Raw genomic sequence first — 288,358 nt, 5'->3', positions numbered from 1 at the left:
ATTGGTCCTGAAGTTCCTGGGTCCACTCTTTCACCTGCCCAGTTCAAAGACAATATCCCAAATCTTGGAATTTGGATCATTCTCATGTCTTGGGTCAGCCACTGGCACAAGCAAGGGCACCTGAGCAGTGCATAGTTCCGCCCTCTTTTTGGGAAGCAAAGTGTCTCAATGATGAAAAAAGCCAATGGGCCAATCATGGTCTTACCTGTACCTCCCGCCTCTACCCACCAATTATTTTGAGGTTGATCATTTCTGTACGTTAAGAATTGGTCAAAACTTGTATCCACATACTTACTTGCTTAATTTTTAAATTCCTGCTCACAGTTGTGTTCCTATTTCGACTCTGATGCAAATGCCAATGAACCATTGGAGGAGGCTGTTGTAACTGTGCTGTGCCAAGCTGGGCATCTCTGTACTTCAACCCGCCAATCATTTGACTTTACACCAAAGTTTTTTTTTGTATTTAAAGTTTATTTATTAGTGTCACAAGTAGGTTTACATTAACACTGCAATGAAGTTACTGTGAAAATCCCCTAGTTGCCATACTCCGGGGCCTGTTCGGGTACACTGAGGGAGAATTTAGCATGGCCAATGCACCTCACCAGCACGTCTTTCAGCCTGTGGGAGGAAACTAAAGACCTGGAGGAAACCTACACAGACATGGGGAGAACATGCAGGCTCTGCACAGACAGCTGGGAATCGAACCCAGGACTCTGCTGCTGTGAGGCAGCAGTGCTAACCATTGTGCCACCATGCCCCCAGCCCCTTCTAAGGTGCTGTAAGTTCAGTGTGGCTAATTAAACAAAGGAAACTTTTGAACATTCAGCTCAAATTGTTGGTGCTGAGTGTAACTGCCAAGAACCTCCACACCTGACCCCACTAAAGTTTTAATGGTCAGGGAGAGTAGAGATCTTTGCAAGATCTACCACTAGGGGTACATCTAAACCACCTGCCATATTGGAGAGCCAGAATGTTTGGGCTACAGAGTGGCCTGCTAGGGAGCGCAAGGGATGGATCCATAGTGGATCTCTGCTTTCGCTGTTCTTTAGCCAGATATGATGTACAAATGCTAACCTTATTCTTTCAGGTCTGGAGGTCAAAAACATTGGAATTATGGCATTTGAAATCTCTGCTGCTTGCTTCACCTTGTTTGTGCCATTGGCCTTGTGAGCAGTGGCATGACTCTGCTCTTCCAAGCCTGAATTGGAATGCCATGCCAGGCCCCAATTCAGTGTATTCAAGTCTGAGCCAAGAGTCAGGGCATTTTAGTAAACTGCCACCAAAGTTACCACAAGAGTATATCACAAGGCATAGTAATTTAGGGACATGGTTTCCTAAAGAGTAGAATTTTTTTTCTCACTGGTTGGCTTAGTCTAATATAGATAATTTATTAAGAAATAATAATGGGCAGGATTTTCTGCAACCTGCCCATACCCCTCACCCCCCCCCCCCCCCCCCCCCCCATCCCCATGTGGCATGTTTTGCAGTGGTGGAGGCGGTCTGCCATTGGCCAGCGGTGACCCACCACTGTTAACAGGTTTTCCCATTGCTCGCATCCTCCATTGCTAAGGAAACCATGATGAAGGGTCGGCGGGACCAGACCAGCCAGAACAGCCAGAAAAATTTGGTCAGTATATAAGGGCAATAGTGCATACAAGCAGCACAATCATAGTTGTATGTCAGCAACTAGTAACCACCAGAAATGCTTACACAATCCTAAATCTGAATACAGCTCCAACTTTTATACAACTGTGATATAATTTTAAGGATGTTTCATTTAAAGCAAAACGTAACTGTTTCTGCAGGACTAAAGACTATCATTGGTGCTATATTCAAGTCTGCCAGGCTGCTAATGGAGGTCCTCCTTCTCATGATGTTTGTTCTCCTAATTATTGCATTGTTTGGACTTCAAATTTTCAAAGGCGTTCTGACACACAAGTGCATAAAAAATCTGCCGCCTGGGATTAACATTTCTCATAACGATTGGGGGAATTATATTCAAAACAAATGTAAGTGTTGGAGCATACATGTATAAATTCTTTATTGCTCATTAAGATGACTGCTATCTGAATATCCTGCTGATATATCCTTTTGAAGTGGAAAATAATACCTGGCTTTTAATTAACCGTAAAACTATATGGTATATATAGGGTTCTTATCCACTTGATGTTAGGTCCAGGATTCACCGAACAGATTACAAACCCAAAATCAACAAGCAGTTATTATTTATAATTTTTTTAAAAATTGTGGAGCTAATATTTCAGAGTTAATATTTCAGTTGATTACTTTTTGACCTCACATTGTTGTAGCATCCATTATTTATTCTGCCCACTTGTAAGAAATCACCTCTGAGACTTTGTGCATGGTTCAGCCTAGAATTGAAGCAGCAGTGTATTGTTGTGAACATAACAGCAACCAACACCCCAGCCCCCTGTCAGCACCACCAGCACTCAACAATACCACAACATTGTATTGTGTGCAGTTCTGGAATCCACTTTATAAGAGGAATGTGACAGCACTGGAAAGGGAGCAGTGGAGATTTACCAGGACAGTGCCTGGGCTGGACAGTTTTAGTTATGAAGAGAGATTGGGTAGACTGGGGTTGTTTTCCTTGAAGCAGAGGAGACTGAAGGGGTCATGATTGAGATGTTTAAAATTATGAGGGGCAAGATTGAGTAGAAAGGAAGAAATGTTTCCCCTTGGTGGAGGGATCAATGAGCAGGGGGCATAGAGTTAAGGCAAGCGGCAGGAGGTTTTGAGGGGATGTGAGAAAAACCTTTTCCATCTAAAGGATGGTGGGAGTCTGCAACTCACTGCCTGAAGGGGTGATACAGGCAGAGACCCTTGTAATATTTAAGAAGTATTTAGATATGCACTTGCAATGCCAAGGCACACATGGCTATGGGCCAAGTGGGATTAGAATAGTTAGGTGGTTTCAGATTCCAGCATCAGCAGTAATTTGCTTTTATTAGTTGGATGGTTTGCCTTTGACCAGCATAGATACGATAAGTCGAAGGGCCTTTTTCCGTGATATGTATCTCTGTGACTCTATAACAAACATCGGAGAACAAGAGTTTTCTCCTTTTGTGTGTTTTGTGGCTTAACATTGCAACCAAATGTTCCATTGTTCTCACTGGAACGACGGAGGTTGAGGGGCGACCTGATAGAAGTCTACAAGATTATGAGAGACATGGACAGAATGGATAGTCAGAAGCTTTTTCCCAGATGGAAGAGTCAATTACTAGGGAGCACAGGTTTAAGATGCGAGGGGCAAGGTTTAAAGGAGATGTATGAGGCAGATTTTTTACACAGAGAGTAGTGGGTGCCTGGAACTCATTGCCAGGGGAGGTAATGGAAGTGGATACGGTAGTGACTTTAAGGGGCGTCTTGACAAATACATGAATAGGATGGGAATAGAGAGATATGATCCCCAAAAGGGTAGGGGATTTTAGTTAAGTCGAGCAGCATGGTCGGTGCAGGCTTGGAGGGCAGAAGGCCTATTCCTGTGCTGTAATTTTCTTTGTTCTTTGTTTATACCTTCAAATATCATTATTCATTGACCAATGCCCAGTATCCAAGCTCCCTGTGCTGCATTAGTAATGGTCATTACCCTTTATGGGCAAGAGAGCATAGTGATTTTATTTTTACTCATTCAAGGGCTGTGGGCTTTGCTGGCTAGGTCAGCATTTATTGCCCATCCCTAATTGCCCTTGAGAAGGTGGTGGTGAGCTGCCTTCTTGAACTGCTGCAGTCCATGTCACATTGGTATACCCACAGTGCTGTTAGGGAGGGAGTTCCAGGATTTTGACCTCGTGACAGCAAAGCAACAGGGGTATATTTCCAAGTCAGGATGGTGAGTGACATGGAGAGGAACTTTATTTTTTGTGTACCTTTTGGTACTTTATTCCTAATCAAAGAAGCATTCCACCACAGCAGAGCTGAGCCTGATTCTACCCAAACCCAAGTTCCACCCGTGAAGACTTTCAATGAAGACCATTGAGTAGTGATGAAGAGCTGAATCCCCAGCTAATGTTTCAAAACCAAATTGTTGAGGCTAGCTGTCACTCCCCGGCTGACAGCCAACTCATTTCATCGACTGAACCTGATTTGTGTGGCTGGGTTACTCATTGCTTAAACCAAATGAACCATCAGGCTAGCCTAGAAACAGAATCCTCGACCTGACTGATTTTTATTTCCCCTCTTCCCAGCTCAGCGATACTGAAACTAATTGTAGTTGCTGTCGAATGCCAAGATCAGCTAACATAGCACAAGGCATCTTCTTGCCTGTTTGCCTCAATTACATACTAATTTTTAACATGCTAGATATTTGTATAGACAAAAGAGAAGAATATGGCTCCACATAACAAAATGTTGCCCAAAAGCAAACTTCATAATTATCCATTTCACTCCATATTCCTATTTTAAATAGAATCCTACTTTTTTTTTTACAGCTAACTGGCTTGTGATCGAAGATGTTGACACTATGGTTTGTGGAAATGGGACAGGAACTGGGTAAGCACATCTAGACTATTACATTGACTTTGTTAACATTTAACAATGAAATGAAATTATTGCTAAAGAAACGGCCCATCAATTCCTGTCAACCAGCAGAGGCTGAAGCAGACCACTGGTGCCATGTTTGACCCAAGATGACCTTATCATCATACATCCATGCCATCACTAAGATCACCTAAAACTGCCCAATTCTGCCACTGCCTCAGCTGATCTACTGCTGAAACCACCATTCATATCTCTGTTAGTTCTAGACTTGACTGTTCCACCACACTCCTGGTCAGGCTCACATCCTCCACCCTCCATAAACTTCAGGTTATGCAAAACTTGGCTGTCCATGCCAGAACTCATCCCAAGTCCCCTTCACCCACATGCTCATGAATCAAAATTGGCCCCTGTTTGAACAATGTCTCAACTCTAAAATTCTCTTTTTTTTTCAAATTCCTCCATGACTTCACTCCTCCCCTTTATCTGTAACTTCTTCCAATTCTGGCATTATGCTTGTCCCCAATCATTGGCAATCATGCCTTCAGCTGCCAAGGACCTAATCTCTGGAATTCATTTGCTAAATTTCTTCACCTCTCCATCCCTCTTTCCCCTTTTAAGATGCTCCTTAAAATTGACCACCAAGCTTTTGGTCACCTTCTCGAACATCAGCATATGTGGCCTGATGTTAAATTGTATTTGATAATTCTCCTGTGAAAGGTCTTGGGCCATTTTACTGCATTCAAGGCACTATATAAATGCAAGGTGTTGTAAACTATAATCAATGGACATTAAATAGTCTCAGCTCTGACTACTGCAGCAAGTACAAGTCCACACGTACTCTGTACATGGGTAGCATCCTCTCCATTTCTTAATGTTAGCAATGTCTTCTCTGGCAATGTGTTCTCTTTATCTTAATTTTGCAATGAGACAGTTGTAGGTCATGTTGTCACCTGTAACCCTGGCAATTCCCTTCCCTGAACAAAATTTAAAATCACATTCGCCCTGTTAACAAGATCGTGAAATGATAAATGTTCCTAAATAAAAGGGAGGAGACTGATAAGAGTAGAGGAGAAAGGGATCTAAGAGTGCATGTCACCAATCCCGGAAGGCTGATTAAGAAGACATAAAAGATACAGTCCTCTATTAGCTGAGGCTTGGAATATAGGAGAGAGGCTATCCTATAAAAGATAATATACAAGTTAGGCCGCAGCTGGAGTACTGTTTACATGTATAGCCACTGTGTTATGTAAAAGATGTGATCACAGAGATGGTTCAGAGGAAATTCATGAGGATGTTACCAGCTGAGGGTCATGCTGGTGGGAGGGGGGGTATAGATTTAAAGTGATTGATATTAAAGGATTAGGAGGGTGTTGAGGAGAATATCAAGGGGTCTGGAACACACTGCCTGAAAGGGTGGTACAGTCAAAAACTATAAACACATTTTAAAAAAATACTTGACCATGCAGATAATATGCCACAACATACAAGGTGATCGGCTAAGTGCTAAAAAGTGGAATGAAAGCGGATAATTCTCTTTCAGTCAGCACAGACATGATGGGCTGAACAGACTACTTATGTGTTGTAAACTTTCTATGTTTCTACATTTCTAAAATGAAATGCCTGGTGATGGAAGATTGGCAGCATGGTGGCACAGTAGTTATCAGTGCTGCCTCACAGCACCAGGGACCCGGGTTCAATTCTGGCCTCGGGTGACTGTCTGCATGGAGTTTGCACATTCTCCCTATGTCTGCGTGGGTTTCCTCCAGGTGTTCCGGTTTCCTCCCACAGTCCAGAGATGTGCGGGTTAGGTTGATTGGCCATGCTAAATTACCCCTTAGTATCCCAAGATGTGTAGGTTAGGGGGATTAGTAGGGTAAATACCTGGGGTTACGGGGATAGGGTCTGGGTGGGATTGTTGTCGGTGCAGGCTTGATGGGCCAAATGGCGTCCTGCTGACTAGAGGGATTCTATGATTAGAATTGAGTCACCCCTCCACAGCAGACTCTGTAAGGTGATACCTGACAAAACAGGCCCACAGTATTCCAGGCCATTTGTTGATAATTTCCCAAGATGAACTGTGATTTTCCCATTCACCTTCAGAGAATACTGCAAGCCAATCCTATGATAGATAGCATAGTCCTGACTGGTAGGGGCTTACGCTGATGGTGCTTTGAATGTCACAAGGAGAGTTTTAGAGTATTTCTTGTTGGAGATGGTCATTGCCTGGCACTTGCAAGCACGAATGTTACTTGCCACTTGTCAGCCCAAGGCTAAATGTTGTCCAGGTCTTGCTGCATGCGGGCACAAACTGCTTCATTATCCGAGGAGTTGTGAGTGGATCTGAATATTGTAATGGACTAATCAGATAAGCCTCCTTCCTTTCTGTAACATTCCACTTGAGTATGTAATCAAGACTCAGTACAGTGCTGAGGAATCACTACATCATTGGAGATGCAATCTTTCTGGAAGAGGCTGACCATACTCTTAAACTCATACTTTCTTGGGATGAAAGTTGAACTGATGCATCAATATAAGACTATTATTAATATTAATCTAAATTGCTGTTTGGCTGGATGGCAGCTTTACAGTACCTTTTTCCAGCTTAACTGACAATACCACAATGGCTACCACCGATTGTATTAGTTGTTAACTCAATTGGCACAGGCATTACATCAAAGTGAATCTACTTATTACCACTTTACAGGAGATGTCCCACAAACTTTACATGTCTCCCTGGCATAGGATTCAATCCAAACAATGGATATACAAATTTTGATAATATTGGATGGGCATTAATTACAGCCTTTCAACTCATCACACTTGATTACTGGGAAAACACCTATAACTTGGTATGTATTCTAGTGACAAAGTGACAGCAATTTATAGATGAAACAGATCAGTTGTATTTAAAAAGAGATTTTTTCAATATATAAAAGACAAGCGAGAGGCAAAAATAGCCATTGGACCACTGAAAAATGAGGCTGGAGAAGTAATAATAGGAAACAAAGCAATGGTAGAGGAACTGAATAGTTACTTTGCATCAGTCTTCATGATGGAAGACACCAGTGGGATGCCAGAGCTCCAGGAGAGTCAGGGGGCACAGGTGAGTGTAGTGGCCATCACTAAGGAGAAGGTACTGGGGAAACTGAAAGGTCTGAAGGTGGATAAATCACCTGGACCGGATGGACTACACCCCAGGGTTCTAAAAGAGATAGCTGAGGAAATTGTGGAGGCATTGGTGGTGATCTATCAGGAATCACTGGAGGCAGGGAGGGTACCAGAGGACTGGAAAGTAGCTAATGTAACACCGCTATTTAAAAAGGGAGGGAGGCAGCAGACGGGAAATTATAGGCAGGTTAGCCTGACTTCAGTCATTGGCAAGATTTTAGAGTCCATTATTAAAGATGAGATTGCAGAGTACTTGGAAGTGCATGATAAAGTAGGACTGAGTCAGCACAGCTTTGTCAAGGAGAGGTCATGTCTGACAAATCTGTTAGAGTTCTTTGAGGAGGTAACAAGGAAGTTAGATAAAGGAGAACAAATGGACGTGATTTATTTAGATTTCCAGAAGGCCTTTAACAAGGTGCCGCATAGGAGAGTGTTAAATAAGTTAAGAGCCCATGGTGTTAAGGGTAAGATCCTGGCATGAATAAAGATTGGCTGACTGGCAGAAGGCAGAGAGTGGGGATAAAGAGGTCTTTTTCAGGATGGCAGCCGGTGACTAGTGGTGTGCCTCAGGGGTCAGTGCTGGGACCACAACTTTTCACAATTTACATTAACAATTTGGAGGAAGGAACTGAAGGCACTGTTGCTAAGTTTGCAGATGATACAAAGATAGGTAGAGGGACAGGTAGTATTGAGGAAGCAGGGGGCCTGCAGAAGGACTTGGACAGGTTAGGAGAGTGGACAAAGAAGTGGCAGATGGAATACAATGCGGAAAAGTGTGAGGTTATGCACTTTGGAAGGAGCAATGAAGGCATAGACTATTTTCTAAATGGGAAAATGTTTAGGAAATCAGAAACACAAAGGGACTTGGGAGTCATTGTTCAAGATTTTCTTAAGGTTAACATACAGGTTCAGTCGGCAGTTAGGAAGGCAAATGCAATGTTAGCATTCATGCTGAGAGGGCTAGAATACAAGAGTAGGGATGTACTTCTGAGGCTGTATAAGGCTCTGGTCAGACCCCATTTGGAGTATTGTGAGCAGTTTTGGGCCCCATATCTAAGGAAGGATGTGCTGGCCTTGGAAAGGGTCCAGAGGAGGTTCACAAGAATGATCTCTGGAATTAAGAGCTTGTCGTATGAGGAGCAGTTGAGGACTCTGGGTCTGTACTCATTGGAGTTTAGGAGGATGAGGGGGGATCTTATTGAAACCTACAGGATACTGTGAGGCCTGGATAGAGTGGACGTGGAGAGGATGTTTCCATTCGTAGGAAAAACTAGAACCAGAGGGCACAACCTCAGGCTAAAGGGACGATCTTTTAAACAGAGATGAGGAAGAATTTCTTCAGCCAGAGAGTGATGAATCTGTGGAACTCTTTGCTGCAGAAGGCTGTGGAGGCCAGGTCATTGAGTGTCTTTAAGACAGAGATAGATAGGTTCTTGATTAATAAGGGGTCAGGGGTTATGGGGAAAAGGCAGGAGAATGGGAATGAGAAAAATGTCAGCCATGATTGAATGGCGGAGCAGACTCAATGGGCCGAGTGGCCTAATTCTGCTCCTATGTCTTATGGTCTTATGGTCTTAATCAGTTGCAATAAATTCTGTATATTTTCTCCCACTGCCCCTTGCAGCGTTATATCCATTTGTCTCACAATTCCTGAATAGTCATGACTTACTTAGCATCTGGAATATAAGTAATTTAGTTGAACAATAAGTGTGAACTTGATATTCTTGTTCAAGAAAGTTTAATTTGCCTATTAAGCTAAATATTTTACTTGTTTCATTCTTTTTTCCTTGTTCATTCCTTCATTCATTTATTCATTTATTCATTTTGGTTGTTGTTTGCTGCTATTGGTAAGTGGGAAACTTGGCATCAGATAATACAGCAATCCTCCAACCAAAACAGATCTGAGACAATGCCTCTTTCATCTCCCAGCAGTGATGCCTTTTAACAGAGTCAAGAAGTTGGGCATCCACCTAACTGTAATCCACCTGATTATCCCCATTGGGTGGTGGTTAAAAAGACTTCCTTCCTGGCATTGAATTGAATGTTACCTCGCTGTTGGCTGCCTAGTGTGAACAGGGCAGTCAGTTGCTGACAATAATTTACTGCCCTCTTTGAGTTGGTGCTCCAGCTACCATCTTCAAACTGGACACACGTTGGATATTGAAGCACCTACTTATTTCAGAAAGAGGGCCTCTTTAATATGTTAATCAGGATCCTTATTAGGACAGAACTGAATCGAATGTACACTAAGCACACCCTGCCTTTTTGCAGTTGGCATTGCAGCCAAAGAGAAGCTAATGGGTTGTTCAGAAATCACCAGGCCAATTGCCTTCACTGGGTTCCGCCCTGTCAAATGATGCAAATGATGCAAATTATGTTTGACCAACCACCGCCCCCCCCCCCCCCCCCACCCCTCCAAATTCCAATCCCAACCCCACCACCCACAAAATACCATTTTTTGGGCACAGGGCCAGCCTCAGGCCTCACAAGATTGTGCAGGCCTCAGAACCCATTTTCTACACAGAGCCTGCAGGGAATAGTAGTGATGCTTGGCCTTTCTAATTGATCAGAGCACCAAATTGGGTTGTTGGGCAGCCAGCTAGCTTACTAGTTCAATCAACCACCGAGATTTAAAATTCAGCCCACTCTGGTTCAATCTGAGAAAATCACACTGTACCTCAGGTTAAGCCAGGTTGAACCTTGAAGCCCACAGCTGGTTCAGCCAGCAAAACGCTGGACCATACACCTGGCATTTGCAATATGCTCAGCACCAGCTAAATGGTTTCTATCAAAACTCTAACAGCACTGACACACCAGGCAAGCACAACAGTACATAATAACACCACTGCCATTCTGGAATCAATCTCCAGGCTTATCCACACCCCATGCCACACAAGAAAGCTGATTTACTACCACAATGTACACTATACATCATTCACTCTAGACCACAAGTGTAACCTACTCCAGTACCTTGATCAACAAGCAACTGCAACTAAAAAACTGTTTGTTGTAAATATTTAATTGGACTGCACATTATGTAGAGCGACTGTGCAACAGTCGTGAAAATCCCAAGTAGCAATTGCTAACAAATGTGCAGTGGTGGTGGTACGAACATCGGTGCTAAAGTTTTATTCATGCCACGTGTCTTTTCTCCATTTTTTTACGTTGACATTGAAGATTTCATTTTTCCCCCAACTCATTTCAGGTACTGCGTGCTAGTGGAGCCTTTTACATTATATTCTTTATAGTTGTCGTCATGTTTGGTGCTCACTACATTGTAAACCTGGTGCTGGCAGTCGTGGCAGCTTCCTATGAAAAGGAAGCCAAAAGGAAACAAGAAGCAAAGGAAGAAGAGGAACGCATTCTGGAATTGCGGCGACAGAAAGCACTGCTGGTATGTCTCGGAATAAAGCAGAAATTACATTTAACAACACTTAAACTTTAACATAGTGAAACGCCCCGAGGCAAGTTTCTTCCTTTAGGCTTCATCACCCGCATGGCCACAAAATGGTAGTGGTGCAGCAATGGGACCCTAACTGCAGCACCAGAAAGAAGAACAAGAGCCCTACCTAAAGATCAGGAAATTGCTACCTTGAAGCCCGCAACAGAGATGCACAAAGGGGGATTAGTGGGGGTCACATTGAAAGATGAGGAGGCAGCAAAACCATTGGAAAACCTTGGAGCTATCACTGTCACTTTCTCGGATGGGATGCCACCTCTCATATGGCGAACGCTGGAAGCAGCAGGTGGATGCAAGGAAATGTGTGTGGACCCAGGCCCTTCCCATCCATTGCCATTTGCATGCAGTGAGTCCGAAGGGGTGATGGTCAGCATTTCTAATGAGGTGAAGCTAGACCCAATTTTGCCAACTTTCCTTGCTACAATCCCGACTGATTATCGATAAAGCAGCAAAATGTACATTGTTCCTGCTGGCCGAAGTATGGCCTTGATTCAAATATAGTTGTTTAGAGAAAGTGGTGAGCTTAGAATGTCAATTTCTCAGAGAGAGGAATTTAAAAAATAACAAAAACCACTCTCATGCACTAAATGACTGGTATCCCAATGACTGTAAATTGTGCCCACAAGATGGCAGCAGATGAGCAATTATTTTTCACTTAGTTCATTTAATGACATGCCTTGCATTCATATAGCACCTTTAAGATTGTAAAGCACTCGCAGGCTCTCCTCATGAGTGATTATCAAATAAAATGTTGACATCATGGCAACGCCACTACTAATCAGAGTCTATTTTCCAACCAATCAGCACGTTCTTCTCATACAGTATAAATTGTTGCTTTCCCCTTATGTCGGTATTCCTGATGAGTGGAAGACAAAAAGCTTCAACAGGTCTCTTTTTTCAGCAATTATAAAATGGTTACAACACAGAAGACCATTCAGCCCATTGGGTCTCTGCTGGCCCACTGAGGGAGCAATTCCTCCAGTGTCACTCCTGCACCTTTTCCCGATAGCCCTGCACATTTTACCTCTTCAGATAATGATCCAATTTTCCCTTTGAAAACCTCAATTCACCCTCCCTCCACCACACTCTCAGATAGTGCATTGCAGATCCTAACCATTCTCTACGTGAAAAAGCTTTTCCTTAGGTCTCCATTGCTTCCATTTGCCAATTCCCTTAAATTTGTGCCCCCTGGTTCTCAATCCTTCCACCACTGAAAACTTTGGATTGCACCTAGACCCCTGATGATTTTGAATAACTCGCAAATCTCCTCTCAACCTTCTCTTCTTCAATCTTTCCTGAATACCTGAAGTTCCTCATTCCTGGAACCATTCTCCTGAATCTTTTCTGCCCCTCTCTAATGATGTCTTCACATACAGTATGGTATCCAAAACTGAACGCAATACTCCAGTTGAGCCCAAACCAGCATTTTATACAGGCTTAACAAAGCTTCCTTGTATTTGTACTCTTATGACCCTATTGATAAAGCCTAGGATGCTGTATGCTTTATCAAACATGCTCTCAACCTATCTTGCCACCTGTAATAAGTTGTGAACATAAATACCCAAACCCCTCTTCTCCTGCACCCGCTTTAGAATTGTACCCCTTATTTTATATTGTCTCTTTGCATTCTTCTGAACAAAATTAATCACCTCACACTTTCTGCATTCAATTTCATCTCCCACTTGGCCACTCATTCACCAACCTGTCTATGTATTTTTGAATTTGTACAATATCCCTATCATAGTTCACAATTTTTCCAAGTCTTGTATCATCTGCAAATTTTGAAAATGTTCCCTGTACACCAATGCCTCGGTCATTAATATATACCAAGAAGAGCAGACGTCCTAACATCAATCCATGCAAATTCCACAATAAACTTTCCTCCATCTGAAAAACAACCGTTCACCAGCCACTCTTCATTTCCTGTCACTCAGCCAGTTTCATATCCATGTTACTACTGTCATCCAGTTCTATTAGAAGAGTTCTTACACCTGTCGTATAAGGGTGCGGCACATGAAGCGTTAACATGAGACTAAGCACAATATCGCGCTCACAATGATGTAAGGAAACAGATGAACAACACCTAGGAGTCAGTGTGGTATTGGACAGAGCCATGTGTAGAAAGAAGCAAGCATGAAGACAGCACTAGCTTGAACTTTTACTTTACCTATGTAGATAGTTTATATTGGCTAATAAATACTTACTGTTGTCCTACCTATGACTTCAAAGATTTTAAAAAGACACATCAAATTACCCACAACATCTTCCAACAACACCTGCCCTCACTATACCTGCTTGGCTGAATGTAAAGACTCACAAAATAATTATCTCAGTAGGACTTGTTTTGACAATTGGAGAACTATTGAACTTGCTCAATTAACATGTTTAAGTGGTTAGAATAAGTTGTTCTTTCTGTGATTTTTTTGTGAATGTCTTAATGTTTAGATACACAATATGAAGAGATATGAAATAGAAACATAGAAATGTTTGAAACTTCTGCTATTGATGTGATTTACTGGTATGTCTGATTGACAAAGCTTAAAGGATTGTTGGAACAGCATTATTTCAAAAGATGATTTGTGAATGAGTGTTTTATTTTTCATAGTTCTACACATGACAGTGTTACTGTATGGCCCATTGGTTCTGTACATGGTGTATACTACGTGAGTAGGTATGGAAGGGTCTATAAGTAGCATTGGGGATGGCTGGGAGCATGAGCTGGCAGGGGGCTATAAAAGGCCATGGCAAGGGTAATAGACATGAGTTGGCATGGAAGGCATGGAGGGGGCATGGGGACTGGGTGGGGAAGAATGAGAGAAGGTGTGAGGGGTGATGATTAGATAGCCTAAGAGCTAATTGGGCAAAGTCCCACAGATCTGAGGCAAGCCTTCTAACCTTCTATAGTAGCCATTTGTGCTCTGCTTTCAGGGTCAGTGGGCCTGACTGTATCCTGCATAAACCCATAGCCCGCACCTCCATCAACCACACCTCCAGCCAGCACTCCACCACCCCCCCCCCCCCCCCCCCCCCGCCACCCCACACACACCCCGCCACACCCCACACTTCCCCCATCCTGGAAATTTGCTGACTCAAGCTACCTGCCCAGGGTATTCCTGCTGAGAATTTCTCAAATTGAGTTTATGCTGATCTGGGAGCTAATGGAGGTCAGCAAACATTTGGGTGGTGGCTGAACAGGACTTAGCACAAGTTAGTAGGATATGGGGCAGCTGTGCTCTGCTTGACCCTAAGATCTCCAGTTTATGAAGGATGCAAGATTGAAGGCCAGCCAGGAGAGCATTGGAGCAGGCACATCTAGAGCTAAAAGAGGCACGGATTAAGGATCTCAGCAGCCAGCAAACTGAGACAGAGGCTGAGATGGATGGTGTTGTGGAGATGGCAATAAGTGGTGTTGATCCTCATGTTCCAAGATTCAAGGGCCTTAGCCAAAGCTTGCAAGTCAATCTCCTTGATAATACCATTTATGTAGCACCCCATTTTTCCACGTGATCTGTTGGTGTAATAGAAATGGTTTACCTAGCCTTGTCCATCACAACTTTGCTCTCCTGTCCATCATGCTTCAGAAGTCACACTTGAGTTGATGTATCATATTTCAAAAAAATATACAAAAAAGCAAATGAGACACCATGCTCTGCAGGAAGCCCTGAAGTCAGGGAATAGGCTGTGCCACACTTCTACCCACTTTCCACAGAGCCCATGGAGTGGTCTGGTGAATCCTCTCTAACATCGCTGTAATGCGGGTACTGCCCAAAGTCACTTAAGAGGGAGGAGGAAGAGGAGGATGGAGGAAAGGGGTAGCAGGCATACTTTTGCTGCAGATACTCAAACTCTGGTTCCCTTCGGAAGACATCTCTTCATCACAATGGCTGCACAATTCTCACCTTCCCATCCACCTGTGGCATCGTATCATCCACTTTGACCAAAACCTTGCAATAAATGCCACCAGCAGAAACATTTTTACAACATCTTTGTCCAACAGCATATCCAATTATTCATTCGTACAAAAATGTACTATTTACCATTGTGTATTCCATTAATGCCTGTCTTCCAGTTGACTTTGCCTATCATAGTTCTCCCAAGCAGTGCTACACCAGTGGCTGCAGCATGCCTGGTGGAAGGCCCTGACTTTCACTGAGGAAGTGAGTTGGTGGCCTTACTGGATGACCTCAAGCAGCTTGATTGGGAGTGGGAGTGTATGTTTTATGCGCCCAAGTTCTGCTATGTATTCCTGGCTTGAGAGTCCGAAAAGGAGAACTTGAACAAGTTACACATTTTGGTGTTGATTATGCACCATGTTATTACTAGTATTGGTTACCAGCAAGTATATTTCTGTCCTTTTAAAAAATAATTATGTTTGCCGAATTATTTTCTAGCGCGTAAGAGAGAATAATCTTAATCCAAAAGAAAGGTTTCGGAAATGTGGAAAAAAACTGACTCGAGGTTTCTCAATGGATTCTGTAATGTCATGGGCAACTGAAATGGCACAGCTCGGTGAGTTCCTGGTAGAATATCTGTCAATCTGTTGTCTTTATTGGTGTTGGCATTCGTCCCATTTGTGCTATCGAGCACCTTAGTACTTTTTGGCCTTTTCACACAAGCCGACAATCCTTACTTTGGCCTCTCGTTTGCAAATATTTAAATAATGTTGAGTTTCGGAATTTGAAACCAGGGCTTCATTACCGATCATACAGTTGGAGAAAACTTTCCACATTAAGACTGGTTGGAATATAGAAACATATTTCAGTTTGAAAATATATTTCATGTGACAGAGTAGAGAACAGACATTACAGGTATTGGCATTGGTTTTGGCAACAGTTTCTTACTGTGTCGATATTTCATTCTAAAATCAAGCTTGTTAAATGTTGTTTAATCATCAAGTTAAGCTGACAGCAAGCTGCTAAACTTTTTCACAACTTCAAGGACAACAATTAAATGAACTTGCTTTTAAAATGAGGCAATGGTTGCCAACAGTCAATATTTGACTAGCAATAGTTTGTAACTTTAGTGGAATTCCCAGTATAGGGTTGTAATCAAGCTGTCCATGCAACAAATTGTATTAAAGAATTCTCACAGACAGCTGACCAGGAAATGAAAAGCACTAAAATCAAAGTACTTTTTTAAAAAAGTGAGTGTAGCTCCAACAACACTGAAGAAGCTTGACACCATCCAGGACAAAGAAAGCTGCTTGATTAGCGCCCCATTCACCAGCTCGAACAGTCACTCCCTCCAACACCGATACATAGTGGCAGCAGTGTGTACCATATGCAAGATGCACTGCAGCAATTCAGCAAGCATCCTTCAGCAGCATCTTCCAAACCCGCAACCTCTACCTACTCGAAAGACAAAGGCGGCAGATGCTTGGGAACACACCACCACTGGCAAGTTGCCATCCAGATCAGACCCCATCCGTGTCCCCAGAACATTAGTCTGGGCCTCTGGATTATCAGGTCAGGAACATTATCACTACACTACCATCTGTCCTGCTTTATCACCCTGTGAATGCTGCCAAGCCTGCTGAATATTAGCAGTATTTTATGCTTTTATTTCAGAATTCCAGCATTCACAGTACTTTGCTTTTGTTTATATATTAATATTGATCTGAGTGCTAGACCAGTGCCACTGTTTTCACTATTGAATGTTTTGTGATTTACCTGCAGAGGACGATGAAGAAACTGATCATCAAAAAAAGTCTAAATGTTATGCCTTCAAAAAAAGATTGAAGCGAAAGTTTTGTTCTTGGACCTGTTGTCCAACATTTTTAAGACTTCAGGAATATTTAGTGATGCTTGTTTCACACCCAATTTTTGAAGGGGTGATTACAATCTGCATTCTAATAAATACTCTTCTGCTATCAATAGACTACCATCAAGCACCTTACTCTCATGCCCTAGAAAGTGGGAACACTGTAAGTATTGTGCATGATAAGCACATAATAAACAAAAGGTATGTGATTTATCTGCAATATTCAATGTAATAAAACTTGATAGCCACAAAAGTCCATGACAGTTCTGGGATGTTTCTGTTTCAGCATGAGTTTGCCAGAATGGTCAAAAACTAGGCGAGGACCCAGATAAACAGAATCTGCAATGGTTTGATTTGATTTGATTTGATTTATTATTGTCACATGTATTGGGATACAGTGAAAAGTTTTGTTTCTTGCGCTCTATACAGACAGAACACATCATTCGTAGAGTACACAGGGGAGAAGGAAAGGAGAGGGTGCAGAATATAATGTTACTGAGGTGAAGTCTCTACCCATTTCAAACATGGAATCGTGTGGATGTTGGGTCTTTCTACTTCAGGAGTTCCTGAATCCAGCACTCTCATTGAGATCCAGTGTGTGGTTTATGGCAATACACCTGGTCAGACCCATCATACCTCGTCTCTAGGAACAGAAAAACTAGGACTTTAGGCCAAGATTAGGACCTGAAACCCCAATGAGTGAAAAAAGGGGTAAAGATCTTTTTAAGTGCTGATCCTGCAGTGAAATGAGTCCAATCATACATTTCCAACACCAACCACTTTCAGTTCAAATTCGAGGGTTGAATATGGCTGACTTTTTAATTCAAAACAGGTGTGAAGTCATATTTCTGCTAATAGTCTGAGGAAAATATAAAATTATAAATTCATTAATGGGCTGGATCTGGTTGAGTTGGGCACTCGCTTCAAGCTGCATGAGACTTTTATCTGCATCCTTCGCTTAAAAATCTTTCACTCCAAAACTTTCCGGAAGTACGAACTGTAAATGGCGCAGTGAGGGTAATGGACCGACATTGTATCCCCTTTATAAATAAGAGTTAAAGATTTAAAAACAAACAGAGGAAGGGGGGAAGGAGGTGGTGAATTAGTCAAATCAAGTTCAGAAGAGAAATAAAAAGAAAGAAGGAAAAATGGAAAGAAAGAAAGATTGGATTAAGTAGAGACTGAAAGGAAAAGTAAGAAAAAGATTAAATATTTGGCATTGTTAAAATCACCAAGAACAATCTAGCATCTGAAGGAATGAGACTCCACAGTTAAGATTGTTCAATTTCTTCACCAGAGATTGATTGACACTGCATTAATCATCATTGCCTCCTTCAAAAGGTACTTTCACTGTTAATTACCAGGCTTAATGTTCTGTGGTGAGTTTAATGGACTGTTAACGTGCGATTCCAGCAAGTTGTTAAAAATAACTAGGAATCTAGAGGTGAGATAGAGTCATAGAGGTTTACAGCATGGAAGCAGGCCCATCGGCCCAACTTATCCATGCCGCCCTTTTTTTTTAAAACCCCTAAACTAATCCCAATTGCCCGCATTTGGCCCATATCTCTCTATACCCATCATACCCATGGAACTATCTAAATGCTTTTTAAAAGATAAAATTGTACCCGCCTCTACTACTATCTCTGGCAGCTTGTTCCAGACACTCACCACCCTCTGTGTGAAAAAATTGCCCCTCTGGACACTTTTGTATCTCTCCCCTCTCACCTTAAACCTATGCCCTCTAGTTTTAGACTCCCCTACCTTTGGGAAAAGATATTGACTATCTACATTGTCTATGCCCTCATTATTTTATAGACCTCTATAAGGTCACCCCTCAGCCTCCTACGCTCCAGAGAAAAAAGTCCCAGTATATTCAGCCTCTCCTTATAACTCAATCCATCAAGTCCCGGTAGCATCCTAGTAAATCTTTTCTGCACTCTTTCTAGTTTAATAATATCCTTTCTATAATAGGGCGACCAGAAGTGCACACAGTATTCCAAGTGTGGCCTTACCAATGTCTTGTACAACTTCAACAAGACGTCCCAACTCCTGTATTCAATGTTCTGACTGATGAAACCAAGCATGTCGAATGCCTTCTTCACCACTCTGTCCACCTGTGACTCCACTTTCAAGGAGCTATGAACATGTGCCCCGAGATCTCTTTGTTCTGTAACTCTTCCCAATGTCCTACCATTAACTGAGTAAGTCCTGCCCTGGTTCAATCTACCAAAATGCATTACCTCGCATTTGTCTAAATTAAACTCCATCTGCCATTCATCAGCCCACTGGCCCAATTGATCAAGATCCCACTGCAATTGGAGATAACCTTCTTCACTGTCCACCATGCCACCAATCTTGGTGTCATCTGCAAACTTACTAACCATGCCCCTTATATTCTCATCCAAATCATTAATATAAATGACAAATAAAAGATGCCATTCATGTGAAACATCGTAAATTGATTGGCAGGTTTTGGCAAATCACATTATATTTCTTAATCCCATGAATTAGCTGTCCAATTTGTTCATTAATGAGAGCATCTTTAACACACTTATTTAAAAAAAATACACTGTTATTTGTCCAACAAGATCCAGCCAATTAATTTTGGATGAGGATTCACAATACAAAATATTTTAGGTCAACAAGTACTAAAGTAGTGCAAATGTATTTTATCAGGGAGAAATTACACTGGAAAAACTCCAAGTTCAGTTTTTAAATGCCCAGGGCTCAATTTGGATGTGTAGTGCCACTGCAGATGGTAAAAAAGAAGCTGGAGGCCCTCTGGGTGAGATGTGCTGTGCCTCTAGCTGCTTTCTAGCATGGCCCGGACAGTACTCCACACTGGCAAGGGCATTCGCCTCTAACTGAAACCTTTGAATTGGTGCTGTCACCACGTCACTCAACACTGCTGATTTGACATTATTTTCGAGCTTGAACCCTGTTGACCCATTCAATGTTCTCGCTTGTCACTCATCAAAGAACATGCATTCAGCTGCAAGAGGGGCCTGGCTATCGCATTATTTAAAGGGATAGACATGCAAACTGCAGGTAGGGTCATCTAGAACAACTTGTGTTGTTGCAAAGTCTCTGAAAGTACAGTGGTGTGCTTTTTAAGGTGTTTTGAGTCACGCTGGATTCGGCAGACTATTGCTGCCTCCTCACAGTGGAGTGGGTGACCTGTCCACGCAAATGTTGCAACAAATATGGGGGCAGTAGTAGCAGTATATCTAGGTTAGTGGCATAACAGGAAGATTGAACAGAAACTGTGGTAGGGGGAAGCTCTGCACAGTGCCCTCAGCCAGGTTGGAGCTGGATTCCTCCCTGCTCCATGACAATGCAGGCCAGCCAATGCACTAAGCATCTTGGTAGGTATCAATATCAATTCTCTCCTGTCCCTCCCCAATGAGGTTCTCAGCTGAGTCGCCTGTATGCAGAACTTGTCTGCAACCTCACCCTCCGATGAGCTAGCACACAAACTACCTTTACTTCTGGCCAGGTTGTAGCCCAGTTATCACTCGTGCCACATGACATGCCGATCCCGATTCTATAGTTATGTCTAATATACCTGCAGGGACACTATCTGAGGTGGTGGCTGTGAGTAGAATCATAGAATCCTACAATGTGGAAGGAGGCTATTCAGCTCATCGAGTCTGCACCAACCACAATCTCACTCAGGCCCTATCCCCATAACCCCCATGCAGTCCCTAGCTAGTTCCCCTGACACTACAGGGAAATCTAGCATGGCCAATCCACCTAACTCGCACATCTTTGGGCAATGGGAAGAAACCAGAGCACCCGGAGGAAACCCACGAAGATACGGGGAGAATGTGCAAACTCCACACAGACAGTGGCCCAAGCCGGGAATTGAACCTGGGTCCCTGGCACTGTGAGGCAGCCCCTATCAGAGTATCAGATGAAGTGATGAGTTCTCTGCATTCGCATAATGATGTTGCTTTCTCTCTCTCTCTCCCTTTCTCCTGGGGTTGCTATGACTGAGCAAGTGGCGCAAATCTTGGGTGTCTGAAAGTAGGAATTCAGAAAGAAGACTATTGATGCGAGTGAGAGGGACTGGGGTGGAATGCAAGATGTCCAAAAGCACACCATCTGCAGCTTGCACATCAAGCATGACGATAGCAATGAGCAGCAAGTTGAGAAGAAACATATGAAATATACTGTCAGCCTTATTGTTGTCAGTGATACCATGGGCTTTGTCATTGAGATGAACCATCTCCTCGATAGGAGTCAGGAGATGTAGGTGTCCTTGACCTCACCATTTCTGCTCACCTCTCTTCTATTGTGTGTCACCTTGCCCTGACAGATAGAGAGAAGAATGTCAGTTATTATGTTACAGTGTGTTTGGGTGGTGTACTTGTCACAGCTGGAGTATGTGGAGGCAACCGGAGCTGAATATGAGGCTGGTATCATTGGAGTGGCTGTGAGAGTGAGATGGAGTTTCTAGGTGTTAAGAGTGAGTCCTCAGTGCCATAGACTGCTAATGGGTGAGTCACTGGGATGAGATGTGTTGAACAATGTGAGAGTTTGGTGACGTGGTGAGTAGGAAATGTCAGGGAAGGTGCATTCACTGACTGAAGCACCGGAGTGGGGTCATTCAACTAATTGTGGTACCTCTGCCTGCTTCTTGGGTCCAATCTCTGAGAACTGATCTCCCTGGTGATTTGCTCTCAATCCCTTCTGAGGATCGTCCTTGTGAGCCTTCCTCCCCTGCAAAACCGTGACATTGCTCCTCCTCTTTACCTCCATAGATAAGGGTCCCAGCATTGATTCTATTAGTTTAAAAGCCCTCCCTCTGCCGTGCCCTTCTCTATAAGTGGGACTGACTGTCTTAAAGAATTAGAGCACAGAGGCTGCACCATGTGTTAACAGGAAGCCAGCAGCCTGAATCCTGCTCAGACCAGCACTGCAGTTGAGTAAATGTGGAATATTTACAGCCTTGCACCAAACCTGCCTGCCGTCTACCTCCACCATAACGGGTACAGGATGGTCAGAAAACACAAAACCTCTGGTCAAAATACAGCCTGGATCAATTTCTAGCCCACATATTTAGTTACATATACACCAGGATATTATAATTGGACAATTCAATGAAATATTATAAGTTGGAAATATAATAAAGAGCATAAGAATTTCTGAAAACAATTGGGAGCAATGTACCTATCTTAACAAACTTTTACTAAACTAGTGGAGGCAGGAATTTGGTATCAACATAAATCAGACACAGCATTTATTCTGAGTCTCTATTTAGTAAAGCTTGATTAAAAGTTTAATCCTCCATTAAAGCTCTTATTTTTAGATTTGTTACTCATTCTCAATAATTGTTTCTCGTTTAATACAGGTTTTATCAATTATTTTTATAATAGAAGCTATTTTGAAGGTGACTGCACTAAATCCTATGCCCTATGTGAGAAATGGATGGAATGCATTTGATTTTATTATTGTTCTGCTGACTTGCTTAGAATGGGTACTTTCCACAATAAATATTCCGACACTTAAACTTTCCATGATACGATCTCTGAGAATGGTAAGTACTTTCCATTTGTCTCCATCAAAAGTTCATTCATTTGTTCTGCTACAATAGCTAGTGTATTGAAAATGCTTTAACATTCATCTGTGAATATAAGTTAATCATATATTTCTAATCTCTCTGTTTGGTTAGGTAATTATTGTTAGTTTCATGGTATATATCAATGCATTTATATTGATAGGCTCCATGCAACCTAGATCTTGTTGATAAAACTTTACACAGGAAACCATTTTTTCCTCTCCCCTCCTGAACGCGCTGGCTTTCACTTCGGTCACATGAGCCGTCAAACCTCACCAGATGCCCATTATTCAGGGTAAACAGCGAAATCTCTAAATCCAGTCCCTGGTTCACCTGGTTCATCCCAATGGCTGTTTGAGGCCTTCGTCACTATCTGTATTTAAATCCAATAGACATAGGAGTGGATCTTTTGTGGGTTGTTAAGAAGGCCAAATATACTGAACCTAGCTGGATGGTAAGGTGGTTGGTTCAGACATACTCTGCCAATAGTATTCAGACCTCAGCTGAAGGTTGGAAAGCAGTGATTCCAGATTTGCAGAGACTCTGCCAATCCCATTCCCTTTAATTATGCAATGACATATACCAGAGACAAGTGGTTGGAACGAGTGCAGTTTATGATCTGACCAGCTTGTCTGGCAATGCAACCAAAGGCCAAGAATAGTAAGTTTTAAATTATTTTTATGGGAACAGGAGAAGCTGAAGTATTGTATTCAGTTGTAAGATGGTTACTATATTCCTGTAGTATGCCAATCACAGGAGATGCAGACAGAGCCAATATTTTAGCAAACTGTATGTAAAGATGTTGACTTGTCAGGAATTAGAAGAGTAGAATGTGAATGGGAAATCATGGGAAACATACTTGCCCAAACTCTCCAGAGTTCTGGCATCAGGAGCATACATATTTTTTTTAGCCATATCCAATCCAATCCAATCAAAGTCCAATTCAAAGTCTCAACCAGTGAGACATTACAGATCCAAGCTGACAAGACAGGCAAGCCTCAGAATCACCATGAAAACATTTGTTTCTTTTTCCTTTCATTTGTCGATGAACTTGCTGTATATCCCATTATTTTCTGCTTTTTATATCAGCTTCTATTTTTAGTTCACTTTGGTCTTTATATCGCTAGCACTTCAGTAAATAAGATGAGGGAAAACAACTCAAAGTTAGAAAAGCAAGGTTAACCATATTACAATAACATTGTAGCTTTGATTTTCAAAAAATAGTCAGACAACATGACCCGAAAAAGGCATTTCATGTTAAGTACTTGGCAGAGAGAAAACCATGCATAATTTAAATTCTATTTGGAAAATCTCCTTAAAACATTCATCCTCTCCAACCGTTTAATTTACATTGGACAGACGCCTGACCTGTAAAGTTACAACCACGATATTAATAGCATCTGGATAAAACAAATATATTTTTGCTTTTCCATGATAATTTCTGGTTGACCTTTTATTTTCACACAGTGTGCTGTAGCTAATAAATTCTGAAGGAACTTGGTGAGAAATTTCAGTCAGTTTCTGAAATTAGTTGGGAAGAAGAAAAGAATCAAGCCATTTCAACTCATTCTGCCCAATGGGAGGAGAACAGTAATAGCAAAAAGAATTACAAGGATGAAACCAGAACTAAATGGGTAATACCTATCATGAGGGACTGATAAACTGGGGTGCTCTCTGTAAAACAAAAATGAAGGCTGAGGGGAACAATCTTTCAAATAATTAAAAGATTTGGTCAGGTGACATACAGGAAATATTTTGACTTCAAAACTAGGGGCCATAAGTATACGATAGTCATTAATGCTAATGCAATAAAGAATTCAGGAGAAACATCTTTATACAGAGAATTGTTGAAATTTGAAATGTGTTTTGACAAACAGCAATTGAGGTGACAAGCATGGATACCTTGAATGGGAAGATAGATAAGTAAATAAGGGAGAAAGGGGCAGAAGGTTATACTGGAAGAGTTAGATGAAGGATGGTAAGCAAAGTCTCATGTGGAGCTTAAGTACCACCACTGTTGTACCAAGTGTTCTGTTTCTGTGTTTTAAATTATATGTTACAATCTCAGAGAGAGGGGATTGTACATTGCAGAAGATGGGATTCATTCAGGTCTCTCTATTCTGGTTAGTGGAAGAGGAGCCAATGAGGAGAAGCAGCAGCAGATTGGGGAACCTCAGGGAGCTTTAGTGTCTCTGAGGAGACCACACACAAGGTGGACTGCTTACAGGACCAATAGACCCAACAAGATGACCAACCATCTGGACTTTTATGGGACTGCCTTGTAATTTCACCTTTTGAGCCATATTTTACCATTTTGATTTTCAGTGCTGGACAGACTTGAAACTGGGAGTGTTTCAGACCCGACTTTTAGACCCATTCTGAGGCGCCCCCATATGCACTCTGCCTGCAAAAATACGAGCGCGTCCGAATCACACTGCACAAGCCTGTGGGCGGGGCTTAACGCGCCCGAAATCCTGCAGCTCCGATCAGCACCTCCAACTGGGCATGCACAGAAAAAAAATGATAGAAAGCTGTTCCCCTGCCACATCCCTCCTGGACCAGATAATGCCTCCCCCTGGCTCCCACAGACATTGCCCCACCCCCACAACATTACTCGACCCCTTATCCTCTTATCCCCCCCATCCCCTCTACCACCCAGACCGATCACGAACCCCTCTCCCCCTTCCCCCCCCCACCGATACAGTCAGAGTGGCAGCGGACCCCCCCCTTCCCCCCCTTACCCGCCCCCCCCAATAATCTCAGGCAATGCGGCAGCAGACCCCCTTCCCCCCCACTGATCTCAGGCAGAGTGGCAGCGGACCCCCCTTCCCCCCCACTGATCTCAGGCAGAGTGGCAGCGGACCCCCCTTCCCCTCCACTGATCTCAGGCAAAGTGTCAGCAGATCCCCTTCACCCCACTGATCTCAGGCAGAGTGGCAGTGGAGCCCCTCTTCCTCCCTCCCCCACCGACCTCAAGCAGAGTGGCAGCGGACCCACCTTCCCCCACCACCTCCCCCCCACCAATCTCAAGCAGAGAGCCATTGGACGCTCGACACTTACCCCTCACTAACTAGAGTGCCCGAATTGAACTTATATGGAGCATGTCTGTTGCGCGCCGATTCTGGATAGGCGAACACGGTGTAAAGGGGAAGTGCTGGTAAAGTTGGATGTGCAGCCCATTAAGTCAATTTAAATGCATTCAAATGCATTTAAATGGACGTCAAGCCTGTTTCGGGCGCGGTCCCAATCGTGGCCATTTTCGGGCCTTGGTAAAGGGGGAACCAGCGCAGAGGCAGGCGCGGATCGCGCTACTCGCCTCATGCCCGACTTTACCAAGTTTTCGCCCGAAAACAGGCGCAGCACAATGGTAAAATCTTGTTCAATCCCCAGGATGCCATTTGTCCCATATTTCTTGGGCAAAGGTTATAGTGTCATAGAGATAGACAGCATGGAAACAAACTCTTCAGCTCAACTCGTCCATGCCAACCAGGTTTCCTAAACTGAACTAGTCCCATTTGCTTTGTTTGGCCCATATCCCTCTAAACATTTCCTACCCATGTACCTGTCCAAATGTCTTTTAACTGTTCTAATTGTACCCGCCTCTACCACCACCTCTGACAGCTCATTCCACATACGTACCACTCTCTGTGTGAAAAAGTTGTTACTCAGCTGGGAGAAAGCTGTGGAGTCTCCTCCTGCCCCATGCCCTTGTGTCTTTGTTTTTTGCACATGTGCACTGTGCACCTGAATGGCTGTCAGCCCATCCAATCATAAAACGGGCAAAAGTTTACCTGCACGATATAGGTAGGTAGTTCTGGATTCTTCCACCATAGGGAATGCTTCAATTGAACCTGCCTCCACACCACACTCAAGAAACAACATTCCAGACCCTAACACTCATTGCGTGAGAACGTTTTTCTTCATGCCACTTTTACTTATTTTGCACTTTAAATCTGTGCCCCTTCATTCTCCATCACATTATTTTCTTTCCCACAAAAATAAAAGCCAAACCAAAATGCATATTCTAATCCAAATTTATAAATTAAATCATGATATAATGCAGACACAAATAAACTAATCATCCTTGCTGTGTTCCAATAGAAACTCTTCCACGTGCATTTGCCTCTTGTACCGCTACAAGGTGCTACCTCAGTGGCTGCAGCAAGGTTGGTAGAAAGTTGCTGAGTGTCATCTTAAGAAGACTGTAGATGGCCTTGGAGGGTGACCTTGAGCAGCTGTGGGTTAAAAGTGCTGAATTGACATTGCGCTGTTACAGCTTGGGCTGCAGCAGCCTGGACATCCAGACTGCTGCAGCCCAAGGACACTGGTGGATCGGCAAGGGTGGAACATGCCTGCTGTCCTCCTGAGAGAAAACAGCAGGTTCTTACTCCATGGAGTCATTGCAATTCTCCCTCAACAATCGGAGTAATCTGTCGAAGGCCACATTATTTGAGTGCTGTGACTTGGAAGCATCTTTTGCCACATGTATCCACAGCCATGGTGGTAATCATCTGACCACTCATTACAGAAGTCTGAACTTTCACTGGAGCACTCAGACTTTTAATGAAAACAGCTGGTACTGCAATAGAGGTTGAGACATATGCTGTCAGGTGTTGCAGTATTTTGGGTCCCATAGTTGTGCTGATGGATATGACCCATTCCAGGTTGGAAAATGCCAACCTGGTGCCAGCTGCTCCATACCCTTTGACATTGAGGGCAGTGTTTCCAGCAAGGTGTTTAAACCCACCAGCCTTCTTGTGTATCAAAGTCCGTATTTGTTTCCCTTGACAGCACAACTAATGTGCAACATTAAGCTCCAGCAAGCTGGCATCTGTACTATCCTTTCTCTCCACCCTGGCTCCATGCATTTGTGATGTGGAGATGCCGGCATTGGACTGGGGTAAACACAGTAAGAAGGCTCACAACACAAGGTTAAAGTCCAACAGGTTTATTTGGTAGCAAAAGCCACTAGCTTTCAGAGCGATGCCCCTTCGTCAGATGAGTGGATTTGTGCCAGTCTTCTTACCACAATCCCTCCTCTATCCTATTCTCTGAAATACTATTGTCATCCTCTTCCTCCATTGCTGCAAAGACTCCAGTTCTTGGGTATCCAAAATGAAAAAGGACGAATGATTGGGTTGTGGTGAGGGGAGAGGAGAAGGTCATTATTGCAGGCATACACATCGACAGCAGCTGTGGGATGGTGAAGTGTGAAGATAGAAGGAAGTTTAAGCATGCAGATAGCCTCACCATGAATCCCCCTTCAGCCTCGCCAGTAATTATGGTCTCAGCAACGATCTTTCCCATGATGGCCAGCTCTATTTTCTTCAAGGCAGATTAAACATGTAGGCATGTTTGCTCTCTTTCAGTTCTTTGTCATTACTTGCCAATACTACCCTCACCAAGATGTTGCTTCTGAATGGGGATGTCATTTGTGTTGCATTTAGCACTGTCATATAACATGCATGGCATACCCTCAGCAAGTTTTCAGGTCACACAATTGTTCATCGGAAGCTGTGAAAATCCTAAAGGGTACTGTTTAATTAACAGAATCAGATTAATTAAAATAAATTCTAATTGTATCAAACATTTTTATCCTTATTACACTGTGAGCCATCTTAAAATTCTAACTATTCTAAATCATTTTGCTTTATTTTAATACAGCTTAGAGTCTTCAAACTAGCAAAGAACTGGAAAACACTAAACACATTGATCAACATCATATTCAAATCATTGAAAGAGATGGGGAATCTGACACTTATAGTCATCATTGTGATTTATATATTCACTGTAATAGGAATGCAACTTGTTGGCCATGATTATGAAAATAAGGTAAGTATTTCACAAAGTTTTACTTGTTTTGGTTGGTTGTTAAACTCAGTGATTGTTCTGATTCTGGCAGCAACAGCGAGACATGAACAGCCAAAGAATACCAGCCAACATCTCCAGCAAAATAAAGGGTTGAGGGATGTTACATAAAACAGATTTATGTTTATTTGATTTTTTTATTTGATTTATTATTGTCACATGTATTAGTGTACAGTGAAAAGTATTGTTTCTTGAGCATTATACAGACAAAGCACACCATACCTAGAGAAGGAAAGTAGAGTGTGCAGATGTAGTGTTACAGTGATAGCTAGGGTGTAGAGAATGATGCTTTCTATGATGTATCTGGAAAAGTTGGTGAGAGCCGGAGACCGGAATTTTACCGGCACCTCCGCCCCGACTCCAGGGGTGGGCGAGGCTCAGAGAACGGTATTCTCCGTTGGTCTCGGGCGGGGTCGTATGAACCTCGGGTGGCCATGCTGGTAAAATTCCGCCCATAGTTTCCTTAGCCTCCTGAGAAAGTAGAGGCATTGGTGGGCTTTCTTAACTATAGCGTCGGCATGGGTGACCAGAATAGGTTGTTGGTGATCCAGACACCGAGACCATCTCAACCTTTCCACTTCATCACTGTTGATGTAGACAAGTAGATGTCCTCCACTACGCTTCCTGGAGTCGATGACTACTTCCTTCGTTTTACTAACATTGAAGTCCACTAATATTACCAAGAATTATTCTTTGATTGATAGCAATTATTAACAGAATAGAAAATATTAATAGCTGTGTGTTTTCCATAGGTGATAAAATAGTTTGTAACTCATTTTGTGGCTTCAACATAAAATATGTAGGAAATCTTTCTCACTCATGGAATGAGTATTCCATTATACTTTGCAATAATCATCTGCTTTGTTTTATGTTATCCCATGTTTTTCATTTGAAATTATGTTCTATTGTAGGCGGCATTTGAAGGCAACAGAATACCAAGATGGAATTTCAGAGGCTTTTACAATTCCTTTATAATGGTGTTTCGAATTTTATGTGGGGAATGGATAGAACCATTGTATGACTGTATGCGCTGCTCAAAGATGTACTTTTGTCTCCCACTGTTCCTGCTAACATATATAGCTGGAAACTTTCTGGTAAGAATACATAATGTATGGTTTCAGATTGTGTTGAACCTATTGTTTCTTAGTGTAATATTCTTAAGAAATTATTAGCATTTTAAAATAAATTTAAAAGCAGTAGACCAGCACATTAGCACCCACCACTGGCGTGCTAAGTTTGAACCATTGAGTAATTTTATTTGATAAAGAATGAACAACGAATTAAATAATTAAGATATAATATAACCATGCCATTTATGCAAAGGCTGCCAAGCAACATATAGCTCATAGGGCACATGAACATCCAAACAAGGAGTAGGTGTCAGCCATACGGCCCCTCGTGCCTTCTCTGCCATTTAATAAGATCATGGCTGATCTGATAATCTCAAATCTGCATCCTGCCCACCCCCAAAAGCCTACCACCCCCTTGTTTATCAGAAATCTAGCCACCTCTGCCTTAAATATATTCAAAGACTCTGCATCCACCACCTTTTCAGAAAGAAAGTTCCAAAGACTCACAATCCTCTGAAAGAACATTTCACCTCATCTCTATTTTAAATTATTGTTCTTAAACAGTGACCCCTGGTTCTAGATTCTCCCGCAAGAGGAAACATCCTGTCCACATCCACCCTATCAAGACCCCTCATCCAACAAGTGGGCAGCCAATCTGATTCCCAGCCCGCCCTACGGAAAGTTCTCCAGGGGCAGGAATGCATTGGTCACTGTCCTGAATTGGCTCACTCCCGTTTTCCCCACTCCCCTGCTGGCAAATCCACTATCATAGGGAAGGCAAAATTGAACACTTTAACACGCTAATTATGTAGAAATAATGTGTTACAATCAAGTCACCTCTTACTCTTCTAAACTCCAGTGGATATAAGCCTAGCCTGTCGAACCTTTCCTCATAAGACAACCCACCCTTTCCAGGCATTTGTCTGGTAAACTTTTGCTGAACTGCTTCTAACGGATTTACGTCCTTCCTTAAGTAAGGAAACCAACACCTGTACACAATACACTGGTGGTCTCACTACTGCTCAGTATAACTAAAACATAACCTCCCTACTTCTGCATTCAATTCCTCTCACAATAAATTATACCTCTATTAACTTCAGGAGGTGCACAAAAGTAGTGTTGGACAATTTGGGTGCCTATTTTCCATCCATTGGACTCTGCTTCTGACAATCCAGCTGAGGTTGAACACAATAGATAAGATATTATTGTCATTAACCTGTTAATTTTCTACAACTGTGGGAAAAGTAGCAGGAGGAAAGATGGGATGAAATCAAAACCATTGTGTCATCAGTTGCTCTTTTAAAACTGTAATGTGCCTGAATCATCATTAAGACACAATCGGAGATTTTACTTTTGTCATTGTGTCCACTAACAATGATTTTAAATTCTTCAATACTGTTCTGCAGGTGTTAAACTTGTTCTTGGCCCTTCTGCTCAATTTTTTTTCTGGGGATACACTAACTGCAAATACAAAGGAAGAAAAGAAAGTTCCGTATAAAGATTATATTAAGAACATGCTAGCTTTGTTAAAATGCCGAAAACCAAATAGAACATCTTCGGGTAAAATACAACCAGACGAGGAAGATGATGTCTCAGAAACAGAAAATGCTCACCCTTCTAATGAAGTTCCTTTGTTTGACTGCAATAATAGACAACAGATGAGTAAGGGTATGCAAGCTTTCTATATCAGCATATAAGCATAAAAGAAAATATATTTTTTTCACTGCTAAACAAATTCTTTGGTATTGAGGAAGTATTACAAGTATATTTTTAATTATCATATAATTGGTTAGAAATTACTGTTGGTTATATGTGTGAATTATCTAATTTGTTTAATTTGTATACATTTCTATCTTCATTAATTCAACAGAAATATTTGCTGAACCCCTCAGTTGAAATCGCAGAGGAATTTCTTACAACTAGAGCCAATAAAATCAACCATAATTGTTTATAGTCCAAAGATTTTACCTAATATGTTCACATTTAGTATTTTTCCTAATATATCCTTTTAAACTCTTAGTAAATATTGAGAACTATATCATGGTGTTATAGCGAAAAAATGAACATTAGCATAGAATGATAGAGCACAAAAGGAGGTTGTTCAGCCCTTCATACTAATGTTAGTCCTTTGACAGAATTGTCCACTTAGTCCCAAATCCTGCTCTCTCCCCATAGCCCTGTAGTTTTTACTTCAGTAAGAAGTTTAACAACACCAGGTTAAAGTCCAACAGGTTTATTTGGTAGCAAAAGCCACACAAGCTTTCGAGGCTCTGAGCCCCTTTAATTTTTACTTCAAGCATTAATCCAATTCTCTTTTGAAAGTTACTCCACAATTTGCTTCCACCACACTTTCAGGGAGATTACAGCAACTTAGTGTGTGAAAAGAAATGTTTCCATATATTGCCTCTGGCCGTTTTGTCAATTACTTCATCTATATTCTCTGGTTGCTATGCAGTCTGGTTCAGAAAATGTAGATCCTTTCTCCATTACGGTGTTGCCCTGAATATTCTCAAGCCGACTGTTGCACATGATTAACGTAACTCCGAGAGTGAAACCTACATATATCAGTGATGGCATCTGCAATTTGCCATTTAAAATTGCTTGAAGATTAATTTTAAAATGAACGTCAGCATTGAGAATAACCATTTGAACAATGTCAAAATTAAGTCACTGAAGTTATCAATAAGAATACACTATTACTTGTCAAAAAATGGTGACTTGTGAAGCATGATTAGAAATTAACTTTTTCCGATAACAGATATGAATTTTTCGATGTAATGTCATACTGCCATTCAGCCTTAGGGCAACAGATATGTTTCTTGAATGAAATGCTATGAGTACATTATTATAACATTATAACTCCACTATGACCGGCTGGTTATGAATTAATAGTAGGAACTAGATAGTTGGTTGGTAACTAGATAGAATGCTGGGAACAATTAATGAAGCTGTGCTTAGAAACTAATGATGAAACTAATGATGATGAAACTAATTACTGTGCTTAGAAACTAAACCAAGAATTTGATATAGAAATTACACATGAAGTCAATTATTAAAAACTATTGATATCAATCATGTCAACTGAAATAGTGTAACAAAGTGTTAATAGTTGTATGTGCCCCTGACATTAAATTATTTTCAGGAGTTTTCTAACATAGGCATCAATTTTAAACTGGCTTCTGCCACCTTACTGGCCCTTCACAGCAGGAGGAAACTGGTCGGGGTTTAAAATATTGGAATCAAACAACCTAAGGCCAGCCTATCACTTTCCCAGATAGCCCGTGTGCTGGATGAGGCCCCTATTGAAAGCAGGCAGGGCAGGACTAAACATGTAAAGGTCACCCCATGATGACACGTTTTTAACCTCAACATGGGGACTCCCACACTGTCAGCTGCTTGACTGAGCAATACCGTTCACAGGAGCCCTGGACATGTTTTAGAACTTTGCTTGTGATTAAGGAGGGACTCTCCCATTGTCAGCCTCTCAAGGAAACATTTTTGTCTCCCCAACAGCTCCAACCCCATGATTGCAGCCTCAGCCTTCCACCACCCCTCCTGATCACAGCCTGAGCCCTCCTGCTCCACCTCCTATCAGCTAGGCAGTCAATCTGGCTAGTGGGTGTCTGCACAGAATTATTGAAATGAGGCCATGCTGTTGAGATTGACATCGACAAGGCCTTCACTCTCATGCCCATGTCTAGTTCTCTATCTAACAATGGTCTTCCACGTGCCCTTCCACCTCCCCGTTAATGCTGAGGTGATAACCTCATTTACTTTAAGAATTCGTCCCTCTTAAAAATTCAGTATACAGTATACAGTAAATCTGAATCTATTTTTAGTGAAATGAAACAAAGGGGACAATTTTACCATCGCGTTTCACCGTTTTGGAAATGGTGAGAGGCAGGTTAATATATTTAAATCTATTGCATCTGCTTACCGAGCCCAGCGCCCATTCATCTGGGCTTGGACCCCCTTTATGACCTCTCCAGGAAAGGTTCGCGCCAGCAAGGAATAGACATGCTCCCAAGAACATGGAGCAGTCGACTTGGCCTTGTCGGTGGACCCGGAGGCCATTGAGGCCATCCAGGGAGACCGAGGGCAAGGGGTGGGCTCTTGGGCAGTGCCAGACTGGCAGTGCCACCCAGGCACCTGGGCGATGCCTACCGGGATGTGCTAGGGGGTAGGGCTAATGAGGGGAGAGGCTAATGGAGGAGGGGGCCTGCTGCCACTCTGCAGGGATTGGTGGGGGTAGGGAGGGACAGGGGGTCTGCTGCCACTCTGCAGTCCACAATCATTGGCGGGGGGAGGGGGGGGGCGCTGTATGTCTGGATGTGAGTCCCCGCGATTACAGGGTGGGGGAGCTGCATCAGGCAGCCTGCAGTAGCAGGGACCTGACAGCTCTCTCTTTTTTGTCAGACCCCTGCTACTGCTAATATGCATGTGCAGCATCAGAGGCCTGCACATGCGCACTACCTCCCTCTGTAGGCCTTTGGATGCGTTAAGCTCTGCACACTGGCTTCTGCAGCACAAATCTGACACGCTCAAAATTCTGCAGGCAGAGTGTATATTGGGGGGGACTAAAACGGCCTAAAAGTCGGATCTGAAGCACTCCCAGTTTCAAGTGCACCCAGCAAAAATCGCCCCCGAAGTGTTTCACTCAGCATTCAGTTCACCAGCTGTATAGAGGCCTTTTCCTTCGCTGGTATTGGTGCTATACAAATAATAATGCAATGCTATTTTTAATTGATAGAAAATTCACTAAGCGCAAATTATTCAGACAGTTGATTTTTCAAATGTTACTTCTGTTACAACAATTTCAAATCTGATGATAATCCACAAGAAGTTTTGTGTTTGAAGCTATCTATTCTTTCTTGCAGATGAGCCAAATGAAATAACACCGTCAAGCACAGTTGAGCCAGCAGCGTTGCCCACATTCTCCCATGGCGGTGGACTCCCTCCAGTAGGTGAAAATGAAGTGCCTACGGTCAGTGCAATGTGTGATCCAACCTGCGGTGGACGGAAGTATGAAAATGGATCAGCAGTCTTGATGGTAACACATGAATGCAACCCTACATGTTACTTTGACTTAGTATCTAGTCTTATAATTACTGGGCCCAAAATTCCTCTGTACTGTTCCACCAGAGGGGCAGTGGCAGAACTGATTTGTGCAGTAGTCCATAGTCTTCGTTGCAAATTGCGAGGCTGATGTCAATTTCATGGTCAGAGGACATCTCACCATTTCCAGCCCGATCTAAACCTGTAAGGCCCTTCCAAAACAAATATTTTTTAAAAAGTCTTCAGCTTCCACCTAGCAATAGGTAATTAATCATCTTAGTCTTGGAAAGCCCTGTCGAAATTCCCTAAAGTGACCCAGGTAGCCTGAGTTTTGTTGAGGTTTTTAAATGGTATAATCTCAAGAGCAGCACTGGAGCAACCCCTGACATTGTGGGAGGAATGGAAGATCATAGAATCATAGAATCATAGAAACCCTACAGTGCAGAAGGAGGCCATTCGGCCCATCGAGTCTGCACCAACCACAATCCCACCCAGGCCCTACCCCCACATATTTATCCGCTAATCCCTCTAACCTACACATCCCAGGACTCTAAGGGGCAATTTTTAACCTGGCCAATCAACCTAACCCGCACATCTTAAGATCCACCTATCTTCCACATCACCCGATCTGAAAATGGATAAAACTGCATCCTCGTGGAACCCAGTTCCATTCTAAATCCTCGCTGCACATAATCAATCCATCCTTGTTCTCGACTGAAATTTCAAGGCCACTGTATTTCAATTAATTTAAACATTGTGGAACAAACCTTTAAAATAAAATTGGCAAGACCGCATCGTGTTTTATTACGATTCCACTTGGTGTTATCCCTGGATGGGAAGATCCCAGAATGGAACCCTGGCTCAAAAGATCTTGGCTGCAAATTTCCCATCCGCCCAACGTGTGAATCATAGCAGGTGGGACAGAAAAATCAGTGGATCATTTAAAGCACCGTTGATCTAGGGCATGAATTTCCGATCTTCGGGCAGACGTGGCCAGAAAATTCCACCCCCTAACTTTTACTTTTTTATAAAATGTGGAGGAACAGAGTCACAGGACCGCGAATTAGTTTTAACAACAGGAAAAACATTTATTTAACATGAAAAAATTGGATTATAATACAATACTCTTTTATTTCCCCCCCGAGCTTAATAATTACACATATATAACATGGATTACAAAGTACACCTTAAGCTTCAACGGTCTCATTAACAGACAAAGTCCCTTTTTAGGCACACAAGATGACTGTGGTCAAATACACGCTCCTCTCTGAACCCAAGTTAGTGTCAGTGGATTTCTCCACAGAATCACCCCAAATGATTGTCAAGTGAGAGTTTTCAAACTCCACTCCCAAAACCACAATTTCAAATATTCATTCGCAATAATGCTTTCCATTAGCATTGTGCATTCTGAAATCCATGCTTTCCAAATGACTCTTTTGAACAGAGCTTCCGCTCAACTTCTACCAGCAAATCCAGTCCAGGGTTTACATTAACCCCTTTAAGATTTCTTTGTCTTAAAAGCTTTTACACACTCCGAGGTCCAGCCACCAATTTCCACAATTAATTCAAATACTGTCTTGCAAACGGTCATAATCTCTCACAAACCTTAGCACCACTGCAGATACCTTTCCGGCCTCTCATGAGCCACTGCTTTTTCAACACTCTGTAACTTTTCAGAACAGTAAGCTGTTCCGCTTCCCAGTTTCCTTTGTTTCGTTAACTCCAAACTTCTTGGAAACTCCTCTAGTTTCCTTCACTAGCTGCTCTTTACATAACCATTCCTCCAGGAATTTTATTTTTCATATAGCAAAGCTGAGAGAGAAGTTCAAAACTAACTGCTCTAAGCAGAGCTGTGAGAGCTGCCTTCTCACTTTCTACATATCTCCAACTGCTCTAGCTTTCAGTTAAAACTAAGAACAAAGGAAGGTGGCCTCCTGTTGTTAAGCAACGCTCCTACTGGTTTATATACTTTTCACACTGTAGCCCTTTCTAAGCACCCTGGAAACACAGTTGGAACTTAACCAGCCACCACACATACAAACACCTTTGTCCAGCATGAATCTAACTATAGGTCTTACCCTTCCAGGCACAGGAACATTAAATTAAACACATTTAAAACCATACCTTACTTCTAATGTTTACCAATATAAATATAAATCCCTTAAAACTATCTTTGTTTTCCAAATAGCTTTAGAGAAATATCCCAAAATATTTCAATGCAATGAATGACTTTGGAAGTGCAGTTACAGTTGCTTGATAAGCAAATGTGCGGACATTTTGTACGTGAGATTCTAGACAGAGCTTTGAGATTAAAGGTGCCAGAATGAATTGCATGCTACTTATTTATCATATTTTAAATTTCTCTCTCAGTAACTATGTGCATAGACATATATAAATATTTATAAGCAATCAATTATTAATGGGCTATATTATTAAGATTTACCTATAAACCTGGTCAACTAAAGCATGTTGCTTATCCCACATCTCTATTTAAACATAGCTGAATTACAAAATATCAAATTTTTTATTCATTCTCGGGATGCGGACCTCACTGAGATTTATTACATGCTCCTATTTGTCCTGAGAAAGTTGCGGTGAGCATTTTTATTGGACCCTTTGTAGTTGTTTGATACAGCTAAATTGCTGGATCATTTTCAGAGTGCAGTTAAGAATCAACCACATTTGTGTGGAACTGGAGTCACATACAGACCAGGTAGGGTAAGTTGATTTTTTAGTGTTATAAGTAGGCTTACAGTAACACAGCAATGTAGGTACTGTGAAAATCCCCTCGTCACCACACTCCGGTGCCTGTTGGGTACACTGAGGGAGAATTTAGCATGGCCAGTGCACCTAACCAGCATATCTTTCGAACTGTGGGAGGAAACCGGAGCACCCAGAGGAAATCTACACAGACGCATGGAGAACCTGCAAACTCCACGCAGACAGTGACCTGAGGCTGGAATCCTTGGCACTGTGAAGCATCAGTGCTAACCACCGCACCACTTTATGATTGCCTTTCCTATGGACAAGAAGATATGGACAAGAAGCAGTTTTTCAGACCTGCCTGATAAGTGTCCAACCGACACAGAATGGTGATGTTGCAATCAGTTGTATCCCTGCCAAGCAAATTCAGCACTCAGATTAATAGGAGTCATACTGAAAACAGTGGAACACAGGCTTGCAATTTATGCTGCAGGCAATACCCAATATTGCATTCACAAGGACAATTATCAGCAATGGCAATTTAGAAATTCCGAGCAAGGGTGTGAGCATTGAAGGCATAAGAATTATTTTCTAGACGACATGCCCAATTGCCATATTGTGAAAGGATGTTCAAATGTGGAAGGCAATCAAGGGAGTAGGGAGAGAGACTGAGATAGGATTTGGAGATGCGTGCTGTGCTGCAGCCTAGGTTAAATTGGGGATAGGAATCCAGGGCAGGGCAACATTGTTGAGAAGAAAGGAATTGGCAGCTGTGCACCAGATTTCGGTTTGGTCCTGGATGTCGTGCATTCCTTGAAGATGAAATCATGGATGATGGAGCCTTTGTTTACAAGGACATGACTGTTTTATAAAGAAGAGTAAGAGGGTAGCCGTATACTTATTGGGATGGGGTGAAAGGTTAGCCCTGATCCTTCGCCAATGAGCATCTGCCAACCTGCTTCCTCTATGCTGTCCAACAAGTTTACTGGAGTTGTTAATCTTTTTAAATGCCATTGTTTCATTTGCTTCACAACCAAGAACTACAAACCATCACGTTTTAATTGCCAAGAACTACAAAGCCTGCATTAACATTACCAAGCAACAATGAAAGATATATATATTAATATTATTTGGCCTGTACATGGTCAGACCTCAGCACAAGTATAAATACAGTAAACGCTATGCTAGAAATCTGAAATAAAACAGAAAACACTGCGAACATTTGTCAAGTCAGGTTCCATCTGTGGAGAAAGAAACAAATGTCAATGGGATGCATACATGCTGGACAGGGTGGTGAAGAAGGCATTCGGCATGCTTGGTTTCATTGGTCAGAACATTGAATACAGGAGTTGGGATGTCTTGTTGAAGTTGCACAAGACATTGGTAAGGCCACACTTGGAATACTGTGTACAGTTCTGGTCACCCTTTTATAGAAAGGATATTATTAAACTAGAAAGAGTGCAGAAAAGATTTACTAGGATGCTACCAGGACTTGATGGTTTGAGTTATAAGGAGAGGCTGGATAGACTGGGACTTTTTTCCTGGAGCGTAGGAGGCTTAGGGGTGATCTTATAGAGGTCTATATGGTAGATAGTCAACATCTTTTCCCAAAGGTAGGAGAGTCTAAAACCAGAGGGCATAGGTTTAAGGTGAGAGGGGAGAGATACAAAAGGGTCCAGAGGGGCAATTTTTTCACACAGAGGGTACTGAGTGTCTGGAATGAGCTGCCAGAGGCAGGTACAATTTTGTCTTTTAAAAAACATTTGGACAGTTGCGTGGGTAAAATGGGTATAGAAGGATATGGGCCAAATGCGGGCAATTGGGACTAGCTTAGTGGTAAAAAACCAGACAAGTTGGGCCGAAGGGCCTGTTTCCATGCTGTAAACCTCTATTGACACCAACATTTACTGGGGTGGGGTCGCCAAGCTGTGAAGGAGGATTTATGGGCTCTCGGCATACATTTAATAATAACAGATTTCCTGGAAAGAAGCCAGCCTGGTTGGTAGGCTTGGCCCCTGGTCAGGCAGGGAAGGTTCCAACAGAGAGATTGCAGCCCAAAAAGAGGTAGGTTTCCTGCTCCTCAGGATAGAGGCGATGAGGGTTTTGAGGGGAGGGGGCGTACCACATGGTCTGGAGTATTAGTGATCATCATGGGGTTAGAAAGTTTAAGTTCAGAGGTAGCAGTTTGTGGGCTCAATGTTTGCAGGAGAGTGGGTTCATGATCAAGGCAGAGTCAATATGGGATGGACAAGGATCATTGAGGGAAGACGAGTTTCACTGTCAGTAGGACAGGGGTCAATATAGGGAGATTGTGGATAATTTTGGGGAGGTTGAGGGGTGTAAGGGTGACCTCAGGGAGGTCAATGTGATCTCAGGGAGGACAGGATTCGCTTAGGGAGGACAGTGTGATCTCGGCGAGGATGAGGGTGATCTCAGCGAGGGTGAGGGTGATCCCGGGGAAGGTGGATGATCTCGGGGGGGGGGGGGGGGGGGGGGGGGGGGGCGGGGGCTGTGGGGGGGTGTGGGGGGTCGGGGGGGGTTGTGGGGGGGGGTGGGGGGGTGGGAGGGGTGAGGGTGATCTCGGAAAGGAAGAGGGTGAGCTCGGGGGGGTGATCTCGGGGAGGGTGATCTTGGAGGGGGGTGAGGGTGATTTTTTTTATCATAGAAACCCTACAGTGCAGAAGGAGGCCATTCGGCCCATCGAGTCAGCACCGACAACAATCCCACCCAGGCCCTATCCCTGTATATCGCACATATTTACTCTGCTAATCGCTCTAACCTATATATCCTGGGACACTAAGGGGCAATTTAGCATGGCCAATTTACCTAACCTGCACATCTTTGGACTGTGGAAGGAAACCGGAGCACCCGGAGGGAACCCACGCAGACACGGGGAGAATGTGCAAACTCCACACTAGACAGTGACCCAAGCCAGGAATCGAACCCAGGTCCCTGGAGCTGTGAGGCAGCAGTGCTAACCACTGTGCCACCGTGCCACCCTGTGAGGGTGATTTCGGGGCAGGGGGGGTGAGGGTGATCTCGGGGGGGGGGGGGGATGAGGGTGATCTCGGAGGGGGTGAGGGTGATCTTGGGGGAGGGGGAGGGTGATCTCGGGAGGGGAGGTGGTGAGGTGATCTTGGGGAGGGTGATCTCGCAGGGGGTGAAGGTGATCTCAGGGGGGTAAGGGTGATCTCAGGGGGGTAAGGGTGATCTCGGGGGAGTGAGGGTGATCTCAGGGGGGTTGAGGGTGATCTCGGGGGGGCGAGGGTGATCTCGGGGGGGGTGAGGGTGATCTCAGGGGGGTGAGGGTGATCTCAGGGAGGAGGTGAGGGTGATCTCGGGGGGGAGTGAGGGTTATCTCAGGGGGGTGAGGGTGATCAGGTGGGGTGAGGGTGATCTCGGTGGGGGTGAGGGTGATCTCGGCGGGGGTGAGGGTGATCTCAGTGGGGGTGAGGGTGATTTCGGTGGGGGGTGAGGGTGATCTCGGGGAGAGTGAGGGTGTTCTCGGAGGGGGTGAGGGTGATCTTGAGGGGGGTGAGGGTGATTTCGGGGGAGGGGTGAGGCTGATCTTGAGGGGGGGTGAGGGTGATCTCGGGAGGGATGAGGTGATCTCAGAAAATGAGGGTGATCTCGGGAGGGTGAGGGTGATCTTGGGGGGGGTGAGGGTGATCTCGGTGGGGGTGAGGGTGATCTCGGCGGGGTGAGAGTCATTTAGGGCAGGTTGAGGGTGATCCCGGGGGGGGAGAGGGTGATTTCGGCGGAGGGGTGAGGCTGATTCGAGGGGAGGTGAGGGTGATCTCAGAAAGTGAGGGTGATCTCAGGGTGGTGAGGGTGATCTCGGGGAGGGTGATCTCAGGGTGATCCCGAGGTGGGTTGAGGGTGATCTTGTGGAGGGTGATCTCGGAGGGGGTGAAGGTGATCTCGGGGGGGGGGGGGGGATGAGGGTGATCTTGGGGAGGCTGATCTCGCAGGGTGAGGGTGATCTCGGGGCGGTTTACGGTGATTTCGGGGGGGCGGTGAGGGTGATCTCGGGCGGGAGTGAGGGTGATCTCGGGGGGGTGAGGGTGATCTCGGGGGGTGAGGGTGATCTCAGGGGGTGAGGGTGATTTCGGGGGGGGTGGTGAGGGTGATCCTGGGGTGGGTGATCTTGGGGGGCGGTGGTGAGGGTGATCTCGGTGGGGGGTGTAGGTAATCTCGGGGGGGGCAGGGTGATCTCGGGGGTGGTGAGGGTGATCGGAGGGTGTGGGTGATCTCGGGGAGGGTGATCTCAGGAAGTGTGATCTCGGGGAGGTGAGGGTGATCTTGGGGGGATGATCTCGGGGGGGGGGTCCCGGGTGTTCTCGGAGAGGGTGATCTCGGGGGGGTGAGGGTGATCTTGGGGGCATGATCTCGGGGGGGGTGAGGGTGATCTCGGAGAGGGTGATCTCGGGGGGGTGAGGGTGATCTCGGGGAGGGTGATCTCGGGGGGGTGAGGGTGATCTCGGGGAGGGTGATCTCGGGGGGGGTGTGAGGGTGATTTCGGGGAAGGTGAGGCTGATCTCAGAGGGTGAGGGTGATCTCGGGGTGATCCCGGGGGGGGGGGGGGGGGGGGGGGGGGGGTGAGCGTGATCTCGAGGGGGGTGAGGGTGATCTCGGGAGGGGGGTGAGGGTGATCTCGGGGGGAGAGGGAGGGTAATCCTGGGGTGGGTAATCTTGGGTGGGGTGGTGAGGGTGATCTCAGTGGGGGGGGTCGTGAGGGTGATCTCGGGGGGGAGGTGGTGAGGGTGATATTGGGGTGGGTGATCTTGGGGGGGAAGGTGATCTCAGGGGTGGGGAGGGTGATCTTGTAGGCTGTGGGTGATCTCAGGGATGGTGATCTTGGGGAGGGGGGATGAGGGTGATCTCACGGGGGGTGATCTCGGGCAGCGGTGAAGGTGAGCTCGGGGAGGGTGATTTCTTGGATCAGGGAGCAATCTCAGTGAGGCCGATGATCAGACTGGTTGCTGGATCTTGGCAGCTGTGAAAAATGAACCACTGCGCCAAGTTTTTGTTGCAAGCTGAGCAATTTCTGGACACATGCTTTCCCATGCTCTGACATCTGTTGAGCTTCTGGAGGTAATGTGAATCTCATCCACCCTGTGAGCCTCAGGCGGAGGAGAAGCAGCAGAGTAGATTGATGGAATTGGCTCTAGAGACACATCTGGCAGAAGGTCATCAAAAGGCTCAGCTGGACCAGACAGAGGACAGTTAGCAGCAAACCAAGGGCCAGCCAGACAAAGATCATTGGCATGTCCCAGAGTCTACAGGTCTCACCCCGTCATTCTGCAGGTGTCTGAGAGACATTGCCAGGCCTGGGACTCAGAGAGAAGCCAATGCCTGTGGCTTTGCGAGAAATAATGGCATTAAATCTCTTCAGCATCTCCTTCCTGGACTCCGTGGGGAACATGGGCAGCATTTCACAGGCAGCCACACAGCATTGCCTCAAAAAGCTGATGAATTAAAGAGCTGAGAATGGACCCAGAGAGTCAGATGGAATGATCCTTGGGCATTGGGACAATTGCATGCTTCCCACAAGAGCAGGGGGTTACTGAGTACACACATGGCAATCAGAGCTCCCTGGGACCAGTGCGCATCATTTATCAACAGCAAAGTCTTCACTCCATTGATGTGCAATTGATGTGTGACCACAGGAGACGTACTCTACAGGTGTATGCTCTGTTCCCAGGAAACTCCCACGATGCATACATTTACTGCAGAGGGCTGTAGAGACTGGGTATGTTCAAGGCTGAGATAGACAGATTTTTAACCAGTAAGGGAAATCAAGGCTTTTGGGCAGAAGGTGGGAAAGTGTTGAGGATTATCACATCAGATCAGTCATGTAGGGCAGAGCAGACTCGATGAGCTGAATGGTCTACTTCTGCTCCGATGTCCCATGGTCTTATCCACCACAGCTTCTCAAGCCTCTCACACAACTGGAGAGAGGGATTCTGGTCAATAGGGATTGCCTGCCTAAGACCTGACTGATGACCCCAGTGAGGCACCCTTGAGATACAGCTGAGGATTACTATAATGTATCAACAAGGACCACTATTGGGCAGAGCATCAGCTTGTTAAAAGTGAGGGTCAGCAGCCTGGACCACTCCGGAGGAGATCTACAATATGTACCTCACAGGGTCTCCAGGATTATAGACATCTACTGTGCATTACATAACTTTGTGCCACAAGAGAGTGAGACTTTGCCAAAAACAGACCTGCAGGATCCCCATTGCTCATATGATGAAGAGGATGGAGAGGAAGGATCAGAGCAGGCAGGTCAGTAGTTTGGGATTCTTGCATCAGATGCAAGGTCAATGAAAAGTCACAAGGGAGGCCTGTGAGATCCTCATTCACACCAGATTCAGGTGGTGACATGGTGGTCTTGTCCAGAGACCCAGGGTAATGCTCTCAGGATCTGGGTTCGAATCCCACCACAGCAGATGTTGAAATTTGAATTCAATGCGAATCTGGAATGAAAAGTCTAATGATGACTTTGGGCGGCACAGTGGTTAGCACTGCTGCCTCACAGTGCCAGGGACCCGGGTTTAATTCCAGCCTTGGGTGACTGTGTGGAGTTTGCACGTTCTCCCCGTGTCTTCATGGGTTTCCTCCGGGTACTCTGGTTTCCTCCCACAGTCCAAAGATGTGTGGGTTAAGTGGATTGGCCATGCAAAATTGCCCCTTAGTGTCCCGGTATGAGTAGGTTAGGGTAAATTAGCAGGGTAAATATATGGGGTAAGATGCTCTGTCGGAGAGTAGGTGCAGACTAGATGGACCGAATGGTCTCCTTCTGCACTGTAGGAATTCTGTGACCATGAAACCAATGTCAATTGTTGGAAAAACCCATCTGGTTCACGAATGTTCTTTATGGAAGGAAATCTGCTGTCCTTACCTGGCCTGGACTACATGTGATTCCAGATCCACAGCAATGTGGTTGACTCTCAAAAATGCTTTCAGAAATAGAGAACAATTAGGGTTGGGCAATAAATGCAGGCCCATCCAGCGACGCCCACATTCTGTAAATGAATTTTTAAAAAGCAACCCATCCATATCTGCATTCCAACCACATTTGTACAATGATGGAAGCATGAGCTGTAACATCAAGCCCACATGGTGCATTTTCTGTTGTGCTGTACAATTCTTTTGCCCGCATTTCTGCGCCTGCCCCTTGCTGTGTCACATTTCTTGTTGTCCTCATTCTAATGATTCTGTTATATTCACCTTGGCAGTGCGGAAGAAGGCATGGAACCACTTTCCACATTGCAGCCAGATGTGACTGTGGGCCCCACCACTACTCCCCTGCACTGAAATCTCCATCCAGGCTTCCTTGCTCAAGTGGCAGGGTATCCCACTGCCTGGGCTGCTGGGAAAGAGCAGCTCCCCTTCTTCCCAGGTAGTCTGAAGGAGATCCAGCAGGGAAAAGTGGCTGAACTGTGGGGCCTCCCTTCCTCTGCGCTGAGCCATGTGTCAGATGGCCTCTCCCTTCCTGAGGCCGTCCACAGATCGGGATGAATAGGGATGAATCCAGCAGTTTGGTCAGGAATTGGATTCCTTCAGCCACTGAAACACCAAACCTGCCGCATTGTAACGTAGGTATGTTCGGCTGCCCAGACCTCCGACCGTGGCAGCTGACAGCTGATTTGGTGACTTCCTACCCACCCTGCTGCCACCTTGGCCAGACCACCACATAACCACATTTGTCCAGCCATTCCCACCTCACTTCATGGTCAACTGTCGCTGGGGACACTAAATTCCACCGCCTGTTGCTCTCTCCACAGAGGCTGGTGGGCATGCTGATCATTCCCAAGGACCTTCTGTGTATTAATTTGGCAGAAGCTCATTGTTAAACTCTGTGAATGTAGATCCTGCCTATTATGTACATCTGGACGAGTTGATGTGTAATATTCATCATTTTTGCAATCGTACTTTCTTTTGGATAAAGTTGTCAACCTTAACTCTTTACTGTATTAGCTAGAGACAGTGGAGGAAGTGCAACAGGAAACGGAGAGTGAGTTGTATCGACCAGCTGTGAACATGAGTAATCCGGAAATAGCAAGGCAGTCAAATGATAAGCATGTTAATGAAGAGAATAAAACCGAGGATGATAAACATGTGACCTCAACTGAAGAAGAAACCGGGGAGGATGAGGAAAACAAAACAGAAGTCAAAATAATGCAACCCTGCTTGCCGACCATGTGCACAGAAAGATGCACTTGTTGTCATCCACTTAAAACTACATTCGTGGGAGAACTCTTCCTGGGACTCAGGAACCTGATGTTCAAGGTGGTGAATAACCGTGTGTTTGACGGGAGTGTGCTCTTTGTCATACTTTTGAGTACAATAACACTGGTAAGTACTAATATAGATTGAAAGAAAATCTATTGCTGTGCTCAACCTCAGCACTTACAGACTAGAGGTCCCAAAGCCATAACAATACAATGCCCTTGTCTGGATCTGGTGCTGCTTTATGTTTGATTTTTTCTGGTAACCAGGCCTGATGTTATCTGTCACCAAATCCAACTGCTTGCTCAAAGACAAGATTGCTGGGATGTATAAAAACCCAGGAATCCTTATGTAGCTTCAATCCAGGTAATAATTATAAGATACAACTTTTGGGGGGTGAATTTTCCTGTCCCGCATGCCATGGGAATCGTAGCAGGCGTGGGTGGGGGGGTCTATGCAAAGATCCATTGTCGTTGGGCAGGATTTTCCAGTTTTGGGGCAAGCGTGGCTGGAAAATCCTGCCCTTGGAGCTACAATTAATGTTGTGAGTTGATTTCATGTATGCTAAGACTGCATATATTTAGTTTCCATGGCATTGTTTTATTTGTGAAATTATGGTAATTATGTAACACCCAGGAAAAATGAACCATTTGTTCAGAAACTATTTCCGATGTGTATTGAGAACTTAATGTTCTCCCTTGAACATAGAGTGGTAACAACAAAGAAGGAGGCCATTCAGCCTGTTGTGTTGGTGCTGGTCCTTTGCAGGAGCAATTCACAGGGAATGGGCTTTGGGGGCCACTGTCCTGCCCTGCCGCCGTAGCCACTAACATAGAAACATAGACATAGAAACATAGAAAAACTACAGCACAAACAGGCCCTTCGGCCCACAAGTTGTGCCGAACACGTCCCTACTTTCTAGACCTACCTATAACCCTCCATCCTATTAAGCTCCATGTACTCATCCAGGAGTCTCTTAAAAGACCCTACTGAGTTCGCCTCCACCACCACTGATGGCAGCCGATTCCACTCGCCCACCACCCTCTGTGTGAAAAACTTACCCCTAACATTTCCCCTGGACCTACCCCCCAGCACCTTAAACCTGTGTCCTCTCGTAGCAGACATTTCCACCCTGGGAAAAAGCCTCTGAGTGTCCACCCGATCTATGCCTCTCAACATCTTATACACCTCTATTAGGTCTCCTCTCATCCTTCGTCTCTCCAAGGAGAAAAGACCGAGCTCCCTCAGCCTATCCTCATAAGGCATGCCACTCAATCCAGGCAACATTCTTGTAAATCTCCTCTGCACCCTTTCAATCTTTTCTACATCCTTCCTATAGTGAGGCGACTAGAACTGAGCACAGTACTCCAAGTGGGGTCTGACGAGGGTCTTATATAACATTTTTCCTTTTCAGGTAACAATCCAATCCCCTCTTGAATGCCTTGATTGAACCTGCCTCCACCACACTCTCAGGCAGCGCACCCCAGATCTTAACCACTCACTCTGTGAAGAAGTTTTAGAACCATAGAACCATAGAAAATTACAGCTCAGAAACAGGCCTTTTGGCCCTTCTTGTCTGTGCCGAACCATTTTATGCCTAGTCCCACTGACCTGCACTTGGACCATATCCCTCCACACCCCTCTCATCCATGAACCCGTCCAAGTTTTTCTTAAATGTTAAAAGTGACCCCGCATTTACCACTTTATCCGGCAGCTCATTCCACACTCCCACCACTCTCTGCGTGAAGAAGCCCCCCCTAATATTCCCTTTAAACTTTTCTCCTTTCACCCTTAACCCATGCCCTCTGGTTTATTTCTCCCCTCGCCTCAGCGGAAAAAGCCTGCTTGCATTCACTCTATCTATACCCATCAAAATCTTATACACTTCTATCAAATCTCCCCTCAATCTTCTACGCTCCAGGGAATAAAGTCCCAACCTATTCAATCTCTCTCCGTAACTCAGCTTCTCAAGTCCCGGCAACATCCTTGTGAACCTTCTCTGCACTCTTTCAATCTTATTTACATCCTTCCTGTAACTAGGTGACCAAAACTGTACACAATACTCCAAATTCGGCCTCACCAATGCCTTATATAACCTTACCATAACACTCCAACTTTTATACTCGATACTCCGATTTATAAAGGCCAATGTACCAAAGGCACTCTTTACGACCCTATCCACCTGTGACGTCACTTTTAGGGAATTCTGTACCTGTATTCCCAGATCCCTCTGTTCAACTGCACTCTTCAGAGTCCTACCATTTACCCTGTATGTTCTACTTTGGTTTGTCCTTCCAAACTGCAATATCTCACACTTGTCTGCGTTAAATTCCATTTGCCATTTTTCAGCCCATTTTTCTAGTTGGTCCAAATCCCTCTGCAAGCTTTGAAAACCTTCCTCACTGTCCACTACACCTCCAATCTTTGTATCATCAGCAAACTTGTTGATCCAATTTACCACATTATCATCCAGATCATTGATATAGATGACAAACAACAATGGACCCAACACCGATCCCTGCGGCACACCACTAGTCACAGGCCTCCACTCATGACTCATTTTACCTCATGTCACCATTGCTTCTTTTGCTAATTACCTTAAATCTGTGCCCTCTGCTCCTTGTCCTTTCACAAATGGAACTATCTTCTCCCTGTTTACTCTGTCCAGACCCCTAATGATTTTGGAGACTTCAATCAAATCTCCTCTCAACCTTCTCTTCTCCATGTAGAACAGTCCCAGCTTCTCCGATTTATCTCTTCATCCGTGAACTACCACATCCTTCCACGGGGTGTTGCCCAAAACTGGACACAATATCCTAGTTGGGGGAAATCAGTATTTTGTATAAATCTAACATTATTTCCTTGTCTGTAATTTGTGTTTAAAGTCCAGGATGGTGTATACTTTATTCACCTCTGTCAAACCTGTCCTGCCAGCTTCAAAGATTTGTGAACGTATACACACAGGTCCCTCTGCTCCTGCACTCCCTTTCAAATTAAACCCTTTATTTTGTATTGTCTCTCTGCATTCTTTGGACCAAATCAAATCAGCTCACATTTCTCGATATTAAATTTCATCTGCCACTTGTCCGCACATTCCACAAACCCATCCATGTCCTTTTGAAGTTCTACACTCCCTTCCTTACAGTTCATAATAATTGCAAGTTTCCTGTTGTCTGCAAATTTTGAAATTGTGCTTTTACACCCAAGAAAAGCAAGGGTCAAACCCTGCAGAATGCCACTTCAGTCTGTAAATCCATCTATACACGACTCTTTGTTCCCATTCATGGGATGTGGGCATTGCCCACTGGGCTAGCATTTATTGCCCATCCCCAATTGTCCTTGAACTGAGGGCATTTGGTGAATCTGAAGTCACATGTAGGCCAAACCAAGTAAGGATGGCAGCTTTCTTTCCCTAAAGGACATTAGTAAGCCAGATGGTTTTTTACAACAATCAGCAACATAGTCATCATTAGACGATTAATTCCAAATTGTTATTGAATTTAAATTTCACCATCTGTGTAGTGGGATTCGAACTCGGGTTCCCAGAACATTGCCCTGGGGGGTCTCTGGATTACTAGTCTAGTGACAATATCACTAGATTACTGTCTCCCCCAAAGCCCATTCAAAATATATAGATTGACTCAATTAAGACAGAAACATAGAAGTCCTCTGGTCCAATTGAATGCTGTATTGCTTGCTGACTGAATTGTGATAATACAATCAGATGTGCCTGCCTCCTTTGAAAATGCACATCAAAACAACAGTTTTGTGTTACAAGGATTACAAACAGATTCTTCAACTGTCTGTACAGATGTAGCTATACATATGTATATGTATGGTGGCTCTTCTCCTGCAGCCTCTCCCCTGTTTTTGATTCCTGAAGGAAGACAACAAGCTGCAGCTGTTAGGCATGTGACAGCTACTCAGGCAATCACTGTTGGTGGCTAACAAACTTGAACTGTCTTTGAGTAATACCCATTTGTGCTGGCATTTGGAAATTGGATTACATCCGAGACCAACTGTGTTCTGACCTTTATTTCATAACGTAGATCAGGCAAATTATATGGATTTTAACTGCAGCTGCATCAATAATACATTGTGTGTTGGTGTAGATTCAAACGCACAATAGAAATGTACGTTGATTCACTGCTCAATCAGTGCGTTAAGCCTATTATACACACTTCCATTAAAGCAAAATCGGAGCGAAATTTGAAAACATTCCCCACTCTCTTCAATGCATTGTTTCTAATGAATCCATGACATTGCTGAAAGACGTCTCTTTGTACTTTAGAATCCCATAAAGATATGTTTCCTTTCAATGTAACATAGTCTCTTAATTAAGTACTTAGTCATTTTCTGTATTATAATTTTCAACAATTTCTCCCCCATTTCGTTCAACTGAATTGTGAAGTTCAAAGATTAATGAAAGCCTGAGTGCATCTATCCTCACTGGAATGGTATAATTCTATTTTTCCAGGCATTTTCTGTAATTTTATCTCCTTAGTTTTTCTGATGTCTGCAGCCTATGTATATCGCTCAGCCTTGTGGCCCCACAATGAGGGATACAGAATTCTAAAATATTAGATATTGCAAGATACTAACATAGCCATAATTTGTGACATCATCCTTTCCACTTGTTTTCCAGTCCCGCCATGTTCCTCCCTCCTGCAACAACTGATGCTGCTCTGCCTGGCCTCCCCATTCCCATTTCTCTTCCAGATAAATGGAGATCCCTAGCAGCATCCCTAAGACCAAACACTCTGGTTCTCCTGGTGATTTCTTTAAGGTCTCCAGTAAGGTCGCATAACACAGCACTCTCTTTACATGAAGTCCTGAGAGTATTTCAGAGAAACTGTTGATAGAGTGCTTGTAAAGTCCTGACAAAAGTGCCCCAGCAAGTCTCCCAAGACCTTTCGAAAGTCTTCTTCAAACACAGCCTGTCTCCTGCAGCATGTGAACATTGAAAGCTGAGTATGGCTTTAATAGCACTGAAAAACCCCAGTAACAACTACATTATTCCTGCTCAGCAGATTGCTGTTAGAAGAGCTTGTTAATTGAATTGTTAGGCAATAAAATGACTTGCAACCTTCTAAATAAGTGCTAGCAGATGATTTAACAGTCAATCATGGCCCTTAACAATCCTCAGAATGGTCATTCCTGGCACACACTTCATCTCCTTTACCAAGACAGTATCAAGAGCTAAAGGCGGACTAAACTCAGATTGGCCACCTCAGAGGTTCAAGGAAGGTAGAGCACTGTATCTGGGTAAAGTGTACTCCCATGTAAACTCCCATCGCTGTATCAAAAGAAGATATTCAAATATCCTAACTACCTCTATATTGAAAGAATTGCACCTTATCTACCTTATGTTTTTGGAATGTTTCTTTATAGACTTTAGATGATAAATACTTGCAAAATGATGCAAAGGTCCAGCTGGCACTGCAGTACCTGGATTACTTTTATGCCTTCTTCTTCAATTTTGAAATGATTGTCAAGGTGCTTGGCCTTGGTCTTACTGACTACTTTACAAATGTCTGGACGTTACTGGATTTCTTTCTTGTTGGGGTAAGTTTCTGTTAATTATTTCAGTATGAAGTTCTTTATGGGAATTTTTAAAAATCTTAAACTTGTTTCGATTACTCTACATTTTGTTAGTAAAAATGCAGTTTGATTCTGTTCTCAGGCTTGCAATTATGAGATAGCATCTGTACATCATTTCACAACATGTAGCATGGCTGTTTATTCAGAAGACATTAGAGTTCAAAAGACAATGTGTTTTTTTTTAACAAATGTAAGCTGTATGGGAATTGCCTGAAGTAACATCTTCGCACAAAACACCTGACACACATCTGTGGATTAGTTGCATAGTTACAACAATGAATTATCACATTGCAGACAGATGTCTTACAGAGAGTAAACAGAATTTTAAAGACCAGACAAATTATTTTGATTAGAAACATCCTTCAGAAGATCTTGTTTTTCTTCACTTTCTTTATGTGTAACCCTCTGCTTATTACAACTGTCCCTTTGCCTTTTTGAAAGTTCCCCAATGCCATGCATTATTTCCTGGCTGAGAAACAGCTTCTGCCCTATAGAAGACAGAAGGAAACTGAACAAGGTAACTTGCCCACCAATTTTCTCTCCGTCCCTGAAGAGATCTCTAGTTTGTGCCTCTTGTTAGTGGGATAAGCAAGATCAGAAACTCACTGCATTGAAGTCACAACAGTAAACTTGAAGACTCTGCACTTCCTGGCATATAGTATTAAAGTATATAAACCCAAGGTGTGGCAAGGTTTCGAGCAAAATCTTTCTATCTTGTATATCCTAAAGTCTGTCTGTGAAAATAATCATTAAATGACAAAGATGCATAATTTTGTGGGGCTGCTATGATTAGCATCAGCACTCCAAGGCTAACAAGAGGAGGGAAAAAAAAATCAGCTAGTGTTCCGACACCTCATTCACCATCCCGTGACCCCAACTGGAAAGTGCATGTTTGTCAGTGTCAAAAGAGGACAAAATCAGGTTCAGCTGTGATAGCACCTGTTAAAATAGCCTGTTATCAGACTATCAGAACTCACATATGAAAGCTTACACCACATGATTGTGCTACACATGGCTGTCCCACGCCTCTAAGAGTTATATTTCACTCTAAAAAGGTTCACCATTGCATTACAAAACACAACTCAACACAAAAACATTGAAACAAAGTTCAAGATGGGAAAATGCCCTTTGAATTTTAAACAATTTCACTTCTTCTTTAATTGCCTCCATTCCTGAGTGAAAAGAACAGGCAGCCTTGTCTCAGATCTTTTTTATATTCTCCAGTCATTTATTGGGTGAGTTGTGATAGCACCACAGCTTGTCTCATTGTTCCTATGGACGGGAAGCTTCTTCTTCACTGTACAATAGTTGCAAATAAAACTGAGTGAAGAGTATGTTCAAATTCGGGGGGTCAGCAGGAATGTGGGGTTGAAGTTACAATCGTATTAGCCATGATCTTTTTGAAAGGTGGTGCAGGCTTGAGGGGCTGAGTTACCTCCTCCTGCTCCTAATTTATTTATTCATAATAAGAGCATTTTGCAGCATCAAAATGGTTCACAAATCAACAGATGGCAACATTGTACAAAACAGAAATTGGAGGCATTTGGAAGTTAGAGATATTGTAAAGTAATCTCACATGGATCTACTCGGAACTCCACACTGTTCATGGCAATGGCGTGAGTTAAACTTCATTACTCAGCTCTACCTATACTCATCTACCTCCCTTGTTAGAAAAAGTGCTTCTGATGAAATTCCAAAAAGTTTTTAAAATTAGAAATAGGTTGAAAAATAGTAGAAAATATTTTCTATGTTTTACCTATGTTTAAATAATCATGCAAAATAATTAATTTGCAGCATCAACTTTGACTTTTTTTTTACAGATAGGGTGGCTCAGTATGTTAGGCAACAGCATTCAAGCCTTCAAATCACTGCGATCGCTCAGAACACTGCGTGCTTTGAGGCCTTTGCGAGCCATTTCTCGTTGGGAAGGAATGAGGGTTGGTAATGTCTAATTATATTTTAGTTAACCCTTGTATAAAGTTTTAAATAGGTTTTCCACATAATTTACATAATGTATAGAAGTTATTTAACATACAGGAATTTGTCCTGTTCAGTATTGCATTGGTCACCTATTATACACCACACCTAATATTCAGTCCTAGTAAAGTCAGGTACTGCACCAAAGAATCAATATAAGTTATATCATCAAGTCTCTGGAGAGGGGCTTGAATCAATGTTTTTTCTGATTCCAAACCAGAATTGCTAACATTGAGCCAAGGCCACTTCCTCTGAGTGATTTTTACTGGGAGGGCATATGGCTCATCAAACTCCTCCTCCAGTTAGAAAAGTCAGTTGTAAGCTGACCAGATTTTACAAGCCGAGAGTGGGACTTCTGCTCCTCAGGGACAAGAAGTTCTGCTCTCAAGAACTGCCAGCAAACAGACTGCGAGCAATTCCAGCTGTGCCGGAACTCAGTGGTGGCATCTCCATAAAGAAAACAGCATGGATCCTGGAGTGAGGTGAGTCTGGGCTTTTTGGGTGGAGAGGTGTCGGGCACCCTAGGGAAAGGTAGGATGTGCAGTGAGGGGGAGTCAGGTCTTGGAGACTGGCGGGGGCAGGGGAGTAGACACAAAGTAAATGTATCATCTTGATGGGGTGCATCTGCCCCCCTCACCCTCTGCCAAGCATGTACCCTCCTTCCCATTTTTTCATCTGATGTGGTGAAAAGCAGAATCTCCACTCACCCGCCTGCCCACAGCAACTGCACTATGGTGTAGGCAGCGTGATATGTCTGTCAGCTGGCTTGTTAACAAACTCAGTGAATGAGCTTTCTAACAATGGCGGGTGTGTGCTCGCCCAGCTAATGTGTTATGGCAAAACGATGTGTTGACATCGGTTGGAAACCCAACATCATCGCATTGGATTTTACACATGCACAGGACATCAGTTTTACGCCAGAACAAAAAATATTTATCTCTGGCATTAACTTTAACTCCTTCTCTTCCCTTCCTGCAATAGGGCAAATACAACTGTGTGCAATATTTAAACTGAAGCATAACCAACAATTTTGATTGTTTTAGTACCTCTCTGCTTTTGTGCTGCATATTGTGATTAATTAAACTCAGAAGACAGTATATAAATGTTCTTAAGTGCCTCTGTATTAGCACCTACACAAATGATATGCTTGTTTGATCCAGTCAGTTGTCCTTTTATCTTTTCCTCAGAAGTGTGCAGCTCCAGCTACAGGTAATGTGCTGATCTGTATATTTCGGGCGGGATCCTTTGGTCCCACCCACTGGGATGATCTTCCAGACCCGCCAAAATCAATGGATTTCGGGTTGGATCGCCACATTTTCTGGTCCTGCCCCTGTTGTGGTGGGGCCAGAAAATTCCAGCCTTTATCCTTGGCATTATCTTTATCTTTGAACCATTCTTATAATGATCGTCACTACTCCCTGACCAGGATTTTATGACCTTGCTCAGGTGAGGCTCGTAAAATCCCACCTGAGGCCAACGGAGAATTCTGTTCTGTGAGCCTCGGGGCAGACGAGGCAGTAAAATTGTGTTTGTTCCTCTCCCCTTGTTTTTAAGCAAATCTTTCTTATATTCAGTCTGGCCGTCTTGCAGGCCACCCAATTTCCCAGCAATGTTCTCTCTAATGCTAACTCATTTCGAACAAAGAACAATACAGCACAGGAACAGGCCCTTCGGCCCTCCAAACCCGTGCCGCTCCCTGGTCCAAACTAGACCATTCTTTTGTATCCCTCCATTCCCACTCCGTTCATATCGCTGTCTAGATAAGTCTTAAACGTTCCCAGTGTGTCCACCTCCACCACCTTGCCTGGCAGCGCATTCCAGGCCCCCACCACCCTCTGTGTAAAATATGTCCTTCTGATATCTGTGTTAAACCTCCCCCCCTTCACCTTGAACCTATGACCCCTCGTGAACGTCACCACCGACCTGGGGAAAAGCTTCCCACCGTTCACCCTATCTATGCCTTTCATAATTTTATACACCTCTATTAAGTCTCCCCTCATCCTCCGTCTTTCCAGGGAGAACAACCCCAGTTTACCCAATCTCTCCTCATAACTAAGCCCCTCCATACCAGGTAACATCCTGGTAAACCTCCTCTGTACTCTCTCCAAAGCCTCCACGTCCTTCTGGTAGTGTGGCGACCAGAACTGGACGCAGTATTCCAGATGTGGCCGAACCAACGTTCTATACATCTGCAACATCAGACCCCAACTTTTATACTCTATGCCCCGTCCTATAAAGGCAAGCATGCCATATGCCTTCTTCACCACCTTCTCCACCTGTGACGTCACTTTCAAGGATCTGTGGACTTGCACACCCAGGTCCCTCTGCGTATCTACACCCTTTATGGTTCTGCCATTTATCATATAGCTCCTCCCTACATTATTTCTACCAAAATGCATCACTTCGCATTTATCAGGATTGAACTCCATCTGCCATTTCTTTGCCCAAATTTCCAGCCTATCTATATCCTTCTGTAGCTTCTGACAATGCTCCTCACTATCTGCAAGTCCTGCCAATTTTGTGTCGTCCGCAAACTTACTGATCACCCTAGTTACACCTTCTTCCAGATCATTTATATAAATCACAAACAGCAGAGGTCCCAATACAGAGCCCTGCGGAACACCACTAGTCACAGGCCTCCAGCCGGAAAAAGACCCTTCCACTACCACCCTCTGTCTTCTGTGACCAAGCCAGTTCTCCACCCATCTAGCCACCTCCCCCTTTATCCCATGAGATCCAACCTTTTTCACCGTGAGGGACTTTGTCAAACGCTTTACTAAAGTCCATATAGACGACATCCACGGCCCTTCCCTCGTCAACCATTTTGGTCACTTCTTCAAAAAACACCACCAGGTTAGTGAGGCATGACCTCCCTCTCACAAAACCAATTTCACTGAAACATCAAACCAAAACCTGTAACACCAAAATGCAGCATCAAGGGAGCTCAGCTCATCAGTCTGTTATGGCGGTGACTTTATGTCAAATTTCAGGGACATGGCTATTTGGATAAAAGAAGAGGCATCTGTACCATTTACAGAGCCACTGAGGTCCTGGAATTTCATATTTGTTAAAATCTCTCATAGACTGTCAGTAAAAGTTGAAGCTCATAACAGTGAGCATCAAACCAACGTGATCGCACACCAAATGCACATGAACACAATGGATCCCCTTTTGTCTTTGGTCCATCTCCCCCACAGAGCCATACAAATGCACTTGGTGGCTCTCTGGAACATTGGGAATCCTGCTACCCTGACACCTGCAGGCTCCTACTACTCCATCTGTGTGGGAAAAGACTGGTGTACAAGTCTCAATGACCTCTGTTATGCAGCGATACATGGTGAGATGTTGATGTTGTTGCCAGCTCCACCCTGGAAGGAACCTGAGGCTCATTCTCACCTAGCTGCACGTCTGGTTAGAGGAGGTAGAACAATCAATCACCATCTTCTTGGTGAATCGTAGCCACTTCAGATTGCTCCTGGCTGAGGTAGGTGGTGCTCCTTGAAGACCATTGCTGTTCATGGTCTCCAATTGAGAGTTGTCTTCCTCCACCCTCTGTGTGCAGCTTCCCCTCTCTGTCACCTGTACTTCATCTCCCTGTCCTGCAGCAGCACAAGAGGACCTACAACTAAAGATCCAACGAGTGATAACAAGCTTTCTGCTCACAGGTCTCCAAACTCTACCCAACTTCTTGGAAAAATCCAACATCATTCCCTTTTGACTCCAACAACGTATGGCTGCTCTTCCAATAAAGGAGCACACTATACTAAATATACCCCAACAAATGTATCTCACATGAAAGCCCCAATATGATGCCTTTGAATAGCACTACTAGCGGGTCCCTCATGCCTGCACAGCTGTGAGTAGTTATTGGAGGGTAGTAATGGGACTTGTGAGGTCCAAAAGAGCAGGTTGATTGCTGAATCAGTGGCAGACACTGAACAAGGTGGTTTACCCACAATGAATGTCCTCACTATCGCTCTTTCAAGTGTAGAGATCCATCCAGATCAGCCACCATTTTCAGGCCCTCCCGGCTCCTGCATTTTCATTGAATATATTTTTATGACAATGTCTGTCACATTGAACAGACTGTACCTAATATACATGAAAGTTAGTTAGGTGGCATGAAATTGTAATTTTCATAAATAATGAAGGAATACATGGTTTAAATTTAGAGAGTTAACCTAGCCCCAATTTTGTATGCTTGTTAGCTTATTAATTTTAGCTTATTAATTCCCATTTTTACATTCTGCCAATTCTGAAATTGACAGGGAATCGGAGTGTAAATAGAAACTGGTAATAATGAATGCATAAATGCTTGTGATTTCAAGTGCAACTTCCTGATTATGCCCCCCAGCCCCCCCACCACAGGAAATTCTACCGCAGAACCCATGCCGGTATAAGCGGAGTCAATTACCGATATTCAAATCAAGATTTTAAAGGAAATGTTGAACTTCCTTGTTCATTATCCCAATTGAACTGATGTACTTTAAAGTGACTTTTCATAACTTGACTTTTCAATAAATGTGCTCTTTAAGTAGTTTCCACATTCTCCATGATTATCACAAGATTGTTTTGGGTTGCTTAATGTTCCTGATTTTCTCTATCACCCTGTGTGGAGGGCATGCCCCTGTCTACATTAATGGATTTGAAGTTAAAATGGTCAAAAACTTCAAGTTTGTAGGTGTCCAGATCACCAACAACCTGTCCTGGTCCCTCCATGCCGACACTATAGTTAAGAAAGCTCCCAATGCCTCTACTTTCTCAGGAGACTAAGGAAATTTGGTATGTCTGCTACAACTCTCACCAATCTCTACAGATGCACCATAGAAAGCATTCTTTCTGGTTGTATCACAGCTTGGTATGGCTCCTGCTCTGTCCAAAACTGCAAGAAATTATAAAGGTTTGTGAACGAAGTCCAGTCCATCACTCAAACCAGCCTCCCATCCATTGACTCTGTCTACACTTTCCGTGCCTCGGAAAAGCAGCCAGCATAATCAAGGACCACACACACCCCGGACACACTCTCTTCCACCTTCTTCCATCAGGAAAAAGATACAAAAGTCTGAGATCACATACCAACCGACTCAAAAAAGCTTCTTCCCTGCCTCCATCAGACTTTTGAATCGACCTACCTCGCATTAAGTTGATCTTTCTCTACACCCTAGCTATGACTGTAACACTACATTCTCCACTCCTTTCCTGCTCTATGTACGGTATGCTTTGTCTATATAGTGCACAAGAAACAATACTTTCACTGTATACTAAGACATGTGACATAATACATAAATCAAATCAAAATGTGATTAAGTGGCCCAATACCATTTTCACAGTGGAATGGCTGAAATTGATCATTCACGCTGGGAGAAGATTTTGTCCCTTTGCTATTTGTAACAATATCGTAAATGCATTCTTTATACATGTGTTTACAATTGCACTACAAATAGCAAAGAGAGAAATCTTCTTCCCATATGTGAAATCATGATCAAATGTCAGCAAACTATCATTCCACAGCAGAGCAATCGTGTTGAAAATAATGTTTCCCCACAGCATCACTCAGTTTTAAAGATGTTTTTCATTTGTTTTACCACAGATTAGTATTTTTAACTTATGTATAATATATGTTCTGATCTGGAAATGAAAGTTATTGAAGTCAATGACTTCAATGAAGTGCAAAAGGCTTTTGTGGACAAGATTAAGATAATTGAGAAGAAAATATTAATTGGTGCGTCATCATCACTGAAGATGAAATGATTTCCTTATTCTTGTAATCCATCCCTCTCTCATTAAAGTTCAACATACCATTTGCTTTCCTAAATACTTGCTTTACCAGTATGCGAATCACTTCCCCTTCCCACATCCGGTCATCCGTCATTTGTTCTTAAAATTGCTACTTTTTGTTGCAATTCTCACAGTTCTAACACATTGTCCCTCCCTTCAGTTCTGACGTAGAGTTAAAGGACTCAACGCGTTAACTCTGCTTTCTCCCCTTACCGAGGCTCCCAGACCTGCTAAGTTTTTTCCAGCATCCTCTGTCCTGTTTCAGATTCCAGCATCTGAGGTATTTTGCCAATGCTAACTTTCTATGTTCCTTGTGTGAGTACACCCAATTCTTTATAAACATCAACATTGAGAAATTTCACACCTATTAAAAATGTTTTTTTTATTCTTACTACCATATTAAATAACTTCACACTTCCTCACACAATACTCATCTGCCCACTCAATTAACTTGTTTACATCCCTTTGCAATTTACCCCTCACAATTTTCATTCACACCTTGTTTTATATTGTTAGCAAACTTTGCTCTATTATTCATTGTTTCTTCATCTAAGTTATGAATGTAGATTGTAGATAGCGAGGCCTCAGCACTGATCCGTGCGACACACCACACAGCCAACAATTTGAAAATGCCCTGTTTATTCTCTTCCTGTCTGCTAACCAATGCTCTATTCCAACTAATACATTTCACTCATTTTAATCTTTTGTTTGGTAACTTATTGAATACCTTTTGCAAATCCAAGCATGCTACATCTACCCCATTAGTTACATTCTCAAAAAACACAAATAAATTTGTCAAATACCATTTCCCTTTCGAAAGCTCATGTTTATTTTGTCTGACTGTACTATGACTTTCTAATTGCATTGCTAAGACTTCCCTAAGTAATAGATTAAAGCTTTTTCCCAACAACTGGCCTATAGTTCTTGTTCAATCACATAATTTCTGTGTGTAGCCAGCACTAACCACACTCATGGTTGTACACCTAAACGGGGGCCTAATACCAATACCTGTTAGCAATACTTAAAACTACTTTGCATGTCTTCAAGAGAAGCCTCCGCACCCTCGTGGACAATGCCACAGCTGACCGACCTGATAGAAGATCTGCTCTTGTTGGCAGAGAGCTGGTTAAATTATTTACTAGGATGCTACCGGGAATTGATGGTTTGAGTTATAAGGAGAGGCTGGATAGACTGGGACTTTTTTCTCTGGAGCGTAGGAGCCTGAGGGGTGATCTTTTTGAGGTCTATAAAATAATGAGGGGCATAAATCAGCTAGATAGTCAATATCTTTTCCCAAAGGTAGAGGAGGCTAAAACTAGAGGGCATAGGTTTAAGGTGAGACGGGAGAGATACAAAAGTGTCCAGAGGGGCAATTTTTTCACACAAAGGGTGGTGAGTGTCTGGAACAAGCTGCCAGAGGTACTAGTAGAGGCAGGTACAATTTTGTCTTTTAAAAAGCATTTAGACAGTTACATGGGTAAGATGGGTATAGAGGGATATGGACCAAATGCGAGCAACTGGGACTAGCTTAGGGGTTTAAAATAAAAAGGGTGGCATGGACAAGTTGGGCCGAAGGGCCTGTTTCCATGCTGTAAATATCTATGACTCTAAGTGCAATGTCCTCAGTGAGACTCGTCTACCTGAAGAGGGTCAGCTCAAGATCAGCATCAGGTGCTGTGGAAAGAGCCATGGCAAGTTGCCACAGTGTAGTTTGTAGATAGTATACATTGCTGAGTACCAACGGTGGACGGATTGAATCTTTAACATGCCTATCAAGCAGTTGCTTTGTCTGGATATGTTTTAACCTCATGTATATTTTTGGAGCTCAGCTCATGCAGGCATGTAGAGATTATTCCATCCCGCTCCTGACTAGTGCCTTGTATATGGTGAACAGGCTTTGCAGAGTCAGGTAGAGGCACAGAATTGCAAACCTCTAAACCTGCCCTTGCAGCCATAGTACTTACATGCCTGGTCCAATTAAGTGTCCGGTTAATGTCTTGGATCACTGTTTGTGCGGAGTTTGCATGTTCTCCCCTTGTCTGCATGGGCTTCCTCCGGGTGCTCCAGTTTCCTCCCACAGTTCGAAGGACCTGTTGGTTAGGTGCATTGGCCATGATAAATTTTCCTTCAATGTACCTGAACAGGCAGCGGAGCGTGGCGACTAGGGAGTTTTCACAGTAACTTCAATGCAGTGTTAATGTAAGCCTACTTGTGATGCTAATAAAAAATAATAAAATAAATGTATAAATAAAAGTGCTCATCCCCATCAACATCTTTCATAATTTCTTGTTAACTGCTGTAGGTTTGGGAAGTGCTATTATACTGTGATATTCCTTGGCTGAATTCTGCTTGATTTGTGACAAGAGAAGAGAGTATGATATGAGAACACAAGACCACTTTTATATTTAATTACTGCATTACCATTATTGTGTAGTTATGGGAATCAATATGTGTTTCCATAGTATAACATGCACATTATAGAAAACCTAATTAGAATGAACATTTTTCTGTTATTACAATGTCTGAACCCCCTCCTCCACAGCACCACAAAATCAACCTTCTTTCATCATTCAAACTGAATAATGTCAGGTATATTGATTGCTGCTGTGCTTCCAACCTCTACTCTGCCATTACAAAAGAGTTATGTCAGGTTTGGTTCATTGGTAGCAATAATTATTGACAAAACAGAGGGTCATGGAGCTCCACTCCAGAATCTCTAGCACAAACCCTAGGCTGAGACTCTATTACAACACTGGGGTTGATTCCTCTTCCATCTGAGGTGTTGAATTTCAGACACAATCTCACAACTTGGCCAATATTTATTCCGCAACCAACGGTTTATTTTTTTAAATGCTATTTGGTCATTTTGTCTGGTGTTTTTGGGTCCTTGCTATAAATAAACTGAATTGTTGTATTTCTCGTTGTTACAATAGTGACTACACTTCAGAAGTATCTTGTTTACTTCGTACATTCTGAGATTGTAAAACGTCCTTTATAAATGCAACCTTTCTCTTTCTTTCCTTAAAGAAAGCGGTGGTTGGGATGCAATATGTTAAACTTGGAACGTTCCTTCTTGCAGTATGTTCAATCTGTCTTCATGGCACATATGGATTCAATTTGCATACTCCTTCTATATTCTCTTCTAACACATCACTTGCTGCATTCTTGTTAGCATTTCTGTGTCAGTAAGCACCGTCACATTTTGTTTCAACTTCAACTATCCCTTGTGGGCAAGCTCTGTTTTGAAGGAATATTTTTGCCTTACATTTGTACTTGTCATTAGACCACAGACATTTTTTTGAGGCCTCCTGCCACATTGCCAAATGAAGACTATATTTATACTATCAGTGAAATGTTGCCATGCCTGGTACCAATTTGTTTTGTACCACCAAAAATGTGCATTAACAGAGCTAATTGCAAAAGTTGGCTTACAACCGCTGCTGTTCTGCCATTTTCCCACTGCTAGATTCTTGGGGCCCAAGATGCTGGAAGGATGATGAATGAGACCGGATGAACCCACTTCCACCAGGGTTCAATCCCAATGATATATAGTTCCACTAAGGGGACCTATAGATGAACCTATAGATGACCTTGGTTTCATCTATTTCAATGGTGCTTGTTTGGGAGAGCTCCCAGTCCCTCCCAGGAATTTCCATCTATTTTGTTCTCCGATAGGCCGTACTGTGCTTACAGTTGTTGAGAAAACCTTGGGTGGACTAAAGACCCTGGAATGATGGAAGGAGCAGATAATCGACCGAGGAAGAGTTCCATTACCTTGCACGAAAACTCAAAGAGCTCTTTTGGGGAAACAGAGTTGCGGCTGCTGTGTTCCTGTGAGGCAGTTCTTGGGCTGGCATACAGCTGCATCAACATTATAGTCTTCTGTTGGGATAGATATCAATGATGTGCATGCCCTGACCTTACTAATGATCCTGTCCTTACAATGTGAGATGGCATCAGGGAACTTTACTTTAATAACAGAAGACACCTAATGGAATTTTAGTGCCTTGCACCTTTAATAAAGTAGCAGGTGAGGGGCTTCAGAGTATGAAAGGATCAATATAAAAAATGCATTGTGATTTTTATTTTCCTCATTCATTTTTATGAATTTATATTTTGTGCAGATATCACTTAAAAACGTAGTGCACTGCAAAGTTATGTTAACAGATGTTCTAAAGGTTGGAGATAAGTGATTATCTGAATAATTTCAGGAATTGAGGAAGGATAAATTCCAGTGTAGATCTATAATAGGCATCAGAGGATGTATAAAATATTTGAGGTAGGGTTTTCTAGCTGACTTTGGGATCTCAAGAGTTGTCAGCACCAAATGAGAGTCCCGATACTACTCTTGTCATGCATGGGACCAGCTCAGTGATATTCCAGGAAACAAATTGCTAATTGGTCACCTCCACGCTGATGGGTGGGTTTCCAATGCTGCAGCCCAATCAGACGATCGGCAGCTCTGGATCCTTGGCAGTCCCACCAAGAAAGGTGGCCATTGCTGAGGTATGTTATATCCTGTGGGGGGGCACCTCAAAATGCAGCCACTTTCAGAGCTGAAAAGTATGATGATTGCAAAGTTGGTTGACCCCGCCTGCATTTGGGCCCCAGGTGCAGCTTTTTCTATCAGTGGCTTCCTTTTTGGGGCATTGAGCCTTTGACTCCAAGGGACTTTGTGCATTAAGGCCGTCTCCATAAAGCCAACTGCTTGCACACATGGTGGGGTGGCTGCTCCACCACTGACAAAATGCCAGCGGCACTGCAAAAATGTTCAAAGTTTATTTATTAGTGTCACAAGTAGGCCCTATTAACACTGCAATGAAGTTATTGTGAAAATCCCCTAGTCGCCACACTCTGGTGCCTGTTCAGGTACACTGGGGAAAAACTTAGCATGGCCAATGCACCCAACCAGCATGTCTTTCGCACTGTGCAAGGAAACTGGAGCACCCAGAGGAAACCCACGCAGACTCCACACAGACAGTGACCCAAGCACAGGAATCAAACCTGGGTCCCTGGTGCTGTGAGGCAGCAGTGCTAACCACTGTGCCACCATACCACACTCAACCACTTGCAGTCTTAAGCATGAAAACTGGCTGCCTCTTGCATGAGGTGGGTAGCTGGTCCATTCTCAGGCCACTCTGGAAACAGGCCTGGCAGCAGGAATGTCATGATGTGGAGATGCCGGCGTTGGACTGGGGTAAACACAGTAAGGAGTTTAACAACACCAGGTTAAAGTCCAACAGGTTTATTTGGTAGCAAAAGCCACACAAGCTTTCGGAGCTGCAAGCCCCTTCTTCAGGAATGTGTCAGGAAGCCATCCCAATGCGACACGCTTATTTTTCTGCTCCCGCTTCCAAGCCAGCCACTGCGGGGCCAGGAAAATTCAGCCCGTGGCTTTAACACCTGGGCGAATTACAGTCTCGCTGTAACTGAGCAAAGATAAGCAACTTCTTGTTCATAAGTACATTATTCAATCTTTCTAATCAAAGAAGAACTGGGTGTTGCAAAAGTTGATATAAAAATATGTTCATCATCTCCAAAGTTCAAGATTCAAACTCAGCTTTGGGAGTAAGCATTAAAGAATATACAAAATCCAGATGTTTTGTAGCAGATGTTCTGCCATGTATATTCCTCAGAAAACAATTTTAAAAATTTAATTTACAGGGAAATAAATCCAGCTCAGGGACATGAAGTAATTTTCTCTTTGTTGGCTGTGCAAAAGCTGTTCCAAACTTGACAACTGATTTGTGATGCTTGGCTCTGTGGGAGATAGGCAGGAGTTTATAGCACTCCTGTGGGCCCTTAAGAATGGAAATTAAATTATTTCCCCACTAGTTTCATCACATTGGATTAATGACATCACTAGCCCAAAAATATGGAATAAATCAGAGCATTTTAGGAGTACAAAAGAAAAATATTACAGTAGAGAATTTGCTTTGTTTGCTGTCTCTGGCAAAATCATAGCACATTTTTCAATTTCAAAACAAAAGAAAAATAAATCTTTCTTCTGTACATTGAGACATGTTCTGACCAGGTGAGGAGAGATTGAATGTCTCCCCTCCTTTCCCTCTCCTCATTTGAGCACAACAGGCTTTTCATTTGAAGTGGTGATACTCACCAATTCAGTGAGTACTTAATAGTTTGTGCTGTGATCATAAAAGGGCCAATCAGACATACTGGCTGGAATTTTACTATCCCGCCTGCCACAGGAATCGGAGCGGGGGAGGGGCCGGAACATGGTAAGGTCTGTTGACCTCAGGCGAGATTTTACAATTTCAGGAGGAGCGAGGCCATAAATTCCTGCTCATTTTCTTGACGTTAGCTTAATTATACTTAAATCAATCCAAGTAATTCCCTCCCTAACAGCATTGTGTGGGTCAACCCACAGCACATGGACTGCAGCGTTTCAAGAAGGCAGCTCACCACAACTTCTCAAGGGCAACCAAGGATGAGGCATTAAATGCTGGACAGCTAGCGACGCCCATGTCCCATGAATGAATAAAAAGAAGTAAAAGGAGGTGATTGCCAAGTGGTATTATCGCTAGACTATTAACCTAGAAACTCAGCTAATGTTCTAGGGTCCGGGTTCGAATCCCACCCATGGCAGATGCTGGAATTTGAATTCCATAAAAAAGAAATCTGGAATTAAGAATCTACTGATGACCATGAAACCATTGTCGATTGTCGGAAAAACCCATCTGGTTCACTAATGTCCTTTAGTGAAGGAAATCTGCCGTCCTTACCTGGTCTGGCCTACATGTGACTCCAGAGCCACAGCAATGTGCTTGACTCTCAACTGCCCTCCAAGGGCAACTAGGGATGGGCAGAAAATGCTGGCCGGCGACACCCGTGTCCCACGAATGAACACAAAATAGGTACTGACTTTCACATACACGCAAATACAGATTATAGAGCAAGGAAAGATTGATTTGTCAAATTACAGTCTGGCAATGGGTGGGGATAAAAACAAGAGTATACAGTTCATAGTTTGGTGACTCAGCTGGCTTCAGGCCAAATTTGATGGTCTCACTATTTCTGATCTAAAGATGTAGATGATTGAGTTGGTTGCTCTTCAGGAGACACAGTCATGGAGTTGAGTTCTTTCTTTGAAATTTCTATCAGATGGAGAGGGAGGCAACAGTACCAGGCAGGACCCAACATTTACAAGTTGGTTCTGCACAGAGAGCATGTGCTTAAAACACACACAAAGGTATTGTCTGATCATGTGACCGTTTCCCCCAGCCACAATTGTATATTCCAATTGTAACTTGATCAACTCATTAACTAGCTCATGTCTGGAAAGCTATTTTAAACCAGGGCCCCATTGTCCAAGCAATTAGTCTTTGGTGGTCTAGTTGAATAACTCTGATGATTGCCATAGATGCCTTGTCAACAGAACAGGAGATGTAGGGTCTTTCACACGCCTCAGGGGGCCATTGTCTTTGGTGAGATTTGGAGACTTGCTGTCTTCATTCCAATGGAGTTGGAATATGAATGTATAGTAAATGCAAATAATTATGAGGTTGGCCATAATTCACTTTAAGCTTTATTCCTTTTGATTTAATTTTGATCAACCTGATATCAGACATGTATGAAAACCCATCACAATGCTTAAGAGTCCCCTAACTGAGCCATAGAGTTTCTGTTTGCACGCTATATGGGGCAGTTTGCATTCGATATCATGCAATAAATCTGAGACTCTTGCTAATCTGCGCCTTCATTTTTGGGCTTAAATTATGTATGATGTTCTTATATGGGGCTGTTTGCATTTGATATATACATCATACATAATGTAAGCCCAAAAATATAGGCACAGATTAGCAAGAGTCTCAAATTTGTGTTGGGATATTGCTGGAATTTGATCAGTTGATTGCACAGAGCACAGACTGCACAGTTGACTGCTTTCCAGCACAGAGCAGTGGTATGGTCTGGCAAACCCATGCAGTAGCAATGAATTTGAAATCGGCCACCCAATTGCACTAAGGGAGCATATGTTAATGATGGGGTTGCCTCTCCATTTTGTGACTCTCAGACCTCCCAATATCCTCAGATATAGCCTCCCATCCATTGACTCTGTCTATACTTCCCGCTGCCTTGGCAAAGCAACCAGCATAATTAAGGACCCCACGCACTCTCTTCCACCTTCTGCCATCGGGAAAAAGATACAGAAGTCTGAGGTCACGTACCAACCGACTCAAGAACAGCTTCTTCCTGGCTGCTGTTAGACTTTTGAATGGACTTACCTTGCATTAAATTGATCTTTATCTACACCTTAGCTATGACTGTAACACTACATCCCGCACTCTCTCATTTCCTTCTCTATGAACGGTATGCTTTGTCTGTATAGCGCGCAAGAAACAATACTTTTCACTGGAAGTTAATACATATGACAATAATAAATCAAATCAAATCAAATGGTGGCAGGTGCATGTGTGGCAGTCATTTTCTGCATTTGATGGTTTAAGCCCCCCATACCAGCTCTCATCCACCCATCATCATGGGGGCTAAATATCAAGGTCACCATTTCACAAGGAGAATAGTCACTGCTACTGCATAGGCTTAGTAGAGGCTGGTTTAGTAATCTGGTGCTTGAGCAGACAGTTCAGCAGCATTCTGAGCAGGTATTGATGATTCATTAACTGGACTTAGACAGGTATTATGGGAGCTTAGATTCCTCTTATAAAACCCAGGCAACCATGAATTCAGTGCATGGCTGAATAATGTTGACTTAGCCAGACAAGAGGTAGAATATACCATTACTCTGTGTTGGTAAGTATTATATTCAACTGATTAAATTCCCACAATACCCCTATATTAGGTAACAATATAAACCATGTTACATTTGAAAAAAATGTTTCAGAGTCTGGCTTTAATAGTTTAAACTAAATCAAATATTAGGAAGCTGCGACAGGCTTGAAATCTGCAATCCTTTTGAGGCAAAAGTGGTGTCGTTTTGGTGGAGATGGCCAGAATTTGGGACATAAATTGCATGATCTTCGCAAATGCAAGCTGAATTCCAAAGGACCTGGGTGCATGCAAATGGCAAGATATTGAGGGCGAAAGCTGCTCCTTCATATTTCCACCATTCACAACTAAATTACATTAGAATCTGTCCATAGGTTACCTACGTGACTTGTCAAATTGGTAGCACTGTGGTGTGTTGATTCATCTCCAATATTGGGCATTGAACTTTACTATGACTCTTGTCATCTTTCCCTTCAGGATAGTCTTCAGTATCTCATTGTAAGTCTGATGCCCGTTCAGCATTCCTCCAGCGCAGGTGACTAACTCAGCAAAGAACTGAGCCCACAGCCTCTGCAACCAGAGGCTGCCCTTTGCTGAGTCTTGATCTTCTCTGTCAGATCCTACTTGCACCTCTGTCTCTATTAGAAAATTCATGTGTTGCATCTCGTCCAGTGGAAAAAAGTTGGAACAATTAATATCATAGCTGAGTGGATTTCTCAGGATTGTTGAGCAGGAGGGAAAGGGTGAATGTTGAAGTGAGGGAGGATATGGCTGGGCAGGTAAAGGTTGAGTGGCAGACGGTCTATGGCTGCTCCTTCGCTCAGTAGATTTATAAACAGCTTCTGGCTCCTCTATTCACCAACCTCATTTTTTCTTTTTTTTTGGCCAAGAAAACATCTGTGTTACAGTGTCCATGAGGGAACAATAGAGCAATAAATTTTCTCCTTGAATCTTAACTCCAGTTCTGGCCAGTTTCTGCTAAGGGAAGGAATTTAAATGGACCCTGGTATCCATTTAAGATGGCTTGACAAATGTAGACGTTTGCCTTATATTTATATCCAATCTCATATCAAAGTATTTGTGAAAATTGTCTCATTGTCAAATTATAAATCTTTTTTAACACACTTACTAATTCTGTGATATCTATTTGAACTTCAAAAGGTACACATGTAGCACTGCTGAGTAAATAGCTTGAATAACGTTGGCCCATAACTTATGAGTACTTGAACCATGTATCTGGGAATTACCCCCAAAACATGCTGGGGAATAGCCGCACCCACTCAACGCAAGGATTGCATGACAGTAACCTGGGAAGTACAAATTTGCAATGGGCAATTATCTTGCACTGTAAACAATCCAAAAATTAGATTTAAATCATGAACTTTGGATGGTTCTGACTGTCTTACAGCAATAGTTACCCAAAAAAAGTACTTGGAGTTACCATTGACCAGGAACTCAACTGGACTCACCACATTAGCACAGTGGCTACAAGAGCAGACCAGAGGCTAGGAATACTGCGGCGAGTAACTCACCTCCTGACTCCCCAAATCCTATCAACCATCTACAAGGCACAAGTTAGGAGTATGATGAAATACTTCCCACTTGCCTGGATGGGTTCAGCTCTAACAACACTCAAGAAGCTTGACACCATCCAAGACAAAGCAGCCCACTTGATTGGCACCACATCTACAAACATCCACTCCCTCCGCTACTGACGCTCAGTAGCAGCAGTGTGTACTATCTACAAGATGCACTGCAGCAATTCGACAAAGATCCTTAGGCAGCACCTTCCAAACCCGTGACCACTTCCATCTAGAAGGACAAGGGCAGCAGATAAATGGGAACACCACCACTGCAGGTTCCCCTCCAAGCCACTCACAGTCCTGACTTGGAAATATATTGCCATTCCTTCGCAGTCGCTGGGTCAAAATCCTGGAATTCCCTCCATAACAACATTGTGGGTCAACCCACAGCACATGCACTGCAATGATTGAAGTAGGCAGCTCACTGCCACCTTCTCAAGGGCAACTAGGGATGGGCAGCCAGTGACACTTATGTCCCATGAACGAATAAAAAAAAACACTGCTAACTTCTGGATAACTACTATTGATCTCCCCCAAACCCCCACACAATACTTAACACCCTCCATCTCCCCATCGCTACACTCACCAAATGCCCAGGTGTGATTCTACTGACACACTGGGAAGCTTTTATAAAAACAAACTTTACTTAACAATGCAGTTTAACTATAACAAAAGAATTAGCTTAACCTTTAACAGTTGAATAATACTTAAACATGAAACGATACGATTCTTAACTGCTAACCTATCACTGTTAGTTGCAATATTTCTCTTATAGACTTAAACCCCTTTTAAAATTAGTGAGCAAAACACAGGCATACTTGCTTTGACTTAGGTTAACAATCTTGGAGCTTTCAGAAAGCCTCTGGAGAGAGAGACATCAGCTCCAGGCAGCAACTGCCCTCACTTTTTAAAATGAAAAGGAAACTGTTCTTTCCCGCAAGTTTAGCTCCTATTAACTATATGACTCGAACTCTGTTAATCAACCTAATCAAAAACTCATATGACACTGCATTCCTGGTCTAAAATCCCAGGAGAACATCAGTAAACAAAAGATCCATTAACTCTACCAAGTAAAATATTCTGAGCTAAAATCAGCTAAAATCAGGTTCACCATGGTAGGCTTCTGCAGAAAATGCAGATGTATGGGATTGGGGGTGATCTAGGAAATTGGATCAGGAATTGGCTAGCGGATAGGAAACAGAGGGTGGTGGTTGATAGTAAATATTCATCATGGAGTGCGGTTACAAGTGGTGTACCTCAGGGATCTGTTTTGGGGCCACTGCTGTTTGTAATATTTATTAATGATCTGGATGAGGGTATAGTTGGGTGGATTAGCAAATTTGCTGATGACACCAAAGTCGGTGGTGTGGTAGACAGTGAGGAAGGGTGTCGTAGTTTGCAGGAAGACTTAGACAGGTTGCAAAGTTGGGCCGAGAGGTGGCGGATGGAGTTTAATGCGGAGAAGTGTGAGGTAATTCACTTTGGTAGGAATAACAGATGTGTTGAGTATAGGGCTAACGGGAGGACTTTGAATAGTGTGGAGGAGCAGAGGGATCTAGGTGTATGTGTGCATAGATCCCTGAAAGTTGGGAATCAAGTAGATAAGGTTGTTAAGAAGGCATATGGTGTCTTGGCGTTTATTGGTAGGGGGATTGAATTTAGGAGTCGTAGCGTTATGTTGCAACTGTACACAACTCTGGTGCGGCCGCACTTGGAGTACTGTGTGCAGTTCTGGTCCCCACATTACAGGAAGGATGTGGAGGCTTTGGAGAGGGTGCAGAGGAGGTTTACCAGGATGTTGCCTGGTATGGAGGGGAGATCCTATGAGGAGAGGCTGAGGGATTTGGGATTGTTTTCGCTGGAAAGGCGGCGGCTAAGAGGGGATCTTATTGAAACATATAAGATGATTAGAGGTTTAGATAGGGTGGATAGTGATAGCCTTTTTCCTCTGATGGAGAAATCCAGCACGAGGGGGCATGGCTTTAAATTGAGGGGGGGTAGTTATAGAACCGATGTCAGGGGTAGGTTCTTTACCCAGAGGGTGGTGAGGGATTGGAATGCCCTGCCAGCATCAGTAGTAAATGCGCCTAGTTTGGGGGCGTTTAAGAGATCCGTAGATAGGTTCATGGACGAAAAGAAATTGGTTTAGGTTGGAGGGTCACAGTTTTTTTTTTTAACTGGTCGGTGCAACATCGTGGGCCGAAGGGCCTGTTCTGCGCTGTAATGTTCTATGTTCTATGTTCTATGTTCTATTATCCTGCAATCTCAGTATTTGAGCTGCACATTTTCCCAGACAAGTCAACTCTTGTAACAAAACACTGCCTCTTAAAGCAGCCCCACCTTAAACATAAGATTTTGTGAGTGATCCTGCCCAGCCTGAGTCGGAAGGTGGGACAAAATAGGAGCCACTGGATTTCAAGGTAAGTAATTACAAGTGGAATGGCAATCCGGCTCAACTCCAGTAGAGGTTACAGCCCATTATTATTACTATTCCAATTAGGGCAATTCGCGATGTGCCTAACCCGCAACACTGACATCCCGTGAACCAATAAACAAAACCTTTGTTAATTTTATACAATGAGAATTAGCTGTCAAACTAATCTATATTTGTTCAGTTTGCAGAATGTACAATTTACTGTCTCTCTTTTGTCTTGCAGCTTGTTGTTAACGCTTTGGTTGCTTCAATACCATCGATTTCTAATGTCATGTTCGTATGTCTTGTATTCTGGCTGATATTTGGCATTGTTGGTGTTCAGATCTTTGGTGGAACTTTCTTTCAATGTGTGGATGAAAATAATGACCGTCTTCCCATTAGTATTGTAAATAATCGATCAGAATGTATTGCATATCAAGATATCGGGTACAAGTGGGTCAACCCCAAGATTAACTTTGATAACGTACTAGCAGCTTACATGGCTCTCCTGCAGGTGGTAAGTAAGCAAAATGCATTTGCTAAGGATCTTTAATCTGTGCCTTAAGATGTTCTGTACTTCAATATAATTTAAGAAAGCTTTGTGAGAGGAATTTATATCAACTGTGAATGAATAATGAGGCTTTTCCATATGACAGTGCATGGGAAAGTATGGAAGCTATTCACAAATTTTCTTTCGGGTATTAGTACATACATTTATAGAATAGCAAAACTTAGGAGAAATTATTAAGGATGTTACTCCAGGGTGTTGCTGAAATTCATAGAATCATAGAATCCCGACAGTGCAGAAGGAGGCCATTCGGCCCATTGAGCGTGCACCAACAACAATCCCAACTGGGCCCCATCCCCATAACCCCACATATTTACCCTGCCAATCCCCCTGACTCTAAGGGCAATTTAACATGGTCAATCAACCTAACCTGCACATCTTTGGACTGTGGGAAGAAACCGGAGCACTGGGAGAAAACCCACGCAGACACGGGGAGAACGTGCAAACTCCACACAGACAATGGCCCCACGCCAGAATTGAAAGCAGGTCCCTGGCGCTGTGAGGCAGCAGTGCTAAGCACTGTGCCACCGTACCACCCAATTGTTAATTTTATTGAAGCTTATTTTCAATTAGCTTTAAATCTGGTGTAAAAAGGAAATCATTGTGTACTCTGCCCAAAGGCAGGTCATTGTCCTGGCTCCTTGCCTGCTGATGCTTTATCCTGAGCTGTTTTTCATGACAGTTTTGGCCTGCAGTAGGGCAGGGAAGCTGAACCCAAGTCTACCTCAGCTGGAATGAGACTTGAACCCATACCATTGACATTATTCTGAGCCACACTCTAGCCACCTAGCCAATGGAGCTAACCTCATGTTCTGGGTCTGTAAAGATGGAGCGCTCCATCGTCTTAGGCATTGCCTTTGAACCGGGGTCCTTCTGTAGATGGATGTACAAAATACCATGGCATTTTTGGGAAAAGGGAATGAGTCAAACTGATCCAGATCAACCTCAGATAAGCGACTTCAAACCACAGTTGCAGCATCTGTGTCAGTTAGGTTTCCAACTTTGGTCAGACATATTCATAGAAACATAGAAACATAGAAAAACTATAGCACAAAACAGGCCCTTCGGCCCCACAAGTTGTGCCGAACATATCCCTACCTTTTAGGCCTACCTATAACCCTCCATCCTATTAAGTCCCATGTACTCATCCAGGAGTCTCTTAAAAGACCCTATTGAGTTTGCCTCCACCACCACTGACGGCAGCCGATTCCACTCACCCACCACCCCCTGCGTGAAAAACTTACCCCGAACATTTCCCCTGTACCTACCCCCCAGCACCTTAAACCTGTGTCCTCTCGTAGCAGACATTTCCACCCTGGGAAAAAGCCTCTGAGAGTCCACCCGATCTATGCCTCTCAACATCTTATATACCTCTATTAGGTGTCCTCTCATCCTATGTCTCTCTAAGGAGAAAAGACCGAGCTCCCTCAGCCATTCCTCATAAGGCATGCCACTCAATCCAGGCAACATCCTTGTAAATCTCCTCTGCACCCTTTCAATCTTTTCCACATCCTCCCTGTGGTATTCATGACAAGACCTACTGCCTCTCAACATCCTTCTCCCACTTTCCTGCCATTAATCACCCAAGGCATCCATGTTCACAGTGCATCAATTTTGCCAGCCAATTAGAAAGCAAATAATCTCTTCATCACCTGATTAGATGATTAATGACTATCAGTAAACCAGTCTTTTTATTCCATGTCCAATATTTTTATGACAAAAGAAAATGTGGAAAAAAAACTCCTTTTCCGCTGTGTTTTTTTTCATTCTGGGTTGCTTGAAGCAGAGTCCAGGAGGTCAGCCTTCAACTCATGGAGACTGCAGAGCAATCCTGGAGAGTTGGGAACCCATAGGGCCAGAATTGTGTGGAGTTGGGAAGACTCCGCAAACCTGTAAAACTGGAAGGCAATATTAGATGCAGAACTCCCACACCTATTTCCAGCAGCCAACTTTTGTCATGGGGGGAGTGGGCAGAGAATGACTCACACAGGACCATTTGAACTTAATGGTGAGTTCAATGGACACTATTTTAGCTAGTCCAGGGGCCTTAGTCTGCAGTGTAGGAATATTAAATTTGTGCTACAGATGTAAATGCTCTTGAAGAGCAGATTAGGTATGTTTCAGTGCAATGATCTGAAGTTTTTTAATGTCCCACTCTTTAAACATGAAAATGCATTGAGGTTGTCAGTCAGAGTTATAAAATCCCTTTGTTGGACTGCTTTGTTTTACAAGGCATTTGTTGTAGGCTAGAAAAAAATACCACCTGGTCATTCAGTTCACCGAAGAAATGCTTCTGGGATCAGTGGGCTGGATTCCATTCCCCCTACACCTCCGTGGAGCGAAAATAGGATCAAATGGGGAAATTTCCCAACACAAGCTACCTGCCTCGGTAGCGAAAATCTGACCCCAGTACAATGGGTGCCACATAACTGAACCATGAGAACATATTTTTAAAATTAACTTTCTTTTGAACCATCAACTCTGCATTAATCAACCAATTATCCTGCTCTAATTCCAAGAGTAATTACTTTTATTAATCATTCACTTTGTTTTTTGATTGCTGGGAGGGGTTCTAATCCATTTACTCCTCTCGTCATTGTACTCTGTTCCTTATGAGGTTACTGCTGCTGTTGCATTCTTTTTCCTTCTTCATGCTGTTGGTAAATAGAACAAGAATGTGTACTCCCATGTAAATCATCTCCCCATGGGCACAAATTGGATTATATGAGAAAAGTATCTCCAAATAAGTATAAGCAATGCCATTGTTGGAAACTGTAGTTTTTTTTTGTCGCTTCGTTTCAAATTCAAACATTCCTAGGTGCAGTTGTGCCCCATTCAGTTTTGGACTGGGCAGTCTGGGTTTGAGTGACCCGTCTGAAAATTTGCAAAATGTAAACTGGACACATATTTGAAATTTGTGAGATTTGCTACATTTTACATCACCCTGGGAAGACTCTTTGAAGCCTAGTTGAAACCTCTATGAAGTATGTTCAATTCTGTCAAAGTCTATCTTTGGACTAGGCGATAGGTCCTAACCCTAGACTGAAAACAAGCAATCCAAGTGGGAAAAGAGACGAAAGGAAGCTGAATTTAATCATTTTCTTTCACTGCTTGATTCCAAAAGGGCTGCTTTTGGACTGTTAGCTTTACCTTATTGCCTTTTAACTGAAACATTATTAAAGCATACTTTACACAAGGAGCAGGCGGTACACATTACTTATCCACAGCTTACAGCAGGACAACATGTAATACCTAACTGAACCTGGGGGGCATAAGCAACTGATCAGAACGCTATAGTCGGAGAAAAGCAAAGCCTTCTACAGATGCATTATCATTTCAAAAGACTAAGGTGCCAAGAAGAATTACAAAAGCAAACTACTGCAGATGCTGGAAATCTGAAATTAAAACAGAATGTACTAGAAATACTCAGCAGGCCAAGTAGCATTTGTACAGTGGTTAGCCCTGCTTCCTCACAGCACCAGAGACCCAGGTTCAATTTCAACCTTGTGGAGTTTGCACGTTCTCCCAATGTCTGTGTGCATTTCCTCCTGGTTTCCTCCTACATTCCAAAGATGTGCAGGTTAGGCAGGTTGGCCATGCTAAATTGCCCCTCAGTGTCCCATGATGTGTAGGTTAAATGGATTAGCCATGATAAATGTGTTGGGTTACAGGGATTGGTGGGGGAAAGGGCCTGGGTAAAATCCACTGTTAGAGAGTCAGTGCAGACTCGATGGGCCAAGTGGCTTCCTCTGCACTGCAGGGATTGTACAGATTTTAAAGAAATTCATGTTTCAAGTCAATGATCCTCCATCAGTAGAATCACTTTGATAATGAAATTCAGTTATATGTTTAAAATTATTTTCAGTTATAATATTAACTTGCTGAACAAGATTCATGTTAACCACAATCATTTTGTATTTTTTTTAATTACAGGCAACATTTGAGGGTTGGTTAGAAATTATGGCAAATGCTGCTGATACTCGTGGGGTAGGTTAATTTTTTTGTGTGTGTCCTGTCACACTCAGTTTGTATTTCCATTGGCTATTTTTGTTCCTTGGCATCATGTTGGGTTTGATGTTATTAAGTGCCTTTTGCCACTCATCCAGCCAAAAGCTTAACCTAGATGGATCCCATTGTTTTTGATTTGCCACTTTCTTATCATTCGGATTTACTTTTCCAATTTGGTGTCATCTGAAAACTTGATTGAGAGCTTTGTTCCCAATTATATACATTGTATGAACAGCAAAGGTGCAACATTAATCTTTGGCATAAGTTAAAGTAAAAAACTGCGGATGCTGGAAATCTGAAATAAATGTTGGGAAAACTCAGCAGGTCTGGCAGCATCTGTGGAGAGAAAAAGAACAAAGTTAATGTTTCAAGTCCAATATGAGTGCAAAACTTCTTTGGAACTTATCCTTAATCCACATGATACTGGCTATATCAACCAGTTTTCAGTCTAGTTCACAAACTTGCATCCTATTCCTTTTTTGAGGACTAATTATTTATGTGACACAATTCCATGGAGAGGCTCTCTACTGTGGTGAAAACCCCAGAAATCCGAAGTCCCACACCCAAACAATCCATAATTTATTTTCACGGGGCAGGACGGGAGTCGAGCCAGGGTTCACACGTGTGTGGTTTATACAGCCAGCTGACCATTTGAATTACCAGCTGCGTCCACTGAAGTGGGATCTTGGTATGTCTCGAGTGTGAAACTCGAGGAGTTTAATCAAGCCTTGATGAAAGCTAAACATATCCACAAAATTCTGTGTCAACACAATAATAATTTTCTCAAAGACATGCATTAAATTTGTTAGGCATGTCATCATATCTTGCCACTACACTTGACCTTGAGAGGTTTACAAGAAAAGCTATTAAAAATAATCTGTATAAGGGCACAGAGACACAACTTACTGGGGCACCAGGACAATGAGACAAGATATGCTGAGCTGCTAACCTAAGCAGTCAAGTAGAGTAGTTTAAAGGCCACCAAACAGTAGTAGTAATGCTGGGCATGGTATAAATCAGGAAGTTAGAGGTGCTTGTAACAAGGGTAATACAGTAATCATGGGAGACATGTGAAGGTGGGATTCTCCCAAAAAGATTCTGAGTGTCAAATTCACATAAAAACTGGAGTAAATCCCATTGGTTTTTTTCAGCAGGATTTTCAAAATGAATCTCCCACACTTTGTGATGCACAGAGAACCCTTGCGAGAATCTTGTGAAAAATCAGTGAGTGAGGCCTATTCCTGCTGGAGAGGCTAGCAGCATAGTGCTGAGCGGGCCACTGCACATGCGCCGGTCAGGCAGCTCCGAGATCGGCACATGCGCAGTCTCCCCGCACTGCCGGCCTCCCAATCACTGGCCAGTTGAATTGCTGGCCAGCACAGCAACCCCGCATCGCTGGCTGTGCGACATCCCCCCCAAGGCCCGATGCTGGCCTCCCGGGCCAGCCTTGACTCCCCCAGCCCCGGTCATTCCAAACTCCACCACCCCACCCCACCCACCCAGATGTCCAGCCCCAATCACTGGCCTCCCTCCCTAGGTCACCGCCAAGTGCAGAGTGGACCCCCCCCCCACCGATCTAACTGCCCCCCAGAGGCCCTGCCCTCATAGGCCCCATCCCCTCTAGCCCCACCCCCTCTAGCCCCACCCCCTTAGCACTGCCCGATGCCTGGTGGGCAGTGCCAATGTGCCCCCTGGGAATTGCCACTTTGCCGCTTGGGCTGTGCCCGGGGCCAGGCTGGCGCTACTAACCTGGCAATACCCAGGAGGCACCCCCCTCACCCCAACCTCCTGGTGGGCCTTCCCTCACTCCAGTGGGGTCCGGCCGTCAGCTCCCCGCAAGTGTTAACCCCGCTGGAGTGAAACACCAGGGGGGAGGAAAGACTCTAGCAGGCCCGGAGACTTCAGTCTCAGGCCCACCAATTAGATGCAAATTCAAATTTAAGTACATTATACAGCTCCGTGCCGATTTATGGTGCAGAGCTGATGGTGCTGGAAATCCGGCATCCGGAGACTTGCGGAGGCCTTGGCACCCAGCAGGAAGCCGCTAAACGGCCTCTGTTTGAGTCTCCCGGCCCACTGCGCTGCAGAATCGCTCCCATGGAGTGGGTAAATCTAATTAGCACTAATGCAGTGGGGGGGTGCTTTCCTGAAGTGTATACGAGATGGATTCTTGGAACAGCACATTAAAGAACCAACTAGGAATCAGTCCATTTTAGATTTAGCATTGAGTAATGAGAAAGGGCTAATTAAAACCATATTATAAAGGGCCCTTTTGGAAATAGTGACCATAATAGGAAACGATTCTACATTAAGCTCAAAAGTGATATAATTCTTTCTGAAACTGGAGTCTTTAATCTAAACAAGTGAAACCATGAAGGTATGAAGGGCAAGTTGACTCTGATGGATTGGGCAAATGCATTGAGAAGATTTGATAGTGGATAGACAATGGTTAACATTTGAAGAATTATTACATGATCTGCAACAAATGTACATATCCTCTAAGAAACAAACATCCAACAGGAAATGTGAATTAACCATGCCGATAAAAATAAATTCAAGATTGCATTAAATTAAAGGAAGAGTCTCATAAGATTGCCAGAAAAAGAATCCAGCAAAGAAGAACCAAGGAACTGATAAAGAAATGGAAAAGAAAATATCAATGCAAGCTAGCAAGCAACATACAGATAGATTGTAAAAGTTTATTTCGGTATGTGAAATGGAAAAAATTTGCAAAGGCAAATGAAATTGCAGGCGGGAACATGAGAATTTATAATGGAGAGGAGGGAAATGGCACAGAAACTGAACAATTACTTTGTGTTTGTCTTCATCAAAATACAATAAATCTCTCAGAACGAATGGGGAACCAAGGGACTTGTGAAAATGAGGAACTGAATGAGATTAGTATTAATCAAAATGTAGTACTTGAAAAATTAATGGGGTTGAAGGTTGATAAACCCCCCAGAGCAAATGAATTACATGCCAGAGTATTGAAGGAGGTGGTGATGGAGATAGTGGATGCAATAGTTATCTTTCAAAATTCTATAGATCCTGAAAAGTTTCCTGCACACAGGAAAGTAGGAAGTAGAATCCCACTATTTAAGAAAGGAGGGAGAAAGAAAACAGGTAACTACAGACCTGTCAGAATCTATTATAAAGGATGTGATCGCTGGATACTGAGAAAATAATGATATCACTGGGCAGAGCCAACATGGATTTATGAAAGCAAAATCATGTTTGACCAACCTATTGAAGTTTTTTGAGGATGTTACTTGTAGCATAGATAAAGGAGAATCAATGGATGAAGTGTATTTGGATTTTCAGAAGGCTTTCGACAGGAGCTTAATAAACAAAATTAGAGCACATGGCAGAAGTGCTGATTCAGCTGAGGGAGGGTGGTATGTGATAATCAGAAGAAAGTTTCTTCACTCATGTTGACCTGATGCCATAAGACTTCATGGAGTTTAGAGTCAATGTTGAGGACTTCCAGGGCAACTTCCTCTCAACTGTTTATCGCTGTGCCATCACCTCTGGTGGGTCTATCCTGTTGGAGGGACAGGACATACCCAGGGATGGTGATGGTGGTGCCTGGAACATTGTCTGTAAGGTATGATTCACGAGATTGGCTATGTCAGACTGTTGCTTGGCCTATTATGGTCACTTGAAGCAGCTCTCCCAATTTTGGCACAAGCCCCCAGATTTTAGTAAAAAGGATTTTGCAGGGTCAACATGGCTGGATTTGCCGTTGTCATTTCTGGTGCCGAGGTCGATGTTGGGTGATCCATTGGTTTCATTATTTTTTGTAGACTTCATAGTGGTTGATACAACTGAGGGCAGTTAAGAGTGAGCCACATTGCTGTGGGTCTGGAGCCACATGTGGGCCAGATGGGATAAGGATGGCATTTTCCTTCCCTAACAGACATTAGTGAATCAGATGGATTTTTACAATAATCGATTCATGGTCACTATTACCAAGACTGGCTTTCTATTCCCCATTAATTGCCTGAATTTAAATTCCACCAGTTGCCATGGTGGGATTGAAAGCCATGTCCCCAGAGCATTAGCATGGGCCTCTGGATTACTAGTTCGTTGACATTACCACTACTCCAGCACTTCTCCCTGTATGAAGATTGTGCCACCTGATCGACACAGATGCAACGCCAGTTGGGACACACAAATTATTCCAGTATCAGATTTCCAACCCCGGATTGAAAAGTTAGCCTCTGGGATCTCCAGAAGAGCCCCTGGAAATATTATTTATCTTTCAAAAGTAATTCCTAATATGAGACAATGGAGAAAATTTTACATTAAAAAATTTGGGAATTTGCATTCAGAGATGCGACTTAATTACAATCTGATCATAGAACTGAAACTGATGAGTAGCAATCGCTACATAAACCAATTAATGACTGCCATTAACTAGGGACATCAACAGTTCGCCATTTTAGAAGAAATTAATTGAAAATTTGAAGTTGTTTTTTAACTCCTTGCAATATAAATCTTGACAATTTCACTGGGCAATAAATACTAATGTTTGTAATGTCTTCCGCAGATTGATCTTCAGCCTGAAATGGGTGCAAATCCATACAGTCTCTTTTACTTTGTAGCTTTCATTGTCATCGGAACATTCTTCACTCTAAATCTTTTCATTGGTATAATTATTGATAATTTTAACACCATGCATAAAAGGGTGAGTATTATAAAACATTGTTAATGAGGAAATTTTTATTTTTCATTTGTTTGGAAGGTTGATAAGTGTTTTATTTGTGGATAAAACAATGATTACAGTATCTATAAAGTACCTACACCAATAATGGTACAGTTTCTCTTCCTCTTCCTGCACTCCGCAACACCCCGCCCCACCCTGTTTGATCTGACTAAGTGATACTAAAAACCTCCAATCAGCTTCAGAGGGTTACCATCAGCCATTTTGTTTTTTTGTGTCTTGGAAATATGCATTTTGAGTAGCAAGGAGATCGTATAAAAATAATACTTCATTTTTAAAAATCAGATCTTAACATGCATAATTAAAAGAGCAAATGGCTTCTAATGAGTTTTCTAAGTTGTACCAAACAATTACAGAGACTCCTTACACTTATTCCCATTAGATGTTAAAGTAAGGTGAGGCAGTAGTGTTGCATCAAATTACTTGCCTTTTGCAGAGAGAAACAATTATATTTATATAAGATTAGTCTATAATTTACAGTTGCCTGTGAACAAGAGGGACCCGTTTGTTTTCAGTCTTGCCCATGGCCATTTCATTTCTCTGGCATTTTGCAATGCAAGTTGCTTTAATTTAGAGATGTAAATGGTGCCCCCACTATTTAGTTTAAAACTCTCTCTACTTCCCCGGTTATATGGCTCACTAAAACATCAGCCCCAGCATGGTTCAGGTGTAGACTATCCCACTTTTCCCAGTATTGGTGTCAGTGCCCCATGGACTGGGACCCATTTCTCCCACACCAATCTGAGCCATACATTCATTTCTCTAATCTTATTCTCCCACACCAATCTGAGCCATACATTCATTTCTCTAATCTTATTTGTCCTATGCCAATTTGCACATGGCTCAAGCAATAATCCAGAAACTATTACCTTTGAGGTTCTGTTTCTTAATTTAGTGCCTAGCTCCTCATACTGACTATGCAGAAACTCCTTCTTCATCCTGCCTATGTCATTGGTACCTACATGGACTTCTGCATCCTCTCCCTACCAGTGCAAGTTCCTCTCCAGTCCTGAACAGATATCTCAAACCCAGGCACCGGGCAGACAACACAACCATTGAGGCTCTCACACCCTGCTATAGAGAACAGTGTCAATCCCCCTCACTATTATGTCCCCTGCTACCATTTTGAATGGATTCCTATACCACAGTGCCATGGTCAGTCAGCTCATCCACCCTGCAGCTCAATCAAACAAGCTGACAGAACCATAAATCTGTTGGCCGATTGAAGAGGCTGACACTTTTGCGCTCCTGCCCTTTGGGTCAACTACAGTCATACCCTCCTGTGCCGGACCACTTCCCAAACCAGAAGACGCTATCCTAAGGTGTATGACTACCTCCTGAAACAAAGCGTCCAGGTAACTCCCTCCATCCTTGATGTGTTGCAGTGTTCACAGCTCAGCCACTCTGAGCTGAAGTTCTTCAAGCTGCAAACACTTACTACAGACTTGTTTGCTCTGGATCACGATGTTATCCAAGAGCTCCCACGTGTTGCAGTCTTGACACTGCAACTGTCTTGCCATTCTAGTGTACTTTAAATAATTATTTAATTAAATTATTTACTTATTAATGGTCCTTTTTACATATTTTTTAACTTTACCACCAAGTTGTGTACTGTTTTATATCTTGGGGTTAGAATAGAACTTACTGGCTTACCAGACTCACACCAAACAGTTGGCTCCTTCCCAACCAATCTTAAAGTGTGAAAAAGACAGAGAAAGTGAAGGGAAACAAACACTTCCCCCTTTTACCAATGCTCAGATAGCTGGACAGCTGGTTAGTGATGCGGAGCAACCCCAACAGCACGGGCTCAATTTCCATACCTGTTGAGGTTATTCATGAAGGCCTCGCCTTCACAATCTCGCCTGTGGTGTGGTGACACTCGGATTAACTCGCCACCAGTCAGCTCTCCCTCTGAAAGGGGAGAGCAGCTTATGGTTCTCTGGGACTTTAATGATTTTGCTTTCATTTACCAAACTCCAAGCTTGCACTCGGTTCCTTGCTGCACTCTGCGAAATGGACAAACTCCAACTTTCTGTCGTAAGTTTAGTCCATCACATAGAAACTAGCAGGCCATACAGCCCACTGCCATGCAAGCTTGGGAACTACATAACATTTAATACATTTGGGTGATGGAGCAGTCAGTAAGGTGTCCATTTTGTGCAGCTAATGGTGGAATGGAGCATCGTGAACGTCAACTCCCAGGTTTTTGTTTTGGCTACACATTTGCTCTCCCCTGAAGTCACTGTCTAATTTGTAGATAACAGCAAAGGCCATTAGTCGTACTATTATTTTTACTGTAGATTCTGGCCCAAGTATCTTACTTTTTCCTTAAACTGTTTATTCTATTTGTTATGAGAAGTAACACAAATTTGTACACCGGACAGCTGTGAATACTCAATTGTTTCTGAAAGAGTAACTGTTATTGAAAGCAAATAATTCAGTCTCAGTGCAGGGGTAAAATATGCTGTAATAATGCACGGGATTTCAATCCTAAATCAGAACCAGTGACCATGAATTTACCACGCAAAGATTTGCCTGATAAAATGTCTTTATTTTTCGGAGGATTCTACAGATGAAGTAGAATGGGATGATCTGTAATTGGTTGGACTTGCAGAAAATTTTCAATGAAGTTTCACATCAAAGACAGCTAATTAAATTAAAAGCCACAGGATTCCAGGCTAAAATATGGAAGCAGATAAGAAGTTAGTTAAATGCTAGGAACTAATAAGGACACGTGTGAAGTTTAATGTCAGACTGGAGAAGTACTGAGTTGAACCCTGCAAGGGTCAATGCTTGGATCCTTGATGTTGTTGTTCCATATTATGCAACAACATCATTTTGGATAGGGCCTTTAACACATTAAAACCTCTCAAGCTGATTCACAGGAGTAATTATCAAACAAAACTTGAAAACTTGCCACTGAGCCACATAAGGAAGTATTAGTAAAGTTGAACCAAATCTTGATCATAGAAGTAGGTTTTAAGGAGCATCTTAAAAGGAAGAAGAAGAGGTAGAGCGATAGAGAAAATGGCAAAATCTCTGGCCCGGATTCACTATGACTTTACAATCATTTAAAACTGGCAGATGGGACCTGTTCTAGGTTCCACTTCCCGATACAGGTGAATAAGGGTGCGGATAGCGATCTTGCACCTGACACTCCTGATATTTGAGAGAGAAAGGCATCTCCTAGCCTCCTGCAATTTTTGTGCAGTTGGGTCAGCTTCTCCCCAACTCATGGCTCATAGATCTCAGGGGATTGTTGGAACAACCGTTTTTTCTTCAAAAGAAGATTTATGACTGGGTGTTTTTTTTCTAAACAGTTCCGCATATGCCATTGTTGCTATAGGGTTCATTGATTCTGTGCCTAATGTACACTGGGTGAATGATTGTGGAAGAGCCATACGTAAGGACAGGTCAAGAAGGACCAGGAAAGTTAATTTACTATTTTAGATAATTATCTTCAGTCAATTTAAAGGTTTTTTTACATATTAACTTGTATCGAGTATTAAAACACTGACAAAATTAGAAATATTTACTCCCTCAAGCAACGTAAACAACTGCAAGTGTTAAAGCTAAGAAAATTCACCATCTTCCTCCTTTGTGCCAAATTCCCAAAATTTACCAAGTTTTCAACTTTCCATTCATTTCATGATCCACTGTTACCATTTGTTACGCCCCATAATGTGGGTCTGTAATTCCTTCGATCTTCCCAAATCCTTTGCTATCTCTCCCCGCAACCCCCACAATCTCTTGCTCTTCTCAATGGCAGCCAGCCAGTCTTTCAATCTGGCTGGACGTTGATCAAGAAATGGAGACTAAAAGTTTAAACGAGGCCCGTCGGTTAGAATTCCCCGCATTTCAAGGTTTTCTAGCTGTGACAAACCCTACAGTCAGTCCCTCCTCACCTCTCTGTACATAACAGAACCCAAAGGACAATACTTTAAAAAAAAGCCTGTTTGTTTCTCTAATCACTTCTGCATCTATTGATGTGGAGGCATTCATTGTTAATGTGTCCAATGTATTTTGAAAAGCAAAATGGAAAACGTTTGGGGATTAATTTTAACTTTCACCGCTGAATGGTAATGTTAGTCCTGCAGATTGATCGCTGTTAAGTGAATTAGAGATTTTATTGCTGCATGGTAACCTCTAATCTCCTTGCGACTGATCCTAAAGCTTGGCTCAGTGAAAAATTTGATGTTGAGAGGACAGGTTACCACCATCATTCCCGGTGGGATTTAGCAGAGCCTGCAAAAATGGTAGGTGGCATCTCGTGATCAAACAAGCAATGCTAGCCCCTCATCACCATTATTTGCCTTTGTCTTATGCGATGTGCAACATTTGGTGATTAGGATGCTTGTGAAGAACTTACCAGCATAGAGTTTTGACAGGTGTTCTCATTATGATGCCATTTGGAAGTATGCTGGCAGCTATCATTGGAAAGACGTGTCCCTATCAATGTTTCTCAATCTGGAGTTTACTGTTGCTCAGGCAATCTGACTTGCCCAATACCCTTCTGCTGCTCCCCTTTTCCTCTGAGCATACCCAACTCAAAAAATTATCTGCGGTAAAAGATCTGATGCCAGTCAACAAAGTTAAAGTAAAATATTTTTAAAATAACTGCACTTGACCCAAAGGTTCATGGAAGCCTAAGAACCACCTAGCAATTTTAAAATACAACTACAAGGGCCTTTACAAGACATAATGCACCTAACTTTCAAAGTATATGGGCCTTATAAATCCACTCCTACCTCAGCTCTTGCTGAGGTCTTATCCTCTGCCAGATTTTATGCATGTATTGTTGTATAAACAGTTTAGGCCTAGACTCTCTGGAATTTAGAAGAACGAGGGGAGATAAAATTGAGGTGTACAAGATGATAAAAGGTATGGATAAAGTAGATGTGGAGCAAATGCTTCCTCTTGTAAGGCATTCTAGGATGAGAATAGCCTTAGGGTCAGGGGTATCAAATTTAAAACAGAGTTGAGGAAAAATACTTCTGCCAGAGGGTTGTGAATCTGTGGAATTCGCTACCCCAAAGTGCGGTGGATGCTGAGTAAATTTCAGGAGGAATTAGACAGTTATTTAATTGGTGATGGGCTGAAGGGTTATGGGGAGAAGGCAGGAAAATGGGGATGAGGAGCATATCAGCTATGATTGAATGGCGGAGCAGACTTAATAGACCGAATGGCCTAATTCTGCTCCTGTATCTTATGAATTTATGAACTTATGAACCTGGCATCTGACAGGCCTCTAGGCTTAAAAGTGGTCAAACCCTTCTCCAACCTCCCCCCACCCACCCCTCCCCTCCCCCCCCGCTGTTGTTACATTCATGAAAATCAAAGAGGTCCTTAAATTTGGAGGAATTAATTGCCACCACATTTCTGCACATCTACTGTCTGAGCACCTTCCCAAATCAGATGGAAAATAACTTCTGTGTTTCCTCCCCAATAGCCTTTGTAATACATGCCATTTCCACAGTGTTAATGAGCCACAAAAACAAACATGATCACCCAGAGACACAAGACTTGCCCATGGCAAATCATAGTCAGTTCTACTGTTGTTCTCCTCCTTTGAATTCAAATCTGAACTTCCTAACTACAGTGATTAAAATGTATGTTATTTAGCTGAGACAACTCGTCTGCATATTTTCAATATTGTTTGTTTATTTATGTTGATGCTGGAATTGGTTACATGGGGGTTGTCAGATATGATTCGGTAATTGAAAACAGGCATATATTTATTTGTCAATTATATTCTCATAGGGAGTACTGATAAATCAAAGAAAACACAACAGAAATTGCGCGTCTCACAAAAAGCAGACAATATTTTGTTAAAATGCTGCAATCACAGCTGAAATCTGTGATGCGATAAGTAAAGATTTTGTCTTAGTTTATGCATTTCTGAATTTCCCTTTGCTTTTGTTGCAGTCACGAAAAGAAGGAGCTCTAGTTACGGTTCTAACTGAAGATCAAAGAAGATTTTATGGCACACTTAAGCGTCTATTTAAGACTAAACCAGTTAAGAAAATTCCAACTCCCAAGGTATGCTTTAATAACAAAGATTTGCTTCATAAAAATATGCACAAAATGCCTTTATTCCACCAAACTTGACTATTTTATAGCCATTAAGTATTAATGAAATCCTGTAATTTTGTAGATACAATAAATCTCCGCAGATGATACATTTGATTCCCATATTCATCAAACTGTTGCTTTATTGCTTTACTAATTCCTCTGTGTATCTGAGTTAGATTTTGATCCTGAGTGAATCTGGGTGTCAGACTGGGGACCAAGCGATGAAAGGGATCAATCTCGGAAGGGGTTCACAGCAACAATGGCCTAAGTTGATTTTGAGGAGGAGATCGGAGGAGTACTGCAGCTACTCCCAGCCTAACAAAAATAAGCGCAAACGTAACTCTTGACTCTTCTTCAGCCAGGGTGGAAGCTGATATTGTATAGTGCATAGGTCTTTTATGCTCCCTTCAATGCTATTCCAAAATGGCAAATGGGTTCCCAAGTGCATTGCAGGACCCCAATATGCATTTGAAATGGACCAACAGTGACAATATTCCAGACGTCTAGCAATTGATCTTGGAAATATTGTAACCAGCATAGCAACAGCAGGCATGGAGCAGTAACTCCTTCTCAATATAATTTTGTTGCATTACCATCTCGTTTCTGCCGAGTGTCAAGCTTCTTAATTTCCACCATCAGTTTATCAAAGACAAAGTTCCTCGATCATGCAGAGAATGGAATTTTAAAACAAATACACGATTAACAAAACCTTCTAATCCTGTTTAACTTGTGCATGATATCTTACAAATATCTTATTTGTCAGGAAAAGAATCCTGCTATTCAATTACTGCTGTTGGTTAGTCTGTGCAAACGGTTATGTTTATATTTTGATTATGAATATTATCATCCCAAGGTGTAGAATAAAAGCAACTGAGAGCTGCTATGTTAAAGGGATATTTTCAGAGAAAATTATTCCCTTTTCATATACTTAGCAACAACTCCAGTAGTAAATCACAGCCATAAAAAGCCATGAAGTGATAATGGAGTAGTTTGCATGGTACAATATTAACTGATATATTTTATCAGTTAATATTTTGAAGGATCCTTGTGTGATGAGGTACATCGAATATATCCATTACTTTTTATTCTACTGTATTCATTCTGGCCATGAGACTGACCACGCGTATACATAAAAAAGGAACCTGGCACAATAAAACATTTGTTCTATAATTTTGTGCAAATAAATTCCACTAGGTATGTATTTACAGAAAAAGAAGTGGACCTGAGTGCCCATAAGACTGGCATTGTAGCATTCATGCAGAGATGTGTACCTCTGGCATTAACTCCACTTGCCCCCATCTTCCCCAGAAGATAGCAAACTATTGCTGGTTCCATAGGGAGTTTCCAGAGCATGCCTCAGAAACATTGGCTCAGAACCTGTTGCCAACATTATGGTGAGTTTAATGGGACCCCCAGTTATTTCTCTGTGAATCATCCAACAACATAGCAAGGAAGAGATACCATGTCAATTGCAAGTCACAGATCAAAATGCGCCACTCTGTCATTTTTCTTGCAAAAACAGCAGCTCACCTTCATTTTCCACTTGAAATTTTGCAAGTGCCTGCCTTTGCACAGGAAAATAAAAAGTAAACTCACCATGGAGAGTTAGTGCTGGTACAGTGCCTCTCAGCCTCTCCACCTCACAATGGAAACAATTTAAATAATAGAGTCTCATTCTTGTTCTCTTCTCTATCAATCAATATTCTTTCCCTTTACAAAAATATTGCAGATGCTGGAAATCTAAAATTCTGATGAAAGGTCACTCAACCTGAAACTTCAGTTTCTCCCCACCAATGCTGACTGACCCACCTTTTTCCAAAAAAAAATTTGTTTGTATATCTTTCCCTTTCTTTATTTCTCTTTCAGAACCTGATTAGATTCCAAATGTTTTGCTGTCATTCCTCTGTTTCTCTTTTTATCCTTAAACCTCATTTATTAAGGAAATAAACCGTTGGTTCCATCGATCATCAGGGTTTCCGATGCCCCATTAGTCTCACACTTCCAGCAATTTTCAGCACAAAGGATGAGAAAGAAAATCTAACAAAGTAAGATGCTCAATGCAACTAATTCTGGACCATTATTTCTGCAACTTCATTCTGATCATTGGGGGTCTAGGCCATTGCTCCAGCTTCCTTCTTTCTATTACCAACAATTTTGCCAAGCACTCCAATACACAAAATATAAAACAACTTGTAAATCATTAGTATATTTCTATCTTTCCTTATAGTTATTTTTAGGCCTGTTGCATACTCACAAAGCAAACAGGATTTTGGCTCAGTATAACCAGATTTCTTTATTCATTCATGGGATGTGGGTGTCACTGCCAAAGGCAGCATTTATTGCTCATCCCTAATTACCCTTGAGAAGGTGATGGTGAGCTGCATTCTTGAACCGCTGCAGACCATGCGGTGCAGGTACACCCACAGTGCTGTCAAGAAGCGAGTTCCACGATTTTGACCCAACAACTGTGAAGGAACGGTGATATATTTCTAAGTCTGGACTGTGAGCGGCAGGGAAGGGAACTTCCAGGTGGTGGTGTTCCCATGTGTCTGCTGCCCTTGTCCTTCTAGATGATAGTGGTTATGAGTTTGGAAGGTGCTGCCTCAGGAGGCTTGGTGAATTCCTGCAGTGGATCCTGTAAGTGATACACAATGCTGCTGCTGTGTGTTGGTGGTGGAGGGAGGTCTATGTGTACAGACCCAGTTTTACATTTGTTTACAAGGAGAAATAAATTGGAAACTGCCTCGCCACAGCAGCAGCCAATTAAAGAAAAAAAAACATGATTTATGGTTCAAATCCAAATTAAGCAATACCTGGTTTCCTTTGAGATTTCTTTTTACAAATCTGGCAAATTTTTTCAGCAAACTTAATTGGAAAAAAAAGAACGCATTCATCCAGCATGGAAACAGGCAAATAACATCAATATCAATATTGGGCAGTGAGCACACTCCATGGGGATCATCCTGGCTGACATCACGAGAGTGAGCCAATTACACTTCCTTAACAACTAAATGTTTTTTGAGTGTTACAGCAGAGCATTCCAAATACATTTTTCAAAAATAACCACCTGGAAAATATCAACTAAAATGTCAAATTCATAGCATGAACTTGTACAGCTAAAACCAAACCAAAATACAGTGATTGCTGGAAACCTGAAATAGAGTCGTAGAGTCACAGAGATTTACAGCATGGAAACAGGCCCTTCGGCCCAACTTGTCCATGCCACCCTTTTTTTTAAAACCCCTAAGCTAGTCCCAATTGCCCGCGTTTGGCCCATATCCCTCTATACCCAATATACCCATGTAACTGTCTAAATACTTTTTAAAAGACAAAATTGTACCCGCCACTACTGGTATGTTTGGCAGCTTGTTCCAGACACTCAGCACCTTCTGTGTGAAAAAATTGTCCCTCTGGACATTTTTGTATCTCTCCCCTCTCACATTAAACCTATGCCCTCTAGTTTTAGACTCCCCTACCTTTGGGAAAAGATATTGATTATCTAGCTGATCTATGCCACTCATTATTTTATAGACCTCTATAAGATCACCCCTCAGCCTCCTATGCTCCAGAGAAAATGTCCCAGTCTATCCAGCCTCTCCTTATAACTCAAACTATCAAGTCCCGGTAGCATCCTAGTAAATCTTTTCTGCACTCTTTCTAGTTTAATGATACCCTTTCTATAATAGAGTGACCAGAACTGGACACAGTATTCCAAGTGTGGCCTTACCAATGTCTTGTACAACTTCAGCAAGACGTCCCAACTCCTGTATTCAATGTTCTGACCAATGAAACCAAGCATGCCGAATGCCTTCTTAACCACTCTGTCCACCTGTGACTCCATTTTTAAGGGGCTATGAACCTGTACCCCGAAGTCACTCCAATGCCCTACCATTGACTGAGTAAGTCCTGCCCTGGTTCAATCTACCAAAATGCATCACTTCGCATTTATCTAAATTAAACTCTATCTGCCATTCAACAGCCCACTGGCCCAATTGATCAAGATCCCGTTGCAATCCAAGATAACCTTCTTCACTGTCCACTATGCCACCAATCTTGGTGTAATCTGCAAACTTACTAACCATGCATTCTATATTCTCATCCAAATCATTAATATAAATGACAAATAACAGTGGACCCAGCACCGATCCCTGAGGCACACCGCTGGTCACAGGCCTCCAGTTTGAAAAACAACTCTCTACAACCAACTTCTGGCTTCTGTCATCAAGCCAATTTTGTATGGATCCCGTGAGATTTAACCTTATGCAACAACCTACCATGCGGTACCTTGCCAAAGGCTTTGCTAAAGTCCATGTAGATAACATCAACGGCACTGCCCTCATCTACCTTCTTGGTTACCCCTTCAAGAAACTCAATCAAATTTGTGAGACATGATTTTCCACTCACAAAGCCATGCTGACTGTCCCTAATCCGTCCTTGCATCTCTAAATGCTTGTAGATCCTGTCTGTCAAAATACCTTCCAACAGCTTAGCCACCACAGATGTGAGGCTCACCGGCCTGTTCTCAGGCTTTTCCCTGCAGCCCTTTTTAAACAAAGGCACAACATTTGCCACCCTCCAATCTTCAAGCATCTCACCTGTGACTATCGATGATTCAAATATCTCTGCTAGGGGACCCGTAATTTCCTCCCTAGCCTCCCACAATGTCCTGAGATACACTTCATCAGATCCCGGGGATTTATCTACCTTGATGCACTTTAAGACTTCCAACATCTCCTTCTCTGTAACATGTACACTCCTCAAGACATCACTATTTATTTTCCCAAGTTCCCGAACATCCATGCTTTTCTCAACAGTAAATACTGATGAGAAATATTCATTTAGGATCTCATTCATTTCTTGTGGATCTGCACATAGATGACCTTGTTGATCCTTAAGATGCCCTACTCTCTCCCTTGTTGCTCTTTTGCCCTTTATGTATTTGTGGAAGCCCTTTGGATTCTCCTTTGCCTTACCTGCCAAGACAATCTCATGTCCCCTTTTTGCCCTCCTGATTTCTCTCTTAACTCTACTCCTACACTCCCTATACTCTTCAAGGGATTCACTTGATCCCAGCTGCCTCTGCATGTCATGTGCCTCCTTCTTCTTCTTGACCAGGGCCTCAATATCCTGAGTCATCCAGGGCTCCCTACTTCTACCAGCCTTGCCCTTCACTCTAAGAGGAATGTGCTTACCCTGAACCCTGGTTAACACACTTTTGAAAGCCTCCCACTTACCAGACATCCCTTTGCCTTCCCACAGACTCCCACAATTAACTTTTGAAAGTTCCTACCTAATACCATCAAAATTGGCCTTGCCCCAATTTAACACGGAAAATGCCAGAAAGATTCAGCAGGTCACACAACGGGAGCAGAATTTATGGGCTGAATTTTCAAGGCACTGGGGAGACTCCTTGGATGAAAATGGCAGCCGGCACCCAATTCCAGGATTCTCAACCTCACTCCCTGGGTTTCTGATTTTAAGGGTGCAAGCTGGTTCAGATCACAAGTTCGCACTCTTCACTCCTGACCTGCACACCTCAGAGGTGTCATAAACCACAGTCTACATAAAGGAAAGTTTTGAAAGTTGTCCTCCTCATGTCCACCATCCAAGCCCAGGTATAACCCCCACCTACCTCATGGTCCCATGCCAAACTATGGTGCTTACATGTTCATTCGCCCACCATACATTGCATAAAACCAATGAACCCTATACTAACAATGGGATGTGTTCAAATAATGCTTTAGAAAAGTCATTCATTGATAACTTTCCAGTCCCTTAGAAAAATCTCTTCTTTACTACAGGCAAATAAAAGTGTCAATCATCCAAATCCTGTAAAATATCAATCACAGAATCTGCAAATACTTGTAACCTCATTATCTGGTGTAAGTCAATATTGTATAATTGGCAGCATAGATCAAAGAGCCAGAGCTGTCAATCTCCATTAGATTGTTGAAACACCTGATCCCTGGGGAGAAAATTGCCAGATAGACAGTTCTTGCTCTCTGATCTCTGCTGTAAATTGCACAGCGCCTCTACTCTCTCAGAAGATTAAGGAAATTTGGCATGTCAGCTACGACTCTCACCAACTTTTACAGATGCACCATAGAAAGTATTCTTTCTGGTTGTATCACAGTTTGGTATGGCTCCTGCTCTGCCCAAGACCGCTAGAAACTACAAAAGGTCATGAATGTAGCCCAATCCATCACGCAAACCAGCCTCCCACCCATTGACTCTGTCTACACTTCCCGCTGCCTCGGCAAAGCAGCCAGCATAATTAAGGACACCACGCACCCCAGACATTCTCTCTTCCACTTTCTTCAGTCGGGAAAAGGATACAAAAGTCTGAGCTCACGTACCAACCAGCTCAAAAACAGCTTCTTCCCTGCTTCCATTAGACTTTTGAATGGACCCAGCTTGCATTAAGTTGATCTCTCTCTACACCCTAGCTATGACTGTAACACTACATTCTGCACTCTCTCCTTTCCTTCTCTATGAGCGGTATGCTATGTCTGTATAGCACGCAAGAAACAATACTTTTCACTGTATGTTAGCACATGTGACAATAATAAATCAAATCAAAATCAATATTTATTTGTACAAGGTAAGAGGTTTCAATTCCTTGCAGTTTCTGGGGTCTGGATGATTGACACGTTTATTGATGTAATAAAAGGGAGATTCTTTTTTACGAAACCAGAACTTTATCAATGATTGACTTTTGTAAAGTTTTTTTTTTATAGTTACTCACCTCAAAAGTGAAAATTCAGCCCAATGTTTCAGGTCATTAACCTTTTGAGAGTTTTTTCATCCATTTCACCATTCGGGTTTTTGTAAACTCACTCAGATCAGTCACTAAATTAAAAGGCAAGTTAATGGAATGCGGGGAAGCAAAGCTGAGAAAAGCAAGCATGGTCCAGCAGCAGACTGGGGAGTTAGGAGGTGAGTTGGCAATGAAGTAATTGAAAACCAAGAACTTGCCTGTTTTTCTGGCACCTCTCGTGCTCCCTTTAGGAACATAGGAACAGAAATAGGCTATTCAGCCCCTCAAGCCCATTCTGCCATTCAACAAGATCATAGTTGACCTGTGGCCTAAATCCATATAGCTGCCTTTAGCCCAAATCCCTTAATACCTCAGCTTAACAAAAAAATAAAATATATCTGAAAGAACTGGATGCAGCATTTGTGCTTTAAGGCAAGCTCAGTTTCTGTCGAAGCAGACAGTAGAGTGCTAAAGCAGGTGTTAGGATCGTAGAGTGGTTACAATACAGGGCAATATAGCTAGTCCCACTCCCCAGCCCTTTCTCCATAGCCCGACAACATTTTCCTCTTCAAGTGCTTATTAAGTTTTCTCTTGAAAACTGTTACTGAATCTGTCGCCACCACATACGCAAGCAGTGCTTTCCAGATCTTAATTATTGTGTGAAATAGTTTTTACTCATGTTGCCAAACATCTTAAAATGGTGCCCTCCGTTTCTTGACCTTATTGACTCTGTTTAGGTCAAAGCTTCCCAGACTCTTGCAGCCCCCACTCGAGTCATGAGATGAGATTTTATGGTCACGAGCTCTGAAGCTGCCATGGAGTTCACACTGAATGCTGACAGCTGAGCAGCTGAAATCCTTATGCTTTTTTATCTCTTGGTGGGTGTAGCCTAATCACCCGTTCTCCGAGGCTCAATTTCTGCTGCAAAGAAAGCCTGTGAATAGATTGGTGTTTGTTACTTTTTTGGCAAAACCCTGCCACCACGAGGGAGATGGGGGAAGGAGGGAGTGAAGCAGGGGAAGATAGAGGGGTGAAGGAGGGGGAGATGGAGCATACTCAACTCCTTTCACCTCCACCACTGAACAACTCTCAAACACACACGCCCAAGCTGAGATCGCACAAAGTCTGAGGCATTAAAAAGGAGTCACATGTTGAAAGCGTTTGGGAAGCACAGGTTTAGACCCCTCATGATTTTAAACACCTCTATCAAATCTCCTTCTCTTCTCTAAGAAGAACACCAGCTTCTCCAATTTATCCGTGGAACTGAAACCACTCATCCCTGGAAACATTCTTGTAAATCTTCTTTACACTCTCTCCAAAGCCTTTACATCTTTACTAAAGTGAGATGCCCACAATTAGACACAAGATTCTAGCTGAGACTGAACCAGTGTTTTATTTTTAAAAATCATCATTTCCTTACTTCTGGATTCTAAGCCTCTATTAGTAAAACCAAGAATCTTGTGTGCCTTTGTAACCACTTTCTCTGACCAGCCTGTTCATAGAGCCTAATGGCTATTTTAGGTGGGCTCCCTGGGCATCCTAAGGTCACAGGCCACCATTTTGATACCCAGCATACTTCCAGGATTGGAGAACTGGGTGCAGGAGACTGTGCCCTCAAATTGGTCCCCACTTTCTATTTTCCCTCTCAAAATCAGGATGCAATAACCAATTTCTGTCCATGGTTTGAGGTTCCACCTGAACTGGAAACATAAATGGTAATGGTCATTGGTTTCGGCACAATTTCATATTTCAGCACTAGATTGTGAACAAAAGCAATGCAACTTTTGAAAGAACCCATCGTGTTCTTCAGTTCATTGTCATGAGTTGTCTTTTTCATGAAGATTTATTTGCAGTCTTATGACATCTGACAAGTTAGGCAGGAACTTACTAAACTATTTCACTACACAATATATACCATTGTAGATCTAGTTGCTTGATTTTCTCACGTATTTGATTGCTTCCACTTATTTTTAATCCGTTTCTTGTTAATATCTGTTCAATGTGTCTGGCTTATATTACTTTAGACATGCACTTGTTCATATTTAGCTTTAGGACTTTTTCCATGTCGTCATGTTTCTATTCATTCCTTCCCTAAACCAGGATATTATCAATTATAACATCCACTCCTCTGGTGTTATGCCGCACCTGTGTCATGATGTGTTAAATAATTTCCACGGTTGAAATGATCCCAACGGACATATCTGCCAAAAGGATTAACAAGTACAACTTTGATGTGTCTTCATCTAATTGCACTTGCCCATAGCAAAACATTATAGCAAGCATGCCAAAAGATTTTAGTTTTGATAACTGTGACACTATTTCCTCAATGTTTTGCATTGGATAATATTCCCTTTTCTTTGAAGGTCAGGCTTTTTCTGATTCATTCACTATGTAACTTAAATACCGTTACCATACTCCTAACCCATTGCCTCATATATTTCACTTTAAGTTTCTTTGTTACATCTGGCTCATAATGAATTTTATCACAAAGCTCACATGACACTATTTGTTGGGCAAATGCTTGTTTGTGCATCTTTGATCAATTGTCCATTTAACATCACCTTTGTCTCAGATCATCTCCTGTTCGTTGCTTGTCACATACTTACTCTTAGACTGCTGTAAATTTCTTTTGATCCATTCCTTAATTCATAAGGGTATTTTTCTTTGCCTTGTCATAATTTAGAAAAATTATTTTAATTCTTTCATAACGTAGACACATTTGGTCATAGACTGGGCACTTGATGCAATTTACCTCAATTTCTACAACTCATAATCTGTTTTTGACCAGCTAATTCTAATTTGTTCCCCTGTTTGAAGAGTCATCTCTGTTCCACTCACATTACTTATAATGTTGCTGGGATTGAATAAGTGATCCAGCTGTCTCCTACCGGCTTCTGCTGCACTGCAGATATCTGTTATCTGAACTCTTCTTTCTTGGTTATCTGGCTCTGACTCAGCCAACTTTTGCTTGGGTTAATCATGTGCTTTGCTTTCCTGCAAGAGCATACTTCTCTGTCATTTTTATAGACTTATTGACTGCAATATTCTTTTGATCTGCCCTGTTGGCATGTGCAATGTGCAAGGGCTGGCTGTACTCACTGTTCCATAATTGAAATTCTAGACTTTTTTAGTTGTCTTTATCTTTCATACACCGCATTACATTTCCCTATTGGCTTGACACCAACGTCAAACTATTCCACCAACTTTGCAGTAGATTTGCATAATTTTGTACCTTGATTCTTGTATCCTGACAAGTGACAGGCAGGACATTACATTGGCTTCATGTCTCTAATTTGAAGCAAGCCGTTCATGCTGTCCATTTAATGTCATCAGCTGTCTGACACATTGGGCCCTATTTTACCATTGCCTCGCGCCCATTTTCGGGCGCGAAAACGGGGTAAAGTCGGGTGTGAGGCCATTAACGCGATCCGCACCCACATCCGCGCAGATTGCCACTTTACCAAAGCCCGGGAATGGCGGCAATTCGATTCGCGCCCAAAACGGGCGCAACGATGATTTAAATGCATTTGCATGCATTTAAATTGAATTACTAAACTGCCCGCCCAACTCTATCAGCATTTCCCCCTTTACCGCCGTGTTTGCCAATCCGGAACCGCGCCGTAACGGACCTGCTAAATAAAAGTCTGAGTCGGGTGCTCCAGCCTCTGAAGAGTGTGTTCTGAGCTTCCAACGGCTCTCTGACTCAGATCAGTGGTGGGGGGGAGGAGGGAGGTGGGTTAGATCATTCTCTGGTTGGGGGGGGGGGAGGAGGGGAGTGAGGTCAGATCGTTGTCTGGTTGGGGGGGCGGGAGGAGGAGGAGGCAGGTCAGATGTATCTCTGGTGAGGGGGGGAGGGCCGATCATTGTCTGGTGGTGGGGGGAGGAGGAGGCAGGTCAGATGTTCCTTTGGAGGGGAGGAGGAGTGAGGCCAGATCATTCTCTGGGGAGGGGGGGAGTGAGGCAAGTTTGTTGTCGGGTGGGGGGGAGTGAGGCCAGACAATTCTCTGGGGGGGGGAGGGAGTGAGGCCAGATCGTTGTCTTGAGGGGGGGGGGGAAGGAGGGAGGCGAGTAAGATGTATCTCGGGTGGGGCAGATGGATCTCTGGTGGGGGGAGTATGGGGGTCTGCTGCCACTCTGCGGGTGATCAGTGGGGGGGAGGGGGGCAGGGGTGGTGATCGGTCTGGGTAGCGGGGGGTGGATAAGGGGGACAGTGATGTGTGTGTGTGTGTCCCTTATCCACCCCCCCGCTACCCAGACCGATCGCCACCCCTGCACCCCTCCCCCCATCAGAGATCCATCTGCCCCCCGCCAGAGATCCATCTGCCCCCCACCAGAGATCCATCTGCCCCCCCCCCCGCCAGATATCCATCTTCCCCCCCCCCCCACCAGAGATCCATCTGCCCCCCCACCCCCCACACCCCCGAGATACACCCTCGCTCCCGCTTTTCGTTCCCAGGCCGCTTTCTCCGCTTTCTGCAGCCCGAGAGCGATCTGACACGAGCACGCTTTTTCCAATTTTTTTCTAACTGTGCGTGCGCAGTTCAGAGCTCCGATCGTTCCAGCCGCACTAATCCCCGCCCACAGCACGAATGGAACTGGAGATGGCTGAGAGCGTATGGGAGCGCCTGAAAGCAGATTTCTAAGTCGGATCTGCATTACGCCCAGATTCGGCACTTAGAGTGAAAATGGTAAAATCAGACCCATTGTATCTTTGATCTGTTTGACGTTTCATTTGTCTGGCGGTTATCGCCAGACTAATGTGATTGCCAAGCTGGTATTATTGCCAGGCACATGATGATGTTATTGCTTGTCTGATGTCATTGCCTTCTGACATCATCTACTGTCTGACATCATCACCTGTCTAATGTCTCATGTCTTTGACAACATTACTCGCCTGGCACCATTACCTATTTCATTTTCACTCTCAGACTGCTTTTCCAAAGTATGATTTTCTTTGGTTCTTTTCTTCACACATAAGGATAATTTACTTTGCCTTATTTTATCACATCACATGAATATTTGGCTGTTGCCTATTAAATGCAATTTACCTTCATTTTTACAATTCAAAATATTATTTTCACTCTGATGCCTGATTTGTTCCACTGTTGAAAGAGATATCCCTGTTCCATTCATTATTTATAATGTTGCTAGTATTGCATAATTCTTCTTGCTCTCTTTTATTGCCTTCTGCTGAACTACACATATCTGCTTCCTGCAGATCTGAGCTATTTTTCCTCAGTAATCTGGCTCTGACTCAATCAAGTTTTATCCCAGTAAGAGGTCTCATAACAGCAAGTTTTATCCCAACTAAGATTCTCTCTCTATTGGCACTGACTACAGGGTTCTTTACTCAAAAGACTTGGCACCAAATCTATTACATACTGGCCAGTTCTTTCTCCTTGAACTTAAAACCTGGTAGTAAACATATAACATACATTATTCACATACTTTATTCTTCTCTGTGCAAAAGATTTCCCAGTAATGCCTTCAGATTCCAGTTCTCCTCTCTCTCTGTGTATAGAAATACATTACACAACTCGTTGCTTCCTCATTTATCAAATACAGAAAAGTGCTTTATTTTGTATCCAAGTCCCATGGCTGTTGTAAACAAATAAGAGCGTTTTCTTTATTTCCTCAGCACTGCTGCAATAATTGCCTTAATAGTCAAATGGTCTGGCGACTTCAAACCTTTCAGTTCAATCCCCTTCTGAGACCACGCAAAATGTTGTACCTCATTACAACAAGAACTGTCAGAAAATAGCAGCAGCCCTCATTTCTTTTCAAGTTAGCCTCCTTCTATAAGCATGTACATTGGGAATTTCCATGGGGGTTCAACGAGTCTTCTACACTAACTTTGGCTGGGGATTGGCAGAGCCATTGGAGAAATAGCAAGCATGGCTAAAATCTTCCATTTACACCATTCCAACAGTGTTTCTAATAAAGATGTTGTGGTAGATCCTGGAGAGTCTCCCCTATAATGTTTTTATATCAAGCACATCCCCATCAAGTATGACTGAGTTATCAGTGCCAGTTTCCATAGCTGGATTAGCTGAAGAAACAATGAGAAGCTTTCAGTAAGCATCAGCGAAAGGTTTGATCCATTGAAAAAGAACACCACAGCCCAGAACAAAAATAAAATAAGAGGAAATTGAAAACAAATACCCTCTGCAACAGTATCATCCCTCCACCCAACTTCAAGCAAATTCTGTGTCAGCTCCTCAGTATTAAGCAAACAGTTGTAATAAATTAAAGCGATCCCTTAAATTGTAATCTGAGAGGTTCATTGGATTTCCTTTGGAATTTCAAGCTAATATCATGACCTCCATGTAGAACAGCATTTTGCTAATACCGTAATTTGACTCTGAATATAGTATTCAATTGGCTACTCATGAAGCAATTCAGAATTTTAACGCTATTTCATCCATAATTTATATAATTTTATATATCCCATTATAATTTTTTACAGATTAAAATATTTGTTGCTATTCCAGTTGTCTACATTAATTGTATGAAAAAGTGACAGAGTCTAATTCAGATTTTCTGTTACAAAAGCAAAGTACTTCTTACTGAGGATGCTGGAAATCTGAAATAAAACAGAAAAATGCAGAATATTTCCAGCATTTTCTGTTTTTATTTCAGATTTTCGATTTATGGAAGATTTATGGAAGATGTTACTTGAGGACACAGAAAGTTAGCCTAACCAAACTAATAGCTCAGTTTCTAACCTTTCTGTACCCAAGCAGAATTGAGGCATATTGGAGTATATTTCAAAGAATCTTAGCATTCTATCCATAGCGTCTGGTAATAATCCAATCCGGAGATGTTTTCAATTTAAATTACCTTTGATTGGTCTGTAACTGATGTTTACAAAAATTGCCTAATATTCTTCTCTATTTTCACGCATGAAAATGTTATGATTTGATTTGATTATTATTTATCTGACTTTATAAGCTCCTGCTTAGGTCTTGGTAGGAGGTCCATCTGATCTTATCTTTTTCATTTATAGACAAGTAATACAAAATAGTCTGCATCAATTTAAATCAATTTTAACTTGATATCAATGTCAACTATATAACAGCATTGCAAAATCATCCAAATTGAATTTAGTCAAAGTGTGGGAAACCACATGTAAGTGCGTGCGGTGAAATTAACTTTAAAATTCACATTCTCTTTGAACCCCACTACAAATTCTGTACTCTTAGCCATCTATTTTGTCCCCCGTCACAGCCACTGTTTCAGGATGAAGCAGACTGTTACCAAACTCTGCCTCCTTTTTCATCCTACCCCAGAAAAAATAAATGCCTCTGCATCTGCTCAGATAATAAATGCCCTCCACCTGTTTACCCTTATTTTATACATTTATCAGATTTGCTACTATTTTTTAAAATAAAACTCAATAAATACATCAAAGAAGAATGTATTTTTGCAAATTCTATACATTAAGTATTATACTGTGTGATGTCTCTTCTAGGACCCCAGTAACCTTTTTTGTGAAACAATCAGACAAATAATAAGTTACATCAGCCCATTAACTCTTGGAGATTTCCTTCACTCTAACATTTCTTTCATCCTTAACCATTTTACACTTACAATTTTTGTAGCTTATATCTTTTCCCACAAGAAATGTAATATTCAATGGGAAAACTCTTCAATATAGCCCTTGTAACAAATTTCCCCTGAAATATTTAACATTGGAGGATGGTTTCCTACCAGAGCTTTTACTTACCTTGTGCTGCAGCTGAGTGCTCCACTGAAGCTCGAAGGTCTCTGATTGGCCCACCTAATTCAAGATCTTGCCCATCACCCTTCATTGGACAGGAAACCTTTCTCTATGCTAATTAAGGGTCACCCACATGAAAATCTTCATTTGAATTGGTTTCCGCCTGGAGGCAGATTTCCGACTTGGAAACAAAGCAGCCCAATTAAGCCCTGTGACTACTCCATTGGATGCTAACCAGTGTTTTATAAAGATTTTATAATCTCCTTGCCTTTGTACTTCATGCCTCAACTGGCCTCGTGGTAATATCGCGAGACGATTAATCCAGAAAATTAGCTAATGTTCTGGGAACCGGTGTTTGAATCCTGCCACGACAGATGGTGGAATTTGAATTCAATAAAATATATCTTGAATTAAGAATCTACTGATGATCATGAAACCATTGTCGGAAAAGCCCATCTGCTTCACTAATGTCGTTTAGGAAAGGGGATCTACCATCCTTACCTGGTCTGGCCTACATGTGACTCCAGAGCCACAGCAATGTGGTTGACTCTCAAATGCCCACAGGCAACTAGGGATGGACAATAAATGCTGGCCAGCCAGCAACGCCCGTGTCCCATGAATGAATAAAAAATAATAAAGTCAAGGATCACATATGTTTTTTTAACTGTTTTCTCATCTTGTCCTGCCACCTTCAAACATTTGTGCACATACACCAACACAGGTTTCCCTGTTCCTGAACAGGACAATTTTAAGTTCTAAACAGGACAATTATAAAGGTGTAGGAACAGAGAAATCTGCACTCTCTTTAAAATTGTACCATTTAGAACTATAATTATCAATAGAAATAGATCAAATCAAAGACCAAAGTAATCATGTGTGTGGCTTCCTAGAGAGGAATATTTGTTCTCATCAAAGGACAAGTCACTGGGCTGAGAATAATTATCATATATTCTCTGGGGCCTAACTTCGTCTCCACAGTGATCATTGCTGCCTCAGAAGAGGGAGAGTCATGACCTCAATTGCTCCTCCCACAGCCCCATTGGAGGTCACGATCCACGGTTTGGAAACTGTGGATAGTACATGCTGCAACATTCAAGAAGACTACATTGTCCTGGTTGGTGGCAAGATTCTCAAGTATTGTCACAGCTGCCCCTATCAAGTTGAATAAGTATTTCACCACACTCCTGCTGAGTTATTTAATGGTAGTTAGGCTTTGAAGGGGGAGAGATCACTTGTGTATTGCTTATCACAAAGTATGCTGTCTTTAACCTACGCTTACTGCCATGTTGTTGATAAAGCCGATCCAGTTAAGCTACTGGTCAGTGGCAACCACTGATGGTGACGGACTTGGTGTTGGCAGTGCCATTAAAGATGAAAGGAAAGTAGTTGAGTCTCTTGTTGGAGATGTTCACTGCCTGGCACTAATGCTACCTGTCACTTCTTCATGTCCTACTGCATTGACTGTTTCATTATTGGATAAAGTTCTGAAAGGGGCGAAACAGTGTAGAATTGTGATCAGCCCTACTTCAACCTTATGATAGAAACAATATCATTGATGAAGCACCAGAAGATGGGTAATGGTGAAGAACTAATGCAGCAATGTCCTGGACAAATATTTAAGAATGCAGGACAAGATTGTTTCCCCTGAACATAGGTATAGCTTACTTGTGCTAACCCACAGCACTCTATGGAGTTACTGGCCTCAAAATGATATTACCACTATGGTCTAAATTTCCAGAAAACAATGTTCACTGGCTCCTGACTTCCCACATTACTTAGTGTTAAAACCCAAAGCCTATGAAATATCATGTTTGCCTATCACACAATAATGATACACTTGCTGGGATAGAAATTAATCCAGGCTCAGTTTTGCATGTAGCAAGAAACTCAGCACTGATGAAAAATAGTCTTCAGGCCTGAAAAGCTGCTGATGCTAGTTGCAAATCCACAAACAGTTCATCTGACTGAAGAAACCAATTTCAGAGTGCCTTCTTCATCGGCAGTCTGCCAGTAAGTTTGTGATTGAATGTTCCATCATCTCCTGGCTCCACAGGAAGATGTTTCTTAGGAACAAAATTAATGCTCTGCTGAGGAATATTAGTGAATAACTTGTCAAAGATGTTCTTCGGCAAGTATTATTATGTTAATGTACAAATGCCAGTTTTAGGCATCCACTCCCATGAACCTTGCAATGGGAAGAACATCTGCTCAGGTTGGTCACAGGCAGACCCACTGCTGAATTGATATGAAAAGTGGGCACAGTGCATACCAATTTCTATTCTCTAGTTCCAAGACTCAGCACACCATTACTCCAACATTAGTGGAATTGAAGTGTTGTGAATTAAGTCGAGAACTAGGTATGCTGGGTTCCAACCTTGTTCTGGAGTTTCCAATGTTAATGAGACAAATTCCTACAAAGTCTATCATTGCCTAGTGCTAGTACCTGTGAGGCACATTCCTGGCATAGTTGCTTGTCATGCAAATTTTTAGCCTCAAGATTATTATGTCAATGAAATATGTAGAGCTTTACATCAGTTATAAGAGGATATGAGCACTGTTGAACTATGGAAAGATACCAAATTAAAGAAACTATGAGTACCATTGAAAAAATACATTTTATTGAAGGTTTTTGTCTTGCATTCATCAGGACAATCACATGAATACCAATGTCAGGGGAAACAACAACTTTATACTAAATGAGAAGAATGTGCTAATTGGGTAGCAAGTGAACTCTGATTGGTAGAGGCATTGCCATGAAAAATGTACCAGCTAATGGTGATTGATGGTTAACCGCCAAGCATTGTTTAAAAATTTAATACAAGCTACCTGGTTTACATTTTCAGGCAATGCTTGGCAGTTAACTGTCAGTCACCGTTAATTCCATGCAATGCCTCTACCAATCAGAGTCCACTTGCCAACCAGTCAGCACTCTCTTCTCATATAGTGAAATGTTATTTTTTCCCATGACATTGATGTTCTTGTCCTGATGAGTGAAAAATGAAAAGCTTTGACAAAGTGTCTTTTCTCAGCAATACTCAAGGTCTGTACTACCAAATGGCTGGTTAACGAAACTTTTAAATTAATTAATTCAAACAAAATGTTCTATTTGGCGATATGGGTAATGTTTCTAAGTATATTGGGGTGGAATTGTTGTGGGTATTCTCCCAATTGTGAAGCATAACTTTGGTAAATGACTGCAGAAACCTCTGAGAAATGGCATAAATGCATTAACATTCTCTGGAAATTTCTCAAGTTTCTGACAAATCCACATTGAACATCAGAAGAACCTTCACATAAAGTCATAGCATTATGTTCAGAAGAATCCAAGAACCAAGTACCCAAGGGCGGCAGGGTGACCCAATGGTTAGCATTGCTGCCTCACAACGCCAGGGACGCTGATTCAAATCTGACCTTGGGTCACTGTCAGTGTGGAGTTTGCACTTTCTCCCCATGTCTGCGTGAGTTCCTCTGGGTGTTCCAGTTTCCTCCCACACTCCAAAGATGTGCAGGTTAGGTGATTGGTCATGGTAAATTGCCCCTTAATGTCCCAAGATGTGTAGGTTGGATGGATTAGCCATGGTAAAATGTGTGGGTTTACAGGGGTAGAGTGGGAGAGAGGGCCAGGGTAATATGTTCTGTCAGAGAGTCAGTGCAGACTCAACAGGCCAAATGGCCTCATTCTGCACTGTAGGGATTCTATGATGCTATGATTTTATGATAACTGTTATCTTTTGATACGTTGCCTGCTGGATGGCATTTCTGTGTCATCCTTTTAATTGTTTCAGCTAGGTCTGCTACAAATAGTAACCACTGTGACAAAGAATTGGAATATGTCACACACCACCACATAATTCTTTGATAGATAAATTGAATACAAAATCTACAGGACCACCAAACCAACACTCAGATTATAAATGAACAGAATGTTATTTCACATAGAATAATAAAATGAATATTATTCAACATATCAAAACAATAATGGCACATCTCCATAAATACTTCTTCACATTTATTGAACCATGAACATGGATATTCCCTTTTCATGTGCTGAGATGCTACCGTAGAGTTTCTGGCTTAGATCAACTGTTTAGAATTTGGCTGTAGACTAACTGTAAACCACTGTTAGCTTATTACCTGTATATGTGACATGCCTGGACACATCCCTGCCAGCCCTTCCCGAGACTCCTCCCCCCCCGGTCCAGGTATAAAGGCGACTGCCCCCCACCCCCCTGCCTCAGTCTGGACCAGTTCATCGGCATGGGTATGCTCCAAGTCTTTTGCTAATAAAAGCCTATTTGTTCTTGCATACAAACTAGTCTTTGCTCGATTGATGGTGCATCACTAACCAATATAAACCATAACTGAAAATTCTAGACCATGGTGTCATCTGTCAGGAGGATTACAAAGAGTGAGTGGTACTGATTCCTATCACAATCTCAACTAATGTTTTTTGTGCCAAATTCAGGTATCAATCAAAGAATTCGTAGCCCAGACTGGGCATTGATCTAAACACAATATGGCCTGAAACTACCTGTGAAGAAATCAATGCAATAAAAGGCAACTTGGCCCACCATGTCTGCACCAGTTCTTCAAATGAGCAACACACCTCGTTCAATTTTCTTGCCTTCTCCTCCTAACTCTGCACATTTTTCCTTTTTGGATATAAGTTAAATTCCCTTCTGCATGATTCAATTGAAACTGTCTCCACCACACTCCCAAGCAGAGCATTCCAGACCCTAACCACTTGCTGCGTGAAAAGGTTTTCCTCACACGGCTATTTATTCTTTTACTCGTCACTTTAAATCTGTGCCCTCTGGTTCTCAATCCTGTCACAAACGGGAACAGTTTCTCCCTATCTATTGTGTTCTGACTCCTCATGATTTTGAATGCCTCTATCAAATCTCTTCTTTCTTTAAGGAAAACGATCCTAACTTCTCCAATCTATCTTCATTACTGAAGTTCCTCGATCCAGGAACCATTCTCAGGGATCTTTTCTGAATTCTCTCCAATGCCTTCACAATCCTTTCTGAAGTATGGTACCCAGAACTGGACACAGTATTCAAGCTGAGACTTAAATAATCACTTATGCAAGTTCAACATAACCGCTTTGCTCTTGTGCTCTATGCCCCTATTAATCTAACGCAGGATACTGTATGCTTTACCATACATGCACTCAACCTGTCCTACCACCTTTAATAACTTATACATATATGCATCCATGTTCCTTTGCTCCTGCACCCCCTTTATTTTATATTGTCTCTGCATGTTCTTTCCATCAAAATTAATAATTTCACAGTTCTTCACATTGAACTTCATCTGCCACCTGGCTGTACATTCCACCAACTTATCTATGTCTTTTTGAAGTTCTACAATATTGTCCTCATAGTTCACAATACTTCTGAATTTTGTATCATCTGCAAACTTTGAAATTGTGCCCTGTACACCAAGGTCTACGTCATTTACATTCATATCAAGAAAAACAAGCCATTTAGCTCAATTGACTAGATGGCTAGTGCATCATTCAAAATAATGGCAACAGCGGTGGTTCATTTCCCATTTTGGCAGGGATAGACTTGGGGATCTGTCTCCTTCTCCTGCCCCTGAGAATGGAAGGCAACGGCAAACCATCACTGACAAAAACTGCAAAGACAATCACTCAGAATAAAGCATCAGCAGACAATCAGCCAAGAACCTGTCTTTGGGCCGAGTACTCATGAATGAATAAATTTAGTTATATTTTCCTGTACAGAGCAGAACAAAATATTATCAGATGGAAAAAATGCCTTTTACTTGCTTGTGAATTTTTCTTTGTTCTTGATCTAGTGTCAGTTAGAATTTAATTAGATTGCAGTTATTACAAGCCAAAAATTGTCTTAAATATATAACACACATTCATGTGATATTTTGTTCATTTTTGTTCATTTCTCTTCCCCAGAATAAGATCCTTTACAGCTTCTACAGGCTGGTGAGCCATAAATGGTTTGAACCATTAACCATTGCTTTAATAACAATGAACGTGCTGGTGATGGCTTGTGATCATTATGGACAGACGAAATTGTTCGCCTTAGTTTTAAATTGGTTCAACCTAATATTTGCAGCAATGTTTACAGTTGAAGCTATTTTAAAACTATTAGGCCAACGCCAATACTATTTCACTCAAGCTTGGAATATCTTTGATTTTCTAGTCGTCGTTCTTTCCCTTGTAGGTAAGAGCCATTTTACTCTTGTTCTTTCTGATTTCATAAAAATCACTTTTAGGGAAAGATTGCTTAGGGGAGGGAAGGAGAAACAACTTAGAGGGGATAGACTCAAGTATAGTACTAGGTGAACCAAGCAACTAGAAACGTAAAATTAATTCATGAAGATTTACATAGGGTGGATCTACATCCCCTCCACACCAAATATGCAAATAACATTGAAGGCAGTTTCTTCATGATTAACTTGTTTAAATGAGCAAAGTTTGTATTTTTCTAAAAGCAGTGAGGGGGAAAACTATTTAATCTTGTTAGTTATTTGCTAGATTAATTTTGTAAAGTGTTAGTTTCACAATAATATTGGAAGGGCTTGTCTTGAAACCTTGCATTGAGTAGCCACTTCCATGCATTGAGTATTATGTAATGTGCAGGGAGCTATCTTTCATAATCAAGTATCACTGGATCAAGCCCAAGATGGAATGCAATGCCTTATCTTGTCAGCATGGATTTTGTTTGTCTCTCTTACGGGACCATGAGTTGGATTCAATTGGATTTTGAATTTGTTTTTTGGAGCAAGGAATGGATTTAAGTTTGCCTGGTCCATTCTGAGTATTGGCTTTGTAACTTTGAGAATTTGTAAAACATTTTTAAAAAGCTAGCCACAGATGTTTCCTTCAAATGGCATTATTTTTGTTTTGCATGATGCAAAATAGGATTATTAATGTTGTAGATCAAAGGCAACTTCATTTGGAGAAAAATAACCTGATCAATTAAAACATAAATTTGCACCACTATAACGGTCATGTTATAGGATTAATTTTTGAATCATGTTCTCAGCAGGAGTTTTGCCTGTTGGGAGCAAATCTAGTCAAATTGCAAGACTATTTTTCTGCCCATCGGTTTAAATGGTTGCAAATTCATGTGCACGAATGCCTATAATTCTCGTAGATATTTCTGGAGGACAGGGCTCTTTTTTGGAAGCATAGAATTGAAATGATAAAGTACTCCTTGCACCTCTCATATTGCATTGAAAGATGGATGTTGATAATTTTGTAAATTACAATCAATCACTTAACATTTTCTGCATCTTTCAATTGAAATTGACCAATTATAATTTGGGAAATAGTGGACCTTAGCTGGATCAGGTCTGATTGAGTCTAATCCATGAACATTATTTGCACTACAATGATTCACAATCACGAAAGACCACATAATAGCAATCATAAATTGTAAATCAGATAGCATTTTGAATATTGTTCCAAAATCAAGCCACATTGCATCCATGTCTCAACTTCATGACATCATTCCTGTTCATTGTTATAGCACCCGCTGACAACTCTTGGAGAATAACAATTTGGTTGATTTAATGAAATTCAACAGCTTACAATGAACATAATTTCTGAGGTCAAGGCAAAATACTGCAGATACTGGAATCTGAAACAAAAACAAAAAATGCTGGAGAAACTCAACAAGTCTGACAGCATTTGTGGAGAGACAATCGAGCCAACATTTTGAGTCTGGATGATCCTTCGTCAGAGCTCAAAAGAGTACAACTCTGATGAAGGGTCATCCAGACATTAAATATTGGCTCTATAATCCCTTAGTCATGGTATTCAATATGGACCAGTAGGCTCTTAATAAATCAATTTCCAAGTTAAGAATGATAAAGATCTGATCAAAAACTTTTCACATAACACTTGGCCATTCTGGAGCCAAAGATTTCTGGAGCATTATATGGTGTTCTTGAGAGAGCCCCTGCTGCACTTATGTCCTTTGTTAAGGGAATTTCTCTGTAGGTGCCATTGAGGAGCTATGTACCTCAGGTGGAGTTGAAGTTCCGCATTGCAGCTAAAGGCCAATGTGAGGGTACAGATTGTGGGTTCATACTTGGCACTTGGTAGGGCACTTTGCACATGCATTGAAGATGTAAGAAATTGTTGTTGCTCAACATCTTGCTTCTCCTCCTCAATCATGTTGGATCTTTTGCCCAGTGATGTCTGTTCTAATTCAACTCAGATTCCCATGGCAGATATCCCAGGGTTATTGCTTGCAGCATGTAGAGTGGATGCTACAGCATAGTGGTTAGAGAATGGATCTTCTCTCTGACCCATTTTTTACTGTTCCTCAGGCAGTCTTACAGAAAGTGTCAATTTACAATAGCTGCAATACAATCCGACAAATTCATTTCAGTAGCCAGAATGCAATCCAGCAGTGCTAGCTAAGTTGTCTATTGGCTGAATCCATTATTCCCAACAGGAAGAAAAAGATGCAAGAATGGATACTGACCTATAGTGTCAAGATGACTAGTGCTAACTGTTTAATACTCCGAATTAACATAGAAACTAGAAGCTGGAGTAGGCCATTCTGCCCTTCGAGCCTGCTTCACCATTCATTCTGATCTTGGCTGATAATCGAATTTAATATCCTGACCCCCCCCCCCCCCCCCGCCTTTCCCCCATATCCCTCAATCCCTTTAAAATTGATTGTTTTGACTACTACCCATCCTAGTTTGGAGGAGCAGTGGTATTTGCAAGTTTAACCAATTTGCACAGTTTAAAAGCTCAAGTCATTGCTGGAAATTAAAAATATTAGTGATCCTAACAATGACTTTTGCCACACTTTAGTCAGTATGTATCTGCAGCCAATATGACTGTCCTAACCAATAATCATTTTTATCTATCCTACCTTTCAAAGAAGAATAGGGGAAGAATTGGCCCTGTTGTCCTGGCCAATATTTACCCCTCAACTAATATCTTGAAAACAGATTATCTGGTCTCCTTCACTTTTGCTGGGTCAAAATCCTGGAACTCTCTTTCCAACTATATTTTGGGTGTTCCTGCACCATGAGGACAGCAGCAGCTCAATAAAGCAGCTCATTGTCACCTTTTCAAGAGCAATTAGGATGGGCAATAAGTGCTGGCTTTATCAGCTATTCCCACATCCCATGAATGAATAAATCAGCTGCAATGTTTCTTATTAGACAACAGTAGCTACACTTCAAAAGTGTTTAACTGATTTATAACATGTTGGGGCATCTTGAAACAAAAATTGTGTTATATAAATGTAAATCTTTCATTGAATTCCCACAACTTTGATCTTAATTAATAATGTCTCATATGTACATTTAATAACTACTTTCTGAGTGTCTAGGTGCACTGTAAATTTACCATCTTTGTTTTGGATTGTTAATTCCCAAAAGAATCAGGGCATTTGGTCAGTCTGCAGTTTCCCCACCTAAAGCCATGGTACCTGCTGTTAGACAGTTGCAGAATGTGCATCCATTTTTTTCTCAATTTAACAGTCCCTTTAAAGGCATGAAAGAAGTTTGCTTTAATGCCATGATATGATACATTATGTTGCTAGGTTGTTGTAGTACAGAAAGTCCTTAGGAATCCTCCTACAAATCAATTCCATTATTTTACATAGAAATGAAGTAAGACCAATGGATATGTCGCCAAATTAACCTATTGATTTGTCACCACATTAACCTTTGATTTCAATTATAATGGCTGTTAGTGACTCACCAATATCCTCACCAGTCACTCTCAGCAATCTTGGACAGATGCCATCTATTGTTTTGAGCCCTCTCAGCATGTGGATCAATCCATGTCATTGATATTGAGGTCTTAAATATAACTTGCTATTCCTTTCCTGTTACAATTTTTGGTATGGACATTTTGTCAATCAAATTTTGAGCACTCCCAATCAACCAATAACAATCTATTTCTGCTTTTGACCAATCCTCTATAAAAGCTACAAAAATATTTGTACTGCAATTACAGAAGGGAAATGCTCTAAAATAAAGAAAACTTTCAAATAATTCTATTCAATCCTAATTTTTAGAACTTGTATCATTTTACCCAGGTCAAAAGCATTATACATCCATCTTTCATCATAAACAAATTCAAAGCAATAATGTAACTGACAGCCCTTTAAAGGCATGAAAGAAGTTTGCTTTAATGCTTTAGTAGATAAGGTGAAAACTTTGGTACTAGCCTTGGTTATATATGTAATGAAGTGAAATTAACTGTGAATATGTTTGACTTTCATCAGATGTTATATGGGCAGTTGGTGTAATGTCAATAATTATTAAGATATGTGCGATTTTTAAGAAGATAAATCTATATTCATAATAACACAGATGGATATGATCACTATGTAGTGTGCAAGTAATTAACTTTAGTCTTTGCACTGGTCCTCATTATATCTCTCTACAAAGCAAAACATTTAAGGGAACAAAGTAGTTATTATAAAAGCAAAATATTGTGGATCTTGGAAATCTGAAATAAAAACGAAAAGTGCTGGGAAAATGCTCAGCAGGTCTGGGAGCATATGTGGAGAAAGAAACCGAGTTAACGTTTCGAGTCCAATGTGACTCTTCATCGGAACAGTTAACCACTTTCTGTGGAATTTGAAATTTACTCCAGTGTGAATACTGTTTAAAAGACTTTATTTCAATCATGGCATTATGTTTAGAATTACATCCAATATAAATAGAAGTACAAATGCATGAGAACACGTCCATAATTCATTGTAGTGTTTACATATTCGCAAATGAGTTTAGTATGATACATTATGTTGGAATGAAGAAAAGTCAATTACAAATGCAGAATCAGAAGCTGCGAGCAATACTAACGTTCATGAAATAGCGGGATGAATAGTCAGCTGAAGGATGTTGGGCGGCGGATAATGAAGCGACAAGTGTGGTATTGTACAGTGCGACTAACGATTATTTAACAAACGATACTCTTAAAAACGTTAATGGGAACAAAACTGTTGGAAGTGCTTCTTTTTCAAAAATAACTTTTTTTCAACTGCACCCCGAAACAAAAATCTACAAATATGGTTTTCTTCGTTTTAGTTCCACTAATCAATGTTCAATATTGCAAATTCCGAAGGCGCTCTGCTGTCCTCGAACTGGTTCACATTCGGCTGATTAGTTTGTGCGCCTTTTTAATGCAGGGTCATGTAGGAACTGGGGGTTTTCGCTAAAAAAAACCTTTTGTTTTCAATATTACAATCGCTCTGTTAGACAGTTGCAGAATGTGCATCCATTTTTTTCTCAATTTAACAGTCCCAAGATAAGGAAGAGCAACTTGCATCCGTACACTATGTGTGTGTGTGCATATCTCACAAAATCTCTTTGACCAGATTGTTAATTTGGGGGATCGGTTTGTTCGGATGGAGTCAACTCTAATCTAATGCGGATTGAGAACTCGAGTGGGTGTTTAAGATAATTGTCTTTTGTACTGATAGTTATGCTGTGCTCATTCCTTCAGGAATTTTGTTGGACTCATCCGCATCCAAAAAGCAAGGCGTTTCACCGACCATTTTACGAGTGTTCCGGATTGTAAGACTGGCGCGATTGTTGAGATTGGTCAGGTCTTTAAAGGGGATTCGCAAGCTGCTGTTCACGTTGGTGATATCGATCCCGGCTCTCTTCAACATTGGACTGCTCCTGGGCCTGGTCATGTTCATCTATTCCATCTTGGGGATGAGTTTGTTCCGGGACCTTCCCAGACACTCCCCAATAAACGACATGGTGAATTTCGAAACCTTTGGGAACAGCATGATGCTTCTGTTCAGGCTGACCACAGCCGCCGCCTGGAATGAGATTCTCCACGTGATGATCAACTCTCCTGTGCAGCGTCAGTTTGTGTCATTCACTTACATGACATCGTACATCGTGGTCGCCTATATCGTCATCATCAACATGTACGTGGCTGTCATCTTAGAAAACTTCCACGAAGCCCAGGAGCAAGAACTCGCTGGAGTGACTGATGAAGATGTCGACATGTTTTACGAGGTCTGGAGTAACTACGACGTGAAGGCGACACAGTTCATCACATATGATCAGCTCTTTGATTTCCTCAATGAACTCAAATCCCCTTTGCGAATACCAAAGCCCAACGCGGTGAAAGTGGCGGCCCTCAACCTCCCGCTGACCAACGGCAACATGCTGCACTGTCTGGACGTCCTGGAAGCTCTCAGTGCGGTGATCGTTGGGAAAGTGACCGAGTCAGAGCCCCTCACAAAGCTGAGTGGGGAAGTTTTTAAAATGTCGATGAAGGTATTCCCCATCCGTAACACCATGGAGACGATCACAACCACCTTGATGATTCGAAAGGAGTTCAAGGCTGCCTTGACCATCCAGAAAGCGTTTCGAAAGTGGAAACTCCGGCAGTACCACACCACAGCCAAAATGAAACTTGAAAGATCTTACAGCTCCTTGAGAAAATCGCTACGAAGTCTACGTTCCAGCAGACCGAACTCGCCTTTGACATGATCTCCAACTGACAGTGACTGTGGTAAAGTGAAGCCCTTCACATGATATGGGTATCTTTGGTGATTTTTTAAAAAAGAACCTTTGAGAGGGTTACATTGGTCACCGTTACGTTTGTTAATCCAACATTTTTACATTCCATTGGTGGTATTGTTATGCATGAATTTGACTTTATAACCTAATTATTCCGTTTATTTGGGAAAAGTTCATCTATGACAATGGAACTGGTTCATCAATGATGCTGGCAGTATCAACAGAGTGAAACTCATCTAACTGCTGCGTCATGGACAAGAATGTTCTCGGGGAGAGGGTAATTGGTTACGATCAACAAATATTAATATACCATAAATGAAAAGGTCAAATAGGTGTCAGCGCCATAGCCGAAGTGTGTGTGTTGTAATGCATTAAACACAGTGCGCTTGGCATGGCGCAAAGAGGCTTCCTGTGCTTTAAGAACGCGATAGTTCTACACGTCAGTGAAACATTTATTGGATTACCTTTTACAGTGCTAATGCTAGAATCCCATCACAGTGCAAACTATCCCTCAGGTAGCGAGAATGCTTGACCGTTGACGATGATTTTGAATGGTAAAGCATTGATCGCAGTTCAAGTGCTAAATTCTCCCTCAGTGTACCCGAGCAGGCGCCAGAGTGTGGCGGCTAGGGGATTTTCACAGTAACTTCTTTGCAGTGTTAATGTAAGCCTACTTGTGACTAATTAAAAATTAAATAAAGTGCCTTGTGTTGTACCTCCTGCACCATTTATTCACTTAACCGTATTTCCCTACTTGGCATTTCACAGATGATTCCAACTTGAGCCTCAAGTTCGAGTTTTTGAAAATCTTAGTTTACGTCAGATTTGTGTGTGTCACAATGGTCACTTTTGTAATATTGAGATGCTTTCTGATAGTTTATTTCTCTTTGTAAACAAGAGCAATGCTGCTGGAAAGAGAGACATGCTGCTAAAGTTTTTCATCGTGCACTCATCAGGACAAATGCAAGAATGCCAAATTTCAGATAATTACAATTTATACTTCAGGAGAAAGGGGTGCTGATCAGTTGGCAAGTCAACTCTGATTGGTGGAGGCATTGCCATGGAGAACATTGCCAAGGCAACAATAGGCTTTTCAAGGTCCCCAGTGATTCAAAAAAAGGTGCAAGGCTTGAACATATTTATTTTATTTGCACAGAAAGAGTGCAAATGTGTGTGAATGTATGTTGCTTCTAGTGAGCATAAATGAGCCACATTATGAGTGCAACTGATTATCTTCAATGCATTGTTGGTTTAGCTATTATCACACTCAGGATTTTTCAGTAAGTAATTCCCAATTGCACAATCACATCGAACAGTAAGTGTTTTGTTTTGGATTTTGAAAGCACAGGCTGGTTGAATACGGTCTGTACTCTGCTTTCTATGAACTGAAGAAAGAACATACTGTTTGATTCAATCAGCCAATCATTCGAATATATGGCTTATGTATCTGGCATTAAACTGGCATTGAAATTCATTGACAATGTTGTTCAATTGTGTGATTCTGCAATTGGGCAGCACTTACTTAAAAGTCTTGAGTGTGTTAATGGCTATAATTAAGATAATCAGTTCTGCTCATAATGTAGTTCATTTATGCTTGCTAGAAACAACCTATATTAAACAGGAACTTGTTTTGTACAAACAAAGGAATATGTTCAAACCTTGCACATTTGACCTACATAGGAACTTGGGAGTTTATAGTTCCCAGTTGCTTTCACCATGTCAACACCTTGACCAATTGAAATCAACTTTCCAACCAATCAGCACACTTTTCACTTGGAGAATAAATTATTGTGATGATCTGAAATTTGGCATTCTTGTATTTGTCCTGATGAGTTTAAGATTAAAAGCTTCAGCAACATGTCTCTCTTGTCAGTAATTTTCAAGTTTTATATTACCAAGTGATTGTAGGAGTAATATTGAATGAGTACCTGAGTGGTAAACGATTAGGTCTGTGACAGGTACTGTAGCTGCGGTATTATATATGTATTTGTAATCTCTTTGTATATATTTGAATAAAGCAAGGCTAAGTATTAAGTTTCTTTTCCTCCATCTCACCCCCCATCAAAAACACTGAAAAGCCAACCCTTCAATGATAATAATTACGTGCAAGATCACTGGTTTATAATGAATGAAAAAAATCAAGTTTTGTTGTTGTAATGTGGGATTACAGGTGAAATTTACAGGTTGTATTCCGAGATTCGACCAATTTTCCCCTGTGAATGCCTAGTATATGTGGAACGGTCATTTTGCTTATTATCAAGATTATTGCATTAAATTGGCTGAATGTCTATTTATTTTATCATTAAGCAGGATTCTTCGATTTTACCAGTGATTGCGACCCATGAAACCAACTGCCCAAGCCGATGGCCTTGGTTATGTGTGATTGCAATAAGGTCTATATCGTCTGTGTTGAAGTCGGACCTTTTTATCTCTGATGAACCTGCTTTGGGTTGCTTTCCTTCCATCTGATTGATCTATTGCATAATTGGTGTGTTGCTTTCCTGCAATGTTCATGATCTGTTTGCTGAAGCTACTGATGGAGTGTTGGCTCTGTGATTTAATGGACCGTTCGCTTGTATCTCCGCTGAAGTCATAATCGCCGTTTTAAATATCACTCACATTCAAAAATGATGATTCTTAAAGACAGGGGGCCAAGAAATGTATCGAGGATAAATAAAAGCAGCAACTTCAATTTATATAGCATCTTTAAGGCGCCCAAGGAGGGTTATCAAATAAAAGTTGACGTTATTAGTTTCTGTGGCATAAGTACATAGCATTTCAGTGGAAATGCATAGGAATGAGAGCGCATATGCCTATGAAGCAATTTAAAGGATCACAATTGTAAAAACTCGAAGGCTACTTGGAAACTATATCCAGTTTTCTGTTAACAGCTAGACAATGGCCAATCAGTTCCTTTAGGTCGTGACTTCCGTCAACAATTGCTACCAAATCACATTTCTGCTCTTGGAGATGCAGTTATTATATTTCAACTGGCGGACTTATAATCTGTGGCACTAAAGTCAATTAATGACTTAAATATAGATTTAGTGATTGTATTCGTTTACACATTAAAGTCAGCATTGTTGAATTGTTAATTTAATAAATAGAACATACAGGCACTAAATAAAATTAAGCTGTGCTCCTCGGTTAATATATCTTACATATGAATTTTTTTTGCATATAGCAAAATAATTCAATTTCTGTTGGGCTTCCGGTCAACCTTATCTATTGACAATGGTCATATTAAACAGTCAGGAGAACTGATAATTCACGAAACGGTAGTCTTACCGTTTCCCTTTAATGCACCTGAGTATTCTACTGATCGCATTAATGAATGGAATATAATAAATTCCAATTTAGACCAGATTTTTAAAAAATACTCGCTGAACCTAACGCTACCAATTCTGTTTGTCCATTTTCTGTTTTAAAAAGAAGAATCCTTAATAAGATATTTGAAAGTAGGAAATGTAGTGATCCTCTCGATGCGCACTAATCACCAACACTTCTATATAAGCGGCGAACATTCAATAATATGTTTTCAAGAACTAAAATAAAGTTTTTATGTACCTACCTACTGACTCTTTTGGGATGCTTCTGAGTCTGGAAGACGACAAATTCAATAAAATTGGATGTTAGACCAAAGAATTTGTAGTTTCCAGCATTGCTGATTTATTCTGCATCTGAGTGAATTAAATTACATCTTCACGCTGAAGTTGAAATAAATGTACTTAGTGGGGTGCTTTCCAAGAGCCGTATCATTTTTCGACTGGTGATCATTCATTCATATCAGACAAGTGCGTCACTTTTAGTTATAATACTTATTCCTTCTGCTGATCAGGCAAAACCAATTGTTTGATATCCTGTTTGATTTCCACTCCATCTGACGAAGGAGCAGTGCTCCGAAAGCTTATGGTATTTGCTACCAAATAAACCTGTTGGACTTTAACCTGGTGTTGTGAGACTTCTTACCGTGATACCTTCATGGACATGTTCATTTCATACATTCTCACTCTGCCATCACAGGACAATTCAGGGACGCAAAAACAAACGTTAGTCATTTCATGCCTGTCAATATCTGTAAAACGAAAAGGTTCCGATGTCAGGACCGATCTCTCTCACTCACACACAAGAACCGTTCTTTTTGCAGATGCGAACTGACCTGCCGTGTTTTTCCGACATTTCCTGTATTTATAAACCGTTTCTGATATTTGCATTTTGCTTTCTTTTTATGGATGATTCAACATTGAGTAAGAAATGTTTCATTGTGAGTATACGTGAATAAAAAGACCCGCCTGCAATCTTTCAAGTCATTGGCTTTCGATGAACACAAACTGACAAGTTTTGCATTTACCTACGAGAGACAGACAAAACAAAATCGTTGCTTCCAACTCAATTTTAAATACTATCCAATGATTAAATGCCAAAACTTTTCATTGTTGATAGAATGGTATTTCTATGCATCAAATTGGCGGTTAAGTAACACCGCTCGGCCGAATAAGGCTAATTTGTTTAAAGCTGACGACGAATAAGAATATTTGGATAAAATATGTAGAACTTATTCAGATCTCAGCATGAACGAAACTGTGTTGCGTATAGATCGGAATTCATGTTATCAGCATTGATTAGGCTTATGCTGCTTGATTGTATTTGAGCATCTAAGGGTAGATTTATATATTTTAACTTAGATGGTTAATACATTGATAAATAATATCGTTCTCGTATCAAAACAAATTCGAATGGCACAAGAAAAAAAACTCATTCGGCATGCGGAATGATTTATTATCCACAGATACAAGGCACCGGATGTAGAGTTATGAATACCTCGGAACTGCGCATTAATTGTTTTTAAATATTTGTGCTGGAACTATGTGTTTATCAAGATGTCTTTAGGATTGAAGTAATGGATTGCCTTGAAGCTTTGGATTGCCATATTAAAATATTGCTAGTTATATGAAATGATCACGTTGACTGAAAATTCTTGATTGTTCGGGTGCACCATGCAAATCATTAACATTCAGAAAAGTTACTTCAAATACCTGTCGGGTTCTGGAAGTAACTGTCAGCCACATCAGAAACGTGAGTGAGCACATGCAACTTTCGTCCTGCAGAGGTCTCACTTTAGTTTTTCACTGGACCTGTGCAGGAACTGCATTTCACAGTCCCCGCTCCTCTTTCTCATCTTTCTAAGTTTCTGTCCTCGCCATTTCTCTTTCTCTCTCGGTATTCGATCTCCTGATATTATCTCGCTTCGTTATTTTCCATTTCCTTTATCTCCCTTTCCTGTCGCATGATTTTCGTGACTCAATCGTGTTTTTATTTCCATTATTGATAACGATTTATGTTGTGTGCGATGCCCCTTTCTATCCAGTTCTCCCACAATCCCCAGTTGGTCTCCCATTGTTATCCCCTTATTTCCATGCCCAGGTATTGTTTTGAAAAAAAAACTTCCTTTACCTTCCTGTGTTTTTGCGGGTGTAAATTGCTTTAATTTGCCGATTCAGCAATCGGTATTCCTCGCCATGGATATCAGCTGGACTGTCTGGTTTGTCGCTCTCCCTCTTCAATCTGGAATAAATATTTTCTGTCCCAGTATCAAAATTGAACAGCTAATGCAATACTGGTGTGTATTTAAAACACAGAAGAAAGCGAATATGTGCAATTCCTGGCAGAAGGGGACTGTTTCAGAAACAAATAATGTGAACGACATTGTCAAGAAACACATGGTACAATGACAGTTTAAATGGTTTATTATTGGTACTAGCGACGGGTTTATTTAAATAAAAGCTAAATATGAGCATCATGATATTTCCTGTGTCTGCCTAATGTTGCTGTTTATTGCTCTGAAGTTTGATTTAGAAATCATGGGTCGGTCCAGACTTCATATACATACATCTTCGTTGTTTGCTGGTCTGTTCTCAAAACCCAGGCCTCCGCTGCCAGCCTAGTGGTACGAAAACATGACACTAAAAAGAAATTAAAGCATTTTTTCGCTGTTCCCAATTCAACCAACAAAACACAGATTTGGCGAGAAGGGAAAGTCTCTTGGGGTCACCATGACCAGCCAGACAAACTGGAGATCACCAATGATGTAAAAGTGAACTGCAGTTACCTTGTTCCAATCGTTAGGGGGCTGCATTAGATTTTTTATATATCAGATAACAATTGTCATGCTGTGGAATAACAGCCCAGGGTGGATTTAGAAAGCACAGTTTCGCGGCATTGAAAACGAAAATAATTCACATGTCTTTTGTTTAAGTTAATTTTCCTACTGCGTAATAACATGGCCTTTATTGTGATGTCTATTTTGAACGCTAAATAGCGTGAAATACTACGACCAATCTGAAGCACCCAAACAACTGTCTCTTCTAATATTAGAGCGATTGCATTTCTGGCGATTATTACAGAGACCTTAAGAGCCTATTGTAATAAGTCTTTATTAAAGGATTACCACTGTATCCCTCAGCTGGTGGAAAATGTCTGTTATCGCGGAGTTATTTCCAGTGAAATGGGCACACCTATCAAAACTAAAAAAAGTTGCCTGATTATTCCTGGGTATTCAGGCTGATTACCATCAAAGCCGGACTGTGCGTTTTATCTTTTCTTGGAGGGAGGTTTCGGACAAAACGTGATTGCGCCAAAGCGACAATTAAACAAGGAAGCGTATTCCCTGTGATAGGTGGCGACAGATCGCCTACGTACTTAGTCTCGCTGCCAGGAGTCACTTCATTGAGCAACTCTAAAACCCGACTTTCGATGTCACAATCTCCTAAATGGAGAATACGAGACCGCCCTACGGCATTTCATAGACGTGCGAAGTCTGCTCCAGTAATAGACGTGTAACTTTGCCAGATTTGGGTATTAAATCGAAATGCTTCTCTAATACCTCGTGGCTGAATGCACACACCGCAGTGTCAATGTCCTTGATTTTCATTCTGTTTGTGCACTATATTCTTTATTACAATAATGTATTTCCCCGAAATAGTCAGATGGCAAGATATCAGTGATATAAACAGAGAATCCAAACTTTGCTTTGAACACCGGTCCGTAAGCGAACACTTCAATGCTCCTCCGTGTGTTTTTTAAACTGAGTTATGACAATCAGTCTCCCCCCCCCCCCCCCCCCCCCCGTATGATCTACCCTCCTGGTAATAGACATTGGAGGAAATATCGACATTGACATGTACAGGTTATGGGGAAGTGGGGGGTGGGGGAGTTGTTGCTTTACCGGTGGAATTGGATTAAAAGACTGGGTCTCTTCATTTTGCCATCCTTTTGTATTTCGCCGTACATAATGGGACGGTTTATATTCGTCCACAAATGATTTCTAGCTTTTACAGTGTTTTGGGGGATATGAGTTGCTTACAGGTTCAGCAGTTGAATACTTGCTGCATTGTAGGTATAGGACAAAGGTGACCCAATAGTGGAAGAAAATCCCAAAACAGCCTTCAGATGCCTAATAATAGCAGTAAGGATATTTTCGTCCACCCCAATGTGTGCAATCTTGTCGATTGCAAAGAAATTGACACTGTGACCTGGAGCCGGGCTGTTCTGTTTCACATAAACGTATTTTGTCTTTGCGATATTGCCTGAGATTTCGGCTGAAAAGTTTAGAGGGAGGCGGCGAAATGTCACCTGATTAAGTTTCCGTCCACCTTAACATTTTTGATCACTTCCTCCTCCCCCATCCTGCCAAACACATCACCATGCCATCAGAAGACCGCCCACCAAACAGACCAGCCAAGACCCCTTTGAGCCAAAATATTTAAGAGTGAGTGCATTCACAGATTGACGTTCATTCAACACAGCGATCGGACTTGACTGGTGCTCTCAGATCAGTACTTAGACCAGCGGGAAACTGAGTGCGACAATGCTAAGGATGCTAAATAGCAGGGCTGCGTTTCTGACACTTTCACTTTTTATCTTCCTCGCTATTGGAGACCAACGAGTGCAGGGTGAGTTAAAGCGGTTTGGGGACGTGTTGCCTGGTGTCTCTACGTTTGTGGATGTGGCTGTTAGTTTCATGTTTTCATGCCTTGCATGTTATCTCCTGGGGGAGAAGATACTGAAAGAGTCCAAAGCTGATTCAGAAAGCACCACGCTTTCTATCGCTTGCTTCTGAACAAAAGTTTTCAGCTCAAAATCCGATGTGGCAAGTTGCATTACGCACACGTGTTTCTGTACTTTATTCACATTTACTAGAACACTGTGGTGCAGAATTAAGTCCAGGGAGCAATTAGCCTTCCCTGTTAGCAATTCATGGAGCTAGTTAGGAAATAAATGAACCGTGCTTTGATCCTGTGGCTCTAGGTGTTATAGAGATCTCTAGGATCAAAGGAAAGTTACATATAGACAGAACGCCTCATTGATGTTGCATATGAATCGACATGTAATGCCGGATCGAGCTGTTAGAGGTGGGACACTATGCCGCGATGCCACACGAAGCAAGATTTAGAGGCTGGTATAATTACTTGCTCCAGTGGAAATAATTGCCACGTGTGTTTTCCAATTAGCCTGTTCTATATCGCTAACTAAAATAAATGTCCTCCATGTAACTGAGCACTCGATATATATATAGATTTATATCAGGCGGTACCAACTAGGAGTCTAGACCCTCCAGAAGAGGCAGCAGAGTTCAAGCATTTCTGGAACGAGTTAGTAGTACAGAAAAATAGCCTATGTTTCTATTCCTGAATGACTGTGAATAGATACGAAAATCAACGGAAAACGGTTTACAGAGAATCGACGCTGTAGTTAGCGTGGCTAAATACAGATACTGGTCAAACTGTCAACTACAGATTGTTTTCGCAAATGTCTAAGACGAGTAGCACGCCACACGTTTATGTATTTATTGTGGATTTTGCACTCTGTTGTTTCGTTGTAAGGGTGAGTTGTGGCTGGCTGTGTTTTTTTTGTTCCACTGCACGCGTTTACAATACTTCAGCTTGCGCTGTCTTGGGGCAGAGCCAAATAACTTAGCGAGCATGATAAATCCTTATTCAAAATAACCCCCCCCCCCCCCTCCCACACACACACACACACACAAACGGTTTATGGGTTCGCAAAATGTACATTTCGGGCAACCTGGGTACTGTCCACGACGGCGAAGGCTGTTTCGGGGAAATGTCGATTAATTTCAGCTTCAGCGGTGGGCGCAGACTGAGACAGAATACTTGAAGTAAACACTCTTGTAACGTCAATACATAGTTCACGTGTTGTGTCTGGATCCGTGAAACTGACACTGATATGACTATGTGTGTTGCAGCTGGGAACTGCTGGCTACAGCAAGCCAAGAACGGCAAGTGCCAGGTCCTGTACATGACCGGGGTCAGCCGGGAAGAATGCTGCAAAAGCGGCAGGTTGGGCACAGCGTGGACAGAAGATGATGTGCCATCCAGTACCCTTTTCCGATGGATCATCTTTAACGGCGGAGCCCCTGGTTGCACGCCTTGTAAAGGTACAGGTTCCACCCAGTCTTTTCGAATCGAAATTGTTTGTATTCGCCTTTTCATTCAATCCTGCAAGGTATATTAACATATACATATCGCTTGCTAAAACATTCTAATGTGCCCTGACTTCGCTAACCGCGCTCTCAGTCTCGACTCATCAAACTATGGATAGTTTCAGAGAGAATCGGTTGAATGTCACGGCTTCACTGAGCGGCTTTATTAAGATGGCGACTGAGTCTGCGCGGTTTTAGCAAACCTTTAATTAAACTTCTGGGGGGAAGAAAACTACATAAAACTACAAAACGTCTGTCATGTGATGATTATGTATTCAGTTCCCATGTGACAATTTACCCTGAAATTCCGAATGTTTAATTGATACATGGAAGCAGAGTCCAGGAAATTGTATGTGTGTTTCTTTCTTGTGATAGAAACCTGCGATAACGTCGATTGTGGGCCAGGTAAAAGGTGCAAAATGAACAAGAAGAATAAACCTCGGTGTGTCTGTGCACCCGACTGCTCGAACGTCACGTGGAAGGGTTCCGTTTGTGGGACCGATGGGAAAACATACAAAGATGAATGTGTCCTTCTGAAGGCGAGATGCAAAGGACATCCCGAACTGGAGGTCCAATACCAAGGCAAATGCAGAAGTATGTGTGCAACGAGTACACGCTCATAGCAAAAACCTTCAGAGGAAGTGGGGCGTCCCATTAAAAATGTTTGCATTCCATTCTCCCCCAGCGCGAAGTTACAAATTCAATTGCAGTGTCTGTTTTTGAATATTACATTTTCATTTTAAATTGTGTTAAGAATTATTTTCCTCGACATTGTTGATTTTAAAGCAAACTGTGTTAAGTATTTGCCTACAATTGGGAAATATAGGGATTTGACTATTTTACCAGGATATCTTAATTGTTGAAGTTCTTGCCTATCAAAGATATATTACAAATTTAAAATGATTCTGCATTTACTATGAACACAAGCTCGGGGCTCACAAAGATCAGCCAATTTATATTGCCAACGATTGCTTTCAACAGGTGCTCGTTTCACATTTTTACTGGTGTCTCTGTTTTACAGAAACGTGCAGGGATGTCTTATGTCCAGGCAGCTCTGTGTGTGTGGTAGATCAGACGAACAGCGCCTACTGTGTTATGTGTAACCCGAGGATTTGCCCTGAACCTTCGAGCCCCGAGCAGTATCTGTGCGGCAATGATGGGATCACGTACGCCAGCGCCTGCCATATCAGACGAGCCACCTGCTTGATGGGCAGATCCATTGGAGTGGCATATGAAGGGAAATGTATAAGTACGTACCCCAGACCGTACAAAGTATAAACTGCACAACATCATGCAGTCAGGAAACCAGTGCAAATACAATGTGGGAGGAGTTTCCCTTTTTTGTCAGTATAATTAGGGTGTAATGGATAAATGTCCAAATCAGACCTAACAAAGCACTTTTGGATATTCAGATTTATGGCTTAAACAGTACACTGATATCACTTAAAGAGAAAAGATCATCTTTATTCATCAGCCCAATGTGTTCATTGTATCTTTTGAACATATTCTTAAAGCTGAGAAATGAAGTTGTCAAGCGTGCAAAGTATTTTTTTATTTCCAAGCTCCTTTTTATTTTATGGGCAGCTGAACTGTAACTAAAATTCTTGCAACTGCAAGAAACTCAAGGATGTTGAACTTCTAATTTCCCATCCGTTTTTAAAATAGGTTAGCACTGAGAGGCATGATTCCTCCCACCCTATTGTCCTAGGGAGAAAGGAAAAGCCGAGGGACTTCATCTTTCCCATCGAGGTTTTCAGAGGTTAAAGTGTTTATTGCTATGTGCTGTATGTCTGGTTGATTCAGTCTTTTCCCAATGCTTTGACACCCAGCTGCCAGATTAGAAATTCAACCCCAGTGGTGGAATGTGTATTTGCTCACCTTACAATAGGAGCAAAGGTACAGCTCTGATATTGGATTACATATTGATGGCAATTCGACTCATTGCTTTTTAATTTAAAATGCGTTTCTAGAAGATGCTTTCAAATGTTGACTTAAGAATCATAGAATCCCTACAGTACAGAAGAAGGCCATTTGGCCATCGAGTCTGTACCAACCACAATCCCACCCAGACCCTATCCCCATAACCGCACACATTTACCCCGCTAGTCCCCCTGACACAAGGGCCAATTTAGCATGGCCAATCAACCTAACCCGCACATCTTTGGACTGTGAAGGGAAACCAGAGCACCCGGAGGAAACCCACGCAGACATGGGAAGAACGTGCAAACTCCACACAGACAGTGACCTGAGGCCAGAATTGAACTTGGGAACCTGGTGCTGTGAGGCAGCAGTGCTAACCACTGTGCCCACCATGCCGCCCCTTAAGTCATGAAACAAAGTGAAACTGTTTAATTACAGCTATTTAAAAGATAATTCGGCACACCAGCACATGATGGACATCTTTGAGTGTGCTTTCTGTATTTACATGCCAATTACGAACACCAAACATTATAACTGTTGTATTTATCAAGGCCCAATATGCCAAAATCTAAATGATAAATATGTGAGTGATATCGATAGCTAATATAGATTTGAATTCTGACTTTCAAATTATCACCATTGCTGAGTGTCAGTTGACTGCAGAAATGAGTTGACTGTCAGCTCCAAATCAGCGTGGTTGATGACTGAAGGGACTATTCTCTTTACAAATGTGTTTTGGGTTCTTTTTTCAGAAGCCAAATCGTGTGATGATATACAATGTAGCTCTGGAAAGAAGTGTCTGTGGGACAGCCGGCTCGCCAGGGGTCGGTGTGCTGTTTGCAATGTGTGTCAGGGTGGACGCTCGGACGAGCCAGTCTGCGCCACTGATAACACCACCTACCCCAATGAGTGTGCAATGAAAAGTTCAGCCTGTTCCTCTGGCACCCTCCTGGAGATCAAACATACAGGATCGTGCAATTGTAAGTAACTTTTAGCCCAAAAATAAGATTCGCTGTTCGTGCCATATTTCGCTATGAAAGATTTAACTTTATTAGCTCACCATACATTTGGCAGTACAAGATAAAATCTTGCAATTTATACCCATCAACTTGAGAATTTGCAGATCTTCCATGCTGCTATTGGGGCAGTGGTGGAAGATGTGCTGTGTGTTCTAAGTGTAGTCAGGTAATAAATTTGTTAATGATAAATGTGTTTCAGATTTTGCCACACATTGGTAACAGGATAAATCTAGCCCTCCTCCCACTGGAATCACTGAAAAGAACTTTTCATTAAAGCGGGTTGGGAATTTGCCATGAGATATGTGATGGCAGCAGTACAAGTATTTACCTTCCTCTGTGGAGCAGATAAAGCATATTTGCACATTCTGGCAATCTCAGTCTCCCATTCCTGTGGGTTCATTGCCCAGAATTACCCATACCTCCCCTTCCAATATAGGTATGCTTATTAAATGCTGCCAATATTGGTGTAGCAAAGCAACTCTGTTTTACACACATGCTCTTTTAAACTTTTTATTTGGAAGCACCATGTGCTTATTTCCTGAGGGAGTATATTTTATTGAGGATCCAGTGATGGTGGTGTGAAGATGACAGAACTAGGCTTCAGAGTATCATCGTTTCAGTTAAAATTAGGACAGGATGACTTAAAAATGTGATATAGTTATATATTGGATTCAAATCTAAATAAATATTAAAGCTAATAAATGGTGTAAGCTATCTCGAACAACAATACCATGTGTCCTGAAGTGAATGCTGTTCACATTGAGAGGAAGAAGATATTGTGAGGGATTAAAATACCATGATAGTGATAGATTGGAACATCTATGCCTTTTGAAGTTAATGCCATCTTATCAGTAGCGATCATCCAAAGGCTTCACCGCTGTTGTTTGGGATTTTAAAGCTATTAAAATAGTCCACAGGTTTAATTCAGTAGCACTGAGGAATGCAATGGATGAATACAACATAAATGTTAGAACACAAGAACACTTTTATATGATTCCAGGAATCTGCCATAAAGCCTGATCATTGATTCTTCAGAACTCACTGCAGTAATGGTATTATGTAAAGTTACTTCATGATAACAAATGTCACAAACTTCATTCTTATGCCATATAAAAGACTATTGTGGCGATCCAGAGAGATTGAAAACATGCACTGAGGTTCTGCGCTGTTGTGATCCTTATTTATACAACAGCTACCATATATTCCCCCATAGCCATAACTGAAGAAGATGAAGATGAAGAAGACGAGCAAGAAAATAACACCTTTCCTAAATCTACATTTCCGATTTGGTAATTTCCTTCACCTGTTGGAAGAGGAAGGAGTCGCTGTACTTATTTGTAAATAAGTGTACGCTTATTTATTTTAAAGAAGTATACATAGTTGAGTTTAGTAGATTTTTATTTATACTGTCATGTTTTATAATTTATGCATAAAATTGGTTAACTATACCTGTTTTGGAAATATATTCATCAAGAGAGCAGTGTTATCGTTAATTTATTGTGACGTATGATGCTTGTAAAGTACACATTTTCCAGCAAACTGTAAATTGCATTGTGATAGCTGTAAATGTGGCTGGTCATTTTCTTTTTGTACTACAAATTTTTAGTTATATTATCTGCATGTTTTACCTTGTCTATTTATTTATTGGAATATGTTACACATTGATGTAAATAAAGCTTCAGATATTGTTTACAGCGTGCCATATAACTGACCAAATGTGCTGCGTTTGGAACTTGTTGTCAACTTGAAATGCTCTGCAGCTGTGTGGCAGATCATTTTCTGGCCGTGTGTAATCTGATTGACTTTAGTGGTTTGTTTCTCTAAAGGCTTTAACACAATGCAAACAGTTCAGGTTTTTCATTTTGCTTAAAATATTATGTTGCAGATGCAATTTTATATTTTCGAACATGACAAATTTAAATTCATCTAAATATATAGTTTTGTACTTTTTCTATCATGTAAATGTGCAATGTATATAAAAAGTAATAACGTGGATTTGTAAATAGATAATGAATAAACAATTAAAAATATCCATGAGAGTTTCCTCTTTATGCTATTTCCCCATCTGAATTATCCCATTAAAAGAAATAAAGTTTTCACATGACCAAAAAGGAAATACACATTTTCTGCAATATTAAGAAGGTTCTTATTTAATGTTATTTGTGAAATGAGATGCAAGTAGGAAACATGAACTGTGTATGCTACTCTCTGCAATTTTGGAGCAAGTGTTCAAGTGTTTACATTGGTCTCCTATTTATATATTTGGGGAACCTCACTTCTCTTTTTCATTGCAACTTCTCTCAGAACATGTACCCACTGGATATATATTGTACATTTTTTATTCATTCGAGGAATGTGGGTGTCAGTGGCTAGATGAGCATTTATTGTCCATCCCTAATTGCTCTTGAAAAGGTGGTGGTGAACATCCTTCATGAACCACTGCAGTCCCTGTAATGTATGTACACCCACAGTGCTGATAGGAAAGGAGTTCCAGAATTTTGACCCAGCAACAGTGAAGAAATTGTGATATATTTCCAAGTCAGGATGCTGAGTGTCTTGGAGCAGAACTCCCAGGTGGTGGTGTTCCCAGGTATCTTCTGCTCTTGTCCTTCTAGATGGTAGTGGTCATTGGTTTGGATGGTGCTGTCTAAGAAGCCTTGGTGAGATCCTGCAGTGGTGGTACACAGCTGCCACTGTTGATCGGTGGTGAAAAGAGTGAACATTTGTGGGTCGGATGCCAATCAAGCTGGCTGCTTTGTCCTGGATAGTGTCAATCTTCTTGAGTGTTGTAGTGCAGGCAAGTTTATCATATATATAAAACCAAGCCACATGGCTATGATCTACAAAAATCTTTGCAATTGGAGCATTCAGACCTTTCTTACAATTTACACATATTTCCAATATATGCATAACTTTAGAATTTTGGTATTAAGACAAACTATTTACTTGGCAAAAGGACAAACATGAATCATTGAAAAGCAATAAATATTCTGATTTATTATGTAATACCTTTCTTCAGTTGTCAAGTAACAGTCCTAAATAGATTTCTCTAGGTGAGGCCATTTTATTATGCATCACATGAGTCTCTTTCCACCTTTATCTAACCCCATCAACTCAACATCAAATTCCTTTCTATATCAAGTATTTATTTAGCTACCTCTCAAATGCACACTTGCATATGTTTGTCTGTACCTAATTTAGAAATCATTTAGTTACTGGGTTGCCTCTCATATAATGTAAATGATGTGATTGCCATTTGGTAAGCTGGAAATAAGGTATTAACTTCACTGGAAGAACTAAGATATGTGAAGTTTTTCTCTTAATATGAATACAACAGCAGATTGTAAATATTTTACAAGATATTTACCTTCTCCTATCAAAGAGACTTTAAAATTGAATCTATTCTTAAGCTGTGTGTTTGTGTGGCAGAAAATCGAGGCCTACATTCAATCAATATTGGGTGAACAACTGAGAAAATGATACACATGCCAACATTTGCATGCATTGAGTGAATAGGATTCCAAACTTTAAAAATTCTAAATAAAGGAGGATAATATTTCCATGTACACACTGATGGAGTCAGCTCTATTTCATCATCATCTTTCTCAACTCCACCATTGCCTCTAAGTTCTCAGACTGCTTGTCAGTGCTGACATACAGTACTGGATGGGCAGACATTTCCTCCAATCAAATTTTGGGAAGACCAAAGCCTGCTCCAAACTGTGTATCCTAGCTAATGACTTCATTCTTCTTTTGAGCAACCGTCTGAGCTGAACCAGACAGTTTGCAATCTTGGTGTGACACTTGACCCCAAAATGAGTTTTCGATCAGATATTAGTTCATTCAGCAAGGTGACCTATTTCTAACCTCTAACATCACCTGACTCCACTCTGCTTTAGTTCTTCTGCTGTTAAAACATCATTAATACCTCTGTAACCACAATACTTGACTATTCCAATGCAGTTCTGCCAATGTCCCATGTTCTATTCTCTGTAAACCTGAAGTCACCCAAAACTCTGCTGCCTATGTCCTTACTTGCCCCAAGTCCCATCCACCTGTAATGCTGTGCCCACTGAATGACAGTGGTTCTTGGGTGAGCAATGCCTTCATTCTAATATTTTCATCTTTGTTTGCAAATCCCTTCCATGATCTTTCCCTCCTCTACGACCTATGTAATTTCCTCCAGCCTTGAAAACCCTCTAAAATATCTCTTTCTTTCATAATTAATGCATCCCTGATTTGAATTGCTCACCATTGTCCACAGCTGCCATTCCCCTAAGCTTTGGAATTCCCTCCCTAAGCCTTTCCAGCTCTTTACCTTTCTGTTGTCCTTTAAGATGCTCCTTAAAACCAACCTTTGTGACTATTGCACAGCACAGTGGCACAGTAGTTAGCACCGCTGCCTCGCAGTGCCAGGGACCTGAGTTCAATTCCCGGCTTGGGTCACCATCTGTGCAGAGTCTGTATGTTCCCCTTGTGTCTGCATGAGTTTTCTCTGGGTGCTCCAGTTTCTTCCTAGAGTCCAAAAGACATGCTGGTAAGGTGCAATGGCCATGCTAACATCTCCCTCAGTGTACCCAAACAGGTGCCGGAGTGTGGTGACTAGGGGATTTTCACCGTACCTTCATTGCAGTGTTTATGTAAGCCTACTTGTGACACTAATAAATACATTAGATTTTCTGACTTTATATCACCTTCTGTGACTCAGTATGAAATTTTGCTTAATAACACTTCTGTTAAACCCCTTGTGGTACTTTATAATGTAGAGATGCCAGCATTGGTCACCTGATGAAAGGGCAGTGCTCCGAAAGCTTGTGCTGCCAAATAAACCTGTTGGACTTTAACCTGGTGTTGTGAGACTTCTTACTGTACTTTATAATGTCAGAGGAGTTATATAAATTCAAGTTGTTGTTGAATAGGTGAAGAGGTTTAAAGAGGGAATCCTAGAATTAAGGGCCCAGGCAACTGAAAGCACATCTGCCAAAGGTGGGATGCGGAAGATTCCAGAATTGGTTGTGAGTTCTATGCAGAAACAAATATAACACCAAGGTTGCAAACAGTTTGCTTCTACCTCAGACAGTTGCCAGAGAGAAAATAAATATACTGCAATAGATCGCATATGACATAGTTTACGATAAATTGAAGTACTTGCTACTTTATAAGGACAGAACATTCTATTGTATCCTCTGCTTATGAAGTAGAGCCACAATCTTTAAGGCTGCAAGGTCTAATTGCTCCAAATAGGTGCATACATGCTGAAATCAATTTCAAGTTCCTTGTAAAAATCCAATATTTTGAAAGAATTATTTTGCATCCATAACGTAATTTGATACTTAAGCAAAGTATACACTAATGTGTTAGACTTTCAATATTTTATTGGTATGCTGTAAAGTTATAATAACATTATCTCAGTGAGCATCATCTTAAATAGCTGAAAAGTGTAATTAAACAATTTTAGCTCAAAAAGCTATGCAGCTTAGTGGTGGTACTCTTGCCACTATATCATCAAGTTAAGGATTCAAGTCCCACTCCAGAGCCTAATGCAGAAAGTCCAGGCTGACACTCCAATTCTGTTGTCTTTTGATGAAATGTTAAGCTGAAGCACCATCTGCTCTCTCAGGTGGAGGCAAATGATTCCATGGAACTCTTTCAAGGAAAAGAGTTTTCCATACTTAAAGAAGAATAGGATAACAAAGGAGTAAGGAGGGACTATTCAAGATCAGAAACAAAACCTGTGCATAAAACATTAACATGATTCTTAATAAACCGTTTGCATCGGTCTTCACAAAAGGCATTGTAATTAGGGAGGAGTGTGGAATACTGAATAGGATAAACATACTAAGGAAGAAATATTTAAAGGATTTAGCACTTTTGAAGGTAGATAAATCATAGGCCTGGCTGAAATGTTTCCCTGGCTGCTCAGAGAAGCAAATTATGAATTAGTGAAAGTTCGGACCATCATTGAAGTAGAAAGTGTTGAGAGCTTCAAGTTTTTAGGTGTCCAGATCACCAACAACGTGTCCTGGTCCCCCCATGCCAACACTATGGTTAAGAAAGCCCACCAACGCCTCTACTTTCTCAGAAGACTAAGGAAATTTGGCATGTCAGCCAAGACTCTCACCAACCTTTACAGATGCACCATACAAAGCATTCTTTCTGGTTGTATCACAACTTGGTATGGCTCCTGCTCTGCCCAAGACCGCAAGGAACTACAAAAGATCGTGAATGTAGCCCAATCCATCACGCAAACCAGCCTCCCATCCATTGAATCTGTCTACACTACCCACTGCCTTGGCAAAGCAGCCAGCATAATTAAGGACCCCACGCACCACGGACATTCTCTCTTCCACCTTCTTCCTATACAGATACAAAAGTCTGAGGTCATATACCAACCGACTCAAGAACAGCTTCTTCCCTACTGCTGTCAGACTTTTGAATGGACTTACCTTGCACTAAGTTGATCTTTCTCTACACCCTAGCTATGACTGTAACACTACATTCTACACTCTCTCATTTCCTTCTCTATGAACAGTATGTTTTCTTTGTATAGCGCGCAAGAAACAATAATTTTCACTGTATGTTAATACATGTGACAATAATAAATCAAATCAAATAAAATCAAATCATTTTCCAATTCTCTTTGGCTAGAGGAGTTGAGGACTGCTAAAATTGTACCATTGTTTAGAAAGGGAGGATGGGATAAGCTACAGGCCAGTCTGTTTAACCTCAGACTCAAATTATTGGAAAATGTTCTGAGGGATAGAATAAATTGTCATTTAGAAAGGCACAAATTAACCAAAGGAAATCAGCATGGATTTGATAAGGAGGGTGATGTCTGACGAATGTAATTGAGGTTTTTGAGAAAGTAGCAAGGAGGGTTGATGACAATAAATGTCTATGTGGATTTTAGTACAGCGTTTGCAAGGTCCAATATGACAGCTCACGGGATCCAAGGGAAGGTGCACATTGGATCCAAAATTTGCTCACAACATCAAACAAATGGTAATTTGTGATTGCAAGGCTATCTATAGTGGAGGATTCAATGTTAAATCCTTTGCTTTCTGTGGTATATACCAATGAATTAGACTTAAATAAGTGACATGAGTCATGAGATGATACAAAAAATGGTGTGTAATTAATAGTGAGAAGAAAATCTGTAGATTACAGGAAGATATCAAAGGACTGGTCATGTCTTATGCTCTTTTGAGCAGAAAAATGGCAAATGGAACTCAATGAAAGTATTGGTGGGAGAAAACAAGGCAAAGAAAATACAGAATAAATGGCAGAACATTGAGAGGCATAGAGGTACAGAATGATCTATTTGGTAGGAAGAACAAGGACAGGTAATGGTAAAATTCTAAAGAGAGTCCAAAGCAGAAGGACTGTGCACAAATGTGTACATATGTGCACAAAGCATTGAAGGTGATACAGCAGGTTGAGTAACCAATAATAAAGCATATGTGATCTTGGCTTTATAAATAGAAACATACAGTACACAAGTAAGGAGGTTATGATAGATCTGTGTAAAACACTAATTCAGCCTCAACTGGAGAATTGTGCCTAGTTCTGGTCACCACATCTTAGGAACAATATGAAGACATTAGAGTGGGTTGAAAAACGATTTGTGAGAATTGCTCCAGACATATGGAAATTCAGTTATGCGACTAGCTTGAAGAAGCTGGCGATATTATCCTTGGTGATGAAAAGACAAAGAGGAAATTTGGAAGAGGTATTAAAATCATGAGAGGTCTGGACAGAGTGGATAAGGAGAAACAGTTCCCTTTGGCAGAAGGATCCAGAACTAAAGGGCACTGATTTAAGGTAATCAGAAAACTTTGCAGAAGTGACATTAGGAAAAATGTTTTTATACAGCAAGTGGTTTGGATATGGAATGCACTGACTGAGTACGGTGAAGGCAGATTCAGCTGAGGATTTTAAAATGGAATTGCATATTTATCTGAAGGGAAACAAATTGCAGAGCTATGTGGAAAAGGCAGGGAGTGGGAACTAAGTGAGTGGCACTTGCAGAAAGCAGATCTAATAGCCTCCTTCTGTGCTGCAATGATTCTATGACTTTGGAGTGCATATCCATAGACTCCTGAATGCATCAGCTAGATAAGGTGGCTAAGAAGGCATACAAGGTGGTTTCTTTTATCAGCCAAGGGAGCGAAAAAAAGAGCAGGAAGGTTATTCCTGAAGTGCTGGTCACATTACAGGAAGTCTGTGATTATATTAGAAAATATTCACAAGATGTTGCTAGGAATGGAGAATTTTATGTATGAGAAAATAATTGGATAGGCTGTGGTTGTTTTGTTTGGAACAGAGGAAGCTAGGGAATGGGGGAGCGGGGATGCTGGTGGGGATGTGTGAACCTATTGCCTGATAGGCTTGTGGAGTTAGGAATCCCCACCATTTCTGCTCTACAACTGAAGGCCACTCCTGCGTCCCCCTCCCCAACCCCAAACTTTCAACCTGGGATCACAACAAATCTAAGAGATTAAAATGGTGTCACACCAGAAAAAAGTTTGGGAAGCACTGGTACCCCTTTTCTGGATGGCACAGACTCGATCAGCTAAGGGGCCTCCTTCTGTGCTATAAATATGCCGTGATTCCTTGCTGTCCTGGCCGACATGCATCCCTCATCCAATAAGACAAATATAAGTGTATGTGGTCACTCATTTATTTCTGGGATCTTGCTTTGCACAAATTGACTACCTTTTTTTTCTCATTACAATAAGTCTGAGGTACTTACACCTCATAAGTACCTCCTTTGTTAGATCCTGAGCAAATTATTGTAAAAAAAAGATTCAGTGGTTCAGCTGAAAAGCAGACTATTTGTGATGCATTCCTTTTGTAAGCTAAATTATGCGCTAACTGCATTCAATCGGTCATGGTACGTTTTTTAAAAATATATTTTATTCCTTTCTTAAAGTTACAAGGGGCGGCACAGTGGTTAGCATTGCTGCCTCACAATGCCAGGGACCTGGGTTTGATTCCAGCCTTGGGTGATTGTGTGGAGTTTGCAGGTTCTCTCCACGTCTGCGTGGGTTTCCTCCCATAGGCTGAAAGACGTGCTGGTTAGGTGCATTGACCCGAAGAGGCGCCAGAGTGTGGCGACTAGGGGATTTTCGCAGTAACTTCATTGCAGTGTTAATATAAGCCTAATTGTGACACTAATAAATAAACTGAAGCAAATGCGCAGAGTGGACAGTGCAATCCCTTAATCCATCTGATTGCTTGCTGCAAAAATCAATTCAAATTGAATCCAATTCATTGTCCTCACAAGAGAGAGATACAAGATCCAAGCTGACAAGGAAAAGCAGTGCACCTGATCTTGGACTTGATCTTAGCCAGAAGGTCGGGATCACTCGCATTGTTGGAGAATGGCAGCGCAGTGGCTGGGTTGGTAGGATTTCGAGTTGCGGTCGCGCTGGAGGGAGGGTTGACGCTGATGAGACAATGAGGAACCTCGACGCTCGCCGTAGAGTAGAGTCCAAGATGGCGGCCTCAATGTCAGCGGCTCCCCATCAGCTTCGTCTCCTCCGAGTTCTCCCTCGGTGTTTACCGAGTCCGAGCAGGTAAAAGGCCGCCCGTCCGACACCCATTATTACCGGGCTTCCAACACCGTGGCGTTTAAAAACTGAACCCGGCTCATAGTTTGATGGTGATGCCATTTTACCCGGGTCTAAATTCACACATGAAGGACAGGAGCTTCCTCTGTTGGAGAAGTATTTTAAACATTATATTCAGTGCCCTGTTGCTGTCGGTAAATTTACCGGCGGGAAGGTGGCCTGTCTGCTGCTCCCAGCGGCGAATTCCCCCCGGGCAAACCAGTAACGTTAGGTGTGAGTGACCCTGACAATATGGGGAAATTTATAATGAGGTCCTTTACCGTTTATTTACTTGGCCGATGGAAGAATCGGCACTTAATCAGAGGGGACTGAAACGGAAAACTTAGATCACCAAGCATTTTGTTCTCAGTGTGGAGATTTAAAGAAAAATCCATCGCAGGGACGTGTGTCAAAAACAAAAAGAAAATACTTGTGTTTACATAGTGCCTTTATGAAGCAAAATTTGCCACACAGCGACATTAAATATTGGGGTCAATGCTTTTGATCATATGTTAACAAGGTATGTTGCAAGACCATAAGATGTAGAAACAGAAGTAGACCATTCGGTGCATTGAGTCTGCTCTGCCATTCAACGAGATCATGACTGATCTGATGTGCTAACCCTCAATTCCACTTTCCTGTCTTATTCCCATAACCCTTGATTCCCTTACTGATTAAAAATCTGTCTATCTCAGCCTTGAACATATTTAATGACCCAGCCTCTACAGCCCTCTGCAGTAAAGAATTCCATAGATTCACTACCCTCAGAAGAAATTCCTCCTCATCTGTCTTAAATGGGTGACCTCTTACTGAGATTATGCCCTCTGGCGAAAGATTCTCCCACAAGGGGAATCAATCTCTCAGCATCTACCCTGTCAAGACTCCTGAGAATCCTATGTCTCAGTAAGGTCGGCTCTCATTCTTCAAAATCCAATGAGTACAGGCTCAACCTCTCATAAGAATGCCTCCATACCTGGATTCAACCAGGTGAACCTTCTCTGGACTGCCTTCAAAGCCAGTATATTTTTCCTTAAATAAGGGATCAAAGCTGTTCAATTGAAAAATGCATCTTAAGAGAAGGGGGCTTCTTTTGTTTGGCAGTTGAAAAAGCAATGATAAACATATATAGAAGAAGAATAGAAACCCTACAGTGCAGAAGGAGGCCATTCGGCCCATCGAGTCTGCACCGACCACAATCCCACTCAGGCCCTACCCCCACATATTTACCCACTAATCCCACTAACCTACACATCAGGACTCTAAGGGGCAATTTTTAACCTGGCCAATCAACCTAACCCGCACATCTTTTTGACTGTGGGAGGAAACCGGAGCACCCGGAGGAAACCCACACAGACATGAGGAGAATGTGCAAATTCCACACAGACAGTGACCCGAGCCAGGAATCGAACCCGGGACCCTGGAGCTGTGAAGCAGCAGTGCTAACCACTGTGCTACCGTGCCGCACATCCATATAGAAACATAGAAAAACTACAGCACAAACAGGCCCTTCGGCCCACAAGTTGTGCCGAACACATCCCTACCTTCTAGACCTACCTATAACCCTCCATCCTATTAAGCTCCAGGTACTCATCCAGGAGTCTCTTAAAAGACCCTATTGAGTTCGCTTCCACCACCACTGACGGCAGCCGATTCCACTCGCCCACCACCTTCTGTGTGAAAAACTTACCCCTAACATCTCCCCTGGACCTACCCCCCAGCACCCTAGACCTGTGTCCTCTCGTAGCAGACATTTCCACCCTGGGAAAAAGCCTCTGAGAGTCCACCCGATCTATGCCTCTCAACATCTTATACACCTTTATTAGGTCTCCTCTCATCCTTCGTCTCTCCAAGGAGAAAAGACCGAGCTCCCTCAGCCTATCCTCATAAGGCATGCCACTCAATCCAGGCAACATCCTTGTAAATCTCCTCTGCACCCTTTCAATCTTTTCCACATCCTTCCTATAGTGAGGTGACCAGAACTGAGCACAGTACTCCAAGTGGGGTCTGACGAGGGTCTTATATAGCTGCATCATTATCCCCGGACTCCTAAACTCAATTCCTCGATTGATAAAGGTCAGCACACCATACACCTTCTTAACCACCTCCTCCATCTGTGGGGCCGATTTTAGAGTCCTATGGACCCGGACCCCAAGGTCCTTCTGATCCTCTACAGTACTAAGAGTCTTTCCCATTATATTGCACTCCTTCATTCCATTTGACCTCCCAAAATGGACCACGACGCATTTATCTGGGTTGAAGTCCATCTGCCACTTGTCCGCCCAGTCTTGCATCCTATCTATGTCCCTCTGTAACTTCTGACATCCCTCCAGACTATCCACAACCCCACCAACCTTCGTGTCATTGGCAAACTTACCAACCCATCCCTCCGCTTCCTCATCCAGGTCATTTATGAAAATGACAAACAGCAAGGGTCCCAGAACAGATCCCTGGGGCACACCACTGGTGACTGACCTCCATTTAGAAAAAGACCCATCTATACCCACTCTCTGCCTCCTTTGGGCAAGCCAGTTCTGGATCCACCGGGCAGCAGCCCCTTGGATCCCATGCCCTCTCACTTTTTCTAGAAGCCTTGCATGGGGGACCTTATCGAACGCCTTGCTAAAATCCATATAAACCACATCTACCGCCTTCCCTTCGTCAATGTGTTTAGTCACATTTTCGAAGAACTCCACCAGGCTCGTAAGGCACGATCTGCCCTTGGCAAAGCCATGCTGAGTATTCTTGAGCATACTAAACCTCTCTAAATGCTCATATATCCTGTCCCTCAGGATCTTCTCCATCAGTTTACCAACCACTGATGTTAGACTCACCGGTCGGTAATTACCTGGGCTATCCCTATTCCCCTTCTTGAAAATAGGAACCACATCCGCAATCCTCCGGCACCTCTCCCGTCTCCATCGATGACGCAAAGATCATCGCCAGAGGCTCTGCAATCTCTTCCCTCGCCTTCCACAGTAACCTGGGGTACACCCCATCCGGACCCGGCGACTTATCTATCTTGATGCCATTCAAAGATTCCAGCACAACCTCTTTCTTAAAGTCCACATACTCAATCCTTTCAGTCCACCGCACGCCCGCAGTACATCCACCCAGGTCCTTCTCCTCTGTGAAAACCGAGGCAAAAAACCTCTGCCATTTCTACTGGTTCCGTACAGACTTTCCCGCCTTCACCTTTTATAGGCCCTATTCCATCACGTCTCATCCTTTTACTCTTCACATATTTATAGAACGCTTTAGGGTTCTCCTTAATCCTACCTGCCAGGGCCTTCTCGTGACCTCTTCTGGCTCTCCTAATTTCCCCCTTTAGTCCCTTCCTACAAGCCGTATACTCTTCTAAATCCCTATCTTCGCCAAGCTCTCTGAGCCTTTTGTACACTTTCCTTTTCTTCTCGACTAGGTCCCGCACAGCTTTCGTGCACCACGGTTCCTTTAACCGACCAACACCTCCCTGTCTGCTCGGAACGTTGTTCTGTAGAACTCCAGACAGACATTCCTTGAAAAACTGCCACCTCTCTTCTATACATTTCCCCGAGAATACCTCCTTCCAATTTACTCCTCTAATTTACTGCCTAATGTCTTCATATTTCCCCTTACTCCATATAAACACTTTCCTAGCTTGCCTGATCCTCTCTTTTTCCAATGCAAGCCTAAAGGAGATAGAGTTATGATCGCTATCCCCAAGATGCTCTCCCACTGAGAGATCTGACACCTGTCCAGGTTCTTTGGTCAGTATCAGATCAAGTACAGCCTCTCCTCCTAATATATGGTTAACAGCTTTGACTCATCTCCACTCATTCACTGCTAAAAACACCATGCATGTCTTTGCTACCTTGAAATTTGACTGTTCCAATGACCAAGCAAAATACTGTGTATACTAGAAATATTCAGCAAGTCAGCAGTAGAAAAGAGCAAAGTTAACATTTCTGATAAATGACCTGCCATCAAACCTGCAAAGGTCTCCGAGTAGGTTACTATCCTGCACCCTCTATACATGAGCTCATGCAAAACACTGCTGGCATATCCTAACTCTCACCAAGTCCTATTCACCCATCACCCCAATGCTATTGACATGCTCAGTCATAGAGTCATTATGGCAGAGAATTAGACCACTCAGCCCATCATGTCCATGCTGGCTTTCTGTTGAGCAGTTCCATCAGTTCCTTTCCCCAGTAGCACTAAATTTATTCTGCTCAAGTGCTTATCCAATTTCCTTCCACAACCTTCAGGCAGACAGTTCCAATTCATTATTACTTGCTGCACAAAGAAAGTTTTTCCAGATTTCTCATCTCTTGCTCCAAGGGGAACAGCCCTAGCCTCTCCAACCTAACCTTGTGGTAAAAATCCCTCAAGCCTGGAACTATTGTAGTATCTCTTTTGCGCCTTCTAAAGGATCCTCACATCCTTTTTAAAGTGTGGTGACCAGAACTGGACGCAATATTCTAGTTGTGACCTAACTAGTGCTTTATTCAGGTTCAGCATAACTTCCCTATTAATGAATTATGAACTTTCGGAGTGCTGCTCCTTCATCAGGTGATGGAGCAGCACTCCAAAAGCTTGTAATTCCAAATAAATCTGTTGGACTTTAACCTGGTGTTGTGAGACCTCTTATTGTGCCCATCCAATCCAATGCCGGCACCTCCACATCATGCCTATTAATAAAACCATAGATCCCTTGAGCTTTTCTTACTGCTCTCTTAATATGTCCTGTCACCTTCAAGTATTTATACACATTAACCTGCATATCCCCCTCTCTGTACACTTCTGACTTAATATCTCTCTGCATTCTTCCTGCCAAAATGAATCTCTTCACACTTCTTGGCATTAAATGTCAGCTGCAGTTTGTGTAGGTATTTTCCAAGATTTCACAAGTCCATGTATACACCAATATCTACAGTATAGAATTTCAGCAGAAATCATCCCAGTACATCAGTTTGCACATTCTCCTCGTGTCTGCGTGGGTTTCCTCCGGGTGCTCCGGTTTCCTCCCACAGTCCAAAGATGTGTGGGTTAGGTTGATTGGCCATGCTAAAATTGCCCTTAGTGTCCTGGGATGTGTAGGTTAAGAGGGATTAGCAGGTAAATATGTGGAGGTAGGGCCTGGGTGGGATTGTGGTCGGTGCAGACTCGATGGGCCGAATGGCCTCCTTCTGCACTGTAGGGTTTCTATGTTCTATGTTCTATCAAGTTTCTCCTCAAAGCTATGGTTTTTGTTCCTTATATTATGTAGGTGAATCTTCACTACATAGTTTCAATAGGTTGATGTCCCTTTTTGGCATCCAAAGCTGCTTTCAGTAATCTAACAGTGACCTTGTATAAAGCTATCATTACCTCTTTACTCTTGTGCCTTTTATCATCTAAATATCTCTGGTGTGGTTTGGTGTCAAATTTTGTTTGATAACTCTATGAAGTGGCTTGTGATGTTTTGCTATGTTAAGGAATCATTTAATCCAAACTGCTGCTGTTGTTTGGTTATTCTATCCAAAATCAGCAGTTTTAAAAACTTTCTTGTTTGCACATAAGTTCAACTGGATTTCCTAGCACTTTGAGGAATTTTAATGAACTGAATAGATAACATTTCTAATCGAGTGGGTACTTCAAATTGCAGTTAAACTGTACAGGTGCTTCAGATTTTATGTTATCACCTTCATATTAATGCACTTCAGGCTGGTGACCTGTTTCTTTTGACTGTACCAAGTGATGTGAAGTGACCTGCTTTCTTACCATTTAAATCTATATCAAGTGCTATATAACTGCAGTCTGATGTTTTAATGTTAGAGCTTGACTCTCTTGCCTGCTCTCCTTGAATATTAAACTGGCGAGTGGACTTCTAAGCAAGCATATTTGCACACAGCTGGTGAGTTCCTTTGTTGCTTGACAAAGTGTGCACAGCCAGCAGCTGAACTGTTCTAACAATCTCATATTTTATTGCTACTAACTTTGTATTTCCAAACTTTGAAAAAAGGAATTTTGAAATACATGTGAAGAACAATTGTCTAAGATGGAATGCTGCATATAATAAACAGTTCATTGCACTGGACTGTTTATTATAGGCTGATGTATATTTTTACAATCATTAAAAGCACCTCGAGCAAGGACCTTAATTTAAAAGTTGGATATTTTGGAAAAAGTAAACTGAAGATTTGAATAACCAAGAGAACTTTTGGTATGATGGGGCATCTTCCTGTAGTATGCTACACAGAATGATATTTGTTTGGAATTTACAAGTACTTGTCATCTACTAATTTTAACTCTGGGCATAAGTTCACACAAGTTACTTGCAAGTTTAAGAACATAAGAACTAGGAGCAGGAGTAGGCCATCTGGCCCCTCGAGTTTGCACCGCCAATCAATAAGATCATGGCTGATCTTTTTGTGGACTCAGCTCCACTTACCCACCTGCTCACCATAACCCTTAATTCTTTTACTGATAAAAACAATCTTTCTTTGCCTTAAAAACATTCAATAAGGTAGCCTCAACTGCTTCACTGGGCATGGAATTCCATAGATTTCACCCTTTGGGTGAAGAAGTGCCTCCTCAACTCAGTCCTAAATCTGCTCCCCCTTATTTTGAGGCTATGCTCCCTAGTTCTGGTTTCACCCACCAGTGGAAACAACCTGCCTGCTTCTATCTTATCTATTCCCTTCATAATTTTATATGTTTCTATAAGATCCCACCTCATTCTTCTAAATTCCAATGAGTCTATTCAGTCTCTCCTCATAAGCCAACCCTCTCAACTCTGAAATCAACCTAGTGAATCTTCTCTGCACCCCCTCCAATGCCATTATATCCTTTCTCAAGTAAGGAGACTAAAACTGTACACAGTACTCCAGGTATGACCTGACCAGCACCTTATACAGCTGCAACATAATCTCGCTGTTTTTAAACTCCATCCCTCTAGCAATGAAGGACAAAATTCCATTTGTCTTCTTAGTTACCTGCTGCACCTGCAAACCAACATTTTGTGATTCGTACACAAGCACAGCAGCATGATGCAATTTTTTTACTATTTAAATAAAAATCTATTTTGCTGTTATTCCTATCAAAGTGGACGACTCACATTTACCAACATTGTATTCCATCTGCCAGACCCTCGCCCATTCACTTAAACTATCTATATCCCTTTGCATACTTTCAGCGTCCTCTGCACACTTTGCTCTACCACTCATCTTCGTGTCATCTGTGAACTTTGACACACTATACTTGGTCCCCAACTCCAAATCATCTATGTAAATTGTAAACAGTTGCAGTCCCAACACTGATCCCTGAGGCACACCACTAGTCACTGATTGCCAACCAGAAAAACACCCATTTATCCTCACTCTTTGCTTTCGGTTAGTTAACCAATCCTCTGTCCATGCCAACACATTATCCGTAATGTCGTGCACTTTTATCTCATGCAGCAGCCTTTTGTGCGGCGCCTTGTCAAATGCCTTCTGGAAATCCAGATACAGCACATCCACCGGTTCCGCATTGTCCATCATGCTCGTAATGCCCTCAAAGAATTTCACTAAAGTAGTTAAACATGACCTGCCTTTCATGAACCCATGCTGTGTCTTCCCAATGGGACAATTTCTATCCAGATGTCTTGTTATTTCTTCCTTGATGATAGATTCAAGCAATTTCCCCACTACAGAAGTTAAGCTAACTGGCTTATAGTTACCCGCCTTTTGTCTACCTAATCTTTTAAACAGTGGTGTCACATTTGCTGTTTTCCAATCTGCTGGAACCACCCCGGAGTCCAGCGAATTTTGCTAAATTACCACAAGTGCATTTGTTATTTCCCCCGCCATCTCTTTTAGTACCCTGGGGTGCATTCCATCAAGGCCAGGAGACTTGTCTACCTTTAGCCCCATTAGTTTATCTAACACTGATTCTTTAGTGATGATGATTGTGATGCTTGGTATACCACACGCAGATTTGGGTGCTAGGTCATGTGGGTTAAAGTTAAAAAAAATGTTGAGCATTTAATTAATGAGTGCCAGATGACAGCACAATGTTACCTCATATATTTTGATAGCTTCTCTGAATAGTTTTGTGTCATCTTTTAAAATAATTTGTAATGCAGGCAACCACATAGATACAACCTTTTGCTTTGGTTATATTATGGCACATCCCTGAATCCACTGGCATTTTATATGCAGGGAAAAAATATGAATAAGCTTTGCTTTAGAAATCGAAGTGTTGACTAAGCTACCTGTTTTTCATATCAAATAACACAGATTAAATATTTGAATCACAGTTCTGCTCATCATTTTGTATTAAATACAATTGCTGAAATTTGAATATTGGCTTGGAAACTGGGGGGAAAATATCTGAACTTCTGAGTTTTCAATGTTTGGTAACATTAGCATCATAATTCAATAAGAAGAATATTTGAAGTTTTATTTCATCTCATCAAAGGTAAGCACTCTGACACTATGTAGCATGTTTATTGCTAACATGCTATCAAAAAAGGACGATTGAAAAGTTTTTAACTTTATAGGAAAATTTATTACTTCAGCACAGTGCTCTCGTAACTTAGAATGTGACATCCTACAATGGTAGTTCTCTCTCCAGCCTTGCATTTAATGACCTTTTTTGTTATGGATGGAAAATAAATTGTACTTGTAGAAGATAAACCTCAGCTTGTCAGTCTTCCTTATTTGTATTTTAACAATGCTGTTCAAGTCATTCCTTCTCTAAACTTTCCTCTTGCTTATTTTGAGCTTCAAATATTCTGTAACAATTCCTTCTTGCCTCTCTGAAAGAAGGAATTGAAATGAAGACTCATTTCATAGTCTTATTCTTTCTCGGCAAGAAGGTCTTGTGACGCACTGTTCGCGTCCCTACTTCTGGGCCAGAAGCTTCAGGTTCAAGTCCCACTTCAGGACTTGATTACCAAGGAAGATGCATTCATAATGTGGACAAACAGGTTGATTGTAAATTTACAGCCTGTAAATCATTCTGGGTGTACGCCTGGTGGCAGGCAGTAAGAGCAGAAGAGGCTATACTGCAGAAGGCAACAGCAGATCACTGCAGTACTTTGCTAAGCATAATCATGGGCCAATCCAAAGGAAATCCATGGTCACCAACACTCTCTTGGGGCTTGGTACCTGGAGGAATTCCAAGTTCTCTGAACTTGGAATACCTTACCTCCTTCAATTTTTTAACTAATTTCTACAATTTTCAAGCTTGCTGTCACCCAATTTTTTTTCTTAATTAATCTAGCCTTCTATTTTGGTCTTCTACAACATGGCTATACCACTTCAAAGTTCTCAACTTTAAAAAGGGCAATGTCCAATTTCTAACCTTCAAAGATTGGAATTACCTTACCAATGTCTACTTGATTCTCTTGCTGAATTTTACTTTCTTTTTGGGAGTTTTGTAAATCACTGTCCCCATAAAGAATTCTTATTCTTGCAAATGTATATGTGAATTCCAGTTAACAGATGAGATGGGTACATGGGGAGGGGAGGATACAGGAGCTCAGCAAATAGTTCCAAAGTTATTTATTTGAGTGAGGAGGTGGTGGAATAACAGAGGAGGTAGACAGTGAAGAGGTAGGGTTTGCGATATGCAGGTGAAAGGCCTAGGAGGAGCAGGGGTGATCGAGGGAAGGAAAAAGAAGTTGCTGAGAGCTATATGTTCTCTGCAATTCATGGCCCATTTGCAGCCTACAGTGGTTGCTGGCTCCTTTCCCACCCACTAAGTCTTGCTATCCATTATTTTCCACATGAAAGCAGTGAAGAAAGTAAAGCAGAAGAGGTGAGGCAGAGGGAGACATGGCAGTAAAGAAGTCAAGGTTTTAAGGAGCGTACTAAAGGAGGAACGTGAGGGAGAGAAGCGGAGAGTTTTGGAGACGGAAATCTAGATTTTGGGGCCTAGGCAGCTGAAGGCATGGCCTTCAGTGTTCGGAGTAATTAAAATTGGGGATCTTCAAGAAGCTGGAATTAGATGGGCATAGATGTCTCGGAGGGTTGTGGGGTTGGTGGTGATTAAAGAAATAGGGAGAGGTATGGAGGAATTTGAAAACAAAGATGAGAATTTGAAAATCATGTTGTTTAAATAGGAGCTTGTATAGGTCAGCGAGCATAAGGGTGAATAGGTGAATGATATTTTGAGTGAGTTGAGACACAGGCGGGTTTAGGATGAGCTTAAGTTTACAGGGGGTAGAAAGTGGGAAGCCAACCAGGAGTGTCGTAGAACAATTGGGTTTAGAGATAGCAATGGCATGGATGAGAAGCAGAGCTGAGGCAGCAGCTGAGATTGGTGTGTTCGTGATGTGGAAGTAGCTGTCTTGGTGATTGTAGTATGTTACAGAGATATGATATTTGTTCAGAATTTAAATATTTTTATCTAGCTTTTACAAGATCATCTGTACTTTGTAAGTGAATGAACGCTCATCTCAAGCATGACACCAAGGTAATGAACAGTCTGTTTCAGCCTTAGCTACTAGAGAGAGGGATGGAATTGGTGTGAAGGAGTGGAGTTTTTGTTGGGGTCTAAAAAATGACTTTATTCTTCCCAATAATATTAACAAGCTCAAAGACTTTGGAGAAGAAAGAGAGATTGGAGATAGAACAGTAGCTTGCAAGGACAATAGGGCCAAGGATTTTTTTTGAGGGGAAAGATGATGACAGATTTTGAAGCAGAAGGACAGAGAATCATAATCAATGTCAGCCAATGTGGGAGTCAGGAAGGGAAGTTGGGTGGTCTATGTTAAGTGCGAATCTGGTTGAGAGCAAGAGGTGGGTCTTTTGAACAAGATAAACTCAGAGAGGGCATGAGAGAAGGCAACAGAATTGGGGGTGCCTAAGAGGAAGTTTGGCTCATTGGCCTCTTGGAAGAAAGGGAACTGGGAGAGTTGATCAAAAAATTGATTATTTATATGTAGAAATATTACTTGACTTTTTTTGTATCATTCTGTCATAATAGAACTTTCAGTGACTTGGTATTTTTTGCATTGGTTTTCATAAAGAGTCATTATAGCTGATTAAAATTCTAATCTTCATTTTGTGGCACAAAAGGGATATGTCAGGCTTCCTGGGACTCGATGTGAGTTTTTCCTCGTTTCTCCTTACTTTTTGAAACTAGCTATATATTTTGAAATGGACAATCTGAGAATGAGCACATCAGATTTTAATTGCCATTTATTCTTGATTACTATTCAAAATATTTGTTCATATTGGAGTTAAACTAATATTTGATTGGCAATCTAGTCTTGGTTTTTCTTTAGTTGGAAATTAAGAATTCAGTGGATTACTTTTGGGACGTCAAATTATTTAGTCATTTTAACATTGGAGAGAACCAAACTGGTGAGACTTTTAAAGGCTTAAAGGAAAATATCCTTTTACCTGGGTCTAGAGCCTGAGACTCTTATTTTGCCAGCTGAAAATTGTGTTGCAAAGTCTCTAGAGAGCTTGGCCTCATAATTCCCCAGGCGCTTTTTTACTATTATGGCGCGTCTCATCGCCCAACTGCTGATTTTTTCCTTTCTCCCACCCTATATATTTGTTCATTTGTGTCTTTTACAATCCTGCAATGCCTGATGGCTGTCTTTTATGCTATTATAGTCCACATATGATAAGCCTGTACGGGTGGTTAGCAGAGAAAGTACTGAAGGCACTGTTAAATTAAACTCTGGATCAGTGGTTCTGATCAGCCAAAATGAGCCTTAGGCTGGGAAAAACTGGATGATAGACTATCATTAGTTTCACAATTCTGTGTTCTTGTCTAATCATTTTCCTGCTGTAAGGCATCTGTTGCCATTAGTAACCTCGTGCTTGATTTAGTAAATTTTGTATTTATCTAAATTATAATTATTACGTTCTGAGGGAATTTATATCAAATTTACATGATATTAGTCTGAGCTAATGTAATGGATTAGTATATTACACCTCAACAGTTAATTTACAGCTTAACGTTTCCTTATCTTGGTGGAAAACTTTGATTGCAGAAATAATTGAAGGACTTAATCTGGAGTTTATTATATTTGCAGAGAAAATTTGCCACTTCAGAAGTAACTGATACAGTGAATTCTCTTTAATACCATGGCTAAAGTGAAAATTGAAATTAAAGCAAAACACTGGGGATATTGGAAATCTAAAATATGAATAGGACATGCTAGAAATATCCAACAGCTCTGGCAGCATTTGTGGAGAAAGAAACAAGAGTTAAGTTTCAGATCAATGACCTCTCATTAGAACTGGTGATCTTCTAATGAACTGAAACATTAACTCTGTTTCTGTCTCCACAGATGCTGGCAGACTCGCTGAGCATTTCCATCATTTTTTGATTTTATTAAGATGAAAAATAGTCTCCATATGGTCTGTCCACAAAAAGTAGGACACATTCGATCCACCCAATTACCATCCCACCAGATGACTCTCAATTATCAGTAAAGTGATGGAACATGCCATTGATATTTCTACCAAGCAGCACTTGCTCACCAATAACCTGCTGACCACTGCGTGGTTTATGTTCCACCAGGACCATGACTTCAGACCTTATTGGTCCAAACATGGACAAAGGAGCTGAATTCCAGAGGTTTGGTAAAAATGACTGTCCTTGACACCAGGGCAGCGTTTGACTGGGTGTAGTATCAAGGCGCACTAGTATAATAGAAGGCAATAGGGATTGGGGAAGAACTGATATTTTAGCGAAATGGAAATTGGTTGTGGTTGTTGGAGGTCAGAGCAGTGTCCTGAAACCAAAAGAAAAAATACTGGCAAATCTCAGTAGGTCAGGCAGCATCTGTAAAGAGAGAAAAGAGCTGATGTTTCGAATCCTGATGACCCTTCATCAAAGCTGGGCCCTCCCATCATCCCACCAGTGTCCTGGGCCATCTTCAGCCACTTAAGCATTTACCTTTCCTCCATCAGAAGTGAGGACGTTTGTTGATTTTCAGATGGTATTCAATCCTATATGCAGCTTCTCATACTGAAACAGTCCCTGCCCGCGTTCAGCAAGACTTGGTCAACATTGAGGCTTGTGTTCATAAGTGTCAAATAACATTTGTGCCGCAAAACTACCAGGCAATCCACTTCTTCAGCAGTATTACAATCACCTCATCTCTTACGATATTTGGTGGATGGGAGGAGGTCACAATTGACCAAAATATAACTGAAACAGCCACATAAATATTATGGCTAAAAAGAGCAGGTCAGAAAATGGCCTTTTGACTTCCCAAATCTTTTTCATCAGCCTCGAGGCATAAATCAGGAGTGTGTTGGAATGCTCTGCACTTTCCTGAATTAGCGCAGCTCCACTAACACTCAAGAAGCTTGACACCATTCATGTTAAAGCATTCCACTTGATTGGCACCTCATCCAGCACCATAAACATTCAGTCCCTCCATGACTGACACAATTTGGATGGTGCGTACCTTCTACAAGATGCCTTGCAGTAACTCATTAAGGCTGCGTTGATAACATTTCCTAGGAAGGGGAAGTCAGCAGATTCATGGGAAGACTGCCACCTTCAAATTTCCTTCCAAGTCACACACTATCCTCATTTGGACATATATTTCCTTTCCATCATCATTCCTGAGTAAGAATCCTGGAACTCTTTCCTAACAGCACTATGAGTGTACCTTCACCACATGGGACTGCTGTGATTCAAGAAGACAGCACATGACCATTCCTTTAAGTGTAATTAGGGATGGTTAATAAATACTTCCTATGCCAACATCCTGTGAATTAACTATTTATTTTAAAAAGCGCAGAAGCAGATACATGGGTGGAAAAAGTACCGAGTATATTGAGTCCAGTGTAAAAATGATCCCATTTAATGAAAGGTCATGAAGTGTTAACTCTGTTTGCCTGCTGAGATGCTGCTGAGAATTTCCATTTTTATTTTAGATTCCCAGTATCTGCAGTAGTTTATTTTCTGGTTAGCTTTGTGCATGTCAAGCATTGTCATTTGGTTTATTTGGTCATTAAATTAATTCTATTAACTTCTAAGCATGTTTCTATTGTTACTATCATATTGGGCCTTTACTTATTTTCTAACAATTGGTGGTGATGATTTTTATTGTGATTACAATTGGCTGGTAAAACTGAATTGCTTGTTTGAGATCCACATATGGTACTACAAGTAAGGCAGTGACAATCCCAAACACACAACAGAACAATTGTAGTTGGACTTTTCTAACAAAATGAGGCAGTATGTTATTTACAAAATGGGATGATAGGTTAATGTGATGTCATCCAAAGGTATTTCTTGCTGAATGAAAGTAGAATTACAAAATAGACTCTCAGTGGGATTGATTCCACGTTTGACTGAAGTTGAGATGCAGTGTACTTGGCTAAGGCATATTAAATAGAACTTGGTGGCTGCTAAAGATGGTATAGTTGAGTGCAAACTACATACAGTATTTTTAAAAATTGATGAAGGAGGATTTATGCAACTTCCTTTACATTCCATCGAACGTCTTGGTTAATGGAAGTGCAACTTCAGTATGTATGTATGCGTGTCTTGAAATCGAGGGTATAGTGCTATAGGATCAAAGGGACAAATAAACAGTATTCAGTAAACAAGTGACATATTAAAATTCCTCCTTGATACTTTCCTTCTTCACAAGACTTTTCTATCACCTTCATCAGTCTCCACCTGCAGACATTTTTGAGTAACAAGGTGAATGTTTTCCTTACATTGTTATAATGCCTACACCATCAATAAACACAGCTGCATCATGTTATTGTATAATTATGAGAATTTAAAAAAATTTCCTGCAGTGGAGTTAATGGCAACTTAAGACAAAAATAGTTTAGGGTGAGAGGAAGAATTCTGTTTCCTTTAACCTGTCAAAAATGATTTTTCACTTGTCAAGAGCTGATACTATGTTCAGAAGTACAACATTTTTTCCTCCCTATTTCCATTTTTTCATTCAGTTTCTATGTTTGATTTTGGAGACAATGACGAAGAATGCAAATTGCATGGCTTAAATGACTATTGAATTTTAGATATGACTTGCACACACAACTACACAATGTCCAACTCCTTGTTTTTTTTAAATATTCTTCAAACTCTCTGGCTCCAAAACTGATCATGCCCCTGACTCTTGAATATGACTATCTTGGATACCCAGCAGAACAGTTATAGATTTTGTACTAATTTGTGTTGTCTGGCAAGAGTAATTGAGCTGTATAACTGCTGTGGGGTGAAGTATTATTAATTATAGGTCCGTTACCAGTGGTGAAAGTAATTTGAGGTGATGAATTATGAGTTTGACACAAGAGGAGCAGTTCCCTGGGATTAGGACAAGAAAATTGCAGAAACACATTAAAAGGAGTATGTAGATAATGGTAGACAATGGGAAAAAACATAGGCTAAATACAACCATAATTTAAAAAAATTCAATACCACAACAGTAAAAGGGCAGTCGAAGCTGAGGTGAAAACCATAAAATATGGCTGAAAACTGAGGATGAGTACGAAATAGTAAATATTCTAAATGACTAATTCCTCTAAGCAGTAGGAGTTCCTGTTAATTGCTGTGAATTAACGGATGGAAAGCAGAGTATGGGTGGGCATCAACAGGGCTTTTTCAAATTGGCTGGCAGTGAATAGTAGAGTGTCACAAGGATTGGTACTGGGGCCTCAACTGTTTACAGTTTGTATTCATGACATAGATGATGAGACAGAGAATAAAGTATCTAAGTTTGCTGATCATACCAAGCTAGATGCAAAGGTAAGCTGTGGCGAGAATACAGAGAGGCTGCAAAGAGATGTAGACTGGTTAAATGAGTGGGCAACAAGATGGCAAATGGCACATAACACTATCATAGAATCCCTACAGTGCAGAAAGAGACTATTCAGCCCATCGAGCCTGCACTGACAACAATCCCACCCAGGCCCTTTCCCCGTAACCTCGTGTATTTACCCTGTTAATCTCCCTGACACTAAGGGGCAATTGAGCATGGCCAAAGAATCTAACCTGCACAGCTTAAGCAAAAAAGCTCCTCATTGGATTCATTAAAAAACACCATCTTCTAACTGCCTTGAATAAGTTACGTTCAATTAGATGATAGGTGCATTCTCTGAAGCTGGGTCAGAAAATCTTGATGTGGAGATGCCGGCGTTGGACTGAGGTAAACACAGTAAGAAGCCTCACAACACCAGCTTAAAGTCCAACAGGTTTATTTGGTAGCAAAAGCCACAAGCTTTCGGAGCGCTGCTCCTTCGTCAGGTGAGTGGGATTTCAGTTCACAAACAGGGCATATAAAGACACAAACTCAATTTATAAAATATCGGTTGGAATGCGAGTCTTTACAGGTAATCAAGTCTTAAAGGTACAGACAACGTGAGTGGAGAGAGAGTTAAACACAGGTTAAAGAGATGTGTATTGTCTCCAGCTGGGACAGTTAGTGAGATTTTGCAAGCCCAGGCAAGTCGTGGGGGTTACAGATAGTGTGACATGAACCCAAGATCCCGGTTGAGGCCGTCCTCATGTGTGCTGATGGGGTCACGGGCATTCGGCCTCTGATCTTCGGGTAAGCATTCTCCAAGGCGGCCTTCACGACACACGACAGTGCAGAGTCGCTGAGCAGAGACTGATAGCCAAGTTCCGCACACATGAGGACAGCCTCAACCAGGATCTTGGGTTCATGTCACACTATCTGTAACCCTCACGACTTGTCTGGGCTTGCAAAGGCTCACTAACTGTCCCAGCTGGAGACAATACACATCTCTTTAACATGTGCTTAACTCTCTCTCCACTCACGTTGTCTGTACCTTTAAGACTTGATTACCTGTAAAGACTCGCATTCCAACCATTATTTTGTAAATTGAGTTTGTGTCTTTATATGCCCTGTTTGTGAACTGAAGTCCCATTCACCTGACGAAGGAGCAGCAAGCGCTCCAAAAGCTAGTGGCTTTTGCTACCAAATAAACCTGTTGGACTTTAACCTGGTGTTGTGAGGCTTCTTATTCAGAAAATCTGGTCCATGGGTAAGAATTGGATGACAACTGCCAGCCTTGTGTTGGATATGTATCTATTTTGATAATGTGATGAGGTTAATTGAAACCCTGAAATATAAACAGGCAGACTTTGAACTATCAGTTGGAAGCTGGTTTGGTTATAGGTGGGGAGTTAAACCCCTGTACTGAGGTCAGGTCGGGGTTTCAACATCACCTACCCTCTTCTGGGTTTCACTGGAGCAGAATTGAAAGCAAGCTGGGAACCCCCTCGGATCTGTTAGGTAAATAATTGCTGTTGCCGCTTATAGCTACTCCTGCTGTTATGGTATGCCACTCATCTGTTTCGCATCATTCTCTCACATCCACTGGAACTCGTCTGCAACCACACTGACATCCGTCATCCAGCTAAGCCTAGGTCGACCTCTCTTTCTGCTGCCCTCCACTTTTCCCTCCAGAAGAGATCATCATAGAATGATGATCTCCAGGTCTTTCCTCTTTCCAGTTGTGTTGCAAGGAGAGAGAGGAGAGGTGTGTATGTATTCATAGTGCCTTGTGTGGAGAGGAGAGTGCCACCTTTCTGGAGAGTGATTGTGAGGCACGGGTGCGAGAAAGCAACAGGGCGAGTGTAAGTGTTGATTGCTCAGATGGGGATGTGAATTGCCTACATGGAGATGAATGAATGCAGCTGCAAGGTTTAAAGTTTAAGTATGTTGTCCTGAGAGGTGCTGTGCAGGAGAATGGTGGGAAAGTCAGGGTGTGGGTTTGGCAGCTGAAAGTCTTTTGCCACACACCGAAATTTATGGATCCTTCTGGTGCAGTCTTCAGGTTGTGAGGTTGTCTGCTTGCTCGGGTCCTTGGAAGCATTCGCCTCATTTCACCCCCTCACTGCAGCCTGGCTCATAGTGGATCTTCCAGATAAGAGTGAGATACCCAGGGAGCAGCCTGGATCCCCTCTCCCTTCCTGTAGTTGTTGCAACTTTAAAAATCAAAGAGCACGTGAGTCCTTGTAACCTATGTCTTAGTCTTTTCAATTTAAAATCCTCCTTTTGACAGAGTAGGATGTTATCTCATTGCCCTCCTTAGTTGATCGGGCAGCCCAAGGTAGAATGCCAATGCTGTGGCTCAGTGAATCCATTTCTTTTTGACTTGATTTATTATTGTCACATGTATTAGTATACAGTGAAAAGTATTGTTTCTTGTGCGCCATACAGCCAAAGCATACCGTACATAGTGAAAGAAAGGAGAGGGTGCAGTATGTAGTGTTACAGTCATAGCTGAGGTGTAGAGAAAGATCAACTTAATCTAAGATAAATCCATTCAGAAGTCTGATGTCAGCAGAGAAGAAACTGTTCTTGAGTTGGTTTGTATCTTTTTCCTGCCAGAAGTGGCTCATTTTCTGTTTTTTCCAATGCCTCAAGTTCTTGGTCAGACATTCTTGACCTTCTATGGATCTCTAAATTTTGCCTGTGGAGATCAGAAAGTTGCTGATCCTGAATAAGTGCCTCTTTGTTGGGAAATGTCTGGGGTGTGTGGGGTCCTTGATTATGCTGGCTGCTTTTCCGAGGCAATGGGAAGTGCAGACAAAGTCAATGGATGAGAGGCTGGATTGAGTGATGGTCTGGGCTTCGTTCATGACCCTTTGTAGTTTCTTGCAGTCTTGGACCGAGCAGGAGCTGTGATAAGGCAGAAAGAATGCTTTCTATGGTGCATTTGTAAAAGTTGGTGAGAGTCATAACAAACATGTTAAATTTCCTTCGCCTCCTGAGAAAGTAGAGCATTGGTGGGCTTTCTTAACTATAGCATCGGCTTGGAGGGACAAGGACAGGTTGTTGGTGAGCTGGACACCTAGAAACTTGAAGTTCTCGAGCTTTTCCTCTTCATCCCCGTTGATGTAGACAGAGGCATGTCCTCCACTACGTTTCCTGAAGTTGATGACTATCTCCTTCATTTTACTGACATTGAGGGAGAGATTATTGTTGTCGCACCAGATTCTCTATCTCTTTCCTGTACTCCATCTCATCATTGTTTGAGATCCGACCCACTACGTTGGTGACATCAGTAAACTTTAAAATCGAGTTGAAAGGGAATTTGGCTACACAGCCACAGGTGTATAAGGAGTATAGTAAGGGGCTGAGAACACAGCCTTGTGGGGCACCGGTGTTGAGGATAATTGTAAAGGAGGTGTTGTTGCCTATCCTTATTAATTGCTGCCTGTGGGTTAGGAAGTCTAGGATCCAGTCACAGCGGACAATTCGTATCCTGACTTGCACACGGTCCCACCATGCGACAGGGATTAAGTTGATAAAATTCCACCCAATGTTTCAAATCTATGGCTAGAACTTCAGAATTTTCAGTTAAAGCCCCCTTTCATTTTGATAAGGCCTTCTCTTACATGGCAAGAAGACTGAAATCCACTTTTCCCCCAAATTTAGTTGGCCACTCAAAGTTACTGAACAGTAAATTTTAAAATATTGATTTGCAAGGTCTGTTGGTCTTTAAACTCAAATTACTGCTACATTATAGATCATTACTGTTACATTATGGATCATATATAACGATGGTGTGACTTGACCATCATTTTCCAATGATGCACCTCAGACTGGCCACTCATATAGGGCCATCAGTAAGCCCAACAGTGTGAGAGTTTGGCTGTCTTCACTTTGTTTCATATAAATAGAAAATCTTAACACATAGAACAAAGAAAAGTACAGCACAGGAACAGGCCCTGTGGCCCTCCAAGCCTGAGCCGATCATGATGCCTGCCTAAACTAAAACGGTATGCACTTAGAGTCCATATCCTTCCATTCCCATCCTATTCATATATTCGTCTAGTTGCCCCTTAAATGCCACTATCATACCTGCTCCCACCACCTCCCCAGGCAGCGCGTTCCAGACGTTCACCATCCTCTGTGTAAAAAAAAAACTTGCCTCACACATCTCCTCTAAACTTTTCCCCATGCACCTTAAACCTATGTCCCCTAGTACCTGACTTTTCTACCCTAGGAAAGAGCATCTGACTATCCACTCTGTCCATGCCACTCATAATCTTGTAGACATTTATCAGGTCACCCCTCAACCTCTGTCATTCCAGTGAGAACAAACCAAGTTTATCCAATCTCTCCTCATAGCTAATACCCTACAGACCAGGCAACATCCTGGTAAACCTCTTCTGTACCCTCTCCAAAGCATCTACATCCTTCTGGTAGTGTGGCAACCAGAATTGTACACAATATTCTAAATGAGGCCCAACTAAGATTCCGTACAGCTGCATCATGACCTGCCAATTTTTATACTCAATGCCCTGACTGATGAAGGCAAGCATGCCGTATGCTTTCTTGACTACCTTATCCATCTGTGTTGCCACTTTCAATGATTGGTGGACATGTTCGCCCAGATCGCTGTGCCTGTCAATACCCCTAAGGGTTCTGCCATTTACTGTATAATTCCTAGATGTATTGGACTTTCCAAAATGCATTATCTCACACTTGTCCGGATTAAACTCCATCTGCCATTTCTCTGCCCAAGTCGCCAACTGGTCTGTATCTTGTTGTATCCTCTGACAATCCTCTTCACTATCCGCAACTCCACCAATTTTTGTGTTGTCTGCAAACTTACTAATCAGACCAGCTACATTTTCCTCCAAATCATTTATATATACTACAAACAACAAAGGTCCCAGAACTGATCCCTGTGGAACACCACTAGTTGTTTTGTTTCTTAAAGACTGGATTAGTTGTAAGTATTCGCATTCCAACCATTATTCATGTAAATTGAGTCTGTGTCTTATAAGTTCTGTTTGTGAACAGAATTCCCACTCACCTGAAGAAGGGGCTCAGAGCCTCGAAAGCTTGTGTGGCTTTTGCTACCAAATAAACCTGTTGGACTTTAACCTGGTGTTGTTAAACTTCTTACTGTGTTTACCCCAGTCCAACGCCGGCATCTCCACATCATGAACACCACTAGTCGCAGCCTTCCATTCAGAATGGTGAATGCCCAGCCTTAAACTCAAAAAATGGGGAATATTAGAGTGGCTCATTTTACCTATTTCAAAAAGTGCTAAGCTCTGAGCTTCACATCCATAAGTTAGCATTGCAGCCATTTGTAGTATTTTGCCATTTTTAGTATCGGAGCTATTCCTCTGTCCCATAACTCTATTTTTTGTCATTCCCAAGTTTCTCTAAAATTCCAAACTGTAGGGCCAAAATGATGTCAGCTTCTCCAACATTGAGTACTTTAGCATTAGGCCACTGATTTGATTTGTTTCATTCAAGATTTTCCACAGCTTGGGAACCAAATCTGCTGCAGATCTTTGAGAGTCTTATCTTTTAGCAACCTTCCTATTGTGTGAGATAGACACAGGGAAAAGGTTTACAGTGTACAGGGTTGCTAAGTTCTCCAGAAGGCTCTTCGAGAAGCTTACCAATAAACCCTGCAATACCAAGTAGAAAAAATGTACTGTGGTGCTCAAATTATTTTCTCACATGGTATTTATGCTTCATCAACTTGAGATAAGATGTCACAAAGCTTTTGGGTTATAATACAGCTATAACAGCCTTTCATGTTCCCATGAAAAAATCTTCACAAAAAGAAATATGGAAGTTGAATCTTCTTTGAATACTGTTTGATTTACCTTATGCAAATCAAACTGCTTTGCTTCTGTGATTTTAAATTTCTTGTAGAATATCACTATTTTTAGGTTTTGTTTTGGGCAGGATGAACTTCAGTTCACAGTTGTGCACCCACCACATCTTGTCTGATGTGAAAACAGGGCTATTCTAAAGCTTAGTACTACATTTCTCCCCAAGGTTGTCTGATACTTTGCAAAAAAAATTGCAGTTTCTTTGTTCACCTCTTCATATGTCACAGATTGAATGGCGCTTTCAGTACATGGGTGCTAAATGCACTCTTTGTTGCACTGTAGACAGAACAAAGCCTTTTCGCAAGTCTAGACAGCTGTTTGTCTCATCCTTGAACTTTGGTAAACCTATTTCAAACAGTGAATTGCAGACTGGTTAGTGGAGTGCATTTTGCATTGTTTTATTAATTTGGCATGGAGACAACATTCTGGGAATATCAGAGGTCATTCTGTTAGAGCAGTGACTGCATCTTTAGCAATATCAAGGGTGTAACATTAGATGACACCTACAAAGCTGCTGCTTGTTGTAACCTCAAACTTGTATCAAAGTACTGCATGGATTTATCTGAAAAACGGATTTTAAAATTCTCAGTGCAGGGTTCAGTCCTGTGGAAAACCTGCATCCTTTTTGTCTCAAGTGTGCTATGGAGCTATAATCCATGTGAGAGAAAAGCTACTTTTTATAGGCTTCCTTAGTATTTTACCTGAAGAATGTCTTCATCTGCGTACCCAGAAATAAAGCAACTTTCTAATTGAAGTAATTTGAAGACTTATAAATTATATATGTTTTTTTAAAAATTCTGAACAAAACTGAATGGAAAATGATTTTAAAGCATGTATTTTTTTAATGTCGTACAAGACATTAGCTACACAAGATGCCAAAGAACAGGAGAAGGCCATTTAGACTTAGTCAGACATTCAGACCTCAGTTGGTTTCATATCCCTTAATACTGTAACCCAATGAAAATCTTATCAACCTCAATGCTGAGTTTTTCAATTGACCTAGCTTCAAGAGCTTTTTTGGGGAAGAGAGCTTCAAGTTAACACTACTCCATATGTGAATTGCTTCCTGACATCGCTTCTCAATGGCCGAGCTCTAATTTTAAGATTATGCTCTCTTATTCTGGACTTCACAACTTTATTTTTATCGACTTAAGCACTGTAATTAGATAATCACTTGCTTTTCAAAACTCAAGAAAATACAGACCTATTTCATATTTGGCTTGATAATTCAACCCTTTTAGCCCCTGTGTCTTCCTGGTGAATCTGTCCTGTCCCACCTTCCAAAGCTATTATATCTGTCTTAAGTGCAATGCGCAGAAGTGAGCCAGAATTTCCTTTCCCCCCTCCTTTCAGTTGTTTAAAACATTTTGAACCTTTCCAGTTCTGATGAAAGGCCACAAACCTGAAATATTTACTCTTCTTCTCTACAATTGCTCCCACATCCAGCATGTTCTGATTTTGTTTCAGATTTCCAACTTCCCCAGTATTTTTATTATTTCAGACTTTCAGCAGCCGTAGACATTTGCTTTAGTTCTTTTGGGCTTCCATATAACTTCTATTGTAGCTTACCTTTGTAACTTCAAGGTTAGGATTTGTTAACCAGAGCTGCATATAATGCACTAAGTAAGATCTGACCAGTGTCTTACACAGTGACACAGTTCTAGCTGTTCTTGTTCGCATTTCCCCCTCCCCCTGGCATTGGATTGCAGTTTCATAAATTATCCTCAGTAATTCCTTTCTTCAATCAAACTGTACCTGTTAAGTGTCTCCATTGGTTTCTTGTTCCTATATTTATTTTCCCAGTAATACAAGGTATAAATATACTCCTTGGTAGTGAATACCAGACCCACGGTGTCCTGTGTACTACCCCTTTGTATCTTCTGGCTCCTTGGTTCATACCTTTATTTAGGACAGGAGATTGTATTTAATACTCAATTCTGATATTCGTTCAATTTGTTTCTGTGTTCCATTTCCTTTGGTATTCATTGCCTGTGCTCGTTTGAAATAATTTATATGCTGTTGAGTTGTTTACCAAGCCAGGTTCATGGATGCTGATATTGGACATATAGGTCTCAATGTTAATTCTCATACCCCTTCCAACTGGTGGTTAGTGGGGGTAAATCAGAGCTTTGTACACAGTCACAGCTTTTGAAACATGTGAGTGTCCTCCCTTGGAGAGTGAGGGCACTTTACCAATATAGTAAATTGGGAGCCTGACTTGAGTGCTGCCTGAGTTTTTCAGGGTTCTGGGAACCTAGCAGTGAAAGGGAGGTAGGATATGTCAGTTCAAGAAGCTAAGTGCAGCATTCTTTCACGTCACTGCCTATGGGCCAAAAGAAGTAGAAGTGCTCTCTCTGGTGCCTCAAAGATACCTTTAGTTTACTTCTGCCCATTTCTCTCTCTCCTGCTTTGATTGTAGAATGTTCCTCACATCTCACCCCTGAACCACAGAAGTCATATTTGCAAGCAACTTCCTCCATGACCACACCCTTCCCCAGCCCCCCTTTAGCTTCTCTCCCTCCCACAATTGTATCCAACTTCCTCCAAACTCCTGATCCCACAGCCCCAATCTTTAACTTTTTCTTCCTACTGATTATCAGGGACTGTTCACATGGTCCCCATCTGTGGTTTTGTGTCACTGGTTTTCCTGCCTGCAGCCAGACTGCCTGTCAATTTGGCTGTTTACCAAGTGGCAAACCAAATAAAAAAAATATAATAGAGGTTCTGCAATTAAATTTGACAGGATTTCTGCGTCCCCAGTGTCCATGCTGGTTATAGGATCCCTCTTTGCAAGTATTGGATCATTTATCAGTTGGCATCACGCTTAAAAGTTGTAGACTCCTGCTGAGGTACTTGTTTACCAGAATTTCATTCTGTGGCTCACCCTGAGGAGTAAGCTCATATTTAGTGGCATTCAACATTTATGCTGCATTTGTATTGATGTGTTGCTTGTTAAATGAAAAAAAAAGTGACAATTTTAATTGAAAAGATATTGTTTAGACGATTAATGTCAACCTAAGTTTTCCTGGTCATTTTGTCAATTAGATATCTGTAATACAAGTTTAAAGGCCATTGGAAAGTTGAATATTAGAGTGTTTAAAATAGTGTGCCAAGAATGAAGGATTTGAGAATGAACTAAAATACATAAAATCATTCAATTCAAGTAATTTGCTCGTAAATTGCAGTTTTCCGAAATGTTGCGTGGGGATAGATATTAAAAATATATATTTGGAATTTCTTTAAACTTGTGTAATCATTGAACTATGTTGGGTACTTAACAAAAGCTTGCTGTAAAAAATTTCTTGGAACTTGGTGTCTCATTGCACTGTCTATTCGTGACAAGCCAGATGCATTCGCACACTTCAGTACAGTCATTGCTATTGGCAGTCTCTGATCGAAAGCCTGCAGGCTGATGTAAAGTGCAGCCTGTTGTGAACTGCTGAATGGGACTTTGACAGGAATTAAACAGACAGAATTAACTGGGGAGAAATAGGATTTCAGGACTGCTATATTTTCTGTCTGAATCCTTTTTTTAAAGATTAATATTAATAACCAACCTGTTTATGCAAGGTTCATCTGTCTATGCCATGTAGCAGTATGAAACACTTTCTACTTCTTTTTGTCTTGTACTGCAGGTCATTGAGCACTTCTGCATGGCGACTAGCAAAGACTCAAACTCAAGACACGCAACTCATCACAGTTGATGAGAAATGGGTAAGGGTTTTAAATTGCTACCATTTTGGTGCCTGGAGGCTATGTCTGTTTAAAAGCTGTATGCTGTATACTTCGAGGAAAGGTACAAAAAGAATTACTGTCAAACTTTTAAGGTCAGTTCTCAGAGCAGCTGGGATTTCAATATTGAGGCAAAAATCAACATTTAAAATCTTACTGAAAGCAATCAACAAACTCTCCTCATTCATCTACAAAATCAATTTGAGGGTGTTGCATAGGTTATACATCAAGTTTAATGAAAACCTTTTGTGATTTCATTGTTAGACATTTGGCAGCTCTGGATATCCAGGACCAGATTTAATTATTTGCCGTTCATACACTGATGCTAGAATTAATATTAAAAATAGTAATAAAGACACCAAATCATCAAAGTATCTTTATTGCTAAAACCACTCAAAGTCAGATGTGCGAAACATTTATCTGTACTCACCCTTTTGACCCCTTTTCTCCTTTAACCCTATTTTCATTGTTTTCTACATAGAATGTGAGCTGTGGCTCAGTTGGTGGCATTCTCACCTCTGGCTCCGAGTTCAAGCCCCACTCCAGGGCTTGAGTACAAAAATCAAAGCTGAAACTCAACTGCACTACTGAGGGAGTGCTGCACTATTGCATTCCAACCATTATCTTGTAATTGAGTCTCTGTCTATATATGCTGTGTTTGTGAACCCACTTACCTGATGAAGGAGCAGCGCTCCGAAAGTTCGTGATACCAAATAAACCTGTTGGACTTGAACCTGGTGTTGTAAATCTAGGTGGGAGTGCAGTAAGGTTGCAAGGGATTTGGACAGGCTAAGTGAGTGGGCTAGGACATGGAATATAATGTGGAAAAATGTGAAGTTATCCACTAGGGTAGGAAGGACAGAATTTGTAAATGGTGAGAGATTGGGAAGTGTTGTGTTTAAAGGGACCTGAGTGTCTTTGTTCAAAAGTCACTGAAAGCGAACATACAGGTGCAGCAATCAATTATGAAGAGAAATAGTATGTTGACCTTGATGTAATTAGATACAGCCTTGGTGAGATCACACTTGGAGTGTGCCGTACACTGAGGACTTTTGATCCTCTATCTAAGGAAGGATATAGTTGCCACAGAGGGAGTGCCACAGGCTTTCACCAGACTGATGATCCCTGAAATAATGGGATTGTCCCATGAGGACATATTGAGGAAACTGGGACTATATTCTCTGGAGCTTCGAAGAATGAAAAGTGATCTCATATTGAAGCATACAAAATTCCTACAGGGCTTGCCATGGTAGAAGAAGAAAGGATGTTTATAGAACCAGGGGGGCACAGTCTTAGAATAAGAGGTTTAGGATTTTTTTTCTTATCATAGAATAGAATCATAGAGTGCACAAGAGGCCCTTCGTGTCCCACACTGATACATTAGAAACACCTGAACTCCCACCTAATCTCATCTGCCAGCACTTGGCCCATAGTCCTGAATGTTATGATGTGCCAAGTGCTCAGCCAGATACTTTTTAAAGGATGTGAGGCAACCCACCTCCACCACCCTCCCAGGCAGCATATTCCAGCCCGTCACCATCCTCTGGGTAAAAAGTTTTTCCTCGCATCCCCCCCAAACCTCCTGCCCCTCACCTTGAACCTTTGTCCCCTCGTGACTGACCCTTCAACTAAGGGGAACAGCTGCTCCTCATCCACTCAGTCCATGTCTCTCATAATTTTGTACACTGTGATCAGGTTGCCCCTCAATCTTCGCTGCTACAACAAAAACAACCCAAACCTATCCATAAGACCATAAGACATAGGAGCGGAAGTAAGGCCATTCGGCCCATCGAGTCCACTCCACCATTCAATCATGGTTGATTTCAACTCCATTTACCCGCTCTCTCCCCATAGCCCTTAATTCCTCGAGAAATCAAGAATTTATCAATTTCTGTCTTGAAGACGCTCAACGTCTCGGCCTCCACAGCCCTCTGTGGCAATGAATTCCACAGACCCACCACTCTCTGGCTGAAGAAATTTCTCCTCATCTCTGTTCTAAAGTGACTCCCTTTTATTCTAAGGCTGTGCCCCCGCGTCCTAGTCTCCCCTGTTAATGGAAACAACTTCCCTACGTCCATCCTATCTAAGCCGTTCATTATCTTGTAAGTTTCTATCAGATCTCCCCTCAACCTCCTAAACTCCAATGAATATAATCCCACGATCCTCAGATGTTCATCGTATGTCAGGCCTACCATTCCTGGGATCATCCGTGTGAATCTCCGCTGGACCCGCTCCAGTGCCAGTATGTCCTTCCTGAGGTGTGGGGCCCAAAATTGCTCACAGTACTCCAAATGGGGCCTAACCAGTGCTTTATAAAGCCTCAGAAGTACATCCCTGCTTTTGTATTCCAAGCCTCTTGAGATAAATGACAACATTACATTTGCTTTCTTAATTACGGACTCAACCTGCAAGTTTACCTTTAGAGAATCCTGGACTAGGACTCCCAAGTCCCTTTGCACTTTAGCATTATGAATTTTGTCACCGTTTAGAAAATAGTCCATGCCTCTATTCTTTTTTCCAAAGTGTACGACCTCGCACTTGCCCACGTTGAATTTCATCAGCCACTTCTTGGACCACTCTCCTAAACTGTCTAAATCTTTCTGCAGCCTCCCCACCTCCTCAATACTACCTGCCCCTCCACCTATCTTTGTATCATCGGCAAACTTGGCCAGAATGCTCCCAGTCCCGTCATCTAGATCGTTAATATATAAAGAGAACAGCTGTGGCCCCAACACTGAACCCTGCGGGACACCACTTGTCACCGGTTGCCATTCTGAGAAAGAACCTTTTATCCCAACTCTCTGCCTTCTGTCTGACAGCCAATCGTCAATCCATGTTAGTACCTTGCCTCGAATACCATGGGCCCTTATTTTACTCAGCAGTCTCCCGTGAGGCACCTTGTCAAAGGCCTTTTGGAAGTCAAGATAGATAACATCCATTGGCTCTCCTTGGTCTAACCTATTTGTTATCTCTTCAAAGAACTCTAACAGGTTTGTCAGGCACGACCTCCCCTTACTAAATCCATGCTGACTTGTCTTAATCCGACCCTGCACTTCCAAGAATTTAGAAATCTCATCCTTAACGATGGATCCTAGAATTTTGCCAACAACTGAGGTTAGGCTAATTGGCCTATAATTTTCCATCTTTTTTCTTGTTCCCTTCTTGAACAGTGGGGTTACAACAGCGATTTTCCAATCCTCTGGGACTTTCCCTGACTCCAGTGACTTTTGAAAGATCATAACTAACGCCTCCACTATTTCTTCAGCTATCTCCTTTAGAACTCTAGGATGTAGCCCATCTGGGCCCGGAGATTTATCAATTTTCAGACCTTTTAGTTTCTCTAGCACTTTCTCCTTTGTGATGGCAACCATATTCAACTCTGCCCCCTGACTTTCCTGAATTGTTGGGATATTACTCATGTCTTCTACTGTGAAGACTGACGCAAAGTACTTATTAAGTTCCTCAGCTATTTCCTTGTCTCCCATCACTAGATTACCAGCGTCATTTTGGAGCGGCCCAATGTCTACTTTTGCCTCCCGTTTGTTTTTAATGTATTTAAAGAAACTTTTACTATCATTCCTAATGTTACTGGCTAGCCTACCTTCATATTTGATCCTCTCCTTCCTTATTTCTCTCTTTGTTATCCTCTGTTTGTTTTTATAGCCTTCCCAATCTTCTGACTTCCCACTACTCTTTGCCACATTATAGGCTCTCTCTTTTGCCTTGATGCATTCCCTGACTTCCTTTGTCAGCCATGGCTGCCTAATCCCCCCTCTGATAACCTTTCTTTTGTTTGGGATGAACCTCTGCACTGTGTCCTCAATTACTCCCAGAAACTCCTGCCATTGCTGTTCTACTGTCTTTCCCATTAGGCTCTGCTTCCAGTCGATTTTTGTCAGTTCCTCCCTCATGCGCCTGTAATTACCTTTATTTAACTGTAGAACCTTCACATCTGATTCTGCCTTCCTTCTTTCAAATTGCAGACTGAATTCTACCATATTATGATCACTGCTTCCTAAGTGTTCCCTTACTTTAAGATCTTTTATCACGTCTGGCTCATTACATAACACTAAGTCCAGAATAGCCTGTTCCCTCGTGGGCTCCATCACAAGCTGTTCCAAAAAGCCATCCTGTAAACATTCAATGAATTCCCTTTCTTTGGGTCCACTGGCAACATTATTTACCCAGTCCACCTGCATATTGAAATCCCCCATGATCACTGTGACCTTGCCTTTCTGACATGCCCTTTCTATTTCGTGGTGCATTTTGTGCCAACCTCTCTTCATAACTTAAATGTTCCATGCCAGTCAGCATCCTGGTAAATTTCCTCTGCATCCCCTCCAGTGCAATCACAGCCTTCCGATAATGTGGTGACCAGAACTGCACACAGTACTCTAGCTGTGGCCTTACCAAAGTTCTATACAACTCCAACATGACTTCCTGCTTTTGTAATTTATGCCTCGATTGATAAAGGTAAGTGTCCCATATGCCTTTTTCACCACCCAACTAACATGCCCTTCCGTTTTCAGAGATCTATGGGCAAACATGCCAAGGTCCCTTTGTTCCACAGAACTTCCGAGTGCCCTACCATTCATTGAATACTTTCTTGTCAAATCACTCCTTCCAAAGTCCATCACTTCACACCTTTCAAGGTTAAATTCCATCTGCCAGTTATCTGTCCATTTGACCATTCTGTCTATATCTTCTGGTAGCCCAAGACGCTCCGCCTCACTGTTGACCACCCATCCAATCTTTGTGTCTTCTGCAAACTTACTAATCCTACCCCTCACATAGTCATCATTGTCATTTATATAAATTGCGAATAATAGGGGGCCTAACACAGATCCCTGTGGTGTGCCGCTGGACACTGGCTTCCAGTCACTGAAGCATCCTTCTGTCAACATCCTCTGTCTCCTACAACTGAGCCAATTTTGAATCCACTTTATCAAATTACTCTGTATCCCATGTGAATTTATTTTCTTTACAAGTCTCCCATGTGGGACCTTGTCAAAGGTTTTGCTGAAATCCATATAAACTACTTAGACTGCACTACCCTCGTCTACAAACCTGGTCATCTGCTCAAAAAATTCAATCAAATTTGTTAGGCATGACCTCCCTCTAACGAAGCCAACTTGACTATCCCTGATCAAGCTTTGCCTCTCCAAGTGGAGATAGATGCTGTCCTTCAGAAATTTCTCTAATAGTTTCCCTACTACTGACGTGAGACTCACTGGTCTGTAGTTCTCTGGTTTTTCTCTACAACCCTTCTTAAATAGCAGAACCATATAACCAAATAGCTGTTTTCCAGTCATCTGGCACCTCCCCCCGTGGCCAGAGAAGAATTGAAAATTTGGGTCAGAGTCCTTACAATTTCCTCCCTTGCCTCCCACAGCAGCCTAGGGCACAATTCATTCGGACCTGGAGATTTGCTCCTCAATATCCCTCTGACTATCTTGGGGTCTATAATAATAACTTAATAATGTGGCTGCCTGCCCTTTTTTATTCTTAAGCCCTACCCACAAAATTTGATGCCACCTCCAATATATCATCACTCCTTACTGCAGTAACTGACTCCTTAACTAATAATGCAATGCCTCCTCCTCTTTTACCTTCTCCCCTGTCTCATCTGAAGATTCTATATCCTGGAATGCTGAGTTGCCAATTCTGTCCTGCCTTCAACCATATCTCTGTGATGGCTACTATATCACACTCCCACATGTTAATCATTGCCCTTAACTCATCCATTTTACTTGCAATACTCTTGGCGTTAAAAAAGAGGCCATCCAGCCTGGCCTTACTTCCTTGAAATTTAATACAGCTGCACTCCCTCTGACTTGTTTGTTTTGCTGTATGATTCCATGCCCTTTTTCTGCTAACAGTCTGTGTCCCTTCCCCAGCCAAATTAGTTTAAACACCTCCCAACAGCACTAGCACAACGTCCCGCAAGGATGTTAGTCCCATTCTGGTTCAGATGTAGACCATCCCATTTGTACAGGTCCCACCTTCCCCAGAAATGGTTGAGTGATACAGGAATCTAAAACCCTCCCTCCTGCACCATCTCTTAATCCACGCATTCATCTGCACTATCCTCCTATTTCTGTGCTCACTAGCACATGGCATTGGGAGTAATCCTGAGATTACAAACCAAGAGGTCTTGCTTTTTAGTCTACTGCCTAATTCCCTGAATTCTTGATGCAAGACCGCATCCCTCTTTCTATCTATGTCATTGGTACCAACATGTACCATGACCTCTGCCTTATCACTCTACCCCTTCAGAATGTCCTGCAGCCGTTCAGTGACATCCCGGACCCTAGCACTAGGGAGGCAACATGCCATCCTGGAGTCATGTTGATGACCACAGTAGCGCCTATCTGTATCCCTCACTATTGAATCCCCTATTACTACTGCCCTGCCTCTCTTCTCTCCCCCCCTCCCTCTCCCCTGTACGGACAGGCTGCTTGTGGTGTCAGAAGCTTGGGTCTGTCTGCACTCCCTGGAGGAACTCCCTCATCAGCCTCCAAAATGGAATACCAATTTCTGGATAAGACCCAAGGGGACTCCTGAACTACCTGCCTACATCTCTTGGGCTGCCTGGTGGTCACCCATTCCCTTCCTTCCTCAAGTCCCTTCAGCTGCAGTGTGACCTCCTCCCTAAATGTGCTATCCACAATGCTCTCAGACTCGTGAATGCTCCACAGTGTATCCAGCCACTGTTCCAGCGCCAAAACTCGAGCTTCCAGGAGCGCAGCTGGACACACTTCCTGCACACATGCTGGCCCCGGGCACTGGAAATGTGCCCGGCCTCCCACATGGAGCAAGAAGGGCAAACCACAGCTTCAAGCTCTCCTGACATGAGTAAACCGTTTAAGTTTAAAAACTTTATAATTTTTTATAAAAAAAGAAAAAAAGCAAATAGTTCCCTACCCTTGCCTAAACAATGAGTTTCAATTTAATATGGTTTGGAAATACCCACCAGGACTTACTCACTACTCAGCTGTGTTCATTGGTCTCACATCACTTAATGACCTGTAATGTCTGTGCCCTTTTTTTTCACTCACCTGATGGAGCAGTGCTTCGAAAGCTAATGGCTTTTGCTACCAAATAAACCTGTTGGACTTTAACGTGGTATTGTGAGACTTCTTACCCATTTTTCTGGTCAGTGGAGGAGAGAGGGAGGGAAACACTAATGTAGAGTTTCGGGCTTATCCGCTCCTTGACACCAGTTCTTCCCCTTCTCACTTTTTAGTAGATGTGATTGTGCTGACTTCTCCCAGAATGCTCCTTAGTGAAGTCTCTCTGCCGCCTCTTTGTTATTCTTTGATGGGATGTTATTGTTGCTGACAAAGCTAGCATTTGCTGTCCGTTCCTAATTCGTCTACACCAGAGGTTTGTGGAGGCTCAGTCATTGAGCATGTTCAAGACAGAAACCAATGGATTTCTAGGTATTAAAGATATCAAGGGATATGGGGATGATGCAGGAAAATGGTGTTGAGGTAGAAGATCAGCCATGATCTAATTGAATGATGGAGCAGGCTTGAGGGGCTGGGTGGCATTCCTATGTTCATATTTTGAAGAAGAGAAGGGGAATTAGTACCAATGACATGGCGAATGTTTATCCCTCAATCAACATCACAGAATCCAAAAATCTGGTTATTATCACATTGACATTTGTGGGAGTTTGTTATCCACATATTCTAAAGGCTTTCAAAAGTGCATTAACCAGGGTTCAGGGTAAGCACATTCCTTTTAAACTGAAGGGCAAGGCTAGTAGAAGTAGGGAGCCCTGGATGACTCAGGATATTGAGGCCTTGGTCAAAAAGAAGAAGGAGGCATATGACATGCATAGGCAGCTGGGATCAAGTGGATCCCTTGAAGACTACAGAGGTTGTTTGAGTAGAGTTAATAGAGAAATCAGGAGGGCAAAAAGGGGACTAGACAAAAGAGAATCCAAAGAGCTTCTACAAATACATAAAGGGCAAAAGAGTAACAAGGGAGAGAGTAGGGCCTCTTCAGGATCAACAAAATCATCTATGTGCGGATCCACAAGAGATGGTGAAATCCTAAATGAATATTTCTCACCAGTATTTACTGTTGAGAAAGGCATGAATGTTAAGGAACTTGGGGAAATAAACAGTGATGTCTTGAGGAGAGTACATGTAACAGAGAAGGAGGTGCTGGAAGTCTTAAAGCGCATCAAGGTAGATAAATCCCCGGGACCTGATGAAGTGTATGCCAGGACGTTGTGGTAGGCTAGGGAGGAAATTGCAGGTCCCCAGGCAGAGATATTGGAATCATCGATAGCCACAGGCGAGGTGTCTGAAGATTGGAGGGTAGCAAATGTTGTGCCTTTGTTTAAGAAGGGTTGCAGGGAAAAGCCTGGGAACTAGAGATTGGTGAGCCTAACATCTGAAGTGGGTAGGTTGTGAGAAGGTTTTCTGAGAGACGAGATCTGCAGGTATTTAGAGAGGCAAGGACTGATTAGAACATAGAACATAGAAAGCCACAGCACAAACAGGCCCTTCGGCCCACAAGTTGCGCTGATCATATCCCTACCTCTAGGCCTATCTATAGCCCTCAATCCCATTAAATCCCATGTACTCATCCAGAAGTCTCTTAAAAGACCCCAACGAGTTTGCCTCCACCACCACCGACGTCAGCCGATTCCACTCACCCACCACCCTCTGAGTGAAAAACTTACCCCTGACATCTCCTCTGTACCTACCCCCAGCACCTTAAACCTGTGTCCTCTCGTAGCAACCATTTCAGCCCTTGGAAATAGCCTCTGAGAGTCTACCCTATCCAGACCTCTCAACATCTTGTAAACCTCTATCAGGTCACCTCTCATCCTTCGTCTCTCCAGGGAGAAGAGACCAAGCTCCCTCAACCTATCCTCATAAGGCATGCCCCCCAATCCAGGCAACATCCTTGTAAATCTCCTCTGCACCCTTTCAATGGCTTCAACATCTTTCCTGTAATGAGGTGACCAGAACTGCGCGCAGTACTCCAAGTGGGGTCTAACCAGGGTCCTATAAAGCTGCAGCATTATCTCCCGACTCCTAAACTCAATCCCTCGATTAATGAAGGCTAGTACGCCGTACGCCTTCTTGACCGCATCCTCCACCTGCGAGGCCGATTTAAGAGTCCTATGGACCCGGACCCCAAGGTCCTTCTGATCCTCTACACTGCTAAGAATGGTACCCTTCATATTATACTGCTGCTTCATCCCATTGGATCTGCCAAAATGGATCACCACACACTTATCCGGGTTGAAGTCCATCTGCCACTTCTCCGCCCAGTCTTGCATTCTATCTATGTCTCGCTGCAACTTCTGACATCCCTCCAAACTATCCACAACACCACCTACCTTGGTGTCGTCAGCAAACTTACCAACCCATCCCTCCACTTCCTCATCCAGGTCATTTATGAAAATGACAGACAGCAAGGGTCCCAGAACAGATCCCTGGGGCACTCCACTGGTCACTGACCTCCATGCAGAGAAAGACCCCTCCACAGCCACTTTCTGCCTTCTGCAGGCAAGCCAGTTCTGGATCCACAAGGCAACAGCCCCTTGGATCCCATGCCCTCTCACTTTCTCAAGAAGTCTTGCATGGGGGACCTTATCGAACGCCTTGCTGAAGTCCATATAGACCACATCCACCGCTCTTCCTTCGTCAATGTGTTTGGTCACATTTTCAAAGAACTCAACCAGGCTCGTAAGGCACGACCTGCCCTTGACAAAACCGTGCTGACTACTTTTGATCATACTAAACTTCTCTAGATGATCATAAATCCTGTCTCTCAGGATCCTCTCCATCAACTTACCAACCACTGAGGTTAGACTCACCGGTCGGTAATTTCCCGGGCTGTCCCTGTTCCCTTTCTTGAATATAGGGACCACATCTGCAATCCTCCGGAACCTCTCCCGTCTCCATCGACGATGCAAAGATCATCGCCAAAGGCTCCGCAATCTCCTCCCTCGCCTCCCACAGTAACCTGGGGTACATCCCATCCGGTCCCGGCGACTTACCAACCTTGATGCCATTCAATAGTTCCAACACTCCTCTTTCTTTATGTCCACATGCTCGATCCTTTCTGTCCACCGCAAACCAGCAGTACAACCACCCAGATCCCTTTCCACCGTGAATACCGAGGTAAAGTATTCATTAAGCACCTCCGCCATTTCTAACGGTTCCGCACAAACTTTTCCCCCTTCACCTTTTAAGGGTCCTGTGCCTTCACATCTCATCCTTTTACTCTTGACATATTTGTAGAAAGCCTTGGGATTCTCCTTAATCTTACCCGCCAAGGTCTTCTCATGACCCCTTCTCGCTCTCCTAATTTCCTTCTTAAGCTCCTTCCTACATCCCGTATACTCCTCTAAATCCTTAACACCTCCTAGCTCTCTGAACCTTCTGTACGCCTCTCTTTTCTTATTCACCAGGTTCATCACAACCTTCGTGCACCACGGTTCCCGTACCCTACCAACACCCCCTTGTCTCATCGGAACGTTGTCATGCAGAGCTCCAGACAAACATTCCTTGAAAATCCTCCACTTTCCTTCGGTACTTTTCCCCAAGAATGCCTCCTTCCAATTTACCCGTCTAATTTCCTCCCTGATGACACTGTATTTCCCTTTACTCCAGAGAAACACTTTCCTAGCCTGCCTGATCCTATCTCTTTCCAATGCTATCGTGAAGGAGATAGAATTATGATCGCTATCCCCAAGATGCTCACCCACCGAGAGATCCTCCACCTGTCCAGGTTCATTAGCCAGCACCAGATCAAGTACAGCCTCTCCTCTAGTAGGCTTATCCACATACTGTGTCAGGAAACTCTCCTGGACACACCTAACAAACTCCTCTCCATCCAAACCCCTAGCCCTAGGGATATTCCAATCTATGTTTGGGAAATTAAAATCTCCCATCACGACAACTCTGTTATTCCTACATCTCTCCAGGATCTGTTTCCCCATCTGCTCCTCAACATCTCTGTTACTATTGGGCGGCCTATAGAAAACACCCAGCAACGTTACCGACCCCTTCCTGTTCCTAACCTCCACCCACAGAGACTCCGTAGTCAATCCCTCCACGGCGTCCACCTTCTCTACAGCCGTGACACTATCCCTGATCAACAGTGCCACTCCCCCCCCTCTCTTGCCTCCCTCCCTGTCCTTCCTGAAACATCTAAAACCCGGCACCTGAAGCACCCAGTCCTGTCCCTGAGACATCCAAGTCTCCGTAATGGCCACCACATCACAATTCGAAGCAGCAATCCACGCTCTAAGCTCATCCACTTTATTCACTACACTCCTGGCATTAAAATAGACACATCTCAGACCTTCAGCCTGAGCACTTCCCTTCTCCATCACTCGTCTAACCTCCCTCTTACCCTGTCTACATTCCTTATCTATTTGCGAGCTAACCTCCTCGCTCTCAGTCCCCTCATTTTGATTCCCTCCCCCCAACCTTTCTAGTTTAAAGTCTCTCCAGTAGCCTTAGCCAACCTTCCCGCCAGGATATTGGTCCCCCTGGGATTCAAGTGCCACCCGTCTTTTTTAAACAGGTCACACCTGTTTAAAAAAGACAGTCAGCATGGCTTTGTGAGTGGAAAATCATGTCGCACGAATTTGATTGAGTTTTTTGAAGGGGTAAGCAAGAAGGTAGAAGAGGACAGTGCAGTCGACATTGTCTCCATGGACTTTAGCAAGGCCTTTGACAAGGTAAGTTGCATGGTAGGTTGTTGCATAAAGTTAAATCTCACGGGATCCAGGATGAGGTAGCCAATTGGATACTAAATTGGCTTGATGACAGAAGACAGAGGGTGCTTCTGGAGGGTTGTTTTTCAAACTGGTGGTCTGTGACCAGCAGTGTGCCTCAGGAATCGATGCTGAGTCCACTGTTATTTGTCATTTATATTAATGATTTGGATGAAAATTTAGGAGCCCTGGTTAGTAAGTTTGCAGATGACACCAAGATTGGTGGCATAGTGGTTATCCAGGATTGCAACAGGATCAATTGGGCCAGTGGGCCAATGAATGGCAAATAGAGTTTAATTTAGATAAATTTGAGGTGATGCATTTTTGAATCGGGGAAGGACCCACTCAGTTAATGGTAGGGCGTTGGGGAAAGTAATAGAACAAAAAGACCTAGGAGTGCAGGTTCATAGCTCCTTGAAAATGGAGCCACAGGTGGGCAGAGTGGTGGAGAAGGCATTCGGCATGCTTGGTTTCATTGGTCAGAACATTGAATGCAGGAATTGGGACGTCTTATTGAAGTTGTATAAGACATTGGTATGGCCACACTTGGAATACTGTGTACAGTTCTGGTCGCCCTTTTATAGAAAGGATATAATTAAACTAGAAAGAGTGCAGAAAGGATTTACTAGGATGCTACCGGTTGGTTTGAGTTATAAGGAGTGGTTAGATAGACTGGGACATTTTTCCTGGAGCTTAGGAGACTTAGGGGTGATCTTATAGAGGTCTATAAAATAATGAGGGGCATAGATATGGTAGATAGTCAACGTCTTTTCCCAAAGGTAGGGGAATCTAAAACTGGAGGGCATAGGTTTAAGGTGATACAAAAGGATCTAGAGGGGCAATTTTTTCACAGAGGGTGGTGAGTGTCGAACGAGCTGCCAGAGGTAGTAGTAGAGATGGGTGCAATTTCATCTTTTAAAAAGTGTTTAATCAATTACATGGGTAAGATGGGTATAGAGGGACATGGGCCAAATGTGGGCAATTGTTTAAGTTTATTTATTAGTGTCACAAGTAGGTTTACATTAACACTGCAATGAAGTCACTGTGAAAATCCCCTAGTCGCCACGTCTATGACCTCTTTTGGCTGCCACATTTCTGACATTACAACAGGGACTACATTTCTAAAAGTACTTGCTTGACTGTAAAGTGCTTTGAGATGTCCAGTGGTTGTGAAAAGTGTTACATTAATGCAAGTCTTTTTTTCTTTCCACTGTCCTACTTAATTTACTTCCTTCTACCAATTCAAACCCTTTTACTCTTTTTAAAAAAAGATGGGCTGATTCTTCTGTGAAGTGGCAATCACTGTCAGATTGCCACTCTGCTTCTATTTTTATTACCTTGGTCTGGAACCGCACATTTTTCACCCAGACTCCTGACCTGATCTGTTGAGAAATGTGAAATGTTGCTGCTCCTGGAGTATTTCTGTGTAGGAACACGGTGAAAGCAAAGCTATGCTCCCCTTTTACAGCACCAGCTGATATGTTATGGGTAGGTTTAAATGCCTTAGTCACTTAAACAAGCTAGGAGAGAAAGTAAGTGTGTAAGGTTATGGGATAGGATGGGTTGGACAGGGTAGGCATATGGTGGTTGTGGGGGAGGGGGAAGAGGTTGGGGTAGTCGGGGTTCAGGAGGGTAATTGGGTGGGAAGGGGTTAGCCAGGGGGTGTCGGGATGCTAGTCAGAGTGTGGGACCAGTCAGATCATCATGGGGTTTAGTTGGGGTGGGGGGGGGGGGTTCAGTGAGGGTTGGAGGTGTTAGTAGTATTGTTACTCAGGATTTAGCACTTGTTTTAATCCACCTAACTTTTCCTGGATAATTATTTCGCCATGTGAATTAGAACAAACCAAAAGACCAAAGTCTTTAAATCAGGGTTTTAAAATTTATTTATTAGTGTCACAAGTAGGCTTACATTAACACTGTAATGAAGTTACTATGAAAATCCCCTTGTCGCCATTCTCCGGCACCTGTTCGGTTCACTGAGGGAGAATTTAGCATGGCCAATGCACCTAACCAGCATGTCTTTTGGAATGTGGGAGGAAACCGGAGCACCCGGAGGAAACCCATGCAGACGCGGGGAGAATGTGCAGACTCTGCACAGACAGTGGCCCAAGCCAGGAATCGAACCTGGGTCCCTGGCGCTATGAGGCAACAGTGCTAACCACTGTGCCACCATGCTGCCCTCTTAGGTTCCAGACGCAGAGTAATTATCCAACCGAAGTTGAAATTTGCTGGGCAATTTCGAGGAGGTTAGTGCGTGGGGTCTTCTCAGACGACTTCTACGTTTTAATGCCACTATTCATTTTGAAGCAACATTCTGATTTCCATTGACTGGGAACCACCCTGAAGAGCCCACGTCTTGAACAGCCCCATGAATGTGAGCAAGTCAATGTTTGACATGATAGTTATGTCAAACCAAGAGAATAGTCATGCAACAAGCTCCATGATAACTCGGCATGCCTCTGGAATATGTTTTTTCGTGATTTTAATTGAGAGTGTGTCTGTGTGCAGGTACATAAAGATAATATGTAATTGGTAGTTACCTCATGTCTGTCTGTAGCTTTATGATATTTTTAGAGACCGGATGATTTAATGAGCACTTTACTGCTGTTGGAAGCATATTGTCATGTTCCTTTATAGACGCCATTTGGGGATACAACTCACCATTTCTAGAACATAAATTTTGTTTTTCCTTTCAGCTCAGAATAGTTCACCATAAAGTTCTAAGGTGCACCCATGTGGTTTCAGAGGGAAATAGGCAGAGTACATCAACGACATAACTGTGCAGCAAACATTTGGTGCAGCTGTATGCATATTTTAAATAAAATAATATAGAACATACAAAGCAACTTTTCTTTTGGAAAGGCGATAAATGTAATTAATAGAGATAAACAACCTTGCCAATACCTATAAAATTGTGACTTGCTCCAACTTTAAGCTTCTGTTGCTTTTCAGTGGAATTGCTGACTAATGGATTAGTAACAACTAAGATATAGTAGAAAATTAAGTTCAGTTGTGGAAAAAATTGTCATTCTGGTGTTCTTTCCAAAGTTATTTCAACATATTTAAGACTGTGCAAATTTGTATTCTGCCAGCAGCTAAATGTTGATGTCAATTCATTTTGGTACAAAAGTAATGAAAGGCATTAAGAGCTTTGACTTGCAAAGAAAGAATATTAACGGAATAAAGCTGTTCCTTTGTTTTTTTTAATCTATAAACTGCCACACATCTGTACTGTACTTCAAAAATTCACAGTGGGATAGAAAGAATGTGATTTTAAAACTCGACACAATCATTTTTAGCCTTGCTTTCACGGTTTCCCATAAAAATAACGAGCTCCTAAAAAGAAAAAAAGCCACGTAGCTTTGAAACTAACTTAATTTTAATGTCTTAAAGCTTCATTCTGTGGAAGTACACAGCAGACATAATTTGTTTAATGCTGAAAGGTGCAAATGTATATTCTGAACCAGTGCTAACCTGCAAAATGTGGTGCTGTAATTTTCCATTGCTAATCCAACTGTTTTCTGTTATCACAGTCTCTATTGCTATTATAATGTACTAACGCTCTCAAATATGAGGGATATTGATGAATGCAGTCTGCTAAATTTTCTTCCACTTCATGCCTCATTTCTATTTCATTCTTCAGTGAGAGTTATGCAGGACTCCCCCCGCCCCCGCATGCCTCACTCGCTCACCCACTCTCCTCCCTATCCCTCCTACCTGACTTTTCCTTCCCTTGCCTTCTTCCTCCTTCCCTCACATCCTCAATGAGAGAAAGCTTAGACCTCACTGTGATGTTAGCTATGTCCTGCCGGTAGCCATTAAAGTTACTGTAGCCTTGAACCTTTTTCTCTCTAGTTCTTTCCATGGGTCAGCAGTGGACTTTATTGGTGTCTCACAAGCGGCAACACGCCACTGCAAGTCACTGGTAACTGATTCCCTAGTTGTAAGAGCTAGGCGGTTGATGCATTTTCAGACGGACTGCAATCTTGCAGGCACAAAGAGAAGTGGGATTTGCTCTGCATGGTATCACAATTGCACCTGTGTGACCATGGGAGTACTGTTCGATTGGCCAGTGAGCCTGACCACACAAGGGCAGGCAGGATTTCTCCTATACTTAACGTTTAAGCTAATTAAGGGATTGCCATTGAGAGAGCTGTCTAGTTCTTGGTGGAGGATAAGCCCGAGTGCTGACAGCTCGCATGCAGCTGTTTTTTTTAACTCACCTGTGCAGCAGTCACAGAGGTACGACAGAGCAGGTGGACATCTGAGAAGATAGTATACAGATGATGGTTGAAAGAGGAAGGGTTGCCCCATGTTTCAGCAACATCTCACTTGAACTACCTTTTTCTGAAGCAGTCCATGATAGCTTGCAGGTCCACTTTCCTGAAGACAGGAGGAGGAGGCCAATAAGCATCACCAAGAAAGCATGATTGAAGGTGGCAGAAGTCTTAAACAGCTGAGATGATGTTGCTAAAACCCGGATGCAATACAGGAAGTGGTTTAATGACCTGTTACAGGCTAGAAAAATGTGTGGTCTTCACAGTTGGCAACTGAGAACCCAGTATTAAGTGAAATACACTCATGAAATTTGAGGCCAGGTGGTAGACCCATGCATGGGCAATGCCAGGCACCAATGTTAACTTTGAAGCATGTAGTTATTATGCACCCAAAATTCATTCTCGGGCCTGGGTGAATGCTACAGTAAGATGGCTTAATGGCTCCCTCACCATTCCCACCCAGCAGCATAGTGTGCCACTTTTACACTGCCTCAGAGTGATTAGTAGTTAAGAGTAATCAGGAGACGGGACTAGCGTCACCCATGTTCGTGATGGCAGGAAGTGTGCTAGAAATGTCAGGGAGCACCATTGTAGCAGAGATGGAGTAGCTGTTATCACCGTGGTGACACCAATGGAGAAGAAGACTGCCCAGATTGGATAGGTTGCTACAGCCTGTCACTGCGGGCAAGTCAGGTGTAGGGGCGTGTGGAAAATGTGTAAAGATTTGGTTGTGTACAGCATTCCTGACACAATATTTGGCATAAGAAACCTGTCTGGGTCCTTACCACCAGTGTAAGCTCCTTTCCAAGGAGAGGTCAGGGGCCTTGGTTGAATGACCACAGGTTTCACTTCAATAGTTTATCTCCACCAGGTCCAGCAGCAGCGGAGGAACAGACCAGGGATACAGCCACATTGGAAAGCTCACAGAATACAACATCAGCTGAAGAAACTGCACCACCTGATGTCTGCATATCCTCCACCAGCGCAGTGACACTCATGTTGGTCGGTCCTGTTGCACATGTAGAATAGGTGGAACTATCTGTTGAGCACTTCATGGATGCCCTGGAGGCAGCAGTGGAGGAATGCTAGCTGTGGCCACTTCCCTCAGAGGAATGAGGAGAGACCCAAAGATGTTCAGCTCCTTGCAAATGGCAAGCTTTATGTTTCATCAGCAAAGCAACAGAGGCTTTAGCTGATTTACCAAATGTGTGAAGATCATTGGGAGCTTAAGTGAAGATCCATGAGGAGTCCATCCATGACATGAGGGCTACATTTCACTGGCAAGTGAATACATGGTATCCTCCATTGACAGAATGGCAACCCTCGTGGAGAGATGCATGTAGCATAGCACAAAGCGGATACAGGATTTGCGAGCAGACATTCATGAATTTGCCTCAACAGTGAGGTCAATAGAGCAATAAATTGGCTAGATAGGCCAACCATGGATCTCCTGGAACCAAGAACTCAATCACTCCAGGTGACCACAGGAAATGAATGTGAAGCTTCGAAGAGCAGAGAGGCAGGCTTCAGGCAATGGGGCTTCTGTCAGAGTGCCGCCACAGCTGAAGGCACACCCTAAGCCCCTTTAATAAGATGGCGATCCTTCTCTGATTGCTGAGACAGGCCCTGCACAAATGCAGGTGACCCCATATATAGGGCTCAGTAGGGTTCAGGTACCCCGAGGACTCAGACCATAGCCATCTAATGCACCAAGTCAAGAAAGCCTGCCTCAATATCAACTTAAGGACCAGGGGGTATGCCTCAGAAGTTAAAGTCAGCATGTACCTAAAGGTGTGGACTGGCACTTGGGTTCTTTGGGTGGTGGTTTTGTAATATGTACTTTCCAGAGTCGACAGGGCTGGCTTTGCTGTTGTCCTTTCTAGTGCCTAGGTCAATGCTGGGTGGTCTGTTCAGTTTCATTCTCTTTTGTTTTCTTTGCAGAGGGTGAAACAGGTACTCACTAGTTCCTCCTCATAACACACCATTCGGTCATTGGATTTAATATCTGGCTCTGTCAATTGTTGCATTGAAATAAATATACAATTTATTATAGATTGCATTTCAACAACCTTTTTCATTTATTAAATAAGAAATTAACAGAGCCACAGATTTAGGTCAGGTGACAAAAAACTTGGTTAAAGAAGTTGGTTTTAAGGAGAGCCTTAAATGAGGAGAGAGAGGCAGAGAGGTTTAGGGAGAGAATTCGAGAATTTAAGGTGAGGCAGCTGAAGGCACGGCCACCTATGGTGGAGTGATTATAATTGGGATGCAGGAAAGGCCAGTTTTGGAGGAGCACCAAGCTCTGTAGTGGTGTAGAGTTAAAGAAAGGTACAAAAGATAATAAAGTACGAGTCCATGGAGGGATTTAATCACAAGGATACAAATCAAGTGGTGTTTTTAAATATAATATCATTCTTGCTGTTCTCTGTAATCTTTTTCAAGCCATTTCTATCGCAATTTTTGAACTCTGCTTCAATAGTTGTTAGTGTCTCATAATTTTGTATTCTAGCCATCCTCTGTGTGTGAATTTCTATTTCCTAAACTTGCTTTATTTTCCTTGCTATATAAAATTATGCATTCTTATTAGTGTCCCAACATCAAAAATGGTAATCATTTCTCTATGTATTATAACCCTTTTCGATCATAAAAGCCTTCTTAATTCTATTGAGGAAAAAAACTTCTTAACTTCCCACCTAACTGCAAACCCTCATTCCTTGATAACTTCTTTAAAACTGTTTGATACTTTTTATTTTTGGTTTTATTTTTAAGTCATGTTTTAAGAAGTCTTCAGTTTCATATTCCTACTCCAGATATTGGTAAACTGATGTTTGTGATGCTCTTGAGTTACGAGTTTTCTACATTTGTGAAGGGACTGTTGTAACTCATCACTAATGAATTATCTTCTGTAGGTTTCATGTGGCACAAACCATTTACAGTCATAAGCAACATTGAACCTTCGGTGCTCCAACAAATTTGAATTGTCCCTCAAAAACTAAATTGACAGAGAGAAATTAATAGCTTATGTCAGCAGTTATTTGTATTTCACTGCCGGTTGGTTGGAACATGCTGAAAAACAGATTGTATGACAGTAGTTGGCATGCTTACATCATCAAATAGATCATCAATTGACCAAATATAGCCCAGTTTGTGATGCAAAGAGCAGACTGGGCTGTGATGCTTTTCAGTCTGTAGATTTAATCAGTTTGACTTTTTTCAGTAGAATTCTCCTCTAAGGGGCATTAGTGCAAAACAAACAGAATTGGGTCAGGTACTATGCATAAGGTAGCTGATTTGATACCACCCGACACAAATTTCTGCTCCTATGCCTTTACATAAAAATGTAATACATAGGATTTTTGGTGGGTAAATAAACATTTAAAAATGATGCTACCTAAACAAATTTCATTTATACTTCAGTGGTTAATGCACACAATCTTGTATAACTAGAAGTTGTCACTAACATCCTACAATTAACTAAACTTAGGTGTTAAATGGTTTGGGTGAGGGCGGGGAGAGATGAAATCTCGGCAAAATGAAAGCATTTCAGGAAGTCAGCTCCAACCCACTGACTTCTATATTTAACTGCAGCTCTTTAGACTGCGTATGAACAGCTGTGACAAATTTTAATCGTTAATCACTCAATTACAGCAATATTGGCGCAGGTTTTGGAGTTTTAACATTGGTTCCACTGATTTCCCATGCTCCCTGGAACACGCAAGTGAAAACAAGGCGAGAAGAAAGTGACAGTTGAGGGAACTGAAGCCATGACCGGGAAATGTGCTGAATAAGTACTGAGTATGTGTAGCTGCTTATTTATGTGCTTGTTTGAAAGGGTTTGTTCACAGTATTTGTGCTGAGACATTACTTCACAGACTTTGGAGGGTCAGAGGTCTGATCTGCTCTCTGGAGTTCTGATCCATCTGACCAACATGGGTGTCACTTACTTTGTATTACTTTGGGTCTCAGGGAAGGACCAAGATGACCCCTAGCAGGATATGCACCAGTAAGAACCTGCTCCCCACGGAACTGAGTGCGGGTCAACAGGAGATGGGGGACAGCAGAGATATTCAGTTCCCAGGAGGCTATATGTGCCACACAGGGTGGACAGATAGCGGATACGCTTCCATAACATGTCTAGTGGCTCAGGAGGTTCAAAATGTTGCAACCTTCTGGAACAAAACCTGCCGCCAACTGGACCTGATAGCCATGCTTTCCTATCAGCTGTCAAATCCCCAGTACCCTCAACTTTTTTGCCTCTGAATTCTTCTAGAGCTGTGCTGCAGACGCTTGCAAGACCTTGCAGTCAACACGCGCCAATGCAAAAGACAAGTGACTTCTTCTGGCGTCTTTGCCAGGCCAACAATTGTGTCAACTTTGCTTGCGATGAAGCCAGTCAGAATTAGCAGACTCTTTTCCTAGTAACTTTATTGCGAAGAGTTACCTTCTTTCTCTCCTCTCCTTCAAGATCTCAGTAAGCAGTTTTAAATATTTAGGAATTTTAATTACTTGATCCCTTGGAGACCTTTATAAGATGAACTTTGACCCTATGAAGCAGGACTTAGAATGTTGGCCTAATTCATCCCTATCTTTAGTTGGTCATATTACTTCTGTAAAGATGAATATTTTGCCAAAATTTCTATACTTAGAAATGCATTTCAGTGCATTCCATTGTTTATCCCTAGCGTTATTTGTGACACTGAGCTCTATTAATTTCTTTCTTTCTAACACCCAGAATTCATAACATTTTTCTATAAGACCCAATTATTTAGATGGTTTGGCACTGCCAAATTTTTAGTTTTATTATCAATCAACTCATCCATTCCTTATCTGAAATTTTTACAGTGTATTGGTATGCTGAGGCAGCTGCTCCACAACTGGGCTCGTGGGAGTCAAGTAACTTGTTAGGAAAACACGATTTTGCCAGTAGCTGCTTCTGTAGAACTATAACAGCCTTTAGCAGTTTATGCATTGGCATGAAGTGAACAAACATGGACAGAGCTCCATCCTTTCACCTCGTCTCGGGTGGATTGCCATTGTTTCCAACAGCGCCATTAGCAAATTGTGAGATATCCTCCATGGCTGCATGCTATGCTGCTCTCAGATGTGTTCTGGCCTCTAGCATTGTCAACAATATCAGTGTTCACAATCGTGGCTGCCGTGTGCACCAAGATAGGCTGCCATATCTACATTCCATCTCCTCAACACATTCCTCACTAAATACTGAATGGTAGAATGCACCAATGGGCAACTAATTGGCTTCCTACTTCAAAATAGCATGTGGTGCGCGGTAGTGACATGGGACAGGGTTGTGACCTGGAAATAGATGCATTCCAGCCTGTAAACCCATGTTGACTATAAAGTGTATACTTTTATTTACTACTTTTCTATATTGGACCCTTTTAATACAGAAGTCATGGAATGCTGACTTCCATATCAAAAGTATTAAAGTTTTAACATTAAAATATTAAAGTTTTAATATTTTAGTGAACACAAGATATCAGGTCAATGTGAAAGGGTATTTTTAGCTGGGAAAGCTAACCAAGTTTCAATAATGCCAGATAATTTACTCGCACGCGAAAATCTAATTTTACATTGAGGGAGCCATATCTTTGCTTTTACCTTTTCTAACCACGAGGTTATGTCATTTTAGGAATTGGTAAAGAAATGGATTTTATAAATAGCAGATAGAGGAAACTAGGACAATTCTGCCTCCAGTGCTCATTGCATCTTGCTGTTGTAAGTAATTTCTGTTTGATTAAGCATGCTGTACTGTTAGCCAGCTTGAGTGGTTTGTGAATGATTCAGTGTGTTTTATATGGAATATCTGCTGGCAAGGCAGAAATTATACTTTGAGGTGTTCTTAGACAATTTTACAAGCAACATCCATGACTACAATCTAAGTGACAATCTTGGTTTTGGAGATCTAAGAGAGAAGCATTTTTATTGCCTCCACAACTGCAGGTGGGCGGAGGTAATGCTTTTTCCCCCTACTTTTCTGTAAACAAAATTAACAGACGGATTTCAACAAAATGTGGCATACAGCTAGGATATGGCCTGAGGATGAACTGATTAGTTTTACTGAAGATGCCAATCCGGATTTGGATCTTAGAAATTTTTAAAGGACCCATTAACTTTGGGAGATGGAACAAATTGCCTTTTTTTTGGAATGTTATGGATTGTTTTACTTCATTGATTTTTTATTGTTTTATTTTTTTTTTTAATTGTCCCTGCTTCTCTGGTGGAATTTATCACTGCTGTCAAAATGTGAGCAGAGTTTTCAGAGCAGGTTATTGAATGTCATTGGTTGAAGACTCCTCAGTGAGATGGAAGCCTTTTCAGCTTTGTAGTTAAAGAGCATTATCCAGACAGGCAAAGCCTCAAGGAAGAGCTGCTTAATTGTAATAGCATCAAGTTAACACAGCCTTGTGGAGGTATATGATTTACTGAGAGCTCTCTTCACTTGTTTTCAAATTTTTGGCCAGAGGAGAGCTTAACTAGTTACAAATGTTTTCTAGTAGATAGTGTTCTCTTCTCCTTTTCCAATGGTTGAAGGCATATATTTCTTAATGCAGCAATGGTCCAAGGGGGATGAGCACCCTCTGGTAATATTTTTTAAAATTCATTTAAGGATGTGGGTGTCACCGACTAGGGCAGTATTTTTTGCCCATCTTCAGTTGCCCTACAGAAAGTGGTGGTGAGCTACCTCCTTCAACAGCTACTGTCCCTGAGGTGTAGGTACACCCACAGTGCAATTAGGGAGGGAATTCCAGGATTTTGACCTAGTGACTTTGAGGGAACAGCGGGTGTATTTCCCAATCAGGATGAGTGCCTTGGAAGGGAGCCTTCAGGTGGTGGTGTTCCCAGATATCTGCTGCTCTTTTTTTCCGAGGGGTTGTGGTTGTGGGTTTGGAAGGTGCTGCCTAAGGAACCTTGGTGAGTTCCTGCATCTTGTAGACAGTTGTCACTGTTAGTTGGTGGTGGCAGGAGTGAATGTTAGTGGAAGGAGTAGCAATCAAGTGGGTTGCTTTGTCTTGGATGATGTCAAGCTTCTTGAGTGTTGTTGGAGCTGCACCCATTCAGACAAGTGGAGCGTGTTCCATTACATTCCTAACCTGTGAGTTGTCGATGGTGGACAAGTTTTGAGGGGTCTGGAGGCAAGTCAGGAGGATTCCTAGCCTTTGACCTTCTCTGGTAGCCATAATATTTATATGGCTAATCCAGTTCAGTATCCAGTCAATGATAACCCCAAGGATGTTGAGATTCAGTGATGCTAATGCCATTGAATGTCAAGGGACGATGGTTAGATCCTCCCTTGTTGGAGATGGCCATTGCCTGAAATGCCCAAATAGATGTTCATGAACCTTGACAGTGAGTGTTGACAGAATATTCAATTAGAGAGGGGATAGAATACAACATCAGGATCTAGTCTGTCCGAAGTTATGATTCAATGCTATTAACTCCTCGATAGTTATCAGAAAAATGACTTAACTCTAGGCATCTTAGGCTATTTGCCTTACCATTGCTACATTTAAACTCAATGTAGCCCAGTGATCACACTGCTCTGTGTTTGTCAGCTGCTTATTAAATAGGTGGACTGAATCGTTAGCGAAGCTTGTGTGAGATTTGCAAGGAGAAGTTGATGTACAGTGTATTTGGCTTCATGGTGAAACCAAACTCCTTATGCAATAAATATTTTAACAAAAAGTTACATATTAAATCTTTCAAATATTATGGGTACTTCCATAGAGGAAAATGAATTAAATAGATAAAATTTCACATAATAGGTTGATTAAACAATGTAATTGGCCATACAGTTTATATTAATCCATAAGATCTCAAGATAATTTTGGATAAAGAAAGCCATTTACTTATTTTAGTTCATGCATTGCCGCATCTATGTACAACCACTCTCATGCTACTGTTTTAACTATACTATCAGAAGTCAATTTCATGTGTTGACCATTCTGTGAGAAAGTGTTTTCTTGCATTAGACTTTTGCTAGTTTAAACCTGTGCCCCTTGTTCTCTCTGAATCAACTTTGAATAATCTTCTGTAATTATCTTTTTCATATTGGTTACTATCTCGGAATTTTGTTGAATTACATGCCTTTCTAAGACTTGTAAAGTGATGGTGCAATGTCTATTTTGCATATCCATTTTGTTAATCTACAGAAAATATCGCAGGTTACTATTGCAGAAATTAATTTTAAACCAGTCTCTCTTTTGCTTTCCACTTGTCTTTGTAAATGTAATTTGGTTTAAAATAGCCTGAATGTTTGACTCGCGCAGGATTTATTAATGCAAAGCTGTGTGAAGCTTAATTTTCATGATACACCATAGTTGCTTATTTGTAATAAGCCAGGCAAAATTACCTGTGACTTTGAAAGGCAATGGCATACGTTCTCGCTGGGAAAGAACTGCCCAATGTTGGAACAGAATAGGTGGGAATATCTAAGGGAAGTTCTGAACAGAGGGCAATCATAAACAGCAAACTTGGATCAAAGGAAAAAGCGTGTTAACAGATTATTGAGAATATGGCTCTGATAATCAATGACTATGATTTTGTTGCAGTGAATAACATAACAGCATAATGCCTTCATTTATTTGAACTGTGTTTGTACTTCACCTGGTAAGTGAAATGGTATTTGAGATTTAATTTTGATATACAACCCTTAGTGAGATGTGGTGATTGTCAAAAGGTGGCCATTTCAATATTTTAGGAAGAAATTATGATGGTAGAAAACATTAAGAAATCAAGAGAACTGGTTGCCAAAGGACACTTGAAGTAATTGTGACTGACATTACACAAACTAGTTGCTGTTCAGTCCTCATAATTATATATTTTTATTAAGCTGTTTTTTGAAATTACATTCCTGTTCCTAAAATATTTACAATATCCGAGGCAGTGATACATTTCATTTGACTGAATTTTAAAATGGAACTCAAAAAATAAGGAATTTCTAACTTTAAAACGAAGACTGCATATCTATGTGCCCCAAATTAGTTATTCCCCCCATCTTTTAGTCCTGCTTCATCAGAAGACTGCACTTCACCTTGGCTCCACATGTGCAGTGGTATTGGAAATGAATGAATATTGAAGCAATTTATTTAATCTCCAAGGGGAAATTTCTTTCAAATCTAGAAGGTAATTCAGCAGAATTTAAGAATGTTAAGCTTTTTTTGTACCTTTTGGTACTTTATTCCCAATCAAAAATCCAATTTGGCCCAATCAGACACCCCACAAGAGAGACAAAACAGATCCAAGCTGACAAGGAAGGCCATTGTTCCTTTCCTGGGCTCGATCGAACAAGATCCAAGCTGACAGGCTGAGGCATTACACCCCATCCCAGGCTTGATCTGAGCTTCATCTTAGCCAAAAGGCCAAGATCGCTTTAAAAAAATTGCTTCAGGTGAAGCCTCGGTGTAACCTCATTGGCTTAGACCAGGTGCAGGATCAAAAACTCCACTTGACCTTCTCGGCCTTTTGGCTAAGATCAAGTGTAGTCTGCAGATGCTGCACTTGGTAGTGGCCATTGGGTTGCATTTAAGCTTCATATGTTTCATATGAAGCAATTTTTAATAGCGGTATCTTGGCCTTTTGGCTAAGATGCAAATGAGATCAAGCCTGGGGGGGGCGGAGATGTCTGCCTACTCCAATCGGCTTGGCTCATGTAGATCAGGCCCAAGACAGGGTAGAGGATTGCATGCCCTGTCTTGTCAGCCTGGATCAGAAATGTCTCAACTTGTTGAGACTCTGAATTGGACTTGATTTGATTGAATTGGAAAAGTATTAAAAAAAGGCTGAGAATGTTAAACTAAAGTCACAACCAAACTTATTAACCTTGTCTAGTTGGTTTTTACTGACAACACTTTATGTATAACATAGCATTCTACTGTTTCAATCCATATTACCAAAATTCTGCTCTTTACCAGGTATTTATCTTGGTTTTTTTTCAGGCAATTATTTGAATTAGCAACAACTTGTTTGGCAAAGTCTTTTCAACAGTTAGTTTGTTTGCTTGAGGTGTGTTGATTTTACACTGTGCAGTCCAATTTGAGTAATGCAGTGTGGGTTAATAGATCTCCATTACTTAGGCTTCTCAATGTTTTAAAGACCAGTCCCATCTCAGTGTTTTTTTCTCAATGAAAACAAGTTTAATTCTATAAGTATCTCTCCAATGCTTAGAGGTCAAACCCTTGAATTGCCCTTATTGCTCTTCTTTGGGCCCTTTCTAATGCACAAAGATGGTTTTGAATGCCGGCTGTCCAAAATTGCATGCAGTATTCCAAATGTGGCATTGCCAATGAATTATATAGAATTTGAATAACCTGTCTTAACTTGTAATCAAATGCCTTTGAGGCACATTCCACTGTTTGACAACTCTGTTGATAACACATTCTTATTGAATGGATACTTTGTGAACATTCAGTAATTGCACCAGGATCCTTGATAATTTCTAGCTAATATGGCAATTAATATTATATCACCCTACATACTGAAGGCTTTATGAAGAATTTTATTGCATTTGTAAGTGTTAATTCTGTTTTAATAAATGCTGATCACTGAATTATAATGATGGTTCACTATGTTCCTAAAAGATACCCTCTATTGTGTATAGGAACAAGTTACAGCAATATGCATACATCTAACCTTAATTGCTGGAAAAGATCATCAGCAATGAAATCTAGCCCTATGTGATGCACTATCCATAGCTGGTTTCTCAGGTCAAAGCTATTTCATTTCGCCACCAATATTTGTAATATAATGTTACAGGAGTTGTGTATTTAAGCTAACCCAGCCCTTCAACAGGTAATCAGATCGGAACTTAGTTTTGATGGAAATTTCTGAACAGTTGAGCTCATTGGCACGTTTCACTTATATTGTGCAAAACAAGTTAAAACATTGCTCCAAGAGCAAATTAGGTTTTGCCAAGCAACTGATGGTAACTAATATGATGACATTCCGATACTGTCCTAGCGTATGTGATATTTCCCTTTATAAATAAATTCACTTCTGGAAAGCACCTGGCCAACAAAGGACATTTGTGCTTCTCAGAATCTCACACTCTCAGGCTGGTTATTCACAATGCTATCTTGCTTCATCCTTCACCAAGAAAACACATTAATCAGGGGATCGGGGGATCATGGGAGTAGTTGAGGGGGTTGGGGTGGTTAGTGAGATGGCTCGGAGGGGGGGGCTAGTCAAGTGGCATGTGATTAGTCAGCATTGCAGAAATTAGTTGGGTGGTCAGGGGGGTGTTGGGTTGTTAATTGGTGGGAGCACGGTCGGGGATGGGGTTGGGGGGTGCTATTTCTATTTGAGGAGTGGGGGTTCAAGGGGTAGTTAGAGGTCATTCTGGGATTGGGGGAGTAGAGAGGGAGACCAGTAGGGGTCAGTGGGTTAGTAGTATAGTTACCCAGGAGTTAGAACTGGTTTTAGTGTGTGTAACGTTTCTTGAGTACCTATTCTGCTAACAGAGTCGGAACTACCCAAAATCTCCAACTTTAAATTGGAGTATCAGAGGCATTCATGTGCAGAGTAATTACCCAATGGAAGTGGGAACTTCCGGGGCAATTCCTGTGCAGTGCTTGACGGGGGACTTCCAAGAGAACCTCTGGCGTACGGCCCTTTGGGGAACAGAAAATTTGGGCCAATTAGTGTTGCATTGTTTGACTTTTAATTAACTTCTTTGAAACAATGTAGAGACGTTAGGTAATAGATTCATAGAGTTTCACAGCACAAAAGAGGCCTTTCAACCCATCATGTCTGTGCCAGCCATCAAGCACCAATCTATTCTAATCCCATTTTCCAGCACCTGTCTGTAGCCTTGTATGCCAAGTTGTTTCAAGTGCTTATCAAAATGCTTCTTAAATGTGAGGGTTCCTGTCTCTACCTCACTCTTTCAGGCAGTAGTATAGCAACCATCCACATGCAGGAATAGTGAAGGTAACGTTACTAGTAATCCAGAGGATGGGACGAATGCTCAGGAGATGCAAGTAAAATCTACTAAAAGCTAGTAGAATTTAAGTTCAATTAATTAATTGATCTCGAATTAAAAAGCTAATGTCAGTAATGATGACCATTATAAAAACCCATCTGGTTAAGTTCTGTCCATCAGGGAAGGAAATCTGCCATTTTCACCCAGTTTGTCCTACGTGTGACTCCAGATCCATAGAAATGTGGCTGACTCTTAACTGCCCTCTTCTACCTTCTCTTCTCCAAGGAGGACAGCCCCAGCTTCTCATGTTTATCTACATAACAGGAGTTCCTCATTCCTGGAATCCTTTCTTCATTCTTTCTAAAGCCTTCATGTCTTTCACCATCAACTTCTGAAATACAATTAAGGATGGGCAACAGCCTCGATGGAAATGTTCACATCCCATGAATTAATAAAAATATATGACTCCACATAATATTTCATAGTATTTGTAATTCAGAAACCCAACAAGTCCATGTCAGTATTTATGTTCTTCATGGTCATTCTCCCTACTTTCTTAGTCTAGCCCCATCAATATATCCCCCTTGTTCTTTTCTCCCTCAAATATTTATCTGGCTTCCCTTGAGTATATCTATCCTGGCTTCCAGAACTACACTTTGTGGTTGCAATTTTAACATTCTAACTAGTTACTGAGTGAAGTTTCTTCTGAACTTCCTATTGGATTTATCAGTAGCTATCTTAAAATAATGGCCCTTGTTCTGGCCTCCATTGCAAGTGAAAGTATCTTCTCTCTGTCAACTCTATCAAACCTTTCATAATCTTGACTAATAAGGGAGTCAAAGGTTATCAGGAGTAGGCAGCAGAATGTGGATTGAGGCCACAATCAGATCAGCTGTGATCTTATTGAATAGCAGAGCAGGCTTGAGGCCCCCTTGGCTGACTCCTGCACCTAATTTGTATGTTCTTAACGACCCCTTGTTACCGCTCAATCTTCTCTCTTCCTGGGAATAGAGCCGCAACTTGTTCAACCTTTCCTGATACATGTGACCTCTCAGTTCATGTGCCATTCTAGTGAATCTTATTGCACCTCCTCCAGTTCCTCTATACATCCTTTTTATAAAATGGAGACTCCAGTCCTGCTCACCATATCCAAGGTTCTATAGAACCTCAACATAACCTTTGTGTTTTTGCAATTATATTTCTCTTTAAATGAACCCTAGTGTGCTTTTTTATGTCTTATTGACTATTAGTGATTTGCGTACTTGTACTCTGATCCCTCTGTTCCTCTACCATGTTAAGATGCTTAATTTCCAAGAAATATGTGGTCTCCTTATTCTTCCTACCAAAATGTACCACTTCACACTTATCTTTATTGAAGTTGGGTGGCGCGGTGATACAATAGTTAGCATTACTGTCTCACAGCGCCAGGGACCCGGGTTCAATTCTGGCCTCGGGTCACTGGAGTTTGTACGTTCTCCCTGTGTCTACGTGAGTTTCCTTCAGGTGCTCCGGTTTCCTCCCACAGTCCAAAGATGTGCAGGTTAGGTTGATTAGCAATGCTAAATTGCCCCATAATATCAGGGGGACGAGTTAGGGTTACGGGGATAGGGCCTGGGTGAGATTGTGGTTGGTGCAGACTTGATGGGCCAAATGGCCTCCTCCTGCTCTGTGGGAATTCTATGATTCCACGTTTATTTGATGATGACATCCATACTTCAAGTTTATTAATGTATTTTGTAGCAGTATTCTCTATTATCCATACTCTGAATTATTTTACCTGCAAATCTTGAAATTGCTTGAAACCTCCATATGAAATAGGAGCAAGAATAGCCCCTCAAGCCTGCTCCACCATTCAATAGGATTATGGCTGATCTTTTACCTCAAAATAATTTTCCTGCCTGCTTCCTTGTATACTTTGATTCGATGAGAGACCAAAAATCTCTCTCTCTCAACCTTAAGTCTACACAAAATAGAGTAGCCATCAGGGGTTTGATTCTGAAGATTCACCACCCTCAAAATGAGCCCATGTTCCCACACCTCAGTCCTAAATGGTGGACCCTTAACCTAAGACTGTGTTCAATCCCCAGCCAGAGGAAACAACTTCCATGTCTATCTTGTAATTTACAAGTCTGAACTGTTTATGTAAATTGTGAACATCAGTGTTCCGAGCACTGATCCAAGAGGGAAAAATGTTTCAATGAAAGCACTGATTTTTAATACTCAGAAAATTAGTGTGGAAGAAATCCGCACTTTGTATGTCACATTTCCCCCACTCTTTTAAGAAGAATATTTAAAAGGAAACGCTGCATTTTGCTTGGAGGAGATTTTCTCTTTAATTTGTTCTGGGCAGCATGAAAAAAAAACTTACATAATGCTTCGGGGCCCAGTCTGGTCTCCTTTCAATACTGCAAATTTGGTGGCAGTGGTGGGATCAGCTTGCTTCTTGTTCTGCCTGGAGATTCTGCTATAGTTAAATTCAGCATCCACCATGGAAGAGACCTTGGATAGTATCAAACTTTTCAATGTTGTTGCATTAGGATCAGAACGAATGGCACATCTATATATTTAAAGAGCAACCTGCCAAAGATTGACTGTGCAATCTGAATTGGAAGGAGGAAAGGGGATGGGTGGAAAAGGAGATAAATGATATCACACCCATCTTTCAGATATTTCAATTTTGATCTTCCATTACCTACTCTCCTAGCCAATCCTCTCCCACACAAGGTTTGCCTTTAACTTTTCTTTCAGTCTTTCAATCTTGTGTCCGAGACATCTGGTCAGCGAACAAAAGCTGTTTATTAAGTGGTAATGTGTTACGTAGTTTGCATAAAATGTCAGTTTTATTTGGGTATTCTTCCAGATATTCTTTCTCTTCTGACTGAGTCATATCTGTTTGTAAGCAAGTTTAAAAACGACAAGAAGAAAAATGTTAAATTAAAAATTCTGGTGGTGCTCTTGACCCCTTATGACCTGAGGTCATCCATGTTACTTGCAGGTCATGAAATATTTCACTGAGCATATCCAATCACTTGGGAAACCACAGACTTGTTATTGAGATAGCAAAAAGCAATTTGACTGAATCAGGTATTCGTGGTTCATTGGAGAAGTTTAGGTTGGCAAATTCTTGTTGTCTGAATATCTAACACGACCTCGTTCCCTGTATCAATTCTGCAAAGGAGTCTGTGAAATCAGGATTTTGGCATGAAACTGCTTTATTTGACAGGTCCTTAGTTTAAATTGAAAAAAATACACCAGAATTCTGTGGGACTTTTATTTATGTGAACTTCCCACTCTAATTGTTCTGGGAAACCACATTTGGATTAACCAACATGCTGCAACAACAACTAATTGAGTAACTTCCTTAACTGATAGCATACAAGTATCTACTTTAACATTGTTTAAAGTATGGTCTATTGAGATCATCTCAGGAATTAATTCAAACCCTCCTTTAAGGTCAAAACTTTTGGGTACCATTTTAAAGTATGACTATCATAAACGTCCTTAGTTAGTTTACTCTTGCGTCACTTTATTTAGCAACGTGTTGAAATATAAATTGTGGCCTGTGCAATTTTTTAAAATGGTTTTGCCTTCGATGCATTATGCTACAATTAACTTTTTCTAATGTAAAACACACCGGATTAAATGCTTTGGTAAAATACCGTATCTCATTCTTACTCCCATCCAGAAATGCATACTAATCTATCATTCTACAGAAAAAAATTATGAACTTAATTTGTAAACAAAACAAAATATTTACGAGCGCAGTCCAAGAATGTTTTGTGTATTTTAAGTTTGTAATCTCAGTTCAAAGACATGTTGTGGTACAGTACATCATTCCAAGAAGTGTTGGTGTTAATATTGTATTCAAACATGACACTTCAAAGCATGCTACATTTATATTGAGGTACCGTGTTGACAAATTTGTTTCTGTCCACTTGAAAGAATGTATTGAGTTACATGATTTTTAGCTAAAGTGTTTGGAAGGTGCCATATGTGCATTGGAGGTATGCAGTTTCCAGAGGTTTCTGGTAACCTTCAACATTCAGTTTTATTAACATTAAAACTGAGAGGATGTTACATTGGATTCAGGCTCTCAGTACACAAATATAATGGCAAGAGAGTTTTAGATTGTAGTGTTCCCCATTTTGCACTGAACATCACTGCATCATTTAGCAGGTTTCCATGAAATAACACAGACTGCAATAAACGGGCAGGAACTTTTCTACTTAGGTCAGGATCCCATGCCAGGGTCATGAAGGGTGGGGGGGTTGGCATTGCTAGTCAGGGAAAATGTTACAGCAGTGCTCAGGCAGGACAGATTAGAGGGCTTGTCTACCGAGGCCATATGAGTGGAGCTGAGAAACAGGAAAGGTATGACCACGTTAATGGGGTTGTATTATAGACCACCCAATAGTCAGCGAGAATTGGAGGAGCAAATCTGCAGAGAGATAGCAGACAACTGCAGGAAACATAAAGTTGTGATAGTGGGGGATTTTAATTTTCCACATATAGATAGGGACTCCCATACTGTTAAAGGTCTAGACGGGTTAGAGTTTGTAAAATGTGTTCAGGAAAATTTTCTAAATCAATATATAGAGGTACCAACTCGACAGGATGCAATATTAGATCTCCTATTAGGAAACGAGTTAGGACAAGTGACGGAAGTGTGTGAAGGGGAACACTTTGGTTCCAGTGATCATAACGCCATTAGTTTCAACTTGATCATGGATAAAGATAGATCTGGTCCTTAGGTTGAGGTTCTAAACTGGAAAAAGGCCAAATTTGAAGAAATGAGAAAGGATCTAAAAAGCGTGGATTGGGACAGGCTGTTCTCTGGCAAGGATGTGAATGGTGGCAAGGATGTGAATGGTAAGTGGGCCTTCAAAGGAGAAATTTTGAGAGTGCAGAGTTTGTATGTTCCTGTCAGGATTAAAGGCAAAGTGAATAAGGAACCTTGGTTCTTGAGGGATATTGGAACTCTGATAAAGAAGAAGAGAGAGATGTATGACATGTATAGGCAACAGGGAGCAAATAAAATGCTTGAAGAGTATAAAAAGTGCAAGAAACTACTTAAGAAAGAAATCAGGAGGGCTAAAAGAAGACATGAGGTTGCTTTGGCAGACAAGGTGAAGGATAATCCTAACAGCTTCTACAGGTATATTAAGAGAAAAAGGATAGTAAGGGATAAAATTGGTCCTCTTGAAGATCAGAGTGGTCGGCTATGTATGGAACCAAAAGAAATGGGGGAGATATTAAATGGGTTTTTTGCATCCGTATTTACGAAGGAAACTGGCATGGAGTCTATGGAAATAAGGCAAACAAGTAGGGAGGTCATGGAACCTATACAGATTAATGGGGAGGAGGTGTTTGCTGTCTTGAGGCAAATCAGAGTAGATAAATCCCCAGGACCGGACAGGGTATTCCCTCGGACCTTGAAGGAGACTAGTGTTGAAATTGCAGGGGCCCTGGCAGATATATTTAAAGTGTCGGTATCCACGGGAGGATAGCTCATGTTGTTCCGTTGTTTAAAAAAGGCTCAAAAAGTAATGCGGGAAATTATAGGCCGGTAAGTTTGACGTCAGTAGTAGGTAAATCATTGGAAGGAGCATTAAGAGATAGGATCTACAAATATTTGGATAGACAGGGACATATTAGGGAGAGTCAACATGGCTTTGTGCGTGGTAGGTCATGTTTAACCAATCTATTAGAGTTTTTCAAGGAAGTTACCAGGAAACTGGATGAAGGGAAGGCAGTGGATGTTGTCTACATGGACTTCAGTAGGGCCTTTGACAAGGTCCCGCATGGGAGGTTAGTCAGGAAGGTTCAGTCGCTAGGTATACGTGGAGAGGTAGTAAATTGGATTAGACAGTGGCTCAATGGAAGAAGCCAGAGAGTGGTAGTGGAGGATTGCTTCTCTGAGTGGAGGCCTGTGACTAGTGGTGTGCCACAGGGATCAGTGCTGGGTCCATTGTTGTTTGTCATCTATATCAATAATCTGGATGATAATGTGGTAAATTGGATCAGCAAGTTTGCTGATGATACAGAGATTGGAGGTGTAGTGGACAGTGAGGAAGGTTTTCAAAGCTTGCAGAGGGATTTGGACCAGCTAGAAAAATGGGCTGAAAAATGGCAAATGGAATTTAACGCAGACAAGTGTGAGGTATTGCACTTTGGAAGGACAAACCAAGGTAGAACATACAAGGTAAATGGTAGGACACTGAAGAGTGCAGTATGACAGAGGGATCTGGGAATACAGATACATAATTCCCTAAAAGTGGCGTTACAGGTAGATAGGGTCGTAAAGAGTGCTTTTGGTACATTGGCCTTTATAAATCAAAGTATTGAGTATAGGAGTTGAAATGTTATGGTGAGGTTGTACAAGACATTGGTGAGGCCGAATTTAGAGTATTGTGTGCAGTTTTGGTCACCTAATTACAGGAAGGATATTGATACGGTTGAAAGAGTGCAGAGAAGGTTTACAAGGATGTTGCCGGGACTTGAGAAACTGAGTTACAGAGAAAGGTTGAATAGGTTAGGACTTTATTTCCTGGAGCATAGAAGAATGAGGGGAGATTTGATAGAGGTGTATAAAATTATGATAGAGTGAATGCAAGCAGGCTTTTTCCACTGAGGTTAGGGGAGAAAATAACTAGAGGACATGGGTTAAGGGTGAGGGGGGAAAAGTTTAAAGGGAATATTAGCGGGGGGGCTTCTTCACACAGAGAGTGGTGGGAGTTTGGAATGAGCTGCCAGATGAGGTGGTGAATGCGGGCTCACTTTTAATATTTAAGAAAAACTTGGACAGGTACATGGATGAAAGGGGTGTGGAGGGATATGGTCCAGGTGCAGGTCAGTGGGACTTGGCACAAAAATGGTTCGGCACAGGCAAGAAGGGCCAAAAGGCCTGTTTCTGTGCTGTAATGTTCTATGGTTCTAAATGGGGATCAGAAGTCCGTCCCTTTGGGGAAGTCACTTGGCTGTTATTTTCTCAAAATTGACTAATTAGGGGCAGAAGGGTGGGCTTACATCTAAAAGAGGACAGCAGTCAAGCTTTTGAAACTGGAGGGCCAAAAGGAGGTATGCCAGCACTGAAGAAGGGCACACTGCCCTTTCAAATAAATAAGAGAAAGGATGCTGCCATTTTCAGATGCTTTCTCTAAAACAGCAAAGAATAGACGAAGAGACGGGCCAGCATTTTGGAGGGGGAACCTCCCGACAGGATGGCATGTGGATGCAGTTGAAGCAGATTGGCAGGGAGGGCTTCAACCTGTGTAGAATGCTGGACCCTGTCTGCCACTGTGAGACCATCTTCAGGCAACTATGTCTGTGTGTTATGAGACTGACTCTGACAATAGCTTTAATAAGCCTTTCAGTAGATTTAATTAGATCCCCGCCACACTTGCCCACCTCCATGATTGGTCCCATTGGGAACTAGAAGTCCAGCCCTTGCTCTCACACATCTCCTTGTCCTGCAAAACCAATAAGTGAACAAACCCAGTTGATAGCCTTCCAGCAACAGTTGATTTTTGTTCCAGTGAAGACTGCAGAGCACAAAATTGTGTATGGAGTTACCTGGGATGAACCTTGACAAATAATGTGAATCCTCCAGGCTTTTCTTACAAATGTGGCCCAGAAGGAGATGGATGACACTGGCACCTTGTATTTTATTTCACTTATTTTTTTCTCCGCAATTTTCTCCACTGCCAATTCTTGAGTGAAGGTTTTTGAATTGCTGCACTCTGTGGCAACAGAGCAGGTGCTAGTGAGCTGAAGAATCTTGCTCAGATTCACATAGCTGGATTTGGTCCACTTTGGCACTGAATGAGATTTCCAACAGACCTTTTACACCAGCCCGAACTTGCCTTGCCAAATATGACTCATGGCTTTCATTTAAGCTTCATTTAAATATTGCAGTGTATTTAAATGTATCTTGGCTCCATTTTTCTGTATGCTTAGGACAGGATCACTCTGGGGACTCCTTTGCTTAACTGAGGGAAACTTCATAGCCAGTACTATTAAAAATTCAGAAGCTTTTTAGCCTTATTATGCTTTACACTACTTACCTGGTTTTACACTACTACTTGAACTTTGATACTAATTTTTATTGTAGTTTTTAAGATAGTTTTGGCCCTTTCCCAAAAACAAAAGATGAGTGAAGACAAATGCCTTACAGTCTGAAAAAAGATAATTTATAACAGATAACAAGAAGATGGCAAAGCAGTTAAACAACTGCTTTCTGTCTTCACAGAGGCAGACACAAAAAGCTTCTCAGAAATGCTAAGGAACCATGTCCGGGAAAGGAAAAGGAGAAATTGAAGAGAATCAGTTTTACTAAAAAATGGCACCGGAGAAATTAATAGGACTGAAAGTTGGTAAATTCCTCGGGCCAGATAATCTACATCCCAGGCTATTAAAGGAAATGGCCATGGAAATGGTGGGTGCGTTGGTTATCATCTTCCAAAATTTTGCAGATTTTGGAACAGTCCCAGCGAATTGGAGGGCGTAGTGGAGAACATGCCCCTGTCTACGTCAATGGGGGCGAAGTAGAAATGGTCGAGAGTTTCAAGTTTTTAGGTGTCCAGATCACCAACTACTTGTCCTGGTCCCTCTATGCCGGCACTATGGTTAAGTGTCGGCATGGAGGGACCAAAGCATCTACTTTCCCAGAAGACTAAGGAAATTTGGTATGTCTGCTACGACTCTCACCAACTTCTTGCTGTTTGTCATTTTCATAAATGACCTGGATGAGGAAGTGGAGGGATGGGTTGGTAAGTTTGCTGACGACACCAAGGTAGGTGGTGTTGTGGATAGTTTGGAGGGATGTCAGAAGTTGCAGCGAGACATAGATAGAATGCAAGACTGGGCGGAGAAGTGGCAGATGGACTTCAACCCGGATAAGTGTGTGGTGATCCATTTTGGCAGATCCAATGGGATGAAGCAGCAGTATAATATGAAGGGTACCATTCTTAGCAGTGTAGAGGATCAGAAGGACCTTGGGGTCCGGGTCCATAGGACTCTTAAATCGGCCTCGCAGGTGGAGGATGCGGTCAAGAAGGCGTACGGCGTACTGGCCTTCATTAATCGAGGGATTGAGTTTAGGAGTCGGGAGATAATGCTGCAGCTTTATAGGACCCTGGTTAGACCCCACTTGGAGTACTGCGCGCAGTTCTGGTCACCTCATTACAGGAAAGATGTTGAAGCCATTGAAAGGGTGCAGAGGAGATTTACAAGGATGTTGCCTGGATTGGGGGGCATGCCTTATGAGGATAGGTTGAGGGAGCTTGGTCTCTTCTCCCTGGAGAGACGAAGGATGAGAGGTGACCTGATAGAGGTTTACAAGATGTTGAGAGGTCTGGATAGGGTAGACTCTCAGAGGCTATTTCCAAGGGCTGAAATGGTTGCTACGAGAGGACACAGGTTTAAGGTGCTGGGGGGTAGGTACAGAGGAGATGTCAGGGGTAAGTTTTTCACTCAGAGGGTGGTGGGTGAGTGGAATCGGCTGACGTCGGTGGTGGTGGAGGCAAACTCGTTGGGGTCTTTTAAGAGACTTCTGGATGAGTACATGGGATTTAATGGGATTGAGGGCTATAGATAGGCCTAGAGGTGGGGATGTGATCGGCGCAACTTGTGGGCCGAAGGGCCTGTTTGTGCTGTGGCTTTCTATGTTCTATGTTCGACAGATGCACCATAGAAAGCATTCTTTCTGGTTGTATCACAGCGTGGTATGGCTCTTGCTCTGCCCAAGACCGTAAGAAACTACAAAAGGTCATGAATGTAGCCCAATCCATCACGCAAACCAGTCTCCCATCCATTGACTCTGTCTACACTCCTGCTGCCTCAGCAAAGCAGCCAGCATAATTAAGGATGCCACGCACCCTGGACATTCTCTCTTCCACCTCCTCCTGTCGGGAAAAAGATACAAAAGTCTGAGGTCACGTACCAATCAACTCAAGAACAGCTTCTTCCCTGCTGCCATCAGACTTTTGAATGGACCTACCTCGAATTAAGTTGATCTTTCTCTACACCTTAGCTATGGACCGTAACACTACATTCTGCATTCTATCTCTATGTGCAATATGCTTTGTATAGCGCGCAAGAAACAATACTTTTCACTGTATACTAATACATGTGACGATAATAAATCAAATCAAATAAAATCAAAAAGTTATACAGGGCCTTGGTGAGACCACATCTCGAATATTGTGTGAAGTTTTGGCCTTTATCTGAGGAAGGATGTTCTTGCTTTGGGGAGAGTGCAGCGAAGGTTTACTGGATTCATTCATGGGACGGTGGAACTGACGTGTGAGGATAGATTGAGTTGATTAGGATTATATTTGCTGGAATTTAGAAGAATGAAGGGGAATTTCATAGAAACCTACAAAATTCTAACAGGACTAGACAGTGTACAGGGTAGACCTTTTAGGACTAAGATGAGAAGTTTCTTCACCCAGAGAGTGGTGAGCCTGTGGAATTTTCTACCACAGAAAGGTAGTTGAGGTCAAAACAATGTATGTTTCCATGAAGGAGTTAGATAAAGGTCTTGGGGCTCATGAACAAGCTGCTACCTCCTTTGTGATTGACTCAGCAGTGATTGATGTGAGTTCTGGAAGGGATTTCAAAGTAGTTCTTTCCCTAGCTGTGAGAGACCTGCTCGTCATTTTGGGGCCATCTGTCATTTTGAGATCCTATGCCAGGGCACGATGTCTTTCATTGCAAATACATCTCTGTGTTTGCAAAGCCGGGCATTCTCCCAGCACTGAGCATCCATGTGCGGACAAGAATTTAGCCCATTACAATGATTTTGTGTGAAACCACTTAAAAATGTGAAGGGTATCAGTTGTAACACATGGCAAAAATATGTGTGTCCTACTGTTGTATGGGCATGTGTGATGAGCAATGAAATATCTGTAAGGTTGCGTGCCACATGACATGTGTGCTGCACAGGAGACTGTTAAATAAGTTAAGTGTCCATGGTGTTACGGGTAAGATCCTGGCATGGATAGAGGATTGGCTGACTGGCAAAAGGCAGAGAGTGGGGATAAAGGGGTTTTTTTCAGGATGGCAGCCGGTGACTAGTGGTGTGCCTCAGGGGTCAGTGCTGGGACCTTTTCACAATATACATTAACAATTTGGAGGAAAGAACTGAAGGCATTATTGCTAAGTTTGCAGATGATACAGAGACATGCAGAGGGACAGGTAGGGGAAGCAGGGGGGCTGCAGAAGGACTTGGACAGGTTAGGAGAGTGGGCAAAGAAGTGGCAGATGGAATACAATGTGGAAAAGTGTGAGGTTATGCACTTTAGAAGGAGGAATGGAGGCATAGACTATTTAATAAATGGGAAAATGCTGAGGAAATCAGAAACACAAAGGGACTTGGGAGTCATTGTTCAAGATTCTCTTAAGGTTAACGTGCAGGTTCAGTCGGCAGTTAGGAAGGCAAATGCAATGTTAGCATTCATGTCGAAAGGGCTAGAATACAAGAGCAAGGATATATTCTGAGGCTGTATAAGGCTCTGGTCCGACCCCATTTGGAGTATTGTGAGCAGTTTTGGGTCCCATATCTAAGGAAGGATGTGCTGGCCTTAGAAAGAGTCCAGAAGACAAGAATGATCCCTGGAATGAAGAGCTTGTCGTATGAGGGATGGTTGAGGACTCTGGGTCTGTACTCATTGGAGTTTAGAAGGGTGAGGGGGGATCTTATTGAAACTTACAGAATACTGCGAGACCTGGATAGAGTGGACATGGAGAGGATGTTTCCACTAGTAGGAAAAACTAGAACCAGAGGGCACAACCTCAGCCGAAAGGGACGATCCTTTAAAACAGATGAGGAGGAATTTCTTCAGTCAGAGAGTGGTGGATCTATGGAACTCTTTGCCGCATAAGGCTGTGGAGGCCAGGTTATTGATTGTCTTTAAGACAGAGATAAATAGGTTCTTGATCAATAAGGGGGTCAGGGGTGATGGGGAAAAGGCAGGAGAATGGGGATGAGAAAAATATCAGTTATGATTGAATGGCGGAGCAGACTCGATGGGCGAGTGGCCTAATTCTGCTCCTATGTCTTATGGTCTTATAGCAAAGTGTGAACTTTGTGCAGTGGTGGAACATCTCCTTGGCAAATGGTGCTGTTAGATCAACTTTCCGTGACAGCTTTTTTAAGGTGGACTAATACAAACATAGTACAATGCTGATCCTGCAGAACATTTGGAGTCATTGTGCCCCTCTAGGATACTTGATGTACTTTTGTGTTTATTACTGCATAGAAATTTGGCTTGTCGATATATTTCCACAAGGTTTACCACCATCTCTTCTTCACTCCTTCCCCCAAGGCCCCAGCTAAATAGCTAAGTATGTGTGATAATGGAAGGCCCTGTGCATGCACAGTCGTGCTCTTAGCTTTGGAGGGAACCAGTGCAACATAGCCTGCAAGAATGAGCTTGCTTTGATTAATGCTGAAGTCTGCTGCTGTTTCACTGTGGTGAGGTCAACATATAATTTGCAATCAAAATGATTGAATATTTTTCTGCTGTTCATAGATGAGATGTTATTACTGGGAATAAACATTGAAAAAATAAATTGTTCTCTGCAGTTAAGCAGGGTCTAGTACCAATGGATGTACTCAATTTTAAACATAACTCTGGCACATTTGAGTTGTGAGTGGAGTGTACCAATGACGGGACTCAGGTGAATTATTAAACAAAGTGTCCCAGTGCCCAGTGGTTTGAAACCCACCTGTAATTGTGAGTTAAAATGACCTCCATTTACTCTGTTTCTCTCGTCTCAGATTCTGCCAGATCTAGTGAATATTTCCAGCATTTCCAGTAATTACTGCATGCAGAGCCAAAGGTAGGGGAGAAAGAAGGAAGGAAGATTTTGGGGAAGCAGGAAATTGAGGCTCAAGTTAGTGAATGGGGACTTGTATTTTCCTACTTTTGATTCAGATTATCTTGAGAGGATGTGACAGTTATAAACAATAAATGTTTGAGAATACAATTTTTAACGTATTATAATGCTTTCTTGAGTTGTGCGTTGAATCTTCCTTTTCTGGCAGAAGCAGCTCTTTGTCTTTGGTGTTCTAGGAGTTATTTTCAGGACTATGTGTGAAAGGTTATTTAATTACATTGAAATATAAAACCAAAAGATCTAATATGTAGGGAAAAGATCATCAGCTGTGTAACATGTTTTTGTTTGCAAAGTATGAGAGATTCAAAGAGATTTTTATATATTTATATTAAAGAACAGCTCAGTATTACTGTACAATTTGTAGCAGATATTTGTAATATTGAAGAAACTGCATAGGGTTGTCTGAAAATGGACCATGTTCCATTTCTGTGTCTTGTCCAGCGTGTTCTATTAATTATTTTTAATTGCGGTGTTAGAATAATCACTTGTAGTATTGTCATTTGGTTTAAGTTTTATTTGGGGGGGGTTATATTACATTATTGATGTAAGGTTTCAGTAAATATAAAAATGGAACCAGAAATCAATACATTTTGGAAAGTCTGTGACATATAAGGGAATTGCTCAAAGTTTGCCTTTTCTCATCTAAAGATATTGTTTCCTGGAGGGATACTGTTTTACTGAAGGCAGTGACGTTTCTATACCTCACCTAAATAGTCATTGTGTTTAGTATGAATCTAGGTAGTCAAGGTGGGCAAGCTATTCAGATCATTTGTGATTGCATCAGTGCCAGTCTTTGTCCTTTCGCAACTCCTCGTGGTTTTTAGCAGAAATCCTCCTCCTCCAGGTACCATATCAGAAGAGGGTGTTGGCGACCATGGACTTCCCTTGGATTAGTCCATGAACATTCTTAGCAAAGTACTGCAGTGATTTGCCTTCTGCAGCATGGCTGACCAGGAAACTTTGCCAATCTTTAACTCCTGCCATCAGGCATATTGGAAGGATTTACAGGCTGAAACTCAACTAAATAAAAGGAAAAACAGAAAATGCTGGATCAAGGCAGCAGATCAGGCAGCATCTGTGCAAAGAGGAGTAGAATTAACGTATGATTCTTCTACAGAACTGTTTGGCTATGTTATGAACACACCTTCTGGAGTCATGGAGTCCTGAAGTGAGTCTTGAACCCAGAGATATGGACACTACCATGATGCCACTAGATCCAACCAAGCGGAGATCATAGCATATGAAGAGGATATTGGTACCCTAGCAGATTTTCTTCATCTGGCTTAGACACTAAAATCAAATATGTTGCTCATTGCTGTTGGCTGGACTGAAATCGGCAAATTGGCACAGATAAACAATTGAGCTGGGACCTCCTGTTTTGTCATGTTTCAGTTATATATATATATATATATATATATATTACCGGTTAATCATTGAGAAAAGCTTATGTTTAAATAATAAATATCCTTCAGAACCTGTCAGCCAGACATTATAAACTCAGTGATTTCAAAGAAGGAAATTAATTGTAGGTAAGATATGAAGCTCACATGAAAGTTCAAGTGAATGAATTTTACTGCACAGAAGGTTTCCATTTGGCCCATCACACCTGTGGCAGCTCTCTAATAATGTGACGAAGGAGCAGCGCTCCGAAAGCTAATGGTGTTTGCTACCAAATAAACCTGTTGGACTTTAACCTGGTGTTGTTAAAACTCTTACTGTGCAGCTCTCTAAAACAGCAACGAAAGGACCATTGCCTTCAACTCCTGTTTTTTGCCATGGAAAAATGACAGCTGGAGCAGGGAGCCATTTGTACATCCCAGTGGCACAGTGGTTAGCACTGCTGCCTCACAGCAATTCCAGCCTTGGGTCACTATCTGTGTGGAGTTTGCACATTCTCCCCGTGTCTGCATAGATTTCCATCGGGTGCTCCGCTTTCCTCCATAGTCTAAAGATGTGCGAGTTAGGTGGATTGGCCATGTTAAATTGCCCCTTAGTGTCAGGGGGATTAACAGGGCAAATATGTGGGGTTCTGGGGACAGGGCCTGGGTCGGATTGTTGTCGGTGCAGGCTCGATAGGCTGAATGGCCTCCTTCTGCACTGTAGGGTTTCTATGTTTCTAAAAAGTCAGGAGTGTGATGTTGAAGCAAACAGGAGGCAGGTAATTGCATTGTTTAAATTTCAAAATTTGATTTGCCAGAAGAGGTATTGGAGTTAGTAGATGCAACAGCACTCCCTGGTGCTGGGAGGAGTGAAAGGAAAGTATTTTACTCGTATTCTGTAATTATATTAACATTCCACATAACAGAGGCAGTAAGTATAATAAGAGAAAGTGCTTGCATTTGTAAGATTTTTTAAAACACAATAGATAAGGAACTAAAGATTTAGCAAGCAACCAATCCTAAGTTTATCCTAACTTAACTAATGCTATTAGTGAATATAATCTAAGAGGAGGTCTTCCTTTTTACCTTAGTATGATCTTCCAAGAACTTTACAATGTCTTCCCAAAATCATTAATCCTTGTACAAAATTACATTGTCACATACCTTAACCTACACTTAATCAAAGTTTTCTATCAGGTCATTTTCTACAGTTGTGTTTTTCTCACAACTTTTATGGTTTACCACTCTTTGAATGAAATGTTCACTGCCTCATATGGAAAAAATTAAAAAACAACGATGTTCTGGCCAAATTTTATTTCTCAGTCAACATCACATTTTTAAAAAGCATAATTTGGACATTATTATATTGCTATTTATGGATCTTGTATGCACAAATTGGCTGCTGTATTCCCTGCATTGCAGCAGCGAATACACTTCTAAAGTACTTAATCAGTTGTAATGTTCTTTGGATGTCCTGAGTTAATTAAAATATTCGATAAATAGAAGTCTATCTGTCAAACAACAAAATGTAAAGCCAAGATTAGATAGCTAGGAACAGAAAGAAGAAGACACAAAGACTACTTGGCAATACAACTGCCAACAGTAACTGGAAAGGACTGGTGTATGAAATACAGGATAACCTGGGCAGAGGAATATATGAATTCAGTACGCAGTTGCAAGTAGCAAATAAATAAGAAAATTGTTTCTGAAGAATTGATGTAGGGAGAAAATGTTAAATTTAAGGAAACAGTCAATGGCAGAAGCTGATGAATGCAGAGAGAGTAAATGGTAGTTTTACAGTACTAAATAGATGAAAGATTAAGGGAATTGATCAGGGAGAGATCATGCTGCAATAGAATGAATACTGAATGCACGTTTTGATAATTTATTTATGGTGTTATGATCGGTTAGGAACCTTTAACATTTGAATGCATTAGTTTTAACTGACATAAGTATGCTTCTTCAATATAATTATCTCTCAGATTTCACTTTTTAAAAAGTTATTGCATATACAATATTTAAACAGAAACTCTATTAATTTAACAATGTGGTTTATAACTATGTATGTTATTGCACTTGGATTTACTTCCTACTTTCCCAAGAATGCTCCTGTAAGATACTTAAAGTCATTTACTTGTACAGGGACCACCCTTAAGTATGCCACAATCCTCTGGAGAACTTTCCTGTGCTCCAGCTATTCTCAGGTAAAAATTCTACTTACCATCTCTTGATTGTGGAAGCCTTTGTCCCTTGTGCTGGTCAGTTTTTGATTACTTCCAAGCGAATCTGCTGGTTGCAATAAGACACTCTGCGATTTACTGTAGATTCTCCCACTTGCTTCAAACTAGGCAATCTTCTAGCTCTGTTCCTTACAATATTCAAACTAAGTTTAAATCTCCCACCTTTCACACAATCCCTGATGAAGTTAGTGTTTTACTTTGCTCTCAGTGCATGTCATTATGTAATTCATATTGGCTAACGTCCCTCAGTGAGCTGCAAACCATGTAAGGTCCAAACTGCAATTGAAAGCTTCTCCCAGAAAAAATGAAACAGAGAACTTCCTGAAGCTTGACCCAGCCCATGATGAAGTAGCCTGTTCTTAGCTATCCTCAAACTGACACCTGAGCTAATTATCCCTCATTTGTAATTGATCCAGCTGAGTAAGCCCACCTGTTGTTTTATAGTTCTATCTCTTTTACGCTGATTCTATTAAATAAACTTATTCTTTAGGTGTTCTGGCAATCATTCGAGCTCAGCATTTTAATTACCTTACCTTCAGCATAATAATCCTCCCAAGAAGTAAACATTACCTCTGAAATAGTAATATAAACTAGATATTTGCAAAAACAGGCAGGATGTACAACTTGTATTCATATACAGTATACAAGCATGAACAAAGCATCAATGTAAATATTATATATATATAGGTATTATCAATGCACCAAAGCAAGATCCAGGACCAGGTTAGAAGTTCAGGTTAGAGGGAGGGATCTACCCTACATGAATTTGGGAAGAGATATCAGCATACTGGAAATCATTAACCTGGAAGCTAGCCTCATATGTTGAAGGCCCAGTTTCAATATCTGTTTATTGAATTTTAGGAAACACCACATTATTAGTTTTCAAGGGCACCCACATATCTTCTGGCCACCTATTTCCTAATTTAATTGTAAAAGGTTTTGTATTAATTTTGACGTCACTTGCAAGTTCATTTTCATACTTTATTGTAGCTTTTGCTGTCTGTTTTGTCACTCATTGCTGCTCTCTCCCATTTGCCAGAATTTGTGTTTTTTGCATTATACCTGTATGTCTTTTCTTTTAGTTTCTTATTTCTTCATCCACTATGGCTGTCTTTTTGGAAAGTAGAACCCTTGTCCTTTAGAAGTATAAACTGATTTGTTATCACATTAAACTCTTTGTTCCAACAATTTTTCTCTCCACAATTCCAAATGCTTTAACAGGCTCATCTGGCATGTGATGATACTATTTTGAGCTGCGATGAGATGTGGGAGGATATATGTTTATTCTGATTATTCTGTTTGAGTGAAATATAAACAGTGAAAAGGCAATGGAGGTCACTGCATCATGTTGATTGCATTCTTGGTCATCCATATTGCTTCATTTAGGGAATAGACAAATCATAGGTAAGGGATAATGGGAGGTTAGAGCAGTCTTTAAAATTTTCTGCTTTCACCGAGTTCATGTCCTATAAGAAGCTTCTCAAATAAATGCAAACTAATAGACACTTGGCCAAAGCCCCTGCATTTAGGGATTGCTAGTCAAAGCTTTCACACTTGCAGATTGCACACGTGCTGCACAAAATCCCAGTGATCAGATTTTATGAGTAATGCTGCAGGTGGTCAGTGATTAATATTCAAATGATTTACCATCTTATAAAAATGCTTCTTTCTGGCAGGAATTTGAGCACTTATCCTCCTTTACCCCATTCCACAAACTATCAACTAGCTGCCATACATGCTAACCATCACCAAATATTAAAAAATCCTAAACAAAAAAGTGCAAAATACCCATAGGAAGAATCTCAATTTGATATGAGGTGCACACGTTCTTTCCATTGGAACATACTATTTTTACCACAGCTCAGAATACCTTTGCAGAGGTTGACAAAAGCCAACATTTAGGGTAGTAAAGTACATTTAGTTAAAACATACAGTTCACCAGGATAAGCACCATTAACTGCTGTGATGTTTGTTCGGATAGAACAGTGTTTGCATAATAGGAGTGGCACGGTGGCGCAGTGGTCAGCACTGCTGCCTCGCAGTGCCAGGGACCTGGGTTCAATTCTAACCTTGGGTGGTGACTGGCTGTGTGGAGTTTCCACGTTCTCCCTGTGTCTGCGTGGGTTTCCGATTTCCCCCCCATTGTCCAAAAATCTACGGGTTCAGTTGATTGGCAATGCTAAATTGCCCCTTAGTGTCAGGAGGGTGTGGTTACAGGGCTAGGGCCTGCGTGGGATTGTTGTCGGTGCAAGCTTGATGAGCCGAATGGCCTGTTTATGCACAGTAGTGATTCTATGATCCTGTCAGCTTACATCACTGACACAGATAAAATGGACGAAAGAGTGAAAATAGCCATTGATTTGATTTGATTTATTGTCGCATGTATTAATTAGCATACAGTGAAAAGTATTGCTTCTTGCGCGCAATATAGACAGAGCATACCATTCATAGAGAAGGAAATGAAAAAGTGCAGAATGTAGTGTTATAGTCATAGCTGGGGTATAGAGAAAGATCAACTTAATGCAAGGTAGGTCCATTAAAAAGTCTGATGGCAGCAGGGAAGAAGTTGTTCTTGAGTCAGTTGGTACGTGACCTCAGACTTTTGTATCATTTTCCCGACGGAAGAAGGTGGAAGAGAGAATGTCCGGGCTACGTGGGATCCTTGATTATGCTGGCTGCTTTGCCGAGGCAGCGGGAAGTGTAGACAGAGTCAATGGATGGGAGGCTGCTTTACATGATGGATTGGACTACATTCATGATCTTTTGTAGTTTCTTGCAGTCTTGGCCAAAGCAGGAGCCATACCAAGCTGTGATACAACCAGAAAGAACGATTTCTAAGTCTAACCCAGTTGAAAATATGTTGTAAGGGGTAATTTTATGAGTCTGAGTTGTTATTGGTTCAGGTTCCATGCCAGTATACTGACTTACAAAATTACCCATAATGCCAAGGACTTGATTTGTATGATGTGTATATGATCCAAGGTATTCTTGTGAATCCCGGATCCATAACTTTCTGCACAAATCTTAGCTCTGATTTTAACTCAGTAGGAATGAAGGCCAGTGGTGAAACTTAGAAGATTTGTATTTGCTTGCCCAATACTGCTGCACACCCAAAGCTAGCATCATCTGTTGGTGGGCGAAGAATCAAAATTCTTTGGTGCAGGTTTTAAGGCCACTGCTGTGACCCACATAAATGGTAAAATGAATAAGTAATCAATCAGATGATTGTGGTGGAGAATCAGGTTGAATCATAGAATCCCTATAGTGCAGAAGGAGGACATTCAGTCCATTGAGTCTGCAGCGACCACAATCCCATCCACGCCCTATCCCCGTAGCTCCACATATTTACCCCACTAATCCCCTGACACTAGGGTCAATTTAGCACGGCCAATCCACCTAACCTGTGCTTCTTTGGACTGTGGGAAGAAACCGGAGCACCCGGAAGAAACCCATGCAGAGACGGGGAGAATGTGCAAACTCCACATAGACAGTGACCCGAGGCCAAAATTGAGCCCGGGTCCCTGGCGCTGTGAGGCAGCAGTGCTAACCACTGTGCCACCATGCTGCCCCAACCAAGCTGAGGGGCAGAGAAGGTCCAAGGTATCTTCTGAGACCAGGTGGAGCATTCATGTGCTGTATTTCAGGCCAGTTAAAATGGCGGTGGGAGAGAACCTGACAGCAGGAGGGAACGTGTTAACTTTCCTTTTCTTGTTTCAGACATATATCAAATGTTTTCTGAACCAGCGCTCAGGTTAATTATATTCTCTGTACTGTCCCTCATCCATTAGTTTAGTAATAACCTCAAAATAATCCAAGTAGATTAACAAGACATGACATATTCCTTCAGAGAACATGCTAACTACTCCTTAAGGCTGCCTCTGCTTGTTATCAGGAATAACCAATGATAATGAACAACAATTAAACAAAATTAAGTGCAAGTTCCAGAGGACCACAGGCTGCTCTCCCACCTTTTGAGAGAGAGAGCTGACTGGTGGTGATTTAACCTGAGGTTCATCACACCTCGGGTGAGGGGCAAGTTTGAGAAGATCAAGCCTTCATGGATAACACAGCCAGTATGGGAATTGAACCCGTGCTGTTGGCATCACTCCGCATCATGAGCCAGCTGTCCAGTCAGCTTAGCTAACCAACCCCCCAACAACAATATGACAACAATAACTTGCATTCATATAGCAGCTTTAATACAGAAAGCATACCAAGGCAATTCACTCAGGCGTAATCAGACAAAAATGGGTGCTGAATCAAAGAATTGAGAATGGGAGCAGGGACCAAAAGGCATGGTCAAAGAAGGGATTGTAAAGAGGGCCTTAGAGAAGGGGAGAGAGCTGGAAAGGTGTAAGAAGGGATTTCCAAATCTTGGGCTGTGGGCAGCTCAATGCACAGCTGCCAATGGTGGGATGAAGAACAAAGTGTTCTAGGATTGGAGTTTGGGGCATGAGTGTATGAAAAATTTGATTTAGAGATATTAGGGCATTGGGATCCAATGATGGTAGGTGAGGGGGAACTGGTGTGGGAAAGATATGGATGTGAGACCAGGCCCAAAGTACTCAAGTACTGGAGGTGGCAAAACCATGAATGAGGGTTTTAATGGCAGATGAATTGAGGGAGGGCAGATGCAGATGACTTTCTGGAGGTATAAGTAGGTGGATGCTCAGCTCATCCAGCATAATGTTCTGAAGCACACTCCCCTCCAGCAATTCGGTAAAGGTTGATCTAATTCTAAGCTCTGTTAATGGTCTATAATTCCTATGTTCGTGTCTCTCTCCCTTTTTAAAACCAATATTGGACAAGCCAGGCTCAGATCCTGTTCTGTTGGACTCCTAAAAATATTGAGCAGAGCTGATTTTTTTCATTTCTTTGAGAATTATAAATAATATTCGATCTGACTCTGGGTGCTGTATATAGACACATGCAGAGCAAAACTTCAAAAAAGATAACCGAAAAGCAAAATGCTGCAGATGCTGGAAATTTGAAATACCTATCTGGTTTTCCTGGGGACAGGTTAATTGCTGATCACTATTTCAACCGCCTCGGCAGAGATCAGCATTTGATGTGCACCAGTTGGTACGGAATCATTCAGATGAGGTGGGTACAAGCAATCTGGCTATTCCCCACTTTGATTGGAACAGGTGTGGCCGAGTCACCCAAAAATTGGAGAAAATATATTTCTGAACCACAATTCTTTGAGTTTCCCAAACCAGGTGCTTTAACGAATGAAAGCCCCAAGCCATTTAATTGAAGTAATCTGTGACTTATTCTTAACAGGAAATAGGAAGTAAAGTATTGGAGAAGCTCTTGAGTAAGATATTGTCACAGATTTTCCAATCAGAATGATAGTGAAACCATCAACGTTCATTTTATTGCCCTCTGACATTGACAGCAAATTCTTGCATCCAGGGATAGTTAAATTCAAAATTCCTGCATTTTAGTCAGCAATTCCCTGCTCCTCCTCAAGATGTGCATTTGAAATCCTTGCCACAACAGTCTTTAACGGTCACAGTAATCTATTGTAGTTCCCAAACGAGAAAGTGCTAGGAAATCTCAGCAGGTCTAACAGCATCTATAAAGAAAGAAAAGAGCTGACCTTTCGAGTCCAGATCACCATTTGACAAAGGGTCATCTGGACTCAAAACGTCAGCTCTTTTCTCTCCGTGCAGATGCTGCCAGACCTGCTGAGATTTTCCAGCATTTTCTCTTTTGGCTTCAGATTCCAGCATCTGCAGTAATTTCCTTTTATCCATTTTTTAATCTATTGTAGCTGTTGCTCACAATGTGGCCTCCTTTACATTGAGAAGACCAAATGCAGATTGGGGGAGGACTTTGCAGAAAACCTCCGTTCTGTCCATAAATATGACCCTGAGCTTCCGGTGGCCTGTCATTTTAATTCTCAACCTCAATCTCTGTCCTCAGCTTGTGCACTGTCCAATGAAGGTCCATTTTAAGCTTGAGGAACGGCAACTCATCTTTAAATTAAGCTCTTTACATACAGCCTTCCGGAGTAAACATTGGGATCAACAATTGGAGACCATAGTTTCTGCCCCATTTTGTTTCCTTGTCTTTGCTTGTTTTGATTTTTCACTTTTGCTTTCAATCAGCAGCATACTTGCTCAAGGCACATCTTTTGTTTCTTTTTTTTTCTTGACCCATCACCATTTCCTTTGACTCTGTAAGATTCACTCTTTTGTCATTCAATCTCTCCTGTCTTTCACCTTATCACAGGCTGTCCTTTTGTCCTTGCTCAAAATCCATTACATTTCTAAATTTTTCCAGTCTTAACAAAAGGTCAGAGACCTGAGACGTTAAATCTGTTTCTCTCTTTCAGAATCTGCCCTACCTGCTGAGTATTTCTAGCATTTTTTGTTTTTATTTCAAGCTTCCAGCATCTGCAGCATTTTGCTTTTCGGTTATCTTGTTTGAAGTTTGTTTGTGATCTTTCAGCCTCCAATGTGTATGTCCCAATCTTTATTTATCTCTGTAAAATTTATAAAAAGTGATGGGTAATCAGTGCATTTTCTTCCTGGTTTCCCATCTGTGAGAAATTTTTGATGTGATTGGCTGCTTACCCTGTCTGTTGATGACAACTCTGGGCAAAATCCCTTTGACTTGGCATTAGATTCAATTTAGCGTTGAGTCTACAACACAAAGATTACCAATTCTTGTGGACAGCTTTCTTTGAGGTCAGTGGTAAGCACATAATTAAACTACTGACTACAAGGTTGTGTTGTATAAGTCCACAAGAAGGCGAATGGGCACATGGTTGCTAGCTATTGGTGCACATTGTGGATTTGAAATTGTCTTGTAGACGAAGTTAGAAATCACAATAAAAATGGTGGACAAATTTACGAGAGCAAATTTTAGACCCAGGAGGAGTTCCAGCACGAATTTAAAGGGAATCAGAGCCAGAGAGCAGTAGTTATGACAACTGCTTTAAAGCAAGTCGCATGAAATTATATCCTTACAAGGAAAAAACAATAACAAGACCTCAGTGATTGACTGAAGAGATAAGATCTAACCCAAAACAAAAAACAAATATTTGCAAAGGTGCATGAAAGCAAAACCAGCAAGGATTGCAAGTCAAACCAAAATTAGTTTAGGATGAAATAAAGGCATTTAGATGATGGTAAAGGGCAGGAGAAAGGAAGACTGTAAATAGCAGCACAGATCCATTTTTAAATAATGCATTGCAGTGGGTTAGCCAACTCTACAAGTATCCCACTGAAGAGCTAGTAACCATTATTGTGAGGTGTTTGTGTCAAAACACTCTTGAAAATGCAACAATTATAAAATACTGTAATGTCATTTTTGACTTGGAAATTGCTTGATGTGTTTAATTAACACTTGACCCTCCCCCACAACTCCCTCTCCCAGCCACAAACATCGTGCTAAATTTGTGGCCTGCCAATAATGGACAACGTTTGCATTTACTCAAAATGTGCATCTGAAAAGTAGTGCAGAGGTGGTAAAATAATATGCAAGTCTCATTTTATTTCCTTGTGAAAAATGCATCTGCATTAGCTTTAAATCTTTTGAAAATTGGGTCCTTTTAGTTCACAAAGGCATTTGCATTTCTGCGTGTCCTTTAAAATTCCATTTTAAAATCCTTTTTAAAAATTCTGTTTGCTTTTTATAGGTGGATTTTCATGCATGTTGCTGCTCCTGTTCCTGATGCCCTCTTATCCAAATATTTTTATTAATGTTAATCCACTGGAAACTAACGTAACAATTTTGAATCAAAAGTTAAAATACTGAAAGATAATTGAAGGAATTATGAAATTGCTGAGACATCTGTGGTTCTTTGCATGGAGGTTTACAACATGGAAACAGGCCCTTCGACCCAACTTGTCCTTTGCAATTGATCAATTATACAGGAGAGCATCCAACACTAAATACTTTGCCATACAGTTAGACAAATGCAATGAACCACAATACTATTGAAACATAAAATGTTTTAGATGCCTTTTATTCCCATTTGCTCCATGTAAATTGTTCTTCAGTACTGTACATTCGAATATTATTAAACATCAGTAATTTTCCATGTGGAAAACGTTAACTTTTTAGGATTTGGAATCTCTAAGTGTGTCCTTTTATCTCTGGGATGTTGGTAAATTGCATCTCCACATCATGTTGGTAAATTGCATCTCCACATCATGTTACCCTGATGATCAAAAGTCTTCCATCTTTATTGTGTAAAGGCCCTAGATGAAATATATTTGGGTATTTTCTAATGAGCGTAATTTTACAGCACTAAACTGCCCATTACTCAGTGCTAAATGGATTGACTTGCTCAAAGAAATAGTCCAGGAAATGGGCAACAGAGTGTCTCTATGATATTCAGTTCAGAGCATCCTTGAAGAAAAGGAAGCTTCAATTTGCTTGTAATCATTGTTGTACCTGAGAGTTCTTCGAATAGATGGTGGGTACAAAAATAGTAAATCACCATTTTAACAGCGGTTACATGCTGAAAATAAAAATAAACTTCATTTTTTTAATGCATATCCAACTATTGAGATAATAACAAACTGAAGTAGTATGACGTTGTCTGAACTTTAGTGTACTGTACTGTGTCAAGATCTTAGAATTTCCAATAAAGCTATGCCCGTGAAATTAAAGATGATGTATGTGACATGTTCATTTATACCATAGACTTTGTGAAAGAAAATCTCAAAATATTCTATGCCATTGAAAAAAATTATGGGAAATCCAATCTACAGGTCCACTGTGGCAGTGATAGAACATGGAGTGCAAGTTAGGCAATGTTTTCTCTTTGGCTGCTCCATTTTTACATCAATGTGAGCTAAGCATTGGGCCTGATTTTATCTCTGCAAGTGGGTGGGTTTTGAATGGGTTAAAATTGGGCCCATTGTTTCTGTATCATATTTTTGTCTTCAGACTTTATTTACAAGGGTTAGTATTTCTTGGGTATAAAAGTTCATATTACAAAGCATTTGCTTACAATAGTCTGATGAATTACATTACAGAAGATAATTGCAATGCAAAATAAAATGTTTGTATATTGCAGTGATTATAGAACCAGCAGCTATTAGGTGCTGTCCATTTCTCTATTTGCATATCATGCAGTTAATCCCTCTTCTGAAAAACTCTTTAGCTTCGCCAACATTTTAACCTTAGATTTTACAGGACAACTCTTGAGTATCTCAGATACCCCAAGAAGTTATATTCCACCTCAAAAATTAATTAATTATCCTTCTTTATTTGCTTGAATCTTTGCTATTGAGAATGAACTGTGCCTATCCAATCCTGCATTTTTGAGTAAATGTATCTTCTGTAAAAATTTTATGCATTAAGAAGTTTTGAACAAATTAAATTATAGAATTTTCAAGCCAAGTGGTAACCTATTAAATAAATTGGATATTGGACCTATTAAAAGACACTTAAAACATATTCTTGTCCCTATGTAGAGATCACAAACAGGAATTGTTGAGGAAGTAGGGTAAACGGAAATGATTATGAATAGTCTGATGGTGTTTTTTGTGATTTTTATTAAAGCGAAAACTATTCAATTTTAATTTAAAGAAAAAGATGCCAAATAGAGGTCTCGACAGACCAGCTGCAGTCCTTCAGTGTTGCCTTAATTTACCAGAGACACAACTGTCACAAACAAAACTTTTAAACTTGATATATAGCCACGATAGTGAGCAGCCTTTTGTGCAGAGTGCACATAGGAGACCTCTTTTATACAAATCAACTGGCAGATGACAGACAATGATGAAAATTTGATTCTTTGAAGTTGTAATGGCTATTGAAATGTGTGAAATTCTGGGATTGAATAGAAAGCAGCTAGCCCAGCAAAGAGTCTTGGGTGGCTGGTGGGAGCTTGCTGGGAGGTTTGCCTGTGTTTTGTCGCAGACTTCCCTTGCTTGTGTGGCACGTATGTAAGAATAGAAATAAGGCCACCAAACCAGGTTAAAATGAATTTGAATGGAAAGGATAGAAGCGTAAATGTTTATTTTACCATAAGTGCCCAAAGTCTACTCTTAAAATTGCAGAATTTGAAGGCTTAGTCCTAATGATGTATGGTATTACTAACGTTTGGGTAGATTTTTTAGGGAAGGCGAGAAAGGAGAAGCAACTTTTTAACTTGTCTATTTTTTAATGTATGAATTGGCTATTTTCTTGGCAATAAGCCTAGAAGAGAACTAAACTGTGGTTCAGATGTATTAAAATCCAATATTGTGCTAAATGTTCTAGCAAATTTAGTCTCAAACATTAAAAATTACATTTTTAACTTTCAACACTAGGAGGTAATTCTATAGTGAGTAACATGGTGTCTTACTTCATATAATGAAACTGCTCTGCCTTTGACAAGTAATAGAAGACCATAAGACCATAATATTAGTGTACTTGTTTTTATTTCTGCTTGATTTACACAAAGGAAAGTAAGCCTTTTGGCTTGATGGTAATATGACTAAAGAAAATAACATTTGTGATCACCATTAAAATGTAATTATTTACCAGAATTGATTTCCCCTCAAGGAACCTATGCACGGTCCGATCTGTTACACTAAAATTAGCAACAAAGCTTTCCAAATTCATTGGTGAAGACTATGAGTTAATGCAAAGAGCAGATCTATGGGAACAGAGCCGAATATCAATAAGGGCATAGGGTTAAAAGATGCTGTCAAGATGGCTTCAGTTGCTCATCAACCAATCAATGTTGAAATCCACCCCTCCACCCACCCTCCCAACTGCCACCAAATCACCAAAATAATTATTATGGCATATTGGATAGAGTTGAATCAACTATTTCCGAATTGATCACATGGATCACTGCCTCATGAAAATCTCCAATATAGAATATTGCACTTTATAATTGTCTGCTCTATTAGCATGAATTAAAGTTGTTGGGTTCATTCAAATTAGTCATTTCACTTTTTAAGTGTTCATACTCGGGTGCTACTAGAGGCTTTTGTAAATTTTAGAAGTAGTGCTGGTTACTGTGCTGTGTGATTTTGGATATAAAACCATAACAGATTCCTAGAAATTAAATTATAATTAAATTCTAAATGTCTTTAAGCAGGGTTGTGTGGGTGCACAAGGAATCCAGTGTGCTGTGCTATACAGTAGTACAGAGATAATCCTGCCCATTCTACCAGACATCTAAGCAGGCATATATGGAGCAATATTGAATGATGTTTGGTCATCTGCCTATCTACACTCTCTGCCAAGGATATTGTGTCACAGGACGTAAAAGTTCCAGAGAGTGGGAGGAGCGGGGTGGAGGGGGTGGTTGAACTTAAAAATTGTTTTGGAAAGCTAAATCTACATAACTATTTTTAAGTGGTCAGTGAAGTACACATAACAATCATGTATAACATGATCTTCCATGGGATCGTACAATGCATGTTTGCACATGTGGGTTACGCATGGGAATTTCTTAATTTCAGCCATCGTGTCAGGAAAAAGTACTTTGAAGAACAAATAATTTGCCAGAGGAAGGGGTGCAATTGAAAAACAGGCCATCTGTGACCACCTTCACTGAGGAATGATATAAATTTTAGAAATATGACTGTTTGCTTATTTCCTTCAATGGGAAAGGGCACATGTTGCAGAGATAGATGGAAATTGGAGTATGAAGGGAAGAACAAATACAAAATGCTATATTTTTAAAATACAAATTATAACCACAATGTCTGTTGATAAATTAATAGTATGCATATAAAGTCTAATGACTTGTTTATGGATACTGATCATTGCACTGTTCTCAAATCATTGTAATAGCATAATTATTAAAACTCTCACTCCTGAGTCAGAAGGTCAAGTCAGAAAACTTGAACATATTCTTGGTCAAATTTGATCAACACTCCAATAGAGCTGAGGCAGTGTTACATTGTTGATGGTGCTGTCCTTTGAATGAGACGTCAAACAAAGGGCCCAATTATCTGTTCCTTTAGTCCTAGTGGAACCTAATGCATGTGTACAAACATGCATGCTGGCATCCTTTGGTGAACTTAAACTGATTGATTTGCAATTCATTCAAATTGTTTGATTTGTAATTCATTTAATTTGATTGAATTGTAGTTCATTTAATTTCTCAGTAATGGGATCTTGCTGTGTGCAAGTTAGCTTCTGCATTTCCTATAATAGGTTCTCAACTGGAGGTCTGCGGAACGTTTTCAGGAGGCCTACATGTTGGTTTGTCCCACTAGTACGTCGGTAGGCCCTGTTGTACATTGAGACAATTGAATAGTTTAATGCTGAACTGTAAAAAGACTGCATAGGCACTTGTGGATTTATTGTTCAACATCATTAACACATAGAGTCGTGCAGTGCAGTAGAGGCCCTTCAGCCCATTGAGTCTGCACTGCCAAACCTACACTAAATTTACATTAATCCCACTTTCCATCACTTGGCCCATTGTCTTGAATGTTATGACATTTCAGGTGCTCATCCATGTACTTTTTAACAATACTGAGGTTTGCCGCCTCTAATACCCTTCCAGGCACTAGATTCCAGACTCCCACCACTCTCTGGGTGAAAAAATGTTTCCTCAAATCCCCTCTAAACTTCCTGCCCCTCACCTTAAAATTATGCCCACTTGTTATTGATCTTTCAGCAAAGAGGAACAGCTGCTTTCTATCCACCTTGTCCATATCCCCCATAATCAGATTCCCCCTCAGCCTTCACTGCTCTAAAGAAAATAAACAAACCTATCAAGCCTGTCTTCATTGCTCAAACGCTCCATCCCAGGCAACATCCTGGTGAATCTCCTCTGCACTCCCTCCAGTATAATCACATCCTGAGGTGACCAGAACTGCACACAGCACTCCAGCTGTGGCTTAACCAAAATTTTGTACAGTTCCAACATAACCTCCCTGCTTTTATAACCTATCTATAATAAAGGCAAGTGTCCTGTATGCCTTCTTTGTCCTGCTGCCTTCAGGACAAGCACCCCAAGATCCCTTTGTTCCTGTGAGCTTCCTAGTGTCCTGCCATTCATTGAGTACTCATTTATCTTGTTACTCCTTTCAATGTGTATCAACTCTCACTTTTCAGGATTAAATTCCATCTGTCAATGATCTGCCCATCTGACTAACCCCTCTATATCTCCCTGCAACCTAAGACCTCCTTCACTATTAACCAACCTGCCAATCTTTGGTTCATCTGCAAACTTAGTTATCATTCATACAAAGTAGAGGCCATCCAGCCTCGCCCAACTTCCTTGGAACTCAACATGACTGAATTCCCTCTGCCTTGGTTTCTTTACTACGGTATGATGTGTCCCTGTTGTACTAAACACCAGCAAACCCATCCGCAAGGATGTTGGTCTCATTCTAGTTCAGGTGCAGACCATCCCACTTGTACATGTCCCACCTTCCCCAGAAACGGTTAGATTATGAAAGTAAACTAGCCAGGAATATAAAAACAGATTGTAAAAGCTTTACAAGTATACAAAAAGGAAGAGAGTAGTTCAAATAAATGTTGATCCCTTAGAGACAGTATAAATTTTCATGGGGAATAAGGAAATGCCACAGACGTTGTGTCTATCTTTATAGTAAAAGATGCAAATCGATGTAACCAAGGGGCTAATAAGAGTGAGAAACAAATGCACTTAGAAAATCATAGTTTGGTCAGAAAAAGTTAAAATAATCTTGCAAAAGGGAAATCCTATTTGACAAATTTATTAGAATTTTGATGATGTAACTAGTAAGGTCAATAAAGAGGAACCAGTAGATGGATACTTGGATTTTCAAAAGGCATTCAGTAAAGTGCTTCACAAATACTTGGAATGCAAGATACGTGCTCATGGAATTGGGGATAATATATTAGAATGGATGGATGATTGGATAATGGACAGGAAGCAGAGAGTATGGATAAACGGAGCATTTTCAAGTTGGCAGGCTGAAACTAGTGGAGTGCATCAAGGATCAGTGATGGGGGCCTCAGTTATTTACAATCTATATTGTGACTTAGATAAAAAGACCGTGAGTAATTTACCTAGGTTTGCTGACAATGAAAAGTTAGGTGGGAACGTAAGCTGCGAGGAGGACACAAAGAGGTTGCAAAGAGATATGGAAAGGTTAACTGAGTGGGCAGCAAGGTGGCAAATGGAGCATAATTTAGGGAAGTGAGAGATTATTCACTTTGGTAGTAAGAATAAAAAACAATTTTTACAAGATATGAAACTTTTAAATCTTGATGTTTAAAGAGACTATATTCATACAAGGAACACAAACCTGGCATGCAGGTACAACAAGCAATTAGGAAAACTAATGGTATGTTGCCTTTGGTTCAAGGGGATTGGCGTACAAGATTATCAAAGTTTTCCTTCAGTTGCATGAAGTTTTGTTGAGACCACAATGGTATTGTGTGCACAGTTTTGGCCTCCATATCAAAGGAAGGATATTAGAGGTAGTATTGTGAAGATTCAGAAGATTGGTTTCTGGGATGAGGGGGGCTATCCTATGATGAGAAACTAATTAAATCTTTGGAGTTTAGAAGAATGAAAGGCGATCTTACTGAAATGTACAAGATTCGGAAGAGACCTGACAGGGGTAGAGACTGAGAAGTCCTTTCCCTTGGTAGCCAAACTTAGTACTGAGATAGCAGAATTTATTTTCAGTCAGAAGGTTGTGAATCTTTGGAATTGTCTACCCTGAGAGTTGTGGATCGTGCATTGTTGAGTATATTTCAGGCTGAGATTGGTAGATTTTTGATCTCTGAGAATCAAGGGATATGGGGAGTGAATGGGAAAGTGCAGTTAGAACAGAAGTTCAGCCATGATCATATTGAATGGTGGAGTGCCTTGCGCAGCTATGTGGTCTTGTCCTGTCCTCCTATTCTTTGTGTTCTTACGATGACCAAATCATGGTGAAGCATAAAAATACACAAGACATGTTCAAACCCCATGTCGTCTGTCATGTGTATTTGTAAAAAAACTTTGAAACTGTTTATGTTGTCAGAGGTAACTTTTGGAAAACATTGGGGCTGTTATCATTAAAATGTTTATATAAACTGAAATGTTGTAAATTTAAAAGTTTCCTGCTAAACATTAAAATGTTAACAAAATAAAAAGTCTGATATTTTTACTTTGAAAACAGGCATTTTAGAAAAAGAGAATACACTCCGTTTCTCAGTATTTGTACTATTTTATTGATCCTTAAATGCAAAAAATGACCGTATACAACTAAAACAGCATTAGCAAAAAGTATGCCACTCGTTCAGATGTTAGGCTCAGTTAGGAAACATGCAGAGGAAATAGACAATTCAGACTCTTCACTTTGAAATCTGCTCAAAAACATAACAGGTGGCGTTTTGAGCCTGCGCCCACTGCGAGTGTAAATAGTGATGCGGGAACAAAATTCCGTGAGAGTCAAGAAATGAGATTCCCTCTGGCAAGCTCTCGTCCTGCCACTTGCCAGTGATGTAACAAGGTTCCCTGAATCTCATTTAAATATATTTTAAGACAAGCCTTCCCGCCACATGAAAGCCCCTCACTGAATATTCATACCTGGCACCGCCCTGGCACAAGTGGGTGCTGCCAGGCACAGGTGCAGACTCTCTTGGGAGCCCCATTGGACGGGGTTTCCCTGGTGTGTGGGAGGAGGGAGGGGCTGATACCTGTGGAGGCGGAGGAGTGGGAGGGGGACTGGGCTGTCAAGGTGGGGTTGGCAATTGGAGGAATTAGTGATGGGGAAGATACTTGTGTGGTTGGGGTGTGGGAGGGTCCCCAATACTTCTGTGGTTGTGGAGAGGGGGGGAGGAAAAGAGACCCTCCCCCACCTCCGTGGTGCAGGGAGGGTTGCCCCGATGCTTGTTGCGGAGATCCTCCAAGACTATGGGAGGAGTGAGGAAGTTTAATTTCAACACTGAAGGGTGCCTTTTAAAGCTGGCTCCCCAATCTCTCTGGAACCGGCCTTGATGGCTTTATCAGGCCCTGCCCTGCCAGAGTGATGGTGTAAACCATGCCCCAGATTTGTTTTACACTAAGTGCCAGAAACCTGGTCTGAAAACTCGGAACTGCATCTGGAGAGATACGCGACAGTTTTCCATCTGAGCTTGACACTCATGAAAAGGTTTGCTAAAATTCCACCACCTTGACCATGTTTACCTTCAGGTGTTTTTGCCCTCTTCTCACTTGGATAACTTCTGCAATGACAATTTTTTAAAAATGTATACATGCACCATTAACATGCATGCGATGTAGGTAAATATAGTTTACTTATATTGCATGCAAGTGTGAAGGTTGATTCTACAACCCAGTTCTCTGATCAACACTCTCACAAAGTCAAGTTCCCATCAGAAGCTTAGGCTTGAAGAATGACTGTCGTATTTTAGTTACCAATTCACAAAACGTACTCTGAAGTTCAAACCAAATAGCTCCATGAGCAAGCAGGAAAATGCACATCAGATTCAAATGGAAATTAAAGTTAATCAAATGTTGGTTTCAAACACTGAACAAGGATTTCAGAGCAGTATTCTCACTAATCAACACCAGAGCCAAGTGTCTCTCCCTAGCCATATGCTCATCATTGCTCTCCTACATGCTGGATAAAGTTAAACTTCCAGAACTAGCAGTGATAATTGAAAAACAAAGCTTATTATATTCCTCAGATTGATAATGCTGAAAGTATAGTTTGCCTGTTTAAAAATAGTTGGTGGTAAGGTACCATCTGAAAAGTAAGTGCATTACCAAGGAGATTGAAAATCAAGTATTTTATTCAGATTAATAGTTGTGCTTTGCCAAGATGGTAAAATAAATTCTGAATATCTGACATTCCATAGAAGATCATAATTTAAACCTGATGGTTTTTAATTACGTGCAAGGTGTCTGACAAAATCAATGCAGGTGACAAGATGACCCCATTATGTGTGTAGCATGAGCTAAGCAGCTTGGAGTGAAGGTTTTTAGCAGGTTCAAGTCATGATAAAACTAAACTGTAGGCAACGTAGTCCAATGTTTTCATTAGAATAAATATCCATGACACACTGCTGCAGTGTAGTGTGATAAATCTCACCAAAATACAGATCTGGTAAGAAGGAAGCATAATATTTTTCATTCTTTCCTGACCCAAGGTTGTTAAAGATCTCCAGAATAGATTTGAGACGTTTACTGGTAGCTGGGTTAAAGAATTGTCCCGAGTATTAAAATTACCGAATCAGTCGGAATATTTGTCACAGGACAATGAGCAATTCAACAACAGAGTCAATACATGCTACAACTTGAGAAGAACAGAACCAACATAGGGAAACACAAAAGCAAACTACTGCCGATACTGGCAATTTGAAATAAAACCAGAAAATGGTGGAAATATCCAATAAATATAGTAACATTTGTGGAGAGAAAAAAAATTGTTAGTATTTCAAGTTGATGACCCTTCATCAGAAATGGGAAAAGCTTTCAGCAAGTGGAAGGGACGAGGTTGGAAAAACAACATTAGGGAAGGTCTGTGATAGGCGTGGAGACAGAAGAGATTGAATGACAAAAGGGATGATGGTACAAAGGCCAAAGGGAGTGATAGTGGGACAAATGAAGAAACAAGGGATGTGTCAAGAGGAAGTGTGAATACCAGAATCATGAACAACTGCTGCCCGTAAGCAAAGAAAGGTGAAAACAGAACAGCAAAACCAAGACATGAAAAAACTAAATAGGTGGGGGAGGGAGGGGGGTGCTATTGTTTATGGTTTGAAATTATTGAACCCACTGTTGAGTCCAGAAAACTGTAAGGTGCCTAATTGAAAGATGAGGTGCTGTTTCTCAAGCTTGCATTGTGCTTCATTGGAACAGTTCAGGAGGCCAAGGACAGAGTGGGAACAAGGTGGACAATTAGAATGACAGGCGACTGGAAGTTGGGGGTTGCGCTTGTGGACTGCATGGATGTGTCTTGCAAAGCAGTCACCCAATCTGCATATAGTTTCCTCAGTATAGAGCAGACTGCTTCGTGAGCACTAAATGCAGTATATTAATTTGAAGGAAGTATAAGTAAATCACTGTTTCACCTGGAAGGAGTGTTTGATGCCTTGTACGATGAAGAGGGATGAAGTAAAAGATCACGTGTTGTATCTCTTGCAGGGGAGAAGTTATTGGGGATGATTGAGGAGTGAACCAGGATATCACAAAAGGAATGATCTCTTTGGAATGCTAAAAGGCAAGAAGATGGATTCTGCCAACTCCACCAAGCTGGAATTGGAGAGTGATTCATTGAGTACAGGGCTGGTGATTGGAAGCTGAGGATAAGAGTAGTCCTATTATGGAGGGAGTGCAAGGGTAAGAGCTAGATTGCAGGAAATGGAATGGATGAGAGCCCTATCAACCTTTTTGGGGAGGGGGTGGAATCCTCCATTGAGGAAAATGGGACACATATCAGAAGCACTATTATGGACGGTTGGATTGTCAGATTAGATATGACTGTGATGGAGATAGTGGGAGGATTAAATGCTGTCCTTACAGGAAGAAGGGTGTGAGGGAGAACAGTGAAGGTGGCTGTGGGAGTCAGTGGGTTTATAAGGAAAATTCTCAGCCTATTCTCAGAAATAGAGGCAGAGAAGTCGAAGAAGGGAAGGGACTAGTCAGCAATGGACCATGTGAAGGTTAGAAAAGAGTGGAAATTGAAAGCAAAGTTGATTAAATTTTCCAATTCATGGTGAATGCAGAAGAAAGCACAGATAAAATCATTAGTGTACTGGAAAAGAGGTGAAGGAGGCGTCTGAGTAGGATTAGAACAAGGAGTGTTTCACAGATCCCACAAAAAGGCAGAAAGGGCAAAGGCCCATGGGGACGCCCACAGCAAGGCACTTTATTTGGTGAAAATGAGTGGAGTATTTGAAGTTAAGTGCGAGAACAAGTTCAGCAAGGGGGAGGAGACTGATGGTCAATGGAGACTGGTTCAGCATCCATGATAATAAGGAGATAATTAGGGCCAGGAAAGCATTAAAGTGATGGAGGACATTCGAAGAGGCACAGATGCAATTGGGAAGAGACTGGGCAAGATGATATAGTTAAAATTGGAAGAAGCCATAGGAAATCTCATTTAAAGACAGTCATTCATACCAAGTTGATAAATTGGGGATTGTGAATAGTCACAGGTACACAAGCTAACTGAAGCAGAATCACCGTACCCTGTGGTTAATTCCAACAGCCTTTTTAAACATGATTTTGATATATTGCTATGAAACTAACCAGTAAAACTGAGAAGCAAATCTCAGCTTTTGCCATTGAGACAATCTATTATTCTAGAGTTAATTACATATCTTGCTAGCGGTTTTGTGGACTGGATATCAATAGTGAAACATACGGAAATTATGTAACTTTTTAAAGTGCTGTGACCTTTTTTGTCGATCTTTGCCCACACGGTTTTTGGTTAACATTTAAACCTGTTTGTTTAGTTTTGTTTATTAACTAATTTCACCAGGGTTTACATACGTAAATTCTGTTTTTGCTAAACATTACCACGCATTCAAGAAACTGTGTCAAACACAGTTTAAGTGTGTCAGCCTATTGGGGGCTCTGTGCAGAATGAATTTGTGTCACTGTTGTATCCATAGGTTAGTTTTTTTTTACTTTGGAAATTATTGTTCACGTCAGTTATTTATTTCTCTCCAAGTGTTTCACTCAAAATCCTGACTTGGCTACAGATCTATGAATGCCTAAGTAGCTATTGTTGACTTGGTGGGATTTTTTAAATTTCTGCTGTAACATCCTTTGATTCTTCACTTGAGATCCTCAATGGTAAAGGTCTGTAGGCTATTCAACCAAGAGTTGTATCACAGCAGCACTGTGATCCTGTTGTTGCCCAAAGTCCATTCACTTGTATTTACAGCAGAGCATATTCAGGAGCAGAAACCCTATTGGATTTTCACTTATTGCTTAAGGTTAATTCAGCACAGAATGAGGATTGACGAAGGACTTTTGTGGTCTGTATAGCTCATCTACTTACTGCCTTAAGCAGCTTAGCAGTCAAAGAATAACTAAGTCTTTACTTTTTAAATAAAAACAACTTTAATCTCAAGAGTCATTATCGAGGTCCATGTACACTTGAAAAATAGAGAGAGAAGTTTGGGCCTGCAAAACAATAGCAGCAGTGTTGTGCTATTGCAAACTGTTCATTTGCACACTGAGTAGTATCAGAAGTTTAATTCAATTAATACTTCTTACTCTCACTGACAGACTTTTTAAAGAAAGAATATGTCTGTTTATGATTTTAAATAACCATAATGATAGCTTACAGCTATCACTGATACAGGCTACAAGTTTGCAATTGACATATTTCTGGTGGTGAAGGGGAAGAGACACCAAGTTAAATAAAGGAAAGCAATTTCTCTTGAATGCACAGTACATTCCTTCAGTGTTTAGCTTTGGCTCCAATAAATATACCAGTATATCCTTTTCACTGTACAGTTAAAAACACATTTTCATTTGTTGAGAGCAACCATTTTCTGGTGTGAAAAGCACCTTGCAGGCACTTGCTGTTTCATTCTGACATTGCAATCTTGCTATTGAGTGAAATTGCATTAAAATCCTTTTCTATGTTGTGTTTCATGTACCAGTTGCACTACAGTATCTGCTGTTTCTTCAACAGCATATGGCCAGCCTTGGTTATACAGCCTTCTCTGAGCGTTGTTAAATGGGAAAAGATAGAGCTCTGCATTTTCTTACTTGTATACAGTAAAAGTTTGGCTCACCAGCTCCCGGGTACAGGTAAATTTTCTGCTTGTATGAAATAGCTGAATGGATAGGTAACTCTTCCTGATGATGAAATATGGGAAAACAAAACAACAGAAATACTACTCAAATTTTAAATATAAATATCGAATGACTGCCTGAGATTAAAATTTACAAAATTTAATATGTGCTAACTATTGGAACGTGGGTATGACCAGTACTCCACAAGCTTTTCAATGCAAAGTCAAAAGCTAGATGAATAGAATTAAACTAGTTGTCTTAATCCAAGCTCTGTGAAAGACCATGATACTGCCTTGCAATGCCTGAGTTATAAGTTTAAAGAGAGTTTTCAAACCAGAAACAACATTCAGAAGAGTGAAAGGGGTGGTATCAGTCTCCAATAATCCACTTTGTAGTAGTCTAGGGGTCAGTGACTCATGGAAGAAAATATATTTAATGTTGGTCTCGAGAGATCCCAAGTCTGGGAGTAATCAGGGGGAGGTGAAAGGTTGCTGGCCCTTGGGAGATTATTCTCATGATTCCCAACAAGAGGAACAGAATGGAGAAGAATCTCTCTCATTCTGATCCACCCTACTTGTCTGTCTGTCACACCTCCAATGTAAGTTAGGAGTAAATAGGGAAGCAAGTAATACATAACCTTATATTGAAAACCAAGTAGGTTTGTGAAATAAGTTGCTAAGTGAGGTCATTGAAGCACGCCATATAAATAGGTCGATGAGATACTTGGATGCATTTCTGGTTGAAAGAAGAAATTAAAGATCAGCTGAGGTTGATCTTTAAAAATTAATGGGTTTGTTCAGCTCCGCTCCTAAAATATCCCATGTTAGGCCAGCCTTTAGCATAACCAGATTATGAGCCGTACTGTATTGAACACAGTTACAAGCTTTAAATAAAAAACAAAATTTATGCAATACGATTGAGAATTTATTTTATAATAGGGCAAATGATTTACATAGCCTCCAATTTAAGAAGGAATAATTATTACTCCAGAAACCAGAGTTGTCGTAATCTGCTAGGGTAAATTTCAAAGTACGAATATTGGAGGAAAGAAATGCTATTGTGGTGTGCAAATCCAAAAACGATGGAAAGTAAGAAACCCACATTTTTTTTCACTTTAAATGATTCATTTTAGAATAAGAATGAATAATATTTTGTAAAAAAAGGCTTGATTTTTTTTTACTGGATTATTTGTTGTTGTGGTAGTTTGTCTGCTTTACATATATCATGAGTTAAAAATGACTTCTATCAGTGCCAGAAACTTCTCAGTTGAAGCTGGCAGTTTAATGATGAATCAGAATGTGGATGGCTAGTTAATATAAACAAAACTCCTGTTTTACTATTACTGAGAAATAACTACATTGGTATTTCAGCTGTTTTCTTCCTGAAGAAAAGCTTGCATGGAAACTTTGCCACTGTCAGATAAAATACACTAGAAAACTATGTAATGTCACATGGTGACAACAGATGGTAACATACTCTTCTTGCTCTACTAAGGTAGTGTGACTGTATGTCTGCCATGTGAGTGAAGGTGATTAAGTGGATCTCTGTGGGGGGAAAAGCCAGGAAAATAACCAACGATTGAGATGGTAAGACAGCGAGCATGAAACCTGAACAGGCAAATCGCTGTTGGGAGCTGGCAAAATCCTGGCTAACTAAATGATGAGAGAAAAAAACTGTTTAAAAACTGGGGACTAAAAAGAAATACCAGACCAGAATGTTACTGATATGGAATAAGGGATCGTAGAATTGAGCTACAAGTTATTCTTGACAAGTGACTTCCCCAGAGTTCAGTTCTATGTATACTATACTCGTGATTTAAAGCTGATATTCCAGCCAAACAATAAAATAGTTTACATCAAGATTTTGATATGCTTTACTTTCTTTATATCAGAAAAGTGCAAGCTGAAGATAAGCAGGGGAGTGTACCAAAAGCTCATGTTCCATGGATTATGGAGAAGGGCGGCACGGTGGTTAGCACTACTGCCCCACAGTGCCAGAAACCTGGGTTCAATTCCAGCCTCGGGTCACTATTTGTATGGAGTTTGTATATTCTCCCCATGTCTACGTGAGTTTACTCCGCGTGTTCCGGTTTCCTCCCACAGTTCAAAGATGTGTGGGTTAGGTTGATTGGCCATGCTCCATTGCACCTTAGTGTCAGGGATATTAGCAGGGTAAATATGTGGGGTTCCGGGAAAGGGCCTCATTAGGATTGTGGTTGGTGCAGGCTCGATGGGCCAAATGGCTGCCTCCTGTACAGTAGGAATTCTAAGTGAGAAGCAAAAAATATTTGAAAATGGCAATTGTACTTGAGTATGGCAAGTGTTAAAACTCTATTCAAGAAAGCAAAAAGGAACAAACCAAGAAGTAGTCAGTTCCTGATACCTTCGATGTGATTAATAATCTCGGGCAGAATTTTAGTGAAACCAATCTGCTCATGGCCTGGGTTGAGGGGTTGGGTGTAGCGTGAGGGTCAGGAGCATGATTGTTACTGGAGTGAGTTTTGCCGGGTATTACCATCTTTTTCCAGGTTACCTGACCAGTTACAAAGTGTGGGAATGATGACTTTGGAAGGAATTTTATTTAAAGGGACTATTTAGGGATCAGAATGGCTGTGTTGCAGATTGATTCTTGGGGTTACATCAACCACATGATTGGAAGCACAATGTGAGGGGAAACCCCTGCCGTTCTCTGACCTTTCGTTGTAAGGTCTTGTTGTGAGCTGTGAAGGTCTGCAGACAGGAGGAAGAGGCCAGCCTCATAAACTAAGCAGGCATGACTGGAAGTAGCTGACAAAATAAAGAGCTGGAGTGTGGTCCCTTGCATCTGGATTCAGTGCCACAAGAAGTTGAATTACCTCATGAAGGCAGAGAAGGTACCAAACCCCAACTCTGAGTATTCTCATGCACAGCACTCCTCAAAACAGCAGTTACAACTCCATTCATTCCTCCATCTCCAGGCTCTTCTCACAGCCATTCTGAATAACCAACATTGTCACTCACTCTCACCTTACTGTCATCTCACAGTTGCCCTCCACAAATGTTGTCATTCTCTCCTCGCCACACAATCCATTTCTCACGCTCATAACTGCCTGATTTCTCTCCTTTTAAGAAAAGAGAGAATAAATTCCAGGGGAGCAGCAGAGATCCAGGGTGTCTCCCTCCAGTGACAACAACCTTAACTTCTGTGGAGGAGGAGACCATGGAGACCAACAGGTGTGGCACAGCGCATGGTCATTGACATTGGAGAGATAGGGGTCTTTCAGATACCCAAAAAAGAATTAATTTCATACTGCTCATAACAATAAGTTGATTCGCTCTCACGACGAAGAGAATATCTCCACAAGAGAGGCATTGAACCCATCCCTATGTCAATTCCAATTCATGTCTTTCATCTGTCACAGGGTTTCAAGTGTATAACAAGAACTGGAGCAGAAGGAATCCTTGGAGTTCTCAGAGGAGGCCATATACTCTGAGAAAGCACTAGAAGGACTCATGCTCCACTAGCCCAGAGCCACGCAGTTTGGTGGTGCTTTCAAGGGAGAGAGCCACGTTATCATATGGTGAGATGCACATTGCAAGTGAATAGGAGCAGATGTTGGCAACAAGGCCAACAGTGGAGCATCCTCATCAGAAGACGCAGGACAATCCAAGTTCTGCTGAGCTGGACATGATGTGATAAGAAAATGTGTGAGGTCTGTAGCCCTTTCCAGAGGCACTGTGGATAATTGGAGAAGGATTGGGAGGAGACCCCCTCCGCCATACATACTATTATTTCTCAGGCATTTGGCGCTTAGCCCACCTCCACGGAAAAGAGTGGCCACCTTCCTGAAGAATCAAATACAGCAGGTCACTGAGTGCACGCTTGCCCTGATCAATGGTCTGCACACTCAGATTGCCACGTGATAAGATGGAGGGAGGCTTTGCTTTGGCCATGCAATGCTGATGTGCTCTCCAGTTATTGATTAGAGTCCCTCATACTGCCTTCTGTCCCAACACAGACTGTCCCTACACACATCTGTGTAATTCCATTGTGTGCAAAAAAACCCAGAAATGGCACAATTAATGAACATGCGTATAATAGATTTTCATTATGGAAATGGGTATTTTTCCAGCCCGTGAACTATTGCAGATTAAACACCAGTCCCATTCCCATAGTCGTGAGGCTGATAATTGTTCACTGTCCAAAGGTCACATTTAAATCAGAGGTTAGGGACACATCGGAATGCCAGTGTGGCCCGAATGAATCGGGACAAGGGAAGGACATAGCCTAAAATTGGCTGACAAAATCAGGGATGAAATGGTTTCTGGTTTGTTTCTGATTGCTCTGGTTGACCCCAGGTACATACCATTTATTCCAGTTGGGGTATGCCCCGGTATCAATTGGCTTTTCCCTTGGGGAAATGCAGGTGGAGCAATCTTTGGCGGGGCCTTCATTCAAAAGACGCCCAGCCATCTTGACAGCCAGAATTGGAGAATAAGTAACCTGCCTCCAACTCTGCTGAAGCCACAGTGGTGGAAGTATTAGGAAAAAGAAAGTAAATACTTTTTAGCTGAACAAGGTGATTCACTTTGATGATTGTAACAGTGACACTGTTACTCATGTTTTTAAATTGTGCATTATTTAAAGTATCCATTTTCCAATTATGTCCTTTGTTACCTCCTGATTTCCAAATGAACACTAGCCTTAAGAAGAATGAATCAAGTGGAAGGCAAACAAAGAATGTAAAGAGAGGAAAGCATTTTTGACTATGGGAAAGATTTGTGTGCGTGTTGGTGGGTTTGGTATTGCTGTACTATAGGCTTTCACACAATTTAGGTATCTGAACCATGTCTGGATGAGTCCATTGATTTGATTTGATTTATTATTGTCATTCATATTCGTATACAGTGAAAAGTATTGTTTCTTGCGCACTACACAAAGCATACCGTACATGGAGAAGGAAAGAAGAGAGTGCAGAATGTAGTGTTACAGTCACAGCTAGGGTGTAGAGAAATATCAACTGAATGCGAGGTAGGTCCATTCAAAAGTCTGATGGCAGCAGGGAAGAAGCTGTTCTTGAGTCGGCTGGTAGGTGTCTTCAGACTTTTATATCTTTTTCCCAATGGAAGAAGGTGGAAGAGAGTATGTCCGGGGTGCCTGGGGTCCTTAATTATGCTGGCTGCTTTTCCAAGGCAGCGGGAAGTGTAGACAGGGTGGGAGGCTAGTTAGAGTGATGGACTGGGCGTCATTCATGACCCTTTGTAGTTTCTTTCAGTCTTGGACAGAGCAAGAGCCATACCAAGCTGTGAATGCTTTCTATAGTGCATCTGTAAAAGCTGGTGAGAGTCGTAATGGACATGCCAAATTTCCTTAGTCTTCTGAGAAAATAGAGGCGTGTCAGCATGGGGGGACCAGGACAGGTTGTTGGTGATCTGGACACCTAAAAACTTGAAGCGCTTGACCATTTCTACTTCGTCCCCATTGCTGTAGACAGGGGCATGTCCTCCACTACGCTTCCTAAAGTCGATGACTATCTCCTTCATTTTGCTGACATTGAGGGAGAGATTATTATCATTGCACCAGTTCACAACATTCTCGATCTCTTTCCTGTACTCCCTCTCATCATTGTTTGAGATTCGACCCACTACGGTGGTGTTATCAGCAAACTTGAAAATCGAGTTGGAGGAGAATTTGGCCATACAGTTAATAGGTGTATAAGGTGTATTGTAAGGGGCTGAGAACACAGCCTTGTGGGGCACTGGTGTTGAGGATGATCATGGAGGAGGTATTGTTGCCTATCCTTACTAATTGTAGGCTTCTCTCAGCGATAGGAGAGTAGCTGTGGGGACTCTGGCGACATCAGGCTTCTTCTCATCAAGCTCCTCCTTTTCCTCCTCTGAAGGTGAAAAATGATCCTTACTTCCCTCTTGCTATAGCTCCATAGCTCTCTGCAGTACAGTGTTATGAAAGGTACAGCAGATCTCTACCATTCTGCACACCTTTGCTGGTGCCCCACCTCCCTTCCCCACCTCACACTCTGCATGCTAAAAGTTTGGCTCTGGAGTCCATAATTCAGGAGGCAGGAAGAAAGAAATCATTAAAACGTTTTAAATATCAGAGTAGTGAAGAAAAAAGCAAGGAGTTATGTTGCAATTATATGTTTAGGTCAGTAACCGCATGGTCAAACTTCACTTTCCTACTCACAGCAAGCACCTTTCAATATTCCTCCTTTGTAGCCAACAGTCAAACTGCCGAGGGGGAGGCAGTAGTGTAGTCAATAGACTCATAATCCAGAGGTCTGGGCTAACACTTTGAGTCCAACTCCCACCGTGGCAGATGGTGCAACTTAAATTTAGTTAATAAAATTCTAGAGCTAAAAGTTGATCTCAGTAATGGTGACTATGAAACTATTGTTGATTATTATAAAAACTCATCTGGTTCACTGATGTCTTTTAGGGAAGGAAATCTATTGTCCTTGACTGGCCTGGCTGACATGTGACTCTGGACATATCACAACTCTTAAACTGCCATCTGAAATGGTCTCGCCAATTGCTACAAAATCAGGATGGGTACAGGCATTCAAGAAGACAGCCTTCTCAAGGACAATTAAAGTTGGGTAATAAATGCTGGCCTAGCCAGCGATGCCCACATACCATGAACAAATTTTAAAAACAATAGACAAGTAACAGCCTAACATAGTCATACTGATGGAATCATACCTTACAGACATTGTCCCAGACTCCACCATCACCATCCCTGGGTATGTCCTGTCCCATCAGCAGCACGGACCCATCAGAGCTGGCTGCCCAGTGGTATACAGTTTGCAACAGATAGTGAAGAACCAACAAGTGGAAAAACATACTTGACCCTGCTCTCCATAATCTACCAATCACAGATGCATCTGTCCATAACAGTATTGTTAGGAGTGACCATGCATAGTCCTTGTGGAGACAAAGTACCTCCTCAATACTGAAGTAATCTGGGCCCATAAGCTGCAACACCTGGACAATATTCAGCCTTTGGCTGTTAAGTGGGAAGTAACATTCGTGCCACACAATTACCAGGTAGTGACCATCTCCAACAAGAAAGAATCCAACTATCTCCCATTGACATTTCATGGCATTAATCACCATCATTGAATCCCCCACTATTAACATCCTGGAGGTTACCAGTGACTGGACTGGTCCAGCCATATAAATACTGTAGCTACAAGAGCAAATCAGAGCCTGAGAATTATGACGACAGCAACTCACATCCTCACTCCACAAAGCCTATCCACCATTTATAAGGCACCAGCCAGGAGTGTGATGGAATATTCTGCATTTGCCTGGATGAGTGCAACTCTGACACCATCCAAAACAAAGCAGCCTGCTTGACTGGCACCCCACCCGCCATCTTCAATATTCATTCACTCCAACATCAATGCACAGTGGCAGCAGTGTGTACCATCTACAAGACGCACTGCAGCAATTCATCAAGACTCCGCAACCTCTACTACTCAGAGGATAATGGCACCAGATGCATGAGAACACCACCACCTGCAATTTCCTCTCCCAGGTCACACACCATCCTGGCTTGGAACACAATCACCTTTCCTTCACTGTTGCTAGGTCAAAATAATGGAGCTTCCTCCCTAACAGTAACATGGATGTGCTCCCGTCACATGGACTGCAGTGATCCAAGAAGCAGGCTCACCACCACCTTCTCAAGGGCATCAAGAGATGAGCAATAAAAATGTTGGCCTCGCCAGCGACATCCACATCTTGTGACACAATATAAAAATAATAATTGGATATAAATGTAAAAAGAAAGAATTTCAGATGAAGAAATTGGAAAACTGAAATAATTTTGGTGGAAGAAAGAAATGATAAAAGGGGCATCTAATAAGTTTTCAAAACTATGAACGATTTTCAAAGGATAAATAGCAGGAACATCTTCCACTATGAACTCGTAATTATCAATAGAACAACCAAGGGGAAAGTTGGAAAAATGTTTCTTCACACACATCATCACAGCATGGAATACCTTAACACACGTAACAATACAGGTTGACTATAATATAATTTAGAAAATAACAAATATTGAAAATAGAGAATAGAAAGAAATAAACAGAGAGCAAAGCAGTTAAATTAGATCAGAGCTTACACCAGCTTAGACTCAATGGCCTTTTTGTGTTTTTAATGTTGTCTCTAACTTAATGAAGCTGCTTTAATTGCACAAAGCCGACTGACTTTATTTGCATCAGAAATGCATAGTTCTGGCAGTTATGGATTGTGTCGTGGTGACAAAAATGTTGCAAATTTCCTCTGGTGCTCTAAACTCGCCAAACAGAAGTACACTTGGCACATACATTTTTGATGAATGGTGTATCGCATAAATTTTGAGAAATTTCAAATAGGTGTGCCTGAGTACAATCGGGAAAAAGCTGATGTTTTCAGTTTTGACAATTCCATATATCTCTATGATATTTGGCATTCTATCAAAATAACTGATTACACCAGTCTAATTGCTATTCCTAGCTGGGCGGATCTGAAGCCTCGAAAGTTAGACAGGCCAAAGAAAATATCACACTGCGGGTGGGCCACTTTAAACAAAGCCTATGATCAGCCTGGGTTGGGTGGGGAGCAGGGATGAACAGGTCATTCATATAAGTCTCCAGTAAGCCAGGGTAAAAATTGCTTCAAATAAAAATTCCTCTTATGGGCAATGTTTTTGCCCCAATATGGGTGAGAAATAGAGGTGGGCACATGATTTCATGCCACCAACTAGTTTGTCATCTCACAGTTGCCCTCCAGCATCATCCCACCCCCCCAAACCATTTTCATGGAGGGTGAATCAGTGGTGGAGGAGCCAGGAAGCAGTGACTAGCTATTTAAGGTCATTTAAAGGCTAATTAAAGCCTATTATCAGAGACCAGCAGGAATTTTCCAGTCCTCCTGTAGGTTCCTGCAACGATAGCGAGTATTGTGTGCAGTTTTGGTGTCCTTATCTGAGAAAGGATGTCCTTGCTATAGAGGGAGTACAACAAAGGTTTACGAGGCTGATTCCTGGGATGGCAGGTCTGTCATATGAGGAGAGACTAATTTGGTTAGGATTATATTTACTGGAGTTTATCGGAGTGAGAGGGGATCTCATAGAAACTTAAAATTCTAACAGGGTTAGACAGGGTAGATTCAGAAAGAATGTTCCCAATGGTGGGGGAGTCCAGAATTAGGGGGTCATATTTTGAGGATAAGGGGTAAACCTTTTAGAACTGAGGTGAGGAGAAATTTCTTCACCCAGATTGTGGTGCATGTGTGAAGTTCACTACCACCGAATGTAGTTGAGGCCAAAACATTGTCTGATTTCAAGAAGAAATAGGATGTAGCTCTTGGGGCAAAAGGAATCCAGGGATATGGGAGGAGGGGGGATCAGGATATTGAATTCGATGATCAGCCATGGTCAAGATGAATGGCAGTGCAGGCTCGAAGGGCCGAGTGGCCTACTCCTTCCTGTTTCAATGATAGGAGCACATCAGCTGCCTAGAGGCAGCCTGCTGGTGGGAGATTGGGGGACCGACACTACAGGAAGACTCTAAACTACATGCCCTATCATAGGCCACCTAATGGAGAGGTTTTCCCTTAATAATGCTGTGGCTCTTTTTTGTTAGTTACTGAGAGTGTGACTCAAATTGGAAGTGCCTTCTCTCCCCTTTACCTGCAACAGCATGTTCTGGTTTCTTCTCTGGTCAAGGAGTTCCAGCTTCGAGAGCTAAGAACACCAGTGCACCCTCCTGCTACTATTTGACTAATCAAGGCAAAATCATGCGTCTTTGGAACTCTCTTCCCCAGAGAGCAGTAGAGGCAGGATCATTGACTATTTTTAAGGCAGAAATAGGTAAGATTCTTCATTCACAATGGAGTCAAAGGATAAATGGGGGAAGGAAGGAAGGTGGAGTTGAGGCCACAATCAGACCAGCCATGATCTTATTAAATGGTGGAGCAGATTCAAGAAGCAGAATGACCTATTCCTGCTCCTAATTCATATGTTCATATTTTATAAAATGTTATGCTCAATGTGCAGGCTATTTAGGGAAATGTCTGTGTTTTATTATGTTTATTTGCATAGCATGTCCTACGGAAAATATTACCAGTTTAAATTTCCGATGAGTAGAAATCATACTTTATTCAAAATTAAGCATATTAAAGAATTAGCACCTGTTAAATTGCAATAAAGAGTGCCATTTTATTTATTTTGCAGCTTTGTGATATTAAACCAGCTATAACTGCTAATGGTTTATGTATGATAAATTAGACTAATTACCTTAAGAACGTTTTAAAATGTATGTAAAGCATTTTCAGGAAAGGCAGATGAGATTTTAGTCAAAACCTAAATGAATAGAGAAGTGCAAAGGGAGTGGTTAATCTAGACTGATATCAATCTTCTTAAATTATGCCAAAATCCATGGAAGTCCATTGCTGAATATTTAATATTTAACTAATGTGTCTTTTGGCTAAATTTTCTTTTTTTGCAACTGTGCCATTGTGAAGTCTTCTTCAGAAGCACATGCCAAGGAGGTGAGGTGAAGGTGTGGAGAGGAGGCAGGCATCAAAGGGATTAAACAAGAAAAACTGGGACCTTTTAGCCTCAAAAGAAAGCAAATCAGAGGGGATAATACAGAAGAATACAGTAAAGTAGATCACAGATAGCTCAATCTATTGCACTATTTGAGGCATCCCGGAATAATGACAATTGCATGCACTTAGCACCAAATAAATTCCAAACGTTTCAAAAGGAAATTACAAAAGATGGTTGCGGCGAGGGGGTTACCAAAAGTTGATCAAAGATTTATTGTTAAAACTTGTCTTGGAATGAATTGATCCAGGGAGAGAATTCTAGACTTTGGGACCTAGATGCCTGGAAGCACAACCATAATAGTGGTGGGAAAGTGGGGGGAATATAGGAGCAAGAATATGCAATTCTATTCGGTGATCGACCAGGCATAACCTCAATTTCACAATTCCATGCTGACTTCCTTTGATTAGTTCATAATTGTCTTAAATGCTCAGTGACTCTCCTTGATGCCAGACACCAGTAATTTTTCCACATCGGACTTTAAATTTATTCTCCCTTTCTCATTTCTGAAATAATGAAATTTCATTTTTCTAATTTATTAATCTAAAAGCACAGTTCCTAAATCTAGAAAACTTTTGGAAAATTATGACTGATAAATTTACAATCCCCCCCCCCCCCACCTTTTCTTTTATTGGCTGGAGTGGAAATCATCAGTTGCTGTCTTATGGCCTGTTATTTTTTCCGTGACTATTTCTTATTTCTATTAAATCCAATCAATTCCTTGCCTTAATTTAAAGTTCTTTGTCCTATTGGCACCTTGATTACAGTGAAAACAATACAAAAGATTAACTTACTATGCCATTAATAGACCCACATTTCTCCTTGCCATTCTCTTTCTCTTAATATTTTTATTAAAACAATTAACCTTAATGCTGTAGGTTTTCATTTATACCACTTTTTAACACCGATTACTATTTTCTTATTACGTACCGCGAGGGTGCTGCATTGTCAGTAAGGCCAACCTTCAAGTGAAAGATTAAAATTGTGCCCAGTTTCTCGATTAATTTGTTTCAGATGGTCATTAAATATGTCTAGGTACTGTTTACAAAGACATGTAGCTCCCTCAGCCTCCTTTAGCACCAGGACTTGAAAAGGCTAGAATATCAATATTATGCTTGAGGTGCTATCTTTGGTTGGGAGATTAGACTGAGGTGCCTTCTGCTATGGCATTATTCAAAGACCAAGGAGATATCATCAACATTTATCTTACATTTGTCTAGTACAGAAAAGTGTGAGGTGGTCCATTTTGGTCTGAAGAATAAAGAGACTGCTTATTTCTTAAAAGGTAAGAAATGAAATTTGGTAGAAGGATGAAAGAAATCTGAGAATACAGATGCATATATCACCAAAAATACTAATGTAAATTGCTATGGGATTTTTAAAAATCCAAAAAAAGTACTGGACCTCATTTATGTTCAAATAGAATACAAAAGCAGGAGATAATGTTAAATTTATATAGAACCTTGGCCAGACCACTCTTGAGCATTGTATATAGTTCTAGTTTCTATGCCAATCAAGGATGGTAAAACACTGGAGAACATGCAAAAAAGATTTACAAAGATGTTACCAATATAGATAGGACCAGATCTCTCTGCTTTGCATACAATTTCTGAGATATTACCAGAATTGAGTGAATGCAACTGTTAAGAAAAAGTGAGAAGATTGGGACTTTTTTCTCTGTAAAAGAGAAGACTAAGAGGAAGCTTGATCGAGGTCTTCAAGTTTATTAGAGAATTCAATAAAATGGACTTGGAGAAGCTATCTCCACTTGTCGGCAACCTGATCTAAATACATAGTAACTACTAACGCATCCAAATAATGAATTTCATGGGAAATACTACAGAGTGGCGAGAATGTGGATTGCTGTATGGAGTGGTTGAAGCGGATAGATAGCATTGATACACTGAGGGGGGACTAAGTACATACATGAGAGAGAATGGAATAGGGCAGGGTGAGAAGAGGTATTTAGAGTTGAAGTAGACTTGTGTACAGTGTAAACACTGAATGTCCTGTGTCTGAGCTATAGTCTATGTGTTCTATGTGTTTAATTAAACCTAGATTAACTAGTCATTCATCTAGTTGCTGTGCTGAGTTTTTGTGTACTACATCACCAGTGCGTACATAAGTCACTGAACTTGAAAATTCATTTTTGAGAATTGATAAGGTACTACGTGAATACAAGTCATTTTTTTCATTTGTGTGATAAAATGTAAATTTTCAAATGGAGTTTCTTTAGCATACAGATATTCACGCTTCAATGCACTTAGCAGAAGGTTTTGCAAAAACCTACAAGCTTTGACAGTTCCACTTTAATGTTTGTATGGTACTAAATAGAAACACAGTGTAATTATCATCTTTGTACTAATCAGTTCTGCAGCACAGTAGAATAATCATATTCTACTGTGCTGATACACCAAGATTCGATCTTAATTTTTATAAATAATTAAATAAAACATGAGACAGAACAGCAGCTCTTGTCAATTAAGGCACACATTTAATATGCCTATACAATAAAAATGATGGCCAAAGGGTCAAAACCCTGTCTTGAACCTTGACATCTGTTTCTTTTTGAATCATGAAATAGTTCTTATACATTTTATTTCTATAGTTATATTACATTTGTGTGGCCTGTAATGCCTACTTCGAACATCATTTTATGAAATTGTTTTATTTAATTGCTTTTGGAAATTTTGGAAACCTGTTTTACTGGATGTTGTCTGAGTTGGAAGAATGAGGTGATCACAATGGAGAGTGTTGTAATGCATTTTAAAAACAGTGAGAAATCAGCTTGTCTAGACTGACTGAGCCTACAGGGAATAGGAATATTTAGAGCTTCTTTGCCCATTAGGTGTCAAGTATGTGATAGATGCCAAGCTTTTTTCTAACTTTGGCAATAGCTCAGCTGTACTACAGTACCCTACTTGCTTTCAGCAAGCAGAAATAATGAACGTACGGTAAGATGATTTCATTTTCAAAGTGGTTTGAAATCTTCGATTTTAACAGCTGACTGCCTAATTGTCAACCTTTAACTGGTGGATTCATCAATAGATTTTTTCATAAGAAATAGAAACTTCTAGTTTTGATTTCACTAATCCCTACCTAGTTAAAGGTTAACTTTTAGTGTTACGGAAGCTATCAGTTTTGTTGAATTGGCATGTTAAATATGTGCTTTAGTTGAGAAGACCTTTTGTCTCAAATTTGATTCAATTATTTATAAAAATTAAGATTGGAATTTGATGTATATGCTAGTGAAAAGTGTCAATGGTCACATCAATTGCACACAAACACAAATGCCGTCAACAGAAACACTCCAAATTTCAGTTAATATATAGCAACATTCTTTTATAAATTGGTTAGAACTAACAAAACTATGTTTCAAACAGATACTGGAGTAATTGTAAATGTTATACAACTGGTATGGTACTTGAATAATCAATAACTAATAGAAAGTATTAAATGAGTACTGTTACTAGAACTTCAACTGTTATTTTAGAAAAATCAATGTATAATAATGTTTCCGAGGCGCAGAAACATTTCTTACTGACACAATTAAAAACTGGATAATTAGAAATAGAGTACAGTAATATCCATTCAGCTCCCTCTATTGTTTCAAAGGACCATAGGAAGAAAATAGGCCATTCAGCCACTCGGTCCGATTCCACCATGATCATGGCTGATCTGTATCACGTTCCAATTGCCCAACAATGATCCATATTCCTTGATAACCTTACTTTTTAAAGATTTGTCAGTCTCAGATTTGAAATTTTTAATTGACCCAACACACACATCAGTTTAGGGGAAAGCGCCAGGGACCCAGGTTCAATTCTGGCCTTGGGTGATTGTCTGTGTGGAGTTTGCATGTTCTCCCCGTGTTTGCTTGGCTTTCCTTCGGGTGTTCTGGTTTCCTCCCACCGTCCAAAGATATGCAGGTTGAGTGGATTGGCCATGCTAAATTGTCCCTTAGTGTTCCAAGATGTGTAGGTTAGTGGGGTAAATATGTGGGGTTATGGGGCTGGGGCCTGGGTGAGATGCTCTGTCGAAGAGCCGGTGCAGATTCGATATGCTGAATAGCCTCCTTCTGCACTGTAGAGATTCTAAATGAGGGAGAGGTAAAAATGAATGAAGTATAATCACCAGATCTGTTTTATTCATTTCATAACTTATAGCTAAGAAAATTAGTACTGGTGGTAGCCTGGAGCTGTCCCTCTAATCCCCTACTGAGATGTAGGGATGTTTACCCAAATCGGCTCCAGAAAAGGGTGAACATCATAGAAGAGTAATATCCACATCCGAGTGTCTTGCTATTCATTAAAATACTCCCTTGTCTTGTTACTCCTTTCTAAATGCATCACTTCACACGTATTAAGGTTAAATACCATCTGCCAATGCTCTGCCTATCTGACCAACCCATCTATATCTTCCTGTAAAAAAAAGTTTACGTATAGGCTACAGTAAAAATACAGAGACAACAAGCTTATGTGGCGTCCTAGCAAATGGCATCAACAGTGTGTAGGTACATTTAACTTGTATGTGTTTATTGTGTTGGATGAAATTATTGGTGTGATGAACATAACTTTTTACATATACACTGTTTCCATTCTACTGTTGTTATGATCCCCTTAGAGACCAGTATCTTAGCACATGGACTTGTAGCAGTTCAAGAAGGCTGCTCATCACCAGTTTCTCAAGGGCATTTAGGGCTGGGCAATAAATGCTGCCCTAGCCAGTGACACCCATACCCTCTGAATGAAGAAGCAATGAAAGACTGACACAATGAGATTTCATGTTTTAAAACTTTTACTGTAACAAATGACTAAAAATGCTATTGACTAAAGTTTTCTTTTAGGCAACTCATACTTTGAACTATAGAAAGGAAAGTCCCCCTTAAGCTTATTACACATTGCATTCTTCATTGAATTACAGACCTTAAAGCAACCAGTCCACAGTTGCTCTCAGCTTCCAACGGACACTCGTATCCTCGTTTCAGCAAGTGGTAACTTCATGACCATCTTTCGTCAGTTTTCAGAGTTTCTTAAATCAACAACCAGCAGTAAAGCCTGTTCCAGTGATTCTTCTCCCTGCCCATGCCAGGATGAATATTCCAGAATCTTTAGATGACTACAGTATGCATCTCTGACTTAAGACTGTCTTGGTCCCGCATCTTGCTATGGTAAACAGCCTCTCCACGAGATTGGGACATGAGATTGGCAGATAAGACAAAGGAGAATCCAAAGAGATTCTACAAATACATAAAGAGCAAAAGAGTAACGAGGGAGAAAATGGGGCCTCTTAAGGATTAACAGAGTCATCTATGTGCGGAGCTGCAAGAAATGGGTGAAATCCTAAACAAATATTTCTCATCAGTATTTACTGTTGAGAAAGGCATGGATGTTAGAGAACTTGGGAAATAAATAATGATGTCTTGAAGAGTGTACATATCACAGAGAAGGAGGTGTTGGAAGTCTTAAAGTTCATCAAGGTAGATAAATCCCCGGGATCTGATTAAGTGTATCCCAGGACATTGTGGGAGGCTAGAGAGGAAATTGCGGGTCCCCTAACAGGTATTTGAAACAACAGTCACAGGTGAGATGCCTGAAGATTGGAGGGTGGCAAATGTTGTGCCTTTGTTTAAGAAGGGCTGCAGGGAAAAGCCTGGGAACTACAGGCCGGTGAGCCTAACACCTGTAGTGGGTAAGTTATGGAAGATATTCTGAGTGACAGAATGATCTATAGGCATTTGGAAAGGCAAGGGCTGATTAGGGACAGTCAGCGTGGCTTTGTGAGTGGAAAATCATGATTCACGAATTTGATTAACATTTTGAAGGGGTAACCAAGAAGGTAGATGAGGGCAGTGCAGTCGACCTTGTCTACATGGACTTTAGCAAGGCCTTTGACAGGGGGCCGCATGGTAAGTTGGTGCATCAGGTTAAATCTCATGGGATCCAGGGTGAGATAGCCAATTGGATACAAAATTGGCTTAATGACAGAAGACAGAAGGTGGTTGTACAGGGTTGTCTTTTAAACTGGAGGCTTGTGACCAGTGGTGTGCCTCAAGGATCAGTACTGGATCCACTGTTATTTGTCATTTATATTAATGATTTGGATGAGAATTTAGGAGGCATGGTTAGTAAGTTTGCAGATGACACCAAGATTGGTGGCATCGTGGACAGTGAAGGAGGTTATCTCAGATTGCAATGGGATCTTGATCAATTGGGCCAATTGGGCAGATGAATGGCAGATGGAGTTTAATTTAGATAAATGCGAGATGATGCATTTTGGTAGATCGAACTGGGGCAGGACTTACTCAGCTAATGGTAGGGCATTGGGGAAAGTTATAGAACAAAGAGATCTAGGGGTGCAGGTTTATAGCTCCTTGATAATGGAGTCGCAGGTGGACAGGGTGGTGAAGAATGCATTCGGCATGCTTGTTTCATTTGCCAGAACATTGAATACAGGAGTTGGGATGTCTTGTTGAAGTTGTACAAGACATTGGTGAGGCCACCCTTGGAATACTGGGTACACTTCTGGTCACCGTATTATAGAAAGGATATTATTAAACTAGAAAGAGTGCAGAAAAGATTTACTAGGATACTACTGGGACTTAATGGTTTGAGTTATAAGGAGAGGCTGGATAGACTGGGACTTTTTTCCCAAGCGCGTAGGAGGCTTAGGGATGATTTAATAGAGATCAATAAAATTATGAGGGGCATAGATAAGATAGGTAGTCAACATCTTTTCCCAAAGGTAGGGCAGTCTAAAGCTAGAAGACATATGTTTAAGGTGAGAGGGGACAGATACAAAAGGATCCAGAGGAGCAATTGTTTTTCACACAGAGGGTAGTGAGTGGCTGGAATGAGCTGCCAGAGGTGGTAGTAGTGGTGGATACTATTTTGTCTTTTAAAAAGACAGTTACGTGGGTAAGATTGGCATAGAAGGATATGGGCCAAATGCGAGCAATTGGGACTAGCTTAATGGTAAAAACTATGCGGCATGGACAAGTTGGGCTGAAGGGCCTGTTTCCATGCTGTAAACCTCTATGACACTCTGCTGACCACAAAGTTTGCTATCTGTCTGTGATAGTCATTGATCTGTTGGGAAGCCTGTAACCTGATCTCAAAAATGACTTGCTCTGCTCTTTTCCCCATGGCAACTTGAAACACAAATTAGAAATGCTGATTACCTATTCCTGATCCCAACATTCTCTCATCTTAGAAGTAAACGGATGGTTTACAGGGCAGCTGTTTACAGCCTGATACCTGCAACACCATTTTGGGACTTTGGTAGACTCAGCATCCACCCAGTTGTGAATTCTGAGACTGCTATTGTCTCCAAGCTTAAATACCTTGCACCTTCATGCCAGTAAAACAATCTAAGCCTTCCTTTGATCTCTAACAATCAGACCACCCAGACTTACTGTCAGGCAGTTTGCAGAACAGGTCACATGGCCCCCTTAATTTACCCTAAATTTAAAGATACATATATTCTCACACACCTCACAGCTGTAACAGTGTCCTTCAATACAAATGTTTGAGCATTCTGTTAAGAAATCTACTTTATCTGAAGGTCACCCTGCAAATTGTTAATTAACACCCAACGGATGTAACAGTCTGTGGGACTGTTTGTAACATTTCCCTCATATTGTTGCTATACAATGTTATCTTTCTTGATCATTGGGGTGTAGAGGGAGAATGGTAGAGAATGGGGAACCTGAAGTCATGATTGCCCTGTGGTGGTTTTAGGCCACAATCAGCATGTGACATTGCAGACATATTCATACCAGCTTGATTGGCAGTCCAGAGGAGGCTGCAGGACCAAGCAGGTCTGTGCCCCAACCAGCCGAGGGTGGGGGTTTATTGGTGGAGATTCTAACGGACATCTGATGGATTGGATACCTTTGGGAGCAAGGAAGATTGTAGGCCTGGTGGATGCGGAGGTCCAAGGACTGGTGGATGGGGGATGGGCATGAATGCCAGAGGCCTTGAAGTGAGGGCAAATCAGCCTGTGAGAGTGAGAGAATGTTGCCATAGGCCTAGGTAGGAAGGGCAGTTCGCTGGAGATCGAAAAAGATTGTGGCCTGGAGAAGGGATAGAGAGGTTGGACGGTTCTGTGGGGAATATCAAAAGAATCAGGGAGTGTTAGCCAGACAGGCATGCTGAAATAAGCATGTTAGTGGAAAGGCGCTTACTGTTTGGTCAGGTAGTCACTTGCCTTGGATTAGCTGGTGAGTTTACCAAAGCTGCCTATGCCACCCTCCACTCCTAGCTGCATTAAAACTAGAATTCAGTATCTTGGAAGTGGGTAGGGGTCAGGATTCAGACTTTTAAAATTATAACCTTCCCACCTGACATGTTAAAATTCTACCCTACATGTCTGAACTGGTGTGATTTGGAAACTAACAGTATGCTGTGGTAATTTTTTTGTTTAACCACATTAACTGAAACATTAACTTAATTGCTTCAGAAGAATAGACCAGACAGTGAAGAAAAACACGTGAGCTGTATGAACCACATTAGTTTCATTATTACGGCCTTTCTTGGATGGCTGCCAGAAGATGCTGAGAATGTCGTGTAAATGCTTCAAGTAGCAAGGGTTCCAGGTGATTCAGTGAGTTGAAAAAACATGATATCTAAACAAAATATACGCTCAGAGTGGTTTGCTTTAATGCACAACTTTAGCCAATAGCTTTTTATGCAATTTCATTTTATTTTATTTTGTGGCCACATTATAATGCATAAATTCAGATTATTTGAAAACAATTTTTCCAAATAACCTCAAATTCAGAAATAATCAAATTTAATCTAGCTCCAGAGGACAAAATAGGTTTGAGAATGAACTTATATATAGGATAAATATTTCCATATGACAATATCCAACTAATAAATCTAGGTATCAGAGTTTGTGGTTCTGGTGTTTAGATTTAACCAGGTAACCCTGTTAAACCCGAGCAGCAGTGATGTTATGTACGTTAAAAATGTTTTAAAAAACACCAGAAATAATTTCCATTCATTGCATGTTTGCATTCTCCACTTCTATTTTCTGTACAATCGTATCTTTCATGTTTCCCAGCTTGTTTGTAGTGAACTACGTGCGCTCCTTTTTTTGATCCATGCAATCCCATATTCAGAATAATTGGACAAGCAAATTCAATGACATACAAGTAAATTACTGATTTTGGCTTTTGGAAGAAACGATCAAAACATCAAACAAGTATTTGATTTGAATTCAATTCATTGCGTCCCTTAGAAGTCAGTGGAGATTGTAACATTTAAGGTACAGGATATTCCACAGCTCGTTACGTTGCTTCCTGCCTAGTAACAAGGGTTGGACCATCTTGTGGTGTTTTGATACGTCCCTGGATCAATTCAAAAGTCAGTGAACAGCAGTCGACAGTCGTTCAGTTTCGGTAGAGTCAGCACCAGAGTGAAGAAGCTCCATGCAACCAAAGTGCGCCTGTTAGCTCGGAGGAACTGACACAAGGTCCCAGAGGAAATCCTAGTGATCAGAGTGTTCAGGGAAGGCTTGAAATCCCTAGTAAACAGAAGAGGGCTCAGGAGAAGCTCTGGTAGTCAAAGAGGGCTTGGGAAGCACTGGGAATCATGTATAGCTGGATGCAACCAGGAGACAGGAGTTCGGAAAAACTCTGGGTGCAGTGCCAGCTCACTGAAATTAGCTGTCTAACAAAGAGCTGAAATTACACCAGTAGAGACTAAAATGCAGACAAGAGAAGGAATCTCAGAAGATAAGATTGAAACGCTGTGAGATGGGCTATTGTTATAGCCCACTGAGCAGGAGCAACCTTTGGAAAGAATTCCAAGGAGAGATCTTCAAAGGTGGAGATTGGAAATCCTGGTGAGAGGTGAAAGTTTTGTGAAACTGGTTAGTTCACAATGTGGCACATATCTGGGTGGGGGTATTGAGAAATCCATGGAACTGAACTTCATACTTCCTTTCAATGTACAAGACAGATTTGAAAATTATTTTATCTTTCGGAATTTGTATGGTAAAGGTTTTTTTTTTGTTCATTCAGCTGTTTCAGCAATGACATTCCTTCCATGGCAAGGTAGGAATTGGGGGTGTTCAGTGATGATTGCACAGTGTTCAGCACCATTTGCGACTCCTCCGACAATGAAGCAGCCCATTTCCAAATGTATTAAGACCTGGACAATATCCTGTCTTGGGTTGACTAGTGGCAAGTAATATTCATGTCATACAAGTGCCTGGCAATGACCATCTCCAACAAGACAGAATCTAACCATCGTCCCTTGGCTTTGAATATCATTACCATCACTGAGTCCCCCAATATCAAAATCTTGGGAACCACCTTTGACCAGAAACTACAAGATCAGGTCAGAGGCTAGGAATCCTGCAGCCAGTGACCATTTCCTGACTCCCCAAAGTCTGTTTACCACTACAAGCCACAAGTCAGGAGTGTGATGGAATATTCTCCATTTGCCTGGATAAGTACAATTCCAACAGCACTCGTGCTCAACATCATCCAAGACAAAGCAGCTCGCTTGATTGGCACCCCATCCACAAACGTTCACTCCCTCAACCATTGATGCACAGTAGCAGCAGTATGTACCATCTACAAGATGCACTGCAGGAGACAGCACCTTCCAAATCCTCAACTGCTACCATCTAGAAGGGCAGCAGATATATGGGAATGCCACCACCTGGAATTTCCACTCCAAGCCATTCACCTCCCTGATTTGGAAACATATCGTCATTCTCTCACTGTTGCTAGGTCAAAATCCTGGAACCCAAAAGCACTGTGGGTGTATCTACACTATATGAATGCAAAGGTTCAAGAAGGCAGTTCACCACCATCTTCTCAAGGGCAAGCAGAGGGTACACACTTTCCTATAGAAGAAGCATTTTTGAATCATTGGTTTGCTCACATATCTTCTAGTGAGTGGCCTCAGTGGAGATGGCCTGGGAGTAGTAGGTTTGCCTCGTATTCCCAGCTTTGGGTAGAGGCCAGAGTGCAAGCAGGCAGGATGGGAAATGGAAGTGCAGGAAAGTAATTACATTTCTACATTCTAGAACTTCAGGGGAAACCCTAAAGATTTTAATTTGCGAGGGAGGTTTTAAGTTTCCTTTCTCACAGTAATGTAACCATTGAGAGGATTTTTTCAAATAGAAGCTAGCAACGTAGGTGTGAAATAGGTTGAACATGTTTCAAAACTGGTGAATCATGAAGTGCAATGAGAAAATCTGGGTGTGAGAAGCAAAATAAGGTATGTGAATGTAAGCCATATGATTCATAATGGAGGAATTTGGCTTTTTTGATTACATGTTGGCTATTTTAGAATCCTAGACCATTCACCCTATCCTACCTATGCTTTGGCCAGTGCTAATATCTGAGATTTCTACTCGTCCTGCTCTTTTGTCGTCTTCATATTTTTCCACTTTCTGCTTATTGAATTCCATTTGAAGTGACACAACCAGCTGAGTAACCTTTATTCAAACCCTTAGAATTGATTACATTTCAGATCATTTTGATTTTCAGATACTGCATATAGGCCCATAGATACATTACATTACAATGGCCAAAGCCTAGGCTCACAATAGTCTAAAGTTAATAAAATGACTAGAAAAGTAAGATGTACAACTGAATAATAAAAACATCCCTGATACCTATAATGGAATACCACCTGTGGTGTCATCTGCGATTCTGGTTGTAGAAGAGAGTTTGTAAACAGTACAGATAAACTTCTAGACTTACTGTGCAAAAAGCTGGGTGCAGTCAGCAAAATTCGTGTTGGCTCAGGTCAGAGGCTTCCCTCGTTAAAGGCTGGGTGCTGTTGGGGAGATTCATGTCAGTTTGGGTCAGAGACCTTCCACTCCAAAATTCAACGAGGTTCAAAAAAAGTGCAGTTTTTGGATGTACTTGATTTTCGGATTTACGTATAAAGGATACTCGATTTGTATTGACTCAGATATAATGGCCCAGATTTTCTGTTCTCCGGAGCGTCATACCCTGGAAGATGTGCTGCTGGCCCCTCAGAGGTCCCCACACAGTGACGACAGGGGAATTGCCTGGGAAGGTTCAACTTGCATTGGGCATTACCCTGCATCTGGAACCATCCGAAACTCCAATTCAAAGTCAAAGACTTCCAATGGTCCCAACTTACTTAGCAGAATAGTTACCCAGGAAAAATTGGAAGGATTAAAACCAGCCCTAACTCCTGGGTAACTATACTACTGACCTTCCCACCAATTTAGACCAACTATACCATTGGACCCTCTGACTACCACACCCACTCTGACCCCTTGAGTACCCCTGTCCTCCACAAGACCACCCGATTATCCCCCCATCCAGTAAACATTCCCCAACCATCTGACTCCCCCCCCCCCCCACCCCCACCACTCCCTGTAACCAACTGACTGATTTTATATTTTTGTATTACTAGTAGTGAAGAGGTCACAAATGGCAAGCAAATAATTCACAACAACTTGGTAATTTATATAAACTGCAAATAGCCCAACACTGATCCCTGCAGGACCCCACTGGACTCCTGCAGGACCCCACTGGACACAGTCTTCCAGTCAGAAAAACATTCCTTGGCCATCACCCTCTGCTTCCTGTCACTCGGTCAATGCTGGATCCAATTTGCCAAATTTCCTTGGATCCCATGGGCTCTTTCTTTGCTGTCTGTCTCCCATATGGGACCTTATCAAAAACCTTGCTGAAGTCCAAGGATGATGTTAAATGAATTGCCCTCATCTACACACCCGGTCACTTTGAAAAATTCAATCGAGTTGGTCAAACATGCCTCCCATTAACAAAACCATGCTCACTGTTCTTGTTTAATCCCAGCCTCTCCAAATACAGATTAACCCTGTTTCTCAGAATTGCTTCCAATAGTTTACCCATCACTATGGTTAGACTGACTGGCCCATAGTTTCCTGGTTTATCCCTTCCTCCCTTCTTAAATAATGGCACCACATTGGCTGTCCTCCAGGCCTCCAGCACCTCCCCTGTGGCCAGAGAGGAATTGAAAATTATTGCCAGAGCCCCTGCTATTTCCTCCCTTGCCTCACTCAACAGTCTGGGATACATTTCATCTGTCACTGGAGATTTATCTTCTTTTAATCCTGCTAGATGACTCAGAACTTCCTCTCTGTCTGTTAATTTCTTCAATCGTATCACAGTCCTCCCTGATTTCTGTACCCACATTGTCTCTCCCACCAGTGAACACCGACACAAAGTATTCATTTAGAATCCTACCTACATCCTCCAGATCCACACACACATTACCACTGTGGTCCTTAATGTGCCTTACTCTTTCCCTAGTTATCCTTTCACACTTAATGTACTTGCAAAACAACTTCAGAATTAGCTTTATTTTACCTGCCAATACCCTTTCATTTCCCCTTTTGCTCTCCTAACTTCAGTTTCAAGTTCCCTCTTAAACATTCTATGCTCCCATAGAGTTTCTGCTGTTTTGAGCTCTCTATATCTGCCATTAGCCTCCCCTTTTCTCATTATCCAATGCTGCATATCCCTCAATATCCAGGTTCATTGAATTGGTTGGTCCACCCATTATCTTTATTGAAACATGTTGGCCCTGAACTCTCCCTATTTCCTTCTTGAATGAGTCCCACTGTTCTGTCAACTAAAAGTGTCTGCTCCCAGTCCACTCTGGCCAAATCATATATGATCTTATTAAAATCAGCCTTCCCCCAGTTTAGAACTTTGATTTCAGGCCCATCCTTGTCCTTTTACATAACAATCTTAAACCTAAGAATTACGATCGCTGTCTGCAAAATGATCCCTCACTGATACTTAACCACTTGCCCGGCTTTGTTACCAAAAATTAAGTCCAGGGCTGTCCTCTCTCTTGTAGGACCTTCTAAGTATTGGCTTAAAAAGTTCTCCTGGGTGCATTTTAAGAATTCTGTTCCCTCTAAACCTTTCACACTATGACTGTCCCAGTTAATGTTAGGGCAGTTGAAATCCCCCACTATCACTACCCTATTACTTTTGCACTTCTCTGAAATTTGCCTACATATCTGCTCTTCTATTTCTCTTGGACTATTAGAACATAGAACATTACAGTGCAGTACAGGCCCTTCGGCCCTCGATGTTGTGCCAATCAGTGAAACCAATCTAAAGCCCCTCTAACCTACACTATTCCAATATCATCCATATGTTTATCCAATAACCATTTGAATGCTCTTAATGTTGACGAGTCAACATTAAGGCCGTAGAATACTCCCAGCAGTGTGCTGTTTATCAGGTTTTAAGTTCTATCTATTTGGCTTAATTTGAAGAGCTTGCTGAGATGTCCTCCCTCCCCACTGCTGTAATTGATTCCCTGATCAAAATAGTGACACCCCTCCACTTTTTGCTCCTTCCCTGTCTCGCCTGAAGATCTTGTATCCTGAAATATTGAGCTCCATCAAAGAGTCAACACAGATATAATAGGCTGAATGGTCTCCTGTACTATAAATTTCAGTACTTGTATTGTGCTTCAAATCTTAAAAAGAAAATTATATAAATTGTTTGAATTCATCAGTAGTTTAACACTGCTATTGTATTATAGTAAATTTAGCCCCTGTTACCAGGGAACTTTCCTGGTTCAGATTTTCTTGAGCATATCTGGGCTGGAATTCTCCAACCTCACCCGCAGCTGGGATTCTCTGGTCCTGCTGTAGTGAATGGAGTTTTGGCTGAGTACCAAATTCTCCATTTTTGCCGGCAGCTGTAGCAGAGTGAACAAGAGCAGAGAATGCACACGTTCCTTTAGGTAGAGAAGGAGGTAAGATAAAATTATGCAGCATATCATCTAATATGGTATTAAACAGCTGTGCTGCTTTTTAATAAAACAATGTGTCTTGAGAAAATTCACTGCCAAATTCAGTCATTCAGACGCTCAATGCTCAAGCCATACAGGAGAGAGTTTGAACAAATGCTAGTGGAGTGACGATACCATGTGGTTAATTGTAATTGCAATCCTGCAAAAAGTGCTTAATATCGTATTGTATCATATATTCATAACAAATTACTGTTCCTGATGAAAATGTAACAAATGTGAAAAGTGCCAAACTGAGGTCCCTGCAACTTGTATGGAAAGAGCAAAAATACTGCAGTATGGCTTAGAGCAGGATTAAGCAGGCTTTGAAGTTTACTGACTACAACCAATTTTGCAGCCCAACACACCAAACTTTCTATCAATCTATTCAAGTGACTGGCCAGATTTTCCTCCCTTTTTTCACTCTACAAAATCACAAGTGGGTAAAGGTGGATAACTCATTTGTGCAAACTACTGGTAATGGACATACAGGGGTGGCATGTCCTGATGAGCATTCAATTACAAGATTCACCGTGTTGCCTGTTAGTCACTTCAGATAATTTCCAGACTGGTTGAGAAGCACATCTGGGAAACAGATGGGTGCAGGGGACTTTAACTTCCCAAGAGACTCAGTGACATGTCTACAGACTGAAGCTGTGAACAGTTTGACTGGTTCTGCAGCAAACCCTTTTGTTTTGCCAGTGTGGATATTTCAAAACCACACTGGCGCGCATCAGTAATTGTCAGTGGGGTAAGAAGGAGAAGAAACACCTTCTGCAATGGAACACTTTATTTTTAAACCAGCAATAGTAACTGCATTTGTTTTAAAGACAAATTCTCCATGTTAATTTAACTTATCCCAAAAGGTTACACGCCTCTCGTCCTGATTTCCCCCATTCACTGCACAAGAAATACTCTAGAGAGTCAGAAAAAAACATTTATCTGTGTTGTCCTACACTTCCAGCTCACAATAGAGACTGTAACCCTCGTGGTTGAAAGGTCTGGTGCTCTCCTAAGGAAAACTAACACAAAAAAAAGTTCCTCCTTGGAATGTTGTTATAAAAATTAATTTATCTTCTTTCTTTTTCCCCTTTTATGACTCAATTATCCAGTGACATTAATCTTGATGTTAACAAGCCATAATGGTTGTAAACTCCATTCAGTTCTTTGTGTAGTAATTGCATCAGATGTACAATTAAGCAAACAAGTGACAAAAATGGCTAGAAGATTGAGGAACCTCAACAAAGCTTAATCCCTATCCTCAACAGCTTTGAAATCTGGTGTTGGTCGGCTGGGAGAATCCCACTTCTTGTTCATGGACTCAGTAAAGTTCAAAGCTGTACGTATCAGTGATCTTGATGAGGAAATCCGCTTCAAATGTCATTGAAAGCATGTGGCCAAACTTATGCCTTTGATAAGATTAGAAACATAGAAGATAGGAGCAAGAGGAGGCCATTTGGCCCTTCGAGCCAAGATTGTCTCAGATCTTCATATGTGTTTGTCTCACATACAAAAGATCTTACTGCAGCTCCACCTCACCATTCTATATGTATCAAAAAAGTTCTCTGAAAAAAAACATTCACATGTTGTGCATGGGACAGACTAGAATTTGAAACAGGGTTATTTGAATTTGCAACATGGTTGTTTGGTCCTGTATTGGACTGTGAAAACTTTGTGACCTACTTAATCAAAGCCCAGTGCAATTTTTCAAAAGTTTGAGGTACTTTCAACAAATACCAAAAGTCAGATTTTAGAGATTTTATTTTTGTTCCAATGTTTCCAACTCCTATCTGTTATGCTACTGGTATGTATACACTCCTTCAGAACTAGTTTTTTAAAAAACTACTTTGGAGGAGGCAGTAGTCAAATGGTAATGCCACTGGACTAGTAACCCAGAGACCCAGGCTATTGCTCTAGGGACATGGGTTCAAATTTGATTTGATTTGATTTATTATTGTCACATATGTTAGTGTACCGTGAAAAGTATTGTTTCTTGCACGCTATACAGACAAAGCGTACCATACAATGAGAAGGAAAGGAGAGGGGGCAGGATGTCGTGTTACAGTCATAGCTAGGGTGTTGAGAAAAATCAACTAAATGCGAGGTAGGTCCATTCAAAAGTCTGATGGCAGCAGGGAAGAAGCTGTTCTTGAGTCGGTTGGTACATGACCTCAGATTTCTGTATCTTTTTCCAGATGGAAGAACATGGAAGAGAGCATGTCTGGGGTGCATGAGGTCCTTGATTATGCTGGCTGCTTTTCCGAGGCAGCAGGAAGTGTAGACAGTGTCGATGGATGGGAGGCTGGTTTGCATGATGGGCTGGGCTTCATTCACAACCCTTTGTAGTTTCTTGTGGTCTTGGACAGTACAGGAGCCATACCAAGCCGTGATACAACCAAAAAGAATGCTTTCTATGGTGGATCTATAAAGGTTGGTGAGAGTCGTAGCTGACATGCTAAATTTCCTTAGCCTCCTGAGAAAGTAGAGGTGTTGGTGAGCTTTCTTAACTATAGCGTCAGCGTGCAGGGACTAGGACAGGTTGTTGGTGATCTGAACACTTCGAAACTTTAAGCTCTTAACCATTTCCACTTCATCCCCATTGATGTAGACAGTGGCATGCCCTCCTCTACACTTCCTGAAGTCGATGACTATCTCCTTCATTTTGTTGACATTGAGGGAGAGATTATTGTCATTGCACGAGTTCACCAGATTCTCTATTTCTTTCCTGTGCTCCCTCTGATAAGAACATAACACGGCACGGTAGCACAGTGGTTAGCACTGCTGCTTCACAGCTCCAGGGACCTGGGTTCGATTCCCGGCTTGGGTCACTGTCTGTGTGGAGTTTGCACATTCTCCTCATGTCTGCGTGGGTTTCCTCTGGGTGCTCCGGTTTCCTCCCACAGTCCAAAGATGTGTGGGTTAGGTTGATTGGCCAAGGTTAAAAATTGCCCCTTAGAGTTCTGAGATGCGGAGGTTAGAGGGATTAGCGGGTAAATATGTGGGGGTAGGGCCTGGGTGGGATTGTGGTCGGTGCAGACATGATGGGCCGAATGGCCTCCTTCTGCACTGTAGGATTTCTATGAGAAGAAATAGGAGCAGGAGTAGGCCATCTAGCCCCTCGAGCCTGCCCCGCCATTCAATAACATCATGGTTGATCTGATGGTGCTTTAGTTCCACTTACCCGCCCGCTCCTCATAACCCTTAATTCCCTTATTGATCAGAAATCTATCTACCTGTGACTTAAACATATTTAACGAGGTAGCCTCCACTGCTTCAATGGGCAGAGAATTCCAGAGATTCACTACCCTCTGAGAGAAGAAGTTTTTCCTAAGCTCTGTTCTAAACTGACTCTCCCGTATTTTGAGGCTGTGTCCTCTAGTTCTTGTTTCCTTTCTAAGTGGAAAGAATCTCTCTGCCTCTACCCTGTGTAGCCCCTTCATTATCTTATATGTCTCTATAAGATCTCCCCTCAGCCTTCCAAACTCCAATGAGTACAGGCCCAATCTACTCAATCTCTCCTCATAAGCTAACCCCTTCATCTCCGGTATCAACCTGGTGAACCTTCTCTGTACTCCCTCCAAGGCCAATATATCCTTCCGCAAATAAGGGGACCAAAATTGCACACACTACTCTAGTTGCGGCCTCACCAGTATCTTGTACAGTTGCAGCAAGACCTCCCTGCTTTTATACTCCATCCCCTTCACGATAAAGGCCGACATTCCATTTGCCTTCTTGATCACCTGCTGCACCTGCAAACTGAGTTTTTGCGATTCATGCACAAGGACCCCCAGGTCCCTCTGCACATGTTGTAATTTTTCACTATTTAAATAATAGTCCATTTTACTATTATTCCTTCCAAAGTGGATAACCTCACACTTGTCAGCGTTATACTCCATCTGCCAGATCCTCGCCCACTCATTTAGCCTGTCCAAATCCCTCTGCAGACTTTCCGCATCCTCCACGCAATTCGCTTTCCCACTCATCTTTGTGTCATCCGCAAACTTTGTTACCCTACACTCGGTCCCCTCCTCCAGATCGTCTATGTATATGGTAAACAGTTGAGGCCCCAGCACCGATCCTTGCGGCACGCCACTAGTCACCAACTGCCAACCAGAAAAGCACCCATTTATTCCAACTCTCTGCTTCTTGTTGGATAGCCAATCCTCAATCCACGCTAACACCCTACCCCCAACTCCGTGTACCTTAATCTTCTGCATCATTATCTTCTTCATCATTGTTTGAGATCTGACCCACTACAGTGGTGTCATCAGCAAACTTGAAAATCGAATTGGAGGGGAATTTGGCCACACAGTCATAGGTGTATAAGGGGTATAGTAGGGGACTGGGGACACGGCCTTGTGGGGCACCGGTGTTGAGGATGATCGTGGAGAAGGTGTTGTTGCTTATTCTCCCTGATTGTGGTCTGTGGGTTCGGAAGTCGAGGATCCAGTTGCAGAGGGAGGAGCCGAGCCCCAGGCCACTGAGCTTGGAGATGAGTTTTGTCAGAAGAATGGTGTAGAAGGCTGAGCAGTAGTCAATAAATCGGAGTCTGCTGTTGATATCTTTGTTATCCAGGTGTTCCAGGGTTGAGTGCAGGGCCAGGGAGATGGCGTCTACCATGGACCTATTGTGGTGATAGGTGAACTGTAGTGGATCCAGGCAATCTGGGAGACTGGAATTGATTCGTGCCATGACCAACCTTTCGAAGTACTTCTTAATGATGGATGTCCGAGCCACCGGACGATAGTCATTAAGGCACACCGTCTGGCTTTTCTTTGGTATAGGGATGATGGTCATCTTCCTGAAGCAGATAGGGACCTCAGATTGTTGTAAATCGAGCTTAAAGATGTTAGCAAATACCCCCGCCAGCTGATCCGCACAGGATCTGAGTGCTCATCTGAGCCAGTCTCTTTCCGTGGGTTGACTTTCAAGAAGGCTGATCTGACATCTGTGATGGTGACCCTCGGATACGGGTTCAGCCGAGGCTTCTGGGGTAGAGGGCATGCTCTTGCTGACCTCCTGCTCAAAATGGGCATAGAATGCGTTTGGTCCATTGGTGCTGGCAATTCTACATGCCTTCACCTTGTAGCCTGTTATATCTTGCAGACTTTGCTATAGTTGGTGGGAGTATGTGTGGCTCGCCTGGGTCTCTAGCTTGGTCCGGTACTGTCTTTTGGCATCTTTGATGGATCGCCTTGGGTTATATCTAGATTTCTTGTATAGGTCAGGGTCGCCTGACTTGAATGCCTCAGACCCAGACTTCAGCAAGCAATGGATGTCCCTGTTCGTTTATGGTTTCCAGTTGGGAAATACATGGATTTGCTTCTTCGGCACACAGTCTTCTACTCACTTCCAAATAAGTCATTTACTGTAGTGGCATACTCGTTTTGGTTGGTCACTGAGTTTTTAAATATCGACCAGTCCACTGACTCGAAGCAATCCCGTAGGAGATCATCTGATTCCTCAGACCAATGTTGCACGACTTTCTTTAACGGATTTTCCCGTTTCAGTTTTTGCTTGTAAGCCAGGAGCAGGAGCACAGCCTTGTTGTCTGATTTGCCAAAGTGTTGGCGGGTGATAGAGCGGTAGGCATGTTTGATATTTGTGTAGCATGTTTGATATTTGTGTAGAATGTTTGGGCCTCTGATAGAAAGGAGACATGTTAGTGGTATCTTGGTAGGATGCCCTTGAGCCTGGCCTGATTGAAGCGCTGACCATGACGAACAAGGCCCCGGGATGTTTTGTCTCAAGGTTATTTCTGGTGGTGTATATTTCGTCCAGCACGGTCTTCATAATCGTGTGGGGTGGGATGTGAACTGCTCTCAGGATAACAGAAGTGAACAGCCGCGGAAGGTAGTAGGGGCGGCATTTTAGCATCAGATATTCTAGGACCGGGGAGTAGAAACTTGACAGTGTTGCTAGTCTAGGCACCAAGTGGTGTTGATTAGAAGGCAGACCCCACCTCCCCTGGCCTTGCCTGAGGCCACTGTACGGTCCATTCAGTGGATTGAGAAGCCCTCTGATTGTAGGGCACAGTCTGGTGAAGCAGGAATGAGCCATATCTCCATGAAACAGAGTACGCAACAGTCCCTTAGTTCACTTTGAAAAGTGAATCTGGCTTTAAGTTTGTCTAACTAGTTTTTCAGAGATTGGACATTTGCTATGAGTAAGCTGGGGAGGGGGCCTTGGCACCGCGTTGTGTTTCACTCTCACCTGCAGGCCTGCACATTTCCCATGCTTCCTGGAGTGACTGCTTCTTTTCATGCCTGGGAGATGGTGAGGGTAGTTTGCGGTATTAAGGGTATAGGTGTGCCCAGTGAGGTTCTTTGCTCTGGCATGGACGGGTCATAGGCTGGTAAGTGGATGACATCTCTGGGGTCGCAGTTGCGGATGAGCTGATAGCCGAGTCCACGTGTTGGGATTCTCTGGGTCATTGCCAGGTCAGGGTCTTCCTTTGGAGGTTGAAGGATCGCTAGACCTGCTAATAAATTTAAAAGAGCAGTATTGGTGATTTTTAGGCAGTGGGAGTTGATATTTAGGAGTGTGGTGCGATTGTAGAAGAGGGGTGTGGAGGTAGTGTTTGGGACCTGCAGAAGGTCGCAGCTGTCTGCTTCAGAGGGGTTGGGGGCCAGTGGAGGGGAGGCCCTGGCTCCAGACTTGCTGGTCTCACCATGCTGGATAAGGTCCATTGATGGAAAAGGTCCTTAGAGATGGGATTTACGACCATTTAGAAAGATGCGGATTAATCCGGGATAGTCAGCACGGATTCGTGAAGGGCAAGTCGTGCCTCACAAATTTGACAGAATTTTTTGAGGAGGTAACTAAGTGTGTTGATGAAGGTAGGGCAGTTGATGTCATATACATGGATTTTAGTAAGGCATTTGATAAGGTCCCCCATGGTCGGCTTATGATGAAAGTGAGGAGGTGTGGGATAGAGGGAAAGTTGGCCGATTGGATAGGTAACTGGCTGTCTGATCGAAGACAGAGGGTGGTGGTGGATGGAAAATTTTCAGATTGGAGGCAGGTTGCTAGCGGAGTGCTGCAGGGATCAGTGCTTGGTCCTCTGCTCTTTGTGATTTTTATTAATGACTTAGAGGAGGGGGCTGAAGGGTGGATCAGTAAATTTGCTGATGACACCAAGATTGGTGGAGTAGTGGATGAGGTGGAGGGATGTTGGAGGCTGAGGGGAGACTTAATAGAGGTTTATAAAATGATGAAGGGGATAGATAGAGTGAACGTTCAAAGACTATTTCCTCGGGTGGATGGAGCTATTACAAGGGGGCATAACTATAGGATTCGTGGTGGGAGATACAGGAAGGATATCAGAGGTAGGTTCTTTACGCAGAGAGTGGTTGGGGTGTGGAATGGACTGCCTGCAGTGATGGTGGAGTCAGACACTTTAGGAACATTTAAGCGGTTATTGGATAGGCACATGGAACACACCAGGATGATAAGGAGTGGGATAGCTTGATCTTGGTTTCAGATAAAGCTCGGCACAACATCGTGGGCCGAAGGGCCTGTTCTGTGCTGTACTGTTCTATGTTCTATATGGCTGCTGGTGGAATTTAAATTTTAAAGAAGCACAATGCCTGGACATGTTCCTTTTGCTTCAAGAGGATAGGTCCCTGTGTAGGAACAAATGTAGATTCTAGCAAGCATAAGTGAGCCATATTGCAAGCCCAACTGGTAATCTTAAATTGGTTGTTAGTGTAATTCTTGGTACACTCATAATTGTTAGTAAGTGCTGTCCCATTGTGGAATCGCATCTAACATTCAATATTATGTTCTAAGTTTTGCAAGCACAGACTTGTGTGCAACCAATACTATGTCTATTGCGAATAGCCAATGGGATGTGCTGTTTGATATAATGCACCAGTTGTTGGGACATACAGTCTACCTGCCTGACAGAACACCCACACTGAAATTCATATACCACATTACTCATTTCTGTGGTAAGCAGAACAACTTTTTCACTTGTTGGTAGCATCCTGTTAGTGAAATATACCACTTGTGTTGCTACTGCACCTTGGCAGCATAAAATGAGTAGCTTCAACTGTTGCTCAAATACTTGAGATACCTTTCCCTTCCAGGGTAATTGAAGTAGATTGGATACTTTTCAGATCTGAAAGTGGTGCTGTTAAGCTCTTTGTGAGTATGTGGTACATGCTGCGAGCAATGATCTGATTGGGAGTAGCCATTATCCCACAGGACTTCGGACTCCCCTCAAAGCACCCTTCCCCAGCATAATACCAGTCCTCCCACCCATTGCTAATGGGCCAAGAGAATTTAGTCCTATATTTCTGTTCTTGACCTACTCTCAAATTGTTTCTGTTGTTGTATACTAACAAGCATTTTCTGCAGGAATAAGGTTGGTGCTCAGAAATGTGTCAACATTTACAGGGGTTTCACAAACATGAAAGTTTGGCAATTACTGGACAAATTTACAGCTTCTTAAATTCTGCAACATTGTGGTTTAACAGACATCATAACAAAATGGCACTCAATGATTTTGCTATATAAAAAAATGTGACTCGCCTGTTGAACCTGTTAGAGCTAGACAAATGAAATTAGATTTGACTGTGGATATGTATATCTCTAAGCATATAGGCAGAACTGAGTTTCAGGAGGTCCAATTATTTGTATCCTATGAAAAGAAAACATTCGGTCAACTTGTTCATTGAGCATAGTATGGCTAAGTCATTAATGGAATGTATCAGCTATTGTTCGCTGAGTGGCAGGCAATGATTCCTCATGGGAAAGCTACAGACTAGTCAAGAGAGCTGAAAATTTATTGCCTAATTTAAAAATTATTGCCTTAAAAGATTCATTAATGCAGCTGTATGGAATAATAATATTCACCATATGATGAAATCTCGAGCTGCAAATGGAATGTGCACTTCCATAGATCTGTGTTGCGGCTTTGAATGAATCTTTTAAATCTGCTGATTGTGAGAAATTCTCAATATATAAAGCAAAATTAGTAACAGTGAACAACTGTTATTTAACCAAAAAAGTGCAGTTTTCTTCACTCTGAGGTATTCCTGCTGAATACCTTTCATGTTAAATGCAGTCTAAATCATGAAAAGATTGAATGGTAAATTGTCTCTTAATACAAGAATAAAGCAACAGAAGTACTACATAAGGAACGTTGTTGGTATTAAGCAAGAACATATTAAACAGATTACATTATTTTAAATTATCTTTTGAATGGTTAAAGACTACTGCTGAAACTTTGCCATTCAATTAAAATATAATATTGGCTTATTATATCATGCACCTGTTACATCTATTCAAACTCCTTAGATGGTCAAATGCCTTTTCCAAATCAGAATGTAGTTAACGATTCAAGCTGTGAGCAATAAGGAGCCAATCATCCAAGGTTTTCTTGAGTCAAAGAAAAAGAAAATTTATTCACCACTAAGCCCAATAAAAATAACAACAAAGTCAAGCATTCGGCCCTCATGCACACACACACACACACACACACACACACACACGTATCAGAAATAAGGGGTGTCAGAGTCCAATAAGAAAAGGTAAAAGCATGTACAGTTAAGTGTCCTTTGATTGTCCTTGAGGCGTAGATTTTAAACATTGCGGTCAATTTAGTTTAGTTGGGTTCTTGGACGCGGTCAGATGTCAAAGATGTTGTAATTATTACGAGATCTTGGTTTGCTGGCAGGTTTCTGGTCCGGTTAGCTTCTTGAACCGGACAAGCTCATAATCATTTACCAAGGTTGCTGCCTGACTGGCCCCTGTTATTCTCTGTTCCTCTATGCGATTTCTTATCAGGAAGGGTATGGAGTTTTTGAACTCCTCAAGGAGAATTATTTCATGTAGATTTTTGTAGGTGGCCTCAATTTTAAGCACCTGTACACAGCTGTCAAAGCAAATTGTTTGAGGCGTTCGAACCATCCACTAACTGGTACACATTTAAAATATCCCTTTTTACTGCCTCATAGCTTGTTGCACTTTCCTCAGGCAAGAGGGAGTAAACCTTGTAAGCTTTACCTGTCAGCTTACTCTGCAACAGCAGGGACCACTGTTGGGCTGCCACTTTAACTGCTGGGCTAATCTATCAGAAGGCATCCACCTCTTTATAAAACGTAGGGATTAAATGGGCAAACCTGAATACCTCAGCCCCCCCCCCCAAGACTGAACAAGTTGGGGCAGCACGGTGGCACAGTGGTTAGCACTGCTGCCTCACAGCGCCAGGGACCCGGGTTTGATTCCCGGCTTGGGTCACTGTCTGTGTGGAGTTTGCATGTTCTCCCCGTGTCTATTTGGGTTTCCTCCGGGTGCTCCAGTTTCCTCCCACAGTCAAAAGGTGTGCTGGTTAGGTGCATTGGCCATGCTAAATTCTCCCTCAGTGTACCCGAACAGGTGTGTGGCGACTAAGGGATTTTCACAATAACTTCTTTGCAATGTGAATATAAGCCTACTTGTGACTAATAAATAAACTTTAACTTTATGTTCTCTCACCAGGGTGTCTTCAATGGGGATCCTTCCTTCTCAGCTCAGGCTTTTTTAATTTATACTCCCCTTCCTTTTCTCTTTCCTGGAATTCTGTCTTCTCCTTCAGTACCTGCGTCTCTCTCTCTTTCTCGTTCCTATTTCTTCCTCTCTCTTTTTACCTTTCCTCAAATTGCATTTCTCATTTTCGGTGCACCAATCTTAATTTCTCTGCTGCTAATTTACCTGTTTCCATGTGCTCAACTTCCACCTGTAGATGTCTCGCCACCTGTTTTAAAATTTCAGTTTTTCTGGCTTTTGGGCAGAACTCCACTGCTAAGTGCCTAGCTACACCTTTTAATTCTTCCAAGGACAGAACCCCTAACTTCTCGCCAGTTACCTGATTGTGTTCTATGTTCTATATCTTGGTTTCAGATAAAGCTCGCCACAACATCGTGGGCCGAAGGGCCTGTTCTGTGCTGCACTGTTCTATGTTCTATGTTCTTACCTGGTTGTGTTCTATGACAGTAATGACATTGAATGTGGACAGTTTAGCACTTTAACATTAAAAAAACCCAAAAAACTTTTACATTACTTTTGAAAGAACAATTTACTTTCCCTACTCAATTCCTTCCAGACACGTGTCCCCAATTTTGTTGCCACCAAGTGAAAAGGGGTTGGTCAGAACAAACATTTAAGTTTCTTTTTCACAAGAATATGACTTTTTCAAACAAAGAACAAAGAACAGTACAGCACAGGAAACAGGCCCTTCGGCCCTCCAAGCCTGTGCCGCTCTTTGGTCCAACTAGACCAATCGTTTGTATCCCTCCATTCCCAGGCTGCTCATGTGACTATCCAGGTAAGTCTTAAACGATGTCAGCGTGCCTGCCTCCACCACCCTACTTGGCAGCGCATTCCAGGCCCCCACCACCCTCTGTGTAAAAAACGTCCCTCTGATGTCTGAGTTATACTTCGCCCCTCTCAGCTTGAGCCCGTGACCCCTCGTGATCGTCACCTCCGACCTGGGAAAAAGCTTCCCACTGTTCACCCTATCTATACCCTTCATAATCTTGTATACCTCTATTAGATCTCCCCTCATTCTCCGTCTTTCCAAGGAGAACAACCCCAGTCTACCCAATCTCTCCTCATAGCTAAGACCCTCCATACCAGGCAACATCCTGGTAAACCTTCTCTGCACTCTCTCCAATGCCTCCACGTCCTTCTGGTAGTGCGGCGACCAGAACTGGACGCAGTACTCCAAATGTGGCCTAACCAGCGTTCTATACAGCTGCATCATCAGACTCCAGCTTTTATACTCTATACCCCGTCCTATAAAGGCAAGCATACCATATGCCTTCTTCACCACCTTCTCCACCTGTGTTGCCACCTTCAAGGATTTGTGGACTTGCACACCTAGGTCCCTCTGTGTTTCTATACTCCTGATGACTCTGCCATTTATTGTATAACTCCTCCCTACATTATTTCTTCCAAAATGCATCACTTCGCATTTATCCGGATTAAATTCCATCTGCCACCTCTCCGCCCAATTTTCCAGCCTATCTATATCCTGCTGTATTGCCCGACAATGCTCTTCGCTATCCGCAATTCCAGCCATCTTCGTGTCATCCGCAAACTTGCTGATTACACCAGTTACACCTTCTTCCAAATCATTTATATATATCACAAATAGCAGAGGTCCAAGTACAGAGCCCTGCGGAACACCACTGGTCACAGACCTCCAGCCGGAAAAAGACCCTTCGACCACTACCCTCTGTCTCCTATGGCCAAGCCAGTTCTCCACCCATCGAGCCACTTCTCCTTGTATCCCATGAGCCTTAACCTTCTTAACCAACCTGCCATGTGGGACTTTGTCAAATGCCTTACTGAAATCCATATAGACGACATCCACGGCCCTTCCTTCATCAACCGTTTTTGTCACTTCCTCAAAAAACTCCACCAAATTTGTAAGGCACGACCTCCCTCTTACAAAACCATGCTGTCTGTCACTAATGAGATTGTTCCGTTCTAAATGCACATACATCCTGTCTCTAAGAATCCTCTCCAACAACTTCCCTACCACGGACGTCAAGCTCACCGGCCTATAATTTCCTGGGTTATCCCTGCTACCCTTCTTAAACAACGGGACCACATTCGCTATCCTCCAATCCTCAGGGACCTCACCCGTGTCCAAAGAAGCGACAAAGATTTCCGTCAGAGGCCCAGCAATTTCACCTCTCGTCTCCCTGAGCAGTCGAGGATAGATGCCATCAGGCCCTGGGGCTTTGTCAGTTTTAATGTTCCCTAAAAAACCTAACACTTCCTCTCTTGTAATGGAGATTTTCTCTAACGGGTCAACACCTCCCTCCGAGACACTCCCGGTTAACACGCCCCTCTCCTTCGTGAATACCGATGCAAAGTATTCATTTAGGATCTCCCCTATTCCCTTGGGTTCTAAGCATAATTCCCCTCCTTTGTCCCTGAGAGGTCCGATTTTCTCCCTGACAACTCTTTTGTTCCTAACGTATGAATAGAATGCCTTAGGATTCTCCTTAATCCTGCCTGCCAAGAACATCTCGTGACCTCTTTTTGCCCTTCTAACTTCCCGTTTGAGATCTTTCCTACTCTCTCTGTATTCCTCCAGAGCTCCATCTGTTTTTAGTTGCCTGGACTTAACGTACGCCTCCCTTTTCATTTTAATCAGATCCTCAATTTCCCTGGTTATCCACGGCTCTCGAATCCTACCTTTCCTATCTTTCCTTTTTACAGGCACATGCAAGGATGCAATGACCTACTCAAACTGTAAGCAATAAGAAGCCAATCAGTGAAAAAGCAAATTTATTTACCACTAAAACCAAGAAACATAATAAAATCATGTCAAACATTCAGCCCTCATGGAGTTATTCAGGCCGACCCACATGCGCACAAACACACAGATTAAAAATAAGGGGAGTTAAATTCCAATAAAAAATAGGTAAAAATATATCAAGTTAAGTGTCCTTTGATTGTCCTTGAGGTATAGATTTTAAACATTGGAGTAGATTTGGGTTAGCTGGTTTCTTGGATGCAGTCAGGTATAGATGTTGCAACTATTATGAGATCTCTGTTTGCTGGCGTGATAACCCCCATAACATCCATGGGGAATCACTGATTGATCTCCCTATGAAGCTCATTGAGTATGAGTTCCTCTGGTAACAGGCAGTGGCCTGCCCAGCTGGAACTGATTACCTGAGCCTTCTATAAGACAGGCCTAGGACTGGGCCTGCTGAATTGTAGTCCCAAGCAGGCACTAGTGTATGTACACCACAGTGGTGGTACTTTGCATTCTGTGGTGAACTACGTCCCTTTCCAGCTGGTAGGTTTCTAGCTTCTGGCGAATCACTTATTCCAAAAGAGCGAAAGGGATTGGAGGCAACATGCTATCATTGATTGAGCATTGGCTAGCAGGCAGAATACAGAGAGTAGGACTAAACAGGTCATTCTCGCATTGGCAGGCTGTGGCTAGTGGGGTACTGCAAGGATCAGTACTTAGGCCCCAGCTGCTCACAATATACATCAATGATTTGGATGTGGGAACCAAATGTAATATTTCCAATTTCACAGATGATACAAAGCTAGGCGGGAATGTGTATTGTGAGGTACGTAGCAGATGGAATATAATGTGGAAAAAAGTGAGGTAATTCATTTTGGTAAAAGGAACAGTTGTGCAGAGTATTTCCTAAATAGAAAGAAATTAGTAAGTGCAGGGATCTGGGTGTTCTTGTCCATAAGTCACTGAAGGCTAGCATGCAGATGTAGCAAGCTGTTTGGAAGGCTAGTAAAATGTTAACCTTTATTGCAAGAGGATTTGAGTACAGGAGCAGTGAGGTCTTGCTTCAATTGTATAGGAGCTTGGTTTGACCACACCTGTAGTACTGTGTGCAGTTTTGGTCTCCTTACTTCAGAAAGGATATTATTGCCATAGAGGGAGTGCAACAAAGATTCACCAGGCTTATTCTGGGGATGGTCAGACTGGCTTGTGAAGAGAGATTGGGCAAACTGGGCCTGTATTCTCCAGCGTTTCGAAGAATGAGAGGTGATCTCATTGAAACCTACAAAATACTTAAAGGAATAGACAGGGCAGATGCAGGAAAGATATTTCCCTTGGGTGAGGAGTCTGGAATCAGTGGCACAATTTCAAATGGGGAATGCCACTAAGGGCTGAGATGAGGAGAAATTTATTCGCAGAGGTTTGTGAATCTTTGGACTTCTCTATCCCAGAGGGCTGTGGAAGCTCAGTCATTGTGTGTGTTTGAAGCAGAGATTGATAGACAATGATGTAAAGGGATAATGGGGATACTGTGGCTAAAAGGCATTTAAATGTCCGATCGTATTGAATGGTGGAGCAGGCTCAATGGGCTGAATGGCCTACTTCTGTTCTTATGTTCAGTGACAGAATAAACTGTCACTCAGAAATGCATGGATTGATCAGGGATAGTCAGCATGGTTTTGTTTGGGAATGTCTTCCAAACTTAATCAAATTTTTTGAAGAAATAACAAGGAGAATTGATGAGGGTAATATGGTGGATGTTGTCTACATTGATTTTGGTAAGGTATCTAACAAGGTCCCACATGGCAGACTGGTCAGAAAAGATGAGGTCCCATGGAATATAGATGAAGGTAACAAGATGGATCCAGAATTGGCTCAGTGACATGAAACCAAGGGTCAATTGATGTTTTTGCAAATGGAAAGCAGTTTCCAGTGGTGCTCCGGGGCTCATGTGGGGCCCCTGCCATTTGTTGTATATATTAATGATTTGGACATAAATGTGGGAGGTGTGATTGGGAAATTTGCAGAAGGCACAAAAATTGGCTGTGTAGTTGATCATGAAGTAGATAGCTGTTGGCTACAGAATTTGGTTGAGTGGGCAAATGGAATTCAATCTGAAAATGTGTGAGGTAATGCATTTGGGAAGGGCAAACAAAGCAAAGGAATATTCAATAAATGGAGGATATTGAGAGGGATTGAGGAAGTGAGAGACCTTGGAGTACATGTGGCAAGACAGGTGGATCAGGTGGGAACTGTGTGCAGTTTTGGTCCCCTTATTTGCGAAAGGATATATTGGCCTTGGAGGGAGTGCAGAGAAGGTTCACCGGGTTGATACCGGAGATGAGGGGTGTAGCTTATGAGGAGAGATTGAACAGATTGGGTCTGTACTCGTTGGAGTTTAGAAGGCTGAGGGGTGATCTTATAGAGACATAAAAGATAATGAAGGGGCTGGATAGGGTAGAGGTAGAGAGATTCTTTCCACTTAGAAGGGAAACCAGAACGAGAGGGCACAGCCTCAAAATAAGTGGGGGTCGGTTCAGAACAGAGTTGAGGGGGAACTTCTTCTCTCAGAGGGTAGTGAATCTCTGGAATTCTCTGCCCATTGAAGTGGTGGAGGCTACCTCATTGAATATGTTTAAATCACGGGTAGATAGATTTCTGATTGATAAGGGAATTAAGGGATATGGGGAGCAGGCGGGTAAGTGGAACTGATTCGCTTCAGATCAGCCATGATCTTGTTGAATGGCGGGGCAGGCTCAAGGGGCTAGATGGCCTACTCCTGCTCCTATTTCTTATATTCTTATGAAAAAAAAATATGAAATGCCTTTCTTTATTGGATGACCAGGGGCTGGGAAGTGGAATTAAAATGAGAAGCTAATTTCTTTTTTCTCTTTTTCGGCCAGCATAGACATGATAGATTGAATGGCCTCTTTCTGCGCCATAACCTTTCTATGGCTCTAACAAAAAACAAACTCATTTTAAAAAGTAATGCAACATTGTCTCTGACTATAGTGATATTGTTATAGCTGTTGTAGTTTGGAAGCCACACAGCTGCTGCTCATTAGATGTGTAAAAAACTTCCAAACAATGCGACTGATGATTATGAATCACACGATCACATACTCACCTGGCAAATAGTTAAACATTTACTGCACGCTATTTAGGAAATGTAGTGATTTGCAAATCACATTGTAATGTTATTTCCCATCCATTTTCAGTAAAAAGGCCATACTGTTAAATCCAGGTCAGCACTTGGAATTTATCTGTGATTTACCATTATTAAGTATTGTCAAGATAGACATCGAGATTTTTAGAGGCTGAAGAGAATTAAGGGATAGGAGGATAATGCGGGAGGGTGGGAGTTGAGGTTATGTACATCTAGCTGTTCAAAGATCAGAATGGCCGATTGCTATTTTTTACCTTCTGTTTCTGAAACCTAGGATATCAGTCCAGTAACCGGAGTACCAGAGGTCCAAGTAAAAACACGTAAAGTGAGGATTTTTGTTCCAGCACGGAACACAATGCAGGCTGGTGCAAACAACACAAAGCTTTGGAAGATGGGATTTGACACCAGGGAACGCTGGGAGAATCCCTTAATGGGCTGGGCATCCACGTAAGTTTTACTTTTACTAAGTAAACTTTCATATTGTTTAATTTGGAAGTGCAAATTAACTCATTTTTCATTTCTTCTGAGGTCAGTTCTCCTAAATAAAATGTATGCTCTTTTTGTAAAAGGTTTGTAAACATTGCTTTATTTCCAGAAAATGCTGAAATAATGCATCTCTCTGTTTGTGAAAAGCAAATCTGCCCTTTAAATCAATATCCTTTACCCAACTAAACCTCTCTCACCTACATAGCCAAGTAATTTACAGTTGATAAGAAGTTAGCTTTCAGGTCTTCACGCATGCAAATCCCATATTGTCATATCTGCAGGAATTCTTTTATATTCCATTCACAGGCTATAGGCACCGCTGACAAGGTCAGCATTCAATGCTCGTTCCTAATTGCACTTGAGAAGGCGGTGATGAGTTGACTTCTCAATAATTGACTTACTTGCTCGTTTCAAAGAAAAGTTAAGAACTAGCCACATTGCTGAGACAGCATACAAGTCAGACTAGGTAAAAAAGCAGAGATTGTAGGAAAGAGATAGAGAATCTGGTGAACTGGTGCAGCAACAATAATCTCTCCCTCAATGTCAACAAAACGAAGGAGATTGTCATCGCCTTAAGGAAGCATAGCAGAGAACATGACCCTGTCTACATCAAAGGGGACAAAGTAAAAAGGGTCGAGAGCTTCAGGTTTATAAGTGTCTAGATCGCCAGCAACCTGTCCTGGTCCCCCCATGCCGACACTATAGTTAAGAAAGCCCACCAACGCCTCTACTTTCTCAGAAGACCAAGGAAACTGGCATGTCAGCTACGACTCTCACCAACCTTTACAGATGCACCATAGAAAGCATTCTTTCTGGTTGTATCACAGCTTGGTATTGCTCCTGCTCTGCCCAAGACCACAAGAAACTACAAAAGGACATGAATGTAGCCCAATCCATCACGCAAACCAGCCTCCCATCCATTGACTCTGTCTACACTTCCCGCTGCCTTGGCAAAGCAGCCAGCATAGTTAAGGATCACACACACCCCAGACATTCTCTCTTTCACCTTCTTCCATCAGGAAAAAGATACAAAAGTCTGAGGTCACGTACCAACCGACTCAAGAACAACTTCTTCCCTGCTGCCGTCAGACTTTTGAGTGGACCTACCTTGCATTAAGTTGATCTTTCTCTATATCGTAGCTATGACTGTAACACTACATTCTGCATTCTCTTGTTTCCTTCTCTATGAACGGTATGCCTTCCCTGTATAGCGCGCAAGAAACAATACTTTTCACTGTACACTAATACATGTGACAATAAATCAAATCAAATCATTGAAGGATTTAGCCATCTCTGAAGGAACCATTTATCTAATGACAAAAGAGAAAATGCTGGAAAATCTCAGCAGGTCTGGCAGCATCTGTAAGGAGAGAAAAGAGCTGACATTTCGAGTCCAGATGACTCTTTGTCAAAGCCCCACAGATGCTGCCAGACCTGCTGAGATTTTCCAGCATTTTCTCTTTGGTTTCAGATTCCATCATCCACAGTAATTTGCTTTTATCCATTTATCTAATGTTAATATCTTGCCGCCTTCTCCCTGTAACCCCACACATTATTCCTTTTCATATAACAATTCAATTATTCCTTGACTGCATTGATTGAAGCAGCCTCCACCACACGCTCAGATAGTGCATTCCAGATGCCAACCATTCTCTGCATTAAAAAGTTTCTTCTCTTGTCTCCATTGCTTCTTTTCACAGAATCACAGAATTGTTACAGCATAGAAGGAGACCATTCAGCCCATCGTGTCGTCACTGATTCTTCATATGAGCAATTCACTTAATGCCATTCTCCCACCTTCTCCCATAACCATGCACATTCTTCCTCTTCAAATAACAGACTAATTCCCTCTTGAAAGCCTAGACTAAATCTGCCTCCATTATATTTGTAGATAGTGCATTCCAGACCTTAACCACTCACGCTGTGAAAGCTGTTCCTCATATCTGCTTGTTTTGCAGATTACTTTCAATCTCAATCATTCTCAATTCTTTCACAAGTGAGAAGTTTCTCCCTATTTACTCTGTCCAGACCCCTCTTGATTTTGAATACATCTATCAGATCTCCTCTTGACCCTCTTGGGGAAATAAAAAAATGGCTGAAGAATTAAATTTGTCCTTTGCTTCGCTCTTCACAAAGAAAGACATGATTATGTGCCAGAACTGCTGAGAGAAGCATGTTTTAGTGCAGAACTGAAGGAAATCAGCATTAGAAGAAAATGGTTTTGGGGAAATTGATGGGATTGAAGGTAGATTAAATCTCCAGGCCCTGATAAGCTTCATCCTAGGGTACTTAAGAAAGTAGCCCTGGAATTAGTAGATCCATTGGTGGTTATTTTCCAAAATTCTTTGGACTCTGGACTGGTTCCTACAGATTGGAGGGCAGCTAATGTAAGCCTGCTATTCAAAAAGGGAGGTAGAGAGAAAACAGGGAACTATAGACCAGTGAGCCTAGCGCCGGTATTGGGGAAGTTGCTAGAGTCTATTCTCAAGGATTTCACAGCTCAGCATTTGGAAGGCAATGGTACAATCAGACAAAATCAACATGGATTTACAAAAGAGAATTCATGCTTGACGAATCTGTTGGAATTTTTTGAGGATGTAACTAGTAGAGTTGACCGAGGAGAACCAGTGGATGTGGTTTATTTAGACTTTCAGAAAGCTTTCGACAAGGTCTCACATAACGACTACTATGCAAAGTTAAAGCACATGGGATTACAGGATAGAAAGCTGGTTAGCAGATAGGAAGAAAAGAGTTAGCATAAATGGGTCTTTTTCTGATCGGCCGTCAGTGACTAGTAGGATTCTGCAGGGATCTGTGCTAGGACCCCAACTGTTCACATTATATATTAATGAGTTGGAAGAGGGAACTGAATGTATTATCTCCAAATATACAGATGATACAATGTTGGGTGAGAGGGTGAGGTGGATGCAGAGATTCTTCAACGTGATTTGGACAGGCTGTGTGTGTGGACATGTGCATGGCAGATGCAATATATTGTGGATAAATATGAGGTTATCCACTTCGGTAGCAATAATAGAAAGATAGATTATTACTTAAATGGATGTAAATTGAGAGAGGTGGATACTTAATGAGACCTTGGAGCCCTCGTGCATCAGTTGCTGAAAGTAAGTGTGCAGGTACAGCAGGCAGTAAAGAAGGCAAATGGTACATTGGCCTTCAAAGTGAGAGGATTTGAATATAGGGATAGGGATGTTTTGCTGCAATTGTATAGGGCATTGGCGAGGCCACACCTGGAGTATTGTGTGCGGTTTTGTTGTCCTTATCTGAGGAAGGATGTCCTTGCCATAGAGGGAGTGCAGCAAACGTTTACCAGGCTGATTCCTGGGATAGCAGGTCTGTCATATGAGGAGAGACTAAGTCAGTTAGGATTATATTCACTTGAGTTTAGGAGAGTAAGAGGGGATCTCATTGAAACTTACAAAATTCCAACAGAGTTAGACAGGGTAGATTCAGAAAGAATATTCCCAATGGTGGGGGAATCCAGAACTAGGGGTCATAGTTTGAACATAAGGGGTAAATCTTTGGATTCTTTGAATGGCATCAAGATAGATAAGTCGCCGGGTCCGGATGGGATGTACCCCAGGTTACTGTGGGAGGTGAGGGAAGAGTTTGCAGAGCCTCTGGCCATGATCTTTGCGTCGTCGATGGAGACGGGAGACGTGCCGGAGGATTGGAGGATTGCGGATGTGGTTCCTATTTTCAAGAAGGGGAATAGGGATAGCCCAGGTAATTACCAACCGGTGAGTCTAACCTCAGTGGTTGGTAAACTGATGGAGAAGATCCTGAGGGACAGGATATATGAGCATTTAGAGAGGTTTAGTATGCTCAAGAATACTCAGCATGGCTTTGTCAAGGGCAGATCGTGCCTTACGAGCCTGGTGGAGTTCTTCGAAAATGTGACTAAACACAATTGACGAAGGGAAGGCGGTAGATGTGGTTTATATGGATTTTAGCCAGGCGTTCGATAAGGTCCCCCATGCAAGGCTTCTGGAAAAAGTGAGAGGGCATGGGATCCAAGGGGCTGCTGCCCGGTGGATCCAGAACTGGCTTGCCCAAAGGAGGCAGAGAGTGGGTATAAATGGGTATTTTTCTAAATGGAGGTCGGTCACCAGTGGTGTGCCCCAGGGATCTGTTCTGGGACCCTTGCTGTTTGTCATTTTCATAAATGACCTGGATGAGGAAGCGGAGGGATGGGTTGGTAAGTTTGCCGACGACACGAAGGTTGGTGGCGTTGCGGATAGTCTGGAGGGATGTCAGAAGTTACAGAGGGACATAGATAGGATGCAAGACTGGGCGGACAAGTGGCAGATGGACTTCAACCCAGATAAATGCGTCGTGGTCCATTTTGGGAGGTCAAATGGGATGAAGGAGTACAATATAAAGGGAAAGACTCTTAGTACTGTAGAGGATCAGAAGGTCCTTGGGGTCCGGGTCCATAGGACTCTGAAATCGGCCCCGCAGGTGGAGGAGGTGGTTAAGAAGGCGTGTGGTGTGCTGGCCTTTATCAATCGAGGGATTGAGTTTAGGAGTCCGGGGATAATGATGCAGCTATATAAGACCCTCGTCAGACCCCACTTGGAGTACTGTACTTAGTTCTGGTCGCCTCACTATAGGAAGGATGTGGAAAAGATTGAAAGGGTGCAGAGGAGATTTACAAGGATGTTGCCTGGATTGAGTGGCATGCCTTATGAGGATAGGCTGAGGGAGCTCGGTCTTTTCTCCTTAGAGAGACGAAGGATGAGAGGAGACCTAATAGAGGTGTATAAGATGTTGACAGGCATAGATCGGGTGGACTCTGAGGCTTTTTCCCAGGGTGGAAATGGCTGCTACGAGAGGACACAGGTTTAAGGTGCTGGGTGGTAGGTACAGGGGAGATGTTAGGGGTAAGTTTTTCACACAGAGGGTGGTGGGCGAGTGGAATCGGTTGCCGTCAGTGGTGGTGGAGGCGAACTCAATAGGGTCTTTTAAGAGACTCCTGGATGAGTACATGGAGCTTAATAGGATGGAGGGTTATAGGTAGGTCTAGAAGGCAGGGATGTGTTCGGCACAATTTGTGGGCCGAAGGGCCTGTTTGTGCTGTAGTTTTTCTATGTTTCTAAATCTTTTAGAACTGAGGTGAGGAGAAATTTCTCCACCCAGAGGATGGTGAAAATGTGGAATTCACTACCACAGAATGTAGTTAAGGCCAAACTGTCTGATTTCAAGAAGAAATTAGATATAGCTTTTGGAGCTAAAGGGATCTAGGAGGAAGGGGGGAACAGGATATTGAATTTGATGATCAGCCATGATCAGGATGAATGATGGAGCAGGCTCAAAGTGCCGAATGGCATACTCCTGCTTCTAGTTTCTATGTTTCTCCAAGGAAAACAGTCCGAACTTCTTATCTTCAAAACTCATTCCTGGGATGAAGAGCTTCATTCTCGTGAAGCTTTCCTGCACTCTCTCCAATATCTTTACATCTTCATTAAAATGTGATGCACAGAACTGGACACAGTACTCCAGCTGTGACTGAATCCATGTCTTATACAAGTGCAATGTAACCTCCTTACTTTTATACTTAATGCCCCTATTTATAAAGCCTAGGATACCATATGCTTTATTAACTTCTCTCTCAATCTGTCCTGCCATCTTCAATGACTTATGCGCATATACACCCAAATCCCTCTGTTCCTGCACCCCTTTAGAGTTGTACCCTTTATTTTATATTGTATCTACATGTTCTTCCTACCAAAATGAATCACTTCATGTTTCTCTGCATTGAACTTCCATCCGCCACTCGGCCCTACATTCCAATGTATAAATTATGAAGTTCCACAATATCCTCTTCACAGTTCTCCGCTTCCAAATTTTGTATCATTTTCAGATATTGAAATTGTGCCCTGGTCACCAAGGTCTTGGTCATTTATCAGGAAAAGCAAGAGTCCTAACACTGATTTCTGGGAACTCTGGGGAAAAGGATGGCACAATGGTTAGCACTGCTGCTTCACAGAGCCAGCCACCCGGTTTCCATTCCAGCCTTGGGTGACTATCTGTTGGAGTTTGCACGTTCTCTTCGTGTCCGTGTGGGTTTCTTCCAGGTGCTCCGGTTTCCTCCCACAGTCCAAACATGTGGAGGTTAAGTGAATTGGCCATGCTAAATTGCCCTTTAGTGTCCAAATATGTGTAAGTTAGGCCTTTCCAATACCACCTCCTGTTCAATTTAAACCCCTCTAGTGTCTAAATCACCTGCTCTTTCACCATGGGCTGGGTTGCATCTTCTTCCTTGGTAGAGACAGATGCGATGTATTCATTTAACATTTCAACCATGCCCTCTGCCTCCACATGTCATGAGAAGACCTTGGCGGGTAAGATTAAGGAGAATCCCAAGGCTTTCTACAAATATGTCAAGAGTAAAAGGATGAGATGTGAAGGCATAGGACCCTTAAAAGGTGAAGGGGGAAAAGTTTGTGCGGAACCGTTAGAAATGGCGGAGGTGCTTAATGAATACTTTTCCTCGGTATTCACGGTGGAAAGGGATCTGGGTGGTTGTACTGCTGGTTTGCGGTGGACAGAAAGGATCGAGCATGTGGACATAAAGAAAGAGGATGTGTTGGAACTATTGAATGGCATCAAGGTTGGTAAGTCGCCGGGACCGGATGGGATGTACCCCAGGTTACTGTGGGAGGCGAGGGAGGAGATTGCGGAGCCTTTGGCGATGATCTTTGCATCGTCGATGGAGACGGGAGAGGTTCCGGAGGATTGGAGGATTGCAGATGTGGTCCCTATATTCAAGAAAGGGAACAGGGACAGCCCGGGAAATTACCGACCGGTGAGTCTAACCTCAGTGGTTGGTAAGTTGATGGAGAGGATCCTGAGAGACAGGATTTATGATCATCTAGAGAAGTTTAGTATGATCAAAAGTAGTCAGCACGGCTTTGTCAAGGGCAGGTCGTGCCTTACGAGCCTGGTTGAGTTCTTTGAAAATGTGACCAAACACATTGACGAAGGAAGAGCGGTGGATGTGGTCTATATGGACTTCAGCAAGGCGTTCGATAAGGTCCCCCATGCAAGACTTCTTGAGAAAGTGAGAGGGCATGGGATCCAAGGGGCTGTTGCCCGGTGGATCCAGAACTGGCTTGCCTGCAGAAGGCAGAGAGTGGCTGTGGAGGGGTCTTTCTCTGCATAGAACATAGAACATAGAAAGCCACAGCACAAACAGGCCCTTCGGCCCACAAGTTGCGCCGATCACATCCCCACCTCTAGGCCTATCTATAGCCCTCAATCCCATTAAATCCCATGTACTCATCCAGAAGTCTCTTAAAAGACCCCAACGAGTTTGCCTCCACCACCACCGACGTCAGCCGATTCCACTCACCCACCACCCTCTGAGTGAAAAACTTACCCCTGACATCTCCTCTGTACCTACCCCCCAGCACCTTAAACCTGTGTCCTCTCGTAGCAACCATTTCAGCCCTTGGAAATAGCCTCTGGGAGTCTACCCTATCCAGACCTCTCAACATCTTGTAAACCTCTATCAGGTCACCTCTCATCCTTCGTCTCTCCAGGGAGAAGAGACCAAGCTCCCTCAACCTATCCTCATAAGGCATGCCCCCCAATCCAGGCAACATCCTTGTAAATCTCCTCTGCACCCTTTCAATGGCTTCAACATCTTTCCTGTAATGAGGTGACCAGAACTGCGCGCAGTACTCCAAGTGGGGTCTAACCAGGGTCCTATAAAGCTGCAGCATTATCTCCCGACTCCTAAACTCAATCCCTCGATTAATGAAGGCTAGTACGCCGTACGCCTTCTTGACCGCATCCTCCACTTGCGAGGCCGATTTAAGAGTCCTATGGACCCGGACCCCAAGGTCCTTCTGATCCTCTACACTGCTAAGAATGGTGCCCTTCATATTATACTGCTGCTTCATCCCATTGGATCTGCCAAAATGGATCACCACACACTTATCCGGGTTGAAGTCCATCTGCCACTTCTCCGCCCAGTCTTGCATTCTATCTATGTCTCGCTGCAACTTCTGACATCCCTCCAAACTATCCACAACACCACCTACCTTGGTGTCGTCAGCAAACTTACCAACCCATCCCTCCACTTCCTCATCCAGGTCATTTATGAAAATGACAAACAGCAAGGGTCCCAGAACAGATCCCTGGGGCACTCCACTGGTCACTGACCTCCATGCAGAGAAAGACCCCTCCACAGCCACTCTCTGCCTTCTGCAGGCAAGCCAGTTCTGGATCCACAAGGCAACAGCCCCTTGGATCCCATGCCCTCTCACTTTCTCAAGAGGTCTTGCATGGGGGACCTTATCGAACGCCTTGCTGAAGTCCATATAGACCACATCCACCGCTCTTCCTTCGTCAATGTGTTTGGTCACATTTTCAAAGAACTCAACCAGGCTCGTAAGGCACGACCTGCCCTTGACAAAGCCATGCTGACTACTTTTGATCATACTAAACTTCTCTAGATGATCATAAATCCTGTCTCTCAGGATCCTCTCCATCAACTTACCAACCACTGAGGTTAGACTCACCGGTCGGTAATTTCCCGGGCTGTCCCTGTTCCCTTTCTTGAATATAGGGACCACATCTGCAATCCTCCAATCCTCCGGAACCTCTCCCGTCTCCATCGACGATGCAAAGATCATCGCCAAAGGCTCCGCAATCTCCTCCCTCGCCTCCCACAGTAACCTGGGGTACATCCCATCCGGTCCCGGCGACTTACCAACCTTGATGCCATTCAATAGTTCCAACACATCCTCTTTCTTTATGTCCACATGCTCGATCCTTTCTGTCCACCGCAAACCAGCAGTACAACCACCCAGATCCCTTTCCACCGTGAATACCGAGGTAAAGTATTCATTAAGCAGCTCCGCCATTTCTAACGGTTCCACACAAACTTTTCCCCCTTCACCTTTTAAGGGTCCTATGCCTTCACATCTCATCCTTTTACTCTTGACATATTTGTAGAAAGCCTTGGAGGTCAGTGACCAGTGGAGTGCCCCAGGGATCTGTTCTGGGACCCTTGCTGTTTGTCATTTTCATAAATGACCTGGATGAGGAAGTGGAGGGATGGGTTGGTAAGTTTGCTGACGACACCAAGGTAGGTGGTGTTGTGGATAGTTTGGAGGGATGTCAGAAGTTGCAGCGAGACATAGATAGAATGCAAGACTGGGCGGAGAAGTGGCAGATGGACTTCAACCCGGATAAGTGTGTAGTGATCCATTTTGGCAGATCCAATGGGATGAAGCAGCAGTATAATATGAAGGGTACCATTCTTAGCAGTGTAGAGGATCAGAAGGACCTTGGGGTCCGGGTCCATAGGACTCTTAAATCGGCCTCGCAGGTGGAGGATGCGGTCAAGAAGGCGTACGGCGTACTAGCCTTCATTAATCGAGGGATTGAGTTTAGCAGTCGGGAGATAATGCTGCAGCTTTATAGGACCCTGGTTAGACCCCACTTGGAGTACTGCGCGCAGTTCTGGTCACCTCATTACAGGAAAGATGTTGAAGCCATTGAAAGGGTGCAGAGGAGATTTACAAGGATGTTGCCTGGATTGGGGGGGCATGCCTTATGAGGATAGGTTGAGGGAGCTTGGTCTCTTCTCCCTGGAGAGACGAAGGATGAGAGGTGACCTGATAGAGGTTTACAAGATGTTGAGAGGTCTGGATAGGGTAGACTCTCAGAGGCTATTTCCAAGGGCTGAAATGGTTGCTACGAGAGGACACAGGTTTAAGGTGCTGGGGGGTAGGTACAGAGGAGATGTCAGGGGTAAGTTTTTCACTCAGAGGGTGGTGGGTGAGTGGAATCGGCTGACGTCGGTGGTGGTGGAGGCAAACTCGTTGGGGTCTTTTAAGAGACTTCTGGATGAGTACATGGGATTTAATGGGATTGAGGGCTATAGATAGGCCTAGAGGTGGGGATGTGATCGGCGCAACTTGTGGGCCGAAGGGCCTGTTTGTGCTGTGGCTTTCTATGTTCTATGTAAATTCCCTTTTTGGTACCTAATCAGCCCTACTTGAGTTACAATTCCTCAACTGCTGTGATGGGAATTGAATTTGCATCTCTGATCATAAGACAGGCCTCTAATCCAATAACACAACCATTAAGCTACCGTTCCTGATTTTTTTTTTTAAAACATTGAAATAGACCAGTTATCTACAAAGTAAGAGTTGGTCAAAACAAAATAAGTGGCATAGGTCTAATCAGCAACAAGTTGAATCGATATACTGCTTTTAAAGTACAGGAGTATGCTTCACAGGACAGAGTATGTACCAAGCTGCAGTGGAAGAAGAATCAGATGATTTACCAAATGTATGGTTAAAAAAAAGTGGTTATAAGAACTAGGAGCAGGAGTAGGCCATCTGGCCCCTCGAGCCTGCTCCGCCATTCAATAAGATCATGGCTGATCTTTTTGTGGACTCAGCTCCACTTACCCGCCCTCTCACCATAACCCTTAATTCCTTTACTGTTCGAAAATTTATCTATCCTTACCTTAAAAACGTTCAATGAGGTAGCCTCAACTGCTTCACTGGGCAGGGAATTCCACAGATTCACAACCCTTTGTGTAAAGAAGTTCCTCCTCAACTCAATCCTAAATCTGCTTCCCCTTATTTTGAGGCTATGCCCCCGAGTTCTAGTTTCACCCGCCAGTGGAAACAACTTCCCTGCTTCTATCTTATCTATTCCTTTCATAATCTTATATGTTTCTATAAGATCTCCCCTCATTCTTCTGAATTCCAATGAGTATAGCCCCAGTCTACTCAGTCTCTCCTCATAAGACGTTGGGACGTCTTGTTGAAGTACAAGACATTGGTAAGGCCACACTTGGAATACTGTGTGCAATTCTGGTCACCCTATTTTAGAAAGGATATTATTAAACTAGAAAGAGTGCAGAAAAGATTTACTAGGATGCTACCAGGACTTGATGGATTGAGTTATAAAGAGAGGCTGAATAGACTGGGACTTTTTTCTCTGGAGCGTAGGAGGCTGAGGGGTGACCTTATAGAGGTCTATAAAATAATGAGGGGCATAGACAAGGTAGATAGTCAATATCTTTTCCCAAAGGTAGGGGAGTCTAAAACTAGAGGGCATAGGTTTAAGGTGAGAGGGGAGAGATACAAAAGTGTCCAGAGGGGCAATTTTTTCACACAGAGGGTGGTGAGTGTCTGGAACAAGATGCCAGAGGTAGTAGTAGAGGCGGGTGCAATTTTATCTTTTAAAAAGCATTTAGATAGTTACATGGGTACGATGGGTATAGAGGGATATGGGCCAAATGCGGGCAATTGGGATTAGCTTAGGGGTTTTAAACAAAAAAGGGCAGCATGGACAAGTTGGGCTGAAGGGCCTGTTTCCATGCTGTAAACCTCTATGACTCTATAAGCCAACCCTCTCAACTCCGGAATCAACCTAGTGAATTTCCTCTGCACCCCCTCCAGTGCCAATATATCCTTTCTCAAGTAAGGAGACCAAAACTGTACACAGTACTCCAGGTGTGGCCTCACCAGCACCTTATACAGCTGCAACATAATCTTGCTGTTTTTAAACTCCATCCCTCTAGCAATGAAGGACAAAATTCAATTTGCCTTCTTAATTACCTGCTGCACCTGCAAACCAACTCCTTGAGATTCCTGCAGAAGGACACCCAGGTCCCTCTGCACAGCAGCATGCTGCAATTTTTTACCATTTAAATAATAGTCCATTTTGCTGTTATTCCTACCAAAATGGATGACCTCACATTTACCAACATTGTACTCCATCTGCCAGACCCTCGCCCACTCACTTAGATTATCTATATCCCTTTGCAGACTTTCAGCATCCTCTGCACACTTTGCTCTTCCACCCATCTTAGTGTCATCTGCGAATTTTGACACACTATACTTGGTCCCCAACTCCAAATCATCTGTGTAAATCGTAAACAATTGCGGTCCCAACACTGATCCCTGAGGCACACCACTAGTCACTGATCGCCAACCAGAAAAACACCCATTTACCCCCACTCTTTGCTTTCTGTTAGTTAACCAATCCTCTATCCATGCTAATACATTACCCGTAACACTGTGCACCTTTATCTTATGTAGCAGTCTTTGGTGTGGCACCTTGTCAAATGCCTTCTGGAAATCCAGATACACCACATCCACAGGTTCCCAATTATCCACTGTACATGTAATGTACTTAAAGAATTCCACCAAATTAGCCAAACATGACCTGCCCTTCATGAACCCATGCTGCGTCTTACCAATGGGGCAATTTATATCCAGATGTCTCACTATTTCTTCCTTGATGATAGATTCAAGCATTTTCCCTACTACAGAAGTTAAGCTAACCAGCCTATAGTTACCTGCCTTTTGTCTACCTCCTTTTTTAAACAGTGGCATCACATTTGCTGTTTTCCAATCCGCGAATTTTGGTAAATTACCACTAGTGCATTTGCTATTTCTCCCGCCATCACTTTTAGTACCGTGGGATGCACTCCATCAGGACCAGGAGACTTTGTCTACCTTTAGCCCCATTGACTTGCCCAACACTACCTCTTTCGTGATAATGATAGTTTCTAGGTTCTCACCTTCCACAGCCTTCCTGGTTTCTGGAGAACGACAGGATAAAAACAGCTGAAGGTCTGCCACCAAGCAATAAACAGTAGGTGAGGGAATGGAAAGCTCACAGAGTCAGAGAACGTTCGCCGTCGTCCCCCCCCCCCCCCCCCCCCCCCCGTCCCCCACCACCCTCCCCCAAACTAAAAGATTTTAGTAGAAAATTAAGGCTGGGGAAGTTTCAGAAGCAGAGTGGGAAGAAAGGGAGATCTGTAAATATGATTTTTGTTTAATGTGTTGGTAGCAATGAGCTAATGCAGGTCAAGGGTACATGGGATTTAGTGTAACACAAGATGCAAGCAGCAGAGTTTTAGACAAGATGAGGTTTGCATTGGGTGGATATCCAAAGGCAATGAAGAAATAATTTCTTGACTATTAGAAGTACAGATAAAGGTTTTGGAGTGCTGTGATACGAGGAAAGAATATAGATAGGTAATATTGTGGAATTTAGTACTCATATTGATAAGTTGGATATGGAATTTGAAGCTCGCTTCAGAGTTGATTAGAACATCCAAGTTGTATAGAATCAGATTCAGCCTAAACTATCAGCAGTAGAGGAAGATATGATTCATGGAAAGCGTATCTTGCTTTTTCATTGGGGTTGATACTCCACTGAAAATGTTTAGCTTAGTCAAAACTTGTCCGATAATCAATTTAGCAAAACCAATTTGATGATGGATAGGGAAGGCTGATTGTGATCAGCATACATCTAGAAACTGGCCACATATCTGTAATGTGTAAGGAAGAAAATAAATATCACCCCTTTCATGACTACAGGTCATCCCAAAGGGTTTTATCGCCATTGACATACTTGTTGAAGTGTAGTCATGCAACTGGAATGCAGAAAATGCATTTGCCAATTTGCACACAGAAAGATCCCACAAGTAGCAATGTGATAATGAGCCAGATCATCAGTTTTTGTAGTGTTGACTGACAGATAGATACTGGCCAGAACACCAAGAATAACTAATTTGCCCTTTCAGACAGCACCTCCCAAAACTGGATTTCGGGTTAAACATCCAGAGGTTGGACCTTCAACAGTACAGCACACCCTCAGCCTTGATTTTTGTGTTCAAGTCCTGGAATGGAACTTGAACCCACAATCTTCTGACTGTGAGGCAAGAGTGCTACCAACTGAGCCCAGCTGAGAGATCCAAGAACAAATCCTTGGATACTTCTGAGCTGTGACGGAACCGTGTAAAATGTAATGAAGTCTCAAACCTTGGTGTAGCTACTTGACTTTCAAGTTGAAATTTTAGTTTAGAAAATCTTACCTCGCTTGAATTTCCCCCAGCCATGCTTTAGTCCTTTTCCTATTTGGTGCTTCCCCCATTTTAATTTTTTGTAATCCTTTAGTAAACAAATTCAAGAACTGCGAAACCTAGCTTCTTTCCCCTCTAGAATATAAAGCATTTTTTTTAACTTAGGTGGAATTTAACCTGTCTTATTCACACCTGTGTGATTAGATTAATTCTTTAAGAATTGAAATATTCTAGAAAATGTCCCAAAGAAATTTAGCAGTGTCTTTGGCAATGATACAGTTAATAAAGGCGTGCAACAGTCATACAGACCACAATCGCCAGGTTCAATCACTGACGTTCAATCACTAACTATGCTGTACTGGCAGATGTTAGATTGGAGTAGACCTCTGCACTTGGGTTACGCATCCCTGCATTAATTAACTTTCATATCCTTGAGTTTAAGGAGGGAAAATTCAATCCAGATAATCACCATACTGTGATCATTGCTAGAGAGTGCATATTAAGCGAGAATGGGGCAATGTTCAGCTGTGATGATTTCCAATTATTCCAAATTCCATAAAGAATGATTACTTGAGCACACTAATGTGCCATTGAACTACGCCACTGAAGGAACTTATATCTTTCAGAAAAGGAGAGGTTTAGCCCAAGTTTGGTTTAGCACTTTTTTAACACCTGACATGTTTTAAGTTTTGAAGCGTTGCAGAAATAAATAGCAGCCATTTACAAGATGGCAAATTGAAATAGCCTACTGGGCATGAGGTTCTAATGTGCACCTGCAGTTTGGGTACTGCTGAACATGAGTGATTATCCACCAAGCAGTTTCCTTATTTTAACCAAGTTATTAATTAAGATAAAACTAAGTTACTCTGACCTATTGTGCATTCCTGTCTCCTGGAATAGTACTGATCATCTCAGAATCATAGCTGCCCATTTACAAATGATATGAAACTATTTTTAAGATGTGATGTTTGGATAGGGGTTAAGGCTGTATTTATGCCTCGTTGATCTGAGAATGTAGTAATGGATTTCTCCTTAAACTGCCGTAATCCTTAACCATGATAGCATATTGTGAGACTTGGAGTATGTCCTTCTCGCATTGTTACTCTTCCTTTTCAGTGGAATAGAAATTGGCTAGTTTGAACATACTGAAATGCTATCATTAGAATCAAAGTTAATATGATAGGAGTTAGATTGGTGTAAAAGACTTATAATAATTATTTTCATTTCAGAGCTGATCCACTATCAAATATAGAATTAAGTTTTACCACCAAAGAGGACGCGATTGCCTTTGTGGAAAAGAATGGTATTATGCTATTTTTCTTTAAACCCGGGTGTTGAATTTAAAATTGCTTCTTGATCATGATTGTGAACTTCTGCTGTAGCATTATATTGAAAAGTTATATTACCATTTTGTTTCTGATTAAATTAATAGGACTGAACATTAACCACATAACTATTGTTTCTGAGAAGAATGGAACTTATTTTCAAAGCTTTATTAAAGTAGTTGTCATTGTATAAATAGGAGTGTAGTGCAAGTTAGTTGAGTCTTAGGTGAACTTTTCTGGTCGAATTTTCTTCTCTGATCCAATCAAAACAACAGCCTGTTTATAATTTTACTTTCATATTTGTACAATTTATATAATCATCTAAAATTCCATTGTCACTTTTTAAATGTTGTTACCATAGTAGAAGTGATATTTGTAGGTAATATATAAAAAGCAGACCCTTTTTGTGAACAGTGTTCTAGTTTATTTTTATTTCAAGCTCTTCGATAGGTGTAAATGTCCTTGACTAAAATATCCCAGACTTTTCGTGCCAAAAGACCATGCAAATTGCTAAATAATGAGAAAAATGCAAAGAATAAATCTTATTTTAATGGGGAAGGGGAACACCAGGACCTAATGGGAACTATACACAGATAATTCCAGTTTAATAATTTAATTTTTTTTCATTAAAATAAATATTTGCTTTAATTATTTTTAACTGTGAATAGCTTTTACTCTGAGAAGATTTGGTTATTGACACATTTCAATAAAATTGTGCAAAGTTGGATCACTACAAAAGAATTGCAGCAGTCAAGTTTACCAATAATTTAAAATCCAGATTATCATTTATGTCTCCCTGATATAGTTGCCATATAAGGTGTGCTGTTGTGGATTGTACGTAACTGTAGTTCTTGAGATATACATTGCTAATGACTATTACATTTGATGTTGTTCTACATGCAAGGGCGAATGGAAGTCACTTAAGCCAGAATTTCTTCAATTTTTTTGTGTCAGAAATAGGTATTCTGCTGTGATTGTTGTTTTTAAAGCATAAATTGGTTGTAAATTCAGGTTGATTTGGCCTTCAGGAGTCTAAAAGGAGCTGCAAAGTGCTTTTTTATATGATGGGGTAATGTATTTAAAAGTGACAGAATAATGTAGGGTGATATATTTTCTTTTTTAAAAAACTCTGAATGGAAGAGGGCGTGGTGCTTTGGAAGACCAGATGAATTTTGGTAGATGCTTTAAGGATATTATTCATTTTTTTAAAAGGTTAAGGAATTCTAGATACGATTAAAAAACCAAGGGGTGACAAATTTATATAAAACCTTAAAATTTCAGTTAAAATAAGATGGAATACTCAGTTTCACAAATTCAAAATGTTATTGATATTTAGGGAGACCATAGTATAGATTCATTAGGATGCTTCCAGGTATGAAGTAATATAAATATGAAAAACATCTTGGAAAGATTAGACCTGTTTTCATAGAACAATGCATCTTATAAGACAAAATAATGGAAGTGTGTAAAACTATGGAAAATGGTGCCGCATGGGGCAGCGCGGTGGTACAGTGTTTAGCACTGCTGCCTCACAGTGCCAGGGACCCGGGTTCGATTCCTGGCTTGGGTCACTGTCTGTGCGGAGTCTGAATGTTCTCTCCGTGTCTGCATGGGTTTCCTCCGGGTGCTCTGGTTTCCTCCCACAGTCTGGTTAGGTGCATTGGCCATGCTAAATTCTCCCTCAGTGTACCCAAACAAGCGCCGGAGTGTGGCGACTAGGAGATTTTCACAGTAACTTCATTGCATTGTTAATGCAAGCCTACTTGTGACACTAATAAATAAACTTTTCAAACAGTAAATAGAAGCAGGCTATTTTCAGTAGTTAAAGGATAAAGAATTATATAGATACAAGATTAAAAATTAGCTTTAGGAAAGAGAGCAGGAAAATTCTCTTTACACAGATAATTGTGAGCATGTGGAGTTTGGTTCCAAGTTTAAGCTTAAGGCAGTAAATTTATCAACATTGAATAATAGGTTATACAGATAGATGAATGAAAAGGGCATGTAGTAATATGGGAACAGGCTGGGGTAGATGTGTTTAGAAGTTGCATGGAGAGTGACCACAAACAGGATATGGTTGGGCTGAATACATTGTTTCTATGTTTAAACTTGTGTTTGTATTTCTGTGTATTGCATAGGAGGATGATGGATAATGCAATTTGTTACTTCAGACTTAGAACATTTAGTCAGTAATATATAAATGCTCTCTGAAAAGGCAGTCTGCATTCTGTATCCTACAAAAACCAAACCATGAATATCGTAAATTTCACCTTGTTTACAACTTCAAAACTTTTCTCTGTAATATTTTTTAGAAATTGTACATACCGTTGTGATCTATATCAATAAATGTTCAATATAAAGTTCTGAAGTGACTTTAATCATGTTTAAAATAAAGTTCTTACGCAATAAAATGTTTCTTTTTCACCACAGGTTGGAGCTATGAAGTAGAGGAAAAGAAGGTCAAGGTGCCCAGACCAAAATCATATGGCGCAAACTTCGCTTGGAACAGAAGGACTAGGGTGTCAACCAAATAAATGGCACCATTGCAGTTGTCTATTTGACTAAAAATAAAATCAATTGTTGTATTTAGTTACTCTAATATCTGAATAAATGTAATCTTTAACCAATTATTTTTGCATAGCCTTCTTTCATAGAACTTATGTTTTCCCTAAATTTCATTTTTTCCCCTCTCAATGGCTCACAATAATGCACAGATTCCCATATGGACGTGACCATGCTCATTGGGTAAGCATCCACTGTTCCAATTAAGAAATATTCAAGCTCCTCATATTGACCTGTAGCTGTCAGATTAAAGAGATAACTAGAAAAAGAGCCTAGTTCATTCCAAGCAAGAAGTATTCAATGTGAGCTAGATCATGGACCACCATAATTTGGTGGTATGATTCTGTGATTCTCAAAGTTGAGTTTGTAGAAAAAGAGGGCTTTGTGTTTTTGTTTCAGATCATTAACTTTTCCTCAAACACAGTTGTGACATAATGGACTGTACAAATAGAACAGTGTGGAGTTAGGGTGGGTAAGGCTATAACATGCCAAATAATTCTGGTGATCTCATCTCATCAAAGCGTGGTAGATTTCTTAAAATTGAGAACTGTTTGAAACTGCATGATAAGTTTTGATTTCAACAAAACTTTGAGGCAGAAGACCATATTGCAGAGTGTATTTACACCTTAAAGGAAGAATAAATGAAATATTGACCATAGTAGATGGTATTGACTATAAAGAAAAACAAATAAAGTTGCTGTAGGGAGAGGTTAATAGCTCAAGGTGAGAGAAGGATCACTTACCAAATTGTGAGGATTTTCTTGTATCCTGTCCAGAAGTGTATGAGATCTGTGATGATCATGTTATACCTGCAAGAAATTGTATTCCCAACTTTCATAATACGGGCTTTAATCAGTATGGACACACGACCGAAGCGAACTCCAGATCCCAAATTATTTTACTCAGAACCAGGGAGGGACAGATAAGGATGCAAATCAACAGAACAAGTGCGACCATCCTCAGCAAGAGGAACAGAATCCTGCCGAACTATCAGTCAACCCAGGCAATGAGAGAGAGAGGGACTAATTCATTTTCACCTCCAAAGCTTTGCCTCTACAAAATGTGGCCACAACTTCAAGCAGGTACCCAGAGGCTTCCAATTTCCATCCAACCAAAGAGCCATGTGAGAGAACCCATCCAGCTGCTCACATGTATTTTAAAAGGACTAAGATTTGGACAAAGGATGCTTTGACAAAGGGCCACCTGAACTCGAAACATTGGCTCTATTCTCTCTCCACAGATGCTGCCAGACCTGCTGAGGTTTTCCAGCATTTTCTCTTTTGGTCTCAGATTCCAGCATCTGCAATAATTTGCTTTTATCTAAGATTTGGACACATGGTTTACTACTTGTATTTTCTATTGCAAATAACCTAAAAGCATATTTTGTCACCAGAATCCATCTTTACTTGTGTGCAAGAGGAAGGGCATGTGTTTCGTTACATTTACATTTTGGGATGTTGTGTGAAGAAAGATTATCCTTTTTGATTTAAATTTGCCTGAGTCTGCTTTGTGTTTATTACTGAAAATCACAATACTCAAAAGATTTAAAACACTTCCTCTAAAACACATCATGTTGCAGACAACCAAGAGGTGAGGATAAAGGGGAAAAGTTATCCCATCACCTCTACTCATCCGTAACAGATCTTAAAAGTGCTTTCCAATCTATAGAAAAAATATTTAAGTTTTAGGTGGCCTTGCTTTGTAGAATTATAGGTTTTAAAACAGCAACATGCATTTGCTTTGTTCTTTCAACGTAGTAAAATATTCAAAGGCAAAAGTGTTATAAAACACAACTGAAGTCGGAACCCTGTCAGATATTAAGACATTTGACCAAAGCTTAATCAAAAATATTGGTTTTAAGGAGCATCTTAAAAGGAAGAAAGAGAGGTGGGCAGGTTTGGGGAGGGAATTCCAGAGCTTAAGACCCCAGCAACTGAAGGCACTGACATGAATGGGGGCACAAATAATATCAGGGA

The 288,358-nt window shown here is 41.8% G+C and overlaps 4 protein-coding genes across 8 annotated transcripts in view; all 4 read left to right on the top strand.

Annotated features, from left to right (window-relative positions):
* Positions 1-18,014, top strand: part of LOC144500699 (sodium channel protein PaFPC1-like) — a 26,279-nt gene extending 8,265 nt beyond the window's left edge. The window contains exons 3-8 of the mRNA XM_078224071.1: positions 1,806-2,009; positions 4,452-4,512; positions 7,205-7,349; positions 10,874-11,062; positions 15,520-15,637; positions 16,804-18,014. Of these exons, the coding sequence (XP_078080197.1) occupies positions 1,806-2,009; positions 4,452-4,512; positions 7,205-7,349; positions 10,874-11,062; positions 15,520-15,637; positions 16,804-17,120 (1,034 nt within the window). The 3' untranslated portion in view covers positions 17,121-18,014. The remainder of the gene's footprint in view (positions 1-1,805; positions 2,010-4,451; positions 4,513-7,204; positions 7,350-10,873; positions 11,063-15,519; positions 15,638-16,803) is intronic.
* Positions 18,015-20,966: 2,952 nt separating this feature from the next.
* On the top strand, positions 20,967-113,807 carry LOC144511122 (sodium channel protein type 9 subunit alpha-like). Its single transcript, XM_078241143.1, has 15 exons — positions 20,967-21,077; positions 22,242-22,427; positions 28,113-28,296; positions 29,241-29,410; positions 30,793-31,054; positions 34,264-34,436; positions 45,131-45,508; positions 50,774-50,947; positions 52,804-52,920; positions 71,724-71,996; positions 75,981-76,034; positions 80,605-80,746; positions 86,714-86,817; positions 107,263-107,533; positions 112,801-113,807. The coding sequence occupies exons 1-15, from the start codon at positions 20,967-20,969 to the stop codon at positions 113,805-113,807; spliced, it is 3,606 nt and encodes a 1,201-aa protein (XP_078097269.1).
* A 7,804-nt stretch (positions 113,808-121,611) lies between these two features.
* fsta (follistatin a) lies at positions 121,612-128,308 on the top strand. 5 transcript variants are annotated; one of them, XM_078223660.1, is made up of 6 exons: positions 121,612-121,789; positions 123,100-123,291; positions 123,712-123,930; positions 124,358-124,585; positions 126,009-126,236; positions 127,468-128,298. In XM_078223660.1, the coding sequence occupies exons 1-6, from the start codon at positions 121,705-121,707 to the stop codon at positions 127,566-127,568; spliced, it is 1,053 nt and encodes a 350-aa protein (XP_078079786.1). In that variant the 5' UTR covers positions 121,612-121,704; the 3' UTR covers positions 127,569-128,298. The 5 variants fall into 5 exon arrangements, with proteins under 5 accessions (XP_078079786.1, XP_078079879.1, XP_078079695.1 ...); XM_078223753.1 differs by having other exon boundaries at positions 121,628-121,789; positions 127,489-128,308; XM_078223569.1 differs by having other exon boundaries at positions 121,632-121,789; positions 127,392-128,298.
* Positions 128,309-135,739: 7,431 nt separating this feature from the next.
* On the top strand, positions 135,740-286,448 carry ndufs4 (NADH:ubiquinone oxidoreductase subunit S4). Its single transcript, XM_078219423.1, has 5 exons — positions 135,740-135,853; positions 161,080-161,158; positions 268,414-268,586; positions 283,725-283,798; positions 286,251-286,448. Exons 1-5 carry the CDS (start codon positions 135,774-135,776, stop codon positions 286,352-286,354), a joined length of 510 nt encoding a protein of 169 aa, XP_078075549.1. The 5' UTR covers positions 135,740-135,773; the 3' UTR covers positions 286,355-286,448.
* Positions 286,449-288,358: the final 1,910 nt, after the last annotated feature.

The sequence above is a fragment of the Mustelus asterias genome, chromosome 1, assembly GCF_964213995.1.
Source record: "Mustelus asterias chromosome 1, sMusAst1.hap1.1, whole genome shotgun sequence".
Taxonomy (NCBI): Eukaryota; Metazoa; Chordata; class Chondrichthyes; order Carcharhiniformes; family Triakidae; genus Mustelus; species Mustelus asterias.
The sequence above is the reverse complement of the archived record's forward strand: the minus strand, read 5'-3'. Positions and strand labels throughout refer to the sequence as shown.

Bases quoted from the DNA above. Each gene is read 5' to 3' on its own strand.
- fsta (XM_078223569.1), top strand. From the start codon at position 121,705: ATGCTAAGGATGCTAAATAGCAGGGCTGCGTTTCTGACACTTTCACTT. The intron at 121,790-123,099 runs GTGAGTTAAAGC...TGTGTGTTGCAG, and splicing joins TGGAGACCAACGAGTGCAGG to CTGGGAACTGCTGGCTACAG. The intron at 126,237-127,391 runs GTAAGTAACTTT...GCCATATAAAAG, and splicing joins ACATACAGGATCGTGCAATT to ACTATTGTGGCGATCCAGAG.
- LOC144511122 (XM_078241143.1), top strand. From the start codon at position 20,967: ATGCAAGATGTCCAAAAGCACACCATCTGCAGCTTGCACATCAAGCAT. The intron at 21,078-22,241 runs GTCAGTGATACC...CGTTTAATACAG, and splicing joins ATACTGTCAGCCTTATTGTT to GTTTTATCAATTATTTTTAT. The intron at 45,509-50,773 runs GTAAGTACTAAT...GTTTCTTTATAG, and splicing joins TTTTGAGTACAATAACACTG to ACTTTAGATGATAAATACTT.
- ndufs4 (XM_078219423.1), top strand. From the start codon at position 135,774: ATGGCGGCCTCAATGTCAGCGGCTCCCCATCAGCTTCGTCTCCTCCGA. The intron at 135,854-161,079 runs GTAAAAGGCCGC...CTTGTACTGCAG, and splicing joins TGTTTACCGAGTCCGAGCAG to GTCATTGAGCACTTCTGCAT. The intron at 283,799-286,250 runs GTATTATGCTAT...TTTTCACCACAG, and splicing joins TGCCTTTGTGGAAAAGAATG to GTTGGAGCTATGAAGTAGAG.